General features: G+C 49.9%; 66 protein-coding genes across 66 annotated transcripts; 31 read left to right on the top strand and 35 right to left on the bottom strand.

Annotated features, from left to right (window-relative positions):
• Positions 1-1,928: 1,928 nt before the first annotated feature.
• On the bottom strand, positions 1,929-3,179 carry J7T55_006978 (uncharacterized protein; the record flags this gene model as incomplete). Its single annotated transcript, XM_053135824.1, has 1 exon — positions 1,929-3,179. The coding sequence occupies one exon, from the start codon at positions 3,177-3,179 to the stop codon at positions 1,929-1,931; it is 1,251 nt and encodes a 416-aa protein (XP_052986476.1).
• A 1,589-nt stretch (positions 3,180-4,768) lies between these two features.
• Positions 4,769-6,418, bottom strand: J7T55_006979 (Riboflavin transporter MCH5; the record flags this gene model as incomplete). Its single annotated transcript, XM_053135825.1, has 5 exons — positions 4,769-4,922; positions 4,985-5,082; positions 5,141-5,911; positions 6,086-6,302; positions 6,387-6,418. The coding sequence occupies 5 exons, from the start codon at positions 6,416-6,418 to the stop codon at positions 4,769-4,771; spliced, it is 1,272 nt and encodes a 423-aa protein (XP_052986477.1).
• Positions 6,419-6,820: 402 nt separating this feature from the next.
• Positions 6,821-9,164, top strand: J7T55_006980 (uncharacterized protein; the record flags this gene model as incomplete). The annotated part of the gene is made up of 3 exons (XM_053135826.1): positions 6,821-7,294; positions 7,389-8,017; positions 8,081-9,164. 3 exons carry the CDS (start codon positions 6,821-6,823, stop codon positions 9,162-9,164), a joined length of 2,187 nt encoding a protein of 728 aa, XP_052986478.1.
• A 2,116-nt stretch (positions 9,165-11,280) lies between these two features.
• J7T55_006981 (uncharacterized protein) lies at positions 11,281-13,095 on the top strand (the record flags this gene model as incomplete). The annotated part of the gene is made up of 3 exons (XM_053135827.1): positions 11,281-11,686; positions 11,762-12,106; positions 12,593-13,095. The coding sequence occupies 3 exons, from the start codon at positions 11,281-11,283 to the stop codon at positions 13,093-13,095; spliced, it is 1,254 nt and encodes a 417-aa protein (XP_052986479.1).
• Positions 13,096-14,325: 1,230 nt separating this feature from the next.
• On the top strand, positions 14,326-14,908 carry J7T55_006982 (uncharacterized protein; the record flags this gene model as incomplete). The annotated part of the gene is made up of 2 exons (XM_053135828.1): positions 14,326-14,519; positions 14,620-14,908. 2 exons carry the CDS (start codon positions 14,326-14,328, stop codon positions 14,906-14,908), a joined length of 483 nt encoding a protein of 160 aa, XP_052986480.1.
• Positions 14,909-15,820: 912 nt separating this feature from the next.
• J7T55_006983 (uncharacterized protein) lies at positions 15,821-16,967 on the top strand (the record flags this gene model as incomplete). Its single annotated transcript, XM_053135829.1, has 2 exons — positions 15,821-16,217; positions 16,282-16,967. The coding sequence occupies 2 exons, from the start codon at positions 15,821-15,823 to the stop codon at positions 16,965-16,967; spliced, it is 1,083 nt and encodes a 360-aa protein (XP_052986481.1).
• Positions 16,968-17,120: 153 nt separating this feature from the next.
• On the bottom strand, positions 17,121-18,003 carry J7T55_006984 (uncharacterized protein; the record flags this gene model as incomplete). Its single annotated transcript, XM_053135831.1, has 2 exons — positions 17,121-17,754; positions 17,816-18,003. The coding sequence occupies 2 exons, from the start codon at positions 18,001-18,003 to the stop codon at positions 17,121-17,123; spliced, it is 822 nt and encodes a 273-aa protein (XP_052986482.1).
• A 1,523-nt stretch (positions 18,004-19,526) lies between these two features.
• J7T55_006985 (uncharacterized protein) lies at positions 19,527-20,229 on the bottom strand (the record flags this gene model as incomplete). The annotated part of the gene is made up of 2 exons (XM_053135832.1): positions 19,527-19,651; positions 19,728-20,229. The coding sequence occupies 2 exons, from the start codon at positions 20,227-20,229 to the stop codon at positions 19,527-19,529; spliced, it is 627 nt and encodes a 208-aa protein (XP_052986483.1).
• A 2,590-nt stretch (positions 20,230-22,819) lies between these two features.
• Positions 22,820-26,047, bottom strand: J7T55_006986 (uncharacterized protein; the record flags this gene model as incomplete). The annotated part of the gene is made up of 8 exons (XM_053135833.1): positions 22,820-22,959; positions 23,135-23,204; positions 23,401-23,534; positions 23,639-23,927; positions 24,131-24,326; positions 24,456-25,186; positions 25,319-25,678; positions 25,769-26,047. The coding sequence occupies 8 exons, from the start codon at positions 26,045-26,047 to the stop codon at positions 22,820-22,822; spliced, it is 2,199 nt and encodes a 732-aa protein (XP_052986484.1).
• A 629-nt stretch (positions 26,048-26,676) lies between these two features.
• On the bottom strand, positions 26,677-27,408 carry J7T55_006987 (uncharacterized protein; the record flags this gene model as incomplete). Its single annotated transcript, XM_053135834.1, has 3 exons — positions 26,677-26,741; positions 26,816-26,996; positions 27,385-27,408. 3 exons carry the CDS (start codon positions 27,406-27,408, stop codon positions 26,677-26,679), a joined length of 270 nt encoding a protein of 89 aa, XP_052986485.1.
• Positions 27,409-28,271: 863 nt separating this feature from the next.
• Positions 28,272-29,605, bottom strand: J7T55_006988 (carbohydrate esterase family 1 protein; the record flags this gene model as incomplete). The annotated part of the gene is made up of 6 exons (XM_053135835.1): positions 28,272-28,568; positions 28,628-28,786; positions 28,853-28,950; positions 29,055-29,270; positions 29,369-29,412; positions 29,478-29,605. The coding sequence occupies 6 exons, from the start codon at positions 29,603-29,605 to the stop codon at positions 28,272-28,274; spliced, it is 942 nt and encodes a 313-aa protein (XP_052986486.1).
• Positions 29,606-30,762: 1,157 nt separating this feature from the next.
• Positions 30,763-37,351, bottom strand: J7T55_006989 (uncharacterized protein; the record flags this gene model as incomplete). The annotated part of the gene is made up of 2 exons (XM_053135836.1): positions 30,763-36,846; positions 36,908-37,351. The coding sequence occupies 2 exons, from the start codon at positions 37,349-37,351 to the stop codon at positions 30,763-30,765; spliced, it is 6,528 nt and encodes a 2,175-aa protein (XP_052986487.1).
• Positions 37,352-39,463: 2,112 nt separating this feature from the next.
• J7T55_006990 (uncharacterized protein) lies at positions 39,464-40,552 on the bottom strand (the record flags this gene model as incomplete). The annotated part of the gene is made up of 2 exons (XM_053135837.1): positions 39,464-39,848; positions 39,963-40,552. 2 exons carry the CDS (start codon positions 40,550-40,552, stop codon positions 39,464-39,466), a joined length of 975 nt encoding a protein of 324 aa, XP_052986488.1.
• Positions 40,553-44,537: 3,985 nt separating this feature from the next.
• On the top strand, positions 44,538-45,413 carry J7T55_006991 (uncharacterized protein; the record flags this gene model as incomplete). Its single annotated transcript, XM_053135838.1, has 3 exons — positions 44,538-44,635; positions 44,855-44,965; positions 45,035-45,413. The coding sequence occupies 3 exons, from the start codon at positions 44,538-44,540 to the stop codon at positions 45,411-45,413; spliced, it is 588 nt and encodes a 195-aa protein (XP_052986489.1).
• Positions 45,414-45,589: 176 nt separating this feature from the next.
• Positions 45,590-48,553, bottom strand: J7T55_006992 (uncharacterized protein; the record flags this gene model as incomplete). The annotated part of the gene is made up of 9 exons (XM_053135839.1): positions 45,590-45,884; positions 46,125-46,715; positions 46,911-46,970; positions 47,034-47,148; positions 47,211-47,564; positions 47,644-47,685; positions 47,767-48,137; positions 48,287-48,407; positions 48,472-48,553. The coding sequence occupies 9 exons, from the start codon at positions 48,551-48,553 to the stop codon at positions 45,590-45,592; spliced, it is 2,031 nt and encodes a 676-aa protein (XP_052986490.1).
• A 2,540-nt stretch (positions 48,554-51,093) lies between these two features.
• J7T55_006993 (Norsolorinic acid ketoreductase 2) lies at positions 51,094-51,852 on the top strand (the record flags this gene model as incomplete). The annotated part of the gene is made up of 1 exon (XM_053135840.1): positions 51,094-51,852. The coding sequence occupies one exon, from the start codon at positions 51,094-51,096 to the stop codon at positions 51,850-51,852; it is 759 nt and encodes a 252-aa protein (XP_052986491.1).
• Positions 51,853-54,034: 2,182 nt separating this feature from the next.
• J7T55_006994 (Alkali-sensitive linkage protein 1) lies at positions 54,035-55,668 on the bottom strand (the record flags this gene model as incomplete). Its single annotated transcript, XM_053135842.1, has 6 exons — positions 54,035-54,135; positions 54,204-54,408; positions 54,478-54,567; positions 54,765-55,136; positions 55,444-55,534; positions 55,652-55,668. 6 exons carry the CDS (start codon positions 55,666-55,668, stop codon positions 54,035-54,037), a joined length of 876 nt encoding a protein of 291 aa, XP_052986492.1.
• A 1,653-nt stretch (positions 55,669-57,321) lies between these two features.
• J7T55_006995 (uncharacterized protein) lies at positions 57,322-60,580 on the bottom strand (the record flags this gene model as incomplete). Its single annotated transcript, XM_053135843.1, has 2 exons — positions 57,322-60,128; positions 60,256-60,580. 2 exons carry the CDS (start codon positions 60,578-60,580, stop codon positions 57,322-57,324), a joined length of 3,132 nt encoding a protein of 1,043 aa, XP_052986493.1.
• Positions 60,581-62,589: 2,009 nt separating this feature from the next.
• On the top strand, positions 62,590-63,885 carry J7T55_006996 (uncharacterized protein; the record flags this gene model as incomplete). Its single annotated transcript, XM_053135844.1, has 1 exon — positions 62,590-63,885. The coding sequence occupies one exon, from the start codon at positions 62,590-62,592 to the stop codon at positions 63,883-63,885; it is 1,296 nt and encodes a 431-aa protein (XP_052986494.1).
• A 551-nt stretch (positions 63,886-64,436) lies between these two features.
• Positions 64,437-67,230, bottom strand: J7T55_006997 (uncharacterized protein; the record flags this gene model as incomplete). The annotated part of the gene is made up of 3 exons (XM_053135845.1): positions 64,437-65,528; positions 65,684-66,477; positions 66,540-67,230. 3 exons carry the CDS (start codon positions 67,228-67,230, stop codon positions 64,437-64,439), a joined length of 2,577 nt encoding a protein of 858 aa, XP_052986495.1.
• Positions 67,231-69,305: 2,075 nt separating this feature from the next.
• On the bottom strand, positions 69,306-70,154 carry J7T55_006998 (gnat family; the record flags this gene model as incomplete). Its single annotated transcript, XM_053135846.1, has 1 exon — positions 69,306-70,154. One exon carries the CDS (start codon positions 70,152-70,154, stop codon positions 69,306-69,308), a length of 849 nt encoding a protein of 282 aa, XP_052986496.1.
• Positions 70,155-70,762: 608 nt separating this feature from the next.
• On the top strand, positions 70,763-71,448 carry J7T55_006999 (60s ribosomal protein l28; the record flags this gene model as incomplete). Its single annotated transcript, XM_053135847.1, has 4 exons — positions 70,763-70,792; positions 70,856-70,906; positions 71,012-71,161; positions 71,230-71,448. 4 exons carry the CDS (start codon positions 70,763-70,765, stop codon positions 71,446-71,448), a joined length of 450 nt encoding a protein of 149 aa, XP_052986497.1.
• Positions 71,449-72,887: 1,439 nt separating this feature from the next.
• J7T55_007000 (uncharacterized protein) lies at positions 72,888-73,353 on the top strand (the record flags this gene model as incomplete). Its single annotated transcript, XM_053135848.1, has 3 exons — positions 72,888-73,044; positions 73,121-73,210; positions 73,292-73,353. 3 exons carry the CDS (start codon positions 72,888-72,890, stop codon positions 73,351-73,353), a joined length of 309 nt encoding a protein of 102 aa, XP_052986498.1.
• Positions 73,354-74,154: 801 nt separating this feature from the next.
• On the top strand, positions 74,155-74,818 carry J7T55_007001 (uncharacterized protein; the record flags this gene model as incomplete). The annotated part of the gene is made up of 2 exons (XM_053135849.1): positions 74,155-74,204; positions 74,338-74,818. The coding sequence occupies 2 exons, from the start codon at positions 74,155-74,157 to the stop codon at positions 74,816-74,818; spliced, it is 531 nt and encodes a 176-aa protein (XP_052986499.1).
• A 4,493-nt stretch (positions 74,819-79,311) lies between these two features.
• J7T55_007002 (uncharacterized protein) lies at positions 79,312-80,641 on the bottom strand (the record flags this gene model as incomplete). The annotated part of the gene is made up of 3 exons (XM_053135850.1): positions 79,312-79,733; positions 79,804-80,127; positions 80,350-80,641. 3 exons carry the CDS (start codon positions 80,639-80,641, stop codon positions 79,312-79,314), a joined length of 1,038 nt encoding a protein of 345 aa, XP_052986500.1.
• A 2,414-nt stretch (positions 80,642-83,055) lies between these two features.
• On the top strand, positions 83,056-84,135 carry J7T55_007003 (DUF3328 domain-containing protein; the record flags this gene model as incomplete). The annotated part of the gene is made up of 4 exons (XM_053135851.1): positions 83,056-83,344; positions 83,449-83,565; positions 83,622-83,755; positions 83,830-84,135. 4 exons carry the CDS (start codon positions 83,056-83,058, stop codon positions 84,133-84,135), a joined length of 846 nt encoding a protein of 281 aa, XP_052986501.1.
• Positions 84,136-85,689: 1,554 nt separating this feature from the next.
• On the top strand, positions 85,690-87,604 carry J7T55_007004 (uncharacterized protein; the record flags this gene model as incomplete). Its single annotated transcript, XM_053135853.1, has 4 exons — positions 85,690-85,921; positions 86,017-86,607; positions 86,716-86,954; positions 87,038-87,604. 4 exons carry the CDS (start codon positions 85,690-85,692, stop codon positions 87,602-87,604), a joined length of 1,629 nt encoding a protein of 542 aa, XP_052986502.1.
• Positions 87,605-89,705: 2,101 nt separating this feature from the next.
• Positions 89,706-90,920, top strand: J7T55_007005 (uncharacterized protein; the record flags this gene model as incomplete). The annotated part of the gene is made up of 2 exons (XM_053135854.1): positions 89,706-89,862; positions 89,926-90,920. 2 exons carry the CDS (start codon positions 89,706-89,708, stop codon positions 90,918-90,920), a joined length of 1,152 nt encoding a protein of 383 aa, XP_052986503.1.
• Positions 90,921-91,073: 153 nt separating this feature from the next.
• On the bottom strand, positions 91,074-92,942 carry J7T55_007006 (uncharacterized protein; the record flags this gene model as incomplete). The annotated part of the gene is made up of 2 exons (XM_053135855.1): positions 91,074-91,669; positions 91,823-92,942. The coding sequence occupies 2 exons, from the start codon at positions 92,940-92,942 to the stop codon at positions 91,074-91,076; spliced, it is 1,716 nt and encodes a 571-aa protein (XP_052986504.1).
• Positions 92,943-94,333: 1,391 nt separating this feature from the next.
• On the bottom strand, positions 94,334-94,795 carry J7T55_007007 (uncharacterized protein; the record flags this gene model as incomplete). Its single annotated transcript, XM_053135856.1, has 1 exon — positions 94,334-94,795. One exon carries the CDS (start codon positions 94,793-94,795, stop codon positions 94,334-94,336), a length of 462 nt encoding a protein of 153 aa, XP_052986505.1.
• A 737-nt stretch (positions 94,796-95,532) lies between these two features.
• On the bottom strand, positions 95,533-98,122 carry J7T55_007008 (uncharacterized protein; the record flags this gene model as incomplete). Its single annotated transcript, XM_053135857.1, has 6 exons — positions 95,533-95,827; positions 95,972-96,120; positions 96,201-96,559; positions 96,954-97,244; positions 97,301-97,937; positions 98,006-98,122. The coding sequence occupies 6 exons, from the start codon at positions 98,120-98,122 to the stop codon at positions 95,533-95,535; spliced, it is 1,848 nt and encodes a 615-aa protein (XP_052986506.1).
• Positions 98,123-99,102: 980 nt separating this feature from the next.
• On the top strand, positions 99,103-99,753 carry J7T55_007009 (nkyrin repeat protein; the record flags this gene model as incomplete). Its single annotated transcript, XM_053135858.1, has 1 exon — positions 99,103-99,753. The coding sequence occupies one exon, from the start codon at positions 99,103-99,105 to the stop codon at positions 99,751-99,753; it is 651 nt and encodes a 216-aa protein (XP_052986507.1).
• A 17-nt stretch (positions 99,754-99,770) lies between these two features.
• Positions 99,771-101,021, bottom strand: J7T55_007010 (uncharacterized protein; the record flags this gene model as incomplete). Its single annotated transcript, XM_053135859.1, has 3 exons — positions 99,771-100,267; positions 100,335-100,773; positions 100,866-101,021. The coding sequence occupies 3 exons, from the start codon at positions 101,019-101,021 to the stop codon at positions 99,771-99,773; spliced, it is 1,092 nt and encodes a 363-aa protein (XP_052986508.1).
• Positions 101,022-101,746: 725 nt separating this feature from the next.
• Positions 101,747-103,254, top strand: J7T55_007011 (uncharacterized protein; the record flags this gene model as incomplete). Its single annotated transcript, XM_053135860.1, has 2 exons — positions 101,747-102,995; positions 103,082-103,254. 2 exons carry the CDS (start codon positions 101,747-101,749, stop codon positions 103,252-103,254), a joined length of 1,422 nt encoding a protein of 473 aa, XP_052986509.1.
• Positions 103,255-103,290: 36 nt separating this feature from the next.
• Positions 103,291-104,950, bottom strand: J7T55_007012 (uncharacterized protein; the record flags this gene model as incomplete). Its single annotated transcript, XM_053135861.1, has 5 exons — positions 103,291-103,558; positions 103,616-103,678; positions 103,794-104,154; positions 104,226-104,376; positions 104,429-104,950. 5 exons carry the CDS (start codon positions 104,948-104,950, stop codon positions 103,291-103,293), a joined length of 1,365 nt encoding a protein of 454 aa, XP_052986510.1.
• A 1,838-nt stretch (positions 104,951-106,788) lies between these two features.
• On the bottom strand, positions 106,789-107,538 carry J7T55_007013 (mago nashi domain protein; the record flags this gene model as incomplete). The annotated part of the gene is made up of 3 exons (XM_053135862.1): positions 106,789-107,081; positions 107,210-107,305; positions 107,406-107,538. 3 exons carry the CDS (start codon positions 107,536-107,538, stop codon positions 106,789-106,791), a joined length of 522 nt encoding a protein of 173 aa, XP_052986511.1.
• A 1,134-nt stretch (positions 107,539-108,672) lies between these two features.
• On the top strand, positions 108,673-111,789 carry J7T55_007014 (uncharacterized protein; the record flags this gene model as incomplete). Its single annotated transcript, XM_053135865.1, has 4 exons — positions 108,673-108,977; positions 109,096-109,516; positions 109,576-111,580; positions 111,641-111,789. The coding sequence occupies 4 exons, from the start codon at positions 108,673-108,675 to the stop codon at positions 111,787-111,789; spliced, it is 2,880 nt and encodes a 959-aa protein (XP_052986512.1).
• Positions 111,790-113,238: 1,449 nt separating this feature from the next.
• J7T55_007015 (uncharacterized protein) lies at positions 113,239-116,480 on the bottom strand (the record flags this gene model as incomplete). Its single annotated transcript, XM_053135866.1, has 7 exons — positions 113,239-113,364; positions 113,443-114,309; positions 114,373-114,467; positions 114,546-114,593; positions 114,709-114,773; positions 115,240-116,348; positions 116,430-116,480. The coding sequence occupies 7 exons, from the start codon at positions 116,478-116,480 to the stop codon at positions 113,239-113,241; spliced, it is 2,361 nt and encodes a 786-aa protein (XP_052986513.1).
• Positions 116,481-117,030: 550 nt separating this feature from the next.
• J7T55_007016 (uncharacterized protein) lies at positions 117,031-117,866 on the bottom strand (the record flags this gene model as incomplete). Its single annotated transcript, XM_053135867.1, has 2 exons — positions 117,031-117,751; positions 117,814-117,866. 2 exons carry the CDS (start codon positions 117,864-117,866, stop codon positions 117,031-117,033), a joined length of 774 nt encoding a protein of 257 aa, XP_052986514.1.
• Positions 117,867-118,391: 525 nt separating this feature from the next.
• J7T55_007017 (ribose 5-phosphate isomerase) lies at positions 118,392-119,226 on the bottom strand (the record flags this gene model as incomplete). Its single annotated transcript, XM_053135868.1, has 2 exons — positions 118,392-118,826; positions 119,074-119,226. 2 exons carry the CDS (start codon positions 119,224-119,226, stop codon positions 118,392-118,394), a joined length of 588 nt encoding a protein of 195 aa, XP_052986515.1.
• A 1,074-nt stretch (positions 119,227-120,300) lies between these two features.
• On the top strand, positions 120,301-122,335 carry J7T55_007018 (uncharacterized protein; the record flags this gene model as incomplete). Its single annotated transcript, XM_053135869.1, has 4 exons — positions 120,301-120,478; positions 120,537-121,278; positions 121,355-121,662; positions 121,746-122,335. 4 exons carry the CDS (start codon positions 120,301-120,303, stop codon positions 122,333-122,335), a joined length of 1,818 nt encoding a protein of 605 aa, XP_052986516.1.
• A 234-nt stretch (positions 122,336-122,569) lies between these two features.
• Positions 122,570-123,520, bottom strand: J7T55_007019 (fructose-bisphosphate aldolase; the record flags this gene model as incomplete). The annotated part of the gene is made up of 2 exons (XM_053135870.1): positions 122,570-123,158; positions 123,243-123,520. 2 exons carry the CDS (start codon positions 123,518-123,520, stop codon positions 122,570-122,572), a joined length of 867 nt encoding a protein of 288 aa, XP_052986517.1.
• Positions 123,521-124,371: 851 nt separating this feature from the next.
• Positions 124,372-125,736, top strand: J7T55_007020 (uncharacterized protein; the record flags this gene model as incomplete). The annotated part of the gene is made up of 1 exon (XM_053135871.1): positions 124,372-125,736. The coding sequence occupies one exon, from the start codon at positions 124,372-124,374 to the stop codon at positions 125,734-125,736; it is 1,365 nt and encodes a 454-aa protein (XP_052986518.1).
• A 654-nt stretch (positions 125,737-126,390) lies between these two features.
• On the bottom strand, positions 126,391-128,437 carry J7T55_007021 (uncharacterized protein; the record flags this gene model as incomplete). Its single annotated transcript, XM_053135872.1, has 7 exons — positions 126,391-126,615; positions 126,686-127,287; positions 127,340-127,520; positions 127,577-127,635; positions 127,695-127,817; positions 127,885-128,247; positions 128,353-128,437. The coding sequence occupies 7 exons, from the start codon at positions 128,435-128,437 to the stop codon at positions 126,391-126,393; spliced, it is 1,638 nt and encodes a 545-aa protein (XP_052986519.1).
• A 2,393-nt stretch (positions 128,438-130,830) lies between these two features.
• Positions 130,831-133,290, top strand: J7T55_007022 (trna ligase; the record flags this gene model as incomplete). The annotated part of the gene is made up of 1 exon (XM_053135873.1): positions 130,831-133,290. The coding sequence occupies one exon, from the start codon at positions 130,831-130,833 to the stop codon at positions 133,288-133,290; it is 2,460 nt and encodes an 819-aa protein (XP_052986520.1).
• Positions 133,291-133,461: 171 nt separating this feature from the next.
• On the bottom strand, positions 133,462-134,845 carry J7T55_007023 (nthranilate phosphoribosyltransferase; the record flags this gene model as incomplete). The annotated part of the gene is made up of 2 exons (XM_053135874.1): positions 133,462-134,391; positions 134,459-134,845. 2 exons carry the CDS (start codon positions 134,843-134,845, stop codon positions 133,462-133,464), a joined length of 1,317 nt encoding a protein of 438 aa, XP_052986521.1.
• An 805-nt stretch (positions 134,846-135,650) lies between these two features.
• J7T55_007024 (uncharacterized protein) lies at positions 135,651-136,682 on the top strand (the record flags this gene model as incomplete). Its single annotated transcript, XM_053135876.1, has 1 exon — positions 135,651-136,682. One exon carries the CDS (start codon positions 135,651-135,653, stop codon positions 136,680-136,682), a length of 1,032 nt encoding a protein of 343 aa, XP_052986522.1.
• Positions 136,683-137,450: 768 nt separating this feature from the next.
• Positions 137,451-138,186, top strand: J7T55_007025 (uncharacterized protein; the record flags this gene model as incomplete). The annotated part of the gene is made up of 2 exons (XM_053135877.1): positions 137,451-137,872; positions 137,970-138,186. 2 exons carry the CDS (start codon positions 137,451-137,453, stop codon positions 138,184-138,186), a joined length of 639 nt encoding a protein of 212 aa, XP_052986523.1.
• A 595-nt stretch (positions 138,187-138,781) lies between these two features.
• On the top strand, positions 138,782-140,330 carry J7T55_007026 (26s protease regulatory subunit 6a; the record flags this gene model as incomplete). Its single annotated transcript, XM_053135878.1, has 3 exons — positions 138,782-139,514; positions 139,592-140,226; positions 140,310-140,330. The coding sequence occupies 3 exons, from the start codon at positions 138,782-138,784 to the stop codon at positions 140,328-140,330; spliced, it is 1,389 nt and encodes a 462-aa protein (XP_052986524.1).
• A 4,045-nt stretch (positions 140,331-144,375) lies between these two features.
• On the top strand, positions 144,376-144,737 carry J7T55_007027 (uncharacterized protein; the record flags this gene model as incomplete). The annotated part of the gene is made up of 2 exons (XM_053135879.1): positions 144,376-144,627; positions 144,690-144,737. The coding sequence occupies 2 exons, from the start codon at positions 144,376-144,378 to the stop codon at positions 144,735-144,737; spliced, it is 300 nt and encodes a 99-aa protein (XP_052986525.1).
• An 801-nt stretch (positions 144,738-145,538) lies between these two features.
• Positions 145,539-146,395, bottom strand: J7T55_007028 (uncharacterized protein; the record flags this gene model as incomplete). Its single annotated transcript, XM_053135880.1, has 3 exons — positions 145,539-145,616; positions 145,852-146,100; positions 146,195-146,395. 3 exons carry the CDS (start codon positions 146,393-146,395, stop codon positions 145,539-145,541), a joined length of 528 nt encoding a protein of 175 aa, XP_052986526.1.
• A 1,345-nt stretch (positions 146,396-147,740) lies between these two features.
• J7T55_007029 (cylthioester) lies at positions 147,741-149,871 on the top strand (the record flags this gene model as incomplete). Its single annotated transcript, XM_053135881.1, has 6 exons — positions 147,741-148,141; positions 148,228-148,259; positions 148,352-148,986; positions 149,119-149,217; positions 149,362-149,449; positions 149,684-149,871. The coding sequence occupies 6 exons, from the start codon at positions 147,741-147,743 to the stop codon at positions 149,869-149,871; spliced, it is 1,443 nt and encodes a 480-aa protein (XP_052986527.1).
• Positions 149,872-151,718: 1,847 nt separating this feature from the next.
• On the top strand, positions 151,719-153,597 carry J7T55_007030 (uncharacterized protein; the record flags this gene model as incomplete). Its single annotated transcript, XM_053135882.1, has 5 exons — positions 151,719-152,086; positions 152,158-152,812; positions 152,956-153,083; positions 153,218-153,475; positions 153,540-153,597. The coding sequence occupies 5 exons, from the start codon at positions 151,719-151,721 to the stop codon at positions 153,595-153,597; spliced, it is 1,467 nt and encodes a 488-aa protein (XP_052986528.1).
• A 252-nt stretch (positions 153,598-153,849) lies between these two features.
• J7T55_007031 (uncharacterized protein) lies at positions 153,850-155,426 on the bottom strand (the record flags this gene model as incomplete). Its single annotated transcript, XM_053135883.1, has 2 exons — positions 153,850-154,702; positions 154,768-155,426. The coding sequence occupies 2 exons, from the start codon at positions 155,424-155,426 to the stop codon at positions 153,850-153,852; spliced, it is 1,512 nt and encodes a 503-aa protein (XP_052986529.1).
• A 1,309-nt stretch (positions 155,427-156,735) lies between these two features.
• On the bottom strand, positions 156,736-157,601 carry J7T55_007032 (uncharacterized protein; the record flags this gene model as incomplete). The annotated part of the gene is made up of 2 exons (XM_053135884.1): positions 156,736-156,949; positions 157,171-157,601. 2 exons carry the CDS (start codon positions 157,599-157,601, stop codon positions 156,736-156,738), a joined length of 645 nt encoding a protein of 214 aa, XP_052986530.1.
• A 1,835-nt stretch (positions 157,602-159,436) lies between these two features.
• Positions 159,437-160,667, bottom strand: J7T55_007033 (uncharacterized protein; the record flags this gene model as incomplete). The annotated part of the gene is made up of 2 exons (XM_053135885.1): positions 159,437-160,564; positions 160,638-160,667. 2 exons carry the CDS (start codon positions 160,665-160,667, stop codon positions 159,437-159,439), a joined length of 1,158 nt encoding a protein of 385 aa, XP_052986531.1.
• An 833-nt stretch (positions 160,668-161,500) lies between these two features.
• On the top strand, positions 161,501-163,018 carry J7T55_007034 (translation initiation factor 3 subunit H; the record flags this gene model as incomplete). Its single annotated transcript, XM_053135887.1, has 3 exons — positions 161,501-161,554; positions 161,837-162,303; positions 162,457-163,018. The coding sequence occupies 3 exons, from the start codon at positions 161,501-161,503 to the stop codon at positions 163,016-163,018; spliced, it is 1,083 nt and encodes a 360-aa protein (XP_052986532.1).
• A 1,888-nt stretch (positions 163,019-164,906) lies between these two features.
• Positions 164,907-166,247, top strand: J7T55_007035 (denosylhomocysteinase; the record flags this gene model as incomplete). The annotated part of the gene is made up of 1 exon (XM_053135888.1): positions 164,907-166,247. The coding sequence occupies one exon, from the start codon at positions 164,907-164,909 to the stop codon at positions 166,245-166,247; it is 1,341 nt and encodes a 446-aa protein (XP_052986533.1).
• An 878-nt stretch (positions 166,248-167,125) lies between these two features.
• On the bottom strand, positions 167,126-168,709 carry J7T55_007036 (uncharacterized protein; the record flags this gene model as incomplete). Its single annotated transcript, XM_053135889.1, has 5 exons — positions 167,126-167,247; positions 167,462-167,681; positions 167,828-168,232; positions 168,304-168,515; positions 168,640-168,709. 5 exons carry the CDS (start codon positions 168,707-168,709, stop codon positions 167,126-167,128), a joined length of 1,029 nt encoding a protein of 342 aa, XP_052986534.1.
• Positions 168,710-170,283: 1,574 nt separating this feature from the next.
• J7T55_007037 (uncharacterized protein) lies at positions 170,284-172,208 on the bottom strand (the record flags this gene model as incomplete). Its single annotated transcript, XM_053135890.1, has 4 exons — positions 170,284-170,736; positions 170,946-171,352; positions 171,421-171,913; positions 172,101-172,208. The coding sequence occupies 4 exons, from the start codon at positions 172,206-172,208 to the stop codon at positions 170,284-170,286; spliced, it is 1,461 nt and encodes a 486-aa protein (XP_052986535.1).
• Positions 172,209-172,397: 189 nt separating this feature from the next.
• J7T55_007038 (uncharacterized protein) lies at positions 172,398-174,675 on the bottom strand (the record flags this gene model as incomplete). Its single annotated transcript, XM_053135891.1, has 3 exons — positions 172,398-172,654; positions 172,708-172,855; positions 172,960-174,675. 3 exons carry the CDS (start codon positions 174,673-174,675, stop codon positions 172,398-172,400), a joined length of 2,121 nt encoding a protein of 706 aa, XP_052986536.1.
• A 5,246-nt stretch (positions 174,676-179,921) lies between these two features.
• On the top strand, positions 179,922-180,581 carry J7T55_007039 (uncharacterized protein; the record flags this gene model as incomplete). The annotated part of the gene is made up of 2 exons (XM_053135892.1): positions 179,922-179,991; positions 180,070-180,581. 2 exons carry the CDS (start codon positions 179,922-179,924, stop codon positions 180,579-180,581), a joined length of 582 nt encoding a protein of 193 aa, XP_052986537.1.
• Positions 180,582-181,490: 909 nt separating this feature from the next.
• Positions 181,491-184,210, top strand: J7T55_007040 (nmda receptor-regulated protein 1; the record flags this gene model as incomplete). Its single annotated transcript, XM_053135893.1, has 3 exons — positions 181,491-182,394; positions 182,517-183,653; positions 183,765-184,210. The coding sequence occupies 3 exons, from the start codon at positions 181,491-181,493 to the stop codon at positions 184,208-184,210; spliced, it is 2,487 nt and encodes an 828-aa protein (XP_052986538.1).
• A 1,303-nt stretch (positions 184,211-185,513) lies between these two features.
• J7T55_007041 (sphingosine kinase) lies at positions 185,514-187,496 on the top strand (the record flags this gene model as incomplete). Its single annotated transcript, XM_053135894.1, has 4 exons — positions 185,514-185,646; positions 185,744-185,797; positions 185,869-186,968; positions 187,128-187,496. The coding sequence occupies 4 exons, from the start codon at positions 185,514-185,516 to the stop codon at positions 187,494-187,496; spliced, it is 1,656 nt and encodes a 551-aa protein (XP_052986539.1).
• A 354-nt stretch (positions 187,497-187,850) lies between these two features.
• Positions 187,851-188,174, top strand: J7T55_007042 (uncharacterized protein; the record flags this gene model as incomplete). Its single annotated transcript, XM_053135895.1, has 2 exons — positions 187,851-187,932; positions 187,987-188,174. The coding sequence occupies 2 exons, from the start codon at positions 187,851-187,853 to the stop codon at positions 188,172-188,174; spliced, it is 270 nt and encodes an 89-aa protein (XP_052986540.1).
• Positions 188,175-188,293: 119 nt separating this feature from the next.
• J7T55_007043 (ribosomal RNA-processing protein 1) lies at positions 188,294-189,305 on the bottom strand (the record flags this gene model as incomplete). The annotated part of the gene is made up of 2 exons (XM_053135896.1): positions 188,294-189,183; positions 189,254-189,305. 2 exons carry the CDS (start codon positions 189,303-189,305, stop codon positions 188,294-188,296), a joined length of 942 nt encoding a protein of 313 aa, XP_052986541.1.
• Positions 189,306-211,398: the final 22,093 nt, after the last annotated feature.

Raw genomic sequence — 211,398 nt, forward strand, 5'->3', positions numbered from 1 at the left:
TTTAATTTTTAAAAATAAAAAAAATTAAAAAAAATTAAAAAATAAAATTTTAAAATAATTTTAAAATAATTTTTTTTTTTTACTTTAAAATACTTATATTTATATTTAATTATACATATTTTAATTTAATTTTATTTTATTTTAGCTTTAAATATAAATACTTAGTATATTATATTTTTTTATATACTTTATAATATTTTTATATATTATTAATTAATATTTATTATATTTAAATATATTTTATAATTATTATTATTTATTATTTTTTAATTATTTAATTTTCTTTTTATTATAATTAATTTTATTAATTTTTAATATAATTTTAAACTTTTTATATAAATATATACTACTTTATAATAGCTTTTTAATAATTCTTTTATTTTTAATACTATTATATATTTAAATAATTATTTATATTATGTTTTTAAACTTTAACTTTATTTAATAATTTATAAGCTTTTTACTTATAATATAAAATTTTTAATTAAATAGTATTATACTATTTTTTAAAATCCTTAATTTTTATAAGCTAAATATACTTTATAATAAAATTAAAAAAATTTTAGCTTTAATATATTTATTAAGCGTTTTATATTTTTTATACTTTATTATTATTAATTATATAATTTTAAATAAAATATTATATAATACTTACTAATATAAAAAAAATAGCTTTTACTATAGCTAAAATAATAACAGTTTATATAAGCGCTTTTAAGCTTATTACTTATAAAAAAAAAGTATTTATTTTTAAAATTTATTATTATATTACTAATATATTACTTATATATTTTATTATTTTTTATATTATTAAAAATATATAATATAATACTATATATATAATAAATATAATTAAATTTAAGCTTTAGCTTAATAATTTTTTTATTTTTATAATAGCTTTTTATAAAAAATAAGCGTTTAATAATTTAAAAATATATTATATATTAAAATTTATTATAGCTTTTAAATTAATAATAATAAATAAATATTTATTTAAATTTAGTTAAAAAAAATATTTATATTATTAAAGTTATTTATATATAGCTAGTTAATAATTTAAGCTATAAATTTTTTATTATTAATATAAGTTTTATAAATATTATTATAAATAATAAAGCTATTTAAATATTAGTTATTTTAAATAAAGTTTTTTAATTTATAAATAGGTATATTAATAATAATAAAATATATATTATAAAAATTATAAAAAAAAAAGTAATTGCTTATAATTATATATAATTAAAAGTAATTTATTATTAAATATAAATAGGTTTAAAAAATTTATTTAAAAATATTATAGTTATAAGCAGGGTAAATAGCTAAAAGAAAGTAGTTGTTAGGGTAACAGGGAAAAGGTGGTATAGGTGTAGTAATGCAAAATCTAAGTTAGGGTTTTTAAACAGTGTTAGCTGTAGGCCGCCCTATCGTCATCCCATCTGGACTGTACACCTGTCTTGCCTTCTTCCCCATCCGGGAACACACCATTGACTTAAAAATCCTCAACCGGCCAACATATGCGTCCGTCAAGCGCTCTCTTCTGTCATCAACCCCCTCAACCCTCTCAACCGATTCATTGAGCCCATTGGAGCTTTACTCCTGCCCATGAAAGCCCATTCTCCTACAAGAAAATCAACCAGACAGAATAATGCTGCTGTGTGTTCCAATCGCCGTCCACCGTCCCAGTCCTGGTCACGATTCCCGGTCAAAGACGTGCATCCCGTGAGGCTAGGAGTCTATCGTCGACAAGCGCCTGATCAAGCAGTTGGGGCCTGCTCCCGATCGTCCACGGTAGTCGTGTCACGTACGCTGCCAAAATTGCATCCCTGTTGGCCCTTTGCATTACAGCACCAGACATTGCTGCCTCGGACTCCACAAGTACATCCAAGGCCTCTTCGAGACACAAAAAATGCTCTCTCCTGTTACACCCATCAGTCGCTTTTTGTGCTACCCTTGGTCTCTTGAATCCTCCCCATTCCGAGCCTCCTCCTGGTTGCCGCCAACATCTGGTTGCTAACCTTGATTGGCGTGTCACGGTTCCCAGAGTCATCCTTCCCGGCCGGCGTGGACTTCGGCACAGGGCCAGAAGCAGCAGCAGCAACAGTCTCAGCCGCAGCCGCAGCCTCGTCCTTGATTCCCACGCCCGTTAAGGCCCGAATCATCCTCTCCCGCTCCCGCCCCTCCTCCAATCGTGGGAGACCCGTATCTATAATAGGCTTGAGGCCCTTCAAATCGACGCCCCGGCGTTCGAACTCGGTCATGTTGGTGTTGCCTGACCGGCGAAAGATATTACTATCCTTAGATACAGCCTTGCTGCCCTTCTTCCGCGAGGTAGAGTTTCGGCTGGCGGCACGACTACCGTCCAGGGGCTGGTTGGGGCGGCTGACATCGGCACTGATGTACTCATCCAGCTCGCTGTTCTGCTCCTTCTGAAAAAGATCGTGCAGATCTCTAAAGCCCCTGGTCGTGTTATTGGTTGGTTGCTTGCCTGAGCCATTCCTGAAGCAGACACACATCGCGAGGAAGAACTCGCGACAATCAGCACCATCAATCTGTTTGAGCCACCAGCTCGATTTGTACACGCGGGACCAGAACAGTGCGCGCGATTGCTCGCGGATAGACCACAAGGACTTGCAAACGGAGGTGCTGTCGGCCAATAGATAGCGCACGCGGGCTGGCGTCAGGTTACCCTTTGGGACAACACGTATCATTTGCTCGCGAATCCTCGTGTCGATCGCCACGCTTGCAACAATGTGGTTGGCAGGAATCGCAAAATTTTGGTGCGGGTCAACTTCTGCAAGCAAGTCGCCGATGGTCTTCAGCGTTGGCCCTCCGGAGGAGATGGTGTGGTAGAGCACCACGCCTCCGCTTTTCTTCTTGCTGTCGTTCACACCTGCTTCCCCGTCCTGAGCCGATGTCGTGGTATTGTGTGAGGCTCTTGTTTGGATCCTTCGAGGGGACTGCGTCTCTGTGGATTCGGGCTCGGGCTCGGCCCACTGCGGTCGCGCATTCTCCTCAGGCTCGGCCTCCGCGATATCCTGGTTTTGTTCCATCCCAGGCTCCTTGGGCCGTTCACTCCTTGCTCTCTTCTCGATCCGACCTGAACAATTATTGCTACTAAAGGCCCCTGGGCCTGCTGATGGTTTTGGGCCCGCAGCCGAGCTCCGTGGGGATGGTGTCATTTTGTTGGTCGGCATTTAGACCTAGTGAGAAGACCGTATTCAGGAAGTAATGTAGCAAACCAGAACTGCGTCACAGGGTGGACTGTTCAATACTGGCTTGTCAAGGCATCTGTACACCAGTATTGAGCTCAATAGAGAACCGAAAGCGGGGCTCGGACTCGATCCGCGGATGAAGAGAAGCCGCCCTCGAAACCTCGATGCGGAAGCAGATTCTTGTGTGGAAAGCTTGAGAGGATGATGCCAAAAGACAGCAGGAACGACGACTGCTGAAACCAGTGCTGATACCAATGGTATACTTGATACCTAGGCAAGAAAACAGACGCTTGATATAGCACAAAAATCCACTGGATGGATGATAGCCTCAACCAGGGCTTGACTCGTCCTTTCTTATGGCTTGTCCGCGCAGGCCAAGTCAGGTGAATAGCTGCCAAATGACTGAGATGCTACAGGGTTGGAGTGCGGTCAAAGCATCAATACTAGGTCGTCAGCAGTGGTAAAGATGAACCTGAGATGTCATTCACTTCGTGACGCGCTGTGGGCGCATGAAGCGACTTGCAAGGTCGGTCTGGGAGAGCCTGACGGCAGTCGTTTGTGTTGTAAGGAGGAGGATGGAGGGGTCGTGTCGGTCTGTGGGCTCGCACACAATGGCTGCTCGTAGGCTATGAGGGCGACGAGGGTCGATTAATGTCTCGCTGTGTGTTGTCAACGGGATTGGATGGCTTTTACGACGTGTTGACAGGCGGCTTGACTGCCCAAGCAGAAGCATGCGCTGTTAGTAAGGCTGCAACTTGACTTGGATGTGCGGTGCGTGATCATCTGGGGTTGTCAACAGGAGGCGCGTTGTCTAGAGAGCAATGTTCTGTTTCTGACGGCAAGCACTGAATCTCTCAGTAAGGGACAGGTGATGGAAAGTACAAAACATATGACGCCAATCCAAGTAGCAAAAGGCATCAGGATTGAACTGTCAGGTCAATTGGTCGAGAACGGACACACATATGCACAGTCTCTGGAGTGAGGCTAGCCACGGTACTGAGCCCTTGAAGTTGTGATTTTCTGCTCAAGCATGCGCATGCCACTGCCCTTGCGGAAGATCATACAATGTTCTGTCACTACGCTACATGTACCAATGCGATAACAGTCTCAAGCGCACAAATGACCCATTATAGCTAATACAAGTCACATCTTGGTTATTTGTGCAGAACGCACTGCCATCTAAGGATCCTCCATGAAATCCCCTCGCTTGTATGCATGTGAGCCCATGCAAGTGTGCATGCACATGTGTGAGCACAATGATTATGATTTCTAGACTCATTGGCACACCTGGTTATTAAACAACAGCTGCAAATAGGTGGAACTTGTTTTCCATGTAAAGAGCTCAAGTTCATCTGATTGCACATTTCTAAGAGCTCGAAAACCCATGTCACTGAGGCAAAAGTACCAAATAAGTGTCTTGGTCCTGTAAGAAAACTGTTATCATCTCCTTGGCTCTTTACGTCCTCTTGGGTTGACCTTGTGGGTGGTTTAGCCACCAAAAGACCTTCTTAACGTTTGTAGTCCTGTTACGGATCCCAAGACCAATGACATTATAACTACACAGCACTCAGAAGTTGTCTGTCCAGCTGGATTCTAGCCAAGGCCACTATCATTGAGCCTACTCCAAGACTGGCTCCTGTAAACATGGAAAGGGCCAAATACCCGCCGGTGGCTACCAGCTGGCCCGCGATGGGTGTACCAACGAGGACACTGTTAAATGGGAGTCAGCCCAATACCATCAAATCAAATCAGACAAGGGAGAAGGCACTGACGTTACAGAGATAGACCCCGTCACAAGTCCGATTGTGGTACCTTGCGTGTCTCTGCTGGCAAGTTTCCCAGAACACGCCCCTTGCAAGCTCATTACAGCCTGGAAATATTAGCCAGATGATACCGATGCATGATAGTTTAATTCGAGGAAGACCTACACCCGATGTGAAACCATACGTTAAGGACCACACAATCAGCCCAGCCAGGCTCGTCGCAGCAGTCCAGCAAAAGCCGACTATGGCAGACGTCGCCAGGGCTACAACCATAAAATTGAAGTGTCCCCACCGATCAGCTAGTATCCCAGGGAAGACTCTGCCGAATAATGAAGCAGCGTTCAGGATCGAAATCAAATAAAAGGACATGGAAGGCGAGACTCCCTTTACCACTGCGTAGGACGACACGTAGAAAAAGGGAGCGAAGAGGCCGAGGTAGCCAATTGCAAGGCCAGAGCAGAGGAAAATGAAGGCCGGTTGCTTTATAATCGACAAGTCCGTCTGTTTTCTGCTCCTTATATTTTCTTCATGCTCCTGCGCTTGGCCCTGCTCATGATGGTCTGGGATCGACGGCTGCGATTTATCGTGAGGTGCTTCGACAATGGTCAAGCAGGCAGCCGCTAGTAAGGGCATCATGATAAATCCCACAATACGCATCGTCCAATTGAAGCCAAGTTCGGTATGATAGAGGAGTCGCTGCAGCACGATGGGCCAGACAAGCCCTCCGAGCGAAGATCCACTGATGACCAGACCTAAAGCTAGACCCCTATGGTGTGGCAGATGGCGAGATACGACAGCAACAGGAGGCCATGTCACAAATGACATTGATAGCCCAAGGAGAAGGGCTTGTGAGAGGAAGAATTGAAAATACTCGGTGCACAAGGAGGTCATAAAAACGGCGACCAGGAGGCCAAGGCTCCCGCTGCAAAGAAGCACCTGTGTCTCATTGTCAACGGTAATTCCGTTTGGAACCCCCGAATACCTTTTCTGTGGAGAAATTGTTTCATCGCTGGTGCATGTAAAGCCTCTTCTTGAGGAATGTTGCATTGTGTGTTTGGGCCCAAGGCTGCGTATGGAGGAAGATTTCTAAAGGGATTAGAGGCTACTCACCTTGGGGCCAATTCTGTCAACGAGAACACCGGCCAACGGTGCCAGAATATAGAGCATGAATATAGACACCGAACCAAGCCATGAAATGTCTGACTCGGACTTATTCTGCAACATGTTTGCTTTGTAGTACACCTCAAATACCCCGAACGAGTTCAGGAAGCCGACACTGGAAAAGAGAGATAGAGCTGCGCCGGCAACTACAAGAAAGGAGCGCGTGCTATTACAAAGATTTAGTCACAAAGCAGTCGATGCTTACATGAAGAGTAAATCTTCTTCTAAACCGAATCGTCAGTAATCTCACCTCGGCTTGGCCTCTATTATGGGCTTCGTCATTTTGACAGGTCTGGTTCTTAATGAGAAATATAATAACGAAGTATTGTGACATTAGGAATGCCCTCGTCGTGTCACCGTTGATCAATTTTGTAGCCTTCCAAGCATCAACGTCTTGGTCGCTCGAGATGTTCTTGATATTGGGTTGTAACTTCGGAGCTTCCATGGACGTGCAGCGACTGATTGGTACCTTAGCGTCGTCCCCTGGAGTTCATGGGCCATTCCGACAGGAGCTAGACTCACCCGGCCCACTGTCCAGGTCATCTTCTCACCCAAAGTGGTTTCGCGCTCAGTTCCCTAGAGGCAGTGGCGCTCAGTCTTCGTCCGGATCATCCGAGGAGCAATCATCCTCACTTCGCTCCTGATCCGATCTGATCTGCCATCCCATTCCACGGATCTCCGGCCATGAAGCGACGCACGTCTCCATCTGCAGCAGATGCGGATCGGGACAATCCCCGCCGCCGACGACAACCTCAAACCAGCTGCAATTTCTGCCGCTCCAAGAAACTCAAGTGCGACCGTGGACAGCCATGCGCCAACTGCACCACTCGTGGAATCTCGTGTGAGGGTCAGTCTTCGCTGCCTCCGCGGACCTTTGATCTGGGGTGGGTCATATTCTACTTCCGTTTCACGTATCTACGAGTCTTCCTAATATGCTCCCCTATCAGGACGAATGCAGCAGGCCCGGACGCAGTTTTGGAGAGGCTGCACCGGTTAGAGGAAGCCGTCTTCGGCACTACCTCGACTGCAGCATCTGCGCCTGACGTTGCCGCTTCAACGCAGCCCTCGAGGTCAAGGTCTGCTGAGACGCCTGTGACACATTCTAATAGAGCTCAGCGTGAGCACTCGGCCGAGCTGGACTACAACCATGCTGTTCCAGTAAGCAGCAATTGATGTCCCCTTGCCCTAGTATTACAGCTGTTATCCCGTCTAGGGACATGTGCAATATGACAGCTGATATAAATTCTCTTAGGTGCTCGAAGACTGTGACTTATTCACGTTCCGCGTCGTGAACAGCGGCCCATACTTGGATCCCAAACGTACTCCAGTCAGATGCATAGATATACCATGTCGAGAGGACGCTCTGGCTCTGTTCAAGGGATATCTTGATAACACAGACTTCCACATTGCAAACTTGATTCATTATCCTACAGTAGAAACTATGATCCACGGCCTGTACACGCAACTGCTGCAGGGCGAAAAAGTCAATCTGGGCTCAGCAGCTTTTGTCCTCAGCTTCTGTGCTGCCAGCGCCTTCTTCTGGGACCAGGAGTTCTCCTCAACTCTCGACTTCTTGTCCGAAGAGAACGCCGCCGCCCACTCGCACGCATGGCGGACAGCCGCATTCGATTTGTTAGACCAGTTGCAACGGTCAGCCCTGAATTCACTCGATGCAATTTATGCCCGGCTCATCCTCGCTGATCTAATTTACAACATGGAGGGCACTTCGTCACGTTTTCGTTACATCCAGAGTGGCGCTCGTACGGCAGCTTATGAGATGCGGTTGCATCTGACTGATCTGCCAGGCCGAGAGACTGCGGATACCGGTTTCTCTCGTGAGATGAAGAGACGGATATGGTGGTACCTTGCCTCGACGGACTGGTGAGTTGCTCGGCAACGTAAATTTGCAGCACGCACTTGCATTGTTCTGATTAAACTCTGTAGGCTCCTAGGCTCGATGGGAGGCCCATCCGATAGGATTTATAACGTCAATCCAAGACACATGCAGGTAAATTACCCTCAATTTATCGAAGAGTCGGACCAAATGATTCATGCGTATGGCGCATGGTCGGAAATGGCGCTCCTGCACACGAACATGCGAATTCGCCTTGGAGAGATCTGTCGCCAGGTTGTCGACGCCTTGCCTTTAGGTTCTGGTAATATCGACAATCTGCCATATTCGAAGATCGTAGCCTTGAATCGACTCTACGAGCAGCTTGAGCTAGATATACCAGCAGTGATTCCCACGGCGGACATTAGTTCTTCGGACACCACAGCGCAAAGGCTAGCTCTCCAGCGATCTATCGGTATGCTGTCTCTAAATGCGCGGTGGGCCAGGCTTCTGAGACCCTTGTTGCAAGCCAGCAGCCTGCCAAAACAATTCGAGGTCTTCCGCAAGAGGTGTCTGAACTCAACAGAAACGGTTATCGACATAGCATCGACAATACTTAGTGCGGCTGTCGACTCGCCGAGCTCGACTAATTCTGAGGGCGGACGCATGAACTCGCGTAGTCCTTACCGCAGCGGACTCGTTATAAACCACCTGTTTATGGCATGTGCAATCCTCGCCACAGACCCAGCACTTCGTGATAATACTGGTACAGGAAGAAGCATGCACACAGACGCTGGTACAGAACGCAGAAGGTCTGCGCTAGCAAATGCGTGCCGGCTACTCGAAAAGGCGGGTGAGAAAAGCGAGATGGCAGTTGCAATGGTGCGGAGGCTGGTTAGTGTCCTGCGGAAGCACCAGGTTCATGGTGTGGAGGTTCCGCCAACTACGCCTGGCGCGCTCGATATGCCGGATCAAAGCTCAGTGCAGAAGCCGCAGCAGACTCTGCCCATGGCAGACCTCTCGGTGATGCCTGTAGGGCAACAACAAGACGTCACGTATGGCTGGGGTTGTAATGCAGGTATGATGGATCCAATCGGACTCGGTGGGATTTGGAACGAGTTTCTTGAGACAAACCCCACAGATGACGGATGGCAGCAGCTGTTTGCAGATCTAGATTCTTTCGCCGGAGGGGTATAATCTGCCGCCCGGACCGGCCGATTCCAATCTTGGAGGTATCTGCTATATGCGTGGTCATTTGCATAGTCCGGCATCAATTTATGGAATGATGCCTTCGGATATCTGAGATATGTAATTACTCCCTCCCTTGTCTCTTTGTTCCGTTCGTGATTCCACACAGTCACCGTTCGCGGGAAAGCGGACTTGGCCGAGTGAGGCACGAAGTTTTTCTTTGTCCCAAACCACTACGTCTTCGGGACGAGGCTTAATTTTTCTGTTCGTCTTAAATCCTAATCAATCAGCCCTCTCTTTTCAAATTGGAATCAGTCATACTGTTTGCACTCAAGCAGTCCTAACGCCGAGTCTTCACTTCAAGTCGCAACGCACTACGCAGTCACTTTGCGACTGCTTCAGGCCGTACTACTATTCTCAGTCAAGAGGCTCAGAGGCTCTATGACGAGTCCCAGAGTTTTGGTCAACCACTGAATTTCAAACTCCACAAAGACCGGTCCACGAAGATCGCGTCCGCGCCTTGCCGCTCAATGTGCTTCACACTGTATTGCCACCTCCGTTGCATCCATTGCAACAGCATCAATTCCGAAGAGGACACGATGCCCTGCACTAGGGGTCTCTTATCTAACGAAACTTGTCCCGAGACAAAGGTAATCGGAGCCAGATACTGGAAGTGCTGCAAATCATGCAGGTCTGGTAGCGGTCGGAACTGCTGGTGCAGGGTCCAGCCTGGATTTCGGATACGGAAGTGAGCTTGAACTTAGGCTGTCGCAGCGATGGTGATGGAATCGAGCTCGACACTTCATAGAAATGGGCCAATAACGAAGGGCTGAGATTGTTTTGAGAAATCCTTGATTGGCGTGAAAGGAGCCCAGTCAATTGGCAGGGTTGTCTGCTCAGATTTGTCATCGAGGAAGGAAAGCGGATTAAGGCGAACTCAGAAAAGGTCGGTTCTGGGTTGTTTGAGATGGACTGGAGCAGAACAGGATTTCACGAAAGCGAACATTGTCAGCATAGACATCGGGCCGACGTGTCGACTTGCAACTCTGGCCTACTGCATGTGAGATGGCGCAGGCGGCTTGTTATGACAGGCAGGTCGTAGTTAGCGTCACTGGCTACATGAGTTTCAAAACATGCTCAGAGAGTATGAATGCATCCGTTTCTCTCGATCATCAACTGTCTTTGTAAATCAACATAGCGATTCCTTGAAATATCGATCTTCGATCTTCAAAAAAGAATGCCGTTGTGTGATTCTCATTCTTCATCGTTACATGTTCTACAGTCAGAGAAGAAGAAAAAGTAATCGATGAGGAGGAGAACGACAAAGACGAAGAATAAAGAGAGATCCATCCTAAATCCTTCGCTTACATGAGAAGCCTTCCTGTCCTTCTAGTGGCTGCAGTTTGTCGACTTGTCGTTCTTCCACATTTGGTCTCGCATGAATGGCGACATGTTCAGGGGCGACGGTTGAAGAGACACACAGCGGCACCCTGAGCAAATATGCTTGATCTCTAGCCTTGGAAAGATCGCAGATATGTTGTTATATGGACTCCGTACTAAAACGAATTCGAAGTTTACAATTTTTTTTTTTAACGTAGACCGCGTTTATACTTCCGCTGTATAAAACGTTGAGCGGTGAGACTATTATTCAACTTTACCGCGATATCTATCCGTACCTGAATTGAGCGAGTATCCCCAAAAAAAAGAAAAAAAAAAGAGAAGAAAAAAAAGTTTCTTCTTCAGACCGAAGACTAAGGTGCTATATAGCAGATTGCTTTCCCACCTCCCAATCTGGACCAAGCTACGACTGTACTCGTATCTCCGAAGCGGTAGTCCGGCGATCCACTGTCGATCACTTAACGGGGCCGAAACGCTTGCCGGATTATAAATGCCGGTAGTTCGGCTCCTGTACGTCTGAAATTTTCTCCTCGCTGGCCCAGAATCACTACATCATCTTAAAACAGCCGAAACCTAAAGAAGTTGTTTTCTTTTCCACTGGATACTTTCAGTTCGCTTGTTATTAAGCGACACTTGAACATCAATCACTCTAGTCATAAGCCGCAGAAATCGACGAACTCCGGGGCCGGTCCCGGAGCGGCGATTTGGACAGCTATCGCCGGCCAGAATGGCCACGAAGCCGGAGCCTATGCTATATGATCAGACTAATATCCTGCCCACCGGCCGGTTGATTGTTGTCTTCAGCGCGCTGGCGTCAGCGCTCCTCATTACTTTCATTGACCAGCAATCCATCGGCGTTGTCCTTCCTACCATCGGCCGCGACTTAAATAGCTCGTCCACGATAACCTGGGCTGGCACGTCATCACTTATTGCTAATACAGCATTTCAGGTGCTCTATGGCAGATTATCGGATATATTCGGCCGAAAGGTGATGCTTGTTACGTGTCTCGGGCTGCTTGCACTTGGAGATCTTCTTTGCTCGTTCGCCAAAACAGGGCCGCAATTCTTCGCCTTCAGGGGCATCAGCGGTGTTGCTTCTGGCGGGATCATGGCATTGGCAATGATGGTTGTTAGTGATGTAACAACTTTAAAGCAGCGAGGAAAATTCATGGGTATACTGGGGTCGTGTGTAGGATTGGGAAATGCAGTCGGGCCATTCATATCCTCGGCTTTCACTGAGAGGGCTACTTGGAGGGCGTTATTCTGGCTCCTGTGCCCCCTGGCCGTCGGCTCGGGACTCATACTCTATTTCCTGCTCCCACCACAGAGCATTCCCCCAGAGCCTCTGAGGGCAAAGTTGGCCAAGATTGATTATCTTGGAATCCTATTCAGCTCGGCCGGGACGATCTTACTATTAATCCCTGTATCAGGCATCGGTACCCAGTTTTCTCCCACGAGCCCAGTAACAATCGCCTTGTTGTCGCTTGGCTCCACCCTGCTCTTCCTTTTCGTTCTGAACGAATGGAAGTTAGCTAAGCTTCCAATGGTTCCATGTGAGCTCCATACACGGTCATATGCATTTCTTGCGTTGAAAATTCTACTGACTTGTCACTCAGTTCGCCTTTTTAAGAAGCCAGCTTTAGCAGCCATGATGATTCAGAATTTCCTTATTGGCCTCGCATACTACAGCATTCTATATTATTTGCCCATCTTCTATCAGACTGCTCGGCAGATGTCAGTGATTCAATCTGCCTTGCTCATCCTCCCAATTGTCCTGCCACAATCAATCGCATCGATTGCAAGTGGACAGTACATGTCTAGAACAAATAGATACGGTGAAGTTATTTGGGCTGGATTCTCTTTATGGGTTACAGCGGCTGCCGTGGAAAGCAATTTCTCGAGGACTTTTCCTTTAGCAGGAATCATCGTGACTTTGATCATTCAGGGAATAGGTGTTGGTTTTACTTTTCAACCGAGTGAGTTTTCGCGCAACAAATTCCTTCTCCAATGATTTCACCTGTTGACACGGCTTTACACAGCCCTCGTCGCTGCGCAGGCGCACTCCGCTAAGCAGGATCGAGCTGTTGTGATCAGTTCGCGTAATTTTTTGCGCGCTCTAGGGGGTGCTACTGGTCTCGCTATTGCATCTGCCCTCTTTTCCAATACACTGGTCGGTCACTTGGATTCCACGTCGGCTATCCCTAGCGACATCGCGGATGAGATTAAGTCGTCTATATTCTCAACACCAAATATGTCTGGCTTAATGGAGGAGCAAAGGGTCATTATACTCGATTTGTACTCCCGAGCAGCTCGCTCTGTCTTCTATTTTTGGGTAGGATGCATTGGCCTCTGTTGGGTGTTGATGTTCTTCATTAAGGACAAGGGCCTCCAAAGGAAAGAGGAGAAGCAGGAAATCACAGCAGCTACAGATCAGGTGCTGGATGAAGAATCCGGCTCGTCCACGGCCTCGGGGGATGAAAGGGTTTCAGCACAAGGAGGCAAGAAGTCAAATGATCTGGTTACTGCCATAAGGAGCGACTGATACTGTCCCGCGGTAGATAAATATCAAACAAAGCCTTTTAAAAGTCCATACATGAAAAAAAAAATTCTTATCTGTCAGCAACCTCTCCAAATGAGCAGGATTAACACTGCCACCATCCTTCTCATACCCGCGAACCTCCTGTCGGGGTGGGTTGCGGGCTTTGCCTTTGTTTCCGGCGTTGATTTATCTTCATATGCTACAAATGGAAGCTGTCGTATCTACCACGATTCACACTCCTCCCTCGAGCACTATTTTTAGGGTCGAGAGACGGCCATGCAGAACATCACGAGCTTTGAGGGACGCTAGAAAAGAATTCTCGTACCAACGCATGCGGGTGGGCCTTGCATTATCTCGCTTCCTTCGGCCCACCGGTCGACATTGGATTCTTTCCTCCACATTTATTCTCGACCCCCTGCCCTTTTCTCACCGGGAGGAAAGAGATTCTTCCTGAATAGTCAACTCGGTGTAGGCACTCGTACGACAAAACGCTGCATATGCGTGCCTTGAAGCTCTCACTGCGGCAGACCTGCAGACCTGCATGCAAACCGTTCCATCTAGCCTGACCGGTGAGCCCGTCAAGAAGCAGGCAAGACGACGTATCATTCAATACTACAAACCTTTATCCACGTTACAGGCACAGAAACGATTTCCGCAAATGGGTCTCATCACAGGGTAGGGATCGGGTACTCATGCGGCCAATGCTGGTCACAACTTTTGTTTTGGTGCACAGAAATGCACGCATCGGTGTTCCAATTACCTTATGTCGGCATGTTTCACGTCTGAAATTTTCATGAGCTCACTCCTGTACGCGGAATTCCTATCTTTCCACATCGGTTACCGCCGGCCGGAACCCAGAGACAAAATTTTCTGGCGTGGTAATCACCAAACCCACATGCCTAAATGCTTACCACTGCTAAAGTCGTTGAAGTCTCCAGACACCCGCATAGAACTGACGCCGATGAATGAATCTAAATTCCATATCTAGCCTGATCAGTACATGTAGGCTAAATCAAGATGGCCAAATCGGCACTTATCCATAGCTAGCCATTGACTGTGGCTGAATGGCTGATGCGAGAGCCAAGCCGTGCCGAAAGACATTTATATCAGACGGCTCGCTTGTCTTCTCTCACGAACACGAAAGATTCGATTCCCCTTGACAAGAGAAATTCGACCAAGTGCACATTATTACGCTCGATCGCTCATCAGACTATACACAATTAGTCAGCCAGTATGCGTTTTACCAACGCTCGCTTCTTGACAATTTCGCTTACTCTATACGGGGTCACCTCCGCCAAAAGATTTCACCTCACCATTGTCCCGGAAGATGGATCAAGCTCTTATCCAGTTTCAATAGCCACTGTCTCACGCGGAGCTCTGATTCTTTCCTCAGCACTTGAGTACAGTAGCCTATTTACGTTTAACGAGTAAGCACATTGTCATTCTAGTGATACAGTGTAAATGCAGCAGACGATCTACAAACTCTTGCAGTCTCAGTCTTGACTAATGCATAACTCATCCACACAGCACTTCTGGCCGCATCTTCCAAGCAGATTCAACCACGACTGGCAATGGGCCCATCACAGCCGGCAATGTTGTGCTCTTTAACTTTTACACGACACTTGAAGGGTCCGCGATGGAGCGAGTTGCGATAAGCGACGAAGTGTACTTAGTCAAGAATGGAACGGCGGCCGATAATCATTATGTCTGGTGGAGTATACCAAGCGAAACAGGACTCCCTGTTGGCATTGAGTACCGAGGAAGCAGCTCTGCGGATGCGAACGCGGCGCTGAGGGTAGACTTACAGGCCTCTTGAGCACATTATTTCATGTTAATTAGGCGCTGCGATTGGTCTGTAATCGTATGATTTGGATAAAGTTGGAAATTCATGATTGCGAGAAAAGATTTCATGGCATATTATAACAGTGATTACACTGTTTCCACCTTAATTTATGTCTCAACAACGTTTATGTTTGCCACAGTAACCTCAGAAATCGAAACTATTCGAACAAACATGACTAGAAGCTTTGGATTCTTCTCACTTTTCATATTTTCGACCTATTGAGGCCGCAAGTAATGGTATGTAATGCCCATCATCATCAGAGCACTTCACCTAGTTGCTTTCTTGGGGGTTTTTAGCTCTATTTTCAAGTCGAGGCATATTTTTAAGCTCATATCGTACGCGAAGTTGCTTAATCGGAGGACGTTCTGTTAAGAAATTGCAGAGATTCCTAGAAGGTGATCGTGCTTGATATTTAGTTTGAACTGTGAGGGATTTACTGATATAACTGGTCGGCTGGCGCAATGGTAGCGTGTATCACTCCTAAACAAGAAGCGATGATGAGGTTTTGGGTTCGAGTCCCAAGTCGATCGACTAGTTGTCTTTTTCTTCTGCATTATAATGATTTGTTTTAATCACAATGTACAATAACGTTTCAAAAGGTGAATGATTATTTTGTGATGTAATACACAGACATAGTGATTTTCTTCGCGAGATCTACGAAGCAAACCAATAATGCTTGCTAAGCTTATTTAAAATACCACGCTGGATTCAGCTAATTATAAGAGCATTTGCTATAGGGTTGCCTAAGTCCTTACCCTTGTCTTCATCGTTGTGGATCTCGCCGGAATCCTTCGCCGCCTCGAATTTCCCTACGTGTTGATAAAACTTAGCGTGGTCACCCGGCCATCTTTCATCGTACCTCCCTCAATTTGTTTCTCAGTCGCAATGTCATCAATAAGCAACCCGGTCCTTGTGACCGGCGGTAGCGGTTATGTTGCTCTCGAGCTTATTTCACAGCTGCTGCTTCAGGGGTGCACTGTCCACACCACTGTACGAAGCCTGCAGAACACCGCCAAGATTTCGTGCTTGCAGGATTTGAAGGCGCAGCATCCAGAGGGGAAGCTGCTTCTTTTCGAGGCCGATCTCCTGCAGCCAGGCTCCTTCTATCCGGCCATGCAGGGCTGCGAAATAGTCTTTCATGTTGCATCTCCGTTCAAGGTGCCTGAAAGGATCAAGGATGGCAACAAGGAGATGGTCCTGCCAGCATTGCAGGGTACAAAAAATGTCCTCCAGGCCGTCGAGGAAACAGCAAGCGTTTTGAGGGTGGTATTCACCTCGACGAGTGAGTCTGCCCCCTATTCAATTGCGCTGTGATGGGACGATAGAGTCACTGACGTGCCCAACAGCTGGCGCCATAGCGGGCGACTACATAGATGTTATCAACAAGATGCGAGTGATGAGCCATGATTACTTTAACGAAACGAGTACTGTCAAGCACAATCCATACCACTACTCTAAAGTGCTTGCAGAAAAAGAGGCCTGGAGGGTCTTTGAGGAGCACCAGCAGTCGGATCAGAGACGATGGGACCTGGTCGTCATTTGCCCCGCTTTCGTGCTCGGCCCAACTCTTTCATCATCTTCAGAATCAGGCAGCCTCTTCCTCATGGACGAGCTTCTTTCCGGTTCAATGTTCTATGGTGTACCAGACTTATCGTTTCTGCCGGTTGACGTGCGGGACGTCGCTGTAGCACACATCAAGGCTGAGCTCAAGGAGGCGTACGGCCGGTACATCGTCGGCCCACCCAAAACAACAACATTCTTGGAGATCTCGAAGCATTTCAAAAGGCTCAGAAACGGTACGCCATGGCTGCCTAGTTTTCAGCTCCCGACTCCTTTGGTTAGAATTGTTGGACCGTTGTTCGGGTTGTCGCAAAAGTGGATCTCTGGTAACCTCGGAGTCAAATTTGCCGTCGATAATACCAGAAGCATCAGCGAGCTTGGATTGAACTATAGAAGCCTTGAGGAGACACTGAACGACCACTACGTATCTTGGGAAAAGAAAAAGAGACAAGGCAAATCAAAGACGACGTGATTCGTAAAGGTCAACTTGTTTTCATCTTGCATATTACGATGCCTTGATAGAAGCTGGTCATGACCGCCAGCTCTTAATGTGTCAATGTAGAAAGCAAGAGAAAACAAAGAACAGTGAGGGCCAGGCAAATATCGATAAATAGAGCAGCCGCCCTCAGCCCAAGAGTTCCTGGTATCCGCTCTTTTCCCTAGCATTCGCCAGCTCCGCCTCATCAACTAATTTCGAAGGCTGAGTATATCTATCATAATCGCTCCAGCCAACATCATTGTTAATAATCTCAGTTCCTCGAAAAATGACGCGGTACTCGACGTGTGGTGCTTTGGTTCCCTTTAGCTTCCTCAGCATTCGAGGCCACCGCTTGTTGCACTGCGTGCCAGTTCCCGCATCGGTCATCTCCCCCCCAGGGACCTCCAGGAGCACAACAAGCTTATAGTCCCTTCGTCGAAACGTATTGCTGGCGTTCCCAGTGCGATCCTGGATCAACTTGTAAAGCTCGTCTTGGACCGTCCAGTCGAGCTTTCTTAGCCGGGCCTCAACATCTTTATCATAATTACTCGAGCTAAAGAGCCTTCGCTTATATTGATTTCGTACGCAAGACACAACCTCGGCGAGTTCTTCCTGTTCGAACTGGGTCTTTGGCGCAATAGACACCACCCGACCTCGTATAGTCGAGAAGGTCTTCAAGAATATGGGAAACACACAAAAGCACCTGAATTCAGCCTTGACGTGCATTTCTGGTCGATGGTATGTTAAGGTCCAGGACTCGTATATAGTCTTTGTGGTTTGACTGAGTTCGGGGGCGTTAGTGACTCAAGAAGACTACCAAAGAGCATCAGGTCAAGTCTTACAGTTCCCGGCTCTGAGACGATAGACCGCCGCAATCGCTGTGTTCGAGCATTTTAAATCGCGCCCTTTGCGTCTCATTTGTGGTCTGTCTGTCGTTGCCATAGATGGTTGTGGCGTCGTCCTCAGTAGTCGCCATCGTGCATGTGCGGATAAGGCCAGCAGTGCTGTCGTTGTCGCGAGAATAATCCATAAGTGAAGCAGCAGGCCTGCGTGAGGGTCTCGATAGCACGCGTGTATTCCAGGGGGAGTCTGATCCAATCGCTTAGAACCGAGAATCACCGAAGGCATCCACGTCGAAGAGGAGGAGAGCCAGCAAGTATATATTCCCATCATTCTCGACACACGAAGGCATCGACCATCGGTTGCTATTCTTGGATCTGCGGCCCAAAATGACTATGTGGGATGGAGACTCGCAATTGACTTTACGATGCTTTGGTTGAAACGGGTCCCGGCCATTTCAACGGCGAGCGGCACAGCGTCGCCAGCGGTCGGCCGGGGGCAGGCCACATTCCTTGCGCCAACGAGCCAAAAATAAGCATCAGCGATTCCATTCCAAAGCTGTTTGACTTACGGTGGGCAAAAGCTTTACGCAGAAGAGCCGCCCCACCCCCTCACTCCGGGGCCTTTTCCCCAATCCCGCGTAGATCAGCGGCTCTTATGCCGGCCTAAGTGCTTATAAGCCTGCTTGGTCGGCGTGTCAAAGCCGTTTTAAGTTTCCATAATTCAGGATCAATATCCTCGGAGGACAAATCCCAGGAAATACAAGTCTAGTACTGCATCACGGACAAACGTCATTAGCTCATCACAGACATTCTAATCCCGTACCTGAGCAGCGGCTTCTCCATGCTCAACCAAATCAAAGGTTGTAACCCATCCAGGTGAGGATGAAGCTGGTTCTCATCATCAGAGCAATTCATTTCCTTAAGCATCAAACATTTAATACGCACCAAGATTGTATCTGGAACTCAGAGAGACTTACATACCGAGTAACATATGAATGCATGCAGGTCCGGCTTTGGAGTTCAACAGGTGTTAACAAATCATTTTTAAGCATCCATCCTGACGCCTTTATCGATGACGCTAATTGGGAAGGACACTACGTTCAACTTGATTGCCTTTGTTCGTAAGCGCAGATTTTATTGGCTTGGCTCTATGTATTCTCATATACTTCATGCTATTCTGTTCGTTGAGCCATGCTGCCATCGTCAGCTGAACACCGAGTCAGTGGAACGAACGCCGGCCCGTACTTGGCATGTTGCATTTTACACTATAATGAGGTCTCATTCTATCGTAAATGGAATACCGGGGAATCGCGGAAATGATGTATTAGCAAAATGACTTCCTTGGCGAACTGTAAATGTGTCGTTTTGGCTGAAGGAATGATGCTGTTGGACTTAAGACCGCCTTAACTTCCCAGGATTGGTGAGTGGTTTTGCCGGATTTTGGAGAGGGTTCGTTTTCCAAAACTCTCTCTGAAGAGTATGTAAGAAAAGGCTCTTCGGACTGAGGATTGATGACTTTAAAGTTGCTTGTGGGTTGCAAATGAACTGAAACTGGCCATAGTTGAACTTGTCCTACATGAACGGGACATATATCTACACTGCCTAAAAGTATAATGGTAAAGAAGAGAAGAGCTGCTGCCTCATTCCAAGGAGCTGAGTCCAACTAAGACTGAATCTACCAGTCCTCGTCTGGGCCACATCATTCGACACTTTAGTATGCTGCCTCACCAATATAGTTCCCTGGCTCTTGATAACGGGCAACAACGTAAAAGCCGCCAGCTCCGTCAGAAACGGCCGCAATGCCCACCTTAGATGTGTCCTTCCAAACAGCTTGAGCTAATTCATCATGATGATTATTAGCGGCCTGAGGTTCATGCACCTGGTGGTATTGAGGATGCGCGAGGCTACTTACTGTAGTGACCAAAGTTCATGTAGTTGCTTTCTGTGATTGTCTCTCCATTGTACTCCGACTTTTCAGCAATCCACATGGTCGCCGCATTGGTCATTGGGATATCGTCACCGCTGCTGCCCTGCCAGTAAAGATTCTCCCCTTGGTCCGAAACGCTCGAGTGTTCGAGTGTGCCTGAAGAGCCATATTGGGAAACCAGCGTTTCGCCATACGTCTGGGCATTAGCAGCCAGCGTGGCATCCCAGACGAGTGCTGCTGTGCCAACGTCGCTGCGTGCCGCGTTGTGGAGGTCGAGGGCCTTCTGCGCGTCGGAAGACAAGGAGGAGTTAGACGAAGACGAGGTCGACGTGGCTGCGGCAGCAGAAGCTGAAGTTGAGGGTGTGGCGGAGGGAGTTGAGGCGGCAGCAGAAGTGTACTGGCCCCAGAAGTCCCAGTTGTAAGGCGCGCAAGTAACGCTGGGCGCAAGCAACGCAGCTGCGAATACGGCTTTGACAGAGATCTGCATCGTGGCGTTTGGAAATGGTCTTGGGTCACCTGGACTGAAGTAAAAACGAGTGGATGGATCCTGTCCGGAGGAATGACTCGAAAGCGTGAAGATAGCTTTTACCTGAGAGAGCGAAAGGACCGGTGCTTGGAAAGGGTATTAGAACACTGAACTCAAACGCATCTATCGTATGCCTCAGGTCATAGATATATACTCATGTAGAGCTGTCGTGTAGCATCACCTTCATGTGGGTCAATGTTTGAGCTACACTACATGCGCCTTGGCTTTGGCCCCTGAATGCCCAGCCGTACCCAGCCCTATGGGGACTAATGGGGACTGCGGGACTCCGCAAAAGACCGGACGAACTGTATTTCAGAAACTTCTGGGGCTTATTAAAAAGAATCAAGGCAATGACGCCGCGTTTCAAGCAGATGAACCTATCGGTGAGCATTTACGTAAGATGCCCCAGTAAATCTGGGTCTGTCGAGGTCTAGACACCAGTCGAGGTTTAGACCCTTCACACTTTTCTTCGTCTTTCCCGTGCTGGTGCGGGAGGACGTGCGCATATGTTTACTTGGGATTAAATACAATTGAAACATTGCACTTATTGGGTAACTTACAGGTCTAGGGGCAAAGACGTCAGGCCACCTGTAAATGTAAAAGCGCAGAGATGCCATCCCTGAATTCCAAGAACCGGGTTGCTTAGTGACAGGGTATATGCTTTGGTTAATCAAAGCTTCTCCTTTTTATTTTGAGTAAGACCCACTTTGCCACGATCGTTTGGTCGAGAAGTTCCACCACTCAATAACCTCGCCGCTGTGGCCATGAGTTGACAATGACGGTATCCAACAAAGACTGATACGAGGCTGAAATATTCCTTGGGGTCTTACCTGTCTCTTCTCGATGCAACACTAGAGATGGCACAGATGAGGAAGGAGAATTGCCAGAGATGGTGGAATGACAAAAGTTCAGGTCTGACATCCTGCAGATCGCACTGTGGCTGATACGTTGGACTAAGCGCATACGATCATCGGACTGGACTTACTCAGGAAAATAGCCCTACCCTAATTTCAGATATAATATATACCTGGACAATTTCACTTTGCTCTTCTCCGAGCATGTTGCATAGAGTGTTCCAGCAGAAGCAACTGTTAGGTCTGTTCCATCGGTGGTGACGGCGGGCTCCTTCCATTGACATAACCGGTGGTCTGTGCAGCATAGGTGAGTCGTCCTTCTATCCAGCAGTACTGTTCAACATTCTCGCATTATCTATCCGGTAGCCCATGGTTCCCTGCAGTGGTCTGTCCGCATGCATTTGCCATTGTCTTTGTAGCTCAGAGGTAGTCCTGTGGAAACGCGTCTTCCCAGCCGGCAATGGATTCCGGCAAAGTTGTGTCATTCGCGGTCCGATCCGTTGTCCAACTCACTGCATGATCATTTCCTCACGAGATCCTGCTCTTAGCATTGCCATGGTCTTGACTTACTGTACTCTTCAGGGTATTCTTCTCTGATCCTTTGGGGAAAGAGTACAGATTCATCATCGGTCAAGTCACTCCTCCACGCTCTCTCGGTCTCGTTAGCCTGGGCCTCCAGAATACCCGGTGAGGAACGTCGTGCCAAACTCTTTGTTTTAAATTGGTCTCCTGTGTTCGAGGTTCGTGCTTCCAAACACATAAATATTCTCTTGAAGAGGATGAATTTCTCGTGACGTCCCAAAGACGCCTCGTTCATCTCTATTTGGCACAAATCAAAAAGTTGAGGAGTGCTTTACAAAAAGAGACGAACAATACGCATGAAAGATGCCGAAACTGATCTCACCATTTTATCCACTTTCCGGCATAGCTCGGGGATCAGCTAGGACTTGTCAGCTCCCATAGATTCACCGAAACGCAGGGGGAATTGAGCGCATCCTAGTTCATAAGATGCAGTTCATGGTCTCCGCCCCGGCGGTCACCAGACATGACGAGCTCTTGATTCTGGCTGGCAGGGCTTCAACCTAAAGACACGGGCAGGGGCGGTAGGATATGTTCAACAAGGTCCATCAATTGGGAGAGAAGAAGCAAGTAATAGCCGGACAGGGCGGATTGGATTCTCCAAGAAGAGCAGGACTGAGATACTTTGAGATGAATACAACAGAGCGTCTAAGAAATTGTGAGAATTTTGGCTATCCAGGGGCGAGGTTTTTTTCTGCGACGGCTTGTTCAAGCGGGGTACCCATGATATCTCATTTACAAATAGCAACATGCAACTTCTTCTTCAAGGTCGACCAGGGGTACCGCCAACGAGACTTTTCTTGTCCACTTTCGGTCCTGCCCGCCTTGGTATGTGCGTAATGACGGGGGACGGGAGGCGCATCCGATTCATAAATGCTTTCATATTACTGTATACTTATGGTTCTTCTCTGTAGCGCAATATGGTGACCTCTCCATGTCGCAGGGGCCTCGTTTGACACATACATTGGAGTTCGAATGAATATCCTGCCTTACCACTAGGCGGATATCTCAGATAGGAATCGAATAAGACACAGATTATTTACGACTCCATCGAGACTCAGGCTAGATACGTTTACCTAGATAAAACTGCTTGATGCAAATTTGCGTTTGCTAGGTGATCATGCCCAGGTTCCGTTGGCGCCGCCGAAATACCCAACTGATGGCATCTGCAGCCAAGGTGTCCCAAGACCATCCGCCGTGTTTTGCCAAACTGTGTTGCCCCACCAATCGGGAAATTGGATGTTTGGCCCATATGTGACTAGTATATTGTCAGCTAAATCGCCTGTATGCATACAGACAGAAATGCTCTGTGCGGAAAATTTAGGAGGGCGTCGCGTAAGCTTCCATGGTAGAGGAATGCTATTCTTGATCCTGCCGAGAGGAAGCAGAGCCTTTTTCTTTTTTGTGTATTTTTCAAAAAAGAACGGACTTACTGGCAAAAAATATTACAATGCCAGAAATGGCAAGTCCCGTGTCCAAAGCAGCAGCAAGGACATAATTATACTATGTGAGAGTGAAGATTGAAGGTTAGAACACTATCGAGTTTCTCACATTTCTTCTTGGAGGCAAGGGACATTCAACCTACCTTCGTCCACCATGCCCTGAAGCGGCTAAATATAATTTTGTTAAATATGAGGTTCACAAGGTACCAAGAACTGAAATTCACCCCGGTGGCCGGGGGCACATTATAAGTGCCGACGAAAATCAGTGGCCAATTGATCTTGCGAACAAATTCAGACTTTGTCTTCTTGAAAATGTAATACGTGATTGGCGGCAAGATGAGGCCTATCCAGAAAAAGTGCAATAGACCCGAATAAATTCTACCGACAGAATCTGTTATGTGTTAGTCGCCTGCTACTGATCCCGAATCGATAAATTCTCGAAGACTTTAACGAAGTTCGGATGGGCAACCGTAGCGGGGGAAGACTTGTACTTACAGAGGCGACCTGGGCCAATCAGGCCCCATATGATGGAGGAAGAGTAAACCGTAAGTCCATTTGGACAAGTGAAGCCGTTTGGCTGGTCGTCGGTGCAGATGCCTTCGACATTTCCCAGCATCCAGAGGGTCACACCGACCTGAGTTAAAGCCCCTAGGATAGTCGCGATACCCTGGGCAAAGAAAAGAGTCCTCGAGGGAATCTTGAGATAGTGCGCAAGCTTCATATCAGACGCGAAGTATAGACCTTGACCAACAACATCTGTGGAGAGGATCTTGAACAATATGTTCTGCAGCATCTGGAGTCAGCTATCAAAGCACCAAAGCAGAAGCTATTGTGGAAACTGGGAGGAATTATCAGGCCGCCATCTGCCCATGGCCTGTCTCAGAATCTGCAGTCTGACAAAAGGCTTGAAGGCAAGTAATCGAACAGACCACGGATAGCAGATGTTTGTTCTTGAAAGAGTTAGAAATGTGTCCGGAAGCTGCTTACGGCTATGGGCTTTCCCTGGAACATGTAGCCCCCAATGAATTCTGACAAGACGTTGACCTGGTTGGCATCCACGTTTGTCACGCCTTGAATCATGCCACATGGTATCATATAAACCGCAGGAATGATAAAGGCGAGAAAGATACCGTAGACCGGGAGTCCGGTATGGTACACCTCAGTCATCGCGATTGACATAGCGCTTTACATAATCAGTGAATGATCCTCGAATCTTTTGCAACTACGTGTTCCGAGTTGACACATGCAGAGATCGATAAATAGTGAGACTGTTCAAGGAAAGAGAATGAACGGAATTTTGAAGGTCACTTACAGAACAATGACAATGATGGATAGGAACCACCAGGCGGGCACCCTCTTGTAGGCCCTCATCATTCTTGAGTGAACATCGAGCTTCGTTGAGCCTCGAAATGCGTGCACGATCTCATTCCAGTGGAAGAAGTAGACGTGCGATAGGACAGATGTGATCGATGCGAATGACAGCCCATAAACAAAGGCAAAGGTGGCGGGCAGGTATGGAGGCGAGTAGTCTTTGTATTTGGCCTCGTCAAAGAATTGTCCAGTAATTACCTTGGTCGAGTCATAGACTTCTCCGAACCGATCATACACATCTGCGGTGCAGAAGGGCAGGAATGCGGTAAACCAGGTGTTGGTATAGTAAAGAGCAGGGGTGACGACCCAGAAGAACAGCGCAAAGCCGAAGAAGACGTTGGCGGCTGCCCAGTGGGGGCTCAGCAAGGGGTTCGTATTGTAAGCGACCATCGACCAGTCCAACGTCAGAGGGAAGAGCCCCATTCCGGTCACCATCCCGAAAATTTGGTTAATCACGACACGATCGGGGACGATCCAGCATATCCAGGTAAAGTAGGAGAGTCCTGTCCACATCAGACCTGGGAGCCAGTACCAGACGAATGCGCATCCTCCCACGACCATGAAGAACCTGATACGTGTAATCTTCCATCCGTCGGCCACCGCATTAGCTCTTGAGTGAAGCGAGGTTAGCAGGGCAACATTGCTTAGCACACCCGGCCAGATCATACTCGCCTAACGGTTCGATTAGTTAAACAATCTCACTCCTATAACCAGAACGAGGGTTTGCAAAATAGCCGCAGGAAACCATGAGCTGCAGTGTGTCCTCAAGATGGAAACGCCACATGTATTTGTAGACGGTCTTACCGGTTCAACAAGCCACCTGGCGCTCAACCCTGCAACACCATAGCCTAGGAGTTGGCAACAAAGCACGACCATAACACTAAAACCAGTCTGCAAAGTGAAGCCGTACAGTTTGGCTGCTTGAATGATGTTGGTAGCATCGGCGGATCCAAAGCCAAAAGACACATTAGACATGATGGTGACAAGGGCGTGTTCTTTGATGTTGAAATGTCTGTCCGGGTTGAGGCGGCTGATGGGCATTAGATGGGCAAGAAAGACACCTATAGGGTAGGCGATCAACTCCGCAACCAAGGACACAATGTGGACGCCCGGGTAGCGTAACCCGAAGAATTGGTTGACACCAGCCCCGAGGAAAACAAAAACCTTGGGGTCTATCAGCCTTCTATCTGTAGGCAGAGCCATAGGGCCCGGACAGGCCGGCTGGCCAGGGGCAGCATGTTAGGGAAGACTCACGATGCCAAGGAACCAAGCCCTGAAGGTATTGACGGGCATCGCGCTGTCGTCCGTCTCGGGGACGACAGCGCGGACAGCCGGGAAGGGGCTTGTATCAGCATCCCAGTCGCCTTCAATTTCATCCTCGCCGATGACCCGCGACAAGTCTACCTCGAGCTCGATGAGATGGCCATTGATGACATCTGATCCCCCGCTGTCATGAACGTCGTGAGTATCCTTCTCGGATAGAGCTTTCACAGCCTGCGGCAATGGCTCCCCGTCCGTTCTCTCGGGATCCATCAGAAGTTTTGCAGGCACGCGAGCGCCAAGTTGTCAGTTGGCAATGGCACAGCTTGGCGTGGGGAGATAGCAGTACGGCAGAAGCGGGTTGGAAATGGAGGGTGGCGGGTAACATCCCGTAGGGCGATATTTATTGATGGCAAGGGATGATGTCGTTCCCAGCGATATCCGGATCCTTATCAGGAATCAACTTGTAATTGCATTCCTCATTGTATTAGCTGTCGGCCATCACAGACGCCGCGGCAGCTGGCGCATGACGACGCCTACGGTGCAGCACCTGAGTCCCTGGTGTGCATGCAGCACAAGCAATAAGCCTTATCCCAGCCCTCCGGCACAGGGTTATCATCAAGCTTCCAATTCTGGGGGAGGGCTGCTGCCGGACCCATGGTTCCCGCGTATGGGACCAATGAGAACGGGCTGTTTTATCGTGGACCCCAGCACGTCGGGCGGCAAATCCTAGTGAAGGTTGACAGCTGACTCTCCTCAGTATGTCAGTTTACATTCGTGCAGTACATATTCAGGGGGAACGACCGATGGATTCCCCACTACCTGCTTAGTCTTGGTGGCCTACTATGTCTTGGTCCAAAGCTTGTGGAGGCTTGTCGAAACTTGTTGTCACATGCAGTAGATCAGAACACCAAGCGACGTCTTCTCCGCTTCGGTTTTCCTCCATTCGTTCTAAAGTTGCTGATATCTGCATGTGTATATGTTCGTACTCAGTTGCTGATATCCGGTTTCATATAGACCAGTCTTGGCCGGAGCACTGACTCTGCTTCCAGGCTCTGAATGGCACGTCCTTTCCCGTGAACGAGTAGCTATGTGAAGGGCTGTCCGAGTAGACAATGCCCATGTTACGTAGCGCATTGGTGATGATGTTGAAAGCTTTAGGCGCCTTGGCGCCGTGAGAGGCAACGGATTCTGCGCCGACCTTGTCGACTTCGCGGTCGTTCTAGTCTCGATTTGAAGACCATGAAATAATGGCTATTGCCAAGATCCTCTCCCCGAATGAAGAAGTCCGCATCGCGCGTCAAAGATACCACACAACCCCTGAACGCATTCTGAGCCAAGAGAGAAGTCGTCTCTGAGCAAGCGCAACGCGAATTATCCCACACTGTAGCAGGTCGTGTAGTCTAGACCCGTCAGAGATCTTCAGCAGAGAATCGATTGCTGACTGGATTTTGTCTAGCTGAAGCGGACAGCCCACCAGTAGCGACGAATTGGTTTCATATCGGTCAGGGAGTACTGCCTGGCCTTCGACTGCAGTGTAGATGCAGCAGAGCAGCAAGACGAGCACTTTCGTGTCTGGAAGGAAAGGAGAGAGGCGAGGTTTTACTGACCAGTGGTTGAGCGTGTCCTTGCATTTCCCCAAGCAAGACGATGTACTCCGTCAAGGTCGTCGATAGGGAACTTGAGCTTAAAGAGGCAATTGCTTTTTCCAACTTTCTTTACGAGCTCCTGCAAGGAATATAGTATTGCAATCATCCTATCCGCAGGCGAACGGGGCTGAATTTATTGCTTGCTTTGCGTGCGAAAATTGCCGGTTTAGCCTAACTTGTTCTCTTGGTAGATGGCATGTTTGCCTTCTCCCTCCTCAGCCCCGGACACAGGATATTGAATGAAATGAGGTCAACTTCGCGATATTTTTGTGACGATGGTTGTACGCGACAAAAGAGGCCGCGAAAAGGATAGTTAGAACAATAATTCTTTTTCGTTGGCATGAAATGCGTTCGAAGTACATAAATCTGGTGGGCATATGCTTGCTTAGCTCTTGAGTCGTCTCGGCCCTCCAAAGCCCGGGCTTCAAAGCTCCTTACTACCGCAAAACAAAATGGACTGTCTAGTCAGGTGGCCTTTATTCGAGACACCATCGAGATTTTAGCCCGTCACGTAGGGTTTTTGTCTCTACTGATTCATTCACTGAAGATGAGGCAGGTCCCTCTGTTAATTGACCGGTTTTGGAAAAACGATGTAGACTGGACAATCACGGTGGGCACGACAGCTATCAGGAAGGCTTCTGATGCCAATTGTGAGTCCACATATGGAAGCAGATTGGATTATGAGACTCTCGACGCAAATTTTATTTGGTCCTAAAACCTCTCATAACGTGCAACAGCGCTTGAACGAGTCGCTAATTGCCGAATGTGTCTGTTGACATTTTCTGCTATCAATTGCCACTACGAAATGCATCCCCAACCGTTCTTTAATTCCTTCTTTAGGGCTATTCTTACAACCCAAAGAATTTCATGTCATCGGCTCCCCGAATAGGTACTGTATGCCCGACCCCATTGGCGTAAATTCCCTGCAGCTTGACCGGATTGCCCCAGCTATATGTTGTATATCCGCTCTGCGGCGTATTCGCAGCAGTGGTATCCGGCTTAGTATAGTCGAAACCAAAAACTCCAGCCCACTCCTTGATCGTTTCGTTGTAGTTTGATGGGTACAGAGTCGTATCGGCGCTGCCGTGGTAGACCTGCATCTTTGGGTAGCTGCCGTTATAGCCCGGATACATGTTACGCACCATCTTTAGAGGCGTCAGTGTCTGCGGAGAAAAGGAAATCTCAAATGGAAAACAGTTCTTACCCCTGCCCATATTGCTGGGGTACTATGAATCTGCCCACTCGCACAGGAGCTGTTCCAGGCGTCGACAGCACCAGACTGGCTATAGAAGCATCCGGCGGGAGTTCCAGAATAAGGGATACCCGCGGCGAAGAGTTCAGGGTATGTTGCTGTCATGACATTCTAGAAGCATTGGATTAGTGTCAGGGCCATTTCAGTCCTCTTTCGTCATGATCGACCATCGCATACCGTCATCATCGCCCCTGACGAGCTGCCCGTGACAAACACCTTGCTCGCATCTCCATTGTACTGCTTGAGTGTATACGTCACCATGTTCGCGATAGAATCTGTCATGTGTCAGTTGCCTGCTACGAAGCCTGAAGAGATGCATTCTGGAAGATTCTAATAAAGACTGGTGGGTAACCGCCGCGGGTGAAAGGCATATACATACTGCTATCCCCACCACCGTCGTGCGTCAGTGCCGCCCGGCTGCTCACATCCCAGCAAGTGCCGCTATAAGGGCTTTCGGGATAGATCACGATGAATCCCTTTTGGTCGGCGAGTGACGCGTAGGGCGAGCCGTTATAATACGCTTGTGCGGTCCCGGTGCAGTAGTGGATCGCGACGATGATTGGCGGGTTGGTTGCAAGTTTGGATGGCACATATACTATTATATGTTATTAATCAGCTACGTAGACCCGGAACAATGCATTCTGAACGACTCTAATAAAGTAACATCCGTAGCCGCGCAAGGTTTATACATACTGTACATCTTTGTCCCCGACGTGTTGGCGCCGAAGTTGGTCACCCTGCTATGCGTTAGAAGTCGCAACGGAGCCTGAAGCGATGCATTCTGGGCACAGTTTAGACACACTGTGTGATAGCTTGGGCAGCGCGCTTGAGGGGCGCGGCGGGTGTAATCAACTCGTCGAAGCTTGTGGGCGAGCTGCTTGCGACCGCGGCCAGCAGGCCGACCCGAAGTAGAATTGAGAAGAGCTTCATGGTGGACAACGTCTCGGCGGGCAGGATTGCAGGCGGTGACTTTGGCTGAGGAGTGCAAATGCTATCAAGGGGTTAGAAAAATAGTTTGTGGACCGCAGTTGCGTCTCTTGTCATTATATACCGAAGTGCTTGTCTTCTGTGACAACTTGAACGTTCTTTACCCCCAATGCTTACGACGTCCAAAGCTGCTTCCGCTTCCCCGTCGGCGCTTCATCGTCCGAAAACAACGTTAAGCACAGGCTGGCTGTCACCTGCATGGCAATGATGACCCCTGGATCTTAACAAGTAATCTCGATTTCTCCTCAGTAATAATGCCGGCACCAGGCATTTATTTATCCGGGGGTCGCAATAAAGGCAGATGGATGGCTACCCCCACGACTTTACCCCTGAATGTTGCTCCAATGGCCGCTGCGTCTCGGAGCCGGCCTACCGAAAGCTTGACAGCCCTAGCAAGGCTTGTCATCTGCCGAGCGCGGTGTACACTTCACGTCGTCGGCGCCCATGGCTGTCAAGGTGCAGCCGGTCCGCTAGTCAGCTCGTTTTTCATCACTAGTTATCAAACATCTTACACGTCCTACGTTGTGACGTGACGATCACTTGGATTAATGCCTCTAAACCTTAATGACTATGGTTGCAAATGGATATGCAGAATGTAGAAATAGTCACGATGCAAGCTCGTCTATACCCAGCAAATCACCGTCCCCGTCCAGCCAATGCACACTCTTCCTCGTCCCATTACGTCTCCTTTTATCGCAATTGGTACTTTTTCTCAGAGCGCCAGGCATTCTAGCCACGATGTCGGGGATATTCTTCCTCGTCTCATTGTCCCGGCTCTTGCTCAGCAGATCGTCCACCCTCCACTCCCACCTCGCCCGTTCCACTATATCGCCCCCCTTCCGTAGCTGAGTTCTCCACCCTTCCACCCAAAGCCAGGCAAGACGGAAATCAGAGTCTGATTCCACTTCGGGGTTGATCGTGTACGCAGAGCTTACCCTGCCCTCAGCGACATGTACCATCCTGTCGGAGCGCATGTCGTCTGCAGTCTCTGCACGCAAGTCGATTGTCTGGATGACCTTCCTCAATCTGGGCCGCGCCACTGCCGACTTTGACACAGGCCCCTGCTTCATCTTAATCTCTTCACCTCGGTCCGAGCGTGTTCAATGCTCGTCATTGTACGTATTGTGGCCCGATGGCTGCCCGTCGCTCCTCAGGAATGCACTACGCTCGTCAATTTCATGATCCGCTTCATTCAGGAAGCCACCGCGCTCGTCATCGCGCTGGCCCGTGAGGTTGCCTTGGGAGCTTTTCTGCGCAGGAATGGCGGGGTGAAAGACTCCTGAGACAGGGCGCGTCCTGCCTGGGCTTGCAGGGGCATCGCTACCGCCATTCGAGTTCTGGTTCTCAAAAATGTTCCTCATCTTGGCGAACAACGCACTGCCGCGACTTGGGCTGCTATTAACACTTGGATTGCTGGGAGCAGCACTGACTGATGACTCAGCGCGTCCGCGTTGAAGGAACGGGTTGTAGCTTGAGGAAGATTTGGCGGCGCCGTGACCGCCGTCGCCGCCGCCATTGTCGGGTCGAAAGGGGTCGTACTCAGCGGCGGTGCTCGTGGTATCCCCGCGTGGACGAGAACTCCAGCTCGAGAGGTAATGCTGATAGCCGGGTGCGGGTGTGGGCCAGCTGTCACGGATGACAGGCTCGTGCCTATCGACAGGGAGGGATGAGTGCACCGGTGACGACCATGATGAGTCAAGCGTGGTCTGGCTGTGCAAGGACGCTGGAATAGAGTCCTGGCGACCGTGTGTGACGTCGCGTGGCACAAACAAGGAGAGGTCAACACCTGGGTCGGCCTGCGCCTGGCGTTGTGGCGTCGCAAACGGGTTGTTGCTGTGTGGCGTCCCAGAATTTGGAGTCTGCGGCCGCTCTGGGTTCCATCTACTAGAACTCAGGCCCTTCGCGTCACCTGCGTGTCCGGGCATCTGTGTGCTTCGCAGTGCGAACGGACTGATCTCAGGGGTGTCGTGCGTAGTTGATGGCCCCAGCTGCGGCGTGGGGTTCAGAGATGATGGACGCAACTCGTCCTCATGCTCGGCAGCCCAATCCGCACGAACAACGTTCGGCCCTCCGATGTAGGACCCAAATGTGGGACGCACGGGAGTTGTGTCACGCATGCTGCTGATGCTGCCTTGCGACCGGTGACCGGTGCTGCCCAGACTAAGCGAGGAGCGATGGCCACCTAAGGCAGTGTTGTTTTCGTCGCCCTGTGTCGAATAAACCGTCTTCTCTGCATCCCGGGAGTTGTCAGCAAGATCGTTAGAATGCTGGTAGACAACAGCTTCACCATAGTCATCCTGATCTTCGGTATCGTCAGTGTCGTCAAAGAGGTCGTCAGTTCCTTGAACAGTATGTGCACTTTCATCCGGAAGATGGCCGAGTGCCTGCGTGAAATGACCAGGTATTGCAGCTCTATTGTCTGACTCGGCCTTTCGAAAGTCGGCGGATTCAAGTGGCGTCTCAAATGTTTCCGAGTCGCTATCCACTTGGTCATCGCCATGGGTGACATGCGTCGATTTTGGTAAGTCATAGGGGGTTGTGTTGGGTTGGCGGGTGTCAACAGTGTCGTCGGCGGGGTGCAGGTCATCCTTCTCCCGAGACGCCAAGTCTGTATAGGGGTCATTACTGTATTCGCTGGAAGGAGTCACGCCGTATCCTTCCCCATCATAGTTGGCCTGCTGGGCGTCCAAATACTGACTCGAGTGATGGGGGGAGGCCTGATGGGTTGCGGCTTGGTCGACATCTGTGTGACCGTGATCAAGTTCGTCTACTTCTGGTCCATGGCCAGACTCGAGCTGTTGCGTACCACCTTGATCCAACTGTGGTGGATTGGCAATCTGATCGTTCCTGTCTTGACTACCGGCCGGCTTGGCGTCTTCGGGTGAAATGTTCCGGAAGGTTTGATTTTCAGTGTCCTCAGATTCAGGAGAATTTCCGCCGCCGTCACTGACTTGTTGGACTTGACTGTCTTCACCAATCCTGTCAGAGTCCTTCTCGCCATTCTCTGCTTCACTTTGGCCAAAGACCGGTTGCTTGTTTATCTCGAGAGAGTTGAGACCACCATGGCCTCCTTCTTGTTGATTATCATCATTTGAAGAATCCATGGTCTGTCGTTCGGGTTTGCTTGGGTCCAAGCCTTCCTGCTTGAGATCATGCTTCTTTTGCGACCGAGATGGCTCCAAGTCGTGCTCGCCACTAATTTCACGAGGCTGGTCATCTTCACCATCTTGAGTCTCTCCGATTTGATCTCTGTTGGAATCTTGCATGCTCGGTGAATCGCTAATGTGCTTATCTGAAGAGGGTGTCTCGTCTTCCACAAACTCGTTCAAATTCCTCTCACTCCCAATCGAACCTTTTACGGCGTTTGTGGATGATTTGACAGCATGTTGCTGGCCTTGCTGTTCGTCATCATTGCCAGCTAAAGATTGGCCATGCACACTTCCAATTCCTGTGGTTGATAGTTCATCCGGCTGCCCTCGGTCCAGGTCGCTGTGGTTTGACGACTCGTCTAGATGGACTTCAGACCTGACTCGCCTCTCTTCAGGACCCTTGGACATTTCGAGGACATCTGGGCTGGCCTGACTCCCGTTGTCGAGGCCGGGAGAAACGTCGTGGTGTGTGTCTTCATTGGGTACAGAAGTCCCTAGAGGCAATTCTCGATCACTTCCCTGGCGATACGAATCTCGAAGCCCCTCCGCGGCTTGGGGCGACAACGTATCCGCTCCAGTTGAGGACCCATCCCGGCTGCTAGCCCGACTGGTTGGCTTGGATTCGCCGTCGCCCTGAAATTGCGAAGGTTTGTTCTGGTCCGCTTCGTGGCGCGGCGTGGGAGGCACGGCAAATAAGCCTTCATCGGGGTCTTCGTGTGGACCTTCTGTGCTGATAAAGGGCAGTTCGGCGCCCCGGTCTGTGGATCCATGTGGCTGACCAACTTGGACAGAATCCGCTCTCTTTTTGAAGCTGATTTCACTATCGTGTGCCGGTCCATTGAAGGCTTGACTACTCCAAGGTCCGAATCCGTCTGAGCTGAAATTATGAGTAGCCGGTGATTGAGACAACTGGCTTGGCTCTTGTACGTGCTCTGAAGAATCAGGGATACTAGCAGCATCACCGCCAACGAGTATATCCTGCTGGGGCTCATCTAAACCGCGGCTCATCGTGCTTTCGACGTCGTCCACTGAGTGTGATTGCTCAACTTGACTGTCGTCGGGCGCCGATCCCTGATCTTGGGGCTTGGCAGTGACAGAAGGTTCTGTGTTGCCTTCGATATCACCTTGGGAATCCTGTTTTTGTGCTTCGGCGGCGTCTCGAGTAGGTGCCTCAGACTTTGTCTCAGAAATCTCCAGCTGGGGCTGTCGTTCCGCTTCTTGACTGCTCCAATCGTCCAGCACTGTGTCCTCCACATCACGGGCTATCGGTTGATGATCCGTTTGCGTCTGACCGTCATTAGAATCTTGTGAGCCCGCTTGGGTGAGGGAGCCCTCCATTTCTTGCTTCTCGTGAGTCTTATCAATGCTTCCAATGCCTTCTGGGTGACTCGTGACCGCGCCGCTCTCAGTGTCGTCAGCTGGCTGCTGCTGGCTGACGTTTCGCGACCCGACATCGTCGCTAGCAAGATCTTTTCTATTGAATTCAGACTCGTCTTTCCCATGCGTCATGGTGCCAGGTATGGGCTCACTGCCAGAAAGATCGAAAGTCTCTTCTGCTGGATGGCCGTCTGAGCCTTGAGGTTCTCCTCCCAGTCTGGGAGGAGAGACGTCTTTTCCCGAACCCTCGAGAATTTGCTCGGACCGCGGCTCCCTTGGACTCTCTTGATGGCTCTGGGGAGACGACTCCGCAAGGGGAGGCTCAGAGCCTTCAGTGGACTGGTGCTCATGCTGAGCCTCATGTAGCGTAGCTGTGGAGTCCTCGAGGTTTCGACTGCTAGCCATACCGGTCTCGTAGCCTGAATCGCTTCGTTTGTCGCCGACTTCTGGGTCTTGTGCTTGCTCGAGGGACGTATCTTGGATATCCTTAGGCTCCTCAATACTGGGAGTACCATTCGGGCTTGGTTGTGCTACTTCCTCTTCCTTGATCTTCTTCGTCTGGTCCTTGGAGGCCTGAGACTCATCATGACTCTCATTCATTTGTTCATGAAAAGTAGAGTCTGCATTTTCTTCATTATGGTCAGGTTCCGTACCGACCTGACCGCCATGACTGGATATGCCTGAACCATCTTGCTCTGAGTTAGTTGATTCCTGATGACCAAGCTCACTCTGCTCAAATTGTACTGCCGCGTCGATCTTCGGTTGCTCTTGTTCGCCATGCGTGGATTCCAGAGGGCGGTCATGCTGTTCACTGCCATGGAGTGCCTGCTCACTTTCAGCTGGCTGAGGGTGATCCTTGGCATCGCCAACGTCTTCCTCTGGAACTGATGGCTCATCTGCGCTGATTCTGTTCAAGCCAGCTCCCTGATCCTGAGCCACCTCGACGTCCCTGGTTTGAGAGACGGACTCCGTTGGGACATCCCGGCTCTGTGAGTGCTCTACGAGCCCGGTCTCATGCAATTGATCCCGATTTGGTGATTCCACGTCGCGGGTCGCTGGGCTATCTTGAGGAAACGCAGAGGGCTCCTTGTGTCCGATCTCCATGTTTCGAGAAGCGCCCACATCTTGCAACTCGCCTAACGCGGGTTGGTCATGGTCATTCCGCAATTGATGCTCTGAGTTCTCTGTAGGCTCGTCACGGAGTCCATCCGCAGGTTCGGTATGACTTGCCTCCGCATCGTAATTAGAACTATTTGCTTCTCTGCTTTGCAATCGATCCCTTTCTTGTTCGCTTTCGGCCCAGGGGTCTGCCTTGTGCTCGACGGAATCAGCTAGTCCAGATGTGGCTGACGGCTCTTCAACAGCTTGCGCCTGGCTGGTGTCTCTTGGGCTCTCTTGGTCGACTGTCGAAGTGCCCCGACGGGCTGGTTCAGGCTGCTGGGCACCGTGGTCGGACTCTTCATGTTGCTGTCCGACTGGATGGTCATTCACACTCGATGAGTGCTGCTCTAACGTGGAGGACGTCCCTCCTAGCCGTGGCTCCTGATCAGAATCAGCTTCCGCCATCTTGACGTATTCCTCCGCAGCACCACCCTTGGTAACCCCAAGGAACAAGTCGTCATTGTTGGTGCTCTTGGGTTCCTCCTGCTCAGCCGAGCGTTCTGTTGCCCTCAGGTCGTCATTTGTGGGCTGAGATTGACTTTGGCTCGGAGCCTCCTCATGAGCCGACATGTCGGTAGTGGGAACTTCGCTCCCGGTCAGTTCCCTAGGCGAATCAGAAACTTCCGGAGTTTCTAGGCCTTCCTGGTCGTGGTGATCAGCTTGTCGCTCCATGCTCAGGTTGGCTTCTTCGAAATTACTGGGTGCTTGTTCGGTGTCTGCTCCCGAAGGTTGGCCTTGGCTTTCAGACGGTGTTGACATCGGGGCATCCGCATCGTGAACTTGCGAGTCCTTCTGTGTATCGCCACTATCTAGGCTTCTGTCTTTGACATCAAGATTTTCGATCGCGGGTCCATCCTGGGCGGATTTCTCTCCACTAGAGTTACCCATATCGTCATGCACGCTGTCCGTGGTTGCTTGTCTTGTTTGCTCGCTTTTCTCACTTGGTGCCGCTGCCTGTTCTGCGGCTCGATTGGAGCTCTCTTCTTCAGCACCAGCAGTGGTTTGTTGAGCGGCGGGAGCGCCATGTTGTGTTACAGATTCGCTAGATGTTTTGTCGGCACCGCTCAAAGGTTGAGACTCTGACACGGCTTCTTGCAATTCACCTTGATCCTCGTGGCCAGCTGGTTTGTCAATGGGGCTCTCGTGTAGACTCACAGGTCCAGCACTGGGGTCTGGCGGATGGTCTCGAGATTTCGACTCATCTTCGACCGATGCTTGTTCTGGGCTAGTTGACTCTTGTTGTGGCTCAGCTTGCTTTGTATCTGCCTGTGCAACTTGCTCCGGTTTGCTTTCCTCAGTTCCCTGGTCACGGGACCCATGCGTCCCAGCTTCCAGCTGCGGCTGGGTTTCAGACGGATTCCCACCCTCTCGTGGCTGATTCCTTTCATTCTGGTCAGGGAGTCCACTTTGTGAGGCTCTGGTACCGCGCCTGGCTCTCCGTGTTGGCGGAGGCGGCAAGGGTGCTTTCATTTGTTCGTCGATCATGCGGTTGATTTCCTAAGGTCAGACCCGTTAGTCACAACTTGTCCCGCCTCGTCGTGTTGGCCATGTAACTTACTCTTCGTCTTTCTTCCAAGTCCCTAAGTTTCTTGTGGCCCTCATCTAGCATCTGTCTCGCCTCCTCTTCAATATGATCCATCTTGACATCGGTTTCCTGTTCCACGCCGACCTTCTCGCTCTCGAGCTTCTGCTCTCTCCCGACATCTTGGTCATGATTCCTAGCTGCCTTTTCTTCGTCTTCCCTCTTACGACGAGCTGCTATCTCCTCGTCTTCTTTCCGGCGCTGTTCGGCAATTTCGTCGCGCTCAGCCTCGCGACGCTGATTCAACTCAGCAGACTCCTTTTCGAATGCGGAATGCAATTGACGGAAAAACTCGTCCCGCTGTGACTCGAGGGCGTCTAGCTTCTCATCATGCCCCTTGGTATCGAGCGAAGTTATCGTGTCGTGGATTTCTGAGAGGGTGTCGCGCATTTGCTGCACGAGTGATGTAACGTCGAGCATGGTGAAGTCCGTTTTGATGCTTGGAGCACCGATCCAAGAGCACACGTTGGCAAGCAAAGCAGACTGAAGGGGGACCGACAACGGAGCTAGCTCAGGATGGCCTTGCTAAACAGTTGGAGCTGAAAGGATATGACAGCAGCTTCTAGAAGGGATAAGAGGATACTGGGCTGGTATTTGAAACAAGTTTTGTGCGGATATATCATCATATAGATATGGCGCAGACCCGAGTTCAAGCTTTTGAGCGACGGCCGACGGGCGACTGGAGATGAGCAAAGCACTTGCTTTCCAATCAAAATGTGACTGGGGCCAAGGGATAAAAACAAACAGAAAAGATTACAACCAGGAGAGCACAAATCCGAGGCGAAGGGAAGAGACCACCGCGGGATGCCGGTCATCGAATCAAGCCTCACAACCGAGGGTGCTCTCACGTCATGACAACTCGGATGGGCATGGAATGCATGACCTTGGCCGCTTTGATAGAGCCGAGCGCGCAGGCCTCCCATGAACTCGATCTGTTTGGTGACCCATGATGGCACTGGGTGAGGTAAGGGGCAACGGCATGAAGATGGATGCGCCAGGTCGCCGGGCATCCAGGTCGCAGCTCGCACGCACTGAGCTTGGAAGGTGGGCAGCTTCATGCGGCGGCAATGCTAAATGGGTGGGAGGGGTCCCAGGGATGAGCTCCTAAGACGTCGATCAAGAGAGGGGCCACTCCTGATTGGAGAGGAGGAGGGGGTGTAGCATGAAATCGGAACGACATATGAATGCGGCCATTGGTGACAGACTTTGAATGGCATGGAACAGGGCAATGCGAGAACGTTGTGAGCGTGTCTGTTCCCACGGTGCCCGCAACGCCTTGTCGACTTAGTAGCGCCGGCGGCCACGCGAGAAGACGCCTTGGGCTCAGTTTGCGTCCTTGGTGCTCCAACAGCTTGATGAAAGGAGCAAGACTTGCCAGGCTTGGGCTCGTCATGTTCCCTGTCTCATAGACGAACACTCACAACACACGCACTGTCGGGCAGCCCAGGCACCCTTGGCTCTGCTCTGCAGTGTGCTCGCTGTGCAGGAGAGCCGTGACGGAGGAGTGGAGTGCCAAAGCCCAAGGGAAGCCCTGCATCGGGATCCGAGGTATCGGGACCACGGCCAATGGAGGACGAACAGCGCAACTGTCACGAACTGACAAGAAGGGGCCGTGGTTGAGTCGTACTGCAGGCAGGGCGAGACGTGGACATGATGATGGGTTTTCAGTATCCATGCATGCAAGCATGCATTCGTGTATTGTTTGTGTCCTGTCGTCTCCCCTATCCTTAGAGGCAATGTCGACACACACTTGGTAGGCAGGCTTTCTCACTTCCCAAGCACGGTACGGCGGCGCCGCAAGACCGGGCGCATGAAGTGATGCGAGTTGCGAGGCGTTGCAGGAACTGAACTCTGACGGTGCGTTTCAGGACTCGGGTGGAGATTTGGTGACCTCTGACCCACTATCAGCTTGCCCGTATGTTGCTGGCGTGGCGCCGTTAGAGCTCTGTTAGAGCACAAGCATAACCTCTGGAATGTGGGGGAAGCGGTCGGCTGCATTACCACACTTGCTCTTGATGGCTGGGTGCTCCGCCAGAATGGCTGGAGATCGTGACCGGGTGTCGTGATCAGCCTGCCAGCTCAGATTCAGAAGGGACCTGGTGAATGAGGCTGCGGCAGACCCGCAAGCAGTAAAGCAGCCGAGGTGAGGCGGTTGGGCCTCACCGTCTCTGCTTGTTACCATGTACGAACCAACGTAGGTAGGTAGGGACAGGCCTGGGAACGGGCACCGGCAGCGGCGATGCGAACGGCCGCTGTGTACTGACTTGACTTTACAATTTATCATGTCTTCATGGAATCTGAATCTTATCTATGCTCATTAAAATGCAATGCCGGGTGCCAAGGTCAACTCGACTGGCCGCCACGTCGGGAATAGAACAGTACAAGTCCGGCGTGATTCACACAGGGAGCCAACGTCACCAAGGCTCGCAGAGGAAGCCCGGCGAGATAAGCCTGGTCTTATTCTTCCTCCTCCTCCCACCCCCCTCCCTCCCTTCCCCTCGACGCTATTGATACTCGTGTCATTAATACTCATTATATCCTCCTCGTCGCAGAGCCCTTGCTGGCAATGGCTGACCTCCTCCTGTATGACTCGCGGTATTGCACACGCTCGAAGAATCCAAAGCCGATGACCGCCGCGCCGATGACAGTCCATGCGCCACAGATGATCAGGCCGATCGGGAAGATGAGCAGGTTGACACCCGGCAGCACGAAGGCTATCGTTCCGTTGTTTAGTCCCTGGGTGACCTGGTCCACGGCAACCTGCGCCTTGGCCGTGTCCGACAACACGACCATGTCAGAGAACACACCAGTGACGAAGGCTGCCTCGTTTGAAGATACGGTAGTGTTGACGGTCTGTCCGGCAGCGTTGACAGCAGAGAGTGTCACCGTCGGCATGACGAGCGCTTCGAGGGCGGCCCTGTTATTTTGTTAGCCAGTGTGTCCAGGCAGGACCAGAGAGAATGCCAGGACAACGTCTATGCTGGACAGTCTGGCAGTCTCACTCGTGGCGTCGATGTGGTCGGTGGCTTACATGTTCATCTCGAGTTGCATCTTGTCCGCGTCGACCTGCCCCACGAAAAGGTAGGTCTGTAGTAGTTGGAGATTGTTGTTGGCTCCAGCGGCCTGCCGTGCCTGCGGCCCGGAGACCTTCTGCGCCGCGGTAGAAGCTGTCACTGGGCTGACACTGGCCCCATTATACGACAAGGCGACTTGGACCTGGTTCGCTGGGATGCCCGCGAACTCCTCCCTCGGCGTGCTGAGCTGGTAGAGACGCAGGTCCGCCTCGAAAGCACCGGTCTGGGTGTTCAGGACCGGCAAGTTGTAACAGGTGCAAGTCCCCGACGGGTTGGTCGACTGGGGCAGCTTCGAGAGCGCATCCTGACAGGCGGTGTTGACCTGGGCTTCCCATTCTGCCATGTTGACGGTGCCGTTCTGCTTCAGTGACACGGTGGATGACGCCTGCCTGCTGACGACAATGTGGTCGTCGACATGATCCTCCATCCTTTGCTCGACTGACTGTGGTGATCGTCCGGTGAGAACCCCTTCTGCCACCAGGTCGGCAACACCGCCAGCCTGTGCGCCGACGGCGAGCAAAGCCGTTACTCCTGCTTGCCACAGCATCCTGATGCTCGGTCTGGCTCGAGAATTCCCAAGCTCTTTCTCTCTCTCTCAAGACTCCCTACTACTCCACTACAGAATCACGCCGATCGGGTTCGAGGCTTCGGCGGGTGGGTATTAATGATCCGGCCGGCGGTTGAGCTGTGCTCGAGTGTACGTGTGCAGAGGTGAGTTCGTGATGTGGACCAGCCGTTTTGTTGACCGACGACTCCCAGCCCTTGCTGGTAGGAAGACACTGTATTCGGAGTTGAATTGGTGCGGGAGAGCGCCGTAGATCACTGGTTCAAAGAAACGAAAGGCAAACAATGCGGGCGACGGCGGGAAGGACAGGTTTTAGGTGGCCAAGGCCTCAGGAACTAGGTCGAACTGCAGCGGGCTGAGACAGCGAGTAGTATGGTACGGGGAAGAAGATGGGATGATATCGGAAGAGAAGATTTGCACGCCAACCTAAAACACGCGCGACAATCCGATGGATAGGAAATAGAGGAGACGATGGACTAGTGTACTGTACACGGTGGGCAGGCGCAGGCATAGGCGCAGCAGCGTTATGCAACAGGCATCGTCATGATAGACGTGAGATGTCTCCGGAGCGAACGATGTGACCTGATCAAGTGGGGTCATCCGATTGACAGTTCGCGGCAAAGCCTGTGTGTGGGAAGGGGGGGGGAGGAGACAAGGGGGGAGGGCAGGGGGGGAACAATGGTGTCTGGGCGCAGTGGTACTGGGTAAGGGGGAGGAGGGACCACACTGGCGCGATGGGACCCGTGTCAGGTTTGAGGATGACAAGATATTCAGGGTGGCCCTGATGTGATACTCGCAATGCGAGAGGGACACGCGCCGGCACAGGGAATGGTCCCACGGGGCGTGCTCGAAGAGTCAAAGAGGAGAGATGGAGAGATTGGAGAGATGGAGCGAGGCGTCATCCCGACAGACCGTGTCGGCCTGGTAACTTGCTTATCATCGTCTGAGCCGGGGCCATAGAGTAGAGGCTGAGGAGGGCGCACGATGGACCAGTGGACCAGTGGACGAGTGGACGAGTGGACGAGTGGACGAGTGGGCGGCGAATAGGCGGGACAAGACAGCTCGAGCTTAATGGCGATAAACTACAAGCCAGGCACGTGCCAAGAAGGGGTCGGCCAGGCTGGCTGCAGGCTGGCTGGCTGCCCTGGGTCGATTGGGCGCGTGGCATTGTCGCGACTTGTCGGATCGCCGCGACCTGGAACACTTGGGGCGTCGAGGAGGTCGGAGAGTTGAGACCAGACGGCCAGGACGGTTGGTTCGAGGGCTGGGCTCGGGCTGGGCTCGCAGGGTTCCAGCCTGCTGAGGTTTGAGGCTCGTGCAGGGGCCCGAGGCAGATGCGAGGCACGGGAAATTCCCCTTGATTGGCTTGATTGGCCTGATTGGCCTCGCTTGTGCCCGACGTGGGCCCTGGCTGCGGCACGCATGCGCCCCGAGACCCAAGGTTTGCTTGCCAGGCTCGAGCCAGGCACTCCAGGCACGCGGCACGCCAGGCACGCCAGGCTTGCATGCTTTCATTTCAATCTCTCTTTTCCACATTGAGCGCTCCCTCTCTCAGCACTCGGTCTGAGGAGTCTAACAGACTACCTACCCTACCATTCACAACGGGGGCGAATCGCCTTCACTGTCACACCTATGCCGTACATACGACCGAGCCTGACAGGTCTCGCAGTGAGCTGAGCTATCGGTGTGGCTGTTTGTCTTTTGTCTTTGTCATTATTGTCATGATGGACTGTGGCTCGATGAATTGGGCACTGCGTCGATCACTCACCAGCTTTGTTGTCGATCGGGGGGGCCCCCTGGAGAACATGCGCCGCCAGCAGGCGATCGACATCGCAAGTTTGCACCATGCTCCACGAGCTTATTTCTGTCCATCTTACGTCTGTTGCTGCATATCAACTGTTCTCCATGACTCCAATGCTATCTGGCCACCTGCTTGTCTGCAAGATCGTCTCGAGGCCGGCGAGACAGTCAGAACGTATCGTAGACGAAAAGACGTGCCCCATCGCTACTAGTAACCTTCTTTTCATCCTCTTTGCGTCTTTCGTACTTGACCTCACCACTGCTTCGGCTGGGCGTTGGTCCAGGGCTAATTCGCCCCCCCCCCCCCAAACCTAAATGATCGGGCTAACCCTTTCTCTTATTCGCATACCGTGCGTGTCACGGCATCGCCCTGCCTCCAACCTGCAGTTTTGAAATCATCTGTCCGCTCACGGCTCTTACCTCCCGGGATAATCTTCGGTATGCCTGTTCTCGGCCAAGTACCCGACGTGCCGACAAAACTGGTCGGCGGTCGTGCAGCCCCCGGGACGATCCAGCCGCGGCGCGGTCGTTACTAACGCGGCCCCATATCAGCCCATCAACCTCTCCGGCCGATGAGATGGCGGCCATTCCTGGCACGTCTTAATAATGCATCATCACCAATTCATTCACTGCCAAGGCCGACCCGAGGAAACAGACCACAAACCCGGTCGGTCTCTCACAGAAGACACCGCGGCCGTATTACGTCGCTGACTTGTGGGGCCACGTCTTGTTCTTTGAACCCTCGGATTTTGATTCTTCTATTATTGCAAGCTGATGCGCAGGGTGCTGGCCGGACATGAGAGCGACTCTACGGCTGCCCCAACTGGGATAGGTACGTCAAGTAAGCTCAGACGACAATCTCTCTTCACCTCAAAGCGTAGCAGGACGCATACCTAGTAGGCAATGAATTCAACTCACCTTCAGCCGGCCATGGTGCAGCAGACATTTTAGTACTGAGCAGCCTTCTCGCGGCCTCTTATCGCCGGTTCGGTAGCATCCACCTGGTCTATCGTACAATCAACCCTTGGTGTTTATTCCATCTACGTTTGCCCTCGGCCAGAGCTCTCGCTCTATTCTTGGTCCTAAATGTCATTACACGCCTTAGTCGGATCAAGTCTTGTCGACAGTGGACTCTCCTATCCGCCTTACCGCTTCGATCTCGGCCAATAATCCCAAAGGAGCATACCTTCATATCGTCAAGTTCTCGGTTATTTCGGCCATCGTCCTTTTGTGTTGCTGAGGTCTTGTGTCCCTACGAGTCAGAAACCTGGAAGGTGATCCTCCACACAGCCCGCTTCATTTTAAGGTCATGCGGCGACTGGGAACCGCTGCGGGCGTCCAGCCGCATCAATCCTGACTTTGATACTGCGGACCGTTGAGGTATTCATGGGTACAATTGCGGACAAGGTTCCCTCGGGGACGGCATCGAGCAGAACCAATGCTCAGAAAGACTTGGTTGTGGCGTGTGGGTCCCTCCGCCTCTGATTCTGCGCACTGCCATGGCATATTGTACATCTGTGAGCAATGTTGTGAGCATGGCACTGCAAGGCCTCCGGGACCCTTTGGGCCCTTTGGGAAACCTCTGCCGCCCTTTACTACGTAGAGCTCGAGCGTTCTCCGTCGCTCAGTGACTCTTGCCCACACGACCTTCCAACTATTAACCAATAATGTACGCATTCGTCTGAATACGGAGATGCGCACCACATGCGTGCCCTGCGGTCCGGTCGACTTTACCGGATCTGGAGGGGATTATGATCTTGACAGCGGCCACGGAGTCAGCGATGGCCAATTGCAGCCGCCCTGACTCCCCACGCCCTTCCCTGTAATAGTCCCCTACTTTTCATGATGCCGGATCATCCACTATACGACTCGAGTCCCCTCGATATGTGGGCTTAGTCCTTCCTCGGTGTGGCAGTCGCGATGGGGCAAGGGCACGCTGCGAGGATGCGAGGCTTGAAGCATACTGGCGATTCAGCTTATATATCCTGGTAGACTTCATCCGTCATCGCTGCCGGTTATCCCCTTGATAACTCGTTACCTCCTTCGAGTGCTTGTTCGGAAGTTGTGCCCTGGAGCTTTGATAGGTTGTATCAGCTTGTCTAGCCGCGTCAAAGGTACCGTTGAGCACTCTCGGTCGATTTCCGCACCCTCACTTAAAGCCTCTATGATGTCTTTCCGATCCATTCTCATCGGCCTGGCCGTCACGGCGTGCCCTGCCCTGGGAGCTCCCGCTCTAGCACCAGATTCCTCGCCGCTCGAAACCAGGTCTGTCATCTCTCATGATGCAGTTCTTGGTTTCGCCGAGACCGTCCCCGATACTATTGCAGGCGCCCTAATGCTTAAGTACAAGCCCAAACTCAAGGTCACAAACGGCTGTGTACCTTTCCCTGCCGTCGATCCGGAGGGAAATACCAGGCAAGCCTTTATTCTAAATTCATGTCATTATTTGTCGACCTGTTCATCACACTAACGTAGTCATTACAGTGGTGGGCTGAAGCCCACCGGATCCTCGAATGGACACTGCTCCTCTTCAACGGGCCAAGTATACGCCCGTTCTGCTACTCACGGAGACTACTTTGCCATCATGTACTCTTGGTAAGGCTCTGGCCCATATTTCCACCCCCTGCAGTCTCTCAGCCGCCTTCCTAACACATTTTATGATAGGTTCATGCCTAAGGACTCGCCCAGTAGTGGGCTCGGCCACCGTTACGATTGGGAAGAGGCCATCGCCTGGCTCTCGGGCGAGACGGCGGACGCCACCCTGGTCGCTTTCTCCGTCTCCGCCCACGGCGGGCTTTCCTCGACCAGGTCGCCCGGCCGCTCTGGGGACTCACCACTAGCCGAGTATGCCTCCGAATGGCCACTGAACCACCAGCTACTACAGACTACTACCGTCGGCGGAACACAACCGCTGATCGCATGGGATAGCCTGACGGATGCAGCACGAGATGCTCTGCAGACCACAGACTTTGGCAAGGCCAACGTTCCTTTCAAGGATTCTGTATTCTTTGGTAATTTGGAGAAGGGTTATGCTACTCTTTGACCGGTCATTGATGGATCATATTCGTAGTGACGCGAAGGCGCAACAACTTGGGATTCTTTGTACATATTTTTGGCATGCTCCGATATCCTCTTCCGTAGGAGAGCCCACATACTTTAATGGTCAACATTGATTTGACTTACCCTCGTAATATCGACCATTCCTAGTCATCCCAATGATCATTGTGTATGATGCGTCTTCATCGGCAATGTCCTTGCACCTTCCCCGCTTCTCCCTCGAATTTCAAGAGCATTGGAGTTCCCTCCACTCTGCCGAGACGTTGTCTTCGAGAGTCCTCCTCGCTCGTTCAGTTGCTCGTTAGGGAGCATTATTGCCCGGTCGAGGGAATATGGAAGCCCGCGGTGGCGGCCGCGGATCATCATGAAACAGATGATGACTTTACTGAAAGTGGTAAATCTCCCGCAGAGAGAGGTCATCACCGAGGGGTGGCCGAGGGAGAGTCCAACGCAGCCACTGCACAGTTGTCAGCATCGAAGACAGTTTTGTGCCGTGGATTGCATGTCCACTCACTACGCTGACATGACTTCAAACAGGATCGGGAATACTTGGAAGGCCTATGTTGATCATGCAAAGTTAATGATATAGGCCAAACGGTTGGTGGTGGGCTTCGGAGGCAGTAATACCGTCTGATTTGGCTCCATGATCTTGTCCGACTCGGCGATACAAATACAAAATACGCCCAAAAAAATGTACCATAGATCGAAACTCAGCTGGTTGCGGATGTGTGCCATAATATATGATGTTGTTCCTTGGTTTTCGTCGGGCTCTTCCTCATCAGGCAGATAGATTCCCAGACTCTTCTCCTCATAAGTATTGGACGCACGGATGCTGATCGCAATTGGTAAAACGGAAATATACATCATGATTAACAAGCTGAATTGAACAGCCGGGTTGACCTGCGAAAGGATATAGGTTGCGGTGCCAGTGTGGCGTGCGGAAGCAGCCTGGAACAGAGATGATAGAATTCTCGGCCCTAGAGAAAGATCATTCACAGCTGGGTTGTTGAGGTCCAAAGCGATAATAAGCACAACATCCGCAACATTGAGGAACACGACGATACCGAAGAGAATCCATGTCGCTCGGCTAGGGAAGAGCAGTGTGTAACATCTTCGTGGGTGGTCGAGCAAAAACTTGAGCGTCTCTTTTAACGACGATCGGGCTGGGGCGAGCTTGAACATGACCCAAACAAGGAGTCGAAGGAAAATGGGATAACATGTATTCCCTGCAAATGCCAAGAAAGTCATGCTGAGCATTGGCCAGGTCGCGTCGCGGAAAGTAACCATACTGCAGCATTCAGAATTAGTTATCAAAGTACCAGCAAGATAGAAGCGTTTACGAAGTGGGAGGAGAAATAGTGGGGCCACAGCTTATCTAAAACGCTATAGCCTGACACAAGGCTGAGAGGCAAGTGAACCAGCATGCCACATATGGCGATATTTTTTCTTGGAAGTGTCAGGATTGTATCTGAAAACTACTTACGAGTCCGGAGTGAGTGTAAAGCCTAGGTTATTGGCCATCGTTTGGGCAGAGTAGATGCCCCTGATAGGAGTTAGCATCTCTGAGAGCACATATAATGACTGGAACAGGCAATTGGGCCCTTACCACCATGAGTAATCTATAGAATTTACATTGAGCCAGTCCCTATATTTCTGAGGAGCGCGGTGTATCCATGGGACCAAGCTGATTACCCCAAGGATGTTGAGGAAAACAGCGTACGCTGATCTGGAATCAGCACGCGACAGCAGTGTCATTGTGCGAGATGATGAAAATTGTACTCACAAACAACAATTTTTAGCAGCACCTTTAGAGCCCGATACTCGATGCCACCAAGTCTTTCTCTGTCTGCCGAGGTGAGGTTGAGGAATTGTGAGTTCCGGCCGATTGTGACCTGTTTTGATAACATTGGTAGACCAGTAGGCCGAGGGCCTGAGCTGGGCTGGCGCGCAACTCCCGCACGTGTCTTGCCCAATACAAAGACTGTGCCAACGGTCGTTGCAACTCTTTCAATAGAGATGGCCTTAGCTAGAGTTGGAAAGCCTGCTGGCCCGTCTCCTCCCCAGGTGCGACGCCTAACGATGCTCGTCTTGGTCGGGACATTGTCTTTTGGGTCTGCCAGGACAGCGTCGTCCACATCTGGAAGCGTTCTTCGGTTAGAGGTGATATGCACTGACTGGGATACGTAACGACTCCATTAGGCGCAGGTCTCACTTACCGTCTATCACGTCGCCGACATCTCGCTCGACTATCGGATGACCTACTCAATCAAAAACTCATGAGTACAATGCAACGCGAAGTGTTGATCGAGAAACATAGAAAGAATGCTTGAAAGACAGACCGTTGTCTCGATCTCTTGGTCCCGGAACGTAAAGTGGTTTCGAATCAGGCGGACCATTGACATTGGGGGCAAACGTGATGCGTCTCGGGCTGTCTGTTTTGGCTAGTTGCAGTGATTTGTCTGTCCCTGTGATGGACGGTGGCGACTTTCTAGCCGGCTCCGTGACTGCCAAGCGAAGGTTTAAGTCGGACTCAGAGTCAACAGGATGTATGCTTGATTCATCGGCTTCGTGTTCGTGTTTGAGTAGTATTGGTGCTGCACGGCTGGTCAGAAAAAGCATGAAGAAATGGCTGCGGAAGCACGAGATGAAGGCCCCGACGTACCGAGGGTTTTGAGTTTCTTCCTGAACCAGTGCAGTCTCACCACTACTACTGCGATGTTTATGAAAGTGAGATTTGTGACCATAGCAATTAGATAAGTATAAACTTGTTGGTATGTCGCTAATTCTTTTAGATCGACACTTGACGGACCCACCAGATGTTAGTCTCAAAAAAAGCGAATTTAGGGAACGCATACATACGTATTCAGCCCTGATTCTGTCGAGGCACTCACACCAAAGAAGTAGGCGTCGATAGCCGATATATTGCCATATGGGAGTAATATAATCAGGCTGGACAAACCTGCCAGGATTATGTATATGTCTTTTGACGAAGATGTGTTGATGTGAGAAAGGATCTCTGATGCGCATCAGGGTGGTTCACTCACAGTGTAGAGTAATGAAGTTGGCTTTAGGCATCCATCGTGGTCTCGAGGTCGGCTTCCATCTAGACCGCCCTATGAACTCCATGCCGGACGATCCTCAGGTCAGATCCCTTGAAGCAGGCGATTCCGATCGGAACAGCTGTGCCTAGACTGGGACGACGCTCATTCAGCCTGAGATTCAGTGATGCAACAACTCCAAACCAGGATAATCGGGCGAGGGTGCTGTCATGGCGGAAAGGAGACGAGGCGTGACCTCAAAGGAAAATACCGGAAAGAGTGTTCGCATGTGCGGCTCCAGCACGAATAAGGAGAGGCAGTGCCGCGTCTCGGAGGCCAACCCGCCAAGGAGCTACGGGCTGGGAAGAGACGACTTGGCAACGCACGCCACGTAGTCCATGTGCAAGCTGATGAGGTCACCTGAATCTAAATTATCGAATTCGTGATGCTGTGAAGGAGCGGCCCGGTCAGTTCCCTCTTCTCGTTGCTTGATGGGCGCCTTCTGAAATTGGAAACCCATCTGGCTGCTCTTGTGGGTGGTCACACTGGACGGGATTCATTCACAAGGTCGCATCCATCTTCTACCTATCGATCCATCGAGCTTGTCTTCTCCTTTTATCTATTTCCTTCTTACTCAAAAGTTGTAACTGTTCTGTCATTGTTGAGGTAGCTACAACACACTTGAAACAATGAACCTTGAGGCTCAGAAATTCGTGCAGCCATTGGTGCTTTATAATTGCACACTACAGCCATCCTACACCCTACTCTTTGATAAGTGGATCACGGACTTGGCAGGGGCTTAGCGATACTTGGAAGTTCATCATAATTTCTGAGGTACGGTGCGTGACAAGTATCGCCTGCACCAAGAAATAGCACGCTGATCTCATGCCTTCCCATGCAATTTTCTCCTTGAGGTCAAAGAAACTCTCTGCTTACGGAAGATGACTATGAAATACTTTCTAATCAAAGCCATCGCCAAAATAAATTGAAATCTAGAATGCAATCCTTGATACCATGCAGTCTACTGGCAAGCGTCCCCTTCAGCAAAGCTAATGGACACGTTTGTGCAGCAGTCGACGCTATTGCTTTGCAGGGTGCCGTTCGCGTCAATGCCGTCTGTCCTAGTAGCGTATACATGCCCGTGATGCAGGACAGCATCCAAGTAAATGCACTAATTGGGCATGCTTGGCAGTCACGATAGCTATCGTCTCGGGCTATATAACTCAAATTAGACTCCAGAGGGTACGAGTGCATCTATGTTCCTCTGTAAACAACTATATTCCGTCTCAAGCGGACAGCGTCACCGGATGAGGTGGCTGACTATGTGATCTTCCTGTCATGTCTCCCACGAATTGATCAGTAGATGACCTTGGGTTATTCACAGAGTCTGACACAGTAGCTGATAATCAGGTTGTAGGAAAGGGGCTATTCCAAATTCACCTGTCGCTAGAGCGATGAAAGATGTAACCTGCAGTTGAAGCGGCTCTCCCTGGCTCAGACTTATCAAGCTCATGTAAAGTCTTTTCCAAACTAGGACGCAAACAGTATAATTATCTTTTATTATCATTATTGATTATCCTGGCAAGTTACAATGTCGTTGCTTTTTTGACTTCCAGTCCGCCCGTCGTTTCCAACGATTTCACGAACCATTATATCACACAAGGTCAAGTAAATCTTTCACATCTATTGTCCGAAAATGAAATTAAAGTCATCCTAAATTACGGGGCATCCGGCGCGCTTACCGAGGGTCATTCCTCGCTCGAATCGTTGTTACTCGGCTTATTCTTCATGAATACAAAAATCTACAGTACTCAATCACGCATAAGTCTCATGTTTTTTTTTTGGGGGGGGGGGAGGGGGGGACATTGAAGCACTGGTGTTACGACTAGAAAGTTGACAACTAATGTCTTATCAAATACAGATATTATGCGCCTGTGATGTGTTGCGGGTATCTCTTAGAAGGTTGAATGAAGCTAGTTCTTAGCTAGTTGTCGCGTTGAATAGTAATCAACAAAACCATAACCTCGGAGCTACACGAATAGCGACACCTCACATGTAGCTTCGCTGAGAAATGCTTACAAACTCATGTACATAATTTCAATTGGTGACCGCTGGGTTCCAACGGCTTCGGCGAAAAAGTCTTGTCGTTTTCTAACACAACCCTTGTTGTTGACCAATCTTGCCATCGGACACATCGTGTCTAGCACTGGGTGAACGCTATGCGTAGTTCTTTCTCCATCAATAGACTTGTTAAAATAATAATCAATCTATGATGGCTAGAACACTCTATCGTTAAAAAAAAGTTAAATAAAAAAACAATTACAAGAAATACGCTACCATATCGCATGACCGTATGATTTCCTGAATCAGATCAGTCATCCCTCTATACAGATACTAGGTACTCATGTTCTGAGCGAAGGCAGTCGGAGGTTTTACAACGGATCATAGTACAGTGTGAAAAAAGAAGAAACATTCGATTTCAAACCAACATGGGTTTTACATCACGCTTGACTTCTTCCAATCCTCAGTAGCAATTGCGTTATATATATCCCGGAAGAATTCAGAAAGTCCCGAATTAGAAAATCATATCAACTCACTTGTCTTGAAACTCAGCACAACTCTTTCAAAATGAGCTCTCCTGCGACCTACTTCGTCACTGGCGCAAACCGCGGCATTGGCCGCGGCTTTGTCGAGAGATTCCTCCAGAAGCCCTCAACCACTGTTATTGCCGCCGTTCGCGACCCCTCACACCCTACATCCAAAGCTCTTGCCGATCTGCCAAAGGCCCCCGAGACCCGGCTCATTGTCGTCAAGCTGGACTCTACTGTGCAGACAGATGCCGCTTCTGCTGTGGCTGAGCTCAGCGAACAGGGAATCACCTCTTTGGACGTTGTAATTGCCAATGCCGGCATCGCTCAGGATGGTAGTAGCGTGCGCAACACCTCAGTCGCGAATACGCAAAAGCATTTCGACATCAATGTGATCGGCCCCTTGACCCTTTTCCAGGCCACCGCCGACATGCTCCAAGCTAGCAAGACAGGCAGCCCCAAGTTCGTTACCGTATCGACAGTTGTCGGTTCCATCGGTTCCCAGGAGACTTTCGCGACCTTCCCCCGAGTTTCAAGCCCCTATGGAGCCTCCAAAGCGGCCCTGAACTGGTTTATTCGTCTCCTCGCTTTTGAAGAGCCATGGTTGACCAGCTGGACATTCCACCCTGGGCTCGTAGAAACGGACCTAACTTCTGGCGGCAATATGGACTTGAAAGCTTTGGGAGCTATCTCTGTGGAGACCAGTGTTGCGGATATGACTAAAATCATTTGGAGTATGGAGTCCAAAGAGCTCAGTGGAACTTTCCGAAACCATGATGGCACCATGCTTCCCTGGTAGAGCACAGCGTTGAGCAAGTCTTGTAGTAGAAAACGTTGGATAGGTTGTATCGAGTCTGTCGTGTGGACTTTTCAGGAGCGCAGGGGGCTGCTTTTTCCTAATCGCCTTTGCATCTTAGAAATCAAATCGACACCGAAAACTGCCGGGGAAAGAAAAGTTCATGCATAGCCTAAAATTACCTACGAACGTAGATCGTTGTCCTTTATAACACGAGAAACTTTCTCTTTTCTTGCTGAAGACCAAGCATGGGCAGAACTACGCATGTCCAATTTCTACTGGTGAGTCGACTTCGAGCGACACTAGGTTAGCATAGTATAAGTAATTGCATAGAAGCTCGAACTAGAATGTACAAGCCGTGGTTCTTGATTCCTTATTTTACTTTGCCGCTAGACATCGAGGTTGCTGCCATACCCCTGCAGTGTGCTAGTTTCAAGTTGAATTCATCTCTGTCAACTGCGCCTCAATTAGCGATACACAAGAGAAGTGTGGCAATGAAGTGCAGTATAATTTGGACTTGTGCGTGCTCGTTCTATAGGTCGACATCTATGCAGAGACGACGAGTGTTTCAGCATTCAGCACCGGTTTCTGTTCGATTTAGCGATCAAACATATCATCTATTGGAGCAGTGTTCGTGGCGATAGCTGTCAGGGCCTGACTTGAAGTCAAGATTGAAGTCGTTGGCCGAGACGTCTAATATGCCGGCCTTTCAAAACCGAAGATTCAAATTGCGTACTCATACGGTGACTACACTGTGAAAGCATCTCAGGTTACAACGTCTGGTACTTTATATATGCCCTTCCTGAGGTCTCCTGGAGAAGGTTCGATGTGGGTGTCTCGGCCCTGTGAGCAGCTCGGCTTACTACCTGCGCCGTTAAAGAGGCCTAATTGTCTTCAACGTTCAAGTTTGATTGCGATCTTCCTCGATTTTCGAGTGGAATTTTACCAACGAGCCAATGCCTTGTGTTAGTCTTGTACCTATTTGATAGAATTAGTAGGGTCGATATTGCACTGAGGGGTGCGCGATGGCCGAGTGGGTTCCTTGAGGTTCGTATGCATGTACTATATAATATCTGATTGCGATGTTTCTCCAACGAAGCCCACCAGCTACCTCGGCAATCCCGAGAAAAGAAACTTCTTTCGTAGTATAGTGGTTAGTATGCAAGCTTGTCATCGCCCATCCAGGAAGCAGCAACGCTTGAGACCCGGGTTCAATTCCCGGCGAGAGAGAAGAATTGCATCAATTTTTTGCCTTTTCTTTTTTCCAAACGCCTGTATCGGATTTTTACTGAACTATTCTAGTGTATGGATTGCTGGTGGATGTAGCTAAGGTCCAGGCTGGGATGCTTATCACCAGATACCCACATCCTCACGATCTTTGCCCAGCTCTCCTTTGATCTACCCAACCACCTTACCCTGGCATTTCTTGCCCATTTACTTCCAATTGAAGCTCAGGCCACTTCCACAAAGACCTTACTCTTGTTTGATAACAACTATGGACCGGGCAAACGTTGAAATACAGCAATGAGTTCGAGAAAGTCCCAGCTGCCAGAGGTCTGCAATTCAAACCTCGCTAGAACGAATTCGATACCTCGGTCTTGCTACTCCATCTGGGTATTGTTGTTCTTGATGACATGTGCTGCATCAGGTATATATAAATCAAGCCTCAGATACCTCTCTCTTGCTGAATAGCCTTGTTAATGGCCCTACCACGTGTTGATTTTCACCACTTTATTTACCAGCGTCACGAGCCGCAGGGCTCATGATAACCCGGGTTACCAGAAGATGCGTATATCGGCCTTGTGGCACTTGCACAATTGCTATGCTGATTCCTCTCTCGTGTCGAAGAGATGGCCAGATACCCGTGAAGAGATGGGATGTTCCAGCATCAATCTCGGCGGCCCGACAGGCGTGCGTTGGCTCACTCGATAATTATGCAGTAGACACAAAATGATCTATGGGCATACCCACCTTTTGATTGAGTCGTGATGCTGTCTCTGCAAATCCGGCCTCATTTTGCTTGAGTGGTCGCACCTGGATTCATGGACCAAGAGTGCAGTGGTAGCAAGACTACCACAGGCAAATGGGCGTCAGCTAGACTATCAACGTTGATCACTAGGAATTCATGTGACCGGGTTCCTTCTAAGCACGACATCACAAACCATGCAAATTGCCTTGCAGCCAATCAGTCCCACCCGCAATCATCGCTCGCTGTCGCATCCAGCACACTTCTGACTCCTTGCAAGCCGCGCTCTGCTGGCAGCAGTAGAACTCTGCTGCCGAGGACTAGAAGTGACGGGGACCTACACCACCAGCAAGAACCGAGTCTCGAGCCCCTCTAGATGCAGACACACAAGTTCTCTTCGTGCCGCCAAAGGGCGTGAAGGCGTAGATGGTCCCGATAGCCGACAAAGGCGGGCCTCCGTTGTCGAGAAGCTCATGATCACCGTCGGAAGTGCCAAAGTATGCGTATCGTTCAACACACGCCTCGTTGTCGAGCCATGCGATGGCATCCGTCAAGAAATCCGTCTTCTCATCAGCGCTTCCCTGAGGTTGAAACTGCGTGGGTGGGAGTTAGCTGGGGCTGCCTTGAACTTGCCCACCGGCGCCATTGACTACGACACATACCTCAGTAATCCACACAGGGCGATCACCAGCGATTTCGCACATGTCGGAGACGAAGTTTTTGAAGTCCTCCAAAAGGGAGGCCGGGTTGTACTGCAACATCCAGAATTGAGTAAAAGAACAACGAGGAAGAGAACTAGTTGGCGAAAAGGGTGAAACATGACAAAATCTGTCCAAGGCCCATCTCACAAGCTTTTGATCTTGCACAAATGCTGCAAGCGGTAAGAGAGTCCATGGAAAGCAGCGTCATATTCTTGGAAAGGTTAAGAGAGCCTCACGAATCTGCTTACCCAGTGAATCGGGATGAAATCGACAGTGCAGTCACTGCATTTGTCAAGAAACTGGATCATCCACTGGCGGCCATCATTGGATACCGCAGGGGCACCAAGTCGGGCCTGTCCAGCGAAAGGTTGCATGTACTGGCGGTATGCGTCCGCGGCGGCCGTGGGGTCGAGGTTCGCCTGGCCAGGATTCTCGGGCTCGTTGAAGGCAAGGAGGTGCTTGGAGCCGGCAGCAATCCAGGAAGAAGCATGAGCCTCCCATGCACCAGTGTGGTCCGAGGTGTTACCCCAAAGCATGGGAATGTATTCTGTAAACTGCTGCTTGTTGGTGGTGTTTGAATCCCAATTGTACAGCCAATTGACAGAACTTCCGGCAAACCCCTGTGTTCGGAAATAACAACTATTGCAAAGATTTCAATCATAGGCGATCAAGGTTGAGAAATAAGTCATTGACAGAGCAGAGGACCAATAAAAAGGGATTCCTAGATATGGGGAAGAGCCCACAGAACGCAGCCCGGAGGGAGACCTGCCGAAAAGAAATATACTAGGATGTGGTGGCCGTGCCAGGTATGGTGGATGTAGGAATCATTTAATAGGTCTTCCATTTAATCCTACTCAAGAGGAGGATTGTCTAGGATGGAACCGTTGTAGAAAGGCTTTGATGTAGAGGAGGTCAGACAGCGCTTACCGTAATGAGGATATCATCGTTGGCTGCCAAGCCGCGCTTGGGTAAACCATCAGCCATCACGCTGATGATCAACAAGATCATGAAGCCGGTTCTGAATCGACAAGAGGTTAGTGAAGACTTCAAATGGTTACGAAATGTAGACAAAAAGCGTTGTAACAATGAATTTGCTCCATGAGACCAAGACACTAAGGGAGGAGGTTGAACCCACATCTTGAAAACTTCCATGACGACAAGGACAGATTATAATTACTGTCAAACGTAAGCAGTTGAAAGCAAGGTATGAGCTCTTGTGCTGTCGACGTTGCGTGCTGCTTGTCAAACAAGACGTGGTGATTCAGTCTCAAGCATGGGCGTGCTGTTTCTGGCAAGGTCGGGCAATAACGTATTTTTCTGGGCCCCTGCGGAAGCAACCAAGGTGGAAACCGTCTGTTTTCTAGATTCAACAAGTATGAGCTTATTGATATAGTCGAGCAAACGGAGTGCTGCTGTGGCAGTCTCGCTACTTCTGTTCAATCACGAAGCTGGTCCACATGATTGGATCGTATGGCACGGCAACCGACCGGGGGCTTGAGTTGACTAGAGTTCCTTGGAATATTTGCATTCAACCGAAGCCTTGACTGTGGACAGTTTGAATGTTAAGCCCCGAGAAATCTGTGAAGACTGCTTCGACTCGAATGCAGAATGAAAATGGATGCGCCCACAACCACTCAGCATGGTTTGAGGCGTCATATAGTGGCTTCCTGGATTCAACAGTTCGGAGGCACAGAAGCCACACTCCTATCAAAAGAGGCTGCTACACATGCGCTCCACTCAGCATTCATTGCAAGTCTGCCTCTTGAGACTGCAGCAAAGATCGTGGCCGAAGTTCCGCAATTCTGGCCAATGAATTGGTCATCAATCAAGCGGAAGGCGAGCATCATTAACGAAGCTTTTGAAAGCTCGAGAAGCTTTGGTGATTTTGGGAACCTCTTTCCAACCAGACCTTTCGTAGGCCCAGCATCCTCCTCATTAATCGCGTAAAGGCCAATACTGTCAACAGCAAAATGAGGCGACCCAAAAACCTCCGAAGCGGCAAGTGAGAAACAAACAAACGGCACCCACGCATGTTGCTGTAGATCGCAAGTGGCGGTTGAGACAAGTGATCAGCAGGTTATTTCGACTTGCAAAAATACTATGGGTGTTTCTGTACTTGGGGCCTTATATCCCAACTGTGTATCCCGCCAAGATTACTCTTCTTTCTTCCCATCAGTGTGCCTCGGTAATGACACTAGACAAATGATGTCGAAAACACCGAGTTACACCATGCAGCTTACCGACAAGAATCTCTGCTCTAGCGCCTTTCCCACAGCAAGTCAGTCCGCAGGACCAGGGTGCTCTCGTACCGGGCCCTTGTCAGCAGTGATGGTAAGTGGGGATGCCTTGACGTGAGACGTAGTGGGTAAACAAGCCGAGCACAACTTTTCCTACGATCCCGAGAACCAAAACAACACGTCATGAGTCCTGTGAAAATCATGAAACCAATCTCTGAGGTCAAAGCCTTGTCCGCATTTTTGCGATCTTCGCCATTCCAGTCCGGTGGCCCTTAGTAAAATCGTACATAGACTTGTGATGAAACAACGAAAAGCGGGAATAAAGTATGCCAGGCCGTCAACCAGTTCATTCCAAGTCAACCGCCGCCTTGAGTCCGAGTGATGATTGGCGGATGTTTCCATCATCTTTCCATTAAGACAAACTCCTGAAAACCTTCATGAGACAACTCCTTTTCGGTAAGAGAAATGAGAGGACGATTGGGCCATCAGGCTAGTCCATTGGCAGCCTCATGTTGCAGTCCATTCGAGAAGAGTCTGAAGACGACGGAGCACGACCACACCCCTTTTTCTAAAAGTTGCTGCCTCCACCATAATTCGAGCCCCAGCCGCCGTGGCGAGGTGCCCCAGAGCCGTAATAGCTGTTGCCACCGAAACCGCCATAGCCTGAGTAGGGACTGTTCTGGTGTGCCTGACCAGATCCTGCCCCCATGCCGTAACCTGTCGCGGCAGACTGGGCGCCGTGCAGGGCGCCATGGCCCTGCAGGTGGCTGGGATAGCCGCCGTATCCCATGCCCGGTTGTGCAGACTGCGGAGGGGGGAGGCCAGCCTGGGACGGGCCAGTATTGGTGGCGGAGCCGGGCCTGGCTCCGACGAGCGAAGGGCTGGGTCCACTCGCTGCCTTGGCGTCACCGTATGGCTCTAGTTTCTCAGCGCTGGACGCAGCCGGCTGCGTAGCAGGTGCGTTGAACGACTGGCCCCCTTGGGCGCCATACGAGCCGCCACGGCCAAATGTGTCGTGGATGCCCCCAAAACCAGCACTTCCAAGGCCGGGCTGAGCACCCGACTGAGCAGATCCTGCGCGGCCGTAGTCGCCGAGACCAGACCCGACACCACCGCTATCGTTGCGGTGCAGAGACGACTGTGGATATCCAGTCGCGGGAGATGAGGCGTGTTCGAATGGCGTCTGCTGCTGAGACATCCCGTAGTGGTGTGGCTGACCGTATAAGCCACCACCCTTGCCGTAAGGGAACCCGCCCTGGCCGTAGCCGCCGTACTGGTTCATGTAGTTGGAGTAGAATTGTCCATAGTAGGGTTGGTTGTAAAATTGATTTCCATGCTGCTGCTGCTGCTGCTGCTGCTGCTGCTGGTGTTGACCAGCGAGGCCCTGTGGGTGGCTAGGAGCCGTGGGCTGCTGACCTTGCGCGGTCGGGTTGGGTGTGGTGTTTCCGCTGTTCGGGTCCTGCGCGACGGCAGTCCCGAAACGTGACTGATTAGCGCTCTGGGGATACTGGCTGGCCAAATCACCCTGCGAGGCGCCGTATCCACCGAACCCAGCCCTTGCAGCGAGACCGCTGTCTTGTGGAGCCTGGCTCGTCTGTTGCTGCTGGCCGTAGTTTTGTCCGTAGTAGTTATATGGGTTGCGATTTTGCTGGTCAGCGGTGTAAAAGGAAGAATACTGGTCGGCTGAGGAGCTATAAGCGCCCCCCGGTTGTTGGCTCTGAGGCTGCGATTGCTGTTGGCTTGGGAAGCCCTCGAATTGCGATTGGGCCCCAGACGGGTTGGCCTGGCCATACGAGTCGAAATGCTTCTGAGGGAATGGGGACTGCTGCTCCTGGGCAGTTGGCTGGCCGAATCGACCGTACTGCTGCTGAGCAGCTGGCTGAATGGGGGGCTGGGCCACCGGAGCTTGGGTGGGAAACGATGTCAGCACTGCGTCACCAAGGTGTAGAATCGACGGGTCTAAGGAAACGGAGTTGAGCTCACTACCTTGGACGCCAGGAGCCTGGTGGGCAGCAGGCGCAGTCGGCGGGGCTGGGGCGCCTAGATGGGCATTAGTCTGGTAGCCTTGGACACGACCAAAAGGGGCTTGCGAGCCCTTTGGCGAGGAGGGAGGTGCATTACCGGAGGGGACCGTGGTTGATGGGAGGGCGACTGCAGGCTTTTGGGCGGGGAAGGCTTCGGGGACGGGGCCTGGAGGGGCAGGAGGCAGGGAGGCCCGGGGCTGGGTGACGGGAGAGTCTGCAGGAGGTTGCGCACGCGTCTCTGGCTCCTCGCGGTCGCCGTCAATGTCGTCCTCGCTTCCATTCAGGTTGAAGGCACCGAACTGAACGGTGGCGCGCTCCAATTGCTGGTTGGCTGCCTGGGGCATGCGGACAGCCTCCTCCTGGTTGAGGAAGCGCCGTTGGGTCTGACTAGGGGTGCGAGGGATGGGAGCGCGCTCTGTTGCTCGGCTGGCGGTCGCGGCAAATCCACTCGTGGGTGCCTTCGGAGCCTGGTGCTGGGCGTGAGAGGCAGAAATCGGCGTGGCGTTGGCGCTGATGGTAGAGGCTCGAGGGTCCCACGAGTCGGCGGTCTCACTGGCAGCTGTCTCTGTTACAGGTGGGTGGGATTCGTCAACAACCTGCTCAAGGTTCGTCTCAGTCAACTGGTCCTGGGACGGCGTCAAAGCAACTTCTGGCACGACTACCATAGGATTCTCTACGGGAGCTTGCTCTTGCGCAGGCTCCGCAGACAGCTCAGCGATCTGTTCGGAAGCGGGCTCAGGAGCCAGGGCAGGAGGCTCGTCAGGGGCAGGGAGAGGTTCGACAGTGGGCTCGGGCTCGGATTCGGGAACGGGCGCAGGAGCCTCTTTGGGCGGCTGGGGTGCAGGCTTGGGGGCGGTAGACTGTCGGAGCATGCTGGCCCAAGTCTTTGCGGTTCCTTGAGGGATGACAGCCGATTGAGCAGGCTCGGAGGCGGCGACGGGTCTAGCAGCGGGAGGGGGAGGAGCAGAGGTGGCATCGGAAGTGGCATTGCTGTCCCATGCGCCCTCGGCGGCGACAGCTGCAGCCCCAGCAGCCCAGCCGCCGTCGTTGTCATTCTTGGCGGCGTTCCAGGCGTTGGAATCCTCCGTGGGGACAGACAGAGGTTGGTTCTCCTTGAGGCGCCCGTTGGTGGTCGCGGTCGAAGATCTGGCGCGTGCAGTACCGCGGGCGCCGCGCTCAGTCGCACGGCCACGGCCACGTGCGCCTTCGGTTCGGCCACCTCGAGTGGTTCGGGCATTCGTGGCGGCTGGGGAGTCGGCGCCAGTAGTAGTGGTGAAGGTGTTCTCCTTGGCCTTGGACTTGGCCTTCTTGTCCTTTGGCTTTGAAACCTCGCCCCACTGTGAGATGGTACCTGAATGCGGACGGGAAGGGTTAGTCAAGGCAATGGCAGCGGCACCAAAGGCGAAGACCACAGGAAGGTGGAGGAGGACGGGGGACGAGGGCAGGTTAGAGGCGGGGCAGGTGGTAAGATCACTCACCATCGGCGATGCGCTCGATGGTCGAGGTCTCGTCGCCGTCAGTCTCCTTAAGAGCGTACAGGATGTCGACCTCTGACCAGTCTGGGAAGACCTCCTTGATGAGCGAGACCTTGGAGCCGTAGGTCTTGTTCAGGTCGCCAATCTCGCCTTGATCCTCGAGGGTAGGTAGGGCGGTGGATTCAAAATCATGCTTTTGGTCGCCGTTGGTCGCAGCCGCAGCAGAGCGAGAAGCGTTGCGTCCTCCCCGGCTGGTGAAACCACCTCGTCCGCCGCGACCAGAGCCCCTACCACGAGAGGCGGCTGGTCTTGCTTGTACGTCAGACATTTCTGAGGGTGGTTTTGTGTGTGTATGTGTGTGTATGTGTGGAGGGTGTGATGATGGTGGGCTGAGAGGCTGCTCAAGGCAAGGTCAGCAATGGCTGAGGAGAGGAAGTTCGGAGGCAGACGAAAAGCTGTGGGCGGGCCGATGGATTGGGTTGGTGGGATGGGCAAAGGTCAAAAGACGCTGCCGTCGTCGTCAATCGGTGGTGGGAAGGTGTAGGTGGGTGGATGTTCAGAGACGGGGTCGAGATCGGGTTCGTCCACACCAACGAGGAGAGAAAAAAACAACAAAACACCCAGACTCCCTGTGCTACTGAGGAGTGGGTGGAGAGGCTGTTTCTGGAAGTGCGATGTGTGTATGGTGGTTCCAAAGCCTTGTTAGCTGCGCCGTGGGGTTGGAATTGCCATTTGCAAAGGGAGAGGTGATGGCAAGGCCAGTCCAAGTCCAAGGTGGTGGTGCCAATGCGTGCCCAAGGTCAGCGTCAGGGTACATCTGTACTGTGTGGTACCTGCTAGGCTTAGCAGGCAGGTGGGTGCGGTGCTGGGTGGCAGGGACCTGGCTACTACTGCCCAGCCGCAGCTGTGGATGGCTGGATGGACGAGGGCGACAAATTCGGACTGGCCTCGACGCAGGGATCTCTCCTTAGCATTTCAATAACAGTTGGACATGTATATTAGGTTTTATTTGGTTACCTCACTGTTTAGCTCATCGACTACCTACCTAGGTACAGTACCCACCCACCCACTCAGACCATTGTGACTATCTGCCTGGGGTACGAAGCTACCTGCCTAGGTACAGTACCAAGCTGTGCTGAACTCCAGTCCCTACCAATACGGCGGGTGGACAACACACAGCTAAAGCCGAAGCTGAGGCCTGGGTAAAAGCACTGATGGCATGCAACTATGTGTTGCAGCACAGATGCCTGGGGCACTAGGGACTGGCTGTAGGGGATGAGGATGAGGATTGGATAGAGGATGGAGGATGGCCTGGTCGACAGCCAGGAGCCATCTGCACATCACTTTTTAGATGTGCCAGGTCTGAGTTTGGGACAAGCAGGGGCCTGCAGGAAGGGAACCCACGTACATTTTGCATTGAGCACAGTCGATTGCATTTTTTAGGAGGACATTATCCAGAACACACCTAGCACAGCACCTAAAGGGTTACTTTGCTGCCCATTGCGCAGGCATGGTGGTTTCCTCGCATGCAGGCCCAAGTTGCGAGCTACAAAGCGTCAAGAGCAAAAATGCGAACAGGTCCCTCTTGTTCTACCTGCATCACTGGCCCCACCCACCCTTCTCAAGAGCCATCATTACCTATGTATGGCCCAGCCAAGGGACGGCTGCTGTGGTCGCATGGACAGGCATGCGTGAAATTGGCCGTCGCTACGACAGACTTCAATCTTGACCTGGAACTACAACACCAGGTTCGGACCACTGTGGTGGATTTCTTGGGGCTGCCTGGGTGCCTGGGTGCCTAGGTGCCTAGGTGCCTACCATTACTGAAGGCATACTGGGAGACTGGGTGTGGTGACGGGAACAGCCACGGTTACAATTACGTCAAGGTGCCGTCCCATTTGCTGATTTCCGTTTTGGATTTAGCTTTTTCTGCCATCACGTGTCGGCTGGTCGGCAGGTCGGGTGGTCAGATCCTCTACAGGGGTCGGGAGCTCCCAGCCTTGTCCTGCCCAGTGCTTGCTTGGCCTCGACCGTTGGGTGGGGCTTGCTGCCAACGTCGACCGTGGGTGGACGTTGATTGATGATCACTCCATCTCTTCCCCGCCGACACTTCTTCCGCGTTGACCAGTCCGGCACCCTCCCTCTCGCTCCCTCCAACAAACCAGCGGAACGGTCTTGTGAACATCGCAATCGCCACGTCCCCAGACGTCACAACCGCATGTGCCCTCGAATGGGCTCCGATCCACGTTGCGCTGGCGGAAGCTGAGCACCACTCGTAAACCCGCACGCACAATTCATGTCCCTACCGCCAGCCAGGACAGTGACAACCACAACAACATGTTTGGAACAAAGACCCTGAGCTCCCTCAAGGATTTCCTCCCACAGATTCATCAGCCTCTACCTCTGAATCGACGTGAATCCCAGCTACTGCTCAAGACCCTGACCACCTCCTTCCGGAATAACCTCGACAAGGAACATGGCTACTGGAACGAGAACACCTCTACCGTTTCCTTGAAGGCTGCCAAACACGCTTCGACTACGGCTTCGGCTTCGGCTTCGTCCTCCGGCCCTCACGACCCTCACCACCGACCAATCGATCGCCACGTGCGAGCCATCCTCTCAAACCCTCTCTTCAGCTATGACCGTGCCGCCCACAACACTCGCCCCGCCCCCGAGCGGGATCCTATGGATGTGTTTGACGAGGCTGTGGCTAAGGGTCTAATGAACCCTCAACGCGCTGCAGGCGTGCTGAAGGCGAAGAGGCACTCCATCACGCAGTCTTCTACCATCTCGGTGAACGAAACCGTGGCTAGCTCCGGCACGGCCCGGCGTGTGCTCCAATGGCTCCGCTCTCACGGCCTTGAACGTGACCTGTCCTTCGTCAGCTGCACCCCTCTGATCGCGTACTTGACGCAGTTCATGGTTGAGGAGGGCCTGGAGGAGATCGCATGGGCCTGGCTGGAAAGGCTGATGAGTGGTGAAGGACCCGACTCGGCCGGCTGGAAATCACCATCGCCCGCAGCTTACATCCTCGACAGCCTAGTACGGGCCAAAGCCCTCTACGGCAACAGCCTGGACGGAGGCTATGCTTGTATGATTCGAGCCCAACAGATGTTCAACAGCAAGCCCACCTTCGATACTGACGTCATCTCCGCATGGCGGGCGCTGTCGTGGTGGTCCACCGTTTCCGCCTGGCAACGTTCTCAGCCGTCGGAGGCCCTGTTCGATGCATTTGCCGCCTTGGGCAGGCAGCTGGAGAGGTCCAAGACGACTTTCCTCGTCGACCGAGCCCACCTCGACCTACACCACCCCACCCACCCAGACGCAAATCTCTCGATTGGGTACTTGGAATCGTGCTCACTCCAGACTCTTCTGGACCAGGAAAAGCAGGAAGATCAGCAAGCTTTTCAGACTTGCAGCCACACGAGGAAATATAACGCGATCGTCAAGCGAGTCGCCCTGATGGGCATAGATACTGTCAACCATCTATCTCGCGTCGGCCGGGAGGAAGAGGCCGACTGGGTTGGTAATCTGCTGACGGACAGATTTGGCCTCACCTTAGTAGCAGCGTTCAAACCTAGCCTGCTAGGAACTGACGTGCGGGCCTCTCAGCACTCCATACCCGCAGGCTGAGGGCATATTGCCGAGTCTGTTAGAACGGGGATCACAGCCAAAGACCACTGGGATACACTATTAGCTGCTCTAACAGTTCTGAAAAAGGCAATTACTCATTACTTTAAGTGGAGCGCGGCAGCTGGTGTTTGCCTCAACTTTTGACCCGATCAAACTCAAGCGCCGCGATTGAAGCACGCCGAAATGCCACATGGTCATACGAGGATGCTGGCCGACAGTCATCGATAACACCAGTCCTCTTCTGTAAAACCTAGCGCGCCTGCTGGACCCCGGTGAAGCACCCGGGGTATGCTTATTCGAGAGGGGCATGCAGATGTGACCAAAAAAAACGAGTCCACCACATCATATACATATCTCGCATTGTTCAGATACATAGCAAGGCGCTCAGGGTATCTAGGGGCTGCAAACGAGACTCTAGATGTTGTCGGCTCATGGAGGAAGGAAACAACCCCCCCCCCCCCAAACGTCCAGATCAACCTATTACTTAGATAATGCTCGATATCGGGAGACAAAATGATTACGCAACAGTTTCTTGGTTTCTCAAGCGTGTTCTAATGACCCTCACCATCTTCAAGCCCGTTCACCACCCTCAAGGCCCTCCTAGGGGCCATGACAACACTGAAGAAACTCAGCTCCTGGCCCTCGAGCGAGCTTGTGCTGGCGCCACTCATGCTGTCCCTCCTCGGCCTACCATTGCTACCTGCCTCCCCTGGAGAAGTGCCCGATCCGGACGACGGCCCTCCTTTGGCCTCGTCCCCATAGCTAGGCCTCGCACCACTGCTTGTGGGCGTGAACCTGTTCGAGTTGGAGTTGGAGTTCGGGTCGAGCAGGTTATCCCTCCCTACCCACGCGAATGAATTGTCACCCGCGCTGCTGCTTGCGTCGCTGGCGTCGCGCCTATGGCCAGCAAGCCAGGCCGTCTCCTCCTTCCCATCAGCATTGCTCTTCCTGCGTCCAAAAGCGCCGAACAAAAATGACCCGTGCGACGCTGACCGGGCTGGGAAGCGATTCTGCACTGCCAAATGCGTCTTATACGCGCGCACCTGCCGGCGGTACAGCCACGCGCAATAGCCGAGATACCCGGCTGCCAGGCCGGCGAGGCACGCGATGACTATGGCGGCGATCAGACCACCCCGATCCCCTCCGCTGGAATTCTTAGGACCCGGCGAGGGAGGGGAGGTGATAGTCGCGGTTGACCCGGACGCGGTGATGGTGAAGACAGGTGATTTCCCCGTGGCGAAGGGCCCGCCTGTCGCGCTGGCTGCAGGCTGTGTGATGGTTGCACTGCCCGAGGGTCCGCCCCCAACTACGCTGATAACCTCTTCAGGTACTACATACCCGTAGCTACCAGCCATCACGCTGTTGCCCGCGGACTCGGCATCAGCGGACGGCGCAAGCGCCCTAAACGAGGACCCCCATTCTAGGGAAGAGGCGTTGAACACATAGATGCCGGGACTATCGCAGCTCGTCACTGTTGTGTTAAAGCCGCCCGCCACAATCATCTGCCCATCGCGTAAGTTGCAGGTATGTCCAGCGCGTGCGGAGGGGATGTTGGGGTTGGAGCCGCCTTGGGAGACCGGCCCAATCCAAGTGAACGAGGGGATGGTCAGTATATACATGTCATCGTACTGGATCTGGTTGCCCTTGGGAACTGTCAGCATTGTGACTGGTCGAGGTGGGAACCAGGGTGTAACTTGGAACTTACAGCAGGTTGCAGATTCTGCCCTCCAAATAGATAAATTTGAAAACTACTCGCATCCGGCGCACTCGCGATTACCGCGCATGGGTTGACACGTACGCCCGGAGCGTTTCCAGTGGTCTGTTGGTGATACCAAACCGAATTGGCAATGTCATAGACGTCGAGTGTGGACATGTCGTTGGTGAAGTCCTCCGCCGTTCCACCGCCAAGGCCAATCAGTACACCAGAGGCACCCCAGCCGGGGACGAACACCAGGACGCCGTCAGCCCGCTCCGTAAAGGTGTCGCTCAGTTGCAATCCTCCTTCTGTGATATTTCTGTAGGTGCCCGAGGCCGGGGCGCCGCTGCCTCTCAGCGCAAACACCCCATCGTTGGCGTAGCCAGGGTGTGTGAACTCCAGCAAGCTCTTCAAATAGACACGTTCTGTGTGAAGGCTCCAGCCCGGTGTGGTTGAGAGGTCCAGGTGGCCTCCAAAATACCAGCTCAAGCCTAGCTCTGGCACACTGACTGCGGCCCCCTCGGCGGCTCTCTGGACGGGCACGCCTTCGGATGCCGAGTTGTTGCCTGAGGAAGTCTGGGGGTCTGTATGTTCAGTCCATGTGCCGGAGCTGATTTGATACTGCCATGTAGAGATTGGTGCCGGCTCTTGGAACGGATTGTCGGCAAATTCTCCACCGTAGACATACAGACTGGTGTAATCATTCCATAGCGCGCCGAGGGCGACAGCCGGAGGTCCGCTCGGCTGCGGGAGACCAGTCAGCGATGGCGAGCTGATGTCCCAGGTAGACGTCAGGTCGAGCGCGAGGAGGTTGTTGTTCCAAGTGTCGTTCTCCTGACCCAGACTTGTCTTGGCCTCGCCTCCGTACATGTATAGGGTGCCATTGAGGATGGTTGCTTTGTCCCGGGGGTCAGTCGGAGTCTACCTTTGGATTCATATCACCGGTGAAACCACTCACACTGCATGGCCCATCTCGTGCAAACGTCTGTCGGGCTGTCTGCCCTAATCGAGATGACGGGGCCAGCGTCTGCGACACCTACAGTGTCTTGCTCGCCCCTGCCCGTGAACGGGATCAGAACAGCTAGGACTAGGGCGAGCATGCTGACTGCTGACAGTCCGCGTAAAGGCGATGGGGCCGGGCTTGCCACCGTCCTAACTCTTGGTCTCCTTCCGGCTGCGAGCTTAGCATACCAAGGTATCTTGTGATCCGTCGGGTGCATCGAAACAGTCTTAGAGCGTGATATCTCATGTGAACTCCGATGCCGAAGTGTCGATTCTCCCGATTCTTCCTCGCTTTTATCTTGCATCACGTTCATTTCCTTGCCCTGTTGGTCCCCGGCGTTGCCTTTCTCGGCAGCGTTGATACGGATCGACGAGACTGTATGCACTTGATTAGGCTCCTCCTTTTCGGCATGCTTCTCGTCAAGGTTATCCGTTGAGCCGGCTTCGTCTTCTGGCGCCAGTCCAACCTCCCTGAAGATGGACCTTCGGTCCTTCCTGATTTTGCTGATCATCGAGAATGGAGACGGCCTTTTGGCGCCTTCGCGCAGACGGTCCTGTGTGTTTTGATGGTTGAACTTTGGCCGAGTGACACGATGTGTACCGGATTCAAAGGAGCTATGGGGGCCGCCGACCTTGATAAAAGACATGGTGGATGGGCCCGGCACGTCTAAGTGCTAGAGGCGCGGTACATAAGCATACTGTGAGAAGAACGGCTTGGTATAACTCTTGTAGACGTCCAAGGGGGCCCGGCCCAGCCAACCTGAGACGATATTTGCCACAATGCAACCTCTGCAGCTGACAGACGGGAAGAATAAGGTAGTCACGGTAGGGAACAGGTGCGGTGGGTGTGGGTGGTGAGTGAAGATCGCACCAGACAGGGCAGACACAGTGAAGGATGAGGTCATCAAGCAGGACCCTAATTAACGAGACAGAAGGAATTCAGACGGCTTAGGGAAAACATGTACCGCGAGACACCCGGGCCTAGAACATCGAGAAGGCAAGAGTTTCCAGGGGATGGCGACGGTAGAGCAAGCAGATGGGCGGACCCGTCTCTTTTGAACGTTTGCGTTGTGAGGACGCGATCGACATCTTTGTTCTCGGCCGCTCTCTGGATCCTCCTCACCTCGAGCCTCACCTTCGGCATCAGTGTATGTGATGTGATGTCTCTGATTTGCTTGCCGCAGCCGGCTGTTTTGACTCTTTGAGCAGGTCGAAGCCGACGTGGTGCAGCCGGCGAGATGATCGCCTTGTTTAGGTTGAGCCTCGGCGATTATCGAGATTTCCACAAGGTCAGTGCCGTGACAGCTCACCATCATCATCAGCGAGCACTCTGGCAGGCTGTGGACCGCAAGTGCATGTCAAACTGCTGGGGCACGCGACGCCGGGCAGTAGTGTTGCAGTCCCTGGTCTGGCACTACATCATCGAATGCTGTCACCGCGGAGCCGACCAAATAATCTGGGGGTACCAGGGGAGGAAGACAGGGGCATGATGGTGTGGAGCGGTTGCAAGGACTGGGTGGACAGGTGGATCACCTTACCGACTATATTAGAGTGGTAGACTAATTGGCTCTCCGCGAAGTCGACAGCCACGATTGGACGGTGGTTAAGCCACATTGCAGCAGCCAGACAGGCCAGAACGGTCTCGGACGCGGACAACAAATCAGGTTTTTGTTGTTGTGTTCTTGGGCAGGCCCAGCAGCGGGTTCGATCCTCGATTGTCCAGCCGATTGCTGTATTCCGTCGTAGCAAAGATGTCGGAGAATCAATGCCAGATGTGGGAGAAAAGCCCGACAGAACACGGGCATTCATTCGTCGGGTCCCCGAGCCGGTTTTGCAATTCACCCAGTCTTTCTACCCCCTGCACGGGCTTGCAGGGCTGCATGTGGCCAGGAGTGCCAGGGACCGACATTCATCCAGAGGTGCCTTTAATGTGAGCGAACAGAATCAATCGATCGTCATCATTACGATGGAAACCAAGCACCCAGAACTGCAAGGCCATGGGACGGGGCGGGGAGGCGGTCACTCAGCCCAAGGTGAGCACGATTCTTCTCCGGTCAACTCAGCCACTGTGGCTGGGCTGATGTATGTGTGGCGGCGAACTCAAGGGAGAGCAACTTGAGTGTGCAACATCCAAGCATGGCCCGAGCCTAAATATCCTGGCCCTTCTAAGTTTAGAGTGACGCTTGATACAGTTGACCGAGTAACTTGGAAAGTCCGAAGTCTGAGAAATATGGTTGATACTTTTTGCGACAACAATGTGTGAAAGGTTTCAACCAGGAAGTAACAGTATCTCTATCAAGCCCACATATGCAAGTAAGCCTCATGCTTGAACCGGAATTTGCTCTTCTCGTGGCTTCGGCCCGGGAAAGTAACGCAGGTAGTCACTACAGTACAGTATCCTGCATCTGGGTATTCATTCAGTTCCGTTACCATTGGGCCATCGTGGAGAATTGAGTGAACGTTTCTGAACTTCGATAGCTCGGGCACCGCAACACAGCGGCAAACACGATCTGCCCGAGTTGGCCGACATTGGCGCATGGCCTGAGGCCAAAGCTGCAGATCATTGTTTGACCGTAGCATATGCATCAGATAGCCCCCATATCATCAAGCCGCCATTGCAAATGGAAAGGCCGAGCCCGCTTGGCCACCATCACGATGCTATCCTGCGAGCAATACTAATTGGCGAGCTTCCATCTGCAGGCAGTCTTCGTACACATTCTCTCTACAGCTCATCAGACTTGCCACTCACATGCTCATACTTCATGGCCTCGTGCCAGAACAGCCCCTTCCCATCCAGCCGTGTCATTGAAGCATTTTTCAGCCCCTTAAATCCCTCGCTAATATACAAGGGGTATCCGGCGGGCGTAGCCAGCAGTGTCATCGGCAGCCTCCCACCTGGTGGGCGCCTCATCAGCTCCAGCTGTGCCTTGCCCCATCGTAAATGCTGTGCAGCAAAACCATTCCCGTCCCATTCCGGGTGTGTTGCTAGCAGGCCAAGATAGAGCTGGGCGCCGAGGGGCTCAGTGAGGTACTTGCGTTCGACATCCTCCATAAATTGCTGAAAATGAACAGCACGAGTAAGGTTCATGTCGAGATGCGCAGAGCAGTCGAAGACTGAGTCTGGTCTGTGGTCGACACTACCTTGGACGGTCTGGGACAAGCTGAATGCGAGAAGTGATGACAAATGAGGCGAAGCACGTGATGAATCGTTGTCATCGTGGTCTTGAGTCCGGCTGAAATCCCATACCGAAACGGATACAACTTTCTCCCCGGAGTTGGATGTCGAACTTGGCACTGTGATCACTTGGAACCTATAATCCAATGTGTGCTGTTGGAACAACGCAAGGTAGCTATCACGCTGGCAAGTCCACGTATATTCCTCGCCAGCCTCGTCCGCAAATTGGCGAATATATTTAAAGACCGGCGAAGGTTTGAACGCGTCGATGATTACGGTGGTAATATCGTCTATGTCGTCAATTGTGGCATTGCGGAAGCTGGAGGGCACCAGGGCCGAGACAGACGATGCAGCAAAAAGGGTCAAAAGAAGGAAGAGGGAACATGAGGCTCTCATTGTGCTTCACCGTGGGTTGCGTTGAGTCAAGATAGTCAGACGTCGGCGGAGGAAGCAGATAGAGAAGATTGGATCGAGGGTGTGAGACTGAAGACCTCCGGCAGTGGACGGGGTTCGCTCTCCGTCTTACAGCTGCATCCAGCCACATCCTGTTAGACACGCATCATTCAGGCTAGCTCCAGAGAGCAGGCAGGCCTCCTAAACCATGGTCATATTGAGTGTTTGCATGTTGAGTCGCGAGGTGTTCATGTCTTCGCGCGAGGATTATAAATTTTTCAGGTTCCTCAAGGCCCAAATTCAGCTGGCAGCTTTTTTGCTTGGCTTGGACTCTGTTGCCCTGTCGATTGAACTGCGTACCGCCAAACTACCTATCTAGATACCTTAGGCAGGTGGGTGGGCACTTAGGTGGTGAGGTACAACGGTACCTAAGAGATGATAGTGGCCCCACTTTTCTGCCTCGCCTGCTGGTGCCAGCTGCTCACCAACTGGCGGCCAGTTTTCCGCACCACTGTCCAATTTTTCCCAACTCGACCCCATCAAAGCCGCTACTCTACACTCCGAGAAGTTTGAGCATCGACAAACCATCACCACACCCATCGCCAGTCAAGATGCCTACCCGATTCTCCAAGACGCGCAAGGTCAGCACTTTCGAATCCAAGACGATGACGATTTAATATGCAGTCTTACTGACAATCTCCAAGCACCGCGGCCATGTCAGTGCCGGTAACGGTCGCGTTGGCAAGCACAGAAAGGTACGACCCAATCCACGACCGAACTCGTCAAACCCATCATACAAAAAAGCCTCCGGGATGCCGACCACGAGAATGAGACGCTGACTTCGGCTTGCAATTTGACAGCACCCCGGTGGTCGTGGTATGGCCGGTGGTCAGCACCACCACAGAACCAACCTCGACAAGTACCACCCTGGTTACTTTGGTAAGGTCGGTATGAGGCGCTTCCACCTTCTGCGGAACCACCAGTGGAAGCCCGAGATCAACGTCGACAAGGTATGAAAGAACAACACCCGGTGGGCAAATGGTTGCGGTGGACAAACGGTTGCTGATTACCCACACAGCTGTGGTCTCTGGTTCCCGCCGACGTCCGCGAGAAGACCCTGAAGAACTCGGCCGCCGACTCCGCCCCTCTCATCGACCTCAACGCTCTCGGATACGCCAAGCTCCTCGGAAAGGGCCGCCTGCCTGCTGCCCCCATTGTTGTCCGCGCACGATATGTCAGTAAAGAGGCGGAAAAGAAAATTACGGATGCCGGTGGCGTTGTTGAGCTCGTCGCCTAGGCGATTGGAGAGAGAGAAGGGATCATGAAGGGACACGGCAAACCAAAAAAGAGCAACTTTGCACACAGAATCGGTCGGAAGGGGCTGGCTGATGGATCTCATACCTGGCGTCAATCGGTTTTCCCGTGTTTAGAGCAATGACAACATTGTTACGATGAACAAATACCCATTTGAACAGCCTTGCTCGAGGAGGAGACTATCGCGGCGCCGAGGTCACAACGTGAGGTGCCTGCCATGGAGACTTGCGCCGGGCGACATGACGAGATTAGGTCATGAGCTAAATATGAGAATGACAGTCGTGACCGATTCTACCAGCCCTTGAGTGGTCCCGCACTGTTCATATTCAGCGACGAGTCTACCTATGCAAATTGTGGCCTGGTGTACGTTTGATGCATTTGCCACGAGCTAACAAGCGTTTGAAGTGAGAAGCGAGCAAACTCAAGCCGAGCGCCATTTGCGGCCCCGGGCCAGCCGCTGGCTAGCAGATGAAGACACAGCGAAGGACGAGCACACGGCCTTGCTGCTTCCTCGACTGCCGCATTATTGTATATCGTATGGTGCCTGCCAATAACCGTGACGGCATCTCGTACAGCTCTGCAGGAAATGGACAACCCGACGATGCCCAAAGCTGGTTATGCTGTGAGCTCGCGTGTTGCTTGAGCGGCCGGGCTTTCGTCAACATAGGGGTCAGAGCTTGGACTCTGGGGTGCATTAGTGAATTATGGACTGTGTCCTATTGCCCATGGACTTGCTCGTCTCTGGCCCGAGATAGTCCAGATCTCCAGGTCCGGTTATTGGCCACGCATCGCATACAAGTATGGCAAAACCACCTGGCCAGTCAGACCTGCGCAGTATAACCGAACTTGGACACCCAGTGTTCATTGGCCACGAGTTGTTTAGGGTGGTCTTGAAATACCCGTTGGTGGGACGTCATGGTCGGAGTTGATAAGACTTGCGTGCGCCTTGCGACGAGTGGGTGTCAATTCCCAGATCCCACGACCTATTGACTGTGTCTCGTCTGAACTCTAACCCTGGTCTTGACCTGCAAAATCAGGCTTGAGTTACCGTGTACTCCCTGCCTACAGATCTATGCAGGCAGTAGCCGCCAATGATGACAGGCGGCTGCTCAGACCTTGGCGGGCTCGCTCGTCCAGCTCCAAGTTGTCCGGCTGGGAGGGGCGTTCTTCCAAGGTCCAGGGAAGACAGACTGCCTTGGCGCGGGCGCGAGCTGAGCTAGTGACATCACCTTCCGTCTCTGCTCGTGTGCCACGAAGCAGATGGTGACGCGGGGCCAGAATAAAAGGGCTCATGTGTCGTGTGCGCTCCATTGAATCATGATCTCTACAATCTTCCGCTTGTAAAACAAAGGTACACTCACATCAAGCCACTCATATAAGAATTTCGGCCAAAATCAATCAGCTACTGCAAAAACTTCCACCATGGATTTTGTCAAGAACCTCGCCGGCGGTAACAAGGACGGACAGCAGCAAGAACAGCAAGGGGAGCAGAAATCAGAGGGAGGGTTCATGAGCAAGCTGAACAATATGGCCGGTGGTGGGGCGTCTGGTGAGAAGAAGGAGGACGGCCTCGACAAGGGTGAGCATGTCTGGCGCCGGCGTCGGCAATTATATGAGGCACAGCCTTGGACTGACAGCATTAATGTACAACACAGGTGTTGACTGGGTCCAAGAGAACGTGCTGGGCCAAGGCAAGCAAGACAACGAGTCAGCGGTAGAACAAGCCAAGGACGAGCAGATCTCAGGTACGGCATCGACTGCCTCTACTCTCTCCCTAGAGGAAAACATGTCCCGGTGCCGACTGCTGACACAACACACGTGAATAGACTTCATCCGTGGCCAGTACAAAAACACAACCGGAAAGGACTTCCCAGTTGCCGACAAGTGAGCGATAGTCGCACAGGAGCAACATGTGAAATGCAGGTCGAAGCCGCTTGCGCGTATTATCTTTTCGTTGTTGCTGGGGCCAACGTTGTCGCCAAAAGCATGTCTCGCCTCCCGAGACCGTTCTGTTTGCTGAGCTCAATCTTTCCGGGGGCAGAAGACACCGGGGGCCTCCCTCATAAATTAATTTCATAGCAAAATGGGTCCTTTAAAGCAACTGCAACGTGTGGACAGTCGACAGCGCTCCCACGAACGATCCAATATGCTCAGCCCGCCCATAGAAGACTTGCTTGCCACGCTTACAAGGTTATTTGCAATCACCTAAACAAAATGAAGAGACTTTTCCATACAGCTTACATGGACTCCAAAGACTTATGTAGATGCTAAAAGCACAGGGAAGTCTTAAAGGGCCAGGCTGTATCGATGGGTATGGGAGGTTGTGTCTTTTGGGGTAGCCACCGTAGTGAAGCTCCGAAGGTTAGCCGCACGCCAACGTTTCTGTAGAGTCCCTGTGACCCGTGAGTGGGGAGCTCCCAGGGCTGAGTTGGTGGGACCCCTGGATTTCCGGGCCCATCGGCTCGGGGCCTCGGGGTGGGGGGCAGCCGCTCCACCAACACGGAGCTTATTGTCTAGCAACTGACATCAAGTCCTGTACCCGCGAGTTCGCTGACAACTGATGACCCGAGTCCTCCGGCCTGCCCGTCACCAGGTTGTGTATTTCTACTCCTAGCCTCACCCAAAGATCGGTTTGACCCAGCTCGTGCTCCGTGCTGCCTCTCCCTAGTCCCATCTCATCCCCATCGCCATGGACTACGTCGAGCAGCGCATGGCTCAAGAGGCCCAGAGAGCCGCCGAGTAAGCACAGCCAGCTCCTGACCCCGTTCATCAAGCCTGTTCCCGTCTCTCTCAGGCATCAGCCTGCTCTGAGCAGGCGGGCAGGAAGTCAGGCAGGAAGGCAAAGGCTGACCACCGCGTGGAACCTGCACAGAACCGCTCAAAACAATGCCCTCCTCACGCCTCTAAACGTCCTCCTACTCCTCCTCCTCGGCTACACCTTGTACGCCACCCTGAGGCCCTCTCCGCCGCCGCTGCTCCCCAAGGAACCGCCCGCCACCGTCTTCCGCACCTTCAACCCACGCACCCTGCTCCCCTTTGATGGCAAGGACGGCGGCCCCATCTACTTCGCCGTGCGCGGCCGCGTCTTCGATGTCTCGACCGGCCGCAACTTCTACGGCCCCGATGGGCCTTACGAAAACTTTGCCGGTCGTGATGCCTCACGCGGCCTGGCCTCCGGTTCCTTCGACGAGGACATGTTAACCAAGGACCTCGACGGCCCGCTCGACTCCCTTGAGAATCTAGGTCCTGATGAGATGCAGTCCTTGCGGGAATGGGAGGAGAGCTTCCTGAGCAAGTATCTAGTTGTCGGCAGGCTGGTCCCTGTTGGGCAGGAGGACAAGCAGTACGCCTAGCTTCTCAATCGTGTCAAGGGCATAGAAGCATTCCTCGGGGGACGGGGGGAAGGACACCTAACCAGGAGACTTGTAGCATTGGAGGCTTGCCCACGGACAAGAGATGCCCCGCTTAGGAGGGAAGGATGCCATATGCAAAATAGACGGCTCATTCGGAATGCCCTACTATCGTTACTACTGCGACGTCTCATCTTCCTCGGTCTACCAGCTCCACGCCCTAATCAGGCTGTCCTTCAGATTTTGGAAACTCGCCCAGCCTCGCCGCTAATGCACCATCACTGTCCCAGTCACCAGTCTCCTTCTTCTGCCTTGCCCAATCCAAAAGTCTAGGGCTATCATGTAAAAATGCTAGCATACTGACAAGCATATCTACGTCTCGAGGCAACAGCTCAACTCGCTTCCCGTAAGACACATATATCGCCACCGTGACTGGACAAAGGGAAGCCAGCAGAACCACAGATACAAACCACACTAGGCGACATGAAACAGGGACATGAACCCACGCCTCCATCGTCCGCGACATACTGGGAGCAGCCATGCTTTCGTTGTACTCGGTACCCTTCGGGCTCGCTACAGCGAGAAGGTCGGGCGGCAGATGCTCGTCGATAGGCAGCCACGGCCACGTTGACCTGCTCTGAGGCGAAGGGTTTGAGGTAAACACTCAAGGTCTGGCTGCACGAGGGTGTCTACGCCGAGAAGTGCGCGTTTGTTCTGATCGGCTTAGATGCAAGGCCGAAAAGGAGAGGAAGTCGACGTTGATTACGGTGTCGCGGATGTTGAACTGGTCATGGTAGGTCAGCAGGCCCGGACACGACGCTTTCACTGTGCGGTGGTCGTAGAACGTGGCACTTACAACTCGGTCTCAACCTGCTTGTTCCATCGTGGTCAAGGCCGACGCCGCGGCAGTCTTAAGATTGGTCGAGTACACAAGGCCCTGTCAGAACATCCAGACATTGCTACGCGAGATCAGATCTCCCGGTATCTGCTCAAGCTGGCGGGCTTCTCCGGACTCCCCTGTAAGTCGTGTTATATTCACTCCCGTACTGAGTCTCATCATCTGGTACGAACGTACACGGGTCCCACGCCACATTGTTATCAGTCCATGCAGCCGTTGCATTCTGCGGCTCGCCGATCATCGTGTATCAAGCAGTGTTGGGAGCGTTGGGTCAGAGTAAGTGTGAGTCATTGAGCCAAGGCTTTTGCTTCCTATCACAATTGGAACTTGTCGCAGCTCGAGCTAGCGACTCGTTTCTACCGCGTGCATTGCAACTCAAATGTCCTTGTCCCACAGGGCTGAGATGCCAACAGTGAACATTTCAGTATCCAAAGCGCGGCGGGGATCAAATCTAAATATCTCGAAGCCTTCACTGAACCAAAAATGAGCGGCGAGTTTGTATTTTCAACCATAATTGAGTCCCCAAGCGGCCTCGAGTGGTTCAGCATAGCGGAAAATGGTTGCAGCCGTTTGAGCGTCCCTTCAACCGCACCGTACCACAGCTCAATCCCGACGGCAAAAAGGGTGGGTGTGATAGAACATGACGCAAGGCTTGTCGCCATACTGGCTACGCTCAGATGAGCCTCGTAAACAAGAGCCTGTTGGTGGAGCTTGACTGTCTGGGACACTCTATATAGCATGGTGCTGAACTATAAAACGAGACATGCATGCGTTCGTATGGCTACGCCTTATACAAGTCTCCTTCCCTGATTCCAATATACGGCCACCATGGTCATTAGAGCAGCGAGAGTAGCTAGCAAGGATGTTCCCATCCAGTTCCATGATACAAACGGTGGAGAGCTTTTCGGCTCGTCTTTGAGAAGACTTCTGAAATCATTGCTTTGGTCAGACTCTAATGGGGACATATTTTGTACAGTGCTCAGCGAGCCATCTTCCAGATTGCACCATACAAGGCAGAAACGCTTGGGAAGTCTGTCCACAGAGGGCCGACTGAGTCCTTGAAATGCTGCTGTCGCTGAATCATCTGAAGCGATCAGAGCCGCAGCGGCAGCAACACTGGCAAAAACCTTAGACAGGCCGAGCGGTCGTCTCTGCGGTCGCGACTGCAAAGTAAAGGCGACTACCATCGCAGCGGTCAGGATAAATAGGACACCAATTACATGATGTCATCCACCACGATTATCCGGCGCTGACCTATGGTGACACTTGCCGGGCTTTCCGTGATTGGGACACCGGCAAGGCTTTGAGCTGACAAAAGCATTTGGCACTGGGTCCAGTCACCGGTGCTGTAAATCCCGAGCATCTTCCAGAATCGAGTCGCTCTCAACGAGCTTGTGTGAGTAGTTGTCGTACATCGCAGCCAGTGCTTGCGACGCGCCCGCAAAGTATCCCGTAGGGAAGTACAACTCTCACTTTGCCCAATAGAACGGATCCTTGTTGAGTGCAAGAGAGTCAATCCGTGCCTACTTGGCTTTGAACTCCCCTGGGTCAATTGACAACTTTGTGGAAATATTAGGCACGGTCACTGTCACATTCACTTTCGCCTCGAGACAGCTGCTCGAGCGTGTATAGCTTGTCGCCTTGAGGGAATCGTTCACAGTCCATGGGCTGTTGAACGATGGAAAAGATCAAAATTCGCAATTCGACGAAGCATTGGAGTATGCAAACATGGTCCAGGTGGGAGCCACCCAGGAGAGATTGTTGAAGTCGTTGGTCCACCAGCCTTTGCTGTCGTCACAGATCCTTCAGCATATTGATGAAAATGAAGGGGATTCACCGTGTGATGTTGACATTGACGGGTGTAAGGGGAACGGCTGAGAGGTATGAGATCACATCCAAGGCCACAATGTTGGCAATCGAGGTCCAACAGAGGAGCTAGCTGCGCGGCCAATGCCCCCTCGTGTTGAGCGCGTCGAATGGATCATTACACTATTGTCGAGACGGAAATCACAACGTGTTGGAATCCAGGAAGACTCACATACGGCGTAGCCATATGAATGCATGCAGGTCCCATTTTCCAGTTCAACACAACGTCAACAGAGCGGAGGCGTGCCCAGGCTTCGCCGAGCGTGAGTAGACTTCCGTCTTCCGGACGAGCCCGAAGGGCCGTAAGTGCAGAGGGAATATAAGACAGCAAAGAGCGTCGGCGTGAACCTCCAAGTGAAGAGTAGGAGTTCCGAGAATTTACTATCGGGTCTTAGCCCACTAATGCTAATCAAGTATATCGTGATGCCTAGAGTTGCTCCACCGAGTAGCATTGGTGTCGCTATAAGAATTGCGAGAAACGGAACATGCAGAGTGTATGGGAGCCATGTGTCGCTGGTCTTTGTTCCCAGGGACAAGTCAGCGGAATGAGAGTCAGAGGCGGCGACCTTCGAGCTTCGGGGATGGCATGTCTCTGTGGGTGCAATTAGACCGCATCGCTGCCATTTAGATATGTCTGCGGTGGCGAAGTGGTTCCTCTCGCACCAGACTAGGACACGTCAAGAGCTAGAGGAGAGGAGTATCGCACGTGGGATCACCTCGATTCAAATCTGTCCACACAACCCCCACCTCATGATCCGGCATGATCCAGATGTATATGGGAACAACGTTTTGCTTTTCGTCGAGAACTATTTATGAAAACGCCTGTCAGTATCACACGATAGCTCTGACACACGGTCCGAGGACCTTTGGCCTGGAATTAATGGTCATTGCTAGGGTTCAATGTTATAGGGGAAAAGGCAAAAGCTGATACTCAAATTTCCAGTATGACTACTCTTTTTCTCGGGATGTTCCTCGTCGACAAGCATCGCGTAAGAGAGAGAAAGAACCTCAAGGGGCGCGTCGAAGAGATTAAGGAAGAGAGTGTGTTTCTAGGGCCGTTGAATATATCCCAATCGCACACTTAAGCCTGCATTAGCGTCAGTGGTTTTCAAGCTTAAAGCGCTTGCAAGCCCTTTAGCTACAATCCTTCAGAGCAAGCGTTTCACTTTCGCAGGCAGCAAAATTCGCCTCCACCAACGACGTCGGCCGCCGCAGTTGAAGGCTGCCCTTGGGAGCGTCCTTCTCACACAAAAGGCCTGGGCCACCAGAACATAAGGGGGTTATTCTAACGACATGCGTAACGAGTACAGTTGCACGCCGATTCATAGGCATGGATAACATTTAATGCCCCCAACCCAGATTTGACTTCTTTGGCTTGGCCGAGGTACGCCATCACTCGCACCATAGTCCCTTTCCGCTGTTCCCTCCATTGCATGTCTTTCAACGTTCACCAGTCATGCTGTACCTGCTCCCACTTGCCTAATGTATTCTGAACCTTCTCCAGTGGATAACTGGGTAGCTTCCAGGGCCACCCTGTATTTCTACTGCAGAGTTACTTTCAGCCTGTGCAGATCGGAATTTCAAAGGTGTGAGGTAGAGACACCAGATGATTGATAATTAAATCACAGTTCGCCTACGCATCACTCAAACGTAGATTGATTGACTCATCTTCTCACCTGTCAAAAAGCTTTCGCGCTGCCAGGTCTCATCTCAGTCTGTCCTATGCTATGTTTCAAACTCTTGATCCGACCACATTGTCCTTGACGCTCTGCTCCAGTCCTGTAAAGCAAAACCCGTAGGCGGCCTCCAACAGCTCTTCAGCCCTCTTGATCGGGTGGATTTCCGATAGGTCTTGCCTTTGGTCTGGCACGTCGTCCCACTTGTTATTAGGATACTGCTTTCTTAAAACCTCAACGATATCGTTGAAGGTAAAAGGTCTAGCAAATGCAAACACACGCTCATCTTTTACGAATGGATTCGCTAACGCTATGACGTGAAGCCGAGCCGTGTCCTGTACGTTCACATAATACTGGGGCGGAATGTGCTTGATCGATTCGTAATCATTATCCAAGACAGCCTTTGTCCAACGAGCCGTCGACGGGTACCCTTGGTTTTCTGGACTGAGGATCGCGCCGATGTTCGCATTAGGGAGGACTACAAAACGTCGTCAGCGAGAAGCTCAGCCAGTCTTGCTGGGAATGCGACAAGGTATTCAGGCCCTCACCTGTGTTTATCACGAACTCATGTTCATTCTCTCTCGCCCACTTCCAGACCGCTTTTTCCGACTCTGCTTTGCTAGCAGCATATACGATAAAAGCATCCTTCTCGCGAGTCTCCGCTTTCCAAGCCATCTCGATAGCCTCATCATTCCATGACTCAGTAGTAACACTGAAATTCTCTCCTGGCTTCGGCAGAGTAGCAGCCGTCGAGGAAGAAGTATACACAAACCTCTTCATCCCCACACCCTCCTTCTTCGCCGCTCGCAGTGCATGGAGCACGCCCTTGACAGCATTGCCAATGACAACATCTGGGTCGGTTGAGTTGCTCACTGTAGTATTTAGGGTCAGTTATGAAAGCACCCAGAAAGAAAACTTCACAAAAGTGGGGAGAGATAGGTAATAATGTGCTCATAACCTATCTTAAAGGCTGCAGCCTAATATAAGGCTCCAAGGTAAGAAGTGAGAGAGACCACAAATGGCAGCTTTCTTCTGTCTTTTTTCGTCCTTTCTTGTTCTTGAAAGGGTTCAAACTATGTCAGAAAGCTGCTTACTATCGCTCGCAACATGCATAAATCCAGATGCACCTGTCAGGGCGGAATCAAAAGCTCCATCAATAGTCATATCAGAGACTTCGACCAGCTCGAACACCTCTGAGCCATACTTGTTCTTGAAATAATCTTCCAACCATGCATTTCGGTAGATGCTGCGCGTTGTGCCGCGAACCTTATAGCCGGCAGACAGGGCCTGGTCCGCAACGTGGGAGCCAATGAAGCCGTTGACGCCAGAGACGACGACTAAGCTGCCGTAGGGTATACCAGGCGAGGCAATGCCTTTCAGCGGCATGTTTGGGGTAATTCTTGTTAGGGTTGGGATCCGGTGAAGGAAGAGAAGAGACAATTTATCGGAGTAGCTATGTGTGAGCTGGTGGCATTCCGAATTATGTACCCAACTTGCTTGATGTCTCTCTTTCCTTTTAGGTCAATGACGTAACGAGTACATGCAACCGTGCTGACACAGTAAGAGAAATGGCATTAGTGGCGCACCCGGTCGGCTTAACGTTTCTAACCCAAGATCTCAGTATTTCCGGGCATACAAGTTGCAATATTGCTCTCACTGCTTGATTCCACTATTCTGATCAAAATCTAGTCGGGCCATATATTGCTTTAAAATACCTGCATAATTTGACCAGATCAGCATACAAGAGTAGTTCTGCCTCAGTGCACAGTTGACAGCCGACTTAAGAAAGAGGAAAGCAAGAGGGAGATAACAATAATGGAAGGCAAAGTCAGACCGGCATCTCTCTTCTTCACTCATCAATGTCTCCGAGAACTGAGTAGATACTTTATTTGACGTCACAAGATGGACGCGTCTACGCCACAGCATACGCATTGTTCGCTAATGGAAACAAAAGCCTCCAGGACCTGTAAAATGGGATATCGTCTCGGACATATCTCTGAAGAAAGGTAAGATTAATGATTATCTTCCTCCTATGCATTATTTCTGGTTGATGATGGTGTTAGTTGGTACCTGCTGAACCAGTTTTAACCATATAAAATCAGCGCAATGGACCACACTCCTAATAGGTTCTCACTACTGAAGAAGCCGTCGCCTTTGCACGGTCAGTTATAGATTACAAGCAGCCTCAATTACTGCAGTCACCCAATATGCATGAATGCACACTGGCAGATGACGACAGCTCACACAAACATACCCCAACAGCATGCGGAAGCTCGCTCTATTCAATGTTCGCAAGGCTTCAGGACACATTGCAGTGTGATGTCAGCTCGATAGTGAGCTGATGTGTAAACATATGAGTTGCTCAATGAACCCGATACTCATGTATCGTCTTATATGGGTATGCAGGAAATAAGAACCGTGAAACGTAGGGCCGATGTCCAAGCATTGGAGAGTTGTTAGTTGTGCACTGCAAAAATTCCAAGGTATGCAACTCCTCGAGATCTGTAGCAAAAGCCCATAGTCTACAATCGACTCACCAACCTATGAGGATTTTAGCTTGTGTTAATTGTTCTCTGTTGCAATTATTCGTGCACATACGGTATACATGCGATGCGAAGTCAAGAACGCAATCTAGCAAGGCCGAGGGAAGGATTGCATGCCAAGGTTCATTCAAGCTTTGTGTCACCCGGTCACCTAGACTACTCTGTATTGGGAGCAGCTTCCTACCTAGGTAAGAAGCGAAGATGCCAGGGGCCATGAGAGGGTTAGAGATATTCAGGTTTCGTTTCTGGCAGCTGGCCAAGTACTGGCCATGGATAGTACGAACTTACTGTCTCCGCTCGAGCCATAAAGATATTCAGAGTATCCCGCCTCATACACTGGTAATCACACTGAGGAGGGAGACAGGCAGTTTCAATCGCGATACCTCCTCCATATGAATTTCCAATAAGCGAAGATCTAGGTGGGTCTTCTACCTTCTTATGTAGGCCAAAAGACCTTGTAGACCTTGTAGGGCGAGATCCTGGGCAGTTAGGGCGGTCAACAGCTCTCAATGTCGGATATGGATGGTCCAACGCCTCGGAAGCTTCATCATCATGGACCAGCGGCAGGCGAGATGCGATGGGGTGATTGGCCTGAAGATAGCAGATATGCCCTAAACTAGAAAGCCCTTGATAAGCACGATAGCCGCAGATGGCTCAGAAAGGCAGGTCAAAATGCATGTGGTCAGCATGGGATGCGTCAAAGGCAGTCTTGGCGCCACTCAGAAATGAGTCTAGGGGAACAGTGTGGAAGCAGAGCGAGGAGAAGAATGAAAATTAAATAACAGGAAAACGAAAAGTTATCCAAGGGCAGTTAGTCTCTATCATTTGATGTGGTTTCCATTAAAATGCAAGTAATTATGGTTATTGAATGAATTCTTATCAAAAGAGGGTCTCAACCTCAATTAGTGTGAAAGACGTCAATAACATATGGCAAGAATCAAATGAAGAGATTTTTAATTTGTTTTCCATGGTCCAATTATATAGTTCATCTGGAAAGGACTTCGGTCGAAGTTGATCATTGCAAAGGTGTCGTAAGTCTCTATTTGGAACCGAGTAATAAAGTTGGCTCCAAGTACTCATGCCGGCCCCGAGTGATTAGAACCTAGAAATCAGTATGTTTCACAGGTGGCTGTTGACTACATTGCAAAGACTCAGGGCCCCTTTCCTCGGTCAGTGTTCACATTTCAGCTCTGAAATTTGAAGTTGAAGTCTGGCCTTCGCATTGCACTCTCAGTCTTACATTTCCTGCGATTCATAATGGCGGGAGAGGACGATGAAAAAGGGTTCACGCCACTTATGAACCATCAATCTGACGATGGGTCAGATGAAATCAGTTGCCCGAGATGCAGGCACCAACGTAAGCCTCAGCACGCCAAATGGTCCTCTTTAGGCTTAAAGGTCCTTCTCGTGGGCCTTGTGGCCGCCACTGCAATTGTCACTGGCTTGGCGCTCACAGTCTTTGGCTGGATATACAACGAACACAAGTTTTTCACTGACGCCGAGCGTCACACTTGCAATCTGCCGACGGACTCCATATTTGGGAACAGTAAGCTTCTCTCTAAGTCTGCTTGACTAATTGGCCGCAGACATCCATTTCCAGCGGAAAATACTAGTATAAATGACACTAACGCTTCCAACACCAAACTACAGTCCCTTGGCGAACGGTCATCGTTGACAAAGATCCCCGATTCAATGATGTTACCGTTCCGGGTAATGCAGGGGGAGATGGCCTGAATGATGGCTTCGTGTGGAGTGACATTATACCAAGTGAGTAGACTACATGTGCGAGGCTATCACTTGTGCGCTGACTCATTCGTTGCCAGCAACCATGGTCGCCATCCAAGATCCTAAGCGCTTTGGCCTAAGCGGTGGCGGCAAGGACTGGGAGAGCCCAGAAGAATTCGATGAGTCGACCGAGGCGTATACAGTATCCATCATGCATCAGTTGCACTGCTTGGTAGGCCGCGTCCTTCACTTCTAATGGTTCCAGTGGCTTAATACTAATGATGATTCCCCTGTTTCTCAAAATAGGCCGACTTCAAGAACCATTTCCTTACGTTCAGGAACACAAGCATTCTTAGTGAGGGAGATTTCGCTCATTTATCACATTGCGTCGAGATTGTGAGACGGGGCGTCATGTGCAAGGCTGACCTGGCTCTGGAAACCCCCGACGACCCAAGCATTTGGCCACGGCAGCATGTCTCTGGTTGGGGTAACCTACACGTGTGCAGAGACTGGGATTCGGTTATGAAAGCCATCAAGGAACATGCAATCACTCGTGGCACGACGGGATGGAGAAGGATTCGGGAAGACGATCCACCTCTCATTGTGGCTTAAATGACTACAGGGAAGCTGGCGGGATATCCGATTGATGCGAAAAAGCATATGCGATAACAGAAGCCTGCTTGCCAGATGTGCCTCTAGAGCCCGAGATGAAAATATGAGTTTCAATATGATCCACCGAGTTTATGTGACGGGGTTCATATATAAAATTCTTAATCGTACCTCTATTGTTCTTTCAAAATAAGGCATATAAGTTAATAAGTTCAAATGTATATGTGTATATAACACTATAGGGGGGGGGGCAAGAGAGCTTTATATACTATTAACAAAAATAAATATTAATATACTAATTATAACTTCTAATTTAACCCTTTCTAAAGTAAATATTCTAGTATTCTTATATTTATTAAGTCAGACCGACTTTATTCATGAAATATTCTAATACTATATATAATTGGTGGGACATTGTTTTCAAGTTAACTATTATCAGCGTATAAAAGCCAGGCCTGTCAGCTAGTGTTGCCGCTAAACGTGTCCCTTGAATCCTAGCCACCCTATCCACTTCCCGTATTGGAAGCGCCCTATTTTCAATAAATACATACTTATGTATGTAGGCATGCGATAGCTGTTGTGTAACAGTCCTCAGAATCCTTCTCGAGGAGGCGTCCTTGGCGCAGTCTGTATCGGCAGGGCCGTCGAGACCGTCGCGTGAACAAAAGCCCGAGTGGGTGTCGGTCACTCTCAGTGCTGTTCTCCATTCTGCGGATGAACCGAAACGCCAAAAGTCACGAAGAGAATACACATATCAATGCCAAGCGAAGCATTTGAGGCAGAGGCGCTCCCTTCAAGCGAATATTCATTAGTCCTCCACGCGTAGCTAAGCCTACCAGCTTGTCTGACTGTTTGGTTATTCAAGGCCGTCGGCGATCCTCCCAAATGGGGTGAGATGACTGTATTGAATCTCTCGGTTGTACGTAGATGGGCGGGCAGTCACCCCCATATCGCAGGCGTGCTGCGCATGTAACCTGATTGGGCCTGGGTTGGTTTCGGGATAAGACGCATGTGCGCATGGTTCGCTATCTCCGCTGCTATCTTGCCAGTACTATCTCACCCTCGTCCCCCGGGACGCGCTCATTGTGTGGCTGACCTGCCTTGACAGACCACTTTGCAACTGGGATGAAGCAATCAAATCAGATCATTATCTCCGGCCCAACATGGTTGGGTACACCCCACGTCCTCTAGATCCTTCACGGATCAATCCTCCGCTGGCGAGCACCCCTCAGCAGCCAGAATTCGAGGTCACATGGCGCTCACCATGAGAAGAGCTCGTATCTGTGTATTTCATTCGTGGAACGTTGCGCTGGATCTAAGTTAAGTATCTGCACGCCCCGAGGTCCTGGGCGATGGGTTCCGAGGTCCCTGGCTGTAAACTCGTCCTCTTCCTGGCCTTCGGCACCCCTCCTTCTCCTGGATTCTGCGTCGCATTCGCGCCTTGACTCTCGCAAGGCATTTCTACACAAAGAAAGCTTGAAAAAAAGGAAAGAAAAGAAATTGCGCTGCTAACTCCCTTCCCACGAGGGGTCTTGCTTGCAAAGTGACTGCCTCATCATGGGATCCAGCGAGGAATATGGCCGGGAGAAGTCAGCCCCCCCGTCGCCACATGAGCAGCACGTCTTGGCCCAAAATGATGTAGACCATGGCGCAGACAGCGAGCTGCAAAGGCGCCTGAGCAGCCGGCACATCACCATGATTGCCCTGGGCTCATCAATTGGAATGGGGCTATGGCTCGGCAGTGGAACGAGTCTCATCAATGGTGGCCCGGCTGCACTTCTTATCGGGTGTAAGTCTCTCTTCTCTTCCCTTGTACCGTCTCGTTGTGTCGCAGGGAATCTACTGGCTGGGGACATGAGAAGCTCGAAGGCTCACATTTTCAAGACCTTCTCTCCGGGACAATGATTTGGTGCGTCTCGCAATCCATCGGCGAGATGGCCGTTATGTACCCTCTCCCTTCGGCGTTCGTGCAATGGACCAACAAGTTCGTCGATCCTGCAGCTGGACTGACCCTAGGATGGTGCTATTGGTTCCAGTATTGGATCACCATCGCCAACGAGCTGGCCGGCCTTGTGACCGTTCTCAGTTTCTGGACTGACAGGGTGCCTACCGCTGCGTGGATCACAATCTTCTTCCTCGTCATCGTCGCTATCAACGTTGTCGCTGTCAATTGGTTCGCCGAAGTCGAGGTAATCTTCGCGAGTATCAAGTTCGGCTGGATCTTTGTCGTTATCATATCTATGATAGTTATCTCTGCCGGCGGCGCTCCCAGAGGAGGTCCCATCGGCTTCAGGTACTGGAACGAGACCGGGGGTTTCACGAACGGGTTTAAGGGCTTCTTGTCCATAATGCCGACCTGCATTTTCGCCATGTCTGGTTCCGAAAACTGCGGCCTAGTCGCAGCCGAGACCAACAACCCGCGCAAGTCTGTGCCCAAGGCTGTCAGCTCTATTTGGATTCGTCTGGCCCTCTTCTGTGAGTAAATCAAAAGAAGTCTTCTGCTCAATTCCCTCCGTCTCCTGGAAGCTGTGCTAGTGAAGTTCATTAGCTCAGACACTGGACCAGGCTGATCATGTATCTTAGACATCCTTGGCTCGCTCATGGTAACCATCACTGTCAGTCCTGACAACCCGGATCTGTTCGGTGGCGAGGGCACAAACGCTTCACCCTTTGTCGTAGCCTATAAGGACTCGGGCTTGATGCCACTTGCCCACATTATGAACTTCATCATCTTCATCTCCGTGTTGTCGACCGGCAGTATTTCTGGCTATGGCGGATCACGGACTTTGGTCGGGTTGGCTCAGATTGGAATGGCACCAAAGGTTTGTAGAGCCCGTTTCCTTCGCTTTCAGGCTCGCATAGACCAATTGTTTCATTCGTTGACTCTTTGTCGCCATCAACCTAGCAAATGCTCAAGGCAGACAAGACCGGCCGTCCCTGGTTCGCTCTAGTGCCGACGCTCGTCATCGGCGGTGGCCTTGCTTATCTGAACGTCAGCGAAAGTGGAGCCGAGGTCTTTACCTGGTTCTCTAATTTGACTTCCCTCTTCACCCTATTCGGATGGGCCATGATTTGTTTGTCGCACATCCGCATGCGCCACGCCTGGAAGATCCAGGGCCGCTCTGTCGAAGAACTCCCATGGAAGACATGGACATTTCCCTGGGGTGCATACTGGGGTCTCATCTGGTGTATCCTTCTTATCATCGCCGAGTTCTACCTAAGTGTTTGGCCGTTGAGTGAACCCATGAGTGCCAGGAACTTCTTTGCCAACTACATTTCTATTGTTGCCGGAGTCGTCATATGGCTAATCACTCGTGCCTACTTTTATGCTACCAAGAGGCAGGGCTGGTGGGTCGACTCGCTCACTGTCAACCTTGACGAAGGCCGCAGGTTCTACTCTCGGGCAGCCATTGAGGATGCCGAGAAAGGCGGCATCAGAAAGTCTGCTTTTGGATGGGTCCACCACATCTAATAGCTGTGAAGACGGGTTTTCGCGAAATGTTTAAGAGCCTCACAACTTTCCACTTGGGGAACAAGAAACCCTTAAAGCCTCGAGTAGCCGAATCCTGAGCTATGATACGCATCAAGCTGGGCATGTTGAAGCGGTGAATGAGGCAACATCCGAGGAGAAGCGATATGACCAATGGTCGATGCTTAGCTATTCTTGTTAGAGCACATGTAATGCACCTTATGGTCGTGGCACTTTCGAAAAATGTACAGAAGTATCTCCCTTTGTCTTGCTTGACCTTTCGTATACTTCTAATCACATATACCCAGCATTACATTGAATCCGTCGTGCACGTATTATGGGATCGCGACCATTGTATTCCTGCTGTCGTTGCTTCCCCGGCTGAACGGACCGAGCTCAGCTAAAAAAGACCCACTGTTCGGCTCGCGGAGTATCTAAATGACTGCGCTAAAAGACACGTGCATCATGCAACGGTAAGCAACGATGCTGCAGGCTCGACGTTTTAGACGACGCGTTCGATCATCAGACGGGACGGGACGAGAGCGTTTCATCCAGCGGCTGGACTCGACGGCCCACAGGCATTGGACGTCAAGTGAGCGCCGGCGCTTGATTGGTGGGAAAGCGGAGTAAAAGAGCGCACTTTACAAAGAATATAATGTGAAATGTACTTTTTTTCCTTTCGAAACTACATTATTGCTTCGAAAAGATGGCGATTTGCTGTGTCGATATATAAATCGCTATGTATTCATATTCAGTACCTTTCTCCAGCATCTGTGTAGGACCAACATGACGAAAGACGGTTCATGCAACTCTGGCTCGGCCGGGGTGCAAATGTGACCTAGGTTATGCTATCTACCACCCTGGCTAGTCATGTTAACCCACAGGGCCGTTTGACAATCAGGGGAGGCCATGTCACCATGATACAATGCAGCCAGAGCACAATTTAGAGTGTCGATGTGTCCGAACAGGTGAATACCTGGGTAGGGCAGAGTGGCACAGCCTGGTGAAACACGGCAATTGCGAAACTCTAGTTTGACTCGTCGAAAGTGAGGACGACATCTGCATTGTATGCATGTGTTTTTGAAGCACTAGCTTTTTCCCGGGGGAGCGGAAGGGGGGGGGGGGGTTGGACGCATTTTCAGGTAGCAATCTTCACCGAATTATCTACCACTGTAATATTGATATCTATAGGTAGATCTGTCAAGCTTAAGATTGCCGAAGTTTGGAGCATCCAAATTTTGGGGAACAGTACCACTTATTCGGGCAAGGGAAAGCCCCCTTGAGTGAAACAAATCCAGGGTAGGATGCCCGTATTACCTGCGTCGAGTCGGCTGTCTTATGTACATTTGGTATTGAAGCAAACTACATTTCAGTTGTCATAGGCCCTACAATTGATGTGAAGTAGTGGTAACTAGACGGTAGTTCTGGGACGCATTGACCCCATCAACCGTCGAACGACTTTTATTGTAGCTTTAGGGTCAGTCACGGGAGGTCTACAAGGTCAACGCCCAAGACAACCGCAGAAATGGCTGGCTTCGAAACCTCGTTCTCCTTACATGCCGGGTATATTTCGATCAGGATGGGCTCGAGGCCAGTCTCCCGAGCGGGTCCCATGAGAAGTAGCATCGATTCGATTGGTGCGTCCTTATGCTTAGGTGTACATAGCCTAGACATCTGATTGCGGACAAGCTCTAGCTAATAGTAGGAACTGATAACCTGAAGCGTATTTCACCCCATCTAACGTGCACAATCCTTAGTCCCGATTGGTCTGGCACAGTCAGTCATATGTAGGGTCCGAAGATGAGGATCTAGACGGCGGCTCGGATCTTCGATACCGTAAACCTTGATTTCATCGTCCCCACGGTTCTCCTTGTCTGACCAGGATCATCTTCTCGAGACGCCATTCCGATATGGGCTGAGTGCTTGACTATATACCTGAGCGGCGCCAGACGTTCACAATTGTTCTACACGGTCGTGTTCCTTTGGTGGGCTTTCCTCAGCAGACCTCAATGCTCATTGCTCCTCAAACAGACTGCAGAAGCACGCTCTGAGTGAGGTTCACCTTTGATGTTAGTGACAACAACCTCGTTACATGAGCCTTGGAATGGGGTACAACAGTCATCTCGAACCAGTGCCCTTGGAGCCGACTTCTCCACTCCAGCAGGTCGGAATCTTTCTTGTCTTCTCCTCCACTGCGTTGGCTGTCGGGATAACGGCCCTGCGCTTGTACGCCAAAAGCAAAGCAAGGCAGTTTTGGTGGGGTAAGCGTATTATGAAGGCCGTCTCCTAGCTTGAGAAGACGATGCTGATGATACTCACGACAGATGACATACTCTTGTGCATAGGCACAGCCCTGTCCATCGCGCAGGCTGTGAGTGTGTATTTTGCCATGAAGACTGCATACTTTGGTATTCATATTGAGGAAATTCCTGAACACGACCCGGTCGTACCGCTGCGGTGGCAGTTCATCATTCAGCTCTGGTACAATCCAACACTAGCGGCCGTCAAAGCATCAATACTTCTGTTCATGCTGCGGCTTACCAGCCACTTGACAAAAATCAGATGGACGATCCAAATCCTGAATGCCTTGAATTTGGGAATGGGGGTGGCGATCTTCGTCGTGGTGATTATGCAGTGTGACCCCATTGAGTTCAACTGGGACAAGTCGATCCAGGGCGGCATGTGCATTAATCAGGGATGGTTTTACTTATCCACAGCGACGTTAACCATCTTCACCGACCTCCTAGTGCTAGGTCTCCCGTTCTGGGTATTCCTCGGCCTCAACATGCCGCGGAGTCTCAAGATTGCAATCATCTGTGTCTTTCTCGTTGGTGCAGTCGTCCCTGCCGTCGGCATGTATCGACTCATACTTCTCTACCGGACTTTCTTCGAATCGCCGCCTACGGACCCCACCTACTCGATAAGCCTCACCAGCTCTGTCATCGAATGCAACCTGGCCATAGTGTCATCCTCAGTGCCCGCTCTTCGTGGGTTATTCCGTTGCTGGCTGCCCCAATTGTTCTCCAACGGGAAGCCCAGCAACTACCCTTACAGTTACAGCATCAATATACCTGTGGGAGAAGCCGCACAGCATGTCGCCTTCAGCGGATGCCCTTCCAAGACTATCACGAATAAGACCTCGACGAGGGGCGGCTTGCGACATATAGACGGAGAAAACCCGGCTGTGACGGATGAGAGTGACAGGACAATGTTGGTGATCATCAAATTGGAGGGCGGCGGCAGCTTGTCTCATGTTATGAATGACAATGTTTTGACTTTTGGAGAGCCTCAACTCAAAAACTCGGTGAGTGCGGTGTAGCTTGGGAATCAGAATGTTGAAAAGAGACTGCAACGGATCACAGCACAGTCAGCAATATGATACCGAATAAATCCATGAAGGTGTGAGTCAAGACCTTGGTGGCTGGCCCTAAATATCACCAACACATCAGAGTGCAGTTGTTCACGTGCGGTGTTACAGCTTTGCGTTCACAACTTGTCCCTTAAGCTCCTTGGCGATGGAGATGCCTGCAGCTCGGCCGGAGAAAATGCAGCCGCCCAAGAATGTGCCTTCGAGAGAATTGTAACCGTGGACCCCACCACCGCCGAACCCAGCCGCCTCGCCAGCAGCATATAATCCGGGAAAGGGCTGGCCGTTCGGCTTCATAACGTTGCTTGCAAGATTCGTTTCCAGGCCTCCGAGGGTCTTTCTTGTCAAAAGGTTCATGCGTACGGCAATGAGGGGCCCATGCTTGGGATCCAGCAACCGATGCGGCGGCGCCACACGGCTTTTGCTGTCGGGCCAATAATTGCGTGCGTTGTGGATGAGCATCGCCTGTGCATCTTTCGAGTAGGCGTTGTGAAATTGGCTGTCGCGAGTTTCGACGACGTCCTTGATCTTGCTGTATTCTAGTTGGGGGCCATCCCGTTCCCCGGCAAGCTTATTCATGCTGTCGACGAGGTCTTCCAGGTTGTCCTTCACGACGAAATCAACTCCGTGTTTTTGAAAGTTCTGAACGGGGACTGTGCCCTTCTTGCCAAAAACTCGAGTCAGAAGCTTCCACCAAGACTCTATCCAACCTCTTGTTAGCAAAGCTGGCATTCCGACCTCATCAGGAGATTATTAGAGGAGCGATGTAGTTTTTAGCACCAAAATCTACAAGCAGTGAGGCTAGACTAAGAGGTGTGTGTGTTGGGAGGGTGTGGTGGGTGGTATGAACGTACTGCCAGTGATGTCAGGGTTTTGCTCTGAGCCCGATAAAGCAAATTCTCTGGCGATAATAGACTGTGTAAGGATGAACCAGGTATAGTCGTATCCGGTGCTGCAAATGTATTTGAGCGTAGCCAGCGTGTCGGTTCCTGGGAAGAGGAAGGGAGGAAGCCGTTTGCCGGTGGCATCAAGCCATAGAGACGATGGCGCAGGCAGCACGCGGATGCCGTGGTTTGGCCATATGGGATCCCAGTTGGCGAGCCCCTCGGTATAATGCCACATTCTATCCCTATTGACTACATGGGCTCCAGCGGTCTCAGCGATGGAAATGATGCGACCGTCAACATGAGCTGGGACTCCAACGACAAAGTGCTCGGGGACTTTTGGACCGAGTCGGTCCTTTGGCCACGAGGCCTTGACTGCCTCGACGTTGCCTCCGATGCCGCCGGAGGAGAGGATCACGGCAGAGCCATGAAGCTCGAATGAGCCTGACCTGTTCCTGTTTGTCTTGACCCCCCTGGGAGAATCATCAGGTTCCAAGACGCTGCCCTTTACGCCGACCGCCCTGCCGGTCATATGATCGATGATGAGCTCGTCAACCATGTGGCGGAATCTAAATTCGACAACGCCTTCCTTTGCCTTGGCTTTGACAGGCTCAGCAAAGACCCTTACGACCTCGGGCCCAGTTCCCCAGGTGAGGTGGAAGCGGGGGACAGAGTTGCCATGGCCACCGGCCGTCCCATCGCCCCTCTCAGCCCATCCAACGTTTGGAAGGAAGCCCAGGCCCCTGGCCTTCAGGTAGTTCTCCATGTGGTCGGTGGCAAAGTGGACAAAGGCCTCCGCCCACTGACGGGGCCAGTAATCGTCCTTGTCGCGATCGAAGCGGGCCGAGTTGAACCAGTCTCTCATTGCCAGTTCGCGCGAGTCCTTGATGCCCATCCTCCGCTGATCCGCTGAGTCGACGCAGAAGATGCCGCCGAGGGACCAAAAGGCCTGGCCACCGAGATTGCCCTCGTTCTCCTGATCAAGGATGACAACAGGTATATCGTTGCGGCTCAGTTCAAATGCGGCAACAAGCCCAGCGAGGCCGCCCCCGACGATGATGACTGGCTCATGAACGTGATGCGGAGCCATGCTGGCTAGGTCGTGCCTCTATCGTGCCTCGGTGGTGGCGATAGGTAGACGACTTGTGTGGTAGGCGCACAAATAATTGGTGAAGGCAAAACAAGAGGACCGGGACCCAGGAGCTCAGTATGGCTCGAACATGCACAGTTGAAGTACGGTTGATGGTTGCCGGAGCAGGGCTGGGATGATGTAGAGAAGAGGGCAGTTGAGAGGCTCAGAGAGTTACGGGTCTCATCTGTCTTAGACGAATGCCTGTTTGGGGTTTCCCCACGGGGTTTAGGCTCGCAGGGCAGCTTTGCCTCGGCTTGCGACGCTGAGAGCCTCTCCACCCACCTTTCCACGGAACGCTTCCTTGGAATAGGTAGACCTACACGTACTCGCTGCGCAGTCAGTGACAGGCTGCATGTCTCAGGCACCGTGCATTCTATGAGAACAACTGATTCCCAAAGCCCACACAATCCCCCCCCCTCCACACCACCACCTTAATCCAGGTAACCGTCCATCGTCGCCTCCATCTTCACCACACGGTCACAATCACATAAGCACATTGCCTCTGAGGTGTCCGTCTGGTCCATATGATCTGACATTTCATCACAAATCAAATGGATCAGTCGGGCACAGACGTGTGTGCTGGCAGGCAGACTGCAACAAAAGCAGCTCGTGTGTGTCGAGCGTCTCTCTGCATCGTCACCCAGACGAGCCACTCGGGAACATAGAAAGCCACCAGAGAGAAAGTATTTGTAACAGTAAAAAATGTATATGTGCATATATATATATATATATATATATATGCACATACATACACACACACACAAACATGTGTAAAACACCAAAAAATGATGCAATTCTTCTCTCTCGCCGGGAATTGAACCCGGGTCTCAAGCGTTGCTGCTTCCTGGATGGGCGATGACAAGCTTGCATACTAACCACTATACTACGAAAGAAGTCTCTTTTCTCGGGATTGCCGAGGTAGCTGGTGGGCTGGTGTTGGAAACTCGGCCCATTTGGTATAACTATATTGGCTGTCTGATCTAGGTCTGCAACGGAGCCAGACCTAGGCTGAGAGGGTGCAGCTGGTCTCACGCAAACCGACTCGCCGGATTCTGAGGCATCATTCCCCACAATTCTAGCATTTTGGGTAAGTGACCTTGAATATGTATCTCTTTGCCCTGATCAGATACCTGCCATTTAAATGGATCAGACTGGACGCATGTAGATGAATGTGGACTGTGTATAGAGCTGCTCTGGATGCAGGATGCGATACTATCATGGACTACCTACACTGTACGCATACACTTTTGGCCGCAGTGGCCACGCCAGCTCACCATCTATTGGAGCAGCTATGTTTCCATCCCATGCGCACCACTTTGCTGAATTCATCTGTTGATTCGGAGGGCCATTCATGGCTTGTGAAACAAGATAACACAACTTAGGGCAATGACAACCTGGCACATGATGTTGCAGGCACGTATCTTCTCCGCGCTGCTCATTGTAACAGTAGACGCCGAACCCAGACAGGACATGCTCTGACTCCTTGTTGGACTTGTCCGAACCGTCACAGATGTCACGAGAGTCGTGATTGACGACGTCGCAGCCATGTCGACAGAGGGAGTCGCCGACAGCAGGGGCAGGGTAGCCGTCTGCGACTGCCACTGGCCATTGGACATGAAGTCAAGGATCGGCTGGGCGCCCCAGTTCGACATTTCCGCCCCAGAGCTCTTGTTTCCAGTCATCTGGACGTGCTGTACTGGACACTGGATCAGACACGGCTCGATGTTGTCAGGCGGCCACAGTCGTTGATGCTGGTATCGATGGCCTGTAACCCTGGTTGCGCATATGCAAGTGAGCAGCAGGACTAGCATGGTCTTTCTAAATGTTGTAGTAGGTTCTAGATACTTTCGGCCCGCCACGTGGCCATGTTCAACAGGTAAATCAAGGTATTCCTCGTTTATCTCCGTCATGTTTTGAGATTTTCGATAAGTCTTCAAGTCTTTCGTGGAGGCTTTGGCCGCTTTGCCTACGAAATATCTGCCAAAGTTGTTTGGTCCATAGAACTTATATTCAGGCACAGACTCGACTTAAGGAGGCGATACACTACGCCAAGTCTATCATATTTGGTAAGCCCACGTCAGTCCTGCAATGCTGTGACTCGATAGCTGGAGCGTACCACGAACAACCAAGCACTCCCTCCAGGCACGCGGCTCCGACACATTCTGACCCTGAGAGACTACGTCAGAGCTTCTCTTTATCCTGGATTGATGGACTTCTGTGGCGTACCAGGCGACGAAAGGAGCCCCGTCTGCACTATTCACATGGAACTTGACAGGGCACTGACAGTGACTCGCTTTTGCCATCCTCACAAAAATTCATGGCTTTTGTGCCGCACATGTGAGTCACTAAATCCGAGTCACTGAGGACAGCCCAACAAAAAGGGACAACAATGGAGAGAGAAGGTCTCCGCGGCATTATGTGAATCTCACGCATCTTGCCTGGATAGGAAGTCTCTATCTCGTACGGACCCAGGTGAACGAGTCATCGAGATGCCCTGGAGTTAAGCCCCGCCACAGAAATTTGATATATTTGTTGAGATTTTGACTATCTATCTCCGCTTCTTTCCCCCATCAAGGTAGTAGGTGACACTGCTATTCAGATAGTCACATTGAAGCTGGTCGACAAAGTTAGAAGTAATTGAGGGATAGTCTAGTTTCTTGATGGGTCCCGTCATTTCGGATACTTCAGGCCACGGGCCCGCTTCATGGATAGCCTTTATCGTATTCTGGTAGCCCCTGGCTTGTAGATATGCCAGATCCGGATTCGGCTCACCAGTACGGATGAAGCTGCCAAAATAGCCGCTGGTCAACTGAATGGTGAGCAAGTCGTTGATATCGCGGTAGCTGGCCCGAGACCCGGGGAGTTAGCACTCGCAACAAGAGAACACAAAAGGGAGAGACACTCAGACTATGTTCGCTGCAAAGTAGTGGTGGAATGGATACTCTGACAAAGTGTTCAAATGGGTAAGCACGAGTCTGGGAGCTAACCTGTGTAGAGCGCCGAAGAAATTCGGTATATCGGAAGAGTGGACCTTGTAGTAGAAAGTATTTGGATTTCCGAGAGGATACCCTGGAGTGATGGCTCCCGAGATATCGAGTCCAAGGGGGTTGTAGGCCTCCTCAGGATAGGCACGAACCTATATACACAACATGAGCATCTTCTTCAAGAGCTACTCATATTACCATGTAATCAATGCAACTAAGCCCAATGACTTACAGACTCGTAAAAGTATGCTGCAGGGACAGCACCGGATTGAGCGCCAGCATATACCGTCGCTTCGCCTGCGCAACGCCAGACCAGGTCTGTGTTAACGCGAACAGAAACATTCACCGAATCTGCAGTGAGATTGCCAGTATCGTGGAGTGGGAACAGCCCTGAATCGATGATGTGCTGGGAATAATAGGGCGAGATGGAAAGGTTTTGCTCTAGACAGTCGGCTTCGTTGGTGCATGTCTTGCTATAGCTGCCGACTGAAGCACCGTCATCCTCGGCCACGCCAAAAATTATAGGCACATAGGCAGTGTTCTCATTGCTGGAGGTCAGAATGAGCTGTTCTGTGTTGATGACCTGGCCGTCTTGAACAGGATAACGAGCGACAGTTGCCAGTGAACTTAGATCCCCAGTATATGCGGTAAGACAGGTTACTTGGGCAGCTAAAGAAGTCTGCTTGCAACCTGCCTCAGTGAAAATGTTCTCGCCGGCGATACTAAATGATTCGTTGATAGTATAATACTGTAACTTGTTAGTCTCATTCAAATCAAAGGGGGATAAATACAAAACATTAGATGCCACTATCTCTGGATCTTTGAACAGCTGACACTGGACAGATACAACCTAGTCGAGATATAGCAGCTCCTAAGCAGCGCAAGATGGAATCGACCTTCGGAGGGTTATCTCTTACCGAACTATATGTAGTCCCATAACCACTTCCCAGTCCGAGAGCGAAATCGAGGCCCAGGTTGGACATACCGACAGCTCCGTGGAACTTACCAATAGCCTTACGGGACCCCAACATAACGCGGACGGAACCAGCACCTGCGGACTGGCCGGCAATTGTAATCCTCGTAGGGTCTCCTCCAAATTTCTCAATGTTTGCGATAACCCAGTCCAGGGCCGTAATTTGGTCGGCGAGCCCGTAGTTGCCCGGTAGGTGGCCTGGAACGGCGAAGAATCCGTAAGTGCTGAGCCGGTAGTTGACAGTCACAGTAACGACATCCTCGCGAGTCGCGAATTGGCCGCCATTGCCAGCCCCTTGCCCACCTGCAGTTCCGTCAGCACACATAACATCACATCATTGGGCTCATCGAGTAACCAACCAGTGAAGCCTCCTCCATGAATCCAGAAGACAACGGGTCTGAGATTCTTTGTCGATCCTACCCTTGGGATGTAGGGGGTCTCGATGTTGAGAAAGAAACAGTCCTCGCTGCCACTGCCGTACTGCAGACATTGAGGCCCGGCCAGCTGAGCAGGGACGACTGAGCCATTCCCAGGGTAGACCTCGGTATACCTGAAGCGACCGGGAAACTGAGCATAACGCACCCCGGTGAACCAGAACGCCTTCTTGTTTCGAAAGCCTTGGTAAGTGTCACCTGACTCAATGGTGATGGTAGCCGTCGAAGGGACCGGGCTGAATCCACCGACGTCGTTACCCGGCTGTGTCTGTGTGCAAAGGACGGGCAGGGACTGGTTGGTGCTGTTTTTGTGAGGAACCGCGTGGACCGGCACGTTGTCATTGCCGAGAGTGGCGATCAGGATGGCGTCGTCAACCCAGAACTTGCTACTGTTGGTGTAACCGGCGTGGGATTGATAACGCAGCTGCAGGCCGAGATCAGTGGCATTCTGAACGGGGATCTGCGAAGGAAGCAGCTGCTCGTTGAGAGCTACACAAGCCGCTTGTGCCTGATCGTAGGGCAGCGGGTCCAGCAGTAGCGCTCCAGCATGGTTGATATCGTCCTATGAAACCAGGTCAGTCCGACGCGAGCTTCGCCCCAGGGACGCGACCTTGGTTTGAATGGACGTACTGTGAAGTTCAGGTTGTTCTGGTACAGGAGAGTCAGGCTGGTGTTGATGTTCGATAGCGGTACTGTGGACGTGGCTAGAGCAGTACAGACCGCAGGAAGCAGGGACTTGAGCAGCATTATGGCGGCGATGGAGTCGTGTCGAGTGGCTCAGTCTGGGCGTGGGCTGTACTGACCACATTGGAGGCACAGAAGCCACCGCCGCCTCAACTTGTTTCAATAAATAGAAAGAGAGAGATATATATACCCACCTACCTACACGCTCCCATGATAAGCGCTGTGAGGCTAGCCGCTGCAGATGGAACCATGAGGCGCACCAGGCGCGCCGATGCAGGGGCAAGTGGACGGATGGGCGGATGGACGGCTCCGCGTCCCAAACCGTTCCAGAGAGCAGCATACACATCGAACGTAGACACGGTACAGCAGAGACGGCCACCTGTTTCTTCCGGCGATCCTCGAATCGTCATCAGCTACCTAGGTCTTCCAGCTAGCAGGCATAGTGCCCATCGCGCAAGGCTGTCCCCTATCGTGGCCCTTTCTCGTCCGCATGTGCACTTGCAGTTGGGGGAGAAAGAACGTCGGGGCAGTTGTCGCTAGCTCTTGGTACAGAAGTCTGGCGGTCGACGCGCAGGCCCCAAGAACCTGTGGAGCTCGTAGACCATCAGGGGCAGACAGCCAGCAATCTGGACCGGTAACAGCTGGATAAGTGTGGTTGCCAGTTATTACTTACCTTTTGGGCAGTTCGCAGGGCAGTGCACTTCCTAGTTCTGATGGCGGGTGCACAGATATTCTTTTAGTGAAGCTTTGCACAAAGGTGAGACCCCGCCAGCTTAGACTCTTTTTTTGGTTGTTATTTTTTGGCGGGGTGGCAAGGGGAGCTTGGCTTAGCTGTACAATCCATGTCAACAACAACCCCCACCTCGGTTCACGACCACGGCCACTCCAATCGCCACAATCTCAACAAAGGCTTCGCCAGCACGTTCTGAAATCGCGATCAAGAGCATTGACATTCCAGAAGAAGAGCTGCTCTTCTCGCCACAGCCATAATCCTCTTTGAACACCGCCGGCTGGCTGGCTCCCAACACGCCCAAGCTTCTACGATGCCTCCGAACCCCTTCCTTCTGGCAGCGGACGATCCCGCGGCGCTGTTGGCCCTCCTTCGTGACAGGCCGAGTCTGGCCTCCCAGCAGGACGACCATGGCTACTCCCTCCTCCATGCAGCAGCAAGCTATAACCAACTCGAACTCCTGCGCGCCCTCGTCAACGAGTTCAATGTACCTGTCGACCTGCGCGACGAGGACTCCGAGACCGCGTTGTTCGTCGTCGAGACAGTCGATGCTGCCAGGCTGTTGGTTGAAGAGCTTGGTATAAACACAGCCGCGACCGGCGACGAAGGATTGACGGCGCTTCAAAAAATTCAAGAGGACGGCGACTTTCCGGCAGTCGCTCAGTACCTTGCTGGCAAGGAGGCACCCGCGGATAGCGGGCAAGGTGCCGTCAATGGAGCCAGAGCCAACGGCGATTTGCCACCGGTTCCCCAGGGCCTGTCGGTCAATTTCGGATCAGTCGATGAGGGAGAAGCCACTGGTGCCTCGCCAGACCCCGAATTTAGGAGGCGCATTGAGGAACTAGCGGCCAGGGAGGATTTTGACACGGAGTCAGGCCAGGCAGCGCTCCGACAGTTGGTGGAGGAGGCTGTCGCAGGGGAGGAGCTGGCCCAGGAGCGAAACGTGCGACCCAGGCAGGGCTGAAGGACGGCACGGGCTAGCTACTCGTGACTTCTGACATCCCACAGCAGGTACTCGCTTGGCGAGCCTGGCAGTCGAAGAAATGTGGACTCGGCTATGTCTCCATTGATGCCCTTGGGGAAGGCCGAGACTGCCAGGGAAAACCATGATTGCGAGGGCAAGGCGAGGATCGCCTCGACGAGTAGTTTGCGGGCGAAGCAGGGCGGCAGAAGCCCCTCCCAGACGACGGTACATAGCCTCGCGCAGGGCCATTGTTCCGACTCGCCAGGCGGGTGGTACCGACTCAGATATGGGTCAACCGAGTCCGCCGATGACACGCGTGGGCTTTGGAGGCGCACGAGCGACAACCATTCGTAGACTTCGCTTGCGAATTGGGGGAGCTCTCCATCTCGGGTGGCGGTGTCAATTCCGGGAGGTCGCGTCAGAGGTGGCATCGCGACATCGAGATGGTCAGCGGTCTGTGGTGACGACCTAAACTTGGTTGGCTGGAAAGCTTCCAAGGGGTCGGGGTCAGGGGCTAAAGGAGGACGTCAACATGGGGCGCATGTAGGAAGAAGAGCAGACAAACAAAACCCGAGGCTCACTCTTGTTAGACACGTTACAGAATAGCCAGGTCAGTGGCTCCGTGAGGGTGTTCTTGCAGGCGTAGACAAGCCTGTCAAAGCCGGGTCTCCCATGTAACATTGATGGGCTTCGGAGGTCGAGCTCGACCACCCAGCGAGGCCTCAAGCCCCTGTTTCCCTTTGCGCCGTGTGGCTTGCCGACCAGGCCTGCGCGCTCGTACGTCTCCTTGTCCAGACACATGGTAAGCTGGCCGTCCTTCAGGGTGAAGACGTTGTCAAGGCCATTGCGGCCGCGGGACAGCATGACGATGTCGCCTATCTTGATGTACTCGGTGAAGAAGTCGCCTCGTAGAATCTGCAGCAGGGTCATGGTGACCCTACAGAACTCTGGCGCAGGCACGTTGCCGACGAGCCGCTCCTGGACTGCCTGCCATTGGTCCTGGGGCATGACGAGGTCAACCTGCACGGCTGCATCAGCACATAATGTGAACGTGAATCTCGTGTTTATCGCAAGGGTGAAAGTGTGCCCCAGACAACAAGAGGAGCATTTACCTTGCTGACCAGTCCATCGAGCAGGACTGACGACCACGGCTTGCCCCTATCTTCCCATGCTGTCGGCAGCTGGTGAGGGTCAATGTGAGGGAGGCGGCCGTAGCTGAAGAAGCACTTGGACTTCTCGTAGACGGATGGCTGCGCAAACCCGAGCATATTGTGCGTGTTGCTCGGCCCCAGACTGCGGCTGGACTGCCTGGTCTGAATGCACTCCCACAGTAACCGAGTGCGACTTCCAAGCCAATGGTGTTAATCAGATGGCCACATGGCAAGACAGATTGTTAAGAATGGCCTCCCTCCAGATTTTGGTCCACAGCATAGTAAACAAGAACCCGCAGGCTGAGCGGTGGTGCCTTTGTCAGGTAAGAAACAAAGGCGCTCAATTGCATGTGTGAGAGCTTCCTTTTATTAGGTAAGCAGGTATGGGTCTAAGCATTTTGTGCTTATGTATTTACAGTAGAACATGTACATAGTAAGGCCTGCCTGGAAATGTCCCCAAACGAAGCGTCTTGTACAGCCACACCACGAGCGAGTCTCGCCAGCAACGGTCACGTCGCTACCCTTCACTTCCTTCAGAGGCCCCCAACACGAAGGCAGAGAGACGGCAGTAAGGAAGCCATAATTCCTACCTGCTCTTTGCTTAACATGCATGGCCAGACAAGATGGAACGGCCCATGACACACCCTTCTATGTGATTTCTACTCTCGCTTCCCATCCCCATCGAACCCAGACCGCAGACCGCAGACCGCAGACCGCATGCTTCAGACCCCAGGACTGAGGGCACGGTATCTCATCACCTCTTGGCTCTTATACCTCCTCTTTAGCCGGCGTGCGTCGCGTTGACACGGACCAGGTCTCCTGCCCCTAGCACCAGCCCCAACATGGCAGAGGCTTTGTTCCTCGTCCGCTTCAGCCAGGCGCACGAAACCTTCCGCGTGCCTGAGCTGCAAGCCCTGGCCGAGACCGAGAACGTTCCCGTCACCATAGTATCATACAGCAGCCGCGTGCCGTTCTGCATCATTACTGGGCCCCCAGATCCGCACGCGGCAGCCCGCCTTGTCCGCCGCGCCATCCTTACCCAGGCCGTCTACGAGTACTGGGGCTCCGGTGAGAGCCTTGACGAGCTGCACCAGGCCGTCAAAGAGCGATCCTCGCACCTGTGGGAGCAGTACGCCGCCGACTCGTGGAAGTTCAACATCGACTCCTTCCAAGGCACGCGCAGCGCCGACTCTCGCCGTGACCTCATCAACTCCTTCCGCTACATGCCCCTCCGCGGGCCCATCAGGATGAAGGACCCCGACCAGGAGTACACCGTCTTTGAGGAGTGGCCACCCGACTCGCCACGCCTGGGCCTCGGCCACCCTGATCGCTACCACTTTGGCCGCTTCCTCGGCAGGGGCGCCCGCGACATGGTCGCGCGCTTCGACCTCAAGAAGCGGCCCTACATCTCTACCACGTCCATGGACTCAGAGCTCGCCCTCGTCACCGCCAACCTGGCCCTCGCCGCCCCAGGGAGGCTCTTCTACGACCCCTTCGTCGGCACCGGCAGCTTCCCCATTGCCTGCTCCGCCTTCGGCGCCCTGAGCTGGGGCAGCGACATCGACGGCCGCGCTGTGCGCGGCTCGGGCAACGACGCCAGGGCAGAGGCCAAGAGGGGCCTGGTCAAGGGCGAGAAGACCCTCCGCGGCAACTTCAAGCACTACGCCATCCTTGACAGGCTGGGCGACGTCTTCACCTCGGACCTGACCAACTCTCCGCTGCGGCGCCTGTCATTCGGTCTGGGTGGCAAGGGCGGAAGGGCGCGGCTGTTCGACGGCATCGTCTGCGACCCGCCCTACGGCGTGCGGGAAGGTCTGGTGGTGCTCGGGTGCCGGGATCCAGAGACGCGGCCGTGGGTCGTTGAGGCCGGCCACGAGAGACTCAAGGACCCCAACTTCGTGCCCCCCAAGAAACCCTACAGCTTCCTCGCCATGCTTGACGACATCTTGCACTTTGCGTCAGAGACACTTGTGGACGGCGGTCGGCTGTCATTCTGGATGCCAACGGCCAATGACGAGGACCAAGAGATCCCGTCGCCGGCGCACCCCTGCCTCGAAGCTGTCGCCATCTGTGTGCAGCCATTCAACAAGTGTAAGTCGTTGCTCCTACTGCTTCAGGCCAACTACTCTAAGCGGCTCATGCTCCGGTGCTGACATTTTCTTCTTCTTTTTTCTCAGGGTCGCGCAGGCTCATCACGTACCGCAAGCTGTCGGACGAGTCTGTCGACGAGTCCGAGTTGCAATCATGGAGGGCAAAGGCGCAGAGACAGCATGCGGGCACGACTGCAGACGAGCTCAACCCTTTCAGGAAGGGCTACTTTAACAAGTTCCAGATAGACGCCTCATCTTGATGGCAGGCCCGCCAGCCCATACGCAGAAAATGTGCCTCACAAGCTGCTTCTTGTTTGTATCCTGAACCGCCCAAATACCGGGGTCGATTGTGATAAAATGCCACGCTGTACCCAAAAGCGTGCGTCTATGGCACTGCAGACAACCTCGCTTGGAGAGGAACGGACCCCCTTGCCGCCCTCGAAGCGCCCTTCGTCCGGCCCCTCGGCTGGGAACGTCGCCCTGATCAGCCTGACGGATGATGTGTAGCCCTCAAGACCTGCCCTCGCCATCCATATGTCATCAAGCTCATGTACGGTGTCTTCGCTTTCATGCTTATATATTACCAACCGCCAACTCCATGCTCGGCGTCCAAATTCTTACCGGAACTCCAATGCGCTGTAGCAACCCTTGTCCTCAACGTGTTTCAATTCAAGTTGCTGGAATCTGCAAGATTGTCAGCAGAGTAGGGCCAGACGCGTGCTGAGTTCGTGTGTTTGCGTGCTTTTGGCACCACCATAACACGGGGGGGGGGGGGCACCGTTGCCTCAGATCCACTCACCTCTCGCTCTTGCTGTGGAAATAAATGCCATTGATCTCCCCTTGGACCTGATTAAAACAAATATAGTAGAACCCCTCAAAGCTCGCACCGCTAATCGTCCGCACCCTGTGATCAGGGACGAGGAAGTGCTCCTTCCAGCGCATGAAGATATGTTCGCTCTGCGCAATGTCCTTGATTACCACTGCGGAGCCTCTACGTGCCTGCTTGGAATATGGTCGGAAGGCGGGGAATTTGGACCAGTGCGATAGGTCGGTCTTATCGTTGGCTCCCCAGCTCTCGTGTTTTGTCATGAAGCCATACTTGTTCCCAATTATCTCGCCCTCAAAGTACGTCGTGAGCGTGGGATGGTCATCGGTCAGCCCTGGCGAGAACAGACGGAGAGTCAGCATTCTGGACCAGGAGCGCATCGCTTGGTTGGCTGAGGGGACAAACCTTGGATACGGAGGTAGCCGCAGAGGAACGATTCCCGCAGGTCGACATACTTGATCTCAACCTGAACCTCGTAGACTTGCCTCTCGGACTGCTGTGTCCCTGTGAAGCGGCTGCCTGCGCGCAGGTATGTTGACGGCGAGGCTGGTATTATCTGGGCATTGTCAGTTAGTCCCGGGCCAAATTGCTCTCAGACCCATACGTACCCTTTTAGAGGGGAATCCATATCCCATACTGGGCAGAGCGTAGTCCTCTTCCGTCGCATGATCAAGGTCGGTGGATGTGTGCATGTCAGGGTCAGATCCAGACGGCGCGCCTGTCCCGACGCCATGGCGTGGCCTCGAAAGACGGAGGGACTCGGGCGATGTTATGTCGCAGGGAGAGTCTGTTCGTTCGTCGTCGGTCTCTGCCATTGCTTGTTGGTCGATGCGCCCTTGGCTGTCGGTAGTGGAGGGACTGGTCGCTGCCATATCGGTGGTGGTTCCATCACTACTCAGGAACTGAGGACCAAGAGGGCTTGTTGTAGAGCTCGGGGACGCGCCGACGTCTTGCTCGAGACTTGAGTGCCGCCCAGCACGTCTGCTGACGTCGTGGGTGGAACTGTATGCATCAGAGCGGGTGTGCCAGCTGGTAGGAGGGTGCTGTGCGGTCTGTTGTTCCTCGGGGTCTGGACATGTGGCGGCGATTGTGTACGGAGGCTGAGGACCTGGCGAGGATGGAGTAGGCATGACTGGAGGATAGTGTATGGCTCGGGTGGTTGGAGATGTGTTCCCGGCGGGAATGCCTCCGAAAGCGCCGGCTTTGAGAGACGAGGGGGGGGGGGGCGGACAGGATTTTGGCAGACAGGCGGTCCGCGAAAGCCAATGATGTAGATACTGTGGCAGGGAGATGACTCGAGGCAGACAGACGCCTTTGAGGCGATTGCGGCGACGAGGACGGGCGAGCCGGTCGAGGCAGGCAGGCAGGCGCAGGGCTCGCAGCCTCAGAGGCAGGCCAGGTCCTGCAAGATGAATATCGATGGATGCGGGATTCCGGCTGTCAATGACGACGGTGCTGGCTGTTGTGGACTGCGCAGTGGGAAAGTACCGAGGGTTGATCTAGATGGGACAGGATAGCCAGCATGTGGCACCCGTGTGAACGTTGGGTGCCGGGTGCTGGACGCTGGATGGCGGATGTTGAGCGTTGCTGTGGATGCTGGATGTTGGATGTTGCGCCTCTGAGTTAACAAATGCGCGGTAAGATGTGGAATTGGGAAGCGTCGCGCAACGGAAAGTGGCAGTCCAGTCGAGTCGAGTCGAGTCGAATCGAGTCGTCGGGCCGGGTCGAGTCAGAGTGAGACGAGGGTTGGACCGGGTCCAAGGTTGGGGAAGGCTAGGCCCAGAGCGCGACGCCTGTGGCACCGAGGCAGGGCTAGGCACGTACTGTGGTAGTCTAGATAGTCCAGGTAGTATGCTGGATACCCAAGCTGCTGCTTTGCCCCCAGACACGAACGGTGACAGGATGACGGGGCGAGGAGACGAGCGGCAGACAAATAAAAGAAGAAGACAGGAGGGGGGGGGGAGGAAAAAAAGATACCAGGCTTGGGAAGAGGGTACCAGTGAGGAGGAAGGCAAAAGATGACGGTCTAGTCGTCCATGTAGTCTTGGTCTGTACTGTAGACTATGTATGGTCTTTGCATTGGAAGGGCGAGTAGAAGGGACACGAGCCCACCTGTAGTACACACCGTCACCGTATGCACACCTCCTGCCTGCGATGCGAGGGCCCGTCGCTTAGGGCCTCGGCCAGTGCGACGGCACCCCGGCCTACCTGGGCAATCAACCGATTACCCTGCAGACAACAACGACAGGCAACCTACCAGCCTGCCAACCAGGCACCATGGCTCGACTCTCTGGCCTTGGGAGCCTGCACGCATCACATCACCTTTCCACCACACTTTCGAGTATTCTGCGTACAGTCAGTCCATTCGGCCATGGATTGGATTCCGGGTCTGGACACGCCATCCATCCCACGCGCATGACCCCTAGTATGAAGTTCCTCCAGAGTCAGGAATTCCAAAAGTCTGAGGGGCTGGAGTCAGGAGCAACGGCGTGACCGACTCGTCAGTGTCTGGACCGATTACATCAATCAGTGACCCAATTGCCCCGGCTCCTCTCTGTATCTCGTGCCCCTAGCAGATGCAGATTCACTATGCATTGTGAGACGGTGGACTGTAGACTCTACGCTCTAGACTATGGCATGTAGGCGCTTCCTCCGCTGGGACATGCATGCCAAGTAGTCGACCATACGGAAGCTGGCCATTGCTTTTGCTCATCCTCGCTGTCGACTGTCGACTGTCAGCCCCATATGTCCGCCCTTTTCCTCTGCATCCACGCTCGCTTTGCCTTCTTTGCTCTGACCATCCAACCCCTGCTGTGAGAAGACACCTAAGTAGATTTACGCCGTGCCAGGCCGAGACCCGAACCCGGACCCGAACCCGAACTACTTCCCCCCCCCCCCAACTGCTCCCTTCCAGAGCAGCAACGAAAAACAAGGGGTATCATGGTCGTCGTTTCCTCCCCTGGGCCATTCAGATGGGCTTGATCTTGAAGTGCAGAGATATCAGGGAGAAGACAAGAGCCTTTAGGTCTTGCACCAGGTAATAGAAGACCCGCAGGCCCTCGGGGTCGGCAGACTCGGTGACATCGTGGAGGGAGCCGATCTTTGCTGTCTCAAAGCTGATGTGGTCGCCGCCCATCTTGATCTCGAGCTCCTGCCTTCCGTCCTTGTTCTTTTGTGGCCACTTGCCGTCGTCTTCCTTGAGGATTTCGCTCGACTTGATGATGCGCTTGATCTCCTCGATAATAACGGAGCTGACGCACACTAAAACGCAGTCCTTCAGCACGTGCCGTCGAGCTCATGGGTTTGTGGGCGTGTGCGTGCGTTGAAAGATTGGCGGGTGGTGATGGCGGTGTTGGTAGGGGAGGGGGGAGGGGAGGTGGCTAACGTACTCTCCTTGCGGATGAGACTGTCGTTCCGGTAGTTGGAGTTGTTTGCGTATCGTGCGACGGCGCTGCGTCCGTCGCCTACGACTCGGAAGTCGAATTCTGTCGCGACAAAGGCCGTCAGCTATCCACAGCATGGTCCACAGGATGAGGGTTGGAGGTGAAAAACGGGGTTGGGAAGCAGAAAACGAAGAACACAAACCCAGAAACTCATGGCCGAAGCGGCCTGAGTGGCCAGAGTAGTACCGGATATAGAAGGGCTCGTTGGCGGACGACATGGCGATGTAGTCAAAACAGTCAATACCAGGCGCGTGGATGTCGCAGATATCAACCATAGGGTCTCGTCATGCTTAGCAGCGGACGGCGGATACGGTGACGGCGGCAGGCAATCGGCTGTGTGTTTGCAGGTAGACTACATAGACCAGGTACCTGCTGCGAAACCTGGGCAAGCTGTGGGGGCCGCGGCAGGACTGTGGGGAGGTGTGTACAGTCTGAGAAGGAGTAGCTGACAGGGCTGGGTTATCTCAGCGGCCCAGGGCCCCTTTCTCGCGGTCACCAACCTAGGTTGTACCTTCCTAGATACATTGGTACCCAGATACCTTCCTCAGTAGTGTGCCCTTCGCATCTGGCCATGGCCGCATTGATACTCAACTGCTTGAATTGTGGTGAAGCGGCCAGTACGAGATGGATGAGAACTAAAGAAATCCAAGTTATGTTCCGGCAGAGCTGTCTTTGATGCTGGGAGTCCAGCAGGTGCCCGTTGCCAGAGGATGTGATGTTGTAGATACCACCATACTGTCTACATAGTCCACCTAGGTATCTAGATACCTAGCTCAGGTACCTACCTAGCTCGCCTAGGTAGCTGGGCTCTCACACGCGGGCCGGAACCTGCCAATTTTCCACCTCCGATTTGAGGACGCTTGGACCAGGCCGGCCAATTGCGATGCGAGGCTGTTAGCGTCTTGGTGCCACTGTGTCACTGGGTGCCAGCCTGGCACCCTGGCAGCCCTGGGCACTTGCACTTGCACTTACAGTAGCCCAAGCAGCGGCACCATAGCAGTACCGGGCGGTCCAGCAGTCGGCAGGGCCAGATCTCAGCAACACAGAGACGAGAGACGATCCATCTCTGGCCTGTGAATTGCGCCAACTCTCGCCTCCCTCCACATCGCCCTCGACAACGCATTTGTTGGTTGCTTGAAGCCGGCACTCAACCCCCTCACCTCTCTCTTTAACCCAATTGAGCTTTCGGTGCCCGTCGTTATCCCACCCCCACTCCCCTAACATCGCCATCAGCCGACTCCAAACAAGACACCTGTCGACTGCATCAGCCTGGGGAGCTTCGAGTCGCCCCAGTCCCGCCGTCGACAGCAACCGCCGCCCTCGCTCTCGGACCAGGGCCACAGGACGAGCACCGCCATCAGTCTGACACGTCTCGGGAAGCTCGTTGGGCTGCCCACAACTCCCCCAACATGTCCTCCTTCCTCGAGAATGCCTACAGCCTCGTCCACCAGGACAATGCCGCTGATGTCCCCTCCATGTCCGAGCTGCGGACACAGCTCGAGAAGGGCACCGACGAGAGCAAGGTCCAGACCATGAAGTCCATCCTCACAATCATGCTGAACGGCGATCCAATGCCTCAACTTCTCATGCACATCATCCGTTTCGTCATGCCATCCAAATCGAAGCCCCTCAAGAAGCTCCTCTACTTCTACTACGAGATCTGCCCCAAGCTCGACGCTGGCGGCAAGCTCAAGCAGGAGATGATTCTGGTCTGGTACGCGCCCATACGGCCTGCTGCTGCTGCTGCTGCTGCTGCCGCCGCCGCCGCCGCCTCCTTCTCCTGTCATGTTAATCCCATGTTTGCCTGAATGCTGACAGCGCTTGTCCCGCAGCAACGGCATAAGAAACGACCTCCAGCACCCCAACGAGTATATCCGGGGTAACACCCTGCGCTTCCTCTGCAAGCTTCGCGAACCCGAGCTCATCGAGCCCCTCCTTTCCTCGGCCCGATCTTGCCTCGAGCACCGTCACGCATACGTCCGCAAGAACGCCGTCTTCGCCGTAGCTTCTATCTACCAGCACTCTCCGTCGTTGATACCAGACGCGTCCGACCTCATCGCTACTTTCCTCGAGACTGAAAGCGACCCTACGTCTAAGCGAAACGCGTTTGCCGCTCTCGTCAGCATCGATCACCAGAAGGCCCTGGCATACCTGAGCTCCGTCTTCGAGGGCATCCCCAACGCCGAGGAGCTATTGCAGCTGGTCGAGCTCGAGTTCATTCGCAAGGATGCCGTCCAGAACCCCCAGAACAAGGTAGGCCCTCAGGCTTTTGTGAGATAGGCAAGGGCAATTGGATGTGCTAACGGCTTCAGGCGCGCTACCTACGGCTGATATTCGACCTTCTTGAGGCCGGTGCGTCCACGGTCGTCTACGAGGCCGCCTCGTCGCTAACCGCCTTGACGAGCAATCCCGTCGCTGTCAAGGCAGCTGCAGCCAAATTTATCGAGCTGAGCATCAAGGAGGCGGACAACAATGTCAAGCTGATCGTGCTCGACCGGGTGGACCAGCTTCGGAAGAAGAACGAGGGGGTGTTGGACGACCTCATCATGGAGATCTTGCGCGTTCTCTCGAGCCCAGACATTGATGTGCGCCGGAAAGCCCTGAGCATCGCCCTGGAAATGGTCTCGAGCAAGAACGTCGAAGAGGTCGTGCTCCTTCTCAAGAAGGAGCTGTCCAAGACCGTGGATCAGGAGTACGAGAAGAACACCGAGTACCGCCAGCTCCTCATCCACTCAATACACCAGTGTGCCATCAAGTTTTCTGAAGTGGCGGCTAGCGTTGTCGACTTGTTGATGGATTTCATCGCCGACTTCAACAACACGTCTGCCGTGGACGTCATCAATTTTGTCAAGGAGGTCGTCGAGAAGTTCCCCAAGCTACGGCCAGCTATTGTCCACAGGCTAGTTGACACGCTCAGCGAGGTGCGAGCTGGCAAGGTATACAGGGGAATTCTATGGATTGTCGGCGAGTACTCCCTCGAGGAGAAGGACATTCGAGACGCGTGGAAGCGGATCAGGGCCAGCCTCGGAGAGATTCCAATTCTTGCCTCAGAACAACGTCTGCTCGACAACGTCGACGGCGAGGAAGAGAAGGAGAAGGACCAGGTCAACGGTCATCATAAGCCAGCTGCGCCGACAGGTTCACGGAGGGTGCTTGCGGACGGTACATACGCAACCGAGACTGCTCTCACCAGCCAGTCATCCGCTGCTGCCAAGTTAGAGGCCGTCAAGGCAGCGCAGAAGCCGCCACTCAGGCAGCTTATTCTCGATGGCGATTACTACCTTGCAACGGTCCTTTCAGCAACCCTCACAAAATTGGTCATGAGGCATTCCGAGATCTCGTCCGAACACGCCCGGACGAATGCTTTGCGCGCAGAGGCGATGCTGATCCTGATCTCCATCATCCGGGTTGGTCAGTCGCAGTTCGTCAAGGCGCCCATCGACGAGGACTCCGTTGACCGGATCATGTCATGCGTGCGATCCCTGGCAGAGTTCCGTGAGCACAAGGAGCTGGAAACTGTCTATCTGGATGACACAAGGAAGGCCTTCCGTGCTATGGTGCAGGTTGAGGAGAAGAAGCGGGCCGCCAAGGAGGCTGTCGAGAAGGCAAAGACGGCTGTGCAGGTCGATGACGTCGTGGCCATCCGCCAACTAAGCAAGAAGAACATGGGAGATGGGTCGGACGACGTTGAGGTCGATCTTGAGCGTGCCACGGGCGGCGACAGCACCGCGACAGAGGATCTCAGCTCTAAGCTGAGCAGAGTCGTCCAACTCACTGGCTTCTCGGACCCCGTGTACGCCGAAGCGTACGTAAAGGTCCACCAATTCGACATTGTGCTTGATGTGCTCCTTGTCAACCAGACCACGGAGACCCTGCAAAACTTGTCTGTCGAATTTGCGACCCTCGGAGACCTCAAGGTCGTAGAGCGGCCAACGACACAAAACCTGGGCCCGCATGATTTCCACAACGTGCAATGTACAATCAAAGTCTCGTCGACCGACACGGGCGTCATTTTCGGAAACGTTGTATACGATGGCGCTCACAGCACAGATACGAACGTAGTAATCCTCAACGATCTACATGTAGATATCATGGATTACATCCAACCGGCGACCTGCACCGAGACCCAATTCCGCACGATGTGGACGGAGTTTGAGTGGGAGAACAAGGTTAATATCAACAGCAAGGCCAAGACACTGCGTGAGTTCTTGGATCAGCTGATGGCGGCGACCAACATGAACTGCCTCACGCCCGAGGCAAGTCTCAAGGGCGACTGCCAGTTCCTGAGCGCTAATCTTTATGCGAGAAGCGTGTTCGGTAAGTTTCAACTGTTTTTTCTTGCGCCTCGCAGGTCTGATGCTGATTTCTCAATCACAGGTGAGGATGCTCTGGCGAACCTGAGCATCGAGAAGGAAGGCGAGGATGGTCCTATCACAGGTTTCGTCCGGATACGTAGCCGCAGCCAGGGCCTGGCGCTTAGCTTGGGAAGTCTCAAGGGACTGAACAAGATCGGGACGTCGGCTTGAGTTGCAACGTATTGAGAATTATAGATAAGAGGTGACGGGACTGGTTAATTACAAAAGCCCATGATGAAACAGAAAGATAGCAGGAAGCATAGAGATATGCACACTGCTGTCTCAAGTAGCCCACACCACAAAAGCTACCATGATTGAATCCACTTACTTGTATGTCTGTGCTGTGGTGCACCATGTCAAACTTGCCTTGGAGTGTACCCATATCGCCTTAATTATGTCTGCATTGTCTTGGAATATGCCCTTGGTCCAAGCACATCAGACCAGACTGTATGTATTAAACCTCTTGAATTATAAGAACACCCCATCCCTGCCTCTATGTAGACACTGTGGTCCGAGACCTGAGAGATAATCATCTCCCTCCCCTATTCAGATCTTTTCTGCTCTGGAGAAGAATGTTGACATGTGACATTAACATCAGGCTTTACCCTCCAAATGACACTTCCTACGTTGCATAGGGTAAGAACGTTGCCGAGAATGTTACATTCGTCGCCCCAAGTCAACACCTTTAGTACTCCTCAATAAGATGAGTTATAGTTATCCCGTAGGAGGTTATAAGTATTATTAGATTATCAAGCCTTGGTTTCAAAGCAGATAGAGTGGTTTGTAAACTTGGATGGACATTGTGAAAAAAGAGAAATTGGCATGCAGCAAAGGGGTATCTCAGTACGAATAGCGGGATCAAAGCCCTGACAAAGATGCGCAAAAGCCAAATGCAAAAGTTCTCCCAAGTCTGTAATATGATGATCTGATGATCGGGTGGTTTGTTCAAAGCACCACGGAGCCACCGTGGCTGGGCCTTTCGCGCAAAAAAGAATCATGGTGTACATGGCGCTGACGATCAGCAGACTGAAAATGAGGCGAGGCTCAACAGCCAGGTAGATTGAGGCAGCTGAAGAGCTTAGCTGTAGAAATACCGCTCGACTGTAACTAAGTGTCGGACTCGAGCGTGGACTACCAAGTGACGCGGAAGGGGTTGTGAGATATTGGGTGGCTGATAAGAGTGCAAAACCCAGTCCTTGAGCCAGACCCGCGAGAGGGCAGAGTTCTCCTCAGCGCGCCGGTTGAATGAGGATCATGTGATGAAGACATGGGCAGAACATGGCTACGATCGACGCTCATGGTCGAAATCGGCCGCCGCGCAAGTCCTGTGGTTGCGTCAGGGACAACGTGAACAGGAATTTAGCGGTGGACCTGGCCAAGCTCTATGTGAGGACTCGTCGGCGGCTGAGAGGACGCGTTTCGTAAAAGTCCAAGGAGCCCAACCTTGAAGGTCGGGAGTTTAGTGTGTCAGTCTGGACACGAGGAGGTTGGTAAACGGCAAGATGATCCTCACGACCTTGAGTTTGAGGGTTCTGGGCATGCATAGGGTAACTTCAGGCAGTCTGGTCTTGGCGAGCCTGTCCAGACATTGATATTCTCGTCAGACTGCGCCTCTGGTTCCTAGCGGGGAGGCTCGTAGACGAAAGCATTGATAACCTGGCCTGTCCAGCCCTGGGCTGTGAGTGAGGTTTTGTCTTTCAGAATTTTGCCCATGTGAACGAGACGAACACGGTAGCCAGAGTGGAGCTATATGCGGGAAGGCAAATCCTGTCAGTCGTGGTGATCCTTGTTGAGACAATGAGAACCGGCAGCGGGCCAACTTACGTTAGTCTCCTCCAGGATACGGTGAGTAATGCTTCGGACGGACTCGTCCTTTCCAATGTCAAGCCTCAGGTCTCTGGCGTTATTGCTCAGGCGAATAATGACGAGGGTTTGGTCGGAAACGTTGACGACGGCCTTGCCCTTGTCAAAACGGCGTTGCTCTGCCTCATCCTCCCCACCGTCATCGTCTTCTTCGTCATCCTCATCGCCGGCGGTGACATCCTCAGCAGTCTTGGCCTCTCCAAGTTGATGATTGTCAATTTCTTCGTCGACAGATGCAAGATTGCGTGGATCAGAGACGATATGGGTTGGCAGCTGATAGTAGTTCCCAAGAAGGTCATAGGCGCCGTCAGCAAGGTTGCCGGTCGGCAGAGTAATGTCGGCGGCGTCGAGGATGGTCTGGGCAGTGGCAAGAGCAAGGGCAGCGTTGTTGTCATCGCCTGGGACGTCATAGGGGCCGTCGCGTCTCGCAGTATCGGCGGCCCACAAGACCTCGAGGGCAGCATTCAGGGCTTGCCAAATTTCAGGCCGGCCACTGACCCTGGTGTCGAAAAAGTCGGTACGCTCGCGATCCAACGCAGTCCTGGACCAAATGCGGTTCTTGGAGGTCCACTCGCTCCGACGCAGAGGCTTGTTGATGTGCTGATCGAGGGGTCTGCGACGGTGCCGACTGCGGTGCTGGTGAGATCCGGCACGATCGAGGTCTGGTGCATTGGGGCGGGCGGAAGGAGGCTGAGGCTGCAACTGAGACTGAGACTGAGACTGAGACTGCGACTGCGACTGGGAAAGGTCGGCGGATGGGGGCTGGGCTGGAGGAGCTCCACCGGGGTAGGGAGAGTTGGGACCCCGAGGCAGCGAGAAGCAGCAACCCTGAGCTCAACAGGTCAGTTGGCGATGCTCAGAATGTCTCTTTGCGGCTTGGGGAATACGCACCATCTGGAGAGAGAAAGCGGGGGCAGCCTTCCTTCCAAGGCTGGCCTTTGCTCCGTCCTTGGAGTGCGCTCCAGGCTGAAGGAAAGCTGATGCGACTGTCGACTGTCGATTACCGACTACCGACTGACTGACGACGGACAATCAGGCCTTCCCAGCTTCTTGGTTGCTCATACGCTCATGTCGGTCTTGGGCTGCTGTCGTCGCATCCTCCAGTGTGGGATCTGGTCCGATCAGTTTGATCAGTTTGATCAGTGCGATCCAGTCGTGCGTTGCAGGCACCTGCGAGTGTGGGGCTAGGAAGGGGTGTTCAACGACCAAAGGTAACGAGTGGACTACCAAAGTGAAGGGAGGGAGGGAAGGGAAGAAGCTTGTCGGACCGGATGGCAGCAGTCGCTGGGTGACTCGAGGGACCGGGGCACCGGGTCAGTTCAGATCAGATCAGATCAGATCATCAGCAGGGTACGAGGGTCTGTCCGCCCAGGATGGGATGTGGGGCTTCCCAGCTCCGTGCAGACCCACTCGACTCTCAACCATCCATCCTCTCTGCCTATTGAGCACGGGAGAAGCGCCAGATACGGTCGAGGCGGATCGCCGAAAATCGACGACGCACAGAGGGTTTTCTTACGGGTCACCCATGTCATCTCACAATGTCAGGAACACCGGCAGTACCCTTTGCTTACAAGATTTTACGAATTTACTCCATGTCTCGCGGGTGCTTCAGCAGGCACGGCCATGCATCGATGAGCCTCTGATAGGAAGCAGTCAAGGCAAAAAGGATAGGCCCAGCATCAGGCCCAGCCAGCCCTCGCTCCGTGTGCCTTGACCAGCCATCCCACACTTGAAGCGCCGCCGCATCACCACAGATACCCTCTGCACTTGTCACTTTTGCAGAGGCACCGCGTCATCTCCTCCTGCAGCTTCTCGTCCCGGGCGTTGCTCTCGATCTCCCCCTGCCTGTCCACATAGTCGAAGGTCAGCTCCTCGCCCTTTGCAATGTCGCAAATCGCAAACAGGGCAAGGTCGTGGATGTGCTTGTCCGCGTGGTCGCCCACCCGGGCAAAGATCCGCAGGTTGGGGTCGCAGCTGTGGTTGATGAAGCGCGTCGGCCCCGACATGAACTCGCCGTCCACCTCCAATGGCGCCCCCTTGAGCCGCGGGTCCATCGAGTCGGGGTCTGTGAACTTGTCCAGCCCAAACAGGTAGACGTCCTTGCGCTGCGCCTTGGACGAGTTGTGCCGTCTCTTCTCCGCCTCCTCAGGCGTGATGACCTCGCCCAGATAGCAGTCCACGAACTGCCCGCGCTTCAGCTCCCGCATCGTCTTGACCCCCCAGCCGCGTTGGTCCCTCGTGCGGAAGATCTGTAAGGGCACAGTCCGCCCCTTCTCGACGACGCGGTTGGGGCAGATGATCTTGATGCAGTCGCACTCGTCGTGGCACTCGTAGATGGGCGCCCGCGAATTGAGGTAGGAGCCCCGCAGCAGGCCGGCCTTGGCCCCGTGCGAGTGGTAGGCAAAGAGCTTCTTCAGCAAAGCGCCGCTGCCAGGGCCGTTAGCGTTGTGGTGGTGGCCGTTGGCAGCAGCGGGCCCAGACGTGTCCCTGGAGCCGTCGCGATTGGCCCTCGACCTTGCCCAGGCTGGCTTCTTCAGGTGCTGCTCGGCCCACTGCCAGCTCTCCTCGTCTTCGTCGTCGAGCTCGGCCTCTTGTTGGTCCTCGTCGTCGGAGCACTCCACCTGGTCAAGGCACACGCACGCGGCGCCCTTGCAACCATCAGTGCCAATACAGTGACAGCCCGCGCGGAACTCCTTCTGGGCAGGCGTCACACCAGGGCCCAGGATGGAGCGGTTGATGAAACTGAAGTTTGGAGGCAGAACGGCTTTATCGTCTGTCTCGTTGACGATGGTGACTGGGAACTCGCCGTGGGTGGGAAAGGAGCGCAACTGACAGAAATGACAGGCCTCGCGTTCGGATGGTGAGATCTGGGCCAGGGTCAGGGCCACGACTTAGTTCGGTCAAGACAAGGACAAGACCAGACCCAGGTGCTTCAGCGGCAGACATACCTCAGACCCGTCACCGTGGCGGTAGAAGTGGCGCTCTGTGGCTGCCTCCATGCTGTGTTTGTGCTGTGTTTGTGATGTTTTGCTTGATGGACAGCCACAACAAAATGAGTATGAGTGGTGGGTCTGTGTGTGCATGGGGAGGGGGGGCGTGACAGAGACAGGTGGATGATGAGAGAGAGGTTTGAAGCATAACCCAGATGTCTCTCACCCTCTCCCGTCGCGCGCTGCTGAGGGCCGGCGTTGGGGCGAGACGCGTCTGGAGCTCACAGCTAGCAGCTACCCCACCCGCGTTCAATTAACGGACGGTGGGATGAGCTTCAAATGTGGGGCAGCTTTGGGGGCCTCAGCAGGGGTTGTGACATTGAGACTACGTACGGCAACATGCAGCTTCAACAATTGCAAACCGCTACGCCCGAATGGAAGCTACCAAGGTGATCGCACGAGGCCGTCTCATCTCAATGGTAAGGCCCACACATCTACCCCCGACCCGCATTTCTCTTTGCTCTCGTCAATGCTAGCCCAGCTTCTCGCGGACCTGTCAGCTCGTTGTACCATTCAAGGCCAGTGCGAATTCCCGCAACGTCCTTTGTCCCCCAAGCCCTCATGCAGCCGATACCTCGCCAACAGTCTTGACAAAAGCCTCGGGGTCATGAGCGAAGCGGCCGAGGAACAGGCCATCCGCCGAGTCTTTGAGCTTTTCGAACAGGCCCGGCCCAGCAGAGCCCCCATAGATGATCCTAGTGGCTCCTTGCCGCTCCTTGACGCATGGCAACTCCCGCAAGGCACTCACCACACCGACGACATGCTCGGCTGCCGCAGGTTCTGCGGCACCGATGGCCCACACCGGCTCGTAAGCCAAGATGACTTCTGCCGCGTCTGCCACCGCCGCCATGACTGTCTCCACCTGTGTCGCGCACTGTCCCACTGCCATGCTCACCATGCCCTTGGTGCGCTCTCCGACGCACACCAGCGGTATGAGCCCATTCCTGGCAGCTGCAGCCGCCTTCCTCGCCGTGTCTGCATCCGTCTCACCGAACAGCCTCCTTCGCTCGGCGTGACCAACCTCAACAATGCGGCATCCCACCTCTGCGAGGACAGAGGGAGACACCTCGCCCGTGTAGGATCCAGTATCCTCCCAGAAGGCATCCTGCGCCCCTACCATGACTGCCACACTGCTCGACTTCACCTGGGAGATGACTGAGGTCATGGTGATGGCATCCGGGATGATGAAGATGTCGACCGCGTCGGCACCAGGAGTCTCTGCGAGCTGGCTCACAACGTCAGAGACAAACTGCGCCGTCCGCTGTGCCGAAAAATACATCCTTTAGCTGCCATCAGTGCGGGCACTCAATGCGAGTACAGAAAGACAAGAGAGGGCTCGTACTTGGTTGAAACGCCAACCAGGCGGCGGCGTTGTTTCTGCACAGGAGTGGCCATGGCGGAGAAGTGAGAAGCTGGCTGATGGAAGGGCTCAGGAAACACCGAGAGGTGTGTTGTTCTTGACGACACCCGTTCAGCATCCGAGAAGTGGGAACTGATATAGGCGGGTCTGAAAAGTAGGGGACACAGCTAGGACGAGGAACAAGAGGTATTGATTGATTGACCTTCGAGACAAGACACGCCCTCTGTTCACAGACCCCGGGCGCGACACAGGGGCTTGATCGGCGGGGCGGAGAAATCAGCATGAGAGCAGACCACCCCGTCTTCCTTACCTGCCGTGGATAACCTTTGATAGTCCACTCGCAGCCTCTGACGAGCCAGGCCGCGACATAATAGGCACGCACACCAAAAGGGCTTCTACTGAGAGCTGGCAACCCGCATCCTGTCATAAGTACGGGTGAGCCTCTCAATCTCCTACCACATCACGTCCAATTGCAAGGCAACCAGCCGAGTCTGGTTCATGCATTTATTCATCAGGGGTGTGTGGAAGGCAGGCCTCTCTTCACAAAGGCACATTGAACATCACCCCGACTCCCTCTCAAGATCCCGAATGGCATCGACCTTGCTAGCGCTCGCACTCTGTTCGTCAAACACATACCCGAGCCATTCCTTTGCGAGTCTGCGGGCCAGCTCCAGCCCGATCACCCGCTCGCCCATGCACAGCACCTGAGCGTTGTTGCTCAGGACTGCCCGCTCGACGGAGAAGGAGTCATGCGCCGTGACCGCCCTGACGCCCTTCACCTTGTTGGCCGTGATGGCGACCCCGAGCCCTGTCCCGCAAATCAAGAGCGCCCTGTCGACCGTCCCGTCTGCGACCAGGCGAGCTGCCGCCGCGGCGCGGTGAGGATACGCGGTCTTGTCGTCAGTAGCGAACGACCCAACGTCCTCGATGTGCTCGACTCGCGGATCTTTGGACAGGTCGGCTTTGATGGTATCCTTGTATGTCACGCCCGCGTCCTGTCATCCCATTCATTAGCGACGGCAGTGAGCGGATACGCGACCAGTATACAAGGTTGACTTACGTCGCAGCCTACCGCCACCCTCCACCTCGGTGTCGCTCCGTCTGTGGCCATACTGAATTCTAAGCTAGGGTGACAAACTGGTCGATCGGTTCTCGTGGGCAATGTGAAGTCACTGTTGGGTATGGACTTGGTCTTTATATGTGACTCGGATAGTCCAACTCGAAAGGGTTCTATTCACCAACTTCGAAGGCCGCATTCGCGGGCATCGGCTCCAAAATGAGGGGGACCAAGTTGGCCCGCAGGCGCTTATCTGTGTCATCATTCTTCTCCCAGACTATGCCCAAAACCTGGCGAGCCGGTGGTCCTGCGGAATTGGAGGCGAAGAGGACTGCCATGTCGATTGTACATGTACATGTGGCACCAAGAGGTTCAGAGTGGACTTCGCCTTCTCAGTAGCCTATAGCCCAAGCCTCAAGGGCTCGCTATTGAGGGGGTGCTTGTCACCCTCGGAGCAAGTTATAGAATTCAACGTGCAAATTTCCACGCCCCGAGGGGATTGGACAATTGCAACCCGGATTGCCCATTGCGGTAACCCGGGTAGCTCCTCTCTCAAAACGCAGTGACTAGAGGCTCGGGATCCCCACAAAGCCAGCTGCGAACGCCTGCGATCAACCCCGCTGTCTCCCACAACCCTCCATACCGCCTGTCCACTTACCCGTCGGCAAAAGTTGAATCAGCGGGGTGGGTCTGGGGGTGGGTCCGGGGTTGGATCTGGGGCAATGTGGCGGGTGGAGATCGAAGAGAGACTCCGGAGAGGTCTGGACCCAGAGGGCCACATCCGCATTCCACTTTCCGGTCCCGTTGCCCAGCAAGCAGAGAGGCCATATCTACGGCATGTAATAGCACACTTTCGGGCCAGGCGTCAAGCCAGCTTGAGAGGGGCTGTTCGATTCCTTTGTCTAGTGCCACTTTGTCTGATATCATAGCTTGGATGGGAAGTGAGGTTTGACGTTGACTGATGTTGTTCGAAGAACGTCGACTTTCAATTGGGAAACATCTACCCTCGGGGAGGGGGGCTGGAGCAAGAACTCTCACGGGAGATCGGTGCTATTAGTCAATGCGGAGGGACTCTGGCTAGGCCGGATAAGAGCTAAAGTCATGGCGGAGGGCCGTGATGCGGACTCGACGGCATGCCTAACGCAGAAGTACCGATACATGCCCTTCCTTCACGTTCTGCCTGAGTGCCAGGGTTGGGCGGAACGAGCCCGGCTCCCAGGATATTCCAGTGCCTGGGCAGGATGCAGTATAGGTTCGGTCAAGTGTGTGGTGTCAGCTGCATTGCACGACAAGCTTGTGATCAGATTTCACATATAGCGAGTTGAAACATCCAAGAAGTTATCTTGGTCAAGCTTGTCTCTGTGGAATACATGCTCTGCCTGCCAGCGACAGGCATAAGCGCGAGGAATACAATGTCTAGGACTCACCTCTTTCACTCTCCCGATGGCCTCGTGGTCAAGTCTCTAAGGGGACTCATCTCTTACAATCCAAACCTTTCACTCGACGAAGCCAACCGTGTTGTCTTTGACACAAGACACGATCAAACCAAGGTCAGCATCATATCGGGTGGGGGGTCAGGTCATGAACCTGGTGAGTAGCCCCTATGCATTCGTGCCATCTGAAGCCCTGCTGTTGACAACCCAAACAGCATGGAGTGGCTACGTGGGCGAGAACATGCTCGCGGCCTCCGTGGGCGGTGATATCTTCGCCAGTCCCTCAACGAAGCAGATCTTGGCTGCCATTGACGCGGTACCAAGTAAGGAGGGAACCATCCTTGTGGTCACAAACTACACAGGCGACTGCCTACATTTTGGTCTCGCAAATGAGAAGGCCATCGCGAGGGGTCATCGCTGTCGAATGATTGTCTGTGGCGACGACGTCTCTGTTGGCAAGGCCAACGGATCCATGGTCGGGCGGCGAGGGCTTGCTGGGCAGATCGGGGTCCTGAAGATCATGGGTGGCGCCGCAGGACAGGGCGCGTCCTTGAGCGACGTCTACGACCTCGGTGTGGCCTTCTCCCAGCAGATTGTCTCGATTGCTGCCACGCTGGACCACTGCCATGTACCCGGGCGGACAGAGCATGCCGTGCTTGGAGATGACGAGGTCGAGATTGGCACGGGTCCACACAACGAGCCTGGGTACAAGAGGCTTTCCCCGGCGCCCTCAGCCGAGGAGCTGGTCAAGATGATATTGACCCACTGCTTGGATGAGACTGACCCTGACCGGGGCTATGTAAAATTCAACACCGGCGATGAGACCCTGCTACTTATCAGCAATTTTGGTGGCATATCTCCCTTGGAAATGGGTGCCTTAACGGACGAGATCCTCCAGCAACTGGCCACCGACTGGAACATAGAGCCAGTGCGCGTCTACGTGGGACCCCTAGAAACGTAGGCCCCTCTTCAGTACCCAAGGCCGTGCTCCCCTGGTCTCAAAGAAGCTCACCCGTACTGACTGGTGTTGCAGATCTCTCAATGCACAAGCATTTTCGGTGTCCGTAATTAATGTGACAGCTGCGGCCGAGAACTGTTCCTATTCGGTCGACGAGATCAAGGCTTTCGCAGACGTGAAAACGACAACCTCTTGGGAGTCCATGGCGGGGTCGCAGATTGCAAGGCGAAACCGCCAACAACAGCTCGTCAGCCCTCCGGAAGAGCCCGTCAAGGCAGTTGTTGATCCCAGCAGGGACCTGAGGCTGGAGCCTGCGGCATTGGACAAGATGTTGCGAGGCGCATGCGACGCACTCATACAAGCCGAACCGGATCTGACAAAATGTGAGTCGCAGTGGCCCCCACTGCTATGCTAGGCCCTCCATGACAATCCATGAACGAGATGCTAATGAGCTATGGGGCTCCAGGGGACACCTTGATGGGCGACGGGGACTGCGGTGAAACGCTGAAGACCGGTGCGACCAGCCTTCTCACAGCGCTGGACGAGAAGAGCGTCGCGGCCACCGGCTCCGTGGTGACGGTTCTGCGGGAACTGGAGGACATTGTCGAGAGCAAGATGGGTGGCACGCTCGGGGGGATCCTGGGCATCTTCTTCGTGTCACTGCGCACCGCCGTCGAGAACCTTGTGCAGGATGGCCTGGCGCGTCCCGCGCCCGAGGTCTGGGGCCATTCTCTTGCCACCGCTCTTGAGCACCTGACCAAGTACACCCCGGCCAAAGTGGGTGACCGGACTGTCATGGACACCCTCATCCCTTTCGCTGCGGCAATACAGGAGGCTGGCAGCTTTGACGAGGGCATCCGGGCGGCTGTCAGGGGCGCAGAAGCCACCAAGAGCATGACCCCAAAGCTTGGAAGGGCCACTTACGTCGCGGCCGGGCGTGAGCGGGGAGGTGAGGGCGTGCTACCCCCTGATCCAGGGGCTTGGGGCGCAATGGTCGCCATACAGGGTCTGAGGAACGGGCTGTCGTCGAGAAAGGACAGTGCTGTTGCTGTATAAGTTGCGGGCGGTAGCGGCTGTACGATGCGCACATGGAATTTACAAGTCTGTGGGTAAGGCAGATATTTAGTATCTTCAGGTAATTGTCAGGCAGTGCGACGAATCCACCCGCGGGAGGTGGTGTCATCCTCCGTCCAATTGATGCTACCGGGCCATGTTATCCTACAGTGAAGATGCAAAACCTCTGTCCCTGTGCTCTTGAGTCACTGGCCTTGGCCGAACTTGACGTGGACCTCAAGCCTTGCCAGCGCTTCCCAGCTGCTGCATGTATGTCTCGATGGCCTCTTGCATCCGCTTTGTCCCAGCCTCGATGACACTGGTCAGAGGTTTGCCTCGCATCTCCTCCTGCACAGCAGCATAGTGCTTGTTCATCCCCTTGTTGATGTTGACTTTCGTAACTCCTCCAGCGATGCACTTCTTGAAGATGTCCTCGGTGAAGGGGTCGGCACCGTGAAGGACCAGCTGCACGCGGTCGCCAACCTTGTTGTAGATGCTCTCGAGGCGGTCATACTCGAGCTGGATGCCTCTGGGACCGTAGTTGCCATGCACGTTCCCGAAAGCCGGAGCCAGCATTTCGATGCCTGTCGCGACGAACTCCTCGGCCTCCTCGGGAGTGGTAAGCACCCCACCGAGGTCTGCTGTTTCAGCGACGCCATCCTCTCCGCCCTCGATTCTCCCGGGCTCTGCCTCGGCAGCGATCCCTCGGTCATGGCAGTAGCCGACAAGCTCCTTGGTCAGACGGAGGTTCTCCTCCTTATCGTAGTGACTCATGTCGCACATTATGGAGTCGAAGCCATCCTCGATATCGGCGGCCCGCCTCACACTGCGATAGGGGCAAAGAAGGAGGGTCAGCTTCCAAGAGCGCTGAGATGAGCGGTGGGACGGCCGACGAGTGAGGGCGGCTTACAGCTCGGGTGTCTGGCAATGGTCCAGGTGAAGCGACACGGGCACTTGAGCGTTGTGGCAAGCATCCGCTGCAGCTCTTACCAGCGAGGAACCAGCATACTCGATAGCCCATGGGAAGAGAAGCACCATCGCGGGAGACTTTGCTGCTTCGGCAGCACGGACGGTGGCAATGATGGACTCGATGTTGTAACAGCACATGCCTGGTACAGCGTAGTTGCCCTGCCTCGCGGCCTTCAGGATGGCCATGGACCTGTTCTGAGACAGCGGGGGGCGGGCCATTTCGGCGATGCTACGTTCGAACCAATTGAGTGTGCTGAGCACTGGCGATGAGTCGGGATGATTGGAGGAGTGAGACAAGAGCGAGGGTTTTGAGGGTGAGGGTGAGGGTGAGAGTAAAGGTGAGAGAGAGAGAGAGTGTGTGTGTGTGTATGCGTTCATGCACTCAGTCTATCTACAGTAGTCAGTCCACTGTACTGTGAATAGACATGCAACCACACAATGCTGCCTCCACGTCGGCTTGCCTAATTTGGTCGTTTTCAGCAGTGGACAGCAGACCCCCCATCCATCAAAAAGAATACTGTGTAGAAGGACACTGAACTCGACGTATAGGTCCAATGTCCCCCGGTGCGCCGAGGCGATTGTGGGGCACTAGGTACATCGTCACGAGGGGAATTGACCTGTTACTAACGTAGCTCGCCGGCTGGCTCCTCCAGTCGGCCGGCTCATGTGTGCGTGGCAAGCCGGCACTCGCATGTCCAGAAAGCCCAAGCGAAGTCATGAAGCTAACGGCCAAGGACGGTGCCCCATCCATCACCACAGCGGGGTTGCCTTGCCGACAAGATGACCGAGTTCGGGAGACGGAAAAGGGGGGGGGTCGCCTTGTAGAGTTCCTCGGAACCAGACCTCGGTCGAAACAGTCCCGATAGCCTGTCTCGTCAACTCATCAACAAGTAACCGACCAGCTCATGTAAATAGATTGCCTGTCTGTCTGTCCGTCCGTCCGTCTGTCTTAGTTTGTGGTCTGGGCCCAACTTGCTTCATCCTCTGCCGATGAAATCGAATTCCATCGGTGCCGCTCAGCCCAACGAGTGAGAGAGAGCTTCGCCGTCACAGACTCGCGACATATCACGATGGCCTCCGCTAAACCAGCCGTGTCCTTCATCGGGCTTGGGGCTATGGGCTTCGGCCTGGCCACCAACCTGGTAAAGAGGGGCTACCCCGTCACGGGATTCGATGTCTGGGGCCCAACCCTCGAGCGATTTCAACAGGCCGGAGGCAGCTCAGCAGCAACACCGGCCGAGGCTGTCGCCGGCAAGGGGCTCTGTGTCGTCATGGTCGCCACCGCACAGCAGGCCCAGAGCGTGCTGCTGGAAGGAGACGCTCCTGCCGTGCCGGCCCTGCCCCACGGCGCCGCTCTCTTCATCTGCTCGACAGTGCCTGCTGCGTACGTGCAGGGGCTGGCGGAACAGCTGGCTGGGCTTGGACGCGGCGACATCTCCCTTATTGACTGCCCCGTCTCGGGGGGCACCATACGAGCGGCGGACGGGACGCTGTCTATAATGGCCGGCGCAACAGAAGCGGCCATCAGCAAGGGGAGGGAGCTGCTGCAGGCCATGTCGGATCCGAAGAAGCTGTATATCGTCGCAGGCCCTGAGGGCATCGGTGCCGGCAGCAGCCTGAAGATGTGTCACCAAGTCCTGGCCGCAGTCCAGATCCTGTCGGCGAGCGAGGCGCTGGGCTTTGCGAGCCATCTCGGCCTGGACCTGAAAAAGGCATCTGATGCGATTATCGCGTCGGATGGAACGAGTTGGATGTTCGAGAACAGGCTCCCGCGGCTGCTGGCACCGGATTTCAAACCGATCGCAAGCGCAGTCACCATCATCTTGAAGGATGCTGGCATCATCACGTCCGAAGCTAGAAGGTACGGGTTCCCAACGCCCATGACAAGCGTTGCCGAACAGGTCTATTTCACAGGCCTGGGCCGTGGGTGGGGCGCCGATGATGATGCCAGCATGTTGAGGCTATACAGCGAAGGGGTGGGCAAGGTGGGCCCTGTCAAGGGGCTACCTCGCAGCGAGGACGAGAAGCTCAGGTTGGTGGTGGGCCTGCTCAGGGGCATCCACCTGTGCTCGACGGCCGAGACCATCGCGTTTGCTAGCCATGTTGGCCTCGATCTGGACCAAGTGTTCGATCTGTGCACCAATGCGGCGGGAGGAAGCGCCATGCTAAACCTGTATGGGCCCCAGATGATCAAGGCCTTTAGAGGTGGGCGGGACCAGGTGGCCCAGGGCTGGACGGCAGAGCAGGGAGACGGCCCAGGGCTGGACGGCATCCTTGAGGGACTGCAGGCGGCCGTAGACGAGGCGCAACGGCTGAAGATGCCGCTTTTCCTGGGCAACCAGGCCCTCAACTCGATACGTCTGGCTCTGCAAAACACATCGAGCGGCCGGAACAATCTCGCTGCAGCAGCAGTGGCAAGGACATGGGTCAAGTAGCGGCCAGGTCAGAAGTCTGGAGTTTTGGTGTCGCCAGACGCAATACACCATGTCAGAACACCACAATGAAGTACCCTGGGTCAACCCACCCGGGCGCCTAAGTGCACGATGGAATCTACGCATGAAACGTCGTGAAGTCGAGGCGCAGGCCTGTATATTAGTCTCGTTGGATGACCTCCTACGCATTCGTAATGAAGTTCAGAAGATCGCCGGAATCTGCCAGTGGTTCTTTGAGTGACCAGCTCTACGTGTAATACCGCGCAGTAGAGAAAGTAGGAAACAACAGAGGGGGCGCAGTGAAAGTCATAGTTTGCGTGACTGCTAGATGCTAACTACGGCCGAAATAGAAATGCAATGCAACCAGAAGGGAAGTACCTGCACGGCGGTATCAAGGCTCATCAATCCGTGCTCAGCGACCCTTCCAAAAACGCGTGAATTACATGCCGTCAGGTCTCGAAAAGGGGGGGGGGGTTTTTTCTGGAAAAAAAAAAGAACATTTTTATCCGTTCATCAATCCATAACACCTTCGTCGAGCCCTCGCCCGTAGCTCAGTACCTAAAATCAAACCACCTTCTTCCACCAACGATATGAGGACGAAGCTTCAAAGGCGCCGTTACCTATTCCAAGCCCGATGCCGCTGTTAATCATGCTGCTTTATAGCTCCTCCTTGACTTTGTCCTTGGCATCACCGGCCGTCTGCTTCGCGACGTCGGCACCAGTGTTGAGTTGGCCCACAACCCACTGCCAGGCCGCTTGGACTGTCTCGCTGAGCTTGGCAAAAGCGGTTCCGGATGGACTACTTGTGCCGTAGCGGAAGTAAGTGGAGTGCTTGCGAGCGAGCGCTCGCAGCTCATTTGTGGTTGAGCCCTGGGGAACAGACTGCACCGTGCGGTCAGCAAATTATCCAAATGTCCATTACTGACGGCGTTTCACACAGAGATTTACTTACGACTCCATAGCTGTCCAGGTAGTTCTTCAGGTCACTCTCGCTCCAAGTATCGAACGCTGTCTTCCTGGCTGTGTCCGTGGCCTGGGTGAGATAGCTTGTGGCGGATGCGTAGGTAGAGCCACCAGCAGATGATGCAGAGGCATAGGCAGATTGCGCGGCACTGACAAGTTCATCACGAGTTGCGCCAGATTTGTCGGCTGTCTTCTTGGCCGCAGCGTCCCCATTGGCCTTGAGGTAATCCTTGAGATTATCGATCGAGAAGTCATCGAATGTCCAGGCACTCAACCCAGTAGAAGCCTTGTGGTAGTTCTTACGAACTAAGGCGCGCAGCTCGTCAGTTTTGGAGGCGTGCGGGACAGGGACGCCCCGGGCGTCAAGGTAGCCCTTAAGGCGAGTGTCCGACCAAGAGTCAATCGCGGTGTTGAAAGCCTCTTGTACGGCCAGTGACGCGTCGTTGGTAGCCTTGGCGTACTGGTTGCCGGCCTGCGAGGTAGCAGCACCAAAGGCCGAAGCGGCAGTGCCGGAGACGGTGTCACCAAGAATTTCAGCACGGTTCTTGCGGACAAGCGCGCGGAGCTCGTTCAGCTTGGTTCCTTGGGGCACTGCAACGCGGGTTAGAGATGCTTCCTTGGATACACGTAAAAATGTACACACCAGGGATGCCATTCTTGTCGGCGAACTCCTTCAATTGAGACTCGCCCCAAGCATCGATCAGCTGGTCAGTAAGCGTCGCGTATGCAGCTTGGGCACTAGATGTGGCACTAGCAAGCTGCTCTTGAGACTTGAGGTACGCCAGGCGGGAGTTCCGGCGGACCGAAGCAATGAGCTTGTCACGCTGCGCCGGGTTGTCAGCAGGATTCTGAGGGTGAAGTGGATGGTCGAGATACTCACAGTGCTGGGCTGGGGGGCCGGGAAGCCATGGGTGTCAAGCCATTCTTTCAGATCGGATTCTGCAATGGTGAGATCTCCGGCACAGACTCGCAGTCCTCGACTCGCGGGGAGTACTCACCAGTCCAAGTCTCGTAGAGCCAGTCACCAGGATACGAGGCAGCCTCGCCGGCCTTCTGAGCAATAGTCTCATAATTGCTGCGAGCTTTTGACAGGATGGTGTCCCGCTGGCGGGGCTGGGGAACTGCGATCTGTCAGACGACCGTACTTATGCGGGGGAGGTTTGCGGGGAGGTTGCAGCAAGTACTCACCAGGAATGGCATGATGATCACAGAAGGCCTTGAGCTGACTGTCGGTCCATGTGTCCAAGATCCAGTCCTTGACACTGTAATAGGCATTCTGTGCCTTGTCCTCAGTCTCGTACCAGGAAGCTGCCACCTGTGCAACGAGAGAATCCTTGTTTGACTTGGCAGCATCCTGAACGTCGACGCCCTTCTGCTGAAGGTGGGCAAGCAACTTGTCGTTGTCCCAGCTCTTGTAGGGGTTGACGGCGTAGGCGTCCCAATTAGACTGGATAAGCTTCTCGAGATCCTTGCGGTCAGAAGGGGTTGGGTAGGGGACGTCGTGGTCAGAGAGCCAACGCTCAAGCTCAGTCTCATGCCACTTGTTGTAAGCTGGAGATGGGAGGCGCAGAGTAAGGGTCAGCGCTTGTGCTTGCCTCATTCAGGGGCGGAAGTGCGAAGAGTGCGAGAAGAGAGAAGGGCGGTTACTGTATTTACCGGCCTTGGAGAACCAGCTGTTGCTGCTGGCAACAGCAGCGTCGGCCACGAGGGCGACGGAGATGAGGGCCTTGACGAACCTCATGGCGTGTTTGGTGTGTCTGTCACGCCTGTCGTGTATCTCGTGTATGTATGTCTTTTTGTGTGTTTATTTGTTTGTTGGTAGGTTGGACAGTCCGGATCGTTGTTGACTTACGATGGCAATGCTCGAAAGTCAGGGTGGTACGAAACCGATGGAGAAAGGGACGGGGAAGGTAAGGGAGGAGGTGAACTGTGATTGTGATGTGAGGGTGTCAAGAAGAGCAGGATAGCCTACATGTAGGTAGGTAGGGAGATGGGCAGTCGAGCAGACGAAGCTCCGTCAGTCAGGCAAAGCGCCTCCTGGGGGCCTGGTGCGATGGCCACACATGTACGTCACTTCTTTGTTATGTGGCTTGATGGCAATGCACCCAGATGTATGGAGAGCAGCTCCTCAGCCTGCTCGTCAGTAGCACGGTTCGGTACGGTACGGTACGGTACAGTACGGTACAGTACGGTAAGCTACGGTAAGCTACGGTAACACTACGTACATACCAATGGGAGGCACGCGAGAGAGGTCGGTCGGCCGTCCACGCTAGATGAATCAAAGACGTGATGGCTGTGGCATACGTAGGTCAGCGGTCACCATGATCTCGATGGGCCCTGTGGTGGCAGGGTGCCAGAAACGGGAGCAGCCAATGCAGCCATTGCTGTTGACGCGACAGGAAGCTTCGTTCCTTTCGTTTTCATGCCCATGACGTCAGACGACGGTGTGTGAGAAAGACGCCAAATAGCGTCATTGGACGTCCATTGCTTCCTGCCCCTCTGGCCCCTCTGCCCTGGCTGCGTAGCTCAGTAAATTACGACGTGTGTGTATGCTGTGTGTGTGTGTCGCGAACGCAAGCAGCAACAGCTTGTTCCGCTACCGCATAACAAAAATACCCTATGGTGATTACATCACCATGTGCCCGTTGGGACGATGACAGCTGTGGCGCGCCGGGGGAAATGCTCCGGTGATGTCATGCAGCTGTGGCCCAGCATCAGGGAGCTCAGAGCTGTCAGGAGCTTGGGCCAGCTGCTAATTCCATGCTCCGTGTTACCTTGCCTTGCCTGCTTACCTAGGTACAATAAGGTGCTAGTTACCTAGGTACCTAGGGTTCTGCCTGCCTGCCTGAATGCTGTCTTGTTCTGTTAGCAGTCCATCAGACCGTCCATCATTTGCAGGGACGACTAAAAGGTCCATACTCATAGGCTACCTAGCAATCTATATACATATATATATGTCTATGTATATGCCCCCTTTGCTTACTATGTCGATACGAAGATATCGCACTGATATTGTGTATTGCCAAAGTGTCCGCAAGGGACACTATGGGATGTACTCTTTGATTATGAACATCTAGTCTATATGTTCTCTGACGCACCAAGGTACACAGGTGTTATCCAAGTGTTTGGGTGGTTTGGCGTGTAGGGCTGAGGGCTGGGGCTGGCAGACGGACTCAGACCCTAACCCTGGGATGGAAACTGAGAAGATGCCCCTGCCTGACCTGCAGCAAAATCTTGCTGTGCGAACATCAAGAGAAATGCACCATATCCTCACTGGTTGGACCCGAGCTGTTACATTCAAGCCTTGGGAGGCTTCAGCCGTTGAGCCGCAACGCATAGGTCGTCTTAAAAATTCAGATGGTGCCTGCTGACTGCAATGTTTCTCCAGGCTCTGGCTATGGCTTGGGTTCTGGTCACGGTCACATAGACTGACTACACAGTGCATACATGCACATGCATGACCCCGTCTGCCGGCATACACCCTCTTCACTTCTGTACTTCTTGACCAATTCACCACCTACCTAGGTATTGGTAGGTAGGCAGTCCATCAGTCCATCAGTCCACCTTTCCATCTTCAAAGTTGAGGGCTAGGCCGAGAGGCTCTTGGGCAGTAAGTAGAACTGGACGCTGCTGCCTTGTGGAGGGGCAGGCACAATACGCTGTTGGCCGTTTGACTCATTCGACGTTTGGCCTCAGCCGGCCTGGCCTGGCCTCGCCTCACCTCATCTCGCCTTGCCGTGCCTCGCCTGCAGGAAGGCACTCAATCACAGTATCAATCAATGTCAGCGTCAGTGTCAGTGCCAGTGCCAGTGAATGCCTCATCCGCCCCCTTCCCGCTTTCCTTCTCACATTCTGGCAGCAACGTTTAGTAGCCCATCGTTTCGCAGTCGGAGACTTTGTAGACATCCAATTTCACTCGCTGCCTTCACTTCTTCACCCTGCGAGACCCCGCAACTTCAGTCTCTTCGCTCTCACCTGTGCCTTCATCAAGACTCTCACCCAACACCTCACCGCACCCTGCCCCCCTTCCTGGCACCCGGGAAGCGAACACACTCTTCATTTCTCAGCCGCGGCTTTTCAACCCTTCGCATCTCGGGACATCTCAGAACACCAGCGCCCGCCATCAAGCAGGGCATGGAGCAACTGGCGCATGACAAGGCTGAGGCTGCAGGTGCCAGAGACGCACCCGCCGGGGCCACTGCCCCCTACGCGGAGCAGACCCCAGAGGCCGTCGCTCGGTTGTGCCGCTCTCTCGAAGACGCCGCCAAGGACAAGAAGAAGGCTGGCTTCAGCGCCAAGAAGAGCAAGTTCAGCGTCGCCGGCTCCCGCGATGCCCTGGCCGTCGACTCGTGGAAGTTCCAGGAGTACGACTACAAAAAGCGGGATCTGCCCACCTACGCGCGCGGGCTCTTCACCACAAGGACCCGGAACAACGTCCCCGAGATTGCCATCCGCGGCTACGACAAGTTCTTCAACGTCGGTGAGGTCCACGAGACCCGCTGGGACATTATCGAGACCCAGACCTCCGGGCCCTACGAGCTCACCCTCAAGGAAAACGGCTGCATCATATTCATGAGCGGCCTGGAGGATGGCACCCTCCTTGTTTGCAGCAAACATTCCACCGGTGACCGCAGCGACGTCGATCTCAGCCATGCCGCAGCTGGCGAGCGGTGGGTCGAGCGGCAGCTCCACGCCCTGGGCAGGACCAAAGATGATCTCGCCCGCGAGCTGAGGGAGCGGAACGCCACGGCCGTCGCCGAGCTCTGCGACGACGATTTCGAGGAGCACATCCTGGCCTACGGCCCTGACAAGGCCGGTTTGTACCTACACGGTATCAATATCAACGTCCCCGAATTCATCACTTACCCCAGCACCCTGGTACACCAGTTCGCCGATGGGTGGGGCTTTCGCAAGGTCGGCGTCCTTAAGATGGAGACGATCACCGAGGTCAGAAGGTTCCTGGAGGAGTGCGCAGAAAGCGGTGCGCACGAGGGCAGAGACGTCGAGGGCTTCGTCATCCGGTGCAAGCGCTCGTGGGACCCGTCCACCGTGAAGCCTTTCGACTGGTTCTTCAAGTACAAATTCGAGGAGCCCTACCTGTTATACCGACAGTGGAGAGAAAGCACAAAGGCACTGATTGCAGGCAAGCCGCCCAGGTTTAAGAAGCATCGTGCCATCACCGAGGAGTACCTCGTCTTCGCAAAAAAGAGACTTGCAGCCGACCCGAAACTCGGCAAGCTTTACAACCAAAACCATGGCATCATCGCCTTGCGCAACGACTTCCTCGCCTTCAAAAACATTGACGGTGCTGACGCGGCCAAGTTCGAGGAGCTGTACGGAGGCAGCGGGAAGACCGAGGTGGAGCGAGACGTCATCCTCGTTCCCATCGCGACCATCGGCTGCGGCAAGACGACCCTTGCGGTCGCCCTCTCCAAACTCTTCAACTTCGGCCACGTCCAAAATGACAACATCACCGGCGCCAAGCGCCCTCCACGCTTTACCAAGATGGTACTCGAGCAGCTGGAGGCTCATTCCGCCGTCACTGCCGACCGTAATAATGCCCAAAAACACGAGAGGAAGCAGATTCTCACAGATGTCAAGATGCAACATGGGGATGCCCGCCTCGTAGCCCTCAACTTTGTGCACGACAACATCGACAGGGTTCGAGAGATCACGCAGGACCGTGTCTTTGCTCGTGGTGACAACCACCAGACTATTCAGGCTGCCACAGACCCGAACAAGGTCAAAGGGATCATGGAAGGCTTTCTGGCCCGCTTCGAGCCTTTAGACATCGACCGGGCGCCAGACGACGGCTTTGATGCCGTCGTCGATCTTGACCCACTCGCGGGAAGCCGAGCGAACCTGGAGACTCTGGTGAACGAGCTCCATCGTCTATACCCCAGGTTGGTCCAGAATGTCCCCGAGGACATGGACCGTGTCATCGAGGAAACCATGGAAGAGTACCGCCCTGATTTACGGCACACGATCCCCGATCGGAAGAAGCCCGGCAAGGAGAACCAAAACGGCACCCAGACCCAGCCCCAGAAAAAGGCCAAGAAGAAACCCCTGGAGTTCATGTCGGTCGACGTGCCAGCAAAGGAGACCAATGCCCTCCTCGAGAAGACCTTCAAGGACGTCGGCTCCGAAAAGGCCCGCTTCTACAAGCTGCTGTCGCGCACCCGCCGCATCCAGCCCAAGTTTCATGTCACACTCATGCACCGCGCTACCTCGAAAGACCACCCTGAACTTTGGGACCGATACTCGAGACTGCAGGCCGAGGCCGAGGCCAGCACAGGCATCCCTGACAGTGCACTAGGCGAGGTTGAGATCGTGTTGGAGCGCGTTGTCTATGACAACCGCATCATGGCAATTGTGGTTAGGCTCAACGATCCGGAGAATAAGTGGCACTGTGTCAACAAGGTTGCACACCTGACAATTGGCACCCGGGATGGCAGCATCAAGCCCAAGGAGAGCAATGACCTGCTAGGACGGTGGATATCCGAGGGAGCTGGCGAGCACTCGGAGATCGAGGACATTGGGTTTGAAGGACGGCCAAGCGTCATGGGCGTCGTGAGAGCTGTCATGGCTAGATAGAGACACAGACACAAGGCGGCGGCGCGCCGGCGGGAGCGAAGGCAGGAGGGGGATCGGGGGGAGAGGACGCGAATCCTCAAGGGCAATTAAAATTTGTAGCTAGCTACCCTGCAGGCACATTTTAGACTCTGACTGCACAAGTCACGACCTAGCTGGGCCCAGGGTTGAGGACTAGGCATGTCCACTGTTGAGATCGTTCGTGACCTGGACGAATGCATCCCATTGCCTCCAAGCCTCGCCGCTCTTGACCGCCCATCGGGCTCTTCTCACCCCTTCCTTCCACCTACCCCCGCCAGGACCTGCCTCTTGCACCACGATGCCATCATCGCCATGGCCCATTTCGCTCGAGTCTGCGTCGCACACCCCGGAGACCACGAAGAGGGCGGCAGTGTTGATGAGCACAAACTCGAGGATGGGATCATCGTCGGCGAGCTCGTTTTTCAGTATCCTCTTCAGGATCTTGGCGTTCTCGGCCGGCTCCTTGCCAGGCGATACCGTGTCGAGCGGGTGTCTGGACAGGCCAAAGTCCTCGGGCGCGAGTTTGAAATGCTGGACCTGTACCTGGCCAGCGGTATCCTCGGCGAGCCTCCAGCACAGTGTGGGGCCGGCACAGCTGACCTCGTCCAGTTCCTCGTCCCCGCAGACGACCATGGCCTTCCTCACGCCGTTGAGGCGAAGTGCCTCGGCAAAGACGGGGCCGAGGTCCCTCCTCGCGACGCCAATGACCCTCGCCTCGAGCATGGGCCTGTCGTGGACATCCATGGGGTTGGCCAGGGGCCCGAGCAGGTTGAAGATGGTGCGCCAGGGCAGCTTCCTCCTCACGGGGGAGACGAAGCGCATGCCGGGGTGGAAGGAGGGCGCGAAGAGGAAGGCGTAATTGGTCTTGCTGTAGATCTGGGCGATCTTGTCGGGCTGGACGGCGGCCATGTCTGGCGGGGTGGGGAAGCGCATGTTTGCGATGAGGTCGGCGGAGCCAGACTTGGAGGTGGAGGCACGGTTGCCATGCTTGGAGACGAGGAGGAGGCTGGAGGCGAGGATGGAGGCGGTGGTAGAGATGTTGAAGGTGTTGTGGGAGTCGCCGCCAGTGCCGACAATGTCGCACTGCGCACAAGGAAGAGGGTGTGGTCAGCGGGTGGGTGAGTCAGGGCGGGGAGGCTGGCTGACTTACGAAACCGCCGGTGTAGCTGCCCTCCCTCCGGCCCCTGGTCTGGATGATGCGCTGCAGCAGCAGGGAGTCGACCTGTGCGGCGGCCCTGAGCATCTTCCGGGCGCACTGCGACAGGACGTCGGGGTCGCGGTCCAGGCCGGTGAAGTGCAGGCACATGAGCAGGGCGCCGGTCTGGACATCGTCGATGCGGTCGGTGAAGAAGTGCTCGATGGCGTCGGAGATCTCGGCGGCAGTGACGTCTGGGTGGCGTGGCCACAGGCGCGAGAGCAAGGGCTTGATGTCGACGACGGGAGGGGCCTGGGAGGCACCGGCGGCGGCCTCGATGAGGTCGGGCTGCGACTCGGACTGCAGCTCCGAGCGCGGCTGGCCGGGGGTGGGCGCAGCCATCTGGGCGGGATGTCTGGTTTGTGCTGGTCTGGTCTGATCTGGTCTGGTCTGGTCTCGAGCCCACACCCCAGGGAGGGTAGGTTGGTGGGTCCTTCTCAGATCAGGACTTGTGAGGGGCGTAGAGGTGCCGAGATATTGACGTGTATGACTGCAGGTGTGCAGGTGTGTAGGTGTGCGGGTGTGCGAGACTGGAAATCCCAGCCTCTATCGCCAGGCTTGGAGCCGCGCATGCTAAGGACATAGGATCCCTGCAGCTTCGTCGCCGAGATATTTTTTTATCTTATCGATGTCCCTGCCAGATCTCTAGCTGCAGGGGCAGCCTGGGTACATGTACAGTCAGTCATGGAATACTCAGTGGGTCAAGTCTGCCAGATGACCAAACGAAGGATGTACATGTACATGTGCAGTGCATACACAGATCTGATCGCATCCAACCGGCTCGGCTGGCAGCGTTCGGGCCTAAATTTTTGACAACGCGACCTGGAGCTGCAGAATGCAGCACGCAGCACGCAGAACCAGAACACAGCAGGCCAACTAAGGGTTTCGATGGTCAATGTCCAAAGGTCAATCGTCACTTGTCCACGGTCCATGGTCTTTTTCTTTTTGGTTTGGTTTGGTTCCACCATCTCGTCAATTCAACACCCCCCCCCCAAAGCAGCAGCGCGGCATCCCCCAAAGACAGGCCCGGTTCTTCTATCGCCTGAACTCCACACCTTGTCAATCAATCCCCTTCTCTCTCTTCCTGTCTTGATCCGTCCCGTCGTTCCCTTCCCGGAGCACGCGTCTCGAGACTGTCACCCCCAGCATGCCGCCCAGGGTACGATGTCAGGCCTCTAGGAGGCTCGCGGCCTCTGCGTGGAGATGCAGCAACATACACACGCCACCCCGTTGTGCGGCGCCGGCATGGCCGCCCTCCACGATCCTCAACACAGCTCCGAGGCATTATGCCACAGCGGCCTCAATAGCGTCACTGCTGAGGCTTCCCGATGATTATGTCCCGCCTACCAAGCCACCCAGCGCAAGACGCCCCGAGGAGCGCAAGGCCCAGCTCCTGAGAACCTACACCTCCCTCCTCCGCTCCACGCCTCTGATGCTCATGTTCCAGCACAACAACCTCACTGCCGCCGAGTGGGCCGCCATACGCCGCGAGTTGAGGGCCGCTCTCGCCACCGTGCCGCCTGCCCCGCCCGCTCCAGACGCCCGCCAGCCCATCGACATCACATCCAACATCCTGCTGCAGGTCGTGCGCACGCGCACCTTCGACCAGGCCCTGAAGGTCATCGAGTTCTTCGACCCCGCCGCTGTCGCAAAGTCCAAAAACACGGGCGCCAACGGAGCTTACACGCACGACCTCTCAATGGCCGCATACCAGGCCGTCAAGGCCACCGAGGGTGCCGTGCCCGAGGACTCCACCTACGCCCAGCTGGCGCCGCTGATGATCGGCCAGATCGCCCTCCTCACCTTCCCGGCCGTCTCGCCACAGCACCTCGCCGCGGCGCTGTCGATACTGTCGCCCAGTCCGCCTGCCTTCCCAGCGCCCACGAGGAAGAAGAACCCAGGCTACTACGACCTCACAACACAGAGCGGTCTACAAAAGCTCCTGCTGGTGGGCGGAAGGATTGAGGGCAAGGTCTTTGACTCTGACGGTGTGAGATGGGTCGGCGGGATCGAGGGTGGTCTCGATGGGCTGCGGGCGCAGCTCGTGGCCATGTTGCAGAGTGCAGGGCTCGGTCTCACAACCGCTCTAGAGGGCGCGTCCAAGAGCTTGTGGGTGACGATGGAGTCAAGGAGGACAATGCTGGAGGAGGGCGCGGATGATGCCGAAAAGAAGCAGTAGGGAAGGGACCCGGGCAGAAGGAACGAGCTTCACACGACTGTCCACAATCACGGGCAGCCCTGGCGTGAAAACAAGTGGTGAAAGAAGCCATTCAAACAATGCACAAACAAACCACTTGTTGCATGTATTCTGCGCAATTTGTATCCTTATGGGGTCTCCTTTTGAGGCCGACCACGCAATCAAAAGGACAGCACACGGAATAGCCTGCAGAGTCGCATAGTGCCCAACAATACCGGCGTTGGGTTCCGGCGGGTGAGTCGTGGACCTGGGCGTGTACAGACGTATTCGCAGAGAAGAGGGCCAAAGATCCTACAGCTTTACCCCCAGACACACTCAGAAATATAGCAAGAGGTGAAAGGACTACCTTAAGTGTATAGATGCGGAAAATTCAATCTGTATTGCATTGGCCTCCGCGGTTGGCCGTGAAGCATTTGTGAGGTTCATCACTGCATTTGCCCGCGCCAAAGATAAGGGATCCCTGCGACCTCCCATAGCAGAGCCGGCGGCGCCCGGCAGGCAGGGTCGCAACAGGCCGCCCCATCTCAGCACCACCGCTTGCCTGCCTCTGGACTCCCTTGGCCAGACCCCTGAAGCTTCCTGCTCTTGACGCGATAGCCCTGTCCTCCCCCCCCCCCAAAGCAGCTTGTCGGCTCCCGTCACCGTCGGCTGCCCGGGGCCATCACGCGAATCCCAAAGGCCATGTTAGCTTCTGTCACGTAAACGCGACGACTCCGTGGGCTGCTGTCCCGCAGAACCAGACACGTCCAAATGAACTTCGCACCCTACCAGGCCTCTGCCCCAGAGGAGTCCCGCTCGCCAGACACGGCGTCCCCTCGTGCCTCGTTAGACCGCCGTCCCTTCTCGCCCTCCACGTACCAGAAACGCTCGAACCAGGCCAGCCCACCGCCACTGCAACATCCCCAGCCGCAGCGCAACTGGCAGGCCAGCGGATACCGCATCACGAGTCCAAACTACCAGGCGAGTCCAGCACCTGCTGGCGCTGCCCGGCCGGCGGATGGATACTTTGGCAACATAAGCAGCGGCCTGGCTGCGGACAGGGAGGGCATCAACGAGTTTGACACGAGTCTGGGCATCAGGCTGGACTACGAGGCGTGCCTGGCTTACCTGGCACTGCCGCCGCTGGGGGCCATTGTGCTGTTGATTCTGGAGAGGAAGAGCGACTACGTTAGGTGTGTCTTGAGACGGCTCCAGAAGCCCAGCATGTGCCGACCTGGGTGGTCCTGTCATGCGCGTTCCGCGCCCGAGCGCAGCTAACGCCCCTAGCAGATTTCACGCCTGGCAGTCGGCGCTTCTGTTCACAGCCGTATTCGTCGTCCACCTCCTTTTCTCGTGGTCGGTGTTTCTCGGCTGGCTTCTCTTCCTCTGCGACCTCGGCTTGGTCGCATTCTTGACGCTCAAGGCATACCGTGATGCGGACATGTTGGACAGATTCGAGGTACCATTCTTTGGCCATATTGCGAGCAGGTTCGTGGATGAGGAGTAGGGCTGCTCGTAGCAGGGCAATGCAGCTCAGGGGAGAGGACGGCGTGGGACATTTGTGTGTGTATGTGTGGTTGGTTTGTTGATTGCTTGGTCTGGGCTTTTGGTGAGGGCTGGGGAGCTTGTTCGGTCAATTAGCAGGCGCAATGATTTTAAATGATACCATGTTTTACGCCCCAGAATGCACTGCAATGTCCTCGTGCATTCGATGCGTGTACTGCGTGCACACCTACCTAGGTAGTCTAGATAGTTCTTGTAAATTGTTTTCCAGCTCACAACGACAGGTCCCCATAGTGTTTTGAGATAAGGCTTATCGGCCGGGGCGGTTCGGCTGACTAAGGTCTAGTGACGCGCATCTGTTTGCCTGCCTTGGGCTTTGGCTGGGGGTGGCCCAAGCCGGCCAACCTCCAGCTCCCGAAGCTGTCAACGTCCAACCTTCCAACCTGTCTCTTCACATCCACGCCTGCCCAAGTGCTCTTTTATCACCACCCTGCCCCATCTTCAGCCGTTATCCGTGATACAAATACGCGAGACTTTGGCTGCTGCTAATCTCCCAAGGGCGAAACCTCTGAACACGACCCTCATCCCTCATTGCCACCATGGCGTCTCTTGAGGAACTGGACGATCTCGAGCGTCGCGACCGTGACGACAAGGATAAGAAGGATGGCAAAGATGGCAAGGGCGATGGCAACGACAAGCCTTCGGGCGACGGCGATGCTGAGATGAAGGATGCAGAGGAGGAAAACGTTGTCGATGACGAGATCCTCTCGCTCAACACCCAAGACATCCTGAACCGCAGGCGACTCCTCGAAAACGATGCCAGAATCATGAAGTCCGAGTTCCAACGATTACAACACGAGAAGGCCACGATGAACGAGAAGATCAAGGAGAACCGGGAGAAGATCCAGAACAACAGGCAGCTCCCCTATCTGGTCGGCAACGTGGTTGAGCTGCTCGACCTCGATCCCACGGCAGAGTCGTCGGAGGAGGGTGCCAACATCGATCTTGATGCCACGAGGGTTGGGAAGTCCGCTGTCATCAAGACTTCGACAAGACAAACAATCTTCCTGCCACTGATCGGGCTGGTAGACCCCGAGGATCTGAAGCCTGGCGATCTCATCGGCGTCAACAAGGACTCCTATCTCATTCTCGACACTCTGCCTGCCGAATACGACTCCCGAGTCAAGGCCATGGAGGTCGACGAGAAGCCAACTGAGAAGTACAGCGACGTCGGTGGATTGGACAAGCAAATAGAGGAACTCGTGGAGGCCATCGTCTGGCCCATGAAGGAGGCGGAGCGATTCAAGAAGATTGGTATCAAGGCACCAAAAGGTAAGTCGGCGGCCGGCACCGTCAAGGTGCCTTTCTACGGATGTTTACCACGGTACACTGACGAGACGGCGTTGTAGGCGCTTTGATGTACGGGCCCCCCGGGACTGGAAAGACGCTACTAGCGCGGGCCTGCGCTGCCCAGACCGACGCGACATTCCTCAAGCTTGCTGGTCCACAGCTGGTCCAGATGTTCATTGGCGACGGTGCTAAGCTCGTCCGGGACTGCTTTGCCCTGGCCAAGGAGAAGGCTCCGTCCATCATTTTCATCGACGAGCTTGACGCTGTCGGCACGAAGCGCTTCGACTCGGAAAAGTCCGGCGACCGAGAAGTGCAACGAACCATGCTCGAGCTCCTCAACCAGCTCGATGGCTTTGCTTCAGATGACCGCATCAAGGTCCTCGCGGCAACGAACCGCGTGGACGTTCTCGATCCCGCGTTGCTGCGTTCCGGTCGCCTGGATCGCAAGATCGAGTTTCCACTGCCCAACGAGGAGGCCCGTGCCCAGATTCTGAAGATCCACAGCCGCAAGATGACAGTAGATAGCGCTGTCAACTGGGGCGAGCTGGCACGCAGCACGGATGAATTTGGCGGTGCCATGTTGAAGGCCGTGTGCGTTGAGGCTGGCATGATTGCGCTACGGATGGGCAAGAACAAGATTAGCCACGAGCATTACGTCGACGCCATCGCTGAGGTGCAGTCCAAGAAGAAGGAGGTGAGCCCCGGCCCTCGTGGTCCTAACCACAATCCCCGACAATCTCCCTGCAGTGAACAATTGTCCGCTAACCAACGGCGCAGACCGTCAACTTCTACGCCTAGTCCACCAGGTGGCGTGAGGAGGTGCCGCGGAAGGCGATGGGCGGGGATGGCTATGGGTGCTCAGGAGCCAACGATAGAATATGCGCACACTAGAGGGCGGCTTGGGCGCAACTTGTATGATTACCACTGGCACACTGGCCGGGGGGATAACGAGCTGGGAGCTTGGCTACCCAGAGACAAAATTGGCATCGCGGAATGCATCATGCCTGCAAGAGTACTACTGCCTTTGCCTTGTTCGTGCTTTGTGCTGGATTGATGTGCAAGATACCGCCGCTTCTGAATGACTAGATCCCCCCAGCTTGACTCTCTACGGATGGGCTCCTGGGGTTGGGGGGAAAATACAAGGCAACTGCTCGGGGGGAGGCCCGAAATTGGGAAGGGCTGCGACTGATGTCTCCAACAGCTGGTCCGAGCATCATCGGTTTGCAAGGGCTGCCACGGCTGCCTCCTCGCGGTGGCCTGCACCGATGGGCGGCACCGGGCTCCGATACGCGACAGGGCGCCTGAGGTAGCCAGGTAGCGCTGCCGCGTCCTACGTCACAACCGCAAGTGAGATGGAATGCATTGCATTCTTTCAGGGGCTTGATGGCGGTCCATTATGATGCTGTCGCCGAGGATACTAGGTGACATGGTTGGCAAAATGGAAGATAGACAGGGGCGCGCTCGAAGATGAGGTCGGTCCGAAGGAGGTCCAGGACGGCGCGGACACCGATCACTTCCAGACCGGGCATGGCACGCATTGGAGGACAGCCGTGGTGAACCAAGGCGAATCGAGGAGCTTCGTGAGACGTCGCCGAGGGCTGCCTCTCGAGGAAGCTTAGCTGGCAGGGCTGTCAGGCTGCCCGACTACAATGCAACTTGTGCGCGTTGCAGCAGGAGAGAGAAGACGCAGCAGCTGTTGAAGCCGATGCTACTCAGTGGCGAAGATGGGCCAGACTAGTAGGCCCTGGAGCGCCATGCAGACCCGGGGGGAGGAAATGTGGTCAGCTATGTAACTCTGTTCAAGGAGGGGATGACATAGGCGGGATGGGCTGGCCGCAATAGGCAAGCAGCCCGGTGATGGCTCGACCGGATTTGGGAGAGGTCCAAGTAGTCTAGAGGCTAGTTATCCTTCCTTTTTCTCTCATCTCACTTCCTGTGTCTCTGTCGCTCGGTGTGTTTGTCTCCCTCTCTTCTGTGTTTGTGTGTGTGTGTGTGTGTGTGTGTGTGTGGGCGCGTGCGCGCGTGTGCGTGTGGATTTGTGCATCTTTCAACAGCTTGGGTCTGTGACGAAACGAGCTACATACATCATTGGAACCAACCTATTCATCGGCCCATGCAACGTGCGCTAATACCAATGTAACAGCCGCCACCTGGGCCAAAGTATCAAGGGGGAGCGGCTGGGGCTGGGGCTGGGGCTGGGGCTGACATTCCCGGCTCCATGGGCAATTCAACGGTTCGTCTCCCCGTTTCACGAGAGAGAAAAAGATGGGCAGTGGCAGGGCAGCATGCATGGGATGATCAGGTATGAGATGATCGGGCATGGGACGGCCTCCCGCGGATGGGCAGGCACCAGGCCGGGTTGTTGTGATGGGCACGATGAGGTGTGGGATTGGGAATTGGGAATTGGGACTTGCGTCAGTGGGGACAAGTGATTGAGTGGCAGCGGAAGTCGGACGCGAGCAGAAACAGGAATGTCGGCCTATATCAGAGCTTGCTTAATGGGGAATTTCGTGCCTGTGGTCGGGTCAAATCCACTCGGCACAGGCACATAAGAGGCGCTACTATAGATAGATGGGGGGTCTGGGGGGGGGTGTGGAGAGGGTGTGAGAGGGTGTGAGAGGGTGGAGCAAGGTCCGAGCAAGGGTGTGGGAAGGGCGGTAGGGCCAGCTAATATAGAGTACCGAACTCTGACAGACTGACAGAAGTCAAATCCTGCTACGTAACGTAGATATATGTACCACCACGCACACACACACGTGCTGGCATGGGCTGGGCTGCATCGGCTGCCGTCATCGAGCTCGCCCCCCCCCAGACTGCCACAGACTGTCCACAGGGGTTATGCTGCTTGGATCTCGGCGGCCTGGGCCAGCCAGGGGTGGGCTGCAATGCTGGTCGGTCCCCAGGCGCACGATGCGGTTGGCTGGCGCCGGCAAGATTCACGCGATGCTAGTCGACGTTGAGGCGCCACCATACAACGTCTTTGTTCGGGGGGCGTCCGACGCCGTCCCAAACTCCAAGACCACCGACCACCACCCGTCTCTCCTTACTGCTGCATGCACGCGTGCATGGCAGCAAATGTTAATGTAATTACAGTACAGGACAGTACCATTCCCGGCGCCCAGATCAGCCCCCCGGCTCCCAGGATGGCCTTGTCCCGGTTGTCGTCTTGGTTGTCGTCTTGGTTGTTTCCCTCGTCTGCCCTGCGCACACGAGGTCGGCTCAATGTACAGTAGATAGTGTGATAGTCTACACTATCTACGGTCTGAGTTCATGTGTCGCACACCACACCACAACAACATCCCCAATGTTCCGGTGTTCCTGCTCCCCGGCGCCCAGGCCCTGGTCGTTGCAAGGTGGTCGGGCTCCGGAGAGATTCCTGGTCCCATGTCAGGCACGGCACATGGTTGGCTGCTGCATGCATTGGCGTGGCTGATGATTTCCTCGCTGCCTCCACATGTGGGGTATGTGCTATCCACCACTGACGTCTGCGTGGATCTGCGCACGATGCCGCCTCGCCTGCTGCTGCGTTGATACTGAATCACATGCGTCAAACAGGTTAGACACCGGGGGGAGGGGGAGGGCGAAGACAGACAGACACGCACACACACACATCTTGGCCAGAGCCTCACGTCAGTTCTATACTGTACAGTCGACAGTCAAGTGTGCAATGCGTGGTCCTACAATGTGCACTTGCATCTGTCTGCCCCTGGCCCGTGTCATCATCATCTTCTGCCATGTCTTGCGATCAGCATTGTGCGTCAATGCTTGATCGTGTACCTCCCTGTCAATATTGAGTAAGTCTTCTTTTTTTTTTTTCCCCTCGGGCTCATTTCTCTATGTACTTCACTCGTCCCGGGGAGGGGGGGAGGGCTATTCAAGCTAGACATCAGCCTCTCTGTGAAGTCTTTGGCCGTTGGACTGCCCTCCTCCTGGCTAAATTTCTCCATCCTTGTGCACTTTACAGCTATTGGTGGTAGAGCGGGCGTCCAGTCTATTTACATGTGCTCGATGGCTAGCCGGCGCCGAACCAAGTCCTCAGCTGTGGATGCCAATCCCGTGTGGCGCACCGGCGACTTATATCACCCCTGATAATAACTTCTGCCCCTTTCCGCCCGATACGTATTTTGGACTGAGAGCTACGTAGCCACACCCCAATCATCGTCATTGCCCCCGAGAGCTCATTTCGAGAACCACAGCTTGTTACCTTGTCTGCCAGTCTGCTCTGTGCGTTGCGCTCTTCGACGTCTCGGCGTCTCCCTTGGCTTGTTGTTGCGGCTTCCATGTCCTAGTTTCCTCTTGCATTGCCTGTGGGCTCCTGGGGACCCCTGGGCTCTAGGTCTGCAACCAGATGCTGTACCAGTAACGGAATAGCCTGCCGTTTCTTGCCACAATATCCCTACGAAGCCCTTCGGCTGGGATATGATCGTCTTCAGATCAGACGAACCCAACTAAGAAGCAACTCCCTTCCCTCTGCATAGGCAATGCCTGTGCCTTGGAAAGGCCCCTGTGGTATCAACCATCCAGCAGAAAGGTGACCAGTGCTTAGCGTCTTCTTCGCATGTTACATGACGGTCTTGACTTCCACTGATGTCAGAGATGCTGCTTGCCCCTGAGCAGACAAGGCCTCGAGAGAATGGGCTAGTTGGGTTCGTCGGCGCAAGAAGTCGGAGGGAGCCCAACTCGTCGAATATAAAAAGAGGCGTCACCTCTTGCGATTCATCAGATGTGATTCTTGCCCACATCAGCACAACCAGAGACACCTCACCTTACCATTATCACTTTATACTCCTGCCAAACTGCCAACTCACACCCTCATCATATCCCATTACATACCACTTTCAAGATGCAATACTTCACCGCCATCGCCGCTCTCTTCGCCAGCGTCGCCCTGTCCTCCCCTGTAGAGGTTCAGGACCGCCAAGTGTACATCCCCTGCTCCGGTCTCTACGGCACAGCTCAGTGTTGCGCCACCGATGTGCTCGGGGTCGCAGACCTGGATTGCGCAGATCCACCCACCGTCCCCACAAACGCCTCCGACTTCCAAGCAGAGTGCGCAGACATTGGCCAGCGGGCTCGCTGCTGTGTTCTGCCCATCGTAAGTATTCTGCCCCGGACTTTCGTCTCAGTTGGTGTGCACATGCTGACACTACATCACAGCTCGAGCAAGGAGTCCTCTGCAACACTCCCACCGGTGTTACCGATTAAATCAGGGGCTCGACGACCCCCGCAGAGGCATTGGGCGTGACGAGCCATTATTTATGACTCGAGGTTGTGAATGTGAGAATACAATGTAACTGGCACGCTGCAAGACACGAGCTAAAAGGCTTGGGTAATAGTCTGGGATTTGGGTACATATGGTAGCTAAGAAAGTTCTGTACAAATGTAACATATTATGCGTTCGCCTTGCTTGACGTAGTCGCAGACCTTGTTCACTTGTTTTGACCTTTGCTTTGATAATACAAACACTATATGAGCTTCTCACTCAACTAAAATTAGCCTGACTCGATACATAACTTTTTTTTGACCATACACCGCAATGACCAGCCAAACCCGAGCTGTTGTGTTGCAAACATAGCTGGGTAGAGAGAATGCGTGGTTGTTGATGTCAATCATCTCGCTCCTTATAGTCTCATTTCTATGTGGTTCTGTGTTCTTGAAGACTTATTTATAAGTTGTGAACTAATCTTGATTGAATCCATATGGTTTCATCGAAGGTCGAAAAGTAATTGCCCCCACTACCCATCAAATTATTTCTTGAGGTCCAAATTCGTGTCACAAGGCCATGCAGTTATAATACATGGGTGTTGATGTATGGACCACTTCATTTGTGACGTTGAATTTATGACAAAAAGGGTTATGCTCAGGACCGGGGGGGGAGCTCTGCAAGGTGCGATGACCTCGCACGATCTTCCTTCTCTCATCTGAAGCTAATGGCAGTTACCAAAAAATTCCTCGCGCGACAAATTATTTACAAGTAGAAGAGAGTTGTGTCACTATTCACCACTTCTACAGCCCATCTGCTAGCATAGCATCAATCAGCTGAACATGCCTGTCAGCATTCGTTGTGCTCCACTCGGTTTCGTACTATTTTCTCTGTCGTCAGTACAAGTTCCTCGACGTATGTAATCCGGAGATTCAAAGAAGCTTTTGACATCTGGGACCGTGTAAAACGGATTCAACCCTGAACAAGCTATTCACTAAGCTGAACGCGGGTCACTGTTCACCTAGCCTGCATCTTCTTCCGTGTACGGAAAACGAAACCTTTCAAGGGTGTGCGTTGGGGTCCATCAGGGGGCGTGGGACACAATGCAGCACTTACATTCAACCCATACGGCCAGATATGCCCGCCTCCGCAGTTGATTTTCGCACTTGAGCCGTCCCAGGATCTCAAGAGCGGCGTTGCCGTAGCCCAGTCGTTGGCCGCGCACTTTGTATTGAAGGCCGACGTTTGGCCGATGCCCAGCGTGTGCGATATCTCGTGCATAGCTGTTCTTTCTGTCATGTATGCCCTGTCTTTGCCGAATCTGATGTTTCCATTATAGTTCCCGTCGGCTGTAGCAACGCTCGGCTTCACCATCTCGAATCAGTAGCCATTGGCAAATCCCTGGGGGAGGAGGGGGGGGCCCAAAAAGACAAAGTAGACGGGGTCGGCTGCAACTGACCTCATATTGTATTGTGAGGCTTTTGGTGGCATCAGAAAACTTGGCATAATGAGCAACAGCGGCCTTCATGGCAGCCTCGATCTTGAAGTAGGCATCCGACTGGTCCGAAGTAGGATTGGACGCCTTCTGCAAAGTCCATGTGATGGCAGCAGAGGTTGTGGAGGCCATCGCCAGCAGGCTGGTCAAGACGTGGAAACGCATAATGTCTGTTTAATATGGGCCTGGGCCGGACGATGATACTGACAAGGGGTTTTGCGGAGGGTTGCGTCGACTGTGGTGAGGAAACAAGGTCGTCGTCGGTCGGGCTGAAGAAGCACGTCTAGAAAAAGGAGAGGTTGCTGTCTAGGTTGGCCCGGACTATATATACGAATGTGCGTGTAGATACGAGCGGTGGGTGTGTAGTATATAGTCTGAATACATGTAAATAGATAAATACCACAATTCAGAAATCGGAGCTGCATTCACCGGCTGGTCTAGTACGCATGAATACCTTGGCGGTTGATAATAACCTTAGAAATGATTAAAGGCTTGCTCCAAGCGCTCCACTCCTTATTTGTTCCGAAACACCACCCAACATAAATGGGACTTCATTGTCAAGCAGCGGAAAGGTGCACCCCGCGAGTGGACTGGTCGTGGGCTTTTAGGTGTCATCCAAGTAAAGCGGGTAGAAGCCAAGAGGTGGTATATGTAGGGGATATATTGGCTCGGGTCTCAGGCCTGCCCTTTTTGGCTCTTGGCTGGGGATTCTAATTGGAAAACCCCCTGACTCTCGTTTACAGAGCCCACAATTCTAGTATACAGCCGGGGATGCCGGCACCGGATTGATAGATCCAAATGCACAGTACTGGCCGCCTTGAGTGCTGTAGGGACTGAGTAGCCCACGTGAGGACATAGCCTCCTGAGTGAATACCGCCTACCGTCTACCTGCAGGGTTCCCAAAGGTCAGCCGATACCTCATAGTCCGCAGAGAGAGATCGGAGGGGCAGCACCAACCTAGCTGGATACTTTCCAATAGAAGGTTATTTAGTAGAAAGCTATCGTATAACAGGTTATTCCGCACGCGATGATTGTACAGGGAGTTATCCCACAGGAGGTTGTCCTACTAAAAATTGTCCCACAGAGATTATCTGACAGGAGCTCTTTCACATGGCAGGTAGGAGATCATCTCAGAAGGGGTTATCCCGCAAGGGATTAATCTACAGGAAGGACCGCCATGTATTGGTCAAATTATCCCGCATATTTGGGATTCTTCTGAGCTGCAGAAGCGCCAGTACGGCTCGGAAGTCCCAAGTCTAGCCAGCATGGTTATTCTTGAACATTTCAGACGGGCCCGAGTAACGGTACAGGGCGGGTGTACCCTTTTGCCTGTGTTGTCTTGAGATGGCTACACAGCGGGTAGGCTATTTTTGTATATTGACGGAGCCGACTTCGGCTGTGCCCGGTAATTTGAATGCGCCGGATAAGCTTAAACCGACGTCACACAGGCCCATCTGGTAACACTCGACTCGTCCACTAAAGTGTCTCCAGTTGTGAGCAACGTACCAGTATGGCGGGCAGGTCGAACCCGTGGGCTATGCGCAGGTCTACGGACCTTGTAATCTCATGCTGCCGAGGACAATCCGCTCTCGCTTCCGCTGGCCCAACAGCCTCAAGGTCAAGGCCCCGCGCACTCGTCGCGCATTCGACACGCTGGCTTCGAACGACCGCGCCGCGGACCACGGATGGCGTCTTCCGTGGCTTGACGGACGGCAGGCTGCCCACGCCGTGGATCGAGGCTTTCCGAAAGCAGCAGGCCGACAAAGACAATGCAGCCCGGGAAGCCCGCCTCCAGCCGCCTCGCGACCTCAGCCCTAGGAAGATGAGTGACAGCTACCACCGCGTTATCCTGCCCTTGGGTCAGGATCCCTGGCTGTCTGACACCTACATCAACTCATCGGGACACATCAGGTACGTACGGTACAAGGGACGGCCCTCTTGTTGACCCTGTCCCGCCCGCCCGCCAGTCACTCTTCATCTAACCTGGCTGCACTCAGGCTGGGGACTATTTTCATGGACCTGGACGCTCGTAAGCTGCCCCCGAGAGACCTTTTTGCACCTTTCACGACGCGGATCACTCCTTTCTTTGTGGCTCGGGGTAGCTGATTGCCGACCTTGTAGTCTCGGGAGTGATCGTTTACAAGCACACCGGGCCAGGCGTGACGACTGTGACTGCAGCGCTGGACCGCATCACCATAGCTCACCCGCTGACCGAGATATGCGACCTCGAGTACTCTGGCCAGGTAACCTATGCCTCGGGTAGGAGCAGCATTGAAATCACCTGTCGGGTTGCTCGGGCTCGACCCGAGGGCGAGCCAGCCAGGCCCGAGGACGAGCTGCTCACCTGCACTTTCACCATGGTCGCACTGGATCCCGAGACCAAGAAGCCCGTCAACATTCCCGCCCTTGTCTGCGAAACACCGGACGAGGAGGCGATCTTCAAGGCGGGGGAAGCCAAATCGTTGGCCAAAAAGAAGATGAGCAAGACGTCCTTGCTAGCCACCGAACCCAACGATCCCGAGTCGGCTCTGATTCACAGCATTTGGCTAAGGCAGCTCCGGTACCACGACCCGAACGACCCCCTTCGTCAGCCTCCCAACGTGGTGCCCATGAGCACCACACAGCTGTCGACGGCCGCAATAATGCAGCCCCAGTACAGGAACAGACATCAGACTATGATCTTTGGAGGTTTCCACCTAAAACAGACCTTCGAACTGGCCTTTTGCTGCGCGGCCAGTTTTGCGCATGCGCGTCCCGTATGTCTAGGCCTGGACCACACTTAAAACAGACCCTCCTGCCAACCCTCCCTCTCTCTTGTACCTAGGGGAAGAAGTTCCCACGTGAAGCTATCTTCATGTGTCCTCTTCCAGGATGCTGACACACCCTAGACATTCATCAGCGCCGATCCTTGCACTTTCCGAAACCCTGTCCCGGTGGGCAGCGTCTTATATCTTCGAGCAACGGTTGCTTATACTGACCCGCCTCTGGTGAGTGGCCCGAACTTGTCATTTCCGGGGGATTATTACTTTGCTGTCCTTTGATCCAATGCCCCGGCCGGGTGCTATTCATTGCCCGTCACGAACACACCTTGTGATGATGCTATAGGTCACTGACTTTCGATTTCTACCTAGTTGGAGGAGAATGGCAGTGAGCCGAAGCACAAAGACTTGAAGCGACCTGTGACGAGAGTGCACGTGAGAGTTGATAGCAAGGTCAGAGGTACGCTTCGATAGAGTGCACAAATGCGCTGTCTCCAAATCCCCCGGATCCACCGCTATGTGTCGGCTAAGGACAAGCCTCCGAGTCCCCATAGCCGCTGCCAAACGGTGGCGTTCAATCTTGTTGCTTTCCCACTGTTTTTCTGGGGGGACGAAGAAGAAGAAAAAGAAGAAATAAGTAGACTGCTAACTTGTCGGTCAGATGTTGAACATGATACCACCACGAAACCAACAGGGCAGTTCAATTACACATTCTCGGTACCAAAAGACGTTAAAGTGTTACCGCATACGTATCAAGAATACATGATGTATATTGACGCCAGACGGAGAGTCAAGCTTGGGGACATACAGTCTCGTGAGGAGCGAACCGGCTCGACACAGGAGCAGAGGCAGTTGGCCGAGGATATGAATCTCACCGAGTGATAACAGATGTAGCCACGATAAGAGCATATTTTATTGCTTTACAGGGGCAATTACCGCGGCTCTGGTACGCTATGGTCAGCTTGCCAGCAGAGGGGCTTGCCGTGCTTCCTTCTCATGCCGACCTAAATGATAGCGTTCTGTGCCAGATCGGGGTACACCGGGTTCATGGTGCTCAGACATTTTATCCAACTGATAGGAATGCGTAATGCTCTGCCTAGGCGGGATAACTGTAAGATACGGTCGGTTACTAGGGAATGAAATGTGGAGTCGATAGATCAGAATCAGGGGGACAAAGACTCGCTCGGCCCAATTGAGTCCTGCCGAAGATCCGGATTGATTGGTGTTCCTTGTCGTGAAGATTCTCTTGGGGGCCGGGGGTGGACCTTGCGCCCTAGGCCGCGCGGTACAATTCGCGTGGATTGCACACGTCGGCGGATTGAGATTCGTATACTGATAAACTCAGCACCGCTCCCGTGAGGAAGAAGCTACTGTAGAATGATGGGCCTGTGGCTTCGAGCTGATGCAGAACATGTCAGGTCACCAATCAATTCCGGCCGCTAGATACACAGGACATGTCAGGTACCAGGATGCCCTCGTGTCGTGCGTGAATTTGGGCGTGCACTGTAGGTCGGTCCAGAGGTCCCTGCAGGCCGTACTACAGTACAGTACCGAGGCATAGCCGATGCTGGTCAGAAATAGATAACTGGCAAACGGGCGGATTACTGTAGGGGAGGTGGAGACATGTAGATGGGCGTCAGTGATAAGGTTTGAAATGCTGGTCCCTGTGTGTGGTCATGGGCGCTAGAGCGGGTGAGCCTGTCATCTTGCGGACTGCTTGCAGCACTTGATATAGATCATACGCTGCGTAGACAACGGTGCTAGACAGTGAAACAATATAGTGTATGTGGTCCTTGGCATGATCGGGAAATAAATAAACATACATATATAAATATATATATATATATATATATACAAAAGGCACGGTGAGGGAAAGAAGAAAAAGCCAAGCAGCCAAGCAAAAGGCACTGGCGCATCCGCAATGCTTATCTCGACGCCCTGCAGGGCGATCCGCACCCCACACCCGCATAGTGCATGCAGATATGCTTGGAGACCACCTCTTAGTCAATGTACTTATCCACATCCACATCCACATCTACATACACATCCATGTCCATGTCCATGTAAGCCGGGCAAGTCCCAGTCCCACCCTTCAAATCAACCCAGACCCAGATAATGAAAATTTCGAGTGCTAGGGCGCGCCGCCACCCTGACATTATGCCTGCTCACTCTCACCCGTCCAGGCCGTTTTGTGTGTTCCCTTCCTGTCAGTGCCTCTCTGATTGGCCTTCTCGTCTGGCCTGACCTCTCGCAACTCCCAAATTATGCCGCCGCCACTGTGGGGGGCTAGCCTTCATCACACGGTACGGTACAGCAACCAGTCCACCAGTCCCGTACACACGTACGTCTTATCAGCCCTCCTGCCCTCCAGAGCCCCAGGCACGAGGCACTCACCCCCGGGTGCTCTCGTGCGTGTGGTACACCCAGCAAAGTACCTACACGTCTCTGTACTGTACGCATGCATGGATATATCCCAACGTATGTATGTATGCAGGTGTATGTATATGTGAGTGAGTGGCATGTATGTAAGCGTTGCTTAAAAGCAACGAGTGCTTCCGGCTCTTCACCGAGCCACCCTCCTACACCCCCTTCATTATGTCTCGTCTCCCACTTCCTCACGCCCACGCTCGCACGACGACTTCACAACCGCCCTCGTGATCCATCGGGCATCGATATCGCCACCATTCGTCTTCCGAGGTTCCCTCCGTGGACTGGCAGCCACATTCACAATGGCCTCCAATCCCGTGCAGATGACTGCGCAGTCGCCAAAGGCTGACAAGGAGACGTCCGACCTCGAGAAGATGGCTCCTCCCAGCCCGGACAACACTTCCTTGGAGGACGCCACCCTCGCCGCGCTGTCACGCGTCAAGACTGCCGACGAACATCACCCCATCCACTGGAGCCCATTCAAGAAGTGGTTTGTCGTCTTCTGGTACTGCCTGCTGCAGGTTTTTGTCACCCTCACTACGACGACCTACGTGTCAGCCGAGTTCTTGGTCCAGGAAGCGTACGGCGGCACTACCCAGGTCATCGCTCTGGGTCAGTCCATGTTCATCATCGGCACTGCTGTTGGCCCCGTCTTCCTCGGCCCTCTATCGTATGTCCCGCATCTGACCGCTCGCATGGCCACCGGCTGCGCTGTACTGCATTGCTGACCTTCCCGTCAAGGGACATCAACGGCCGAAAATGGGTCTACGTCGGCGCCATCTTCTTCTACGCCATCCTCAATATCGGCTGTGCAAAGGCGCTGAACCTGCCCATGTTGATCATCTTCCAATTTCTGTGTGGAGCCGCCGGCAGCGTAGCATTGTGCAACGTCGCCGGCACCATTGCCGACCTCTTTGGTGACATGGACGGTGCTGGCCAGCCTATGGCCCTGTTCGTCGCCTCTGCTAACTCCGGCCCATCCATAGGCTCACCTGTGGGGGAGTGGATCGCCGAGAACCCCAACATGGGCCTTGCGTGGATTTTCTGGATCAACGTTATTATCGGTGCTGCTTTTGCCATCGGCATGTGCTTCCTGCCAGAGACCCTGCCCCGAATCGTCATTGCGAGGGCCGTCAAGAAGCACGAGGCTGCGGACCCGGAAGAGGTCGCCATTGCCGAGGAGAAGATCGATGTCTTGAAAGAGATGAAGTTTGTTACGACCATGGCTCTGAAAATAATGGTCACTGAGCCGATTGTGCTTTTCCTCGGGCTTTACAATGGCTTCGCCTACGGCCTGCTGTTCTTGTACCTGGACGGCGTCTTTGACGTCTTCGTGTTCAACAACGGTCTGAGCTACATTGGTGCAGACCTCACTTACTTGAACTTCATAGTCGGTGTGAGTAGACAACCCGCGCAACTGCAAGGGCATCCGAGACTACCTCATGCCCGGTCTGGGTGTGCCGATAGTCACATACCCACCACCACAGGCTTACTAACACAGGGCAGGTAACTATTATGTTCTGTATTGTCCCCTTGCAGACCTACCTCTATAGATCAGACCGCCTCAAACATGGCACCAATCGACCCGAGGCCCGGTTTCTCACCTCGCTTGTCGGCGTCTGGGGCTTCCCCATATCTCTTCTGTGGTTTGCCTTCACTGATGATGGGTATGTCCATGCCCCACGCCTCACCCACCCACCACCCGTCATCTCATGGAGCTTGGTTACAGGGGTCAGAGGACTCTTCAAACAGGCTTCAGGGCAACCTGGACCGCCAGTCTTGCTGACAAGAGTATGCATAGGTCCGTGAGCTTCTGGTCGCCCGTCGTTGCCGGCGGCCTCCTCGCCGTCTGTGACCCCTTGCTGTGGCTTGCCATGTTGAATTACCTGACAGACTCCTATCCCAGCGTTGCCGCTTCAGCTGTCGCTGCCTTCTTAATCCCGTCGTTTCTGATCGCCGCGGCCCTTGCGCACGCAGGTATCGCGATGTTTGAGAACATGTCCACTAAATGGGCTATGGCAACGCTGGGGTTCATCTCATTCGGTCTGGTTGCTTTAGTGTATGTTTTGTACTTCTTCGGCCCTCGTATCAGGGCGAGATCCAGACTTGCTCGGAAATCATAGCGCAGTAACTGCAGCCGCCGTAATGGTTGTCGTTACCCCTACCAGATTAGCCAGGTAGCAAAATTCTATGACATGCCGTCACTTTCAATTTCTCGGTGTTGACCAGCCTGTTGGGATGCCTGTGAGCCTTGGTGAAGTACTGCCCGCTTTTACAGCATACATGGCAGGGCAATATCTTCTTCATCGCTACTCACCGGCTAGGTGTGCCTTGACACTGAAAAATCTCATTTTATGGGACAAGTATGAATGCTTTTCTGATGCTCAACAGTATATAACGCGAGAGCCCCCGACACGAAGTTGCTCAGTTGATCTACATACTCTCGACCATCATCGGCAGCAGCAAATCATTGAAGGCCCAAAGCACGGTAGTAAATTGAGCCGAAAACGCTGCTCCAGTCCACCACGTCGAGCGATGGGCCTGGAGCGCGTACTGGGCCTGTATGAACCCGGCCTTGATGTGTTTGGCCTCCACCCGCATGTGCATTGGCCCATGATCCTCAAGAGCAGCGAATTGGAGCATCTGGTCAGTGGCGGCAAGCACTCCACTCTCTTTCATTTTGTTAAAACCATCAACGACAAGATCTCGCGCTCCATTTGTGCCAAGGTCAGTGTTAGCGACCATGAGAAAACGAAAAAGGTCACTGTCCTGGCCGAAGTAGTCGATCCGCGAATTAAACGGTGGAAGCGGAAGTGTCGTCCAGTTCGATGACTCTGCAGTGGCTGGCATGTTGGTCAGGGATTGATTTACTACTAGCGACGGGTTTCTCACCGCGCCGACATAAACGTTCGAAGATCGGAACTTGGAGAAGACGGTCCGCTCGCTTTCGTCCAAGTCGAAAGGGGCCATGTTATCCTCGCTAGGTTCAATAGCGAGCAGGAGGCGCTTGGCTTCAACTCGCTTCCTGGTTCCGTCTGCAGCTCTCACCGTGATCGTGACACCTGTGTCGTTGGCACCACGTACAGAAGATACCACAGTGCTGGAATAGAGCACATCGTGGCCGAGTAAACTGCCAATCTTTGAATACAGCTCACAGAGGTCCGCTGACACCGGGACCACGTTGCTTGTCTCTCCAAAGAAGATGCCTGTCAAAGGGGCACCCGCAGCCTGCATCACATACATTGTGGCGGTGTTCATGCTGCTTTTCTTCAGCAGGCTACTCTCGCTGACCACAAGTGGATGATGGGGACTTCATTGCAGAGAGGAGGTATCATTGTCAGAGCTACTTACATGTCACCGACACCCATGCCAGTCAGCTCAAACAGTCGTGGAACGGCAGCCGAGATATTGTATTTGTCCACAAAGTCTCTGAAAGAAAGTGTCAGGTCCTCGGGAATGTCACCCGGGAGTGGGAAGTCGAAGAAGCCTGGTAGAAGCAGATGCTCGTATTGCTCGCACAGTTCATGGTACCTCTTGAGGGCGGCAAGCACCTCCATGCTTGTAGGAGCCACATAGTTGTGCAAGATTTGGCCAGTCGTGAAGTCCACGTACTTGGTGGTAAGAGAGGTCTGTGGTTTCGCCATAATCGACATGTTCATGCGTTCGGTTATGAAGTTTGTGGAATTCTTGTACGTATTCCAAGCTTGAACACCGACATTGATGTTCTTACCGGTGGCGGGGTCATGATACGTCTCAGTGTGCCCTCCCTGAAACAGTCCGTCAGTAAACTGATGGGCAGCGGCAGCATCATAGCTCACAAGCCTGTCTCGCTTCTCGACCAGTGCGATGGTTTTCCCCATATCGCGTAGCTGCACCGCTGCATGTGCCCCAGAAGCGCCACCACCGACGATTACCACATCGCGGACAATGGCTGCATCAGCGGTATCAGAAAATGCCTCCGCGGCAGCAAGAAGGAGTGCTGTAAATACTGTGGATGCAGAAGAGCGCATTTTTGTGGCTGAAAGATGTTCACGGGGAGCCGGTGCTGGAAATAAGCTCTACGTTGAAGCCGGCGCTCGCAGGACCGTAGGAGCCGACTCAAGACAATTGACAAGATAGATCACCGGGTCAAGTAGACCTACATTGGCCAACTCTTGTGACAATTCAGTGCTCGCAGTCGTATCGGTGGGTGGCAGTGTTGAAATGAGGGGCTTGCATGGATTCCGACAACTTTCAGCCTATTGGCCTCTTGATCAGAGACGAGAGGCATCTCACCGTCAGCTATGCAGCTTGGCGAGGACACCCATCTTTAGGGTGTACCTGGACACTACAACTTCCCTTCCAAGATAATTTGTCGCAGGATAACTTGAATAGAGTGAATTTTATTCTTCTTTTAACATGCAACGCCATGTCACACAATGTTGCCGCAGTCTGACGCTTATGCTTGCCAGGCTGCGGATGCCAACATGGATTGCAAACACTCGTGAGGAGCCCACTGTGGGGCATTCACGGCCTATTCAGGGTAATGTGTAGCTCCGAGGCTCCGTCTATTCACAGTCCGGCAGTATTGCAAGGAAACCATGACGAGGCTGATCAAGAACAGATGATTCACAGGACATATGCTAACGGTAGCCTCTTGGGGACATACGTCCAAAGTATATAAGTACAATTGCTAGGCTCATGGTAAGACAATCAAGATCAAGATCAAGATCGATATCGAGACAGGATCAAGAGGCAAAGACAAAGAGAGGGAGAGAGATAGTGAGAGAGAGAGAAGCTCGGATACAATAAGTTCCACCTTATGGCTCTAGTGCCGGCTGCTCCCCGGTACAATTTCTGTTGAGCACATTTGTTGCTCCCAATACTGAAGCACCATCTGTATTCTCCATCGTGTGTTCGCAGCCTCCGACCTGTGCACTAGTACGTGCCGTACGTATTAGTTTTGTTTTGTTTGTGTACGTTGATTCTGATCTACCCGGCACGATGGCTATCGGTCATGATCTGAGGGCTGAGCAGTACTCGGAGTGAGGAAGCATATGCACAAGGACAAGCAGGCACTGGCTGGAGAGGTCTAGAGTCCAGTCTATTCAAGTCCGTCGTGCCTAGAAGAGTCAAGTTGATATGTCATGAGAGGGTATTGGGCTGGCGGAGCGAAGGGTGGCGCTGACTAAGCTGCACAACCAGTCCTCAATCCTCATCCCACTCAATCCCACTCATGCCCCCCACGCCAATGTCGAGCATGAAGGATGGATGCATGAACGAGTCCACGGGCGACCCGCTGGGAACAGAGCCGCATCACTCGTGCGGACCGCTGCTGCATCAACCTGTCCACTCGATCATCTCCCAGCTCGACAAGCCGTCTCGGATGATGAGCCGGTGCTGGTCGATCCTCCACTCAGCATACATGGTGCGCACGGCCTTGATTGCCTCTTTATGCGCAGGCCCCGTCCCTCCCCTCCGCGCGTCTTCACGATTGCGCCAGATACACGTCGCCAGGTTGCGGAGATTGCGGTCGGGCGTCCCAAACCAATATCTGCCAGCGTCACACAAATTGTTAGATTCACTCAGCGGCGCGGACGGGGGCATTCAAACGACAAACCAGCAAGACGGAAGGGTGGGGTGGGGGGGGCGGGTGGGAGAGCGTCTGTTTGTGTGTATATGTGCATGAGGGCGAGTGAGGGACAGTGAGAGAGCGAGTGCGTGACTGAGTTGGGTGTGAGGAATACATAGCCGCGAGAAGGAAGAGCGACGCACTTGAGGAACCCCCCACTGGCTGTGGCCTCCGCATGAGCCGCCTTGTCGAGGTCGCCAAGGTGACCATAGTCGATGCCCTCTATATACCGCGAGCGGAAGGCGACAATGTACCACGACGTCTCCCTCCAGCAGTGTTTCCTGGCTGCTGCCAGCTCCCGCACCCGGCCCACAACCTCTTCCCAATTGAACGTCTCCAAGTATGCCGCAGTCGCGTAGTCGTCCCGCAGGCACCTCAGGTCCAGCAGCGCTTCTGCCAGCATCTGGTTCTCGGCATCCAGAGTATCCAGGTCCAGCAGATGCGCTGCCTCGGTGTACGGCGACGCGACGACATGCTGCCGGGGGCCACCCGACAGGCCGTTAATGGCCTTCTTGTCCAGGATGGCTGTCTCGGAGAAGGCATTGTTACCTGGCAATACGTCGTTGACGGTCATCTCGACGATCTGTCTTCTGTCTTGTTGTATTTCTGAAGAGGGTGTTTCCGGGAGACGCAGTCGACAGCCAAGCCTCGGTTGTCAGCGCGGAGGGCGGCTTTTAATCCATGCATGTATATGTTTTTATCTATGTATGCATAGAGGGGTGTGTGTGCGTGTGTGTGTGTGTGTGTGTGTGTGTGTGCGTGCTCTCGTATGCATGTGCGCGCGCGCGAGTGTGTGTGTGTGTGTATGTATGTATATATATATATATATATCCATTTACGTACATGAGAGGACGACCGCGTTCAGGTTTTGATCTTCAGGGGCCGCTGCATCATCGGCCGAGGGCGCATCAAAGCCGGGTCTCTCGCACAAGGTTTATGACATCTGTCGCAATAATGGCGAGCGACGGTCGTGGGCCATCCGGGTGCCCCCAGGTGCGCCCCCAGACAGGCCAGAACCATCTTGTTGGGGCCCGGGAACGACAACGGGGAACGGGCTGCGACAAGCAAACAGATGGCGTGCAGCCGGGATCACTTACTTGGCCTGGGTCCGCCTCTGTCTAGACTACTTAGGTACCGGTAGAAATATATGTACCCCGTTTACATGTACAGTAGACAGGTAGAGACAAACTTCACCCCGCCCTGCCTCACTCTCCTCTCTCCATGGCTTGCCTGTACTCTCTTGACGCCTTTGGTCTAGATGCCACATGCCCCGTGCCCGAGGACACAGCTTTCTGGCGTGGTGGAATGCTGCCGCTATTGTTTCACGGCACTGTGCAACAGTTGGGAGCCGTCGTCGCGGGAGCGCAGATCGCGCCATTGCCTGACGGGTTGATGCCATTTTTTTTTTTTGGAGAAGACGAAGACAAAGCACTAAGCATTCATTCATTAGACAGAGTACAGTCCGGTAGACCTTAAACCATGACCAGAGAGAGCCAGAAATATGCGGCCCTCCGAACCGACGACTCACCGCCTAGACTGACAGACTGACAACTTTCCCACCATCCCTGGGGATATCTGGCATATGAGCAAGGGCATGGGCATGAGCATGAGCATGAGCAAGGCACTTCCGGCGGCTCCAGCAGAGCATTGAAGATGCATGGCCTGCCGAACCGAGTCATTTTCCCACCTTCGTCGCCGCCGGCTGGGCGAGACGTGGCAATGCAGAAGAACCCTACTGCCCTCTATCTGATAATGTGCGCCACCTCGGATTGGACGCTGTGAGGCTACATTGCCTTGTATCAATGCATGCGCCTGCATCCTGCATCCTGCAACTCTGCGACCGAGGCGATCTCGGGACACCGCCCGTGAGAGAGACGGCGATGCCAGATATCAGAGAATGCCTGGATCAGTTCTGATTTCACCGGGGAATCACACCAGGAGCGCCTCGGTATCTGGCCTCGAGCCTGTCTCTCTTGCTCTCTTTCCTTCTATCTATCTATCTATCTCTCTCTCTCTCTCTCTCCTCTCTCTCTCTCACACACACACACACACACACACACACAGAACGATCCATCCTGCCGCGGCCCGGGCCTCAACTCAATTCTGGTTGGCCCACTGCTGCAAGGCCTATCGCCCATCTGTGAATGGCCGGCCCCGAGGAAGCTGATGCGTCTTATAGCACCAAGTCAGAAGCGCCATATCTACCCAGTCACTTTCCAAAGCGTCATCATAGATATCCTAAACAACGACACAGTCACCCTCTCAATGACAAGGAGAGGAAATGCCCCCGTAGTGCAATTCCTTGACATGATGCTATTTCTTTGAGTCGTGGGCTCTGGCTGCGTGTGAAATATCACCACCTCCCCGGCTTCAGAATTGTCTGCAATCTGTGTACCCGCCTGGTTGACCTCATAAGTCCCCACTGTCCGTATCTACCTCGCTGCTGCCCTTCAACCACACCTTGGCAACTTCGTACGTCCCCAGGTACAATCCACTTCCCAACGCGGTCCAGGCCGCCCGGAGCAAGCCCCCTCTAAACAGACCATAGACGCCCCTTTCCCGGTAGATCAGCTTTGCCACCTCCATCCCGTTCAACCCTTGGCGTCTGACGGCGCTTTCCAGTCTCTTCTGTGTCTCACGATGGGTCTCCCCCCCCGAGGCCTTCGCGCCAGAGTCCCGCAGCCGTTGCTCCTGCTCATTGAATTGGGCCCGCCGCTCCCTCTCCTCCCCCGCAAAGAGCATCATGCGGGTCTTGATGGTGTCTGCAGGCGAAGTAACGACTGCAGCGACAGCGCCTGACAGCGCCGCGCTTGTCCCGTTCACGTAGCCTGTTTCGAGCAGCCCGCGCGCCACGGCCCCTTGTTCCACTCTCCTCTCGCCGCCTGCAACCCCGCCGGGCGCGTCCTTGACTGTCGGCGTAGCTTCCGCCCGCCGGTCGCGGGACTCCCAGATGCGCCGCCTGGTTGCCTCGAAAATCGGGAACTGTAGCGCCGTAAAGGGTAGGTTCCTGGCCACGAGTGCCGTGTAACCGGTCAGGAGGCGACGGGCCGCGCCGTCCGCGCCGCTCGCGCCGCTGGGACCTGATACCAACATGCGGAGGGCCTGGACGGAGGTGCTGTTCCTCCAACCCCCACGCCGGGGGCTAGACCCACCACTAGACCGGATCATCTGGGCGTTCTGCTTGATGACCTCGGCAGGTGTGAGCACGAGACAGGAGGCCAGCTCCGCAGTGCCGGATGCCAGGGAGTGGACCAGCGGCGTAGGGAGGACAACCCAGCCTGGCAAGGTCCCGGAGAGACCCGAATAAAACGGCTTGGTGGCTTCATAGGTGCTGAAGAATATCCCAGCGGCAGGAAGTGTGGCAATGATGACGCTGCCAACGCCCTGATAAAGTCCGCGGAAGACATTGCGGGGGGCCTGGTTGACAGAAGGCGAGCGCGCGAAGGTCTTGAGGTAGTCCTGACTCTGCCACCGGGTTTTAATGGTGTCAAGAGGGTAGACGAGTAGGTCGATGGTGAAGGCGGCCGCAGCGCCTGCCTGTCGACGGGAGCAAGTTCAGTCAGTCCCAGGACCAGCGGGTTTGGTGGTGATGATGATGGCGGGCACTCACAACCAGGATGTCTGTGTTTGTATTGCTCATCTCATCTCACAAGGCACCATCGAGACTCGAGACGGGCGGACGTTGATGGGACTGGGAGTTGGATCACATCTTGTCCACCAGGCCCGCCGAATCAGTCCAGATAGACCATGTCCTATTGAGCGGGAACAGATCGGCCGTCTGGACTCAGTGACGATGACATCAGCTAGCCATGATGGCAGAACGGCCCGATGTGCGTCCCAGTCTACTGTGTAGCAGTGGTAGTGGTCGTAGTAAGTAAAACGTAGACGGTGCGTGTGCGTGGTTTGCAGGGGTCCTGGAATCCAATTAGCACATTGATTGTACGGTACCGTGTATCGACCTTTTCTTGTTGCATGGAATAGACAGCCTCTTTATGAACAAAAAGACCTCTCCCTCGCAACAACAAGTAAAGATTATTTACTATCACGTAAAAGTTTGTTGACAGCACCTAATGTCCCTGGTTTGTATTATGTACAATACAAATGAGACAGATATTGATTGCTTTTACATAGTGGTTGATAAATTGAAGGTGGGTGTTGATGCACAAACAGACTACAAGTAAAGTCTACGTACTCACGTACTGTAGCGCGCAGCGGGGTTCCAAGGTGAGCGAGCGACCCTGCCACCAATCATTAGCTCCTCCTTTGCCCCACCGCCTTTCCACGTTCGCAGCCCACGAAAACTGTGCCGTGCCTAGTACCCCCAAAATCTTCAACTCCTGACAGAAGCACACAGCGCCCACTACGCACTCTCCAGCCTCCACGACCCTCGGCCCTCGACCCTCGATCCGTCAGCCATCCGTCTGAAGACAGTGACTACATCCAGGACACCACGCGACGATAAATCACACAAACATGGCCGACCCAAGAAAAGATGATGCGATCAAGTCGGTCCAGGTTGAGGCCCTGGTGAGTTTTGCCTGGTCTTTCTGCTCTGCGTCCTTGCCTCCCCCCCCACCCCCCTCCACGCCTGTCCATCCGTCCCGGTCACAGACACTCCCAACCCAAAGGCGAGGTTTGCGAGAGCGACACCAAGCGAAACCTTTTCCCCACCTCTGCCTTGCTTCACAAAGCCTGCGTGGCTGTAGTCGTGGCCGTGGCCGTGGGACACGATGCTGTTGCGTGAAGAAGAAGACGAAGAAGAAGAAGGAGGGCCAGGCTTGCTGACATCGCCCTGTCCTCGCGCCCTAGGTTGTCATGAAGATCACCAAACACTGCTCATCATCCTTCCCTACCACCGCGACCGGCTCCCTCGTCGGTCTGGACAACAACGCCGCCCTCGAGGTCACAAACACCTTCCCCTTCCCGACCATCGATGTCGCCAGCGCCGACTCCCACCAGAACGATGCCTCCAGCCTGGCTGCTGCCGCCCCTCGCGCAAAGGCCAACATCAACTACCAGAACGACATGATAAGGCACCTGAAGGAGGTCAACGTCGACGCCAACAATGTTGGTTGGTATACGAGCGCCACCATGGGCAACTTCGTGAACCTGGGCTTCATCGAGAACATGTACCACTACCAGCGCGAGAACAACAACGTCGTCGCCCTCGTTCACGACGTCAGCCGGAGCTCCCAGGGCTCTCTTAGCCTCCGTGCCTTCAAGCTCACCAGCACCTTCATGGCGGCTTACAAGGAGAACAAGTTCACCACAGAAAAGTAGGTCTACGTCCTGATTCATTGACGGGAGAGTTTTTTTTTCCTTGGGGGAGGAGGGTTGGAAGCAGAGAGAAAGGGAAAGAAGCCCTTGGTGCAAATGGCCGGCGCTACCTCGCGCGAGTCCCGTCGCCCTGATGCTGACATCCGCCGCAGCCTCCAAAAGACCAAGTTCACGTACAAGGACATTCTCCTCGAGCTGCCCGTCCACGTTCACAACTCGCACCTCCTCACGTCGTTCCTGCACCAGTTGCCCGCGCCGCCGGCGAACCCCGAGGTGGAGCTGCCACAGTCGCTGTCCGACATCGAGCGCGCGCCGGTGCAGCTCCCGGCCTACCCATCCCTGGACACGCTGGACCTTTCCATCGACCCGTTCCTTGAGAAGACGTGCGACCTCCTCCTGGACAGCATCGAGTCGCACTACACGGACCTCAACAACCACCAGTACTACCAGAGACAGCTGGCGCGTGAGCAGGCCAAGATCACGGCATGGCAGACCAAGCGCAAGGCGGAGAACGCGTCGCGGGCGGCAGCCAAGCAGGCGCCGCTACCAGAGGACGAGTGGCAGAGGCTTTTCAAGCTGCCTCAGGAGCCCAGCCGGCTGGAGGGCATGCTCAACGCGAAGCAGGTGGAGCAGTACAGCAGACAGGTGGATGGATTCACGGCAAACATCAGCGCCAAGATGTTTGCTGTGCGAGGCAACCTCGTGCCGGAGTAAGCAGGAGACCAGTGGGGTGCCTGGGGGCGATGGAGAAGGGGTCTGGCTGCGTGTGGATATGCGGCGGTAGGTTGCGCCATGTATTGCTATGCCGAGCGAAGGGGTGGGGGGCGGGGGGAAGACAGCTCGAGGTCTAGGCACGCACAGGATGGGCTGCTGCATGGGCTGCTGCACGGGCTGTTGCATGGGATCTGGCGTTTAGGAACAAAATGATGCGGGCTGAAATCATGAAGACTGGTAGAATCAATCAGAGATGTCGCGGCCAGAGCCAGCAGAGCCAGAGCCAATGACCTAGATCCGGCTGGTGGATCAGCGACATTCTGTGCGCAGGAATCAGAGCAGGTCAGGTCAGGGCAGGGCAGGGCAAGGCAAGAGAAGAGCAAGAGAAGAGCAAGGCGAGGGCGGAAGAAGCCTTGAGGCCTTGGGTGATACTAATCATGACACCAAAAGAAAGAGAGAAAAAAAAAACATGTCACAGAGTAGCTGAGAAGCTTGAAGCCAACCTTGGCCCCACCGACCACTTATGCCCGACGCAGCTAGTCAGTCAATTGATGGGGCATGGCGTTGTGAAATTGATTGAGGTGCGCCCCTTGGATAAGAGCGTGGGATGAGGGCGTCGGGGCTGACGGGAGTCGGGACAGGACAGACAGCATGAGGAGAGAGTATGTCAGTCAGCACGGGGATCAACTGGGTCAGCTCGCTGCTCGCTGACCGACTCGACTCGATGGATGGATGGACTCGGGAGAGTAGTTGAACCCCTCTCTCTCTCTCTCTCTCTCTCTCTCTCGGCGGAGGAGGCGGCGGCGGCGGCTGCGGCTGCAGAGTCAAGTCAGTGCAGTAACAGTCAGTAGTCTAACCGGTGCCTCCCCCCGTTACCAACATCTCGTCTACCTGTGTCCGCCGTGCTTGTGTACCTTGTGTACCTCAGGTAGGTAGGTTGAGTTTGTGCGTATGTTACCCACCCCACTTACCTAACCCCCCTCGTAACCCCCTGCCCTTCCCGCCTCAGCAGCGCCGGGTTGAGCTTCTGAGCTTGGGACTCTCTCTCTCTGGGAGCTGTGCCCCTCTGGCCTGCCCATCACAAAACCCCTCCTTTCGTTCACTTCTCACTTCTCACCTCCCGCCTCTTACTTCTCTCTCACTCCTCATCCTCACTGCTCTCTCTCTCTCCCGTTCCCTCGATTCTCCATCTCCCTGCACTCTGCAATTGCACTGCAGTCCTTTGCTTGCGAACTAGATCTAGATTCATCTTGTTCTCGTCCTCACCGTCAGACTCCAATTGCACCAACAACAACGCACATACATACCTCGCCGCGTTGCCCAGGAATCTGTCATCTAGTGTGAGTATTCCTTTTTCTTCTTCTTTTTTTTTTTTTTGGTCAACTCGTGCTACACTTTTCACATGGCCCTCAGGATCTGTCGCTACCCCTCAAGCTGCATGCTTATCCCACCTTATCCCACCCTTGATCCCACAGCGTCATTCAATGCCCCCGTTCCGGCTCTCGGGTTTTGGCGGCCTAGCTTGGCATCGCCGAGACAGACAGCTGTCCGGGCTCAGAGTTTTTCCCAACATGGGGAGGGGAGTGGTGGAGGGGTGGAGGGGGCAGGCATCTGTCAATGTTCCCGGCGACAAAACTGTCTCCCTGACCCCACCGCCCCCTCCTCCCAACCTCTTCCTCCTCATCCTCAATCTTCGCCTTTGTCTTCGTTTCCGTCCTCGTCCTCGTCCTCGTCCCCGTCCCCGTCTTGACCTTCCTTCTCCTACCTCTTCCAAACACCCTCTTGTCAGATTTGCTCTTGCTGGACTTGGACTCAACGGCTAATTGACAACCTACAGCAAACTTCTCTTCTCCCCACCACCACCACCTAACCTCTTACCACCACCACAATGTCTGCTCCTGCCCAGAAGTTCAAGGTCGCCGACATCTCCCTGGCCGCCTTCGGCCGCCGGGAGATCGAGCTGGCCGAGAACGAGATGCCCGGCCTGATGGCCACCCGCAAGAAGTATGCTGAGGACCAGCCCCTGGCTGGCGCCCGCATTGCCGGCTGCCTGCACATGACCATTCAGACTGCCGTCCTCATCGAGACCCTGACTGCCCTCGGCGCCGAGGTCACCTGGACCTCATGCAACATCTTCTCCACCCAGGACCACGCCGCCGCCGCCATCGCCGCCGCCGGTGTCCCCGTCTTCGCCTGGAAGGGCGAGACTGAGGACGAGTACAACTGGTGCCTCGAGCAGCAGCTCGGCGCCTTCAAGGACGGCAAGAAGCTCAACCTCATCCTCGACGACGGCGGTGACCTGACCCACCTCGTCCACGACAAGTACCCCGACATGCTTAAGGACTGCTACGGCGTCTCCGAGGAGACCACCACCGGTGTCCACCACCTCTACAAGATGCTCAAGGACGGCCAGCTCCTCGTCCCCGCCATCAACGTCAACGACTCGGTCACAAAGTCAAAGTTTGACAACCTCTACGGCTGCCGTGAGTCCCTCATCGACGGCATCAAGCGCGCCACCGACGTTATGATTGCCGGCAAGATCGCCGTCGTCGCCGGCTTTGGCGACGTCGGCAAGGGCTGCGCCCAGGCCCTGCACGGCATGGGTGCCCGTGTCATCGTCACCGAGATCGACCCCATCAACGCCCTGCAGGCCGCCATGGCCGGCTACCAGGTCGCCCCCATGGACAAGGTCGCCAGCATCGGCCAGATCTTCGTCACCACCACCGGCTGCCGTGACATCCTCGTCGGCAGGCACTTTGATGCCATGCCCAACGACGCCATCGTCTGCAACATCGGCCACTTCGACATCGAGATCGACGTCGCCTGGCTCAAGGCCAACGCCAAGAGCGTCCAGAACATCAAGCCCCAGGTCGACCGCTACCTGATGAATTCCGGCCGCCACATCATCCTCCTTGCCGAGGGCCGTCTCGTCAACCTGGGCTGTGCCACGGGTCACTCCTCGTTTGTCATGTCTTGCTCCTTCACCAACCAGGTCCTTGCCCAGATCATGCTCTACAAGAACGAGGACAAGGCCTTCGGCGAGAAGTACGTCGAGTACGCAAAGTCGGGCAAGCTCGAGAAGAAGGTCTATGTCCTGCCAAAGGTCCTCGACGAGGAGGTTGCCCGCCTGCACCTGGCCCACTGCAACGTCGAGCTCACCGAGCTCACCCCTGTCCAGGCCGAGTACCTCAGCCTCCCCAACGAGGGTCCTTACAAGAGCGACCAGTAAGTCTATGCCCATCTATGCCCATCTGCCCCCCCTCCACCTCACAACCAAAATAAAGGGGGGGCGTTACCTGACCATGTCTTCTAACCTCTTTGCAGCTACCGCTACTAAGCGCCTCCCCGGCGCGGTATTTGTATATTGACGCGATTTCCCGGACGTTTCAACCCCGTGGATCTCGCCCTAATATTTCGGCACTTTGGAGTGCGATTTTGCGCTAGAGGACATAAGATACCAAAAGCAATGTTTTCAACAGCATGACGGTCATGGCGATGATCCTTTTTTTTTCTTCAAATGGGGCAGCATTATTGTTTGCTTTGGCTGGTAGGGACAAAATTCAAAACGGACGCTCACGGGGAGAGGGGGCCGGAGGCGGCTGGCTTTTTCAACAAAAACGGCGTTGGGATAAATTATACCTTTTGTTGCATTGATTATTCCCCCCTGGCTGGAAGGGCGTTTTGAATATTGTGCAGGCGGCTCATCACGCCGTCATCAAGGACGTGGCCTGGCGGGCGTGCGACTGGATCAAGCGGTTGGCTCTTCAACGTAGCCGGATACCGTAGACTTGAGACGAATAAAGAGTAGAGAAGAGTTTGCAGTAATCTGTTTCATATCGCGAAGGATTTAGAACGGGCGCGTCCAAGCCCGGGGCGTTGCCCTGTGAGATGTGTGGTAGGTCGGATGTAGCAGGTTGTGTTTTTGGGGGCGGGAAGAGGCAACTCATGCTATCCCACGGGGAATTAACGACTATTTGCCTTTCGAAGGCTCTGCCGCTCCCCACACATCCAAAGACTTGTCCATAGGCGACACATGATGAGATAGATGCTCTTGTTCCCTCCCTTTATTGGCTCGCCAAAACAGCTCACCCCGCAATTGACTCTCCTTCACTGCATGCCCTTCTGCTCCGGAACAATGCTCTTCAGGCGCCCGTCCAGGATGGCCGTCTGCACGTTCGCCATGGTCCACTCCTCCATCTTGGCCTCGGTCTCGACCGTCCAGGTGCCCACTGCAGCAGTACAAAGTTAGCAATCAAAAGCACCGGGGCGGGGAAAGCGTTCCTCCAAGACAGGTCGAAGCAGGCCGCCACACACACATTGCCTGTTCCAAAAGCTGCAGCCCAACAAAGGGCTTCAGAGCAAGCGGTGAAACAGAGAACGGGTGATAGCAGATGTCTCTCCCTGGAGAAGGGTTTAATAAAGTTGTATCCGGAACCTGCTTACTGTGCGGCACCAATAATGCCCGGTTGTTCGCCAACAGGCCCGGGTGGATGTCGGGCTCGTTTTCGTAGACATCTAGCCCGACGCTCGCAACCCTGCCCGAGTCAAGAGCCTCCACCAGAGCGGCCTCGTCTATGACCGCACCGCGCGCCGTGTTTACGATGACGACGCCGTGCTTGACCATTGATAGCTCACGCGTCGAGATGATGTGCCTGGTATGTGGCTACGGAGCCTGGTTAGCACGCTTGTACCCCTCAACGCCTCGAAGGGATAGGGAAAAGGCAAGAAGAGAGTGTTGCAAGTTGTGTTTTTTGTTTTTGTTGTTGTTTTTGCAGCGAGGGGGGAGGGGTGGGGGGCAGTGGCACGTACGTTCAGGGGCAGATTCAGACTCAGCACGTCGCTGTGCCTCAACAGACTCTCAAAGTCACAATACTGGGCGCCTCCCAGCTCCCTCTCGACACCCTCATCCAGCCTGGTCCGATTGTGGTATAGGATCTTCATGCCGAAGGCCAGGGCTTTCCTAGCCATGTTTCGGCCGATGCCACCCATTCCAACGATGCCTAGGCTTTTGCCCTGCGGATCGTGGCCCAGCGCAGGTAGCGAACCATCTTGCTCGCAACCACGCCAGTTCCCCTGCCTGAGGTTGTGCATGCTAAGGGGGAAGTTTCGCAGGGCTCCGAGCATGAGGAATATTGCCGTATCCGCTGTAGCGTCATCCACAGCCGTGGGAACGTTGGACACTTTGATGCCTCGACTGGTGCAGGCTGGAACGTCCTGCAGCATCACACACAGTGTCAGTAGCCCCACTTGTGTTGTGCCGAGCTCAGGGCCGCGGGGTGGCCTACTATCTGATCAAACCCAGCGCCGTTGTGGCAGATGAACTTGAGTGACGACGGCAGGGCCAAGACAAGCTCGGAATCGATGCGGCCGGTGATGGAGACGGACCCGAAGGTCCGATAGGCCACCAGGCACCCGTCGAAAGCCCCCGAGGCAGCCTCCAAGAGGAAGCCAGCTCTGTCGGTCGACTTGGGCACGACCACATCGGCCATGGAGCTGACTGGAGCTTGGTCAGCAGTTTGCTCAGGCCCGGGCGGCGGATATCCAGCGGACTCTTGACACAACAGGAACCCAGCCGCGACATGTTCGAGGAGGGGACCAGGGCTCCGCCTGCCGTCACTTACTGGTATCCCAGGTGTCGTGCGCGTGTTCGACAACGCCGAGCTGGAGTAGTTTGCTGCGTGGAGCCGCCATTGTTTTTGTTCCGGGCCTCCTCCTGGTTCACCTCCAGCAGAGCCCACTGGCGACGAAATGCTGCGGATCTGAGCGCTGTTGGCCTCTTGACGAGCACATGCACTGGCTCTTTAGTCCCTGACCTGGAGCCGAGAGTTAGCGATTGAAGGGACGGGGGTCTGTTGGGAGGAGGGATGGACAGGCGGGCAGGGCAGAGAGATTGCAGCGGGCGAGGCGAGGATGTGTGTTGGGGAAAGATTGCCTGCATGTAGTATAACCGGCCAGCTGGCTGTATGGGTAGGCCTACGTGCCACGGCCCTCGGCCGTGATTGATTGGGTGGTGTACAGATCAAGACGCGAGGCGGGCGGCGACACATTTGCCTTTGCGCCGTCAACAAGTCCTCGCCCAGCTACTTACTGTGCTGTGCTGTGCTGTGCTGTGCTGTGCTGTGCTGTGCTATGCGGTGTTGAATGATTCAATTGAGACCTCTCCACTGCCAGGAAAGGCGCCGTCGAAGCCAAGTGATAGGGAAATAACGCCTTGTGTGTCAGAAGCCCCGACTTGCACGCATACGACAGCACGGCTCTGCACTGCAAGGGAACGTTTGATGAGTTCGCGGAAGCGGCATGGCACAGTATTGGCGGCGAGCCCCGCGCCTCTGCTCCACATATTCAGATCCCACTTCCAGCCCGCGGGTATCCTAAACGTCGGCCTGAGACCTGACTAGCACACACCCTTCTGGAGATGGCATACCGTCCTGATTCACAAGTTGCCTTATTACTGAGGCAAAAGGCCGGGGTACAGAGTGGAAACCTCTCATTATCTCATGGCACCCCTCCTCACGCCGCACTTGCATTTGCCGGGATGAGAATGGGTATATGGTTTGCAGATCGCCCGTATGACCGAACCCCTTGCTCTTCCTTGACATACGTGATCGTTTTTTGTGAGTGTGAGTGAGTGTAAATGAGTGAGTGTGAATGAGTGAGTGTGAATGAGTGAGTGTGAATGAGTGAGTGTGAATGAGTGAGTGTGAATGAGTGAGTGAGTGAGTGAGTGAGAGAGAGAGAAGGGGGGGGGGGGAAACATCATACATCATGGGATAGCTTACACTTGACCGGGACCCAAATCCCTGGCATATGCACTGCGATCACCAGGTAAGACTAGGACATGAGTGTTGTTTTGGTTGTTGAGGAAACCTCTGACGAGGGCTCCTGTTGTGTAATTAAGACTAGCTGTACAGCGCAGGCCGACCCTCGCCGTGCACTCGCTCGAGGTCGATGCTGGATCTGTCTCTCCTTTTGCTGGCTAACCTGTACCCAGGTGCTGCGTCATCTATTGAGTCGGAACCCCCCACGCCCCGCCCATTCCGCCCTCACTCGCGATCAATGCTGTATACATTACAAGCGTGCGCTAATTTGCCCCTTCACTAGTCACGACCTGCCGAGATGTGTAAACGCCCCCCAGCCCCCACCACAGAAAAAGGAAAATGAAACAACCAAAATGGCCACTGATATATACGCAGTGACTGCAATGTTACCAGCCGGGAAATGATGCGCCACCTCCATGACCTTTGGGCTGGCGCCAGATTGATGACTTAGTGCTTGCGCACAATGTTGAAACCAGGGTTGACGAGCGCCCGACACGCTACGAAGGTAAGCTGACGGACGACGTTGGTTGTGCCACCCGTGGCAGAGGCCTCTGCCTTGATGAATTGGGTGGCCACGTGAAGTTTATTGCGCGGCTCGCTCTCGTCGAGGTGATCCGGGATCTTATTCTCGTAGCCGGGCCCGAATCGCGGGCCGAGGTCCCGTATGATGGCTAGCGAGTAGAGCACGTCGCGGTTTTCTCGACCATCCAAAAGGCCCCGAAGCCTCTGCAGATGCTGCTCCCGCCCGACCTGGTCAGGAAGCCGCAGGAACTCGGCCAGTGAGTACCAGAACTCATACTCCTTGCGTCGATGCTGATCGGCGTTTCTTGGAGGGGGGATGAGAGGGTTTGTTGCGAGGGTCTCGCCGTTCAAAAGTGCCTCGAAGACGTGGACGCGGTTCTACAACTTTCAGAGTAAGCTAGTGAAGTGGCAAATAAGAAGCCCCATCCGATACGCAGGGGTGGCCCAGGACAACATCTGCCAGCGAGCCATCCCACAACCTGCAGCCAGATCAAGGACGCTTGGGCAAAGCAGAGACGGCCTTTGACACGAGGATGGCAGACTGATATCCTGCGAGGGGTGCGGGTGGGTCTCCGGGAGCTGCTTACACGCGTCTCGCTGGGGTTGTTTTCTGGCAATGGGTCATCACGTGGCATGTTTATCCCAGAAGGGATCGTGTATGCCAGCTTGGCCAAAGCCCAAACAACCCTGGTTTCGAGGTGTCCGCAGTACGAGAAGTGGTTGGGGTCGGCATTGACGGTGTGCAGCGAGACGAGGAAGCTGCCCAGGAGGGAGATGAGGGGGTCGTTGTGAAGAAAGATGGAAATAGAATTATGGCCCTGGCTCTGGAAGTTGAACCATTGCGATTCGAAGAATTGGCAGAGGCCAGGAACGTAGATCTCATAGTAGATCTTGGTGAGTTCCTCGACAGACTGCGGCGTCGGCCTCAGGCTCGTCTCGATTCGAGGCGCGGCGCCAGAATGGTCGATGATCTCATCGACCTTGAGCATCTTTACTGAGCAACTTGAGTAAGCGTGTGTGCTTGCGGGATGACACTGGAGGCTGAGAAAGGGGAGCGGCCACCTCTTAGCTGCGGTGCCTCTCCAGGCTGCAGCACGGTGAAGTCGGCGGTGGGTGACCGTGCAGCTGTGAGGGCGGCGGTCACAGCAGCAGAGGCAGCGAACGAGGCAGATCCAGCCTTGTCCAAGGCCGGGTCGATGTTGATGGATGGCCTCGCAGGCTCAAAGGGTTCGTGTTTGACGGTGGCGCTGTCGTCGGATGATTCACGGGCGGCGGGCGGGTCACTTGGGGTGAGCACAGGCGTCGGGTGGGTTGTGTACGGGGCTGCAGTGCCCGGAGGAGCAGTCGGGGCGGCTGTAGATGTCGCCGAGGCGGACGGCGAGGGGCCGCCACTGGGGGCAGGCTGGAGTGCCGAGGGGGTTTGCTGCTGCTTGAAGATTGGATCGTAGCCCAGACACTCGCGCTTCGACTTCTTGCAGTTGTTGCAGGTGGGGTGTGTCTCGTCACACTGGAACCACCAAAAGGCAGGCAGAGTCAGCTTAGACAGATCGGCAACCTACAAACGCGGCCGGTTGGGCGGCGATGGCGTTGGAGGGTAGGGGGGATGACTTGGTGGGTGGTTGAGAAAGAGTGCAGCGTGAAGTGCAAGAGAGATTTTGGGGGAGCGGAAGGGGGAGAGGCTTCTCGCTTGACTTGGGACGTGACGGGACGGGACGAAGTTTTGGCGGGTGCTCGCGTCCTACTCGCCCACTCGCGTGCCCACCTCGCGCCCGCGACAAGGATGATAGCAGTTGTGACCCGACACCACTCTCGCTTGCACGGTGGTTCCTAGTCGGGACGGGCTGCGCCATCAAGAGGCAAAGAGGACAGGGCAAGACGCAACAAGAAGAAGAAATAAGGTCTGAGGCCTGCAGAACACGGAGAAGAAAAAGTCCAAGACAGGTAGACAGTTGGCAACAACATTTTCAAGCAAGCCAGAAGACGTGGACCCAGTGTGCAATGCAGGCCAGACTCGGGCGACGCCCATCGGCCGGCGCACATCACATCACGGTCGACGGATCAGCAGGCAAGGGGCTACGAGTGTCTTGGCTCGACGGCTCCTCGTCGTCGTCGTCGTTGTTGTTGTTGTTGTTGAAGCGCGCCCTTGGCCTCCCGCTGCCAGTACCGCCCACCGTGCCGTGCCCTTCCTCTTGGTCTCGAAATGGGCTGTTCGAGTTGGCAGGGCACGCAGCGGCGATGTGACCTGACTGGCTGAGTGATGCAGCCCCTCGTCTTCGGCGGCCGACCGACAGACGTACTTCGGAGACAGGGACGGGGACGGAGGTTTTCAAGGAGACTGCTGGCACGCACCTTTATCCGTCGTTTCCGGCACGTTAAACACCCAGTCTTGGTCCGACGCTTGATCTCCTATTAGCAACCGAGCCCCACCGTCAGCAACACCCAGGGAAAGAGCGAAAGACATGACTTTGACAGACTCCGCTCCATCATCACCCCGCGCCTGGGAGGCGTGCTTGCTCGCACATCGCAACACAGAGGGACTCTGCCACCTGAAACAACAATAGAACAGAACCGAGCGTGCGTTTCCGCCACTCTCCCACATACCTTTTTGTGCCTTCCTCCACTCAGTTGCATGCGAGGGTCGTAGAGCCCCGGCGGAATCCCATAACGCATCGCCATCTGGTCGTGCATGCCATATGGCGGCTGGTTTATCGTAAAGTAGCCCATGTGCGGCCCAGGAGCCATCGTAGAGCCCATCGGCGCCCCGGGCTGCAGCTGTGGTGGAGGCTGGTACTGGTGCGGATGGTGATGTTGTGGGTGGTGCTGTACCTGGGCATACTGAGGCGCCTGCGGCTGCTGGTGCTGGTGCTGGTGCTGTTGGTGTTGCTGTTGGTGTTGCTGTTGGTGATGCTGCTGGTGGTGGTGGTGGTGCTGATGGGGCCCGGGGTGTTGCGGCTGGCCCTGTGGTTGCTGCTGCTGTTGCTGCTGATCGAAACTGCGCATGCTGGGGAGGGCGAGAGAATGGGGCGGCGGGCCAGTCGGGCTCTGTCGGTACTGGTCGACGGGCTGGCCTCCGGGGGTTGGGTAGCCGTACTGAGGGGGAGGAGGGGGAGGCGCATGGCCTGTTGGCGTGCCGTGGGGATGATAGTGAGCCCCTGGGGCAGGGTAGTTCACCGGCTGGAGTGTCGGCGGGGCACCATGTTGAGGTTGCTGCTGCTGCTGTTGTGGTTGTTGTTGTTGTTGTTGTTGCTGTTGCTGCTGCTGCTGCTGCTGCTGCTGCTGCTGCTGAGGTTGGCGAGGAGGGCCAGTTGGGGGCGGAGGATGGGACATGGGCGGCGACGAAGAGGGCGTGGGTGAAGGCACGCCGTGTGGGAAGGGTTGACGGGTATGGGTGCGAAGAAGGTGAGTATTGCCTTGCGCAGTTGTCGTGGCATACGAGGTCGTCGTCGAGGTAGCTGAGCTCGAAGGCTGTGAGCGGCACGAGGCCCCGTTGTGGAGTTGACGGCTACCCCTTTCTCTGGCGCCGTGCTCCTTGCCAGTATCACTAGAACTGGAACTGGCAGTGGTAGTGGCAGTGACACTGGGACTGGCACCGGAGACGCTGTCAATGTAGCTGTTGGCGCTGCTCGAGTCGCTGCAGCTGCTGGTCGCACTAGCTGTGCTGCTGCTGGCAGGGCGTGGAAGACTTGGGCTGAGAAATCGGCCCTGGGCTTGACCTTGGCTCTGGCTGTGGCCCAAACTCTGTCCTCGGCCGTGGGTGTGCACTGGTGGGTTGACAGTCGCTGCCTGTGGATGCGTGCGCGTGTACTCTCCGTCAGGTGTCTGCTGGGGAGAAATGGGCCGTAAGGAAGAAAGAGGAGGATGTCGGTCGCAGCAGGGCGGCTCCTGGACGCGAGCAGAAGTGGAAGTAGACACAGTAGAGGAGGGTGGTGGTGGTGGTGGTGGTGGTGGCGGCGGCGGCGGTGGTCGTGGTTGTGCAGGACCAGACGCGCCAGAAGAAGACAAGGCCGTGCCTGTAGGTGGAGCGCGTGGGGAGCGTGGTGCTCGTGGGCTTGGTAAAGATGGTGCTGGCAGCGGCAGGGCCGAGTCCTGAGGTTGTACCAGCTCGAGGTCGACGTCCAGTTGCGGTGCTTTTCGCAGTCCCTGGCCCAATCCCAACCCCAGTCCCAGACCAGATCCCAATCCGTGCGGTTGATGGCTCTGGGAGTGCGTCTGTGTCTGTGTCTGCGTCTGCGTCTGCGTCTGGTCCTGGTCCGGCTGCTGCTGCTGCTGGTGCTGCTGCGGCGGCGGCGGCGGCGATGATGAAGGAGGGTGGTCCATTTTGGGTGTGCTTTTATTATTACCTAGGGGCACATCCAAATTTTTATGGAGCCCCGAGGGGAATTGAATTGGACCGACTGGACTGTGCCCCGTGCCGATGGACGAGGGTGGGCAATGAAGCCAAAAAGAGAGAGGGAGGGAAAATTCGCGTTGGATGCAGGTGGAGAGGTGGTGTGGGGTGGAGTGAGGTGAGTTGACAGGGGGGGGACCACCGCGACGGGCGGGCCAGGCAGGGTGTCGGGCAGGAGCTCGCTCCCTGGCACCCAGGAGAGGCAGAGAGAGGCAGAGAGAGGCAGAGAGGCAGGGGACGGGAAAGGCACATGTCGAGGTACGTACCTGTACCTCCCGCTACCCCGTCGCAGGTACGTGATGGTGCTTGCTGTACCGCGCCCACCGTACTGTACTGTACTGCACTGCACTGCACTGCACTTCACTTCACTGCACCGTACTCGGTGCCACGACCTGTCATATATCCCCTGCGCTACCGCGTACAGTACAGCATACAGTAGTCTCATGAGTACAGTCCTTGCTTTGGGCCTCACAGCAGGCCAAGAGACAATTCAGCCATGGCTCGAGGGCAGAAAAAGGAGGCAACAAGATGCACCCGTGGAGCTCCAGCTCGAGCTTCTCTCCCCCCTCCCCCCTCCCCCCTCCAAGCGGGCAGCCGGGACAGTAGAGCCCGCCTCCGCCAGGACCTGACTCTGCTGTGACCTGGCGAGCCTGGATACTGTCATCTAGTCCGAGATGAAGAGGACATGATCCCATTTTAGGGTATCGTCCCACATGGGCTTATTCCGCAAGAGGTCATCCTATGTTCCGTGTCGGAGAACCCCCCGAACGCAATCTAACAGCAGCACAGGACTGTATAGACTATATATATGTGTGTGTGTGTGTGTGTGCGCGCGCGTGTGTATGTGGCTGCGAACACACATACATTGATCATTTACCGGTCCCTATTCCGCTGTCCTGCTCTCAGTAGCCCGTACGGCACATGTACTGCGCGGTCCCCCGGTGCTGTATGTACAGTATTGGACTTTTCAGGGGACAGGCTTGTGGGGTGCCAGGATATGGTTTTTTTCTCTTCTTCCTCTGGGTATTTCCAGGGGGGTCGCGAGGCAGGGGTTGGGCGTCTCCAGCCTTGAACCTCGAACGGCCCGGGCTCCAGGTCGACAATCAAACGTAATCGTCTGCTGCTTGAAATGAGGAAATCTGCCCGTCGAGGTTCGGACACGATAGTTGTCAAAATTAACTGAGTGGTTGCTTGACCGATTGATTCATGGCACGGCCCTCGCGCCGGACCTTGGGTGTTCAAGCTGCTGAGACGTAGTGCTCCGGGGGCATACTGTATAGGAAAAAGGACAGCGATGCGCGAGCAAAAGCACATTCCCAGGTGCGCGTGGGTCCTTGGGTTCATGGATGCTGGGCAGGGGCTGCTAGAACTTGGACTCGGCCGAGTAGGAGGAAGCTGTCAAGGCTGTTGGGGGGGGGTGGGGAACAGACCGCCAAAGGATACAGCCCAGCAGCGGCGCAGCCGTTAGCAGGGGTTGCCTTTTCGCTTCTTCTGTCTTCTTCGACAGCTCTAGCGACAGATTGCCGACCGTGGGATGGGATGGGATGAGATGATGGGATGGGATGGGATGGGATGGGATGGGTTGATTGTTTGCAGGGGGTGGGCGTGGAACGGGATGAAAAGGAATGGGGACCAGCTTGGTCGACAGCTCCGTAAGGTACGCCAGTCATGTACTGGGCCGTAATAACGACTTGGTATTAATGCTGTCTGGGCAGATTAAACACGACCGAGGCAAGGATCAGGAGACCCAGGGACCAGGGACCAGGGACCATGAGCCCCCGGGGCCTTGATCCGCAACCTCCATCCTACCTATGCATGCAGGACACACGGCGCAGAATGTTGTGTAGATACAGGGTACCGGCGTGGGCACGGCTGGAGGCTGGGAGGCTGGGAGGCTGGCGGCTGGCGTCTCGGCTTGCCTCGCTTGCTGTCTCGCTTCTGCCCGTTGAGCGAAGGGGGAACCAAGGGCCCTGGGGCCACGGTTCGCCTCCTGACAAAGATACGCGAGCCCGTTAGACCTGCCCTAGCGGGAGCTTAATTCAAGCTTCGCCGCTCGGGAGACCGAAACCATTAAACCGTTTGGACGACAACCATTCCCTGTGCTAGGCGAGTGAGTGAGTGAGAGTGTGTGCGTGAGTGACAGCATGGCCCAAAGTCAGCGCCTGAATCAGGCCACTTTCACTCCCTTGTTGACACTCTATCCATGTGAATACGTGTAGACGTGTGTGCGTGAGAGAGAGAGAGAGAGAGAGAGAAGGGGGGAGGGGACAGGGAGGGGGAGAGAAAGAGAGAAAGAGAGAGATAGATGGAGAGACTGTGTGTGTGCGCGTGTGCGCGCTCTTGGATCAGTGTACATGTATCGTGTTTGTACATGCGTGTATGTTACGTGCTGTATACCTAGGTATGTGCATGTCTGTCTGTACGCATTGCCTGAAATGCCCTGCTTGCTTGACCGGTTCGTTCATGTTCCCACCCGTCCAGCGCCACACACCCTCTCTCTCAGTCTGCTAGCTGCTCTGCCCCTGACTTAAACGGGCTACGTGCAGATCCGGCGAAACTCTTCAATGCTCACCCGCTGGTGCCACCATCCATCTGATTCCCACGGTTCTCGGGGCCGCCATGACCCATTCCACAATTCACCGTGGCGGCATGGCAGCATGGCTTCGTTGGCTCTTCAAGGGCTCGGCTCGCTCATTGCCAACATTGACAGGTGAGCAGGTGCTACCGCCTTTCCAGAGGCTACCTAGGTACGCTGAACGGGACCAATGGGGCCAGATGCATGTGGGATACCCAGGTATTCCATATGCAGCACTGATCCTTTGCGCGCCAGCTGCGGGCTGACGCCGGGATATCGTCTCGTGGGATGTGGGACGGCTTGCAGGCAGGCAGGGTAAGGTGGGAAAAGACCCCTGGCAAGAGACGCCGACGGGGTTAATTCTTCATTCGAATTGTTCTCCTCGCTGGTGATACCTGTCCGCGTGCCAGAAACAAATACCAGTCTCTCGTGGGCGTCGTGCAAAGGCTCCCGTGGTACCTAGTCCACAGAGTCTACTTCATGCTGATAAGCGCTGCAACAGCTGCAATGAGATCGCTCTCTCGACCTCCTCCATGACACAGCCCTGACATTGCATCTCGTTTGGACACACACACACACACACACACACACACACGCAGTACGTAGCACGGAAGCAAGAGCGGGGGGGACTCGAGATTGGCGAGCTCACATCAATCTCGAGCCCTGGCCCCCTGGTCAGCCGGCTTGTCGGCTGGCTCAGACCCGGCTCTGCAATCTCGTGCATGCTCCGTCACTCTCTCCCCTGCTCAACCCCCCCTCTCCCTTCCGGGAGGAATACACAGAAAATCTCTCTTTTTCTGACTTCTTGGGTCTTCTGGCACTCACTTGCCCTGTCCCGCTTTTGATCCTCCTTCAAACACCCTCTCTTTCTTAATATTCGAGCCTCTAGCCCTCCCACCACCACCCGTCTCTGGAACAGCCTGCTTCTCTAACCAGGAGCACAGGGAGAGGCCTTCCTTGCAAAGGCCCGCGGTCTGATCAAATGTCTACCGCAAGTATCAATGACATCAACTCATGGTACTTGCTGGTCGGGTAACAGCCCAGGGGAGGCCATGTCACCTCCAGGAACAACGAATTGTGTTCACGTCGTGAACAACTCGAAGCCGATGAAGTGTTGTTCGGGCTTTCCTGTCTCCTGGCGACATGATGTTCCTTGTTGACACCGCGCATTTGCTCCGACTGGGCACAGCCAAGGGTCCCAAGACAAGCTGAGAGCTGTGTCGATATTGCTTGCATGTGTATGACATAGGCCTCAGTGCCATCAGTGTGCGTATCCTCGCGCAGACGAGACGACAACGCTGGGTAGTCTATGCCTCGTGTCAGCTGGCTGGCATCTAGAGTACATTACACGCAGATCTGTGTTGGTGTCTCATTTGATCTTATTACGGCACCATGTAGAGCCTACCTAGGTAACCCTAGGCCTACACAGCACTGTAGATGCAGCGAGACTCTCGGCTGAATCAGCGAGAAACACGCATTAGCCTCTTTGCTACACCCCGCTCCTGCAGATACGACACCAATGTGTGGTGCTGCCCGCCCAGCGTTTGAGCAGTGGATATGGGTCGCGGCCTGCGCCGAGCCGAGGAGGGGCCAATCCTAACAAGAGAACACATGGCTCTGGGGCGAGAGCTCCTTAAAGTAGTGATGGTCTTCGGGCATGCGGGCCGGCCATTTGCCAACACGCCCGACAGGTGTCCCTTCGCAGGGCGCCCGGAGAGCTGAAGACCGGAGTTTAGAACTCGAGGCCTGAGCCGCCTGTCGTGCGCCGAATGGAACATGGCTCGTGATGGCTCGAAAGGCCGCGAGGCCGCGAGGCCGCGGCGCACCTGATTTGTAGTCTGTACGGCGCCGCCAGGGGGTGGGCACAGTGACCAGTGGCGAGTCGGCAACCGCAAATCTACACGGGAGAAGGCGAGCCCGGCCTGAGGGCATAGCATGTGCTTCGATCGCAGGGCAAAACAAGAGACAGCCGCGTCCTCAGTACAGTGGTGTAGCTGGACACACTGCTGTACGAGTAGACATGTCCACACACATCTCGCAGAGACCCCAAAGATCCCGTGCGGGTGATGTAGGGTACCAAAGGGGCCGAGGATTACGTGCCCGGAAGCAAGAGTAGAAGAAGATGATGTCTAGGCCGTCTCCCACGACAGAGAGATGTTGTCTCGGCTCCCTTCCCCGTGTCCAACCGAGCTTACCTAATCCGCCGCCCGGCGACCTTCCGGTGTGGTCTTACTTTGGGCCATGACGCCAACACTTGAGATGCGTGCAGCACGCACCCGTGTGCTCTAAGATTCAGGTGGCGCCAGCCATTATTGGGCAACGCAACCGCCACCAAAATACTGTCGTCAAGCTGCCACACCGCGCCCAAACAGAGGCGGCACTACACACAACGTTGACACTGCCTTAACACGACCATCAACCAGGTCAAGCAGGTCAAGCAAGATCCACAATCCACCATCCCACCCATCGAAAGCACACGTCAGGATCCAGGACCTAACGGTCACACCACCATCAGTCACAGTGGCGCATTTCTTCTGGTCAAGGCGGCAAAGCTCAGACCGGGACGTTCCTCCCTGCCGACCACCGTCTCGGGAAACCATCATGGTTGAGCAGCCGCCGGCGCAGCCCAGACTCACGCCCCAGTTCTGCCTGTCAACAGCTACGTTGCGAGGTGCGCTGCCCACCTGCTCCGCCCTCTGTCTCCCCCTCCGGCCCTGGCCCGTCCACTGATGCGTGTTCTTGCTTGCAGAATTCCTGCGGGTATCTCGCAGCACTATAGACGATTCTATTACCCAGAACCTCAACGCCCTCGTAACGCCTGCCTCGCGCGGGTTCGACCCCAACTCGACCTCTCAGCGAACCCCGCGCCCCCGGCCGGATGAACAGATTGGGCGCCGCTCGTGCCAGAACTTCAAAGACAAGGTCCTCTTCCCCACGTGGCAAGCCCGCTCCGACGTCTTGAGCTACTGTGCGCTGGTGGCCACCAGCCCGGACCCTAGCGACCCGGATGCCGCAGTGCGGGAAGCTGAGTTGGTGAGGAACAGGGAGAGAGTCGTCGACGAGAGGTTAGACCCATACTCAGCACGCTATTTCCCACGCGAGCCCAGAACGACGCAGCTGGCCGTGTTGCTGCGGCAGGAGCAGGGCATCGAGAACATTGTCAGGTCCAGGACGTGGGGTCTCGTTCGGGAAAGATGTGGTGACTCTGCCGACGACTGGGAGAGGGCGCTTGGCGATTGGAGGGTAAGGAATGGCGCATAGCGTGCAGTGTGCGCGCGTGGTCTTCTGAAAGCTAGGTAACGTTGATGCACCGTAAGGTGTGGATCGGGAGGCTACTCGGAGAGTCGGAGAGACGTGCCACATCAGACAGAGGCTGGCCGGCAACTCGTTGTAGAAAAGTGCCAGGCTGCAAATATGACTAGCAGCCGGGCCATACTGGCTGAACGATGGTGCTGTTGTGTTGTGTTGTGTTGTGTTGTGTTGTGTTGTAATATCATCTACCATCATCAATCAAGGCCCAGGTGGGCACCTTGGTTGAAGGCCGTCCGTCTCGTGCATGTGGTCCGCCCGACGGCTGGTTGCCGGCTGGTGTCGTCTAGGCCCGCGCTCACTGGGCGCTGGGGCAGCCAGCCAAATCGACCCCACGTCTGCTAGTAGTCCCAGTGCCAGAGTGCAAGCTTGACATCCCGCTCTTACTTTCAACCCACCTCTGCCGGGAGCAGCTTCTTGTACGTACGTACCTCTCTCTCTCTCTCTGTGTAAGTTTTACTGCCTTAGCTCGCGACCGGGCCGCCCACTCACACAAACACCCTCATACGACGCAATCTGCTTCCAACACGCTGGCCATTGTCCTTCCCTCCTCTCTTGGCCACGATCAAGCGTTCCTTCGGACGTCTCCAGCCTGGCATGTGCGCAGTCAGCCGGCATCCTCACCTCTCGACCTCATAATACGAGCATTCCATTCCACCAAGCTGAGCCCACATCTGCATACGTGCCAACTGTACTTCCACATCCGCCCACGCTGCCACAGAAGTGCTGCCTTCTCTGCCCTGGAGACACGCTCGAGTAGCTGACAATATCTTTGCTCATAGGATCCCCATCTCACACCAACCACAACAGACCACCCCCCCCCCTCGGCACACGCACTCGGCACCTGGCCCACCCGTCGAAATGTCACAGAAGCTGAGCACGAGGGAGCAAAATCTCTTTCGTCAGGTCGTCCGCAACTATGAGGAGAAGCAGTACAAGCGCGGCCTCAAGGCCGCCGAGCAAATCCTCAAGAAGAATTCTAGGCACGGCGACACAATGGCCATGAAGGCCCTCATCCTAAATGCCCAGGGCAAGACCGACGAGGCGTTCGCGCTGGGCAAGGAGGCGTTGACCGTCGATATGAAGTCGCATATCTGCTGGCACGTCTACGGACTGCTGTACAGGACCAACAAGAACTTTGAGGAGGCCATCAAAGCCTACCGCTTCGCCCTCAAGCTCGAGCCCGACTCCAGCCAGATCCAGCGAGACCTCGCCATCCTGCAGATCCAGATGCGCGACTACAACGGCTATGTCCAGAGCAGGCTTGCCATGTTGCAGCAACGCCCACAATTGAGGCAGAGCTGGACCGGCCTGGCCATCGCCCATCACTTGGCCGGCAACCTAGTCGAGGCCGAGAACATACTCAAAACGTTCGAGGAGACGCTAAAAACACCTCCCCCCAAGACCGACATCGAACATGCAGAGGCCATCATGTACCGTAACATGATCATTGCCGAGACTGGCGACACTCAGAGGGCTTTGGACCACCTTGAATCAGTCTGCAAGCAGAACCTGGACCGCCTGTCCTACATGGAAGCACGAGCCAGGTATTTGGCTCAGCTCGGAAGGAAGGATGACGCAGCCCGGGCCTACCGTGCACTCCTCGATCGGAACCCCGACCATCCTGAGTATTACGACTCCCTGATTGCAGTGCTCGGGTTGGCTGAGGGGGATGTTGCGGCTCGCAAAGCAATCTACGACGAATACGTCACCAAGTCGCCTCGCTCAGATGCTGCGCGACGTCTCCCTCTGGACTTTTTGACCGGTAGGTGGAACTATCCTTCCCCATTCACCCCAAAAAAAGAAACTTTTCCTCGTTTCCTTATTCTTTTCTTTTTCATCTCCTGTTGTTTCTTTCTACCTTAGCCTTGAACTGACCATTCCCAGGCGATGACTTCAAGGAATCGGCCAAGAAGTATTTGACCGCAGTATTAGATAAAGGCGTGCCCTCCACCTTTGCCAACCTAAAGCACCTTTACAACGATGACTTCAAGAGAACAACCCTGCCCGCCCTGGTGCATGAGTACCTTGAGGCGGCAGGCGGGGAGCAAGCTAATGGAGACAGCTCCAAAGGCAAAGGGGCGGCTCTGTATTTTTTGGCTCAGCACTACAACTACTCCCCAAGCCGTGACCTCGCCAAGGCTATGGAGTATGTAGACAAGGCCATTGAGCTAGATCCCAAGAATGTTGACTTTGCCATGACCAAGGCGCGGATATGGAAGCACCACGGAAACCTGCACAAGGCATCAGAGGCTATGGACCATGCCCGAGCACTGGACACCAGAGATCGATACATCAACACCAAGGCAGCCAAGTACCAACTGCGGAACAATGAATGCGACAAGGCACTCAAGACAATGGGCATGTTCACCAAAGCCGACACGCCCGGTGGCCCACTGGCAGACCTTCTGGACATGCAGAGTGTGTGGTTCCTCACCGAGGACGGCGAGGCCCACGCGCGGCTGGGCAATGTGGGACTGGCCCTGAAGCGATTCCACTCGGTTTATAACATCTTCGACGTGTGGCAGGAGGACCAGTTCGACTTCCACAGTTTCTCGCTCAGAAAGGGTATGATCCGGGCCTATGTCGACATGGTGAGGTGGGAGGACCACCTGCGAGACCACCCGATGTACACGCGCGTGGCGATCGATGCGGCACGGGTGTACCTGCGGCTGCACGAGGAGCAGAATGCGGTGGAGGCCAATGGGGTCAACGGCTCGGCGGGCGCCCACGGCGACGACGCCCTGGAAAAGAAGAAGGCGGCAAAGAAGGCAAAGAAGGAATCGCAGCGGCTGGAGCGCGAGGCGGCGGACCGGGCGGCCAAGCAGAATCCCAACCAGGGCCAAAAGGGCAAGCAGGACGCTGAAGCGCTGAAGAAGAAGGACGACGACCCGCTGGGACAGAAGCTCGCGAGCACGACGGATCCGCTGGCAGAGGCCATGAAGTTTGTGAACCCGATGCTGGCGTGCAGCCCGAAGAGCATCGAGGCACAGGCGACAGCTTTCGAGGTGCTGATTCTCAGGAGTAAGTCTAACCGGCCACCAAGTAAAGGGTGGAGGAAGCGGTCGGGATCAGGCACGCGACGACTTGACTGGTAGACATCGGTTGCTAACTTTTTCTTTTTCTCCTTCTCAGAAAAGTACATACTGGCCCTTGGGTGCCTAAAGGCTGTGCTGGCGTTGGACCGGGAGAACGCCAAGGCTCACGAGCAAGCGGTGCGTCTGAGGCAGGCGCTGGACAAGGAGGCGGGCACGCTGCCAGCCAAGGTGGGCGAGGTGATCAAGGCGGAGTTCACGGAGATCCCGGCGTCTACGGACCTGGCCAAGCACAACGAGGAGTTCCGGCAGAGGCACAAGGGCAGCGCGCAGCACATCCTGGCGAGCATACGCGTGCAGGACAGGCTGGGGGAGGACCGGGCCAGGCTGGGCAAGGAGGTGGCGGGCTTGCTACAGATGGAAGGCGTGGGGCTGAGGGACGCGAGCGATGCGCAAGAACTGCTAAAGGGGTGGAAGAGCGGGGAACTGGAGGGGTTCAGGAAGACAGCAGCTCAGAAGTGGCCCGAGTCGTCGGTGTTCACATAGTGTGCTTCGCAGCCCGAGCAGAGAGGCGTGTGGGTGCTTGCAGGCACCGACGCCGTCCGAGGATCTAGCAGCACAGCAGGGGAAACTCGGCTGAGGCAGACGGGTGCAGTAAAACATATTTACCCTGGGCGCATGTGTGCTTGCGTACAAGCCCACAATGAGGCTGAGGCTGAGGCACAAATACACACACAGTTGCGGAGGTGGTGAAGGTATGTACTTAGGTATGTATAGCAGTCTATGGATATGCAAGGGGCAAGGCGGAGGAGGAAGAAGAAGAAGAAGCAGACGAGGAGATAGAAGAAGGGGGTTCGTAGGAGAAGTGAAGTCCAGAGATGGGCCGACGGGCTTAGGTGCCAACAAGCTACAGCGTCACATGGGGGGTCCCGTGCATGGACGTTTTCACTGAGTAGCATGCAGGTGGCAGGTGGTAGGCTCGGCTCCCGCGGACGGGGACGGGGACGGGGACTGACACTGGCACGGGGGCAATGCCGAGCTACCTAGTACAGTACCTAGAGGAGTCAATGCCCGTCCCCTAGACGAGTTATAGTGCATGTCGCACATGTCGCACATGTCGAAACGGTGACAAGTCTGTTGTAGTCCAGACGGAGCCTTCTCTTCTTTTTCGATGCTTGTTTCTTGCACACAGCACACAGGATAGACTATAGTCTGCCCTGCCTATCCAGCAAAGCACAAGGTCAGACTGAACAGGACAGCAAAGTCAATCCACACGTGCCTTGGGGTGCCTCGGTATACAGGTCTACCCAGGTACTCAGGTAGCCACCAGGTAGCGGCCCACCGCCGTCCAAATCCTCCTCGCCTTGGGCAGCGTCCGTCCCCCTCTGCACCTGTCGCAGACTCAGACTCCTCTCGCAGCCAACCCCCCCCCCCATCTGGTTGACAACAACATAGTCTTATTAATACAGCATCCCCCTGAGCTTGAACTCGAATTCGGTCCCACCTCCAGCTCCAGCTCCCACCCCCAGGTCCCGGCTCGCCCATCCCGCCGCCCCGTCCCGCCCCATCCGGTCCAACTCGTGTGCGCGCGCATACAAAATAAATAGGCCAGCGTTCGATCGTCCACACATCCACACATCCACCCACCCACCCATACATACATACATACATACGTACATATGTACGCTTGAAACTCCCAAGTGGCAGCCTCGCCTCGCCTCGCCTCACGTCACCTCACCTCACCTCAGCCCAGCCTCAGCCCAGCCTCAGCCCAGCTCAGCTTCCAAGTCGCCCAATTGGTGGTCTCTCTCCCTCTCCCTCTCAGCCTCGGCCCCAGCCTCGCCCAGGCATGCCGTTGCAGCCTCCCGACCTGGCCGAGCCCGGGCCCGGGTCTGCCCATGGGTCTGTCGACTCGCCTCATACCATCAGGCTCGGTCCAGACCTTTCCCTCGCCATACAGCACGATTCCCTCGTCGTCCACGGTACAGTCAATCCCCACAACCCGCCGCGACGCCGACACGACGCCGTGTTCCGCCGCACAGCACACAGGGCACTGACGCACACAACTCTCCCCCACAGACGCCAGGCCGCGTGCTGATAAAAAGAGCAGGACATGCGGCTTTGGCTCGTCAGGTGCGTCCCTCCCTCCCGCTCTGCGTCCCGCCGCTCGAGTGCTGTCTGACCGTCCACGCTTGCCCTGCCAGGCCCCGCACGCCCTCCTGCGCCGTCCTCAATCCCCCTCTACAACATCCTCTGGGCAGAGCTCGACAGTGCCCACGCCACCCTGACCATCGATTACGCCCGCGAGGTCTCCAATACGCTCCGCCGAGCTGCCAAGCTGTCCTTCCCTCTCAGCCCAGCCACTGCGACGGCGACGGCGACGGCGACGGCGCCGCCCGACCCGGTGGCCGAGTGGGTCCAACATCTCATGGCCCGCTCCTATGGCCCAGCCCCGCGCCGCAGACGCGCCTACGTCCTCGTCAACCCACACGCCGGCCCCGGCGGCGCAGTCAAGATATGGGAGAACCAGGTGAAGCCCATCTTCGACGCGGCGCGCATGCCCCTCACCATCCACCACACCACCTTCTCGGGCGAGGCCGTCGGCCTGGTCGAGAGCATGGACATTGACCAGTTCGACATCGTCGTGCCCTGCAGCGGCGACGGCCTCCCCCACGAGGTCTTCAACGGCTTGGGCAGGCGCCCCGACGCAAAGCGAGCCCTGCACAAGATAGCCGTCGCACACGTCCCCTGCGGCAGCGGCAATGCCCTCGCCTGCAACGTCTTCGGCACCCACAGGCCCTCCCTGGCCGCCCTGGCCATCGTCAAGGGCGTCGCCACCCCGCTCGACCTCATCAGCATCACCCAGGGCGACAGGCGCATCCTGTCCTTCCTCAGCCAGGCCCTGGGCATCATGGCCGAGGCCGACCTCGGCACCGAGCACCTGCGCTGGATGGGCGAGCACCGCTTCACCTACGGCGTCGTAATGCGGATATTGAAGAAGAAGGTCTATCCCTGTGACCTGTGGGCCAAGGTCGACATAGACCACAAGGACGGCGTCAGGGACCACTACAGGCGGGAGAGGGAGAACAGCTCAGCCGTCGAGCTCGACAGCATGGCCACGGTCTCGCCCGGCCCCAAGGCGCAAGCCGGGGCCCAGAGCTCTGTTGCGGACTCGGACTCGGCGGCCGGGAATGACGACGCCACCGGGCTGCCGCCGCTGAGGTACGGCACTATCAACGACAAACTCCCCCAGGGATGGGAGAAGGTCGGGGCGGACAAGGTGGGGAACTTCTACTGTGGGAATGTGAGTTAACAAGCTGGCCTCCGCCTTGCGCCCAATCTCTCGGCCAGGCCCAGCCCCCTCCCCCCTACCCCCTTCCCGGGATAAAAAGAAGTTTTTTTTAAAAAAAAAAAAGAAAAAAAAAAAAAGAAACAAGAACGGTTTGGCTCACACGCTCAACAGGTCGCATACATGGCTCCCGACGTCATCTTCTTCAACGCCGCCTGGCTCAACGACGGGCTAATGGATCTCGTCACCGTCGACGGTGACGTGCCCACCCCGAAAGCCCCAGGCCTCCTCTTGTCCGTCAGCAACAACTCCTTCTTTGACAATCCTCTCGTCACGTACCGCAAGGTTTCGGCTTTCCGCATCGTCCCCAAGGATCAAAAGGACGGGTTCATCAGCATAGACGGCGAGAAGGTCCCCTTCGAGCCATTCCAGGCCGAGGTACACCAGGGCCTGGGCATGGTCATCACAAAACGCGGCGTCATGGAACACGTTGGCCCGAGGAACTGGGACCAGGTTACCGCGACCCAGCGGCTGATGGCGTAGGGATAACCATCCTGAGCAGGCCGCGGTGATGCCTCTGGGATCTACGCAAGCAAGCAGCACCTGCAGGGAAATAAGAGTCCGCCCGTCCCGGGGGCTAGGTCAGATCCCCCGGAGCGGTCCCCACATGAGCCGGCCACCCACGCGGTTGCATGCCGGCAGACTAGAGAAGATGACGTGGAAGGGTTTCCACAGTAATCAGTGATACCCCGACAGTAGAGATGAGTGCAAAGGGCACGTTAGACGGGTGGATTTGGTAGATATGTAATATGAGGGAGAGCGAGCATTCTATTCCGCTGTATACGTGTAGTTTTATCAAAATTGAACACCGTCAATCCACGGCAGTAGACTTCCCAAATGCCTCAAATCACGCCAGCGCCAGCGGGGAAGCGTCGAGGAAGCGCTCGATTCGTTGATGGTGACAATCTGTTTTCAGGAAGTCTAGGTCGTGATTATGCAACCTGAGGGTGCTCTGGGTATGAACGAGCCTCAGTCCCGAGCAGGAGGGGGATGGAGGAGGTCATCACTCAACCCCTCCCTCCTCTTCCGGAACACCGCAGCGCCAGTGACCCGTGCACGTCCCCAGAGTACTGGCACCTCGGGGTCGCCCGAAGCTATCACAAGGATGAGAGGTATTGGGCAGCTGCGATGGGACTGACGGGCCTGAGCAGAGCGCATTGACAGGATCCCAACGGCCGGTGGTCAAATGGTGATCATCGGCTCAGGGTCGCGGCTGGTAAAGCCCTCGCCCACGACCAGTCGCAGGGGTTCTGTTCGCAGGTGGTGCGCCAATGTCGTGCTCAATCCAAGCCGCCCCACTCATCATCGTCGTCGCCATCACCACCATGACCATCATCACTACCGCCATTGCCCCCGCCCGACTCATCGTGGTCGCCCCGCTGCCGGTTTCGTGGCAGGCGCTCATCAAGTAACGACTCCTTGGAGCGCTTTCGCACGGCCGGGCTGAGTGTTGCAGAGTGTAGAGTCTCGACAAGGTCGCCGAGGCGGTGCAGGACCTCTCCCCCCGAAAGCGCCTCATGCTCTCCCTTGTCTTTTCTGCTTCGGCCGCCCCTCGCCTCAGGTCCGTGACTCTCCTCTAGCATGCGTGCCTTTTCCGCCTCATCAACCCAGATGTCCAATACATGCAGCTTCATCCCAACAGGGACGATCTTGGGCATCAGGGCGTCGTCCTCCTCTTCGTGCCTGCTCTCCTCGTCGGGCCGGAAGGGCCAATCAGCCAACAGTTCCAACATTTGCTCCACTCTCTTGTCGTCGAACCAAGCGCTCGAGTGTGCGATTTGCCCGTCTGCTGCCCTTTTCCTCGGACGCGCCGTCTTCCTGGCTGGCTCTCGAAGCTGCATCCAGACCAGGCTACTGGCCAATGTCCTCCTCACCAGAAGCAGGAACTTCTCCATGCGCAAGACGTCGATGCCGGTGGTCCACTCGCGTGCCATGGTGGCCCAGAAGCCCCTCAGCCAGGGGATGACGGCGGGCTCGGGCAGCACCCAGACGAGGTCGGCGAGGTCTTGACAAAGAGCCTGTTGCGGGAGGGGCCGGTCGCACATCCATAGTGCGTAGAAGAGGCCTTTCCAAAGCTTGAGAATGTCGAGGGTCGAGAGGCAGGAGGAGATGTGCTTTGCGGACAGGAATGTGCGTAGAGACTCGAGGGCGGCGGTGCGGGTCTTGCGATCTGTCGGCGGTGCGGGTCAGCGCGAGAGAGGGAAACGGGATGGCGAGGCCGGGCCCAGGACGATACTCACCGCTTGATGCCAGGTTCTTGATGAACGGCATGGGCTTTTCCTGTGAAGCCATGGTGATCTGGACAGCAGGTAGAATCGATCAGTTGGGTTGTTGGCAGTACTGATGTGATTACGGCGGGCAGCGGGCAGCAGTCGGCAGTCAGTAGTCAGTAGTCAGTGATAATAAAAACGGCAGAAAAAAGTTTTGGCGGTGAGACTTGACAAGCACCATGTTAGCCTGGTCCCACATGCAATTTTGTGACGGCACTGCGGGCAGGTTGAGTGACTGCAGGTGGGCTACAGCGCACAGACCACCTACAGCCCCAAGGTCCTCTGCTCTTAAGGCCTGACTGCAATCGGATGCATCCTTCCCTCCTGCTCTTTTTTCTTAGCAAGACAAGGTCTTGTTCATAATTCTACAATAATAATTCTACAATAATGAGCCTTCAGAGCATCGCCTCGTTTATGTTCCTCTTTTAACACCTTTTCTCAGCTGCAGACCTGTGGTCTAACATAAATAAACTTATATCTCACTAACACATTTTATATAAAATATATATATTATTAAAATAATAAATAAGCTTTTAAAAATATTTAATATAATATTTAAAAGTATAATAAAAAAAGTTTTAAATAAATTAAATAAATTAAATAAATTAAATAAATTAAATAAATTAAATAAATTAAATAAATTAAATAAATTAAATAAATAAATTAATTTTAAATTTATATATATTATATTTATTAATTAAAAAAGCTATTTATATTTTATTATTTATTTATTTATTTAATATTATTAAATTAAGTTTTATAATAATTATAATTAATATTTATTTAATAAACTTAATAAATAAATTTATATTTAAAAAATATTTAAAATAATAATATCTTAAATAATATATAATAATATTTATTTAAAAGCTTTATAAATATTTAAAGTAAATATTTGAATTAATTATTTAAAAGCTATTTATAAGTAATATTATTTATTAATAATAAATATATTTTATATAATTTATTTTTTTAATTTAAATAATTTAAAAATAAATATTTAAATTTTTATATTAGCTTATTTAGTTTCATTTTAATTTAAATATATTATTATTTTTTATAAATTAGTAAATTATATAATTTAATATAAATTTTATTATAATTTAATTATATAATAACTAGCTTATTTATTTTTTAAATTATAATTTTATTTAAAAAAAAATTTTAAAAGTTTAATTTAATTATTTATTTATTTTCTATTTATTTTTATATATATTTATTTTTATTATACTATTTTATATATTATTTTTTTTTAAAAAAAATTATTTATTTACTTTAATTATTATATTTAAAATTAAAAAACTTTATTTTAAAAACTTTATATAATATAAAGCTTTTATTATTTTATTTTAAATAATTTAATTTATTATTTTTAAAATATAAAAAAAGTTTATTTAATAAATAAAATATAATTTAAGCTTATAAATTTATTTATTTATTTTATTATAATTTATTTTTTATTTTTAATTAAATTTTTTAAAATTATATTTTATAAATTATAATTAATTAATATTATTTTATTTTTAAATTTTTATTTTATTATTTTTATAATATTAAATTAAATAGTTTTTTTTATTAAAATAAAATTTAAAAATAATTAAATTTTATATTAATAATTTTATTTTATAAAATACTTTTTTAAAATTATATTAAATAAATAAATAAAAATTATTTATAATAATAGTTTATATTAATTTATTATTATAAAAAAAATTAAAACTTTTATATTTTATTATTTAAAAGTATTACAATTAGCTTTAATTTAATTTATATTATAATTTTTATATATTTATATTTTTTATTATTTATTATATAAAAAAACTTTTTTAAAGTTTTTTTTAAGTATTTAAAGCTTATTTAATAGTAACTTTTATTATTCTTTATTATTTAATTTTTAACTAAAATATTTTTAATTTTATTAATAGCTTTTTTAATAAGTTTTTATATTACTTTTAATATAATTATTATTATAATTAAGTATTTTATTTATATATTTTTAATATTAATTAGTAATATTAAATTTATATAGTATTTTTAATATTAATTTTTAAAGTTTAAATTAAATATAAATTAAAAAGTTTTATTATAATATTAAAATAATATGTTTTTTAATATATTTTTTTATAATATTTAAAAGTATAACTCTTTTTTTTTTATAAAATCAAATATTTTTATTATTGTATATTATTTTTTAAACAATCCTTTTAATTTTATTAATATAATATATTTTATATTAATTAAATATATAAAAGGCTTTTAAAATAGTTTTATAATAAAAGTGCTAATTATATATTTTTAAGTTATTTATTATAAAGTAAAAAAATAATAGCTTAAATAGTTTATTATAACCTGCTGCTATTAGTATACTATTATTCTACTTTAAATAACACTTATTTTAAGTATTATTAAAGGTGCTTTATTCATATACTTATAAGAGTTTTAGTTTTATAAATTTAAAAGTATTATAGTATTAATTCTAGTGAATATTATTATAAGCTTTTATTTTATTATAATAAGTATTTTTAGTTTTTTAAATAACTTTTAAAGTTTTTTTTTTATTAAATAAATATATTTTATATCAGTTATTAAAGTATTTTATTTAGCTTTTTTTATATAGTTTTTAAATGCTTATTATTATTTAGCAGAGTTAGCTTATTATATTTATAATACTAGTTTTTAATCTTTTTTCTTTTTTTTTACTATTATAAATAAGTAATATATTATTAAAATATAAATATTATATTTAAAAAGTAATTAAAAATTTAATATAATTTATATAATATATAATTACTTTCCTTTTTTAATATTAATTATTATAAAAAATACTTTTAAATATAAGCTAGTTATTTAAATGCTTATAAAATAATAGTAATTTTTATTATTTAAACTTTTAATATATAAGCTATATTATAAAAAGCTTACTATAAGATTTTATTTTTAAAATAAATATATAAAAAGTATTATTTAAAAATATTACTATTTAATATTAAATATTTATAAAAATATATTAATTAATTTTAAGTTTTTCTTTAATTTACTTTTTTTATTTTAAATTTTATTAATATTTATAATAAAATTTTAGTACTATAAATATTTTAAAGTAAAATTATACTTTTTTTAAAAAAATAAATATATAGTTAAAAATAAAAGTAAATTTTCTTTTAGCTAATAGCTATATATTTAATATAAATACTTTAGTACTAGTAATAAAAAATATATATTTTTAGTAAATTATTAATAATAATAAGGCTTATTTTAAAATTATTATAATATTAAGTTTAATAGTAATATATTTTTTATTAGCTTTTTTAAAAAATACTTATAAAAATATTTAAATAATATAATAACTTTTAAATATATAATATTTAATATAACTTTTATTATTTTTTAAAGTTAGTTTATAATATTACTAAAAAGTAAGTTAATAATATTAAAAAAGGTTTATTTACTTATTTAATATTATTAATAAATATAAATAACTTTTTATATATTTTTTAGCTATTATTTTATAAATTAAGTATTATAAATATAATTATAGCTAATTTACTTAATAAAGTATTTAAACTAGCTTTTAATATAGCTTTTATTTATATAATAAGCTATTATATATTTAATATTTTAGTTTTTATTAAAGCTATTTTAGCTATTTTTATAATTAATTATTATAATTTAAAAAAAGAAAGTTTATAATAAAAAGGTTTTTTTTATAATATAAAAATTAATATAATATAAATATTATTAAATATATTTAAAATTTTAAAAAAATATTAAGCTTATAAATTAAAAAACTAACTTTATATTTAATTTATTTAAATTTATAATATTATTATAAATATTTATATATAAATAAAAATATATTTTATTATTTTTTTTAAATTTAATAATATAATAATATTAATTAATTAATTTAGTATTTTATTAAAAATAATTATATAAAAAGTATATTTTTAAAAAAAAATAAGTTATTTATTATTAATAATTATTTAAAAAATTTAAAAATTTTAAATTTAAATAATATTTTATATAATAAATATTAAATTAATATTAAATAACTTTTATTTAAATTTAAATATAAAATTAAAATAATATTTATTTAAATAAGCTAATAATTTATAAAAAATAAATAATAAATATAAAAAATTTTAAGTTTAAGCTTATATATAAATTTATTTAAAAGTTTAATATAAATTAAATTTTATAATTATAAATATTATATTTTAAAATAAATAATATTTTTTTAATAAATTTATTAATAATTATTTAAAATATTTTAAATAATATTTTTTAAAAATATAAAGTTATTAAATATTAATAATATTATTAATATAATAAAAAAATTTATAATTTATAATAAATAAAAGCTTTTTATAAAAAATATATTAATATTTTTATTATAAATTTATTAAAATTATTTTATAATAAATTAATATTTAAAATTTTAATAATAACTATTTTAAAATTAATTGTTTATTTATTTAAATATTATAAAAACTTTATTTAAAATAGTTTTTTAAAATTATATTTAATTTTTTTATTTTTAATATTATAAAATTAATTTAATATATTAAAAATAAAATTAAATTAGCTTAAAAAATAATATATATTTAAATTATATTAAAATATATATATAAAAGTATTAATTAAATAAAAGTTTACTTTATTTATAAAAAAAATATTAAATAATATTTAATTAAATATACCTTTTATAATAAAATAGTTTATTAAAATAATAATTTTTATTTAAATAAATTATAATATTACTTTTAAATATTTTATTATTTATATTAAATATATTATTTTTAATTTTAAAAGTTTATAATATATTTTTATATTTAAAAATATATAGTTAAAATAAAATATTATTAAAAATATATTTATTATAATAATATTTATATTAAATTTTTACTTTTTAAAACTATTAATATATAAAAATAATACTTTTTTAAAATTTTAATATAAAAAGAATTTATTATTATTTATAATATTTTAAAAAGCTATAAAATTAACTTTTTTAATTTATATTAGTTAAAAAGTAGCTATTTAAATATATATTTAATATATATTTAATTAAATTAGTATAACTTATTTAGCTTTTTAATTTTTTAATAAATATTATTATTTTAAATATTAAAAATAAACTAGTTATTTAAGTAAAATATAATATTAAAATATTATTTTAAAATATAAAGGATTATAAGTATAATAAGATTTTTTAAAGTAATTAAGCTAAAAGTATTAATTATAAAGTTATATAGTTTAATTAATAAATATATAAAAAATAATGTTATTAAGAAGTATAATATTTTTAAATATAAAAAGTTTAAAAATTTATTTTAAATACTTTTTATATTTTTTATTAATATTATAATAAATATTATAAATTTTTAATAATTAATTTTAATAAACTAATTTTAATAATTAAAGTATATATAAAATTAATAAATAAATTATATAATATTAATAAGTAAAATATTTTTTTTAATTTATAAATAAGCTATAATTTTAAATTAAAAAAAGTAATTATTTAATATTATATTTTTATTTAATCTTTATAAGTTAATAATTATTTATATTTTATTCTTTTTATTAACTTTATATTATTTTATTAAATCAAAATAAATAAAAAAAGTTAATATTTTAATAAAGTATAACTAATTAAATTTAATAAATTAATTATAAATTAAATTTATAGCCCTTTTATTTTAAATATTAAAATAATAAATATATATATTAATCTTTTATTTTTATTAATTATTAATATAAGAATTTTTTTAATTTTTTTTATAAATATTAATAAGTTTAATATTTTTTTTAAAACTTAAATATTAAACTATTAAGTTTATTTACTTTTAAAAGTAATTGCTATAATTAGGTATAATATATATATATATATAAAAAAAGCAATAATATTTATTTACTAAACTTAAAATAATAAGAAAAAAGTTATTTAAATTCACCTACTAGCTAATTAATAAATAGCAACTGACTAGCCTTTTAAAAGTTTTAAAAAGTACCTATAACTAACTATAGTAATTACCCCCCTTTAAAAAGAAAGCATTAACCTTAATATAAAAAAAATAAAATAATATATACAAAACTTAAACTTTTAACTATTTTAATTTACTTTTAAACTTAAAAGCAATACACTATACTATTCTACTCTATAATTCAACCTTATAAAAAATGCAAGTATTATTTAAACTTAGTAGTTTATATATACCCTATTTTACTATTTAAACTACTACTAGCTATTACTTATACAAACACTTTAAAAATAATAATAAATCATTATATTTACTTTATAAAAAATCTATTTTAAATATTTTTTACTATTTTATAATATATCTATTATAAGCAAATAATATACTATTAAAACATAAACACTTTATTTAAAAAATAATTAAATAATTAATATAACTTATATAATATATACCTAATTAAAATACACCTATTCAATATATATTTACTTCCCTTTTTTAATACTTTTTAATATAAAAAACGCCTTGAAATATAAGCTAACAACTTAAATATTTATAAAATAATAGTAACCTTTATTACTTAAACCCTTAATATATAATCTATATTATAACTAGCTTATTATAAAGTTTTGCTTTTAAAATAAATATATAAAAAGTACTACTTAAAAATACTATTAATTAATATTAAACACTTATAAAAATATATTAACTAATTTAAAGTTTTACTTTAATATACTCTTTTATTTTAAATTTTATTAATATTTATTATAAAGCTTTATTACTATAAATACTTTAAAATAAAACTATACCTTTTTTAAATAAGCAAATATATAATTAAAAGTAGTAATAAAAGGAAAAGAAATATTATTAAAAGTAATAACTATAAAAATAAATTTTCCTTTAATTAGTAGTAATATATTTAATATAAGCGCTTTAATATTAATAGTAAATATACTCCTTTCGCAAATTATTAAAAATAATAAAGTTTACTTTAAAGTTATTATAGCACTAAATCTAATAATAATATATTTTTTATTAGCCTTTTTTAAAAACACTTATAAAAATATCTAAATAATATAATAACATCTAGCTATATAATATTTAGTATAACTTTTATTTTTATTTAAAGCTAATTTAAAATATTATTAAAAAATATATTAATAATATTAAAAAGATTTTATTTACCTTTATAGCACTATTAATAAGTATAAATAATCTTTTATATATCTTTTAACTGCTATTTTATATACTAAATATTATATTTATAGCTATAACTAACTTATTTAATAAAATATTTAAATTAACTTTTAATATAGTTTTTATTTATAAAATAAACTACTATATATTAAACTTTTTAGTTTTTACTAAAGCTATTTTAGCTATTTTTATAATTAACTACTATAAACTTAAGCAAAAGAACTTTGTAATAAAAAAAGTTCTCTTTTTATAATATAAAAAATAAATATAATATAAATACTATTAAATATACTTAAAATTCTAAAAAAAAGTTAAGCTTATAAGCTAAAAAGCTAATCTTATACTTAATCTGCTATAGTTTATAATATTACTAAATAATAATTTTTATAATTTAATTCTTTTACTTAAATAAACTATTAATTTATAAATAATAAATAATAAATATTAAAATTCTTAAGCTTAAGCTTATTTATAATTTCTACTAAAGGTTTAAAATAAATTAGCAATTATAATTATAAATAATACTTTTTAAAACTAACTAGTATATAATTAAAACTATTTTAAATATAACTTTAGCTTAACCCTTAGCAATATAAATCGTATATTTTAAAATAAATAATATTTATAAAGTTTCCTTTAAAAGTATATTAAAAAGCTCTTAAATAAAATCTATAGCAATTACTTTTATAAAAATATTTTTTATAAGAATAAGTTATATATATTTAAAGTATTATTATTAGTTTATTTAATCTAAATAATATATTTAATAGTATTTTATATACTTGCTATGGTCAGGTACAGTATGCATGAAGAGCGATGATGTTTATTTGCTAGACTTAGAGTGATGGGAAGGAAGTTATCCAAGTTCACCTGCCAGCTGGCTAGCAGGTGGCAGCCAGCTGGCCTCCCAAAGGTCTTAAGAGGTGCCCATAACTGGCCGTAGCAATACTTTTTAACTTTTTATATTTTATAGTTAATATTAAAACTATTTAAATTAGTTAATATATAATTATCCTTAAAATAATAGTATTTATTATATATTATTTAAAGAATATTTTAAATAAAGTTTTTAAAAATATAAAACTATTAAGTATTATTAGCATTATTAATATAATAAAAAAGCTTATAATTTGAAATAAACAACAACTCTTTATAAAAAAATAGATTAGTATTTTTATTATAATTTTATTAAAATTATTTAATAATAAATTAATACTTAAGATCTTAATAATAACTATTTCAAAATTAGTTTTACTATTTAAATACTATAAAAGCTTTTACTATAAACTATATATTATTTAAAATAACTTTCTTAAAGCTATATTTAAGTCTTTTATTTTTAAAATTATAAAGTTAACTTAAAGTATTAAAAATTAAATTAAGCTAGCTTAAAAAGTAATATATATCTAAACTATATTAAAATATATATATAAAAGTATTAATTAAGCTGCTTTATTTATAAATTATATATTAAATAATATTTAATTAATTATACCCTTTATAATAAAAATAATTTATTAAAACAATAATTCCTACTTAAACAAACTATAATATGACCCTTAAACGCTTTATTACCTATATTAAATATATAACCTTTGATTTTAAAAATCTATAACACATTTCTACACTTAAAAGCATATAACTAAAAAATATTACTAAAAGTATATCTGCTATAATAATATTTATACTAAATGTTTAAATAATATTATTTTAAGAATAAAATAATATTAAACTAAATCCTTACTCTTTAGAGCTATTTACTTATAAAAATAATATTTTATTAAAATTCTAATAAAAAAAGGATTTATTATTATTAATAATATTTTAAAAAGCTATAAAGCTAGCTTTTTTTATTAATATTAATTAAAAAATAGCTATTTAAATATATATTTAGTACTTATTTAATTAACTTAACACTATTTTTTTCAGCCTTTTATTTTTTAATAAATATTACTATTTTTTATATTTAAAGTAAATTAATTACTTAAGTATAATATAAAATAAAATATTAAAAAAAACTTATAATATTAAAGTACTATTTTAAATAAATAAAGAGTTATAAGTATAGCAAAATTCTTTAAAGCATTAATATATTTTTTAAAGGTAGTTAAACTAAAAGTATTAACTATAAAGCTAAGCAGCTTAACTAATAAATATCTAAGGAATAACTTAGTTAAAAAAATAATAATATTTTTAAATATAAAAAGCTTAAAAATTTATTTTAAATATTCTTTATATTTTTTAATAATATTAAAATAAACTATAATATTATTAATAAAAGTATAATAAAAGCTATAAAATTAAAGCAATTTATTTATAAACCTTTAAATATAAATTAAAGAGTTATAAAACCCTATTTATACTATAATAAGTATTTTAAATCTTTAATAATTAACTATAGTAAATTAACTTTTATAATCAAAGTATATATAAAACTAATAAAAAATTATATAATATTAATAATTAAAATATATTTCTTATTTTACAAATAAGCTATATCTTTTAATTAAAAAAAAAAGTAAATATTAAGTATTATAACCTTATTATAACAATTACAGCTAGTTCCTAGCTAATAAACCTAGTAAGCAGGTTTATATTTAAGGAATATTTAAAATAATAATATTTTAAGCAATATATAATAATAATAAATTAAAAGCTTTATAACTATTTTAGGTAAATATTTAAATTAACTATTAAAAAGCTATTCTAAGCTAATACTATTTACTAATAATAAGTGTAATTTATATAGTTTATCTTTTTAGCTAGAGTAATAGGAGCATTGCTTTTAGCAGCTTATTTAAAGCATTGCTTACCTAAAGCAGTAAAAGCATTAAATTATTTAAATTATTTAAAATAAAATATTGCTTTAGTTATTTTAGTTATTCTTTTACTTTATTATATAACCTGCTTTTATTATATAATAAATTCTTTTAAGCTTACTTTACTAGCTTATAAAGTTTATTTATACCTTTAGAGAATTAATAGTGCTCCCTTAGTTTTATTTTTATTATATTTATAATATTATTCCCTTTTTTTATTACTTTTTTATCCTTAAAAAACTTAAATAAGTTCTTTTCTCTCTTATTTTCTTTTATATATTTATTATATTTATTCTACTAATAATTATATTATTATATATAAAAAAACCGCATTTTAAGAAATTAGATTAGTATAATTAACTATTTATATTTATTAAATTATTAGGCTTTAAAATTATACCTTATTTATTTTATTTTATAAAAGAGTAATTTTATTAAATAATAAAAAGTATTTCCTATTATTCTACTTATATTAAATAAAGTAAAAAGTATAATAGCTTTAAAGTACTAATAAGTATTTATAAATTTTAGTTTTCCTTATTTTTCTATTTTCTTTTTTCTAACTATTTTTTTAATATTTTAGGTTATTATAAAAGAAAAGAAATTACATTTTTAAAAGCTTAAGGCCTAAAAGGCCTTATATAAAGCTTATTATTAAGTAAGTAAGGCAATAGCTTATTTAAATTATTTATATTATTAAAAGGAATTTTTAATTTATTATAAGGCTAGTTTAATAAATAAAGGTTTAACTACTTTAAATATATTTAAAAAAGCTAATTATACTAAAGCTATTAACTAAATTATAATTAAAAAGTTTAAAGCTATTCTTAATATTTAATAAAATAAAGGTTTTAGTATTATAAATTAAGGTTTTATAATAAAGTTTACTAATATAAATTTTTCTAACTAATTATTTAATAATATACTTAAAATACTTTTTAATAATTTACTAAATTCTAAATAAATTCCTATAAATTATCTTTATTACTATAATTCTCCTATTTAACTAAATATTCTATTATTCTCCTATATATTTAATAATTTAAAATGCATTTTACTTTATATTCCAGTTTATAGTTATTAAGCTTAACACTAATAGCTAGCATTATATTAGCTAATATAAGTTTTAATATAAAAATATAAAAAACTAAATAAATTCTTATTCCTTTTAATAATATAAGTTTATAGTTTATTTTTAATATTCTTTTTTTAACTTTAAATAGTTTAATCTTTTTAAAATTAAATTTATTACTAAGTTATTTAGTTTTAATTTATTTTTTATAAAATAGGTAAACTATATCTCCCTTTTTAAAAGTTAATCCCTTTAACCTTTATTAATTTACCTATTTTACTATATATTTTTAAATAAATTTTAAGTTTATTATAATTTTTCTATAAATATTTTTAATTTATTCTATATAGTTAATAGCCTATAATACTTCTATACTAAAAATCAGGTATTAATAAATATTCAGATTAAATCCGTAATTAATATAAAATAACAAAATATTAATAATATATATATCTATACTATTATATACAAATTATACTAATAATAACAATAATACTTAATTATTCTATTAATAATTAATATAACAATATATATATTATTCTAATATTTAGTTAAATTATTTTATTTACCTATCTATTTATAAATATACTATTATTAAAAGTTTATACTTAGCTTTTAATTATTTTATTAAAAAAAACTAAAAGTTTAATATAAATAGTTTATTTTAATTAAATACAATTTTATCTAATAGCCTATATTAGCTAATAATTATTCTAAAAAATATATAAACAAATTCTTCTACTATACTAGCTTCCTTATAAAATATAAAGTATATATACTTTATAAATCTATTTACTATAACTAAAATATTATTATAACTAACTCCTATTATTAGTTCCTTAAATAAAGAAAAGCTTAACAATAAAATCCAAGCTAATTAATTTCTATAATCTATTTAATATTAATAATAATTATAATAGCCTATATAGCTTATATCTTATAAGCTTACTTTTATTATAAAAATTATATTTATTAATAACCTAAACTACTTTTTATTTTATATTAAAAAAATCTTAATATTATTTCAGCCTTAAATATATAACTTAAATACCTTAATAGCTATATATTAATACTTTATAAAGTTTTTTAATAACTTCCTTCCAAAAAACTACTAAAAAATAATATTTTCCCTTATAAAATAAAGTTTTATTTATATCTTATAGCTACTTCTTTTTATTACTTAAAATATTTTTATAGCTTTATTTTACCTAATTAAATTAATTTATAATAAACTATACTTAATAAGCTATTACAATTTATTACTTTAATAAATTATTTTTTAATTAATTTATAATAAACCGCCCTTTTAAGCACCCTATACTTAAGCTTCCATTTAAGTTTTTATAAAATATTATATAAGTTTTAAATAAAACCTTCTATTAATAATTTAACTATTTACTAAAAGTATCTATTTTTCTATTTTTAAATTCCTTTTAATATATAATTTTAGCATTAAACTATAAAAAGTATTCTAACTATTAAATTTACCACTTATTAAATTCTTTAATAATTATAAAATATATTAAATTTTTATAATTTATAAATACTTATACTTAATATTTTACTCTAATCAAATAATATTCCTATTCTTCAAATACTTTAATAATTACTATTAATTCCTTATTATATATTAAATAATTTAGTTTAAGTTTATTAAGTTTTTATAAAAAAAATATAATAAAGTAAAATCATCCTTATTTATTACATTATCCTAATTCTCCTCTAATAGCAAAATCTAAAATATTAGTACCTATATTATAAACCTTCTTAAAATCTACTTCCATAAGCACAAATTCTAAAAAAACTTATTCCTTAATTTTATTAAATACATTTTATTCTTCTTTTCCCTATTTAAAGAATTAATCCTTCTTAATAAAGTTAATTAATAATATAAACAACTCTCTATAGTTCTTAATATATTATTAATAAAAATTAATATAACCTTAAAAGCCCTTAACTTCCTTAATATTAATTAAAATTAACCAATCCTTAATTACTACAATTTTAAAAACCTATATTCTAATTTCTCTTAATCAGATTATATATCCAAAAAAGTCAACTTCTTATATATAAAAATAACTCTTTTCTAATTCTACTAAAAGTTTAGCATTTTAAAAAGTCTAAAAAACTTAATATACATACTACTTATATTACTTAAGCATCTTTAAAAAAATCAAAATATTATTTAAATAAACTACTATAAAATAATTAAAATATTCCTATAAAATATTATTAATTATTACTTAAAAAAAAGTAAACACATTAATAAAGCTAAAAAATATAACTAAATATTTAAAATAACTATACCTTATTCTAAAAGCAATCTTTTATTCTTCTCCATATTTTATTCTAATAAAATTATAAGCACCTTTAAAATCTAATACTATAAACTATTATACTCCCTAAAGTTTATTATACAATTCTTTAATAAACAAAAAAAGGTATTAATTTTTAATTATAATTTTATTAAGCTATTAATAATTTATATAAAAGCATAGCTTTCTATTTTTCTTAAATATAAAGAAAATAAGATAACCTATAAATAATATAAATAGTTAAATATATTCCTTTTTTAAATTATTATTAAAATATTCTTATAATACTTTAAGCTATTCTTTATTAAAATTATAAATCTTATAAAACTTAAAATAACTTTTTTCCTTTAAAAATATTTTATAATTTTACTAATTATATTTAAATAGTTTAATATTAAATATTACTTAAAATAGCTTTAAATATTTTTAATACTTTTTTAAGATTTATTCTAAATTATTTATTTTTTTCTATTATTATATAAAATAAATAAACTTTTTAAATAATAGCTATATTATTTTATAATATACTAAATATTATTATTTTTATATTTATTATAAAGTTTTTTTTAAAAATATAATTATAATCTTTAAAATTTTTAATAAATAATATATTTATTTAAATATTATCTAAATTTCTTATATTTACTACTATACTACTTAAGCTAGCTATTTTATCTTTTTTTTAGTTTATAACAAACTAAAATATTACTACTATTTATTTAACTTATTTAAGAGGTTAGCTATTCCTGCTTTAATAACTAAATCCTTTTTTTATTTTTAAAAAAGTTTACTATATAAATCTATATAAGTATTAATATTATAGCTATTTTTAAAAACTAAATTTATTTTTTTATCTTTAATTTTCCTATTTATTAATTAGTTTTAATAAATTTAACTAATAATTTAATTAATTTAAAAATTACTTTTTTTAAGTTATAAAATCCTTAATATAATTTTATATTTTACTATATTTATAATATTAAATTAAATAATTTCCTTATAATTATTAAAAATAACTAATAAATAATTAATTTTTATATTAATAATCCTATTTTTATAAAATACTTTTTATCTATTAATAATACTAAATATATAAAATTCCGTTTTTTATTACTATAATATTTTATATTAGTTTACTATTACTAATAATATAAAGTTTTTTTATACTTTACTATTTAAAAGTACTATAAAAAGTTATTATTTAATTTATAATATAATTTTTATATATTTATATTTTCTAATATTTATTATATAAAAAAACCTTTTTATATTAATTAAAACTAATTAAAGCTTATTTAAATTTAGCCTTAATTATTTTTTATTATTTAATTTTTTATTAAAATCTTTTTAATTTATTAAATAGCTTTTTATATAAACCCTTTTACTACTTTTAGTATTTATACTATAATAATAAGGTTTTTTAGTATTATATTTTTTTTATTAAATAATAAAACTATATTAAGTTAATAATATTAATATTAATTTTAAAGTTTTAGTTTAAAGTATATTTAATAATTAATTTATAAATAGTACTTTTATAATTTAAGGTTTTATAAGCAATATAAAAAATAGTTTATTTAAAGTTTAAGAATTATATATCCTTAACTTAAAAAATATTATTAAATACTTTAATATTATAGTTTTTTTTACTTATAAAGCCTTACTATTTTTATTATATTTAGCTATTTAAAAAAAAATCCTTTTTAATTTTACTTATATAATATATCCTATATTTATTAAAAATATATAAAGCTTATAAAATTTCCTTATAATTTAAATACTAATAATATATTTAAAAGTTATTATTAGAAAAATATACTAATAGTAGTATAAAAAGTTCTTTATAAACTACTAATATTACTACACTCCTATTTTATTTTAAAATTATAATTTAAATAATACTAATATTAGATACTATAAAGAGTACTTTACCTACCTGCTTATAAAGGTTTTAGTCTTTTAAATTTAAAAGTATTACCTAGTTAATACTAACTATAATTATAAATAGCTTTTATTCTACTATTATAAAAGTTTTCTAGCCTTTAAGCGCCTTTAAAAACTATCCTAATATTTCTTTACTTAAAAAGTATATATTACAATTATTATTATAACATACTATCTAGCTTATAAACATATAGTTTTCTACAGGTTTTTTAATAGCTAAATTAGCTTATTATTATTTTAATACTAATTTTTAATTATCCTTTTTCTTATTTTAATAATTTTATATAAAATATCCTTTTTTACTATAATTATAATATTTAATATTTTTTTTAGGTTTTTTTTAAACAATATTAAGTTTTATTAAGCTTAAATATTACTTACTAGCTATTATTTATAGCTAATACTATTTTTTAAAGCTTAGCTTATTTTACTAATAAAAAGAATATATTAGGTTTTACCCCTTTTTTTTAAGTTTATACTTATAAATTTAATTATTAATTTAAATAGCTAATTTTATATATTAAATAAAATTATTTAATTAATTTAATTTAAATAATTTATTTTTTACTTTATTTTTTAACTTATTATAAAATATAAAAATTTTTATAATATTAATATAATTAACTTTAATATAAATTTAACAGAATTTTATAATATAAATTATAATAAATCCCTTTTAATATAGTTTTATAAATTCCCTTTTTACTTACTATTCCTTATTTAAGTTTTAAAAAAGTAATTTAAAAACAAGCTTATAATTTTTAAAATTACTAAAAATATTTTAAATTTTTTACTTATATTATTTAAATTTATTTTTTTTAAAAAAGTTTATAAAATAAAATTTAAACTATACTAAAGCCTATTTTTTTAAAAAAAAAGCTATATATATAACTTATTTTCTATTAAATTAATTATTAAAGCTATAAAAGCGCTAATAAGCCCTAACTTAAATAAAATAGGCCTATAACTATCTTAAAAAACTATTATAAGGGGTTAAATTAATAAGCTTAATAAATTCTTTAAATTTAACTAAAGTATTAATAATATTAGCAGTGCTTTAAAGTATTTTAACTTTAACTTTAAGTTTTTCTACTTTATTATTTTAGCTAGCCTATTCCTAAATATAAGTATAAAGTTTCTTAATTTCCTTAACTATTTTAAAATATTAAGCTTATAAAAGTTTAAAATTATTATTATTTAACTCCTATTAAAGGTTTTTTTAAGTATAGCTAGAAAATATATTAAAATAAAAGTAATAATTATATAAATTATTACTTAAGATTTATATAAAATATTTAAATAAAAGCAGTTAAAATATAACAATTATAGCTAATTCCTAACTAATAAACTTAATAAGCAGGTTTATATTTAAAAAACATTTAAAATAGTAATATTCTAAATAATATATAATAATAGTAAATTAAAAGCTTTATAGCTATTTTAAATAAATATTTAAATTAACTATTAAAAAGCTATTTTAAGCTAATACTATTTATTAATAATAAATATAATTTATATAGTTTATCTCTTTAACTAAAATAATAAAAGCATTACTTTTAATAGCTTACTTAAAGTATTACTTACTTAAAGCAATAAAAGTATTAAATTATTTAAATTATTTAAAATAAAGCATTGCTTTAATTATTTTAATTATCTTTTCGCTTTATTATATAATCTGCTTTTATTATATAGCAAATCCTTTTAAGCCTACCTTACTAGCCTATAAGGTTTATTTGCACTTTTAAAGAATTAATAGTACTCCTTTAGTTCTATTCCTATTATATTTATAACACTTATTTAAGCTTTATAAATTAATAATAACTTATATTTTATCCTTTTTATTAATCTTATACTATACTATAAAAATTAAATAAATAAAAAAAGTTAATTTTTTAATAAAGTATAGCTAACTAAGCTTAATAAATTAATTATATACTTAATTTATAACTTCTTTATTTTAAATACTAAAATAATAAATATATATATTAAGCTTTTACTTTTATTAATTATTAATAAAAAATATTTATTCATTTCTTTTTATAAATATTAATAAATTTAATATTTTTTTAAAGGCTTAAATATTAAACTATTAAGTTTATTTACTTTTAAAAGCAATATTCAACTTATTTAAAATAATAAATATAAACTTTTTTAAAAATAATATTATAAAGAATTTTATAAAAACACTTAATTTTAAAGGTTAAATAAAAATCTTAAATATAAAAATATAGTTTTTTAATATTTAAAGCTAAAGTAAAAGTAAATATAAATATAATAAACTATATAATACTATATACTATATTTAAAAAAATATATATTTTTAATAATTATTAAAGATATTTAGCTATATTATTGCTTTTTTAATAATAGTATTATTTTATAATACTTTAAAAGGTTTTTTTAATACTCTTAAAATAACTGTATTAAATAAAAGCTTAATAAAATTAAATTTTATTCTTATTAAAAATATATTAGCTTTAATTAAATCTAGTATTAGCTAAATTAAAGCTAATTTACCTAATACTATTATTAAAGCAATTTTAACTATAAAAGCTTTTATAATAAATAATATTATTAATAAAAAAAAAGCAAAATTTATTCTCTTAGTAATTATATTTAGCTATATATACTTATTAACCTTCATTAACTTAACTTTTAAATTCTTAAGCAATATTACCTTTAAAAATTTAAAAACTATAAAAGCATTTATAAATAAAAAGTATATACTATTAAAAATAAAATTATAATTTTATAATAATAGCTTATAATTAATTACAACTAAAACTAATTATTTAAAAAAAATAATTAAATTATATTTTAACTATACTGTTTTAATATAAAAGTAATTAAATAAATTAATTATAAAAAACATTTTAAAGTTACTTTAAATTAAAAAATAAAGTAAGTTTATATTATAATTAATTATTTATAACAATTATAACTAATTCCTAGCTAATAAACTTAATAAATAGGTTTATATTTAAAAAACATTTAAAATAATAATATTCTAAATAATATATAATAATAATAAATCAAAAGCTTTATAACTATTTTAAATAAATATTTAAATTAACTATTAAAAAGCTATTTTAAACTAATACTATTTATTAATAATAAGCATAATTTATATAATTTATCTCTTTAGCTAAAGTAATAAAAGTATTACTTTTAGCAGCTTATTTAAAGCATTACTTACTTAAAGCAATAAAAGCATTAAATTATTTAAATTATCTAAAGTAAAGTATTACTCTAATTATTTTAGTTATCCTTTTACTCTATTATATAACTTGCTTTTATTATATAGTAAATTTTTTTAGGCCTGCTCTACTAGCCTATAGGGTTTATTTATACCTTTAAAAGACTAATAATACTCCCTTAGTTCTATTCCTATTATATTTATAATATTATTCCCCTTTTTTATTACTTTTTTATCTTTAAAAAACCTAAATAAATCCTTTTTTTTTTTATTTCCTTCTATATATTTATTATATTTATTCTGCTAATAATTATATTATTATATATAAAAAAACTATATTTTAAAAAATCAGATTAGCATAATCAACTATTTATATTTATTAAGTTATTAAGCTTTAAAATTATACTTTATTTATTTTATTTTATAAAAGGGTAATTTTATTAAATAATAAAAGGTATTTCCTATTATTCTACCTATATTAAACAAAGTAAAAAATATAATAGCTTTAAAGTGCTAATAAATACTTATAAGTCCTAATTTTCCTTATTTTTCTATTTTCTTTTTTCTAACTATTCCTTTAATATTTTAAGTTATTACAAAAAAAAAAAAATTACATTCTTAAAAGCTTAAAGCCTAAAAAGCCTTATATAAGGCTTATTATTAGATAAATAAAGCAATAGCCCATTTAAATTATTTACATTATTAAAAAAAATCTTTAATCTATTATAAGGCTAATCTAATAAATAAAGGTTTAGCTACTTTAAATATATTTAAAAAAACTAATTATACTAAAGCTATTAACCAAATTATAGCTAAAAAGTTTAAAGCTATTCTTAATATTTAATAAAATAAAAGTTTTAGCATTATAAATTAAAGTTTTATAATAAAATCTGCTAATATAAATTTTTCTAACTAATTATTTAATAATATACCTAAAATACCTCTTAACAGTTTACTAAGTTCTAAATAAGTTTTTATAAATTATCTTTATTACTATAATTCTCCCACTTAACTAAATATTTTATTATTCTTTTATATATTTAGTAATTTAAAATACATTTTACCTTATATTCCAGTTTATAATTATTAAACTTAACACTAATAGCTAATATTACATTAACTAATATAAGTTTTAATATAAAAATATAAAAAACTAAATAGATTTTTATTCCTTTTAGTAGTACAAATTTATAATTTATTTCCAACATTCTTTCTTCAACTTTAAATAATCTAATCTTTTTAAAATTAAATTTATTACTAAATTACTTAATTTTAATTTATTTTTTATAAAATAAGTAAACTATATTTTTCCTTTTAAAGGTTAATTTCTTTAACTTTTATTAATTTACCTATTTTACTATATATTTTTAAATAAATCTTAAATCTACTATAATTTTTCTATAAATATTTTTAATTTATTCTATATAATTAATAGCTTATAATACTTTTATATTAAAAATTAAGTATTAATAAATATTTAAATTAAATCTATAATTAACATAAAATAACAAAATATTAATAGTATATATATTTACATTATTATATACAAATTATACTAATAATAATAATAATACCTAATTATTCTACTAATAATTAATATAGCAATATATATATTATTTTAATATTTAATTAAGTTATTCTATTTACTTATCTATTTATAAATATATTATTATTAAAAGTCTATACTTAGCTTTTAGTTATTTTATTAAAAAAAACCAAAAATTTAATATAAATAGTTTATTTTAATTAAATACAATCTTATCTAGCAGCCTATATTAGCTAATAATTATCCTAAAAAATATATAAGTAAGTTCTTTTACTATACTAGCTTCCTTATAAAGTATAAAGTATATATACTTTATAAATCTATCTACTATAACTAAAATACTATTATAGCTAATTCCTATTATTAGTTCTTTAAATAAAAAAAGCTTAATAATAAAGTTTAAACTAATTAATTTTTATAATCTATTTAGCATTAATAATAATTATAATAGCCTATATAGCTTATATTTTATAAATTTACTTTTATTATAAAGGTTATATTTATTAATAACCTAAACTACTTTTTATTTTACATTAAAAAAATTCTAATATTATTTTAGCTTTAAATATATAGCTTAAATACTTTAATAGCTATATATTAGTATTTTATAAAGTTTTTTAATAACTTTTTTTTAAAAAGCTATTAAAAGGTAATATTTTCCCTTATAAAATAGAATTCTATTTATATTTTATAACTGCTTTTTTTTATTACTTAAAATATTTTTATAACTTTATTTTACCTAATTAAATTAATTTATAATAAACTATACTTAATAAGCTACTACAATTTATTACTTTAATAAATTGTTTTTTAATTAGTTTATAGTAAACTACCCTTTTAAGCATCTTATATTTAGGCTTTTATTTAAATTTTTATAAAATATTATATAAGTTTTAGGTAAAACCTTTTATTAATAGTTTAATTATTTACTAAAAGTATTTACTTTTTTATTTTTAAATCCCTTTTAATATATAATTTTAATATTAAACTATAAAAAGTATTCTAATTATTAAATTTACTGCTTATTAAGTTCTTTAATAGTTATAAAATATATTAGGTTTTTATAGTTTATAAATATTTATATTTAATATTTTACTTTAATTAAATAATATTTTTATTTTTTAAATATTTTAATAATTACTATTAGTTTTTTATTATATATTAAGTAATTTAATTTAAGTTTATTAAGTTTTTATAAGAAAAATGTAATAAGGTAAAATTATTTTTATTTATTATATTATTTTAATTCTCTTTTAATAATAAAATTTAAAATATTAATACTTATATTATAAACTTTTTTAAAGTTTGTTTTTATAAATATAGGTTTTAAAAAAACTTATTTTTTAATTTTATTAAATATATTTTATTTTTTTTTTTCTTATTTAAAAAGTTAATTTTTTTTAATAAAGTTAATTAATAGTATAAATAATTCTTTATAATTTTTAATATATTATTAGTAAAAGTTAATATAACCTTAAAAGCCTTTAATTTTTTTAATATTAATTAAAGTTAGCTAATTTTTAATTACTATAATTTTAAAAGCTTATATTTTAATTTTTTTTAATTAAATTATATATTTAAAGAAATTAACTTTTTATATATAAAAATAACTTTTTTTTAATTTTATTAAAAGTTTAGTATTTTAAAAAATTTAAAAAATTTAATATATATATTACTTATATTATTTAAATATTTTTAAAAAAATTAGGATATTATTTAAATAAACTATTATAAAGTAATTAAAGTATTCCTATAAAATATTATTAATTATTATTTAAAAAAAAATAAGCATATTAATAAGGTTAAAAGGTATAATTAAATATTTAAAATAACTATATTTTATTTTAAAAACAGTTTTCTATTTTTCTTTATATTTTATTTTAATAAAATTATAAATATTTTTAAAATTTAGTACTATAAACTATTATACTTTTTAAAGTTTATTATATAATTCCTTAATAAGCAAAAGGGGGTATTAATTTTTAATTATAATTTTATTAAGCTATTAATAGTTTATATAAAGGTATAGCTTTTTATTTTTTTTAAAT

Source organism: Diaporthe amygdali (genome assembly GCF_026229845.1).
Source record: "Diaporthe amygdali strain CAA958 chromosome Unknown NODE_60_length_211398_cov_62_513432, whole genome shotgun sequence".
Lineage (NCBI taxonomy): Eukaryota > Fungi > Ascomycota > Sordariomycetes > Diaporthales > Diaporthaceae > Diaporthe > Diaporthe amygdali.